This window comes from Eublepharis macularius, chromosome 3, assembly GCF_028583425.1.
Source record: "Eublepharis macularius isolate TG4126 chromosome 3, MPM_Emac_v1.0, whole genome shotgun sequence".
Lineage (NCBI taxonomy): Eukaryota > Metazoa > Chordata > Lepidosauria > Squamata > Eublepharidae > Eublepharis > Eublepharis macularius.
The window spans coordinates 85,665,679-85,954,036 of NC_072792.1; the positions used below are offsets into that span (position 1 = coordinate 85,665,679).

The following is a 288,358-nucleotide window of genomic DNA, read 5'->3' on the forward strand; positions in this document are numbered from 1 at the left end:
TCCTTCACAATACAAACCAGGGTTAGTTGAAGTGACACTGCCGTTGTCTGTGAAAGGTTCTCCACCAGTGTCACCTTCCACTACGGCTGCTGCCTAGTAGCTAACCTTCAGGAATTCCTCTGCTCCCATCACCATTGTAACATTCAGTTCTCTTCTGCTGATATGACTGTTTGATTCCGGAAGGAGGAGGATGCATCTTAGTCTGGTGTCTCAGCTGCGACCATTCTCCTTTGAGTGACTCTTCCAGGAATTTAGACTCTTGACCATGCCTGTGTTCCTGACAGTATTGCTCTCAGCTTCATTCACACACTCAAACCCCCTCACCATGTTAAGGTGTGTATCCAAGAGGGGGGAACCAAGATTACCACCCCCATATTATACAAGTTCCATGAGAGATTTACAGCAGCAGCAGTGGCTGGTGGGGAAGGGAATATTATTGTACCGAGGCCAACTCTGAGTTTCCCCTGCTTAGTATATCCTTTCTCATCAATTGTTTCCCTCTCAACTACTCCATCATAGAAGCATCTCCCACTAAACATGCACAACACATTTCATTTCCACTTTTTCCAGTTATTAACATGAGAACTGGCAAATACCATAACATTAAAACACACAGCAGATTTTCATGAGGAATGGAATAAAGAGACATATCTGTACAAAAAATGAAATACAAATATGAGTTGTGCAGTAGGAAAGGGTGGTGGTGTCATTTTAATAAACCCAGGACAATATGTTGTGGATTTTGAACAGAGATTTGTGCTCAAACACACAGTGAAAACCTAAGCAGAGTTATTCCAGTCTAAGCCATTGATTTAAATGGGCTTAAAACTGGAGTAACTCTGCTTAAGATTTCACTGTTAGTATTGGAAACCAAACTAAATTCTCAGTTGTACAAACCATATTAGGATAGGTGGGGAAGAAATCTTGACAATATCTATACCAGATAAGTGAGATCTAGTCTGAGCTTCTGCTCCCTCCTGTTACTGGTATTTAAGGCTGGACATGGCCAGAGGTCATGGCTAGAGGAAGAAGTATCTGCCAGCTGAGCTTCTACTCCCTTCTTTGTTAAAAGCTTAGGCATAGTCAGAGAGTCATGATGAGCCTCTTGGTGCAAATTGAAGGCCAAGGGGCCTGTAAATTGCAGGCTGTGGCCTGAGTGAGTTAGGTCAGCGGATCCAGGATCAGCCCAGGATAGTGGAGTTGTATTGTCTATTGTTCTGCTTTCCTAAATTATGTTTTTGTTTCTCTGTAAGAACTTTAAGTCTCAGTGAAAAAACAGGGTAGAAATGCTTAAGGAAACAAATATGTTTCAATTATATGAAATTTCAAACTAAGTCACAGAAAGTGGATCCTGCAAGCTCTCTTTACTGCAAAAGGTCTAATATTACAAGCCTGGAAGGGTAATCATCCAGCTTCAGCATATCAGTGGATGGATGACTTAACAATGTTAGTTGATTTTGAGATTTTACTGTTATAGACTTCTATGAACACATTTATACTAGGATCTATCTACACAGAATTCTCTGTGCAACAGTTTAAGTGCACAAATAACTAGAAAATTTGGCAAATAGGAAAGAGGCAAACAAAACTGTTTAGTAAAACCCATCTTTGCTTTCCTGCCCCATTCTGCCCTTTGGCCTCCCCTGCCCCCTTTTAGTCATTCACTTTATTTTTACTGACTTCACATAGATCTTGAATAGTTAAGTATAACGAACTTATTCCCAACTATGACATTTAAGACAAGAAATAATTTAAAAATATGCAACAGATTTTAAAAAACTGAACACCTGAGTTTTTGAAAAAATCTGTACCTTTATACAGGCAAGTTTATATTTCACCATTCAACAAAAATGATGGGAAATCCAGGAAAACCACCTTTGCCTTCAATTTTTAAACAGTTGTAACTTAGCCATTTCCCTCTGAAATGTGAGTTTGGTTCCTTCATTCAAGAGACACTCAATGCAATCCTAAACAGGTCTACTTGGAATCACACTCAGGCCTATGCAATGGGGCTAATTTCTAGGAAAGTGTTATTAGGATTGTACTGTCTGTATACTAGATTTTGTATTAATGAGACAGTCATTTACATTTTATAGGTAGTCGTGCCATGGTTTTATCAGGAAGTACACACTTTTCATGCATAGCACTACAGGAGTGGCTCTGTCATAGAAAAAAATTAATTAGTATTTTGGGCTACATTTTGTAAAGTATTTAAGTATTTACAAATTAAAATTTTTGATCTGCTGTTTGTAAACTTCAGGTAACTGAAAACAATTCTAGAAAACAGCATTCTTGTAAAATTGCATCTGGGAAAAGGAAAAGATGAAAAAACAAAAGTTGGGGCTCATTTATGCTTGGTAATCTCACAAGATAGGAGAAGCTTAAAATAAAAAAGGAGGAAAGCATGGTGAAACAACAAAGATGGAAGGGAAAATTAAAAGATCTTCCATCTTATTGAAGATTTTGAAAATATTTGCACATTAAAATAAAGAAGTAACACTCCACTAAAGATTGTCTTCAACTGCAGCCAAAAAAGTAACACAAATTTTAACTCTAAACATGCTTGCCAAGAAATATGTCCCTTTGACCAGACTTGTTCTGTTTTAATCTATGCACCTTCTACTGACAGTCATTGTTACAAAATTAATTTAGTTTCTGGAAAACATCTAAAATGAGGTTATGACAACAACATGGACTAAATGTTTTTATTTACACAATACATAACGTATTTTATTGGGACCAACTAAAACACCACAAAGTAATGTACAATGTTTTGAGTTATCCAGAACTCTTCAGACTAGTTGTCCAGCAAAAAGCAAAAAATGTAAAAAAAGATGGTAGAAAGTGGGGAAAAACCCAGCAGTCTTCAATTTGTTTGTAGGAATCTTAAGGAGGAACAAAGGTGCTACGTGGACTTAAATTTGATTGTGCTGCAGGTAGCAAGTTGCAGGTAGCACCAAGAACTACTGGGATACCAAAGCAAGTAATGACTGTTCTCAGTCTGAAAATATAAGAGCCAGCTGCAGTTCATACCTGCCTCTATACTTATAAGAACAATACTTACCTTTTGCAAGGCAGAAAGCAGAAGAAAGGTGGCAGTCCTTGGTGCAACCTGGAGCCACTTTCGGCATCTAGATCAGATGACTAGGTGTGTATGAAAGTTCAGTAACCATTTGAAAAGTAGGGACATGTGAGCAGCACCTGTTTAACAATGAAGAGATCTCCCTGTGCAGCAGCTGCTGGTGAATATTGACCATGTGTTGACTTTTTAGCCATGCCAGGTCAACCTCCCAGCTTTGATTCTTGAGCAACAAATAGGACCATGATTAAAGTATTGCTCTGAAAAAGAATTTATTGATGTCCTGATTTTCTCACAGATCTTATACATTCCTGTATGCTTAAAGAATTACTATCCTGCCAGCTACTTCATTGACTTTAATTCTGGTATGACCAGGAACCAACCCCCATCAAAATAACACAATAGCAGAGAAATGAAAAATCTCCATCTGGCAAAAGAAGGTTTGGCCTGAAACACACCTCAAGGTTAGCAATGAACTGCAAGTGTTAATATATATCACTTCCTAGAATGTAAGAGTCTTAAATGGGACACTGGTTTTGAATGCAAGGTTAAACAAGGTAAACCCTTCTTTTATTATTTTCCATTGGTAATAAAATTCGAAGAGGAACTTGGTAGAATACACGATGGATCTCTTTATAGGTCAGCACTCCTTTCATCTCTTCAAAGCTATTTCCGGTGGCAGTGTCCAGACGAGAGGAGCGCAGACTAATTTCCTTTGGCGATAACAACTATGCGCAATATCGGCAGTGCAATGAGAGGCCGCTCCAGCTGATAACACCTCAAGGTCTTCCAGGGGGTTCTGCCCAATATCGCCAGCCTCAGCCACGGCAAGACAACGCCGCCTCCTTCTCCTTCGCTGCCTGCCGGCGGCTCTCCTACTCTCGCTCCAGCCCCACCCACGCGTCAGCCTTTGGCTGGCCCCTGGGGCAGAGGGGGATGGGAAGAAAGGGGAAGGGAGGACCAATCAGCCCCCTCCCCGAACGGTGACGTCATTATCCGGGCTCTCTGCGGCGGCGCTCTCCACACCGTGGGCCACAATGGAGCCCAAACAGAGCCCAACTGAAATCAAACGGTCGCTCAGCCGTCCGCCTCAGTGAGCGCGGCCTGGTCCAGCTCGGCCACCGTCATCGCCCCCCCCCAGCCCCGTCAGCACCCGTTACCCCTCCCCACACCATCGCTTTAGAGCGGCGACCGCCTCCCCCCCGCCAAGGCCTGGGGTCCGCCACCCGTATACGACGAAGCGCAAACGGCCGCCTGCCTGAGCCTTCACGACACGCAAAGGGGGGCCGGGGGAGGGCCTGGCAGACTGACACGCAGGAGGGTCACGCTCGCCGCCGCGGATGCTGTTTGGGTGACGGGGCCGGCGCCGCCGCGGTGAGTCGGAGTCTGCGCCGCCGCCACCGGCCGAGCCCTGCTAGAGCCGCCATATTGCCCGAACCAGACGCTTCGCCTCTGCTACCGCCGACACCGCCGGTGGGCTCTTCCTCGTGTCGCGGTTTCTTCCCTCTCTCTGCAGAACTAGCCTGAGTTTTCGTGGCCTCCCTGTATCCGGCCTTGCCGAGGAAAGCCCCCTCCCTCTTGTCCTTCTCCCGGGCGCTAGGCGCGTCTGATTTCCCCGGACGGGGAGGAGCGGAGCCCTAGGCCCGAGCCGACCCTCTTCGCGCTAGCTGGCACGAAAGGAGAGCGAGCCCAGGGCCTTGCTGCTGAGACGCCCCAGCGGCGGCACGGAATAGCTGGTGACGCAAAATAAAAAAAAAAACAGCAGCCGCCCAAGCGCCCCCGAAAGGAACGGCGAGGCTCGAGCGGGCTGGCAAGAGAGGGGCTGCGCCCTGCAGTGCTTGTGGAAGCTTTAGCCGGCTACTGGCGGAGCAGCAGCGGCAGCTTTCGCTGGGTTCTTGCTCGGCATGAGAGACAGGCCTGCTAGTTGTCGCGGCCGCTGCTGCCTGGGATGAGAAACTCTGCGACCACACCCGCCGCAGCAGTCGCCGCCTTCCCCCATCGCCAGCAGAACCAGCAGCAGCGGTGCCCGGGATCGGAGCGGGCCTGGGCACCAGCGCCAAGAGCAACAGCGGCAACCAGAGACGCTGTGTGGGGGTGAGCGGGTCTGAAAAGGGGCTGGCGTGTCTCTGCCGGTGGCCGCGGGGGGGGGGGGGGGGTTCGTCAGCGGCATCCTGTTCGAGAGAGACGGAGGGGGCAAGTCGAAAGAGGAGGCGGCTCTCCCCGTGGTGGGGCTGTGGGTGCGTGTGTCACTGTTTTGGAGTGAGAGGGGAAAATGGCTGACGCCTCATTCTTTTTGCCTGGCCTGTCCTGGGCCTTGCGGGAGAATGGGGCGCGCACAGCCCGTAGCCGCAGTCCCTGGAAGTGGGGGGGGGGGCACGACCCGCATAGCTGCCTGGCTTTTGGCGTGACCCCTCTCCGAATAGCCGGGGAAACGGGCGAAGGAGAGAATGGAAAGGTTCCCGGCATAGGTTCGGCCGGCATTTGGTGTTTTTTGATACTCCTTTCACTTCACACCAAACGCCATTACTGAGGTGGAGTGATTGGAGTCGTGTAGGCCTGGGCTACGCCAGGAAATAAGGCCCTGCTTAGGCTTTCTTTCTAAATCCGGCCTGCAACGGCGAAGCCCAACGCTTTCCTTTTCGTTGTAAACATTATTGTAATGGGTGCAGGTGGACTGTATAATCGCTGCTCTCTGGGTTTCCAATAAGGACATCTTATTGTAAAGAAAAGTCTTAGGGATTCAATATTTCTTCGCCGTTATATTCCAGAAGGTGGTATTCAGGCTCCTTGCAGTTATTTTTGTTGGCGATTATACACGCATCGTTTCGTTATAGTGTAAAAGCTGTATTATAGCTCACAGTGTCCAGTTTCTGACTTCTAAAAGACCTTGTAGTCCAGGAAAAAAACCTACCTTTGAGGTTTCTTTATGGCTGTTTTGAAATACTTAAGTATTTTTTATGGTTCAGTCTTATTCATATCGAATTTATAGCAAAAATCCCATTAATCTTAATGGAGCAAGTGTGGAGCCCGAGTGTTATTGCTTGAGGTGTTTTATTTCTATTGGAGTATTCTAATTGTATGCTCTTTGTGAAGAGATGTTTAAGGTGAAACTATGAATGCTTGTGAATTAAATCCTATCAGACTTCTGGGAACTTGGTAGTAAATATCCATAGAACACCAAAATATTTAATAAAAGATAGACTTTTCAAGATACTTTAAATAGTTTCAGTTGATGTTTGGGCAGTATCAATTTTGTATGGCATACTCGGCTATAATCCTGATACAGTTTCTGTCCAGATGGACTTTCTTACTCTGACATAGACTTGAAGCAGGGATGTGTGGCTCTTATAGTTATTTGGTATCACGTACACAAAAATGTCTTAATATTGAGTTCATCATTTTTAACAATATAAATGACATGACAGCAACTTATGCTTGCAAATGTGTGTTATTTCTTACTAACATCTTTTAGGAAGCTTTCTTTTTCTTTATACTGAGTTCTCTAGATAAGAAGAATGGGCCTTCAGTTATAAAAAAGTTCTGTATTGGTGGTGGCTATAATAGTGACCACCGTGGTTTAGGAAATAATTATTAAACAGCTTATAATTAACATCACTACTAGTAATTTCTTTCTAGTGGTTAGTTGAGTGTACTCTGTTAAAAAATCTGTCGTTTTTCCTTAGAGATTTGTCCTTGGAGGACAAATTAGAGATTTATGATTACTTATCAAAGGACTAAGAATTGCCCTGTCACATCTGGAACTAAGGATGGCATATTGAGATGTATGTATTATCCTGAACAAAAATATTACTATAATTTGGAATAAAATGCAGTGTAACTCTTTTACTTACACATGCTCATATTAAACATGCTTACTTGTAAGCAGGCTCCATTCATTTACTTGGAGTTGAGACTTTCTGAGAGTTACACAAGGTGTGGATGTAATAAGTAGCCCATTGAAGTATATGCAGGTTGCTTCCAAGTAGTGTTTAGAATAGTTTGAAATGCACATTTGCAAGATTCAAGTAGAGTTACTCTAAACTTTTCTTGTTCTCCCCCACCCCATGTTCCGTAAATAGGTCTTTAAATGAAAATAAAGAGAATTTCCTCTAAGTGATTCCTCATCACTGGTCTGCTTTCAGACTGATGCCTTGCCAATTTTATCGTTTTAACGTTTCTTAATGAATTTACAGAGCATTTGTTTCTTAAAAGTGACAGTCCATGAAACAAAATGCTTTAGTTGTTTGGGAACATCTTTACAAAAACCCATACATAAAATATACACTAGAAATAAGGTCCTATATTATGTCTCTGTTAATGCTTGAACTTAAAACACTGTTAAGAAAATAAGAACCCAAGACATAAGCAATATAGTTAGGAATATGCAGTTTCAATTGATGAGCAAGGGTAACTTTCAGTTTTATGAAAACAGCATATTCCCAGATTTTAGATTTTATTCCTAATAGTAATAGTTTATTTGTTGAACATATTCTTTAAATAATCTAGAAGTACTTTTTTTAACAGTAAGGAAGGTGTTCTGTTAAGTGGACATTCAAAAATATTCTTGAAATTTGATTTTTTTTCAGTGAATGCAAAACATGCAACTTTTAAGGCAAGACTCAGTTGCTTTCTTGTACCCATGGTTGCCAATTTTACTACTTCTGTGCACAGTCTTTGTCATATTGCTATAGGAGGTATGATTGTGGAGTTGGTTTTAAATTTTATTTTTCTTAGAAGAAAATTTAAAACCAACTCCACAATCTTACTTCCTGTAGCAATATGACAAAGACTGTGCACAGTTGTAGTAAAACTGGAAATCATTGAGCCAGTGGCCTGTGAGCATTATTATATATACATTTAACTCTTCAAACATCTTTATTTCTTTTGATGTATACTCTAGCTGCATAGTTAAAAAGAAACATCCAGATAAACTCAATGGGATCCTGTTTGTCTGGCATACGAATCTTAGATGGTTGGAAGACCCCTTACTTTTGAGGAAAGTTCCATTAAATTAGTTTTTGAGTCAAGGATGGAAGGGAATGGTATGTTCCCTTTTAATTTTTTTTTGGGTTGCTTTCCCTGTCCTTGAGTGGGTTGGGCTACTTTCAGCACAAAATTTATTTTGATAGATGTTGAGAAATAGTTATTCAGCATTTCTCACAAATGCTGGAAAATTGTAAAAAGTAGAAGTTAAACACATAGTAGCATTTCCCTGTTTTTGATTACCTGAAACATATTCTTTCTAGTTTTTACAGGACTTGCTGTCAAACTGAACTCGTGTTACTTTCCTTTCATAACATAGTTTTATGGCTTCTTTGGAAATGGCTGTTAATTCACCAATACTTATACCAGTACAAAGTGATGCGGTCAATATGGCTGGTGCTTGTTCAGTGGGTCTGTTAAATGTTCTGTTGTCTTATAATTCTCTATGCCCGTATTCACTGTGATCCATAATTATATGTCATTTTAATGGCATGTGTGCTTCTGGTTGTAATATTGTATCATATTGAAATTAGTATTTTTGTCATAGTATCTCTCTCCTACTGCCATGTTCCCTCTCTGCAAACACTTTCATGGTTAAGCTTCTGAAGAATAATTGACAATCAGGAGTCACTTGTGCAAAGCATCTTATGAGTTTTGCTCTATTGGTAATATCCTGGAAGTTCAGGAACTTTGAACTTGAACCCATTTATTCTTCATATATTTAGATTCTTGTATAATGTTGGAAAGCTCTGAATTTGAAAACGTTGTATCTTACCTGAAATATTCTTCATTTTTTCAAGCTTATAATGATACTTAGGACAAGAGCTGTATTGATCAAGACAACAGAACTGAGATTGCTCTCAAATTCATTGATAGCAAGTCCATCTAGAGGATTTGTCCAGCAAAGTGATTTGGTATTAAAAAGTGATTTAGTTCCCCAATGCATATTTTATTGAAAAGTATCCACTTGTGGCAGCACAAGCAGTGGTTCCATCTTAAGTGCTTCTGCAGATATTTGAAATAATCTGCTTTCTTGTTGGAAGCACAGTCTTATCCAGTATGCTACAAATGACATCTGTGACGTTGAATCCGTTGTCTTATGGCTCTGTCCTAGTATATATTAGTGTCCTTTCCCCAAGTATCCTGGTGCATACAGAGGACTTAGTGGAAGCAAATTCTCATTGGATCACTATCAAGTCAAGTTAAAATGTAAGACATAACTCCAGATGCCTTTGGAATTAGTCTCTTGGATGGAAAGATCACATGATGGGTCAAAAGTGGTACTTTGATTGTAGTTTTCTGCCAGGTGCCACATTATTTCGAGCTGCTTGCTTGGGAAATGGAGCTGCCACGGTGAAAGCAAGAAACACTCAATGTTGGCTTTTGAGTTTGCTATATACCTTTCCATTTTCAGCTTGGAAGGTTGTCAAAATATTTTTGTATAACTATTCAGTTATCCTCAAATTATTGATATTAGTGGGGTCACAAGTATGTATGAATATAGTCCTGCAGTAGTTACCATTAAATATCCAAGTATAGTACTTGTTTTTTGGCCAACTGGCACTTTTCCTTGAAGACTAAGGTGTTAGACAAACCTGTAAACATCTCAAACCGTGTAGTTCTTTGGATCCACTGAGAGTTTTCCAAGGTTCAAAGAGATTTCCATTGGCAGAGCATGACTATCTTGCCTCCCTCCTTATGCGGCAGTCAAAAATGCCCCCTGAAATGCTCTGCTGTGGTCAGGGGACTTCTAAGAATATTGTGAGTAAATTGATAGGTCTACAGTAGAAGGGGGAAATTGATGACCTCCGCCCTTGCAGTAGATTGAAACTTTTGCATAGAGTTCTTGTGAAATGCTGTTCAATTTTCTAGAATGTTCAAAATGGGAATTTTGATATTGTATAATTCTTTGAAAAGTGAATTCATCTGAAAAACAATGCTTGTATCTAAATACCTGGGGAACATACTGCAGGAAAAGATACCCTGAAGCTTAACAAAAGATTGCTTGTTACATTTTTTCGGGGATGGCCTCCGCCACTCCCTAAACAGGTGGCAGACTACCCCCCCCCCGAACTGGCTTACCAGTTGGAACACACTGATGCACCTGGCAGGCCCAACCGGCTCCCGATACAGGGGATGAGCTCCCGCTGACACCAGTTGAGATGCGGCGACTCGCCAAGCAGGCTCGGACGGCTCCCAATGCAGAGGATGAGTGACAATACTAAGAGCAGGCCAGGAGGCAAGGGGGATGAGTCCCCAACAATGTGGCCCCACTGTCTTCCCTGCTGACCTTGTCAGCTGCGCTGGAGAGCTAATCGGCAGATGATGGGCTGAGAAGCCGCAGCTGCGCTGCAGGGCTTCCTACTGGCTTCCAAGCCCCAGGACCAGCACCCCACAGCTGCAAATGCTGCCACCCCAGCTTGAGCCAGGAAGACCTGCCCCCAGGGCCGGCATGCTCTTGCAACCCACCAGGAGGCTGGCGATTCGCCAGGGGCTTAGCTAGCCCAGGAGGGCTTTGGACGGGGGTGGGAGCAGCAAGGAAGGGCAGGAGATGGCTCCTGTCAGCAGCCGATGCTGGGGAAGATCCCAGGCATGTGGCCACACCTGGCCCAGGTGCTGGACTTCACCTTGGGGGCAGGGTTGTGGGAGCTGAGGTGGGGATGGCACTGGGGGAGGTATAAAAGGAGGGCTCCATACCCTGGCCAGGGTGGAGAGAGGAAGTCTTTCCCTGATGTAAGAGACAGCTTCTGGGGCAAGCACTGGACATAGAGGCACTTTGCCTAGCACTAGAGCACACCCATTCTGAGGCCTGTGGAAGAACCCTCTTTTGCCCCCAGGGTCCTTGATCCAGGCTGAACAGGTGGCCAAAGCCAGGGAAGGCAGGATGGACCCACACACCAGGGCCAGCACGGCCCAACCCCCTTCTGCATCGCTTACGGACCTGGTGGTCTCTGACAACATTAGCTTTGCACTAATGTGAAGTGAACTAGGACATATTCAGATATGAAGAGATTACTCCTAAAATTCGCATAGTAAGTTATTCATTGTATTGCTTTAGAAAGTTGCTATGAAATCCAATGAATAGTAAGGAGATCCATTGATAGGCTTCCCTAATACCTTACAAAATTTCTGATGCTGGGTTTTGGTAATAGGTCTGGATCTTACATAAGGAAGTGGACTGTGTATGTCTGCCTTGATGATTTTTGCACCTACCATGTTTAGATCTATGTTCATTCCAAATATTTTACTTCCAGAAATATTTGCAGCTTTCTCTTACTTGTTAAGTATTATAGACAAAACACGGGACAATGTTTTTGGGCTACTTGTGAATAGCATCAGCTGGGAGAAAGTTACGGTCTTGATATCTAAAATACAATGAACAATACATAATTTTGTGATGGTTTCATACGTTCTGTATTCTGCTGAAAGCAGAAAGGGAATTTCAGCCCTTTCCTCCTCCTCACTACAGCCTGTGTAACTGTGCAACCCTGCAGCCTGCCATCTGCAACCCTAGAAATCTGTAGGTTGAAAATGGGGTGGGGTGTTCCTGGTGGGTAGCTGTGTTGGTCTGTAGTAGAAAAGCAAGATTCAAGTCAGTGGCACCTTAAAGACCAACTATATTTCCAGGATCTGAGCTTTAGAGAGTCAGAGCTCCCTTCATCATCAGTGTCTTTTGCTGATGGGTCACTGGATACAATCTGTTGAATTGAGATTTGTTTTGGGATATTGAAACCTATCAGCTCTTTGTTCAGTATCCATGTCACGAAGTCATAGGACTTAGGGCTTTTTTCAGTTATATATATGTGCACATGCATGTGTGCTTACGTAATATACTCATCTATGACAAAATAGACTGGCAGAATATTCCTAGTAGTGACAATAGAGAGCTCGAACTGCTCTTTGAAAACTTACAGTTGATTATCATCACTTATTGAGCCAGTGACAGACTGGTACATCTGTACTGGCAAAGAATGTTGACATGTAAAATGAGTCTCTTCACAGCTTAATGCAGGTGCCTGGCCTAATTAGTAAAAATGATGCAAAAGCGATGTGCAGGCCAGAACACAGTGCGATGTCTCAGTCATAGTTACCGAGTCTTAATCTTTAGTCGTAGAGGTTTCCATAGTTTTGGTTAAACTTTAGTACCACCTACTTGACATAGTAATTGGACTGTCAGTCTTCTGCAAGGCTATAGGGAAATAGATTTGAAATTTTGACAGTGCTGTAATGTTTAGGAATGCCAGAATTTGGCTTCTTTTGCAAATACAGAATTGGTGGAACTTGGCTTTGAGCAGACAGCAAACTACATGTGGAAGGCATTATCATCTCTTTTGATATTTGTTTATTTACAAAACTTTTATAAGCCTTTTTGCCCAATCAGGGCCACCAAGAGTGGCTAACAATTACAAATAGAGCATTATAAAAACATAGCATAAAACCAAAACTAAAATATATAAGTAAAAACACAAAGAACAATTAAAATATAGGGCAGGAGGCAAAGCAAAAAAAGTTGTTGCCCACTGGGGGAAGACAGCGGTTGAAGGGGACAGACAGATGTCCCTGGGGAAGGAGTTCTGAGGCCCACTTGGGCCCTTCTAACTTCAGGAAGCAGGGGCATCTGAAGAAGTGCCTCAGAAGATGACTGTAGCAGTCAGGTAGGTTTTACTGAGTGTAAGCATTATTTAAGGTATGCTGGTTCCAAACCATATAGGGCTTTAAAGATTAACAGCATCACCTTGAATTGGGCCTGGAAAGAAATTTGGAGCCAGTGCACATGAGCCAGGACTGGGCTGATGTGCTCCCTACGCTCCACTCCAGTCAGCATCCTTGGCTACATCGTTATGTATCATCTGAAGTTTGTAAACACTTTTCAAGAGAATCTCCTCCTAGAGTGCATTGCTATAATCTAATTTCGATCTTATCAGGATATGCACCGCAGTAGCTAGATCTTTTCTGCCCATGATGGGCCACAGGTGGCTAATCAGTTGGAAGCTGGTGAAAGGCACTCCTAGTCACCATCGCATCCAAGAATATGTTTGTGTCCAGGAGCAACCCAAAGTTACATACTTGTTCCTTCGGAGGGAGGGCAACCTCATACAGAACGGGTGACACCTTAAATCCTGGCTCAGTCATCCTGCTCTTCCCTCTTGTTGGGATTAAGCTTTAGTTTATTAGCCTGTATCCACTCTAAACTGCACCCAGGCACTGGTTCAGAGTTTCCTCAGCTTTTCTGGGATTGGCCAAAACCACAAGAAAGAGCTGAGTGTCATCTATGTAATGATGACAACCTAGCCCAAATCTCAGCATGGCATTCCCTAGTAATTTCATGAAAAATGTGGGGGACAAGATGGAGCCTTGTGGGACCCTACATGCCAAATGGCTGAGCAGCAGTCTCCCCACACCAATTTCTGAAACCTATCTTCCAGACACAGCAACCTGTGTTAATCCTGAAAGGCCATACATGAAGATACTATGGTTGATGGTATCAGAAGCTTCTGAGAGGTCCAGGAGAATAGGAGTTGCACTCCCTCTGTTCATTTCTCAGAGCAGGTCATCTTCCAGTATGGTCTAGGTGTGTTAGAGTTTGTTACCTCTATTAAAATGTATGGTAGTGTAACCATCCAAGACCTCACTTTCTAGAACTGCCAAGTAGTGATGGAGAGTGCAAAAATTAAAGGTTAGGTTTTAATGTTGCCTTGTTGAATGCATTCTGTTGTATAGTTTGCATTATGTATAGACAAAGGGCTGCAGCTGACTTTCTAGAAAGCCTTTAATTTGAATATTAATGCTTCCAGGAATAACAGCAGTAAGTTTTGTTTTAAAAACTGGCTGATTTAGACTATTTGACAGCTGAGCTAAACTGTTCACCCTTGAAGGCATGTGGCATATGCCCTTGAAGAAAATTGGCATCTTGAAATAACATCAGCTTCTTGTACCTGCTTTTGGGAGTATTATTTTATATAGCAAGGTATAGAGTTATAGTTGTGTAGGAGTAGTAATTAATATTTACAAATTGCAGTACCAAAATCCATTTATTTTATATTATATACTAAATGCAGGTTATTCATGCTAATTACAAGACAGACTACATAGATTTACTTGCCTAAATTCTCAAACACAATTTTAGGTTCAAAAATAGGTTATTGGATATTAAGAACAGGGAGGCGTTTGCAGTGTTTCAGTTATCCAGTGCAATCCTAAGTAGAGTTACACCTTTGCGAGTTCATTGAACTCAGTGGAATTTGAAGGGTAAAACTCTTTAGGATTACACTGGTAATCTGTCTTTAAAAGTTGCTATATTGATAAGGCATCACAAAAGGAAATCTTTTTTTTAAAAAAATGCTTAAAAGAAAATATTCTAGCAAGTTGTGGTTTTACTTGATTTTAAGGGAAGTTTTTACTAGAACATTAAAAAACCAGCATGGATGTAGTGAGGTAAATAGAATGTTAATGTTTTGGATAGCTTACTGTCAGTGCATGCTAATTAAGCTTGTGATTATAACAGGACCTTAAAAAAAGATTTTAAAACAATGTTCTATATGTCATTTTCCTACCACTATTGCATATATTGTGAATATATATATTGCGTATTGCATATATTTTGCATATATATTGTGAAAAGATGTGAGGTATCTGTTCATGTTTTCTTCATTTTGTATTTTGAACCACTTGGTAGATGAACATTAATAATCAATGCCTTGATTATATTCACCTTAATTATATTGATGGCATAACGCACACACACATTCGACATGTGTCTCTTGCAGAATTGCAAATGCTATACGCTTGGACCAAAGTAATAAAATCCTGGGAAAATGCTTTGTTTTAAAAATTACTAATTGCAAACTAGTAATTTTTACTAGGTTTTTTACCATTTTTTAAAAATGGGGGATGTGTGATCAGCTCTTCTTGCAGCCCCCCCCCATCTAAAATTTTCGATAGTTTGCCTAGCTCATGGTCTGAAGGCAGATGATGTACCAGTTTTGTTGAAGTTTGGGCCTGGATTTGGTCAGTGTCTAGATGGCAGGTCTCCTGGGAACCCTTTCCACATTGCCTTGAGTTTGATGGAAGGTGGTGAAATATGCTTAAATCAGCTTTACAGATTAAATGAAAAGATAGTCAAATAACTGAGAGGCTTCAATGGTTTAGGTGGAGGGAAAGTGTCATTACTCAAACTAAGCTTATGTAAAAAGTTTTGTCTAATAATTTTTGGCTATTAGAATTAATTTACAACTTAAACTTAATTTTTTGTCTACTTGATGCTATCAGTTTGAAGCCTTACAGAGCGTTAAGAGACATGATTAAATGTACAATTTGTTTCAGTTAAATAGGGGAGGAACTGTATAAAGTCAGTTGACTGAGATTTAATTATTTCTTTTATTCCCTGCCTTTCTCCCCAGTGTGGACCCAAAGCAGCTTTCATTGTTTTCCTTTCCTCAATTTTATCCTCACAACAACCCTGTGAGGTAGGTTAGGCTGAGAGTGTGTGACTGGCCTAAGGGCACCCAGTAAGCTTCCATGGCAGAGTAGGGCTTTGAACATGGGTCTCCCAGGTCCTATTGCAAGACTCTAGCCACTACACCACACTAGAGATGGGATAGAGTAGAAAGCACAAAGAGAGAGGATGGGGAACACTGCAAATCAAGCCTAAGTCCTAACATATTTCAAGCTCAAATCTTTTCTTAACTGACCAAACTGTGTTGTGTTGATGTACAAGTTTAATAATGGCATACATTTAATACTGGCATTTATTGTAGTCACAGTAATAACATTTCTGATATCTATAAAACTTTTTAAAGGACTCATCCCCCATTTTTTAAAAACCGTATTACTACTTCTTGTGTGTCTTCTCAGTTACTATAGTTTATTATTTGCTTTTCCCCAGTATTTGGGAATAATGTGGCTCAAACTTAGTTCTGGGAAAAAATTGTCCACTTCTATCAAAAAAGATAGCAAAACCTAACTATTCTTCTGTGTCTTCTGGTTTGAAGAAAACCTCATTTGAAAAAAGAATTACATTTTACCATAGAAAAAAATTCTGTGGCAGCGGCAGCCAAAATGAAATTGTTTTGTTGAAAAAGTAAAAACTTAGCACAAAGACATGTTAAGGACAACAAATATGAACGTTGACAAGAAAACTAGATATGATAATATATTCTTAGTGAGGGGACTCCCTACTGCATCTGCAAATCCTTGAACCACTTTTTGTACTACCCTCGTAGCAAATAACACCTGTACCCACTCTGACGTAGTGATTAGAGTGTCAGACTAAGATGTGGGAGACTTCAGGATGAAATCTCAACTCTGCCATGGAAGCTTGCTGGGTGCCTTAAGCCAGTCATATACTCTCAGCCTAAGCTACTTCACTAAGCTATTTGTGGTCTATATTATGATGTTAAATAGGTGAATGAAATAAGAACTTAACTATGAATTAAAGTGCAGGTCCAAAAGCAAAGAATTTAGGTCTGAGCCGCTCGTATTCAGTACGCAAGGGGCAGTCTGAAACACTTACTTACTTACTTACTTACTTACTTACTTACTTACTTACTTACTTACTTACTTACTTACTTACTTACTTACTTACTTACAAGATTTTTACCTTGCCTTTCCATCCTTACAGGGCCATCAAGGCGGCTAACAAATTAAAACATGAATTAAGTCTCTTGTTAAAAACCATTAAAACAGCACACAAATACATCATTAAAGCAATATAAAACCAGAGCTTAAAATGAATATGAAAGATAAAAACAGTTAAAACATTGGGGAAGAAGGAAGGACCATTGGGGGAATGCCAGATGAGACAAAAAAGTCTTCACTCGCTGGTAGAAGATGGCAACAGAAGGGGACAAGTTAATCTCCTTGGGGAGAGAGTTCCAAAGTCTTGGTGCCCTTACTGAGAAGGGTTGCCAGGTCCCTTTACCCTCCTGGCTGTAGGGGGGAGGTCCTGGCACTCACCTTTCTAAACTCCTCACACATGCGCTTCTGGGATCGTTTGGGGCCCAAATTGGCCCACTGTGAAGCGCAGGAGTGTTCCCAGGGCAGCACAACAATGTTCCAGAAGGGGCAGCATCATGCTGCTCTGGGAGTATACATACATACCCTGGTTATAACCAGGAAGGCTGAGCTAGCTAAAAAGTTGAAGCTGCTAAAAGGCATTCCTGGCCACAGCTGCCACCTGCTTATCCAGACAAGAGCATCTCTAGACTATGGACCTGTTCCTTCAAGGGGAGTGCAACCCCATCCAGAACAGGTAACACCTTAAATCTTGGGTTGGACATCCCACTCACCAGTAGCTTCTCTATTTTGTCAGCATTAAGCCTCAATTTATTAGCCTACATCCACTCCAAAACTGCCTCCATGCACTGGTTCAGGGTTTCTACAGCCTCCCTTGGTCATCTAGAAGCATGAGATAGACTTGAATGACATCTGGATATTGGTGACAGTCCAGCCCAAATCTCTGCATGAATAACTAGTTCTGGATGACTCTGGTCAGGCCTGATTCAGATATAGGCATGCCCTTAAGAAGCCCTAAGCATCTAGTTAACTTTCCTGTATCAAATTATTTAACTCCTAGCAATAGTTACAGCACAGATAACGTCTTAGGTTCATTACCAGGTGTTGTGCATAAGTAATACAATTATTTAGTCTCTGTTTCCATTTTAAGCCTTTATTATTGCAAAATAATTTAGTATTCTTGATATCAACTCTATCAACCGAAAATCATACCATCCGTTATAACTACATAGATCATTAAAGGAGAGCAGTTACATGAGTCCAAAACAGTATCTTACCCAAAGATACGAAGGTCACAGGCAAGGGAGCCTCTTTTTAAGAAGAAGCCCGCGATTAGTTTAGCTTGTCATATTTATAGAGTTTCTGAACCTTTTCTTAATAATAGCTGCTTCAGAGACTCAAATTCTTGGCTAACTTACTATCTTTATTATTTTATACACCAAACAAGATTTTCCATACTTGAAACATTATCTTGAAACATATAACAATAGCTGGATCATTCTTGCCACTTTTTGTATTCACGAAGTCTTTCTCATACATCTGAGTATCTTTTGGGCCTCCATCAATGTAACTGTCCTTGAATAATGTTGCCTGCATCTATGAAGTTAGACATTACTGCATTCTCAGATACTCCCTGCACCTGGGCCTTGGTACATTGTATGCATTAGTATGAGTTAGAGGGTTCTTCTAATCTCTACATGGCAATATAACTGTGTAACTTAGGCCCCTCTCCAAGGTTGTTTTATTCTAGGCTTCTAGACTCCCTTAGTGGCCTAGTTACGGGGCTGGGCTAGCCCAGTTGTTGTGTGCATAGGTGTCTTGACTAACGTTTGTCATATCCAGCTATTGTCTCCCTATAGTTCTAGCAATATCTATGACTTAGTGGTTTCATGTACATGTTACAAAGCATAGGGGACAAGATGGAGCTTTGAGGAACCCCGTAGACCAAAGGCCAAGGGGCTGAGCAGGAGTCCTACAACACCACCTTCTGAAACCTGCCCTTCTGGTAGAACTGGAACTACTGCAGAACAGTGCTTTCCACTGTCTGGAAAGGCAGTCCAGAAGGATACTGTAATTGATGGTATCAAAATCTCGTGACAAGTCCAAGGGAGTTAACAGAATCATACTCCCTATGTCCATCTCCTGGTACAGGTCATCCACCGGGGTGACCAAGGCTGCTTTAGTCCCATAACCTGGCCTAAAACGATATTGGAAATAATCTAAATAATTTGCCTCATCCTGGAAAGCTTGAAGTTGTCTAGCCACCACCCATTCAGTCATGTGTTGTGTTTTGAAAGAAGTACTGACTTGATGCAGTTATGGTAGAACTAAACAGCTGCTCCTTTTGTATAACATAGGATGTACTAGTAGCAATTGGGATCAGTCTACTATTGTTAAAGTACAGAGTGAAGTGTCTTTCTGAATAATGTAGTGGTAGATACTAGCAATTTTCTTACTCTAAGTCAACAATAAAAGGAATTACTGCAGTGGAATTAGCCATGCTGTTTAATCAAGTTTTATGTAAACCGTTTTATGTAAAGTTCAACTTTTGAATGGGTTGCGTGCCTTCATAGACTGCCATTGGAGGGAGCTAGCTATGTGTTCTAAGGTTTAGAGGGGAAAGCATTGGTTCTTTTTCTAGTAAGAAACAATGAAACAAAAATGAAGAAGGAACTGGCTGATGCATGGTGTTTCTGGTTATTAATACTTGTCATGGAAACACCTATACTAGTCAAATTTTGATCCTGTTATTGCTAACTATTGCTTATTGCTACCTATTTTCTCTGTGGTGTTTGGAAGAAGTTTTAGTTTTGTTGTGCTGATAACATGATGCCAAATGTAAAGATTATAGAACAAATAAATGTATTAATGTTTACCATGGGAAAAAAAGAATTTTGTGCGGTGTGTTTGGTAGTTTGTAGATATGGAGGAAAGACTTAAAAGACACTAAAATCTTTGTAGCCTTCCCTTAATGTTTTGTTTTGGAAGCAGATATATGACTTGTGATGTGATCCTAAAATGTGCTGTGCTAGCAAATAAGTGTCTTCCCATTTTGCCCAAGACAGTGTTCTGCATAGCTGGAAAGCTTGCAAAATTGCCTCATTTTCTTTTTGATGTATCCTTTTCTACAGCCCTCACAAAGCAACTTTAAGATGTTTGTTTTTCAAAGCTCAGTTTTAAAGTGTTTTGAGATGAAATTTGTAAACAGTCCAAGGTATTCTTGTAAGATCAGAAAACAGCAATGAGCCTGGATTTTTCTTAGTGACTTTCAATTCTTGTACATCTTTAAGAAAGTACAACAGAAGATTGTCTACTGCAGTAATGGGAAGTTACTGTTCTCTTTCCACCAAAGTGCTTGCTTCCTTTATGCTTTCCTCCCCCCCCCCAAGGTAGAGTGACAAGAGCTGCTGTAGCACTATCCTCAGATGGTGGTGGCAGTACCAACATAGATGAAGGGAAATGTTGTGATGAGAAGGTAAGCGATCAAAATTTTTTCTTTCTAGAAGTTGCCAGATTCTGGCTTCCCTATCTCTTAATTAAGACAGGCCTTTGGATGATGGTTCATAGGGTTTCTGTAATACTTTATCTCCTGCTTATAAAAATGGTTTGCATTTTAATAGCGTCATTGTGCTATTTATCACTTTGAGGGCATGTTTGAAAAATTAGAAAGCGATGGAAGGGTGGAAAGAGACAAGGACATAGACCATTGAGATGTTAACTTGTAGTAGTAGTTCACAACAAATGAATAGGCAAGCAGCAATCTGCATGACTTCGGATGAGCTATGCTATAAGATAGTACTTAAAGTGCTTCTTTAACTCCTAGTTATATTTAAGTGGCATGCCGAAGGCTGGTGATGTGGTGGGTTTTCCCACTTTTTATTCATTGTAATGGGAATAGTAAACTGTTGGTAATTGAATTGTAAAATAAAGTGTGGTGGTCATTCTGTAGTGTACTTTCAGTGGTCATCTAAGATAATTCCTTTATGATTATAAAGCATAGGTTGTTTTGCACTTAGCATACCATTTAGTCTAAAATGCTGCTTCGTGGTTGAACCCAAAGTCATGGAGACTTGATTTTTTTGCAGCTATTTAAAACTGCAAAAATTTAAATAAAATTGACATACTGCTTGTTGTCATCTGGCAGTGATAAAGGTTGCAATTCCATGTTGTTCTTTAATGTGCTTTCAGTGAATGTCTGATTTGAGATGCCAGTTTACAAGGATGTACAGTAAAAATTTTGGTCCATAGTGTACTTTCTGTTAGTATGTGTGTAAATAATAAATGCTAAATTTATTTAACATTTGTAAATGGCATCATTTCAGCACTTCATTCATAGCAGTGGCTTCCTCTTAGTGACACTTCAGTAAAAGAAGCAAATAGATAACAAATACTTTTTTCTTCATGTTATACTTCTTAAAAGTCATATTCCTGATTTTATTGATTTTTTTTTTTAATAAATTTTTTATTTTTCATAGCTACAAAACACTACACAAAACTATCACAAGGAAAGGGGAGAGGGAAGGGACAAAGGGGGGGTGGAAAAAGAAAAGGGGGGGAATGAACTACAAACACTAAACACTACACTTCAATGTTTCCCTTCATACTGTCAATACAAAAATAGCTCCATAAAATAATGATGGAGTGGTTAATCATACAGAGAATAAACATTTCAAATTCTGGTTAAACTTTCCTCCCCCTTCTAGGTCCCGGACGCAATTCTCTCTGTGCAACTGCTGTTGCGATGCTCTCCTCCTCCCCCCCCCCTCCGGCTCCTCCTTTTCTTCGTTCTTGGTGCAGCAGAGTTCTGGGTTTTTATTCTCAAAATCCTTTAGTTGATCTTCTGATAATATCTTATAGGCCTGATCTTTATATCTGAACCATATTCCTTCCGGGAATAACCATTTGTACTTTATTCCATGGTCCCTCAGAAGTGCTACAAACTTTTTATATTTAAAACGCCGTTTCCGGACTAGAAATGGAACGTCCTTCAAAATCTTGACTTTCAAACCCATAAAGTCCAAATCCGCATTGTATGAGTTATATAGGATGGTGTCCCGAATCTTTTTAGATGAAAAGTCAATAATGATCTCACGAGGCAACTGTCGCTTTGTTGCATATTTTGAAGAAGCCCGACGGACCTCCAAAATGGCGCTTTTAACCTCTTCTTTAGTCGTCCTCGCGGGTGTCGCCAGTAATTCCGAGACCAAATCCCACAGATCCTCATTTTCCTCCTCTTTCACGTTTTGGAGACGCAAAATTGTCTGCGTTCGTTCCACCTGTAGCCCGATCAGCTGGTTCTCCACCAACTTCAGGTCCTTTTTTGTAGCCTTCACAAGTGACGCACTTTCCAGAGCAGACTTTTCTGCCCCCCCCCGCTGCTGCCTTAATGGTTTTCACCTCGCTTTCAATTAAGCCCACCCTTTGATCAGTTTCGTTCAGCTTGTCAACAAAGGGTTTTATAGCTTCCACCACCGCCCTGCGTACCAACTCTTCGAGCGACTCCCCCTTCTGCAAGGTAGCCGAGATTGACTTACCGAGAGCGGGACTTTGCCTCTTTACTGCCATTTGGGGGGGGGGCGCCAACAAAATTCTGGAACTCAACGAAGGGGAAGAGCGAGTCTTCTTCAGATCAACCTCTCCTTCACAAACGCTTGTAGAACAGAAGGGATTCGCTTGTTTACAGGCTTCCGCCTGTTTCTTTTACTTGCCGTTTCTCGTTGCCCGGCGGCACTCGAGGCGCCGCGCACATCTGCCGGCCTCCATAGGGACAAACGGGCAATTCCCCCCCCCCGCATTGATTTCGGGGAGTTCTTCCCGCCGCGTCCCGGACCCTGGCTCCCTCCCTGGGAGTCCTGGGGGCTAATCCTTGTGGGTCAGCCACCCGGTCAGGGTGCCCGGTCGTTTCCTCCCAGACCAGCCGAGAGGAGCGTCCGGCATGGCTGAGAAAACGAAACCGAATCCTGATTTTATTGATTTTTTAAGGCTTATGATTAACTCAATTTGCCTAGTTGCTGAGGACAGATAAAAATCATTAGGAAATCCTTTGCAACCACTCTGGACTTACTCAGAACATGGTTATAGAGGTTACATGCTGTCTTCCCCCTTTTATCTTTTGAAATACTGTGCATAGCCTCTGTGCTGTAACCCTGTTTAACTTTGTGAAAGTTGAATGCACATCTACTTTTCCCTTCTAAGCCAAAAACCTATAGATGCTAGGATAGAAGTAACTATTCCCTTTCTATCATGTTATCTGGTGATATGATAGAAAAGGACTTGAAAGTGCAGATAGGTATTTTGTGTCGTATTATTTCACAAGGCCATTGTAGCTGAATTCATGGCCTTCCTCATCAACTGAACACCATAGATACTGTGGGTGGAGATTTTGAGTAATTTTGGTTTCTGTTTTTATTTTTTGTAAAAAATGAAAATGTTAGGGAAAAATGAAATGTATGCAGTTCTTTATTTTGTAAACATATCTTATTGCTTTAATATCTTTATAATTTATTCTGAAAATGGCCCCAGATTATGGATCCAAAAATCTGCACTGTGGGGCCACTTGCAGCTGGGGGAGAGTTTCTACAAAGTAGGGAGGAAATCCTGAGAAATATCCAAAAAGAAAGCAATTAAGTGGCTTTACAACTCCAAAAACCTTAGCAGCAATGTGTGCACAGGTACATGTTGCAGCTTTAAAAAATTGTCAACTGAGATCTCGCAAGATCATGGTTGGTATAACCCCAAAGCAATCAGCCTACCCCATCATGGTTGGCCTACCCCAAAGCAGTCAGGAGGAGGAGAAAGAAATGGCTGCAGGAGGGATTTGTTAGTGGAGGCTTGGGGGGGGGGCAACAAGGCAGAAGCAGGGGGTGGCGGAAAGGAGGGGGCTCTGATAACAATTATGATAGAAGTATGAGAGGGGTGGAGAGGGGATAGAGGGGGGCCACAGAGTGGAGGGCGGAGAGATGCAAGTGGTATGGAGAGGTCAGCAACCCTAAGCAGAGCCTCCCCTAGCTGTAATACTGTCCCTAGTGGGGGGTATGGTACAAAATGAGATCTCCCCTCCTTGGTAAGACATCTTTTATTCCCTTTATGGTCCCCATTGTTAAGGAGTAATAATAATCACATAATAAGATTCGATTTATATACCGCTCTTCATGACAACGCTTACTCAGAGGACTTTACAAAGTATGTTGTTATCCCCACAACAGTCTCCCTGTGAGGTGGGTGGGGCTGAGAGAGCTCTGTAACTGACTCAAGGACACCCAGCCCCATACTATACTCTTGGAAAGAGTGTAGTATGGGATATCATGAAATATTAATCTAGGTACAGATTTGTTGGGTCAATGTGTCTGTTAGGTATCTCCATCCTTCCTTCACTTTCTCGTGTTTTCTAAACATAGTTTGCTGTGACATCCAGATCAGGCAAATTGTTTTGAACACTTTTTTCCAAACCAAAATTGGTAAACATGGTAGTTTGCAAATTAGTGTGTGAGGCTCCCCCCTCATCAGCGCCCCCACTTGATAGTCTGCCATCCTGCCAGCTCCTCAGGCAGGTGTCCTCCAGCCTCAGATGGGCAGGGAAGCGGATTGCACCATGTTCCTTCTCCTGTTTACAGCACGCTTAAGCTGCCTCGCCCTGCAATTCCCCTGTGGCCTTCACAAGAACTTTAAAGGAGTCCCCTTATCTCCCTGGATCTTCTCCCAGTCCTCACCCAGCCTCCCTGAGTGGCTCTTCTCCTCGTCTATACAATAGGAGAGTTGGGTAGACCTGCAGTCTCATGGCCCCACCCACTCCAGCCCAGGGCAAGGCATTTTTCTGTTCTGTGCCTGGCTCGCCCCTGCTGCTTCTGGAGTCTCCCCAGTGACTCCTGGGCAGCTTGGGGTCTGTGACTGCCCGACTTGTGCTGCTAGCAATCTCCTGTGGAGATTGAACTGAGGTTGAGCTGCCTTGGCAACTGCAGGAGAAGGGTGAGTCAGCTAGGTGGCTGTTCCTGTCTTAATCGTGAAGATGGCCTGGGGCTCTATAGAGGCACCTGCAGCTGAGTTACTGAAAGAGGTGGCGCTGCAGAGCCTGAGGAAGGTGTCTGCTGCTGCAGGGCTGGTAGGGGTGTGTGAGAACAAGAGTATGGTGTTGTCAGACCCAGTGTTTAGGGGCCATGCTGGTTGACACCAAACTACAGTTTGAGATGTCTTGATGAGGAAACCAATTAATGGACAAAGGAGTTTGTGAACTAATTATGGTTTCCTGATCCTCTAATCCTTCATTTTAAGGGTTGTATATTCTTACTGACTTTCAAAGGGATAAGATAAACATATGGTGTTTAGGTCCCTTACTGGCTGTCTGCTGTAATGGGTAAATAAAGCCTCCATGTTTATATGCCTCTGATTTCATTTACTAGGGCAGGAAAACAGGGTGGAGGCTTTGGTATCTTTGTACTGTTTGTAGGCCTTATTCGTTTTTTAGATTTAAATTGCCATTAGGCATTGATGTTCACGTTAATGTAACTAACAAGTTCATCACTTTTTTGAGAGGTGTTTATATCCTATATTTTATGGTTGTCAGTTAGTAATGTGCTATGTAGTATTACTGAATATGGTCTTTAAAATAGTAGAGTTGTAATGTGCATTATACTGTGTCCTTATGGGTAAAGTTTTAACTACTTATAAAAGAAATACATATTTAATATAGGTTCTGTACATACTGTAGCAATTTAAAATTGTCATACTAATGTTACCATGTGAAGACCGAAACAAGACAGCACTTCCACATAATATTTAAACTTTGCCAGACCTTCTGGAGAAAAGCTTTACCATTGGGTATGGGGAAGACATTGAGAACCATGTTGTGCTATTCTTAGTCTAGCATGGCCTGTTAGCTTGAATATTTGACTTTAACGCTGTTACTGACTTTAAATAAGAAAAATATATTAATATGTTCCAGTGTCAATCTTGTGTACAGATGTGTAACAATAAGGCCAACATTGGAAAGCACATGTTCCATAGGCACAGATGATCCAAGAATTCCTTACCTTTTAAGCATAAAGTATACTTTTCTGTAGTCTCGTTTTTACAGTACAGATGTCTGCTTTTGAGATTGCAGGAAAAGCCTGAATTAAGTTGCTTTCTTGAGAAAAGTGATAGATTACTGGGTTACAGGAATTGTGCTCTATGGTGTAAGCTCCCTTAGCCTCATGGCATAACTTAAGCAGACTACTAAATTGGTTAGGCCATGACTCTGGAGTGGATTTGTGTATGGGGAGAAAAAGCCTGGGAAGGGTCTTAAAGGTAGGAATGTTTGTATTTGCATGTTAAAAATCCAAATCTAGATGTTTAAAAAAATTATATCTGTGCTGTTTTAAATGTTTTTCTTTCAGATTATGCAATGGTCACTGCAAGATGGCTTGTTCTTGAGTTGGAGCTTTTTAAAACAGACATATGCTGGTACTTCAACTTTATTAAGCGGACTATAAATTTTTCTCTTACAACGACTACCTAAGCAGACAAAATTGCAAAAATCTGCCCTGTTTCGAGTATGACAGCCACGACCCGTGGCTCTCCAGTGGGAGGGAATGACAGCCAGGGCCAGGCTCCTGATGGACAGTCTCAGCCTCCTCTCCAGCAGAATCAGGTAAAGTGTATATTAGTGCCAATATTTCAACTGTGTCCTATCCTGGATGGCCCAGGCTAACCTAATATTTTTGACTCACAGAACCTAAGCAGGGTAGGCCCTGGTTAGTACTTGAATGGGACACTATCAAGGAAGTCCTGGGTCGGTATACAGATGCAGGCAATGACAAAATAGGTCTGATAGTTTCTTGCTTTGAACATCCTATGGTAGTGTCTCCCAGTCTTTTTCCCATGGGAGAATCACTAAATTAATTTTTCAAATTCTGAGGAACCCCTACCTATGAAAACATTTACAGACTAGAAAAGTTCATGGCAAGGAGCACAATTTCAATTACTGCTAAATTATTGTCGAGAATATTTATTTGTAAAGAGTTGCTATATATCATAAGAAAAAGCAAAGCATTTTTCCTATATTTTTGTATCTATTTTTTCCAAATACCAAAATAAAGTTTATATAAGCATCAAAAGAAAATTTGCATCCAAAGTCAATGTAAAGTTTACTTTCAGTATAATACTTGGGGTTATTTATTTTTGCACAAAAGTTGAATTCTTAGTCAATTTCTTGTGGTACCCCTGATAATATCCTGCAGAAGTCCAGGGTTCCATGGAACCATGGTTAGGAAACACTGCCTTATGGGTTCGCCTTAAATTGGCTATGACTTTGATGGCATTTTACACACAGTTCAGCTGTGCAGAAACAAATTTTGGAGTGCTATTCCAGATTCTTTTGACTGTAATAGGAGATGGCTCTCTTACAACAATGCCATTCTATTTTCCTGTGTTAAAAGAGCTCCTGGTTCAGATAGGTCCACTGATTTTTTAAAAAGTAATTTAAATAAATGTATTGAAATAAATAGGTTAGAGATACATAGAAAAATGCCAATATTTGTAAAACATCAATCTAAGATCCCGCATCCTGCCTCCATAGACATATAAAACCCTTCACCATCAACTGACAATATGGTACTATTTCCAATTATATAATTGCTAGTTCCAGTCTTTGTATCGCTTTTGACCGTAAAAGATCTATAGTATAAATACCTCTATTTTTCTGATAAGTGGTTAATTTCACTAAAGTATAGATCTCCTTTATTTTCAACAACCAATCTTGTAGTCTGAGTAATTTTTTTTGTTTCCATTGCCTGGAAAAAATCAGGCTGGCAGCTGTAATCATATGTAAGGCAACCATTTGCTGATCTCTAGATAAATCAGGTAAGTAATTCAGCAGCAGTGTCTCTGGTTTATGGGGAATTTGTTCTTCCAGTCCTCTTTATACAGTTTTCACCGCTTCTAGTAACTGGAGGCATGTATACACGTCCACCACATATGAAAAAACCCTGCCTTATCTTCTTTACAGAACCAGCATATGCAGGTACTGGTCTTACAAATCTTTGCCAGTCTTAAAGATGTTAAATGCCACCTGTAAATAATTGTGAACAAATTTTCTCTAAAAGATAGACGAACTGTGAAGGAAATAGTGTAAGTGGAAATAAATTTCCATGCTGAATCATCTAAGTTGTTTCCTATATTTTTTTGCCGCCTGTGAAAGGTTTGATCAGGTTTGAGCATCATTTTCACTTAAACAAGTATACATACTAGAAATAATAACTTCATCATCTGCTAAAAGCAACTCCTCAGTTATGGGCCTTAAAATAACTCTTTTTTGTATAAATTTGCTTAGATACCCTCTAACTTAGAAATATTCGAATACTGAAATGCTAGGATATGAGATCTTTAATATCATTGTACAAGATCACTTGGTTATCAGTTATCAGGTTTCTATAATAACTAAATTTTGAAAATTCCCACCTTCTCAAAGGTAGAAATTTTGGGCTCTTTTCATCAATTGTATCACAAATGTCAGATGCTAGGGGAGAGAATCTTGGGGACAGTTTATTTTTAACTTGATCTCATACATTAAGTATTACATTTACAAACCAGGAAATTATGAAATTATGAAAAAAGGGACAAATTGTTTGTCTAATACGGAAGAAGGGACTTAAAGACAGGGTACAGAGTGTCAAAAATAGTTAAAGAATTATTGCTTAGATTAAAGGGAAAATATATGTTTGTTAGATAGATGAATTTAAAATGAGTAAGGGAAAAGGGACAAAGGGTTGGAAAACTGTTGGAAGTCTACAAAAAAGGGGGGAAAGGGAGGGGGTTAGAAATTGGGAAACGGGAAATGATTGTAATGTGAAATTAAATGATTCTAATTCCAATAAAAATTTCATTAAAAAAAACATTTACGATGGTTTTATCATTATTATAATATTTCTTCCTATTTCCTTACCCAAGGCCAACTCTTCAAGGGTACCTTTACAAAAGATTACAAAAGGCCGGTGTATTTTTAGCAGTGTTTGATTGCCAGTCTTTCAACCATCTAAGTCTGGCAGCCTGGTAATGTAATTTTGAGATTAGGTACCTCTAAACCACCATTTCATTTTTTATTATTATATCATATCCTAGGTTTCTATTTTGTGAGAATTTGTCATGGAAGTTCAGATCTTCTAAACAGTTCAATTTACAGGAGACACATTTTTTGGCAAGAACAACCTTGCCATACACTTCAAGAATCAATCAATGAGGGGGGGGGAAAGCACAAAATATTACTGACTATATAGAAATAAATATATGCAGATAAAGTGTTGTTTTTTGGTAAAACACACATTTTACTGCATCATGCTATAAAGTTCAGGGCAAGGGTTGCAGACTTGCTGAGGCTTGCAGCTTATTACAAATGGTGAATCCTTATTTTGTCTAATAAAAAATATGACTGAGTAGATCTCTTTGATGGTGGGAGATGAGGTGAGATATTTTAAATTAAATATTTTAAATAAGATAAATTTACTGTAGATTTAGTATAAAACCTCCAGATGATAGTGTTGCCTACATTGTGTTAGAATTAAAATGTACCATTTGTAAAATGTTAATGACATACCCAAGCTCTGCATGGCTGCTGTTAGCATGAAAATCTGATTAGCTAAATATTGTTGGATTCGGTAATATGAGGCAGGCTTACAGGAGTCTAGTGAAATAAGTCCAGTAAAGATGCTACTCTACTTTCCCCTGCATACCTGCATTAGACCATTGATGAGCCCCAACTGATTAAAAAGAACCAGCTCAGTTCCAGTATGCAGAAACTTTCATGCCATTTTATGCAAGCATCCACAGCTGCTACAAGCATCCAGGCAAGTGGCTGTTAAGCTTGAATAACAGATCTGCACATGCTAGAGATTATAGCTTCAGTCAAATATCATGATACTGTGGTTTAATTAAACTGTAGTTTATATAACAAACTCTGCTTGCTGTATCAAACAAATACAGTTTTTGTAAATCTTCCATATGAAGATGTCTCTGATGTCAAGTGACTGCAAGGGATGATGCAACTTGACAAACCACGGTTTGTAAATTCAGTCACAACAAACCACATTTTACTATTAACTATCTACCTATAAATTCTAGTTTGAAATCCAAACCCTAGTTTGAAATCCAAGTTTGGTGCCAACCAATCCCGATTTGCTGGATTGTTTGTGATCAGACATCACAACTAACCAAGGTAGATAAAAATCAGTATTTATAATTTATTCTTAATGTTTTGAAGGACTGCTGTTTGTAAAAAAAACGAATGCTTGGGGAAACAACTTAGTTGTCATATAATTGCATCAGCTGTTGTGCCATATTATGGCTTGATACTAGGAGCCAGGGACTGACAAAGTTACCAGGATATTACCCACTGGTCTGTCTAATATTTTATTCCTGTTACATGTTTAAGCAATATGTGATGTCTTCAGTTTGTTCATTCTATAAGTCTAATTATTTATGATGACTTACTGGTCAAAGAACATGGGAATTTTAATCTACCTTCAAAGAACAAAGGTTTGTATCCAGCACTTGTTTTCCTTTGCCAGTAGAGCATTTCTTCTGGCAGAATAAGGTGATTTTTCACAGATTTCCCCTTCATTGAAGTTCCCTTCCTTGTATCTAGTGCTGTTCCTAGGTCCTAGAGCTTGCAGGAGTGGGGGTGGGGGAGGACTGCTGGATACAGTGAGAGAGTTTGAATGGCTTGTTGGTACAATCCTGTGATCTCAGCATTAGTTATTACCAGACTTTGCTTCTGATTGAGAGTATTTTCCTTGAGGCAGGAAAGTATATAGAAGTTATAAAAGAGAAAGGGACATTGGTGGGGGCGGGGGGGGGGGAGAAACACTTTCTAGTATTTATTCCAGTTAGCAACTGTCAGCAAAAATCTGTTAATAACTGCAGGTAATAAAAATACCTGCAGTTACCTTTTTGAGGTTATGTGCCTTTGTAATGAAAAATAAATCTGTTTACCATTTTCTACAATATTAAAAATATTAAATGTTTAACAATAAGGAATTTGTAGTATGTCCTCTGAGGTTGCATGAAGGCTCTGTTCAGTTTTAAATCAATCTTTTTTACAATTCTAGCAACCATTACAGTTTGGTAAAGGAAGTATCAGAATAATACATTAACCTTTTTTATTTCAAACATTTATTTAAATTACCTCCTTTTCTTGATGTTAAACCAATCCATCCTACTACTTAGTGAGGTTTGATCAAACCATGGCTATGAATCAGTTTATCATAAAGGCTGAAAGCAATCAATAGTTGTTGTTTAACTGTGCTGCTTATACTACACAGACATTTGAAACAGTGTTGCTTGTTTAAGAATAATACTCTCTCAATTTGCCCCAATGAAGTATCACCATTGATGAAAAGCAGACTGAAATAATTCAAGGGTTTTTAAAAAAGATGTTTCTGTAAAAAGTTATCACTATCTCTTTAACTGTGGTAGCAGTCTAATCGTAATATATATATTTTTATTTCAATTATTAACAAAACTGTTTACAATATGAAATACAACATGGGTAAATTGTTAAAAACTACATAACAGAGAAGGGTAAAACATGGAAAGACAAATTCAAGTTGAATGGCAGTCTAATCGTCATGTAGAACTGTCATCTCATGAATTAGGGTTTGTTTTGTTTTTATTTAACAAATTTTATATCCTACTTTTCTGCCCTTACAAGAGCCACCAAGATGGCTAGCAAATTAAAACATAATAAAATCACATATTAAAACCATCCCCCACATCACATCAGAACAATAAAAACCAGAGCTAAAACACATACAAAGACATAAAAACAACAATTAAAACACTGGGCAGAAAAGAGGAATCACTGAAGGAATGCCAAATGAAACAAGGTATTCACCCATTGGCATAATATGGCAACAGAAGGGGGCAGACAAATCTCTCTGGGGAGGGAATTCAGAATTTTGTTGCCAGACTAAGAAGGTCAACTTTCATGTTGGCAAAATTGCAAAACTCTGAAAAAATGATATAATTACAAAATTACAAAAAAGATCGTAGCTGCAATTAGACATATGCTAAAGAATTACAAAGTTACAAACAACACACAAGAAGACAGGATGCCAGAGACTCAAAAAAACAATTTGCAATGTGTCGTACTATGTAGCTCCGAAGATAAACAATGTAACTCCTGTCCAAAGGACAACTTTTGTAAGTAGTTACAAAAGTTTTGTAAATTTGGCTTCCAAATTTAGAAGTACAAGATTGTTTATGACCAATGAAGACTGAAACCATGATAATTTATTCTTTGAAGTAATATCGTTCTGCATACCACCAATTTCTGAATATCTGCACAAGGTTTGTCATGGCTGATAATTCTTCAGAATATGTCTGCTATGATGGTTTTTGTAATTTTTTTCACACTTTTGCAATGTTGCATCTGCAGCTATGATGGTTTTTAAATTTTTTTTCACACTTTTGCAATTTTTGTATTATATATGTACCTTCAGTATTTCTCTTTACATATCTATAATCATTTACAGACCTCTGGTACTTAGTACCTTCTTTTTTGCCATTCAGAGATTTCCTGCCTTTTTTGTCAAACTTGTAGGCACCTCTTTCTATCATAGGAAATGTAGAATTTACTCAACTGGCCCAGGTCTCAAACTTCTAGACCTCAATAAAGAGTCCACCTCTCCAGCTTTATTCTGTGTTTCTTTTCACTGCCGCCAGCTGGTTGAGAGTTTCTTTAGTGAGCAAAACATTCTTTTCTGTTTCTTAAGAGATGTTTCTATAAGTTAAGAACTGTCCCTTGTGTTCCAAGGCTCTGTGGATGTTGAGGGAAGCCTTGAACTTGGATACAGGCAGTCATCTTCCTGCCTTCTATTTGTATTTGGGAAAAGAGGTGGCGGATCTCTCTGTTATGGCACGCGCGGGCACAAAGCATGTGTGCACCACTGGAAACACACACTGACATCACTTCCGGGAAGTGATCTCGCTTCCCGTAAGCGAGGTCATCACGCAGGATGCAGCCACCCCCCGGAGCGCTCCCTCGATTTGGGCCTGCTCGCCTCCCCACCCCTTACTTGGCAGCAATATTCCCTCTAAGCTGTGCAGTGTTGTGAGCCAGAAATCTACTTTACTTTGTGAGCAGCAAATTGCAAGTTTGTTCACGCTTTTTCCAAAACCAGAATCCATTTGATTAAAAGACTTTTGAATTAGATTGTCTGAGGCATTGGTATTGGGTGCCATCAGTATTTTGATGACACCCACTTATGCATGTGGTTCTCAAAAGCTTATGCCTCAATACAGTTGATTAGTCTTAAAGGTGCTACTGGACTCTTTACTATTTTGAAACTACTGACTAACACGGCTAACTCCTCTGGATATTAAAGAGTTCATATTAAAGAGGAAGGGAGAGGCCAGGGAAGCAGGCAGCCCGGGAAAAGCTCCACCCGGGGAGATGACCCACAGGTCTTTGGGTGCTGGGGGCAGGGCCACCAGTCGTGATCTTTTTTCAGAGGTACCGGATCTCAGATCCTGGGAGATCCTGCTGAAAAAAAGCCCTGACCATAACACAAATATCATAAAAAGAAAAAATAACTTTATCTGTATGTGCAGTAATTGGTTACAAAAAGGAAAAGCATATATTTGAGCAAAAAATGATCTCTATTGAGCTAAGAAATTTTAAGTGGTAAATGTATCTTTTCATGCTAAGGCTTTAGTCATGCCAAACACATTGTCTTCTCCTCCTGATACATCCCCCAAATGTACTCTAAAATACTCTTTATAGGGACACAGGGTATCCCCCTCCTGGAACAGCATGAAGAAGGTCATTTGGGGCTGCATCAGGGGAGGGAGAAATCAGTGAAAACTGCCTCCTTCCACCTGTGGAAATTCTCCACAGGAACCCGTCCTGAAGTCTAAAACCTACCCTTATGATCCTGAATTCAAAGGCAAATAGAATTATCTTAGGTTCTGAATAGGCTGTGTTCATCCCTTTGTCTGCCATTTTCTTGGCCTCCCTCTTTGAGGATTGACTTGCCTCTTCCATCAAAAGAATTCTCATGGCTTTCACTTCCAAAAAGGACAGAGATTCTGCTATATAGTTATTAAAAAACTTCTCATCTTATTGGAAAATTATAGGCCAGCTCCCCAAAGGCTCCATGTAGCCTTCATTGTTTATGGGCTGCTCCCCGGGAAGGAGGCTTTATGCTTAGCAATCTCCACCAACATATGAATGTACATCTTGCTCCCTTTGTGGATTGGGAACTAGATAGCAAAACTTTCAGGCCATTTCTTCAATTAATCTTTATTTATAAACCTTTCTATTTCAATAATCTCTAATTAGCCATTCCTTACCTGAATAACTACTGTTTCCAGTACATTATGAATTTGGTTGATTCTAAGAAGTTTGAAACAAATAGTCCACTAGTGTATTGCTAACTGTAATCAGAATAATTCAAGAAAGCAGTTATTTGGTTGAGCTTCAAATTAACTCATTAAATGAAAAAGAATATTCCCTTCACTTTAGAATCAGTTTTGGATTGGATCACATTCCCACAATATATGGAAAAATTGAATCTCTTAGTATGGAATACCTTTCATTTTACAATTGTTTCATAGGACAGCTGAGAGGTACAACAAATGCAGGACCAGTTCTTGTCCTAAGGCAACTAGAACAGCATTTCCATGTTAGCAGAACTGGGTGGAAAGTGGCTTTTCCCTTAGTGTGCTTGTAATGCACACTGCTTTTCCAGTGGGAGTGGTTAGATTGCTTCCTGTTCATTTTGACCTTTCTATAAAGCTTCTGTTTTGCTGGGTGACACTTGTGCAGATCCCATGTGCTAGACTGCACTGAGGCTATGAGGAACTGATCATTCTGCTGGTAAGACTTTGGTTAAAGCGTAGAAGCAGAATCATTGTCTTAAAGCTTCTGACACATTTCTGGTTTTCAGATTCCTTTGTTTTTTAAAAAAATGCATTAAATTTAACGGGTTGAATTAATTAAGAGCACAGAAAGGGTTGGTGGAATGGATCTTTCCTTGCCTTCCCAAGGCAGCCTGCTGTTTGCAATGAAAATCCTCTTGGAATTGAAAAGAGCCTTATGAACAAAATGCCCAACCATATACTGGGAGCTACAGCAACAATGGGGAATCAGGTAAAATTGCTTCCTTCCTGAGTGGAAGTAATTTTACTTAAGGAATTTTTTATTAACTTAATTTTTATTAACCTTAATCCCAATTTAGGTTTCTGAAACAAGTTAACTCTGCACATTAACTAGGAAATGTTACTGTGAAACAGTATGTGTGTGGATAAATAGCATAGTTATATCCAGTAAAAAGGATGTATTCAGTTGAATTATTCACTTAATTGCATAATTTTAATTCAGACTTCCTCACCTGATTCTTCAAATGAGAATTCTCCAGCTACACCTCCTGATGAACAGGGTCAAGGTGATGCTCCACCACAGCTTGAAGATGAAGAGCCTGCATTTCCACACACTGACCTGGCCAAGTTGGATGACATGATTAATAGGTAATTTCTTTATAGGCCTTACGCATTTTCTGAGTTATAACAAGTTACAAATATAAGCTGCCTAGTTAACATCTACATTTACTGATGCATTTTGAAGAATTTTTAAAAATCAAATTATGGAACACTTAATAGTTAACATACTGAATTGTGGTAGATATTTTTGTGGCATTTTCTTCGTCTGTGGCTCAAAATACTTCTTTTCTAGACTAAAGTTGCTGAAGATAAATTGTAAAATTAATATATTTTAATATTTTCATAGACCTCGATGGGTTGTTCCTGTATTGCCTAAAGGGGAGTTAGAAGTTCTTCTAGAAGCTGCTATTGATCTCAGTAAAAAAGGTAATTTGACAATAGAATTTTGCAAAAAAAAAAAAAAGGCACCTGATTAGCAGTGGTATGTCTTGGTTGTTTTTTTGGTTACATATGTGAAAGACCATGTTTGCTCAACAAAGGATATGAGATTACTTTTTCCCCCATGGCTTCTAATATTAGAGAGAAATAGTAAAGTATAGGAGAAGTAGAAAAAATACTGAGTACAATGGATTTATAAGTGGAAGAGAGACTTGAGGGAATAAAAAGGAAACCAGAGCTGATGGAGAATTAAAAAGAGGTAGAATAGCTTCATGGAAGGGGAATCAGAGAAAATGTAGATGACCAGTTCGTCATGGTAAATGACATAAAGTAGTCTGGAGTGGTAGAATTTATTGCAAATGGCCAAAGGCCGTTGCAATCTTGGACTAAAATGTAATACACGAAATGCAGATGTTAACAGAAAACAGTGATAAAAACCGTTTCAAAGGAATGGAGTTACAAATTCCAATCCCTATAAGCACAGTAAAAATAACAGCAGATTAGATATCAAGCATAACTTTAGCATGTATTTGCTTGGCAGCCAGTGCATACAAAGGTACCACGAGAGTGATGTGCTGGTCAACATCAGATAAAAAATAAATTATTTTCTCAACTGAACATGGATTTCTGCGAGACAAGTTAACTGAAAGAAATTTGTATCTAGGTTCCCATCAGAGGGTTCAAAACAAGATGTAATGGGGAAGGTCTTCCAATTTGGGGGCTCTACAAATCATAGACACAGAGTAACCAGTGTTTGAATGTATTGTCCTGATATTGTATTGTCTTGAAAGGTGATATTGGATAAATAGGAAACTCTGATGATCCATTTTAATAATTAAAACTAGGAAGAAAATCAACAACATAATATAAAAAACATGGTATCCTGAAAACATGACTGACCACTTGAATGCTTGAAAACTTGGTGAAACAAGTTCTAGAGCATTACTACATTGCAGGTTAGGCTAGAATTTGTAAGCCTTGATTGACATCATTAGTTGGATATAAGGATAAAGAATAATTGACTACTATATTTGCATGCGTAGTCATTCTTCTGTCAATAGGAAATTTAGTTCTTTTCAAATTAAGTCTATTCAGCGGACTAGAACTGTTTTGGAAAACTGAATTGACTTAAAAGTTTGCTGTGAAATTGAAAATTATGTGAGAACTTCTGGATCTTCCTGTTGAATTAAAAAAAATTATTAAGGGAAACAAAATAGTAATAAGCTGTCTCTAGTTATTGTGAAGTGTATGTATGCCTGTACACTTGACATTCTCACTTAAGTTGATAGATGTCTAAGTGCAAAGCTAGGTGCTGTGATGTGCATTGGTCTGGTCCCTGGTCCCCCCTACTATTTTACAGCTGAACTTGGGACATTTAAAAATACCTTGAGGGCCCGATACTGATTAGGTCCACAGTGTGGTGGGAACAGGTGCTTTTGGGTATCCCCCATATCTTTTCAGGTGCCAAAACAGGCCATGCTTGGGAACCACCATGTAGAGCATGCACAGAAATTCTGTCCCTTTCTAATTAACCACTAGAGGGCATTTTTCTGTTTTTGAGATTCTTGACCGAACTTTTGAAGGTTAGAAACCTGCTATAGAAAACTGATCCACAGTAACTGGAGTTTCTAGTATATGATACTAAAATGTAGTTTTATCTTTTTGTGTAAGTTAACACCAGTAATGTAGGAGTTTAAGTTTTGCCTTTCAGAGTACGCTTAAAATGTTTTGTTTAATGTAATGTTAAATTTTAATGTTGGTGACATTTAGGTCTAAAACTCTGTGTTTTCTAAATGTTGTATATACTGCTAAACAACCCATGCCCCCAAGCTGTTTTCTCACTGATTTTTTTCCCCTAAAAACAGGCCTTGATGTCAAAAGTGAAGCATGTCAGCGATTTTTTCGAGATGGTTTAACAATCTCTTTCACAAAAATCCTTACAGATGAGGCTGTGAGTGGATGGAAGTTTGAGATTCATGTAAGTTTGAGTTGATACCAACTCATGTAGCTAAGTGTGTGTTACCAGTAGTTTCAGTACTTTAGAAAGCAAATTAATTGTTCAGGATTTCTCGGGAAGCTACTTCTTCTCCCTTTTACTTTACAGTCCTTAAACTTGAAAGGTTCAAAATAAAATAAGGGTTTTATAGAGTTTAACTGTAATTACATGATAAAATTTCAGTACTAGACAAAATTGTTAAACTATTTTTCTTCCTTAATAGAGGTGTATTATTAACAATACTCACCGTCTAGTTGAACTCTGTGTGGCAAAGCTGGCCCAAGATTGGTTTCCTCTTCTTGAACTTCTTGCAATGGCCTTAAATCCTCATTGTAAGTTCCATCTTTATAATGGTACGCGCCCCTCTGAAACAGTTCCTGCTGGAGTTCAGCTGGCCGAAGATGAACTTTACGCTCGTCCCCCAGACCCACGGTCGCCAAAGGTGTGTTGATCTGCAGTTTTTGAATTAAATATACACATTGTGTTTTTGGACATGCTCACATACCTCAGAACAGCAGCTTCCTGGGTTCTCAGTTTGGCACTTCAGTGTTAATTCGAAAGCATAGAAGTGAGTTGAAGGAGAAGGTAATAACTTTCCCACTTGTGTAATCTTAACCAGACTTATTGCACAGTTGATACAGCTTGCATGGTGGCTTGACAGGGCAAACAGGTTCCCAGGGAGGACAGCATTCAGCTATAATTAGATTTTTATATGCTTGATATTGATAGTGTTACCTTGATAATGTTGCCTTGAAATTTAAGTTCATTTGTACAGCAGGTGATATTTGAGTATGAAATCTCCAACATCAAACATGAGTTGTGGTGAGAGCACTTGAACTTTTGCTCTTACGCCTGAGTTGACTGTTCTTAGGTGAACATCAGTAGGCTAACTTTAAAATGTTAAGTCAAAACTTTGGGACTTGGTGACTTTCAGTGGCATACTTCTAGGAACTTGTTAATTTGTCCTTAAGGAGTCAGAGGTAGGAACATACATTTAACATTTTACCCCAAAGCAGATGATTTAAAAGTGGGTCACAGGATTGTGTGCTACTTCCATGTTCTTCCCTAGCATTTATTCTGTTCACCCGTGTCCCTATAGCTGTAGCCATGGTTACTTAACCATTACGCTAGTTCTAACCATGGTTAATGTTTAACCATGATTTGCTCTTAAGTAGGATTAGACACTGGCTAAATATAGTTCAAGATGTATAAAATTACAGGTTGAAAAGTATATTGCAATGAAAACGTATAAACATGGCTGAACTCATTGCAACATATATGCTGTCATTATTCTGAAGACTATCATCAAGGAACCTCTAGTAAAAAAGAAGCTTAAGAGTTATGAGACTTAACATGATCAGAAGCTTGTCAGTAGTTCAATACAGCTGTGCTTGAGACTTGTTATGTTGAACTCCATATAATAAAAGTTACACAGTTATCTTGTTTTCTGCTCTGATTTCTAATGTAAAACAAACTATTAATGTAAAACAAACTATTTTCTAGGATGCATGATTGTAAACAATAATTCATCCTAGTATTTTTTTTTTATTTTAGCTTTTAATACTCAGTTGCTAGTGCCATGGTTTAGAGTAATAGCATATAAGAAAATAATGATTAAGAAGCTTATTGGCTTCAGATACTGTACAGAACTATATATAGTTTGTTTTGTATATATAGGTTTGTTAGGAATAGTCTTTGCAATATGTGTTTCTTGTGGTAGAAATTGTAAAGCAAGAAAATTGTTTTACAGGGTTGGCTAGTAGATCTCATCAACAAGTTTGGCACATTAAATGGGTTTCAGATCCTACATGATCGTTTTATGAGTGGATCAGCACTGAATGTTCAAATTATTGCAGCGCTCATCAAGTAAGTTCCTTTTCTTTGTTTTAAAAGAACAACTGAACAACAGCAAAATCCTTCAAATTAGTTGCTACTGTTTTTGTAGCTTTCAAATGTATATTTATAATTTTTTCAAAACAAAGCGTTGAAATTCCCAACATTCTCACCCTATAAGAGAACTTGAATTCCTAAGATTATAGCAACTTAGCAGCCCAAATTTAATAAAGCTTCCTTAATTAACACAAAAACAGTTTGCAAAGTTTATGCTTGGCAGAGCCTGCATGTGTATGGTATTTGTTACGGTATTTTCTGAGGCGAGTCCAGATAGTACATTACTTGTGTATTACAAAGTAACACTTTTTGGGTGCATTGCTGTATGTGTAAAGGTATGAGAATGTGCATATGGAGGAAAGGTGCATATATGGTTAGGCAGAGCTGACAATAGTCTAGAGATGGTAATACTGAGAAGCTGTTAGCAGTGTGGCCTTTGCAACATCTGTACCGATACATTATTATGTAGGTGCATTGACCACCTGTGTTGAAATATCTACACCTTTGTTTAACTTTTCATGGCTGTCCATCTAATTTTACTTGTCATTATATACTTCATGCCCAGAAGACTCCTGAGCACACAACCAAATCAGTAGTCATTATTTATTTGGTTGTCAAATGAAGTCTGCATCTTGGTGGTAACTTGATTTCCTAAGTTTCCCAAAAAGAACGTACAGTTCATTTAGTATTTGGTGAAATGCTGTTAAAGCTAGTTTGTTTTTTACATGATCTTTTTTTCTCCCCAGACCATTTGGACAGTGCTATGAGTTTCTAACACTTCATACAGTGAAGAAATACTTTCTTCCAATTATAGAAATGGTTCCACACTTTTTAGAAAACTTAACTGATGATGAACTGAAAAAAGAAGCCAAGAATGAAGCCAAAAATGATGCTTTGTCAATGATAATCAAATCTCTAAAGAATTTAGCTTCAAGAGTTCCAGGACAAGAGGAAACTGTAAAAAACTTAGAAATATTTAGATTAAAAATGATACTTAGGTAAGGCTCCTTTTTCTGTTGGGTTGACAGTTTTTGGTGTCCTGTTTTGCCACTCTTACACATTTTGTTTTTCAATAGGTTGTTGCAGATTTCATCTTTCAATGGAAAAATGAATGCACTAAATGAAGTTAACAAGGTAATATCTAGTGTGTCATATTATACTCATCGGCACGGTAATCCTGAAGAGGAGGAGTGGCTTACAGCAGAAAGAATGGCGGTATGTTTACTTTCATTATTTGGCAATAACCTGTTCTTTAAAATGTGCATCTTGTCAGGACATACTTTCAATAAGTAGTAAAACTAGTCATGGCAACTCAGGACAGCTAAGGTTTTGTTATGTGTGTGTCCCATCTGAAGCTTAAATTTGGTGTGAGTTATTGACTTGATATCACTTCCTTTACTGCAAAGTATTGCAGGGACAGTCTGTGCAGGGTGCAGGGCTAAAAGAGGAGATAGTGTGGAGATAGAACAGGAATAGTGAAATGCATTATGTCAGTTACTGTATGAGATTGCCAGTTTTGTGTGTTGCTCTTATAGTTAATGAACTACTGAAATCGGGTCTCATTTAACAGCTTGTTCTTAGAAATTCTGTAATTGAGTCATATGCCCAAGCAGATTTGACCATTATACAACACATGTTAATTCATGACTGTCACAGTATCAGGAAAGAGTGCTGCTATGTTCATGACAAAGATTTATGCAGCTCTTTTCCTAAGAGGCTTTCTTTGCTGGTCTCCAGTATCAAAGGCATTTTCTTTTTCAGAAAGTGTTTGGAGTGCTTTGCCTTAAATTTGAGCTGTATCTGCTATGATAAGAATTTGCTGAATTTTTCCCCTCAGCTGCTTTGAATTTGTGTACATTATGGCTATTAATATTTGGTTTGTTTTTATTACATTTTCAGTTAGTATTATAACCTTTACATCTTAAACATCTTTTAGATCTGTTAGATTAGTAGGTGGGTTAGAGATGTTCTTACATATTAATAGACATTGAGTTTACTTCTGGTTTCTGGTGCATACAATAATGTCTGCTGTATGCAAGCAGTATATCTGCATTGTGCTCAAAGATGTGTACAATATGGAATTATTGGCTTGAGATAACTTTATGTCAAAATAAGCTGTGGTAGCCAATCTCAGCGCACTTTGCTCAGTATTTTTACAAAAATGTATTATTTACTCTTTTTGGGGTTTGTAATGTTAACTGTTAGAAATAAAAAGCAATAGGCATACCTTTTTGCTTTAGCTTTATCTAATACTTCTTACCTTCTTAAATTTAGGAGTGGATCCAACAAAATAATATTTTATCAATTGTCTTGAGAGATAGTCTACATCAACCTCAGTATGTAGAAAAGTTAGAGAAAATTCTTCGTTTTGTCATCAAAGAAAAGGCCCTTACCTTGCAAGATCTTGACAATATTTGGGCCGCACAGGTAGGGAATTAATTCTCATCATGAGTAAAAATGGATTTTTTTCACATTACTTAAATTGCATGTTAAACTAAAACTTGAAACCTCATTCTTCCTGCATTTTGCATCTATTACGATTGTTTTGTAGATGGCAATATTTGGTTAGTTGACCTGTAATAAATTGCCTACCAAAAGAGGAGTGTGGCTGTGGGTTCCCTATCTTGTGTCATTGGATTTTGAGAGTTAAATATGGTAGTATAATTAGTTCAGTGGTAGTAGATTGCACTGATAACTCTGAGGTATAGTTGTAATTTGTCCACTTTCCCAGACATTGCTACATCCGTTGAAGTGGGATGTAATGGGATGGATCCAGAAGTAATTTTTATTGCCAGGAGTGATTGCTGTTAGCAGAATGAGACTGTCTTGTCTCCCCCTTCTACTGTAGCCCAATATAGTCCCTGAAATGATGTTCTTGGGTCCCCCCAGAGCAGCATGAGCAGTGAGTTGAAGGTCTTCAGTAGAAGGGAGGTGTTGGGAAAAATCACCCCTTCCTCATGTTAGTGTAAATTACTACTGAATCCAACCCAGTCTGTTACTTTGGAAAATAAGGATGAGCTGAGCAAGGGTTTATTGTAATGTGTGTGGATTTTCCCACTGTGCTTGTCATTTCCAAGGGTTCTCTGATTCTCAAGAGTGAGTGCCTTTTTATGGAACATAGCAAGAAGGTGCAGGTAGCAAATAACGATTCTGTGGTTCTGCTTGTGGCACTTCAAATCAAGCCATAAAAAACGGAAATTCTACCAAAATTAGAGTAACGAAACATTATGCTTCAATGTTTATTATAGGTCTTGCATTTCTGTTCTAAGTGTATGTAAAAACATGCCATAATAAAAATTATTTCAGATTACCTGTTTGTGTCAGAGCAGATTGCTAAAACATTGGAGTTCAGTATTAACAGTTCAGTGTTTCCCTTGTAAACACATGAAACTGACATATTTAATCAGACTACTGGTCCATCAAGTCATGTCACTTACCGGACTTCCGGTTTGGGAATCATGGTGGTCTGACGCAGTTCAGGTTGCTGAGCTGTCCAAGTTGCTGTTTGTCAGGGCTGGTGGGGTGCTAGATCGCCCATGGCCCCCTGCTCTCAGGTGGAGAGCAGGCAAGAATGCTTGAGACCCCAAGAGCGTGTAGATCTCGGCTGAGGGGGGGTTCTGTACAAACTATTCCCTCCCAGCCTTGAGGTCCGGCTCTAAGAAGGGTGGCAGAAATCTCTGCAGCAGCTTTGGAGTCATTGAGTTGGCATAGGATCGCTGTACCCAAGCTTCAGTAACTAATTTGGACTAATCTGAACATCTGAAACAGTGATTACAACCCAGAAAAGACCTGGCAAGGTAAAGATCGTTATCTCTTCTACGAGTTTGAAATTGGATTAGAGGATTTAAATTCAAGCAGAAAGCTGAAGTAGAAAGTTTAAAAGGACTAATTAAGTTCACCCCGGTAAAACAATTGTATGAAAAGAAGCTTTTAGAAAAGAATTAGAGGCGAAGAAAGGATTATTATTTACATACCTGTGGTTTAAAGAGATAGCGAGCTGTGGGAATGGAGAAACATCGCGAGAGAAAGTAGCGGTGCGACAACGGGGAAGGAACAGGAAGTGCATCATAAACATCGAGATGCGAGGCTAGAGCGGCTGTGAAGGAAAAGGCGGAAGTGTGCCATTTTGAAAGAGGGCAAGGGCAAGCCCTCGTTGCAACCGGAAGTGGGCCATCTTGGAGAAGGGTAAGGGCAAAGCTTCGACTTAAAACCATAGAGAAAAGACGCCCGCCATTTTGGACAGTTAAAGTGCTAACTTTTGGAAAAATACTAGCAAAACAAGAAAGTTAATTTGGGAACTTAAATATTTAAGCCACGGAATTGTGAAAGAGAGCAGACTTGTGGGAGCGGAGCAAATCGAGCCCCACGATGTCGAAAAAGGACTGGCAGTCGGCATTTGATAATTTGGATAAGAAAGTGGCTGAAGGTAACAAAGAATTAAAAGATGTAATACAAGAGATGATGAAGGATCTCAAGGAGACAATTAAATCTGAAGTGGTGGAATTAACAAAAAGTATCAACGCAGTCAAGAAGGAACTACAGACGATGCAGCAAAAAGTTAACGAGGTGGAAGAAAAGACGGAGAAGCTAACCACTACATTTAGAGCAGAAACCACAGGCTTGAATGAAAGAGTGGTGGTGATGGAATGTAAATATATGGAGAGACAACTTAGATTTCGTGGCGTTCCGGAGAAGGAGGGGAAGGTAGCCCAAGAACAGATATCGGAAATATTAGCAGAATTCTTGAATAAAACCATGGAAGAGATCGTAAGTCATGTGGACATGGCATACAGAATTAATTCAAGATATGCAGCTCAAAAAAATCTGCTTAGAGATATGATTGTGCAGTTTACTACCAAAAAAATGAAAGAAGACATTGTGAGCAAGCAATTTTAAAACCCGCTGGTAATGGAAGGAAAAAAGGTGAGAATAATGAAGGAGTTACCTAAAAAAATCCTAATAGAAAGGAAAAAATATAGAGATCTGACTCAGATCTGACTCAGATCTTGAAAGAGTTGAATATAAGTTGAGTATAAAGTATGGGATACGTATAAAGCTGTAATGAGAGGTGTCTTAATGGACTTAAATGCGAGAGACAAAAAAAGAAAAGAAGAACAAAGGAAAGAAATTCAGGAAAAGATAAAAATCAGAGACTCAATTAAAGAAAAGACCGGGGAAAATTAACTACACCTGGAGATAAAGATTCTGCAAGAGCAATTAAAAGCAATTGACAACAAAGAATTGGAATGGGAATTGAAGAAACTAACACAAAAAACATTTGAGGGTGCCAACAAGCCGGGGAAATATTTAGCTTGGCAATTAAAAAAGAGGAGGGAAAAAAGAGTGATAACTAAGATTAAGATGTTAATGGATTAATCAGCCATAAGTAGAGCATTTTATAAATTTTATGCCAAATTATATTAGAGTAAAGTGGTAAAGGAGGATAGTATTGATCAATATTTGAGTAAAATTGATTTACCAAAGCTATCTGAGAAGTGGAAGCGAAAACTAAATGCTGAAATAACAGAAACTGAAATTATGGATGCAATACAGTCGACTAAATTGGGGAAGGCACCAGGACCTGATGGAATAACTGCTAAATTTTATAAAGTAATGGCAAAAGAGGTGGTGCCTTTCCTGAAAAAAGTGATGAATGGGATCTTAAAGGGACAAAAGATTCCAGAAACCTGGAATGAGGCTAATATATCACTGATTCCAAAAGAAGAACAGGACCTATCTAATGTAAAAAATTATCAACCTATATCACTGTTAAATAATGACTACAAGATTTTTGCGAAAATATTGGCGGAAAGGCTGAAGGAATGGCTGGCTGAATTTATTGCAGAAGAGCAAGCAGGATTTTTACCAAACAGACAGATTAAAGACAATCTAAGGACTGTAATAAATGCAATAGAATACTATGACAGATACTGTGAAAACGAAGTTGGTTTCTTTTTTGTGGATGCAGAGAAGGCTTTTGACAATTTAAATTGGAATTTTATGTTCGCCATAATGGAGAAGTTACAGATGGGAAAAGAGTTCATCCAAGCGGTAAGAACTATATATAAAGACCAGTGTGCAGCAATCATAGTAAATGACGAATTAACTAAGAGACTGGAAATATGGAAGGGTACAAGGCAAGGTTGCCCATTGTCTCCACTGCTGTTTGTCTTGATATTGGAAATTTTATTGATGCAGATACGAGAAGACGACGCCATAAGAGGTTTGAAGATTAAGGGATTTGCATACGAAGTCAGAGCTTTTGCAATAACGTGATGGTTATTGTAGAGGATCCAATCCAAAATATGCCAAGATTGTTGGATAAGATAAAAGAATTTGGTGATTTGGCTGGATTTTATGTTAACAAAAGAAAATCTAAGATATTATGTAAGAATATGGTGAAACAAAGACAACAAGAATTAATGGAAATTACCAACTGTGAGGTAACACATAAAGTAAAATATTTAGGAATAGAGCTTACTGCTAAAAATATTGACTTATTCAAGAACTACTATGAAAAGCTGTGGCAACAAATTGATAGAGATTTAATCAAATGGAACAAGTTGAATTTGTTGTGGCTAGGAAGAATAGCAGTAATAAAAATGAATGTACTTCCACGAATTAGGTTTTTGCTGCAAACAATACCAATAATAAGAGACAACAAGCAATTTGACAAGTGGGAAAGGAAAATATTGGACTTTGTATGGGCAGGGAAGAAGCCTCGAGTGAAGATGAAAGTTCTATGTGATTCCAAAGAAAGAGGGGGATTACAATTACCAAATATAAGACTATACCATGAAGCAGTATGTTTGGTGTGGCTTAAAGAATGGATGTTGTTAGAGAATCTTAAACTCTTAACTCTCGAAGGATATAAAAAAAATTTTGGTTGGCATGCGTACTTATGGTACGATAAAATTAAAGTGGACTCTATGTTTCTGCATCATTATATTAGGCGAAGTCTCTTCACGGTCTGGCAAAAATATAAAAAATATTTGGATGAAGATATCCCGATGTGGGTGATGCCAATGGAAGCCATTGACCCGAGGATAATTTATAATAGGGAACAATGTGTGCCATATAAAGAGGTGTTGAAAATGGAGCAGAATATGATTAAGCTTAAAACAGAAGATGAAGTATCTTATTATGGATGGTTCCAATACAGGCAGATTAAAGACTTATATGATTCAGATTGTATAAAATCGGGATTTAAATGGAAAAACTCGGAATTGGAAGAATGTATACTACAAGAAGGCAAGAAAAAGATTTCTAAAGTTTATAAGATCTTGTTAAAATGGTATACAGAAGAGGAAACTCTTAAAGTCCAGATGGTGAAGTGGGCTATAAACTGTAATAGAGACATAACAATGGAGGCATGGGAATACTTATGGAAAAATACATTGAAGATATCGAATTGTACTAATATTAAAGAAAATGTTTACAAGATGATATATAGATGGTACTTAACGCCGAAGAAAATAGCATATGGGAATAACAAAATGTCAGATAAGTGCTGGAAATGTAGAAACCATAAAGGTTCATTATATCATATGTGGTGGACCTGTGCGGTAGCAAAGCAGTTCTGGGGAGATATTATAGAAGCTATGACTGCAATTTTACAAATCCAAATAAATAAGAACCCAGAACTGCTGTTGTTGAATTTGAATATGGAGGGGATTCCCAGGCAATATAGAACATTACTATTTTACATGACAACAGCGGCGAGAATTTTATACGCCCAGAAGTGGAAGACAAAAGAAGTACCATCTATTGAAAATTGGATACAAAAATTGCTATACATGGCAGAAATGGACAAAATGACAAGAAAGCTGAAAGAACAGAATCCAGAGGAATTCTTTAATGATTGGAGGAAACTAAAACAGTATTTGGAAAAGAAGTGGGACGTAAAGGGAGAAATGTGGGTGCTAGATAACTATTAATTTAGCAGAAGAGAGGAGAGGGCGATCTTTACAAGAGGAGAAGAGATAAGTTAAAAACATGTAATTGTTAATTTGATATTAGGTTTTTTATAGTTTAACATATAATATCTATTTTAGTAGTATATTAGAATGAATAAGAAAAGAAAAAGATATAAGCAGTAGATTTAGACAGCGGGTTGGAAAACCGTTGGAAGTCTGAGATAAAGGGGGGAGGGGAAAGGGTGGGGGAATATGGAAATGAGGGTATTAATCAAAAAATTGTAATATTAAATTTTACCCACCCAATAAAAACTTTTATTTAAAAAAAAGTCATGTCACCTACCATCCGATCCCTCTAACTAGAAAATCCGGGGATTGAATCAGACCTTCTGCCTGCCAAGCAGATTCTCTGCTACTGACCACAGCACTTCCCATAATTTCTTGTGGAAGGCCGGATGATGTAGAATCTGAAACTATGATCATCCAGCTATCTGACATTGTGTATTACGTATCTGTTTGTGTTTATGTATAGCTAGAAATAAATTTTACAAATTGACATAGCAATGGGTAAGTGATTCAAAACCCTGAGATATGTCTTCCAATCTCATTTTGGAAAATGAGAGCAGAATGATTCCAAAGTACTTGATTCATTGCTAGATTATTTCATTGTTGGTTTAAGTGCAGGTCAATATCTCTTTATGAGATATTTTTTTTAAATTGCTATAATAGGAATATAAAGTAAAATGGTGTTAATCTTTTCTTACCAAGGCAGGAAAACATGAAGCCATTGTGAAAAATGTACATGACCTCCTTGCAAAACTGGCCTGGGATTTTTCTCCTGAACAGCTTGACCATCTCTTTGACTGTTTTAAGGTAACAGTACGTATTTATATCTTATCATCTGAGCCCTGTAGATAAGAATGGGGTATTCGAGCCAATGTTACTGTTCCACACAATCTGTGGTTCGAATGTCCCTCAGCCAGTCATAAGAAGAGAGAGACACAGAGTCCTGTAAATGAAGCAAGTCTACTACGTTTATTAAACGTGGAGGAGCGAAGATTACACAGAGAGTAAAGGGTTCCCTTGTATCCAACGCTCATCAAAGCTACAATAGCTGTGCAAAGCATTTTATACCTTTTGATTAATTAAAATATTTGTTGTTCTATTGGCTCAAATATTACTGTGATCCCCATTGGCTCAAGTGGGATACCACCTCTAATGATACAATAGTCCAGGGGTACTCTTATTGGAAGAAATAACTTTGGTCAGCAGCATAATTCCTGATTGCCATTGCTTATCTTATCAGTGCTCGTTTTATCTTTAGAAGGAACATCTTTCTTCCTTTCCCACACATCTCTTTCATAGGCTTTCCATTTTTCCCCATTTCTCTGGTCCATGTAACATTTTACCAAGGGTGCCCCAATGTCGCTTTTGGCAACCTTGTATGCTACAGACAGAGATTGTTTCTCTGGGTTCCGTGGGAGGGGAGCACTCTCCCTTCCTGAGGAATGTGCTTGAAGTTGCATTTAGCACCCATTCCCCTTACTCTGTGGCTTCTTCTCAGCCTTGAAAGGTACTGTTAATCTGATTAACTCACAGCTAGCTTCCTTCTTTCATTAACATATTTTCTTTCCCATTCTTCTGTTGCTACATTTGGCATAAACAGCTTTACTAAGAAGTTTCTGTATCAACCTATAAACAGTGTCTAGCTAATAGTGCGTGCAGGTGCAGGTGTAACTACCTTATAGCAAGCTTCACAGTGGCTGGTCTCAGTCTTCACAGTGACTAGCATACATAACATACCTTCTACTTTGGTCATTTTTTTTCAAGTCTCATTTTCTTGCAAGTTGCATTACAAATACTACGTTAGCTCCTGAGAGTAATAATGCATAGCAATAATGAAGGCATATAAAGGCACATGAAATATTCTTCATTAAATCTACTTCCCACATTACTGACATAATTAAAAGTAAAATACAAAAAAAATATATTTCTGTTAAGCAAATTTAGTATTCAAGTTCCTTGGCTAGGGAATGTGTTGTAGCATGTGATCAAAACCCAATATTTAATTCAAAAATAGCCAAAGTATTGATTCTGCAAGAAATTAAGGCTTTATTTTGCATGGGACTAATGTCTCTTTTAAAACAGTCTTGAGAATCTTTGAAAATGTAGGCCCTTGCTCCTTAGTGTGGTGCCTGTGGGCACCATGGTACCTGGCAATGTATTTGCTAGCCCCTACTTGCTTTGATTCCCAAAGCATCTCTTCCTCAAAGCAAAAAGCCCACTCTGACCTTCCTCCATCTTGCTGAAGTAGGAGGTGTTTCAGAAGAGCCCAAGAAGGCATCATATTTGGATTTGCAGGGAACACTCATATAGAAAGTTGCTTGGCTTTGAACCTCCTAACATTTTGTGGAACCTCCCATTTTGCAGTTGGACTCAACCCCCATGGCAACCATTTTATTGTAGAGTCCACTACCTTTCCTCAGAATTCCAAAAGCACCCACAGGTTCAACAAGATTTGAAACCCTTGGGGTAGGCTAATTGTTAAAATAACAATAAAATGTAGATTTATACTTGATTCCAATGGTCACAGTAGTTACTGTTGTTGATGGCCTGTAAATTAAATAGCGCTTCATCTCTAATTCAGTCACTGTACAGTATGAAAGCTGTAAACTGTTAGCTTAGGTGAGTAGCAACATTTCCCTGCTGAAATATCCCTTTAACTTGCTAATCAACAGGTCATTATGATTGTTATAAATTGAGGCCATTGGAACATCTCCAATTACAGATTAATTCCGGGTGTAATAAGACAAAAGCCCAGTGACATTTATTTGGTATGAGCCTTTGTGAGTTCAGGATATGCCAACAGGTATCTGTGTTTCACAGTCTATAGCTGTAATATGTGTGAGACAAGTCTGTTATTTTAACCTGGACAAGTCTTTTAGAGTGCCCTAGTCTATGCTAGGGCTTAGGGTTTGTTTTTTTTAAGTAATGGCTATTCATTGCCATATCTTCTCTGCAGTCCTACATGGAAATTATGCATGTGCAGATCAGCTGCGGACGTTCCAAAGTTCCTAAAAGCATGAGGTGCTTGCCTTGCCCATTCGCACACTTTTCTCCCCAGCACAGCTATAAAAGACAGGGTGAGCAGTTCCCTCCCTCAGTTCTTCTTTAGCTGCCGTTGAAGAAGTCCGTCTCTGAAGATAGCTCCTCAATTCCCATTATTTCATGCAAGTCCAGTCCTTTGGATCAATGGTGTCCAAAGGACTTTTCCTAGAAGTGTTCATGTTGGACTTCTGGAATGGCGTGGTGGCATTGCGGCAGCTGAGTTTACGAGCTCAGTGCCGTGATCTTCCTGACTCCTTGGGACTCGAGGATTCGGGCCCCCAAGACCCTCCCCCACAGAGAGGGAGGGCAGGCCAGAGCAAGGTGGAGGGGCTCACGGGGACTGGCAACCCCCTGTTGGAGCCCTCACACCGGCTCGAAGGCAAGGACCAAGGAAGAAGCCCTATGGCTCAGAAGCTATGAACTCCGAGATTCTAAACAAGCGAAAACAAAGCGAAGATTCCTGACAAGATAGAAGTAAAGACAAGTGAAAGACCGAAAAAGAGTGATTCTACCTGACATCTTTCCAAGTAAGAGAATTGTTTATAGCTTTACGAGGGCTATCCAGCTTGATGAGGGGTTTTTTATTATGCCCCGGAGAGGTGGCTGCTTCATGAAACAGGAGACAGTCACTGAAGAATGATTGCAAGGAGAGGTTTCCTGGGGGAGAGCCGGGGAGCAAAAAACTTCAGAACTACAAACAGCAAGAGCAAAGGAGCTTTTTACCAGTTTTAAGAGATCTTTGATTGAACATTTGTAAGTGAGTGGATAAAATGGCGCTCTGAAGAGATTTTTAAAGCGGCAACAAATCTCTAAGCTGATGGATGAGGTATTAAGAAAAGCAGATGAGACACTTGGATTGAAAACAGACAAGGGCACCGTGTTAGACACCAAGTTAGAAGAAAACTTTGATGGAACAGATTTATTTGAAAGAAAATTGGAGTAGAATGGTCTAAAATACTCCCAACAAAATGGAGGAGAAAACCAGTCTTTTTCTGTGAAAGTACGAAAGGCGGAGAAGAAGGGGGAGGAGCGTGGAAAGGAAGCTGTGAGGAAGAGATCTAGTGTATTGCCTCTGTACGAAGCAAAAAGCATACAACGTACTTCAATTAAGAAACACATCACAAAGATGAAGAAAGACAATTGGAGACATAATGTATTCATCGACACCTTGCAGGAATGCTTAGAAGGCAAGAAGAGTCACTTATGGCTGATCATCGGAAAGGAAGAGTTGCAATACTATTCTAGAGGGAGAAAGAAGAAGAAAGAAGATGGAACTTAAATTATGATCCTGGGGCTTTGACAAATAAGGATGGTATCTGGGATATATTGCGATTTGTATATGTTCTGAATTCTATTTAAATTGCTTTGATATAAAAACTTAGAGAATCGGGAAAGAAACTAGGCTCATATATCCCTTTTTGCTTTATGAAGTTTAACATAGACCTAATGTAACTCTATATGTTTCTTTTTTTTTCTTTTTAACATGTTAGACACTGTTTATATGTTGTTACTGGATTAGAGGGAGTGTGGCAAAAGGGTCCTTAGAGTCTTCTACTCTCCTTCCCGTCTTTTTTTAAAAAATATTTTTCTTTTGTTGGACTTTTTTTCTTTCCTTTAAATAAAAGTATTATCGGAAAGAAGGAGCTATAATACTATTCTAGAGGGAGAGAGAAGAGGAAGAAAAATGAAACTTAAAAGTATGATCTGGTAAACTGGTCTTGGGAGTCTCCTATTTCCCCTCTTCTTACGTTCTTTATTGGAATTCTTTTTATTTTTTCAAATAAAAGTATAAGAAAGATGTTGAGATAAAATAGCTTCTAGGTCTAACAGGGGAAACACTAGGGGGAGAGAGTGAACTTTATAAATGTGTTAAATTTTAAAACCTAAACTATTGGTTAAGCTAAGTCTGCTTGTACATTTTTTCCCTGCCTTTCCACAATGAAAATACAAGTACTAAATCTTAGATGGCTTGGGATCTAATACATGAAAGATCAAGGGTAGGCTGTTATAAAAATTTCACTGTATACTTCTCTCCTTTAAGAAAATATTTAGTTGATGACATATATAAATAATGGGACTAACAATAGAATAGAATGACGTGGCCTTTTTCGGTTTTTCTTTTCTCTGCCCTGCCTCTGGAATGACTAAGGGCTTAGTACCCTAGGCTTAAGAACTGAAGGATTGAAATGTGCCTTAAGAAGATGCTCACTTAAAATATAAATAATTGTAAGAAATGAGAAAGGAAATTGAATAGGTGGGTAAAAAAGCAAGGAAATTAAAAAGTGCCTGGAGAGATCTAAATGGACTGTGTACTGTACAAAGGGAGAAAAGGGGGGGTGCTCGGTCATTCAGTTTCCTTCTTTATGGATTGATGTCTGTATTGTAAATTTTTTGAAATATTGATCATATAATGACTATCTACACGAATCTGATACTAAAAGGTTTTACTTTTTTCTTTGAAATAACCTAATAAAAATTTATATTATTTAAAAAAAAAAGAAGTGTTCACGTTGTGGGACTAAGATGGCTCAATTTGATGAGAACGAGAAGTGTCTTTTTTGCTTGGGCGAGGGCCATGATACTGTAAGGTGTACAGTCTGTAAGAATTTGATGCCCAAGGCACGCAATGAAAGGGCATCACACCTAAAAGCTGCTTTATGAGAGCCCTGAAGGGTGTGTCTGACTCAGATAAATGAGATGCCGCGGTAAAAGGACTGCAGTGCCCAGAATGGGCCTCCTCAGTACTCTTACAAGATCATCTCCAGGTGCCAATGAACAGGGCCAGTTGGCTCCAGCAGATCAGGTGCCAGGTCGTCATTGGTCTTCAGTGCAGTTCCACATTGGGACTGAGCAGGGGCAGGCTGGCTGATGGAAAGATTTTTTAAGCTCTCACACACTAGAAGGCACTCCTTCCTGGCAACATGCTTGTGTGTAGCTTCCCACCGAATGCAGTGTTGCTGGGTGGAGTGACCCTTCTTACCTCAGTTCCTTTCTTGCCGCCATTGAGAGAGGTTCTTTCTATCTCTCTCTCTTGCTCCTTAGTCTTTCTTACCTTTCCTATCATCTCTTCAGGATCATGATGTCTACAGCATCTCAGAAGGCATTGTTTAAAAGATGTACCCACCGTGTTACAAAAACGACGCGCTTGGACGAGCATGAGCTCTGTTTGCTCTGCCTCGGAGAAGGCCACAACGTGGGAGCTTGCCCACACTGCAAGCAGTTCATCCCCAATGCCAGAAACCATCGGGCTGCGTGCCTAAAAGCTGCTTTATGGGAATTAGCTCTTACAGCCTCCGATATGCCAGCTGCTTCCCATTCAGCTGAGCAGGATTGAAAATCACACTCCAAATGTGACTCCCCAGCTCAAGAGCCGGTACACCGGATCTGAAGTAGAACCGACCTTCAGTTCTGAACCCAAACCAACATCCGATCCCATAAGGCCCCCAGCACCACTCAAGGGTGCATGGTCAAAGTTGGAATCAAAAAGGCACCACTCTTCAAGAGGACCGCACAATGTCGGAACCTCTGTCTAAAAAGAACAAGTCTCAAGTCAAAACATTTGTGGAAATATGCATCGAAGCCCTCACATCGGCACCACCAATATTTGTCCTCCACTCCATCCCTTCTCATCGAAGAGGAAGTCCTCCAACAACCGGCTACTCCATCACCACCGCCCATTCCTCTTTTGCACAGGGATGAAGAAGGTGTAAGTCCTATCAAGGAGATCTAGCCTACCTTTTCTCCGGATCTGAGTACGGTTCTGTGCCCGCTGTCAACTTTAGTTACTACACTTTTGAAACCAATGCCTGCATCTTCTGCGACATGGAACCCACTTCAAACAATCCAGACTCCTCTCTCCGTGTTTCTGGGTATATTGATCTAGCAGATTCCGAATTGACAAGACTTTCTCACATGGCTCCAATCTGCGCTGCTTTTTTAATCGATTCCACCTTCGGTTCTGACTGGGACTTTACCAACTCCAGTGCCTCCAAATCCGACAGGGTTGTCCATCGAATCATACCGGTTCTGTGACCGCTCGCCTGCATGTTCCGAATGCTCAGATGAAGAGGAAGTAGCTTGTCACTGTTCCGATCCAGTGTCGGAACCAGCATCGGATCCGTCCCCAGAGAAAGCAGTAAGGGACACTACATCTGTCCCTCCAGCTGAAGACTCCCGCCTACTTTCCAAACAGATGCTCCAGATGGCGCGTGATCTGGACTTAGACGTGACTGCTGCCACTCCAAACCCAAGAGCAAGGTGCTCCAGGCACTTTATTCCAGCTCACCAGCCTCAGAAGGCTTTTCACCGGTGAAGAACCTCTTGGACATTGCTCATTCCGTCTGGGAGAAACCAGCTTCAACGCCTGCTACATTATGCAAGATAGAGAACATCTACAAGTTCCAGCAGAAGGATTGCACTTTTCACTCGCCTACATCCTTCCTCCCTTGTTACTGAGGAGGTACAATCTACCATTCATCCCCAGTGGATAAAGAAGACTGCAAACTGGATGCTCTTGAGCGCAAGGTATGTTCATCAGCAGCACTTGATTTCTGGATCACAAACTATCTGGCTATCATGGGTTCGTATAACTTATTCCTGTGGGACCAATTATCCAACTACACTCAGAGAGGAAGACACCATCAGAGAGGAAGACACTCATTTGAGCGCTTCAGGGAGCACATGTCTGCTGGCAAACATGCCACAGACTGTTCGGATAGAGCCATGGCCTCAGGTATAGTACTTCGGCGCCGCTCATGGCTACGCTGCACTGCTTTTCCTCAAGAGAAACGTAATAAGATTGAAGACATCTCATTTGAGAGATCATCATTATTCTTGGATCGCACTGATGAATCTCTTCAACAGATGAAGAAAAATCAACAGATGGCACATTCACAAGGCGTCATTGCCTCTCAGCACCAGTAGCAACAACAGCAGTACCCTTTCAAACAATGCTACCAGAGTCGTCAATCTTACCAGCACCGTTAGAGGCACTCCTACCAGCCTTATCAATCTTATCAACAAAAGTCATACTCCAACTACCCTCGTGGAGGAACAAGAAGGTCCAGAAAACCTAGATCCAAGCAGCCTCAACAATGTTCCCCAAAGTCAGGGGAGGGGCAAAAACCTCTTTTCTGACTAACGGCCCAACAGCCCTATATGTTCAAGGACAGGTTGGCCCCTTTGTAGATCATTGAGCATCGATTTCTATGGACTCTTGGGTCCTTCAAGTTGTGTGTTATGGTTTTCGTTTACGTTTTACAAAGTTTCCACAGTTACCTTTACCTTGCAATGTATCTATGTGCCCATTTGAAGCCCTCCAGATATCGAAGAGCTCCTTGCTAAGGGAGCCATTCAGAGGATTTCACCCCAAGAATCTCCAAGGGGCTTCTTTTACAGATACCTTCTGGTGGAGAAAAAGAACAGAGCATCCTATACTGGACCTTCGCCAACGTAACTTGTTAATTAAAGTTGAAAAATTTAGAATATTGGCCCTTTCCAGTGTCTTACAATATTTACAACCGAATAACTGGTTCACAGTCATTGACCTCAAAGATGCCTATTTTCATATTGCAATACACCCTGACTATAGGAAGTATCTCAAAGTCTACTTCCAGGGAGAAACCTTTCAATATTCAGTCCTCCCATTTGGCCTCTCATCTGCCCCCCGAGTATTTACTAAATGTATGGCAGTTGTGGTCGCACATCTGAGGTCTAGGGGCTGTTCCGTCTATCCTTATATGGACGATTGGCTACTGGTCACCGGATCTTGAAACCTCCTACAGGAGCAGATCACCATCCAGACTATGTCCCATCTAGGACTAGTGATCTGTTGGAAGAAATTTGCCTTAGTACCCACACAGAATATACAGTTTATTGGGACTAGGTTAGATTCCACAGTGGGGAGATCCTTCCTACCATTAGACAGGACTAGATCCCTTCAGCAACTGATTGCCAAATTTAAAAACAACCATGTTCTACCTGCTTATTGAATTCAGAAACTCCTAGGACTTATAGCTTCCACTTCCACATGAGACCACTCCAGAATTGGCTCATACGACGCTTCGATTCCCTTAGAGACCATCAGAGAAGGAGACTCTATTCCCAGGGCAATAGTTAGGTCTCTGGTCTGGTGGTCCCTAGAGGGAACGCTATTTGGAATACAGTTACCTGAAACCTCTGTCACTACAGACGGTTCCCTCATGGGGTCTGGCGTACACTGTGGGAAATTACCAGTGCAGGGAACATGGTCACACTCAGAGCATTCTATGCACATTAATTTTCTGGAACTGAATGCAGTCAGGTACTCCCTTCTTTTACAGATCATCCTCATGACAAGAGGGTCCAGGTCCACACTGACAACACGACCACCCTCTTATTATATCATCAAGCAGGGAGGAATGGCCTCATTGACTCTCTTCTCCTAAGTAACAAAGCTGTGGCACTGGGCAATTCAAAACAACATTTTTCCCCAGGCCATTCACATAGCAGGGACTGCAAACAACAGGGCGGACTCCTTGAGCAGAGTTTTCAGACCACACCTCGAATGGTCCATCAGTATCTAATATCTACTGCTCATATTCAAGAAATGGGGGAAACCAGACGTGGACCTGTTTGCAACTTCAGAGAATTCCAAAGCCGACAGCTTCTGCTCCCTGGCGGACACAAATCCGAACTTCCTTGGGGACGCGTTTCAAATCCCCTGGGAACAGGTCTTGTTCTACACTTTCCTCCCCATACCTACCCATACCCCTAATCCCCAAGGAGCTCAACAGAACCCGTCACTTCCATTCACGCTGCATCCCAATCGCCCCTTTTTGGCCACGCAGAGACTGGTTTCCAACACTATGGAAAATGGCTCGGGGTTCATAAATACACCTTCTGGAGGTTCCAGATCTTATCCACAGAGGGCAGGTGCTACATCACATAAATTCGTTGGTTTCAAAAATCGTCGCCGGGGATGAGTTGTTCAGTTGCAATATTTTCCATTCCCCCCCCCCCCCGGCGCGGCCCGTCGGAAGATTAGGAAGATGGTGGATAAATCTTTATTTAAGAAATGTATGGAATGCTGGACAAAAATAGCCAAGACTGATGGCCACTCGCTGTGCTTGGCATGCCTAGGAGAGGTCCACATTGTGGAATGGTACAAGCACTGCCAGCTATTCATTCTTGTGGCAAGAGGGGATTGAGCCTCTCAGTTGAAAGCCATGCTATGGGAGAAGGCTATGTCAAGCGCCAGTAGCCCAGCAGCAAAGATATGTGTCCTAGCAGAGCACACAGTGTGAGCTGTATCTGAACCAGTGCGGGAGCTAGCATCAACCTCAGAACTGATGTCGGCAGAGGTATCCTCGGATCCGAATGGCAGCCATCTAAGTCGACACCGAAAACATACATGGTGTCAAGAAACCTCGGCATCGATTCACTCAGTACTGAGCATTGTCCCAGTCGATGATAGCCCCCTGCCCCCGCCGAGGTCTGTAGAGGGAATGTCAAGATTCCTGGTGCTGACTGGAACCGAAGAGGTCCTTCAGATCCACTGCCGAAAAAGCATAAGGACAAATCTAAACATTTGGAGAAAGCACGACCTAAATCCTGAAATCGTATCAACCCACCCATTCCGGAGCCTGCACCTGATTGGAGGGCAAAGTCAACAGCTGCTTCCCACAGGAGATGGAGCTCGTGGTCACCATCATCAGAGGAGGAAGCCAGGATGGAGACGGGATCCCAACAGCAGGTGTATCTAGTGATGAAACGGATGCAGTGACCACATGATCGCCTGCCTTGGTGCCTTCCATTCCCACCGGTCAACTATTCCAACAATTGGGATCTGTATCCTCCCTTTCTGTACTCAAAATCTCCTTCGGAACACTTGGTTCCGGTAAAGTCTTCTCACCGCTCAGATCCGAGTTGGTACCTGCGCTCGCAGACTGTTGTCTCGGACCTGAGATTGGGCTCAGGGTCAGAATTGGAGATGGAAGGATCAGAGCATAGCCCGACAGTGACCTCAGACCCATCGCCAGAGGAGGCCATGGGTGATTTGGAAAGGAGCTGTCCTAACATTGACTTCAAACTATATTCTGAGCAGATGCTCCAGATGGCAAAGTCACTCAACATTGATGTATCGACTGTAGAACAAAAATCAAAAGAAGTATCTTAAAATACATTTACTTAGATACCCCTGATAGTGTCCTTTCCTATGATTGAAGACTGCATTGACATCATGGGGGGATTCTGCATGATCAACTTTGATCGGACTTTCTGAGCAGTTGTGCTGCAGTGGAGACGTACAAATCCACCGCTCTCCGATTCCACATTAAGGCTTTTGTTTCGCATTGACATTTCCTTTCATCATGCTCAAAGTCCATCATGCAGAATTTGCCAGTATAAAAATCAATTCCTCATCGCTTTTTCCGGGGGAAGTGTCAACAGACAAGCGTCGTCTTCACTTTTTAAATTCCCCCCCACCCAAAAATGTTGCTACGTATAAACGTTGCATCAAACAAACACATCTGATATGTCAGAGCATTTCCCGCCGATATCGTGGAATGAGTATTGGTTCTTGGCATTTGGAGGGAAAATTGCTATCAATGCCCCCGCTTTCCCTCTGCCTCAGAGGCTGTCAGCTGTCAGCAAGCAACAAGTAACAAATTTGGCGCGTTGAAAAATGGACACGTTATTGGCCGGCTGTCATCACGTGACCTAGGATATGTTTCTGCATAGACATGTAGAAACGTTGCAACATTTTTTATATATATATTTTTTAAAAAAATACACAAGAGGGGAAGGTGGGTAGTAGGTGTGGCTTGGAAAACGTTATCAACCAATCAAATTTAGTTGATTGCGGGTCGCAGGGGTTCACCACTCGTAGGTTTTTTGCAGTTCTTTTTCACTTCTGTGTTGTTTTGTTGTGTCAGACCACTACTCTCCTCTCAGAGGAAGTCGTCTATCCTCCCATTAATTGAACTAGTCAGTTCAGTACTCCCTCTGACACAGGAAAATGGGTGTTAATTTGAATTATCCTTACTTGTTAAGTAGAACAGATGAAAAGGACTATTTCAGGTCCGTGTCATCTAATTTTGTATATTGTAGTCGTTACAGTTTTGCTTGGCTGCCTTTTTCATACATCTTTCTACCCTTCCTGCAGTGAGTTCCTCTGCTGTTGAGGAGGCAAACTGCTAGTGGCAGAATTTTGCTAACAGCTTCTTTATAAAGAGAATTTATTTTGCACAAAAATAGATATCAAACTTATATTGCTATTAAAAATATTTTAGCAGGATGAGCAAGTGGAATGATTCAGAAGCTTGTATGATTCACATACAAGCTTCTTCATACATACTTCTCATCTTTTTAGATCAACATTATCTGGATACTCTAACTTAACATAAAATATTGTTTCTCCTCAGTAAAATCTAGTAACAGTAACCTCTGTCTAGTTCACTAGAATTCATAACGGATTTTTCCCAGCTCTAGTCTAAATGTTTTGTCATAACCCCTCTTAATGTGTCTCCAGCTTCTTGGCTACCCGTTTGAACCCTTCCTGTGCCAGTTCTTTTCGAACCTATAGGCTCCTGTATAATTACATTAAGTAACAGAATATATACTTATTAATAAGAGAAAATATGCAAAGTTTATCAAATATATCCAAAACTGTGATGAAGGAACTTTGTCACTTGTGTTAAAGCTGAAAATAATGGAATCTTTTTTTTAGGCAAGTTGGACAAATGCAAGCAAAAAGCAGCGTGAAAAGCTACTTGAGCTCATTCGTCGCCTTGCAGAAGATGATAAGGATGGTGTGATGGCACACAAAGTACTGAACCTTCTGTGGAATTTAGCTCATAGTGATGATGTTCCAGTTGATATCATGGACCAGGCTCTCAGTGCCCACATTAAAATCTTAGATTATAGTTGTTCACAGGTAAATATATACACTTGGGTTTACTTGGAGCTGGATTCTATAGACATTTGCAGAAGTGTATTTTGCCTGGATTTCACTTTTCAAGATAGCATCTCTAACCCTTGAAACTGAATTTACATGTGGCAAGAGGAGGTAGAATTATACAAAATCTCCCTGACCTTGCTTTGGAAGCTCCACTGGAATAGTGAAGAGGGGTATTTTATGTCTTAATTTCTTCTCCTCACTGCAGCTCCCTTTGCTGTATGATTTTTTTGTCTGTTTTGGTCTAGGAACTTCCAGTAATGATGTCAGGAGTTATGTAGGGCTGTTGGGGAAAGGGGAAACTGAGAAGATACATACATGATACATAAGTGTTGATATGATCCTATCTACAGTGATACAAATGGGGAACCAGAAATAAGTAAAGTAGCTGTACACTGCTAATAAATTACATGCTGAAATTTTAAAAATTGTTTTTCCAGGATCGAGATACTCAAAAAGTACAATGGATAGATCGTTTTATAGAGGAGCTTCGCACAAATGACAAATGGGTCATTCCTGCGCTGAAGCAGATTAGGGAAATTTGTAGCTTATTTGGTGAAGCACCACAAAATTTGAGGTGAGATGTCAGTACAAATTTTTCACTTGTTTAATGTGTTGGACTATGTAGATGGCATAGTTTGCCTGTTTTGTTACTAGTATATACATATAGGAAATTATAATATTCAGGGCTGGAGCTAGTGTTTCCATTCTGTTTACAGTAGATCCTTCCTCCAATGCAAGGAGTGTTCTGGTTTGAGAATCCTTGAGTAGGTGCGAGACACCTCTCCTCAGTGTTATATTCCTTGTTTCAATGAAAAGCTTCACCATCAGCAGAACATAAATGTTTGAATAAAACCTGTATTGATGCATTGATGTGTTGGATCAGATAATACAGGCTACTTGGATGTAATTGATTTTTTTCAGTCTTTAAAATTGGAAATGGAATAATAGTCATAAAACATTTTAAACAGAAATTTATAACAGTCCCTCCAACTTACATTATTTTATACAATTGAGATCAAAATGTGCTACAAGCAGAGTGCAGATCATTTCAGAATGTTACTTGCAAGCCAGGTCACTCTGCAGGAATTAATCACTCAAACTGCACATTGCGAAAAGGACAGTAATTACAAGGAACTCTGTTTAACCTTGGTCCCAAGAATCTGGAGTATTGGATCAATATCTGGACTTAACAGCAAGCCAGGCATATTGCTGTAGAATAGTTCCTTGCTGTCTAGAACAGACCAGACACAGGGTTTTCTGATCCGTTCTGCCGTGTAGTTGATATTACTACACTTTCATGTGACATGACTCACAAACAAGAATCACTCAACTAACTCAGTACCTAATTTTGGCTTCTGATTTATTTGTATCCCTCTATGTGCTGCCCCAAACCATGCTCCAGAATCTAGTAACTAGAGATGGGCACGAAACGAACCACGGAACAAAATTCCGAACAGAATGGTTGGTTGGTTTTCAAAGAAACGCGTTCTGCGGGTCTGCATTTTTACGGAACAAACTACTTTTCCTACAGTTCCGTTCCGTTGCTGGTTCGGGAAGCCAGACACCTTGCGCCATTCAGTCCATCACCCAGGCAACGGTGGCAGTCTTTTGGTTACCCCCAATCTGAGGCCTCCACACTTGATTGGCAGCTGTCCCTGCGAACTAGAGAGGTCCCACTCTGTCTGGCCCATCCAGCCAGGAAAAGGGCCTGCCCCTCAAAATAGCTGCCAGCAGACACTCCAATTTTTTACTACTTTGAGGAGAAAAATGACAGAAAAGGGGGACCCATGGATCATGCCTTTCCCGGGGTTCAATCCCTCTGAAACTTGGGCGGGGGGGTCAATAGAGAACAGTGAGGACTATGTCCCCTGGAAATTTGGTGGGTATTGGACATCGGGAAGGTCAGTTCGTAGCTCCTCAGAGTAGCTTCCAGCAGACACTCCAGTTTTTGCCACCGTGAAGAGAAAATGACAGGAAAGGGAGGGACCCATGGATCATGCCTTTCTCAGGGTTCAGTCTCTCTGAAACTTGGGGGGGGGGGTCTTTAGAGTACAGTGAGGACTAGGTCACCTGCAAATTTGGTGGGTATTGGACATTGGGAAAGTCTTGTTTAGTTTGGCTGTGAGCCAGAAGGTGCCCGTTCTGGGCTCCCTTGAACCTCAAACCGGTTTAGAACCGGCTCAAGTTTGGCTAATTCGTGGTTCGTGTTCGGTGAAAATGAATGAACCACGTGGTGCATTTCCCCCCGTTCCGTGCCCATGTCTACTGGTAACTTCTAAAACTACCTGCAGCGTGATATGGCAGTGAGATCTGCTGTTAGAATACTCTAGTCTACTTATGCAGCCCCTTCAATATGCCTTAATGAGTTCTCTGGATTCTGGATTTGAAATTGAAACAGAGGAAAGAATAATTGTAAAGATGTTTTTGCTTCAGTAGATCATTTCATGTGTGCTCTTTTGTCCTAACTTACCTTTTGTAAATACATTTTTGGTTTTAACGTTACTTATTTAATATATGGTAAATTTTTACTGTGTGATTTTGGCTATACAAAATGGCGGCTGCTATGGGTTCCCATTCTTCTGTTCTAAAGTGGGATAGATATTTTAATGAAAGTTTCTTAGTAATAGTATGTATAACTCTTTTGACCTGTTTTAACTGCAGTCAGACTCAACGAAGTCCCCATGTGTTCTATCGCCATGACTTAATCAATCAACTTCAGCACAATCATGCTTTAGTAACGTTAGTAGCAGAGAATCTTTCAGCATATATGGAAAGCATGAGGCAGTATGCTAAAGGTAAGTACAATTTGGCAGTGCAATTGTGATAGGCCATCTCATTTGTTTATTTTTCCATGTTAAATATTTATTTTATTTGAAACTTGAATGTTACTGAGAAATTTGTGGAGTCAAGTGTATTAAAACAAAACGTGTACTTGGTATGTTCAGTTTTTATATTGTAATGTAATTTTGTATAAAACATTAACTTATATACTTGTATGTGAGAGAAAAAATCCTCAACAATCCCAGAATGCAAGTTAGGCTGAGAGAGAGAAATACTGGCTCAAGGTCACCCACTGAGTTTCATGGTGAAACCAGATCTCCCAGACCTAATACAGCACTCTAACCACTACACCACACTGACTCTCATATCTAATTCTGAACTTGGGCTCAGAGTATACATCAAAAAATCCACACATTGGGGCCAGGTACAGAAAGGGGAGAGTTCTGTAAATCCAGGGGAATCCAGTTTGAACATGTTTTATAAGTTCTACAATCCATAACTTTGCTGAAAAATCCCAAAGCTTTAAAAAAATAAAATGGAGAAGTAATCCTGCCCTCCTGCTATGCTGAGCAAGATCTTGTGAAATTCATTGCAAGATAACAGTGGCAATCTGGCTGGAGGTGGCTTCAAGCAAGAAGCTGGACCCCAGACCCCGTATCAGCTTGCGAATGACAGCTAGTGGAGAGACACTTGGAGCAAAAAGCACATCTGTATGCTATTCTGCTTCTTGCCACTCAGGTAAAGTAATTGGTATACTTTCTGCTCCAAGCTTAGGCCCTGTCCCCAGTCACCAAGTCAGTGTTGGAGGAAGTGGAGGCTTGGAGCAGAAAGTATGCTATGTGCAATTTCTGTCCCAAGCTCCTACTTACTATATCGGGGGGCCCATGAAGTAGCAGAGGAGGGGAAGAAAATGTCTCTTCCCTTGCAAGTTCTCACAGGTCCCCCCACTTACCCTTAACATATATTTTAAAAAAGAATTATTCAGGGAGCAGGCAAATTGTATCGATACAATTTTTTTATTTTTGTGTTCTCAATATTTCATCATAAATATTAACGCTGTTGCCATTTTAAAATATCTACCAAGTGCATATTAGAGTGTGTATCTCCTGTATTTTAGCTTAAGTCCTTTTGTCTTCTATAAAGTTGCAAGAGACTTTTAGAGTGGCAAAATTCACTCTTTTCTGCAAATATAGTATCTGACAGTAAATAACTTCAAGAAACTTCCAGCCAGATTACTTTTTAGTCATTTATACTTTTGGCTGGAATGTGTATTGTGTAAAAATTAATTTCCAAAATAAAAGGTAAGCTCAGAGTTAAAATAAGCTCAGAGTTAAAATAATATGCAAATGAAATGAGTTCTAATTTAAAGTTAAACTCGAAAAAGTATGTATGTATTTCATTTATACCCCACCTTTCTCATCAATTGGGACCCAAGGTGGCTTACGTTATTCTCCTCTCCTCCATTTTGTCCTCACAACAACCCTGTGAGGTAGGTTCGGCTGAGAGCATGTGACTGACCTAAAGTCTCCCATCAAGTTTCCATAGCAGAGTGAGGATTCAAACCTGGTTTTCCCAGATTTTAGCCCAAAATTCTAACCACTGTAGTTGAATTCCCTTATAACATAAGACAGCTGAGAAATTTTAAAATGTTGCATAATAGGTCTCATGTAGTCTTTTTCTTCTGTAACAACAAATTATTACATTAAATTTGCAGAACATGGAGAATATGATCCGCAAACTGTAAGGCCAGGGAGTAGATACAGCCATGTGCAAGAGGTCCAAGAGCGGTTGAACTTCTTAAGGTTGGTTTGAGTAAAACTTGATGTACATTGGATGAAAATATTTGGTAATAGGTATCAGTTGCCATTTTGAAATGCTTCTTTATTTTTGTTCAATTTAATTACAAAATACTATTTATAATTTGATGCATTAGACAGTGTTGTAACAATGGAAGTGGGGTGAGTCCTGATTTTTTGTTTTGTAATCTGAGAAGATAGTCTCACATACAAGAAGATAGTCTGTAAGGATGGAGGCAGTCTGTAAGGATGGAGGTTGAATATTCCCTAGAATGCCTATTCCATGGAGACTGCATGCTTTGTTTTTATGAAAAATGAACTTAAGAGTGATTTGTTTCTATTTACACTATAGCTGGATTGCCAAAAGAATGTGCCCTTCAAGCCAGTTATATGGAGCCTTGAACTGCCAGTATGCCATGAGAACCCTGCGGTTGTCAGTTATTCTGGCATCATAGGAGATCACTGGTATATGGAAGTACTTAACACTGAATAAAGTGATAGCGTTTCCATGATTCCTGAATGGGTGGAATGGGTTTCTTAAACAGCAATTCAAACAGTCCTGCTTGGGGGATATCAGCTAATTGTTGTGGTTGGATGAAGTCTCTGTCAGTCGCCTATGTCCAAGTACTCTCCTCTAGCTGCCTATGAATATAAAAGCAGGCAAATGCCAGAATAGAGGTCAATAGAAGGCTTTTTGAACAGTTTGGAGCATTTACTACTTAACTGTGAATGTGCATGGTCTAGATTGTATCTTGAGTAATGAAGTTGCAACTTTACAAGTACTACAGATGTATTTTCATGTACAAGAGAAGTTAATTAAGACATCTGAGTGATTATGTTTTGTACAATACTACATGCAAAATGTTCACAGAATTTACTCTTAACTTGTTCTACTGGATGTAGTTTTTTAAATCTTTTACATGCTTTGAGAACCTTGAGGAATAATAAGGGGACTAGAAAACATATATGCCTAACAAAATAATACTACATATCTTCCTTTCACATATTTAGTTGGGAAATGTGCTCAGTTAGGTCTAATGGGACAAGAACACTCCTTCCTGCAAACTTTGAATAGAGGAAATTAATATTCAACTAATGCAGGAGTCAGGTTCTTTATTTGTTTGCAATCCAGTTTACTTTATACTATTAGGTTTGTTTTCATTTAAAATAACTATGAGCAGCAATTGTTAGCTTATGGCCATTGACAGGATATTGACAGGATTCTGGCATCTGTTAAGCCTGCTGCTTGTGCATTTTATCCCTGCCCGTCTTGGCTACTAAAATAATGTAAAAGACCACATAAATGAGTCGTTGATGTTTATCATAAATCACTTAATTACCTCAAGGTGCCTTCCCCGGGCCACTCAAAGAGACGTTTATTGAGCTGCTATTTAAAAAAAAATCTCTAAACAAAAACAATGTGGCCAATTATCATCCAGTCTCTGATCTGCCCTTTCTAGGCAAAATAATTGTGAGAGTAATAGTAGACCAACTCCAGGTCTTCTTGTAGTCTGGACCCTTTTCAGTCTGTTCAGGCCCAGCTAGGGGACGGAGAAAACTCTGGTGGCTTTAGTTGATTACTGTCTGAATATAGGCTAATGCCATGCTTCTTTGTTGCTCCTTCCCGATCTTTCTGCAGCCTTTGATGCAGTAGATCATGCCATCCTATTGTGGTGTTTGGAAGCAGAAGAATGTACATACCCTGTATAGTTTAAATCGGTCCTTGTGGAACAGACTTAGAGGATTGCTGTTGGAAATCAGTTATCTTCATTGTGGGAATTATCTTATGGGGTTTCACAGGGTGCAATCTTACTCCTGGCGTTATTCAACCTCTATGGAAAGCCTTAGGAGAAATCATTTGTAGCTTTGGAATGGCATGTCAAATCAGTAAGCAGATGACAACTGGCTCTATATCTCGCTGTCTAAATCCCTTGGTGATCCAATAGAAGTCTTGAGTTGGTGCCTGTCAGCTGTGGTTAGATGGCTGAAGGTGAACAAATTGAAACTGAATGCAAAGAAAATGGAAGTGAAGGTGGAGATCTTGGAGGACATTGTGCTTCCTACTTTTGGTGGTGTTAATTGACCCTTGCCAACTCTGTGAGCCAAGGCCTTATGCTGGATCCAGCATTGCTACTGGAGAAAAAAGTTAAGGTAGCTGCAAAAAAAATGCCTTCTTCCAACTTAATTTAGCCCAGAGGATGATCCCTCCTTGTCATGGCCTCTGGCCATCTTTATCCATGCCACGCTAACATCGAGAGTAGACTACTGTAGTGCACTCTACTTAGGTCTCCCCTCAAAGCCAACTCAGATACTCCAATTGATGTAGAAAACTGCAGCTCAGTTATTATTGGAAGCTATATGGAGCATGAATATTATTCCATTCTGCAGTCATTCCATTGGATTCCCATCAGGTACATGTCCCAATTCAAGATTTTGGCTATCATATATAAACCTCTTCATGACCTTGGTCCCTTATATCTGTGGCACTACCTCTTTCCTATATGCACCACTATGGCAGCTTTATTCATCTGAACAGGGCCTTCTGCGAGTGTTACCTTGCAAATAGGTAAAATCTACCTGCCCGTACGTACACATTTTCTGTTGTGGCCACTCCTTATGGACCTGCCTGAAGAGGTTAGGAGGGCTCTCTTTCTTCTGGATTTGCTCAAACTGCAAAACTGAATTATTCAGGAGGCTTTTTTACATGGGTAGGAGGCCGTACTGAAGGAAATGGTTCAAAGAGATGCATTGGTAAAGAGAGAGGGACTGTAGATTATACCACTGTATACTGTCGGTTGCTGCAAGTATGTTCCTATTGCTCTGTTTAATATGTCCTGTTTAATTACTTATACTTTGTTTCAGCTCTCAGATTTCTGCTTGTTTGCCAATTTCAACAATTGTAACAACACGAGAGTATCACGAAAGAATAGAAACCCAAAAATAGTTTGTGAAACCTAACTAACAAAAACCTTAAATAATGATAATTCAATCACACACCAATAAAGAACGTATTTGAAATTTAATCATATGCTATTATTACCCAACAAAACTCTATTGAACATAATATACACAAATGAGACACACAAAGACCCCCACAGCCACTTCAAAACTACAAGCAATACTTTAACATTGTACTCGGAGGCTATAATTTAAAGTGCTGTGTGCTATACCTTGCTGTAGAGAAATAAATATTTACTATAAATACAATTCATCATATATATAATTATAACAAATGTTGTTAAAGTGCAAGGTGCTGAAGCAGAAGATTGTTCATTCGAGCGCAAAGCCTCAATTTGCCAATTTCAGCAAATTTTGCATACCATATTGCATTGTTTATTGAATGTCCCAGCTGTTGATTGTATTGACTTGCATTGTGTAATCCGTCTTGAGTCTCAGCGAGAAAGGTGCACTGTAAATAACATAAAGAACTATCCCAAGAGAATATATTTTTATTTAAGTATTGTTTTGCTTATCATGGTGAGGCAGGGATGAATCAATAGATGAATGGATACTTTTTGTAAGGCTGAAAGCTGGTCCAAAAAAAGAATAATTTTATGAAAACTCCTTGGTTGAGTTCAAGACAGTTTTCTGAAATCTCTGGTTTATGTTTACAACTGGAATGACTTGCATGAGTAAAGCATTGTCATAAGCAAAACAACGGGTTTACAGTTTGATAGAAATTAGGACTTCCGGTTTGGGATCCATGGAGGTCTAACGCAGCTCTAAGTGCAGAGCTGACCGGGCTGCCGTTTCAGCGGCCGGAGGGGCACAAATAGCCCCCGGCCACCTGCTCTCAGGCGGAGAACAGGCAAAGAACGCTCAAAGACCTTAGGGCGCGTTGATCTCGGGCGAGGGGGGGTTCTGCGCTAAGGATTCTCTCTCGACCCTTGAGGTCCCACCCTTTGACAGGTCGGCATAGATCTCTGCGACAGACCCGGGGCCAGTGCGGCTGGCATAAGACCTTCGTGCCCAAGCTTCAACAGGGGGAAAACAAACGGAAAGAGAACTTAAGATTGAAGCAGTGATGACAACCCAGAAAGACGTTTGAAAAGGTAAAGATCACTATCTCCTGAATTGGGATGGATTGTTAAAAGCAACGAAGTTTTAAAAGGACTTTTTAAACTGCAACAGACTTACTATAAGGAGGGGGAAACCCGGCAAGAAATAGATTCCAAAAAGGACTAAGTAAAAAGAAGTAATTTCAGAAAAGAGACATTTGTTTATCATACCTGTGGTTGAGAATCGATAGCAGGCTGTGGGAAAACTTCTACCATCGTGAGAGCTGCAGCGGAGAGTCGGGAAACAGGAAGTACGTAATAGTGATAGAGTCGCCAGAAGGAGACGGCCCCTACTGGAAGACAGGAAGAAGGGCATCGCCATTTTTGAACAGGGAAGGGCTTTGGCTTCAGCAAGGGCGGAAGTAGGACATCTTGGATTACAAAAGGGTACAGAGAAACCATAGAGAAAAGACGCCCGACATTTTGGATTTTTGAAGCGATTTTTGTTCATTTAAAGGACCGGGACTTTTAAATTAATTAAAAGGACTACCAATTTGGACGCCACGGAGCTAAGAAAACGTGCAGACTCGTGGGAGCGAGGTAAATCAAGCCCCACGATGTCGAAGAAAGAGTGGCAAGCAGCCATAGAGAACTTGGACAAAAAATTTTGTGAAATGCTAAAGGAGCTTAAAGAAACAAAATTGGAGTTGGTGAAAGAAGTCAAAGATGTTAAAGAGACAGTTAAAAATGAGCTGGCAGAAGTAAAAAAGGGAATGGAGACGATACAAACCGACCTGCAGGCAGCGCAGCAAAAAGTTAACTATGTGGAGAAGGCGATGGACAACCTTACAGAGACGCAGCGAACGGACATGAGAGTAATGAGGGGAAGAATGGCAGTTGCGGAGAGTAAATATATGGAAAAGCAGCTGAGGTTTCGAGGTTTGTTGGAAGTAGAAGGAAAGACAGCACAAGAACAGGTGACTGAAGTGTTAGCTGAATACCTGGAAAAGGAGGAGGAGGAGGTTGTGGCTTTCCTAGATGTGGTGTACCGAATAAATTCCAGATTTGCGACCCAGAGAAAGGTACCAAGGGATGTGATAGTGCAATTTACGACAAGGAATGTAAGGGAAATGATAGTGACTAAGCAATTTCAAGATCCATTGATAGTTGATGGCAAGACAATTATCATCATGAAGGAGTTACCCAGATCGGTGCTCTTGGACCGGAAAAAATACAAAGTGTTAGTCCAGACTTTGAAAGACATGAAAGTAAGATACAGATGGGAATTACCGGAAGGGATATCTTTTGAATTTGGAGGGGTAAGAAAGCGCATCAGATCGGAATTGGAAATGGAAAGGTTCATGATGGACAATGAAAAAGACTTACCAACAACAAGGCTTTGAATATGGAGTGCAAAGTTTTATCGTGGAATGTAAATGGACTTAACTCACCTAATAAGCGAAAAAGTATTTTCCACTGGCTATTAAAACAGAAATGTGATATAGTTTGCTTACAAGAGACTCATATTAGAAACCAGGATGTAAAATACCTTAAAGTAAGTAAATTGGGCATTGAATTTGTAGCGGCCTCAAAAAAGAAAAAAAGGGGAGTGGTACTATATATAAAAGAAGAGCTGCAACCAAAGGTGATAATTAGAGATGGGGAAGCCAGATTTATAGCAGTGGAATGCATTTGGGACTTAAAGAAAGTGTTGGTGATTGGAATATATGCGCCTAATGGAGCTAAAGAGTGCTTTTTTGAGGATTTAAAGAAGCAACTAGATGAACTTTCATATGATCAGATAATACTTGCAGGAGACTTCAATGGAGTTACGAATTTGGAACAAGACAAGAAATCAGCCACTACACAAAAGAAAAGAGGATTATTACCAAAGACTTTTTTTGGATTAATGCAACAGGAAGCGTTGGAAGATGTGTGGAGAACGCAGAATCCCACAATCAGACAGTATACCTTTTTCTCTGCAAGACACTCTACCTTATCGCGTATTGATATGATCTGGGCCTCAAAGGACTTAGTACTTTGGACTAAGGAAGTAGAAATAATGCCTATGGTAGGCTCAGATCATAACCCAATTATGTGGAAATTTGGAAAAAGAACTAAGAGAAAAGGATGGAGAATAAATGAGGATTTGTTGCAAGAGGGAGAAAATATGGAAATGTTGAGAAGGGAGACTAAATTCTTCATACAGTACAACATGAATCAAGAAGTACCAACCAACAAGGTATGGGACACGTACAAGGCAGTAATCAGAGGTGTATTAATGGACTTAAATGGAAGACTTCGAAGGAAAAAAGAGGAGAAGAGACAGGAGATTATGGAAAAAATAAAAGCCAAAGAAATCCAGTTGAAGAAAAGACCAGGGAAAAAGAAAATATATCAGGACATTAAAATCCTTCAGGAGCAGTTGACGGCCATGAATAATAAAGAATTGGAATGGAATCTGAAAAGACTGAATCAAAAGTCGTTTGAAGGGGCGAACAAACCTGGGAAATTTTTGGCATGGCAATTGAAGAAAAGAAAGGAGAAAAAGATAATAAATAAAATATGTGATGACAATAAAGTACACCTGGAACAGGTCGCTATTAGCAGAGCCTTTTATAAATTTTACGCTAAATTGTATGATAAGAAAGAAGTGAATAAAGATGCGATAGCCGCATATCTGGAGAAAATGAAGCTGCCAGTAATGTCCGAGGAGTGGAGAGTTAAACTAAACAGTGAAGTAACAGAAGAAGAGATAAGGAAGGCAATACAGTCAACAAACTTGGGAAAAGCGCCAGGGCCTGATGGACTCACAGCTAAGTTTTACAAGGCAATGGCCAATGAACTGGTACCGTTTTTAAAAGAGGTGATCAATGGTGTTATGAGGGACCAAAGGATCCCAGATACCTGGAGTGAAGCAAATATATCATTGATCCCCAAAGAAGGACAGGACTTGACCAATGTTAAAAACTACAGACCTATCTCTTTACTTAATAATGACTACAAGATTTTTGCAAAGATCTTGGCGGAGAGAATAAAGGGGTGGCTAGCCGAAGTTATTGGAGAAGAACAAGCAGGCTTTTTACCAAATAGACAAATCAGAGACAACCTAAGGACAGTCATAAACGCTATAGAATACTATGACAGGCGATGTGATAAGGAGGTTGGTTTCTTCTTTGTAGACGCTGAAAAAGCATTTGACAATTTGAACTGGGACTTTATGTTTGCCACCATGGAACAGCTACAAATGGGGGAAAGGTTCATAAGAGCAGTGAGAGAAATTTATAGAGACCAGAGTGCAGCAATTGTGGTGAATGACGAGCTGACTAAAAAACTGATTATTGGAAAGGGTACAAGACAAGGTTGCCCGCTATCCCCATTGTTGTTTATTTTGGTTCTTGAAATTTTGATGATGCAGATTAGAGAAGATAATGCAATCCGTGGTATAAAGATAAAAGACTTTTCCTATAAGGTCAGAGCGTTTGCAGATGATATAATGTTAATTGTGGAAGATCCAATTGAAAACATGCCTAAGGTAATAGAAAAAATAAAAGAGTTTGGAGACTTGGCAGGTTTCTATGTAAACAAAAAGAAATCAAAGATTTTATGTAAGAATATGATTAAACAAAAGCAACAGTTATTAACGGAAATAACAGACTGTGAGGTAACAAGTAAGGTGAAGTACTTGGGAATTGAATTGACTGCAAAAAATATAGATCTATTTAAGAATAACTATGAGAAATTATGGACTCAAATAGAGCATGATTTGATCAAATGGAATAGGCTGAACTTGTCATGGTTGGGAAGAATTGCAGCAATTAAGATGAACGTGTTACCAAGAGTTATGTTTCTGTTACAGACGATACCAATCATTAGGGACTCCAAGCAATTTGATAAATGGCAGAGGAAAATATCAGAGTTTGTGTGGGCAGGCAGGAAGCCTCGAGTGAAAATGAAAGTGTTACAGGATGCAAAAGAAAGAGGGGGAATGCAACTGCCCAACCTGAGACTTTATTATGATGCAATCTGTCTGGTATGGTTGAAGGATTGGATCACATTGAAAAATCGCAAACTGCTGGCCTTAGAGGGATACAAAAAATTATTTGGATGGCATGCATACCTATGGTATGATAAAGTAAAAGCAGATTCTATGTTCCTGCATCACTATATTCGGAGAAGCCTCTTCACAATTTGGAAGAAGTACAAAGAATACTTACAAGAAGGAATTCCCTCCTGGGTGGTTCCATATGAAGTAATAGATCCAAGAACGGTCGATAATGAACAACAGTGTTTAACGTATAAGGAGATAACTCAAATAGAATCCTTTAAAATAAGAATAAGAACGCAACAAGAGATGTCTCCAAACTACGATTGGTTTCAATATAGACAAGTTAGAGATCTTTATTACTCAGACTGTGCGAAGGGAGGGATAAGGATGGAAGACTCAGAATTAGAGAAAGTAATTTTACAAGAAGACCAAAAGGAAATTTCTAAGGTCTACAAAGTGTTGTTAAAATGGTATACTGAAGATGAGACAGTCAAAGTGCAAATGGTGAAGTGGGCTATAAACTTTAACAAAGAAATAACAATGGAGGCGTGGGAATACTTGTGGAAACATACATTGAAAATCACGACATGTACCAATATTAAAGAGAATATTTACAAAATGATTTACCGTTGGTATCTGACGCCAAAGAAGATTGCGCTAGGGAACTCGAATATGTCTAATAAATGCTGGAAATGTAAAAAACATGAGGGATCAATGTATCATATGTGGTGGACTTGCGAGGTAGCTAGGCAGTACTGGGGGGAAATAATAAGAGTAATGAGTGAGATTTTACAATTTCAAGTTAACAAGAACCCAGAACTCCTGCTACTGAACTTGGGAATGGAAGACATCCCAGCACAACATAGGACATTGATATTCTATATGACGGCAGCAGCCAGACTTTTGTATGCGCAGAAGTGGAAAGTACAAGAAGTGCCAACTACTGAGGATTGGATTTACAAATTGCTGTACATGGCGGAGATGGACAAAATGACAGGAAAACTGAGAGACCTTGATCCAGGGCAGTTTAACACGGACTGGGGAAAGCTGAAACAATATTTGGTGAAAAAATGGGAGGTGGGAGGAGAACTGTGGCAGTTTGAAAATTATTGAGGTACACAGGAGGAGAGAAGTGACTATACCGAGGGGGTGGAGAGTTAATGGAAAAATTCTAAGCAACTTTATATGATTTTTAAGTATTATATTAAGTAGCAATAGCGTTGATACTATGAGAATTAATGGGATAGAAATTAACTAATCTATATTTTTTGGAAAGATAACCGTATAACATAGAGTGAATATATACATACATACGTAAATTCAAAGATAGGTCTAATTGTTAGACTTATGGTATATGTATAGATAAAGAACAACATATAGAACAGAAGCCTAAGCAAATGACAATAAGTGTGTATAATATGTATGTGTATAGAAGTATTGGAATTGATGTATAAAGGGGGGCAAATTGTTTGTCCCATATTGAAGAGAATAGAAGGAGTAAGATAAAACACAGGTTATCAAAATGAATATTATTAGTAGTTTTAATGAAGAAGATAGATTAAGAGGATTTTATTTATATGACAATTTATATGACAATTTATATGTGAAAGGAAGTGGAAATAGTGCTTAGAAGAATCTGAAAGTATATTATAATAAACAAATAAAATAAATATGAAGGAGTAGAGGGAAAGTGGATAGGGGGTTGGAAAACTGTTGGAAGTCAATAAAAAGGGGGGGAAAGGGAGGGGGTTAGAATTAGAAAAAAATTAAAGAATGTGATTATTATTGTTATTATATGTTTCTAATCCAATAAAAATTCTTTAAAAAAAACAGTTTGATAGAAATTATGCAGTCTTTGTAAATAACGTTTGACATTTGGACATTGTCAAGAGGGCTTGGGTGTACTTCAGTGTTGTTGCTTTTGAATGTTCATGGTTTTGCAAATATCTTACGCTAATTACTACCTGTTTCTTTTTGTTGTTGTTTAAGGTTTTTATTGAAGGATGGTCAATTATGGCTCTGTGCTCCTCAGGCAAAACAGATATGGAAATGTTTAGCTGAAAATGCAGTTTACCTATGTGATCGTGAAGCCTGTTTTAAATGGTATTCCAAGCTCATGGGAGATGAACCAGATTTAGATCCTGATATTAATAAAGACTTCTTTGAAAACAATGTTCTTCAGTTGGACCCATCGCTGTTAACAGAAAATGGAATGAAATGTTTTGAACGTTTCTTCAAAGCTGTGAACTGCCGAGAAGGGAAGCTAGTTGCAAAGAGACGAGCTTATATGATGGATGATTTGGAGTTAATAGGATTAGATTATCTTTGGAGGGTAAATACAACATTTAACCGTCATGATTTTTTAAAATGTTTTTTAGGCTAGGCCAGTAAAACAAGAGTTGTGAGTAGCACAATGCAGAAGTCTTTGGGGATGAAAGTTTCATTATGTAACTTATGAATTGTATATTCTGACTTTTATTTGTTCAGGGTATAAAATCTGTACATGAATTATTTCATGTACAGATGAACTATCCCTCATAGTTCTCATGATGAGGTTGATAGACTGCTGTGTAGATTTTTTTTATAAAGATCCTGATGCTCATTTTCTGCTGCCATTATAGCAGCAAAATGCTTCTTGAACCATTCATAGTATATGGAGCCAGGCTGGAAGCCAAAAACTTCTTGGTTAGGTTATGAGTATGTTTTGGGAGGGGGGTAATCATAAATCAATGGTGCATGGAAGGGAGAAGAAAAATTGCAAGTCATTGTGGTACTAGAGAATATCCTCCAGATATATTTTATTCGGTCTGTAAAAGAACTGTCTGTTTTTGAAACTTTATCTCATGTTCTAGTAAAAATATCTCAATTCTTAAAGAATAATATTTATATAGGAGTGAGGAGTTAGGAAGTCACAGAGTACAAAATATCAACACCTAACATAAAAATGTGCTTTGTAGGTTTGTGCAGCTAATATATCTGTATGGCATACTATCAGCTCTCTGATAGTATGGGGGCTAGGAGGCATTTTTTGAGCAAAGTACAGCAACACTGTAGTGAAGTGAGTGCTGGCTGTCCACTCAGGATCCTTCAAGTTTCAAGAGGACTGTTCAAGGGGCCCAGTTCCACTGGACCTCTGAACAAGGTCCCTCTAGCCACTCTCCATTATTTCTTATGGGAGAGGGGAATTCCATGCTTTCTCCTGGATGGAGCAGCTAATCCAAACACACGAAGGACAACTACCCTCCCAAAAATAACTAACACAGCCCAACGCAACCAGAGAATCCCAGCTGACGGAAGGCAAGGAAGGCATCTGCTCTCTGGCAGCCATTTACAGAAACATTTTCCCAGGCATTTTGGAGTCTAAGGGAAAAGGAGGGAGGATGCAACAGACAGACAGCAAGTTAGGAAGAGAGAACTCTGTCCAGTCATGATGATTCTCTTACAGAGCTCCCTCACTTGCCACTTGAGTCTGTCGCCTCCCCTCACTCCCCCTGCCTCCCTTTTCCCAATTTCTGAATGAGCAGCCTTTTCTATTATTTGGATTCAATTATATTAAAAGCAAAGAAAGAAAATCTCTCCCTTATCATTCATTAATATTAATGGCCTCAGTCTTAAGGTTTTTAGTATTGGTAGACTTTTTAAAAGTAAAATTTCAGCCGAAGTTTACCTGCACAGAGGTATTCATCTTTTAAAACCATATGTTTGCAAGTATAAAGACACTCCATGAATCGTGAAAGGCATGATAAAAGTTTGATATTGCAGTTCAGCACAGCATAAAAGCCTGTGGAGCTGGTTTCCTAAGTTCGAAATGGCTTTGTATGAGTCTTTCTCTGTCAAGCTAAAACAATTGCACCCCCACCCCTTCAGAATGGCTTTTAACTGGTAATACTTGTTTTTCTCTTGAACAGTTCAGCTTTACTAGTGAAGATGGCTCATACACAGTTTATTGTAGTTAATATGGACATAAAGCAGAATATTCTTGTCAGCTTTGGAAGGGAACAAAACTAGTGAACTTCTTTCCCTGTTGGTTTCTGCTACGTAGCTAGCGACGGTCACATTGTGCATTCAAGGTTCTTTATTTTAGTAGAGATAATGCAATATATATTGTGTCAAATGTTAAACCATTAATAGATGGAAGAAGTGTTTTAGAGATCATTAAAATAATCCATAGAATTCAGAATGTAACAATTGTGTATTTGCTGGTGAATTAGGCTGTCATGTAACCAAAACTAAAAAGTGGGCATAAAGAGATTTATGTACAATACCAGCAGTAACTTTTTTGTGACTGCAGTATAAAGATAATATTGACTACAAATGTTAACAATAAAGTACTAAATGCTTTATATTGTTGCTTTAGGTTGTGATTCAAGGAAATGATGACATTGCCAGTCGAGCGATAGATCTGCTAAAGGAGATCTATACTAACCTTGGACCAAGGTTACAAGTTAATCAGGTAAAATGTTAAAAGAATTTCTAAGGTTATAGTAAGTGGTAGTTGTATTTGCTATTTCCATGAATCCAAGCCTCCTTTCTTAATGTATTTTAAGAACTTAACAAGAGCCCTATTATATCAGGCCAGTGGTCCATCTAGTCTAGCATCATGTTTCACACAGTGGTCAACCAGATGTCCTGGAGGGGCAACAAAGAGGGCATAGCAGCCAAGGCATTGCTCTGCTGCCTCCTGCTAGCATTAGCATTCAGAAATTTGCTGCCTTTACTCACAGTAGTTAGTAACTATTGATGGATCTCTGTCTTCCTTGAATCAGTCTAAATCTCCGTTTAAAATCATGTGTACTTACAACCATTACTACATCTGCTGGCAGTGGATTTCACAATGTAATTTCTTGTTGAGTAACAAAGTATCTCCTTTTCTCTGTCCTGAACCTGTTACCCAACAACTTCATTGGATGCCCTTGAGTTTTAGTACTATGAAAAGGAGGAAAAAGTTCTTTCTGTCTAATTTTTCTACTCCTTGCATAATGTTATTGATCTCTTTCATGGCTCTCCCAACCCCAAGCTGTCTTTTCTATGCTGATGAATCCCAGACTCCTCAGCCTTTCGTTCTAGAAAATGTGGTCCACCTCCTTAATCATCTTGATGCCATCTTTACTTTTTACAGTCCTGAATCTCCTTGTTGATATACAGCAACCAGAACTGTACACAGTATTCCCAATAAGGTCTATATGAGGGTGTTGTGATATTAACCATTTTATTTTCAATCCTTTTCCTAATAATCCTCAGCAAAGAGACTTTTCCCACAGCTGTTATGTACTTGTTGACATTTTCATGAAGCTCTCCACTACAGTGCCCAGATTTTTCAGTTTCAGTTGGTTCAGATTGTAAATTAAGGACTTTTTGTTCCAATGCGAATCCATAGTTCTTTAGTTTTATTATACTACTACTTATAGTGAAGTTAGCTGGTTACCAGATTTCACAGTCAGCAAGATACATTTAATGGTGATGGCACAGACCTGATGATTTTCAGAACAGATTGCTGGTTTGCCAGTGGTTTTCTAGCAGTCTTTTGGAATTTTTCATGGTTGGTACCTTTTCAATAATTACATAATGCTGCTTTACTGAGATAATACAGTTGTTCCAATTTCTTTTGTTTTCCTATAGGTAGTAATCCATGAAGACTTCATTCAATCCTGTTTTGATCGTTTGAAAGCCTCCTATGATACTTTGTGTGTGCTGGATGGAGATAAAGACAGCATTAACTGTGCAAGGCAAGAAGCAATACGAATGGTGCGAGTTTTGACTGTTTTGAGGGAATATATTAATGAATGTGACAGTGATTACCATGAAGAACGAACAATTCTGCCGATGTCAAGGTTTGTAGAAGTCTCATAATTATTGTTACTGAGTTTTGTTCATTTTGTGCATGTTTCCATAGCTTCTATGCACCATGGTGGTAGAATCTTAAGTGCCAGTTTTTACTATTATGTATGTAAGCAAAAATCAGATTGGTCGTTTTTACAAATATCAAATTCTTCCTGGTTTTTCTTGTATACAAGTCATTAAAGATATGCTTTTAAAATGTATCCTTTCAAGGATATGGAATTTGAATCCATAAGCAAAATAATGCCTTATTTGGAATATTTCAAATATTTTTGATCATTCTAGATATTCATATTCATAACCCCCAGGGCTTTATGGAAAAATTGGGAAATTGTGAGGACAATAAAGAAATTTTCACCATTTTGAATAATTTTGGCAACAATTAATATGGTATTTGTTAAGTACATTATTAAAAAATCAAGTGTTTTCAGGGTTACAGAGGTAATTAAATATGCTGCTGGCTGTACTGTATCCATATGAGACTGTTTCTGTCCAAATAAAACCCTTTTGTTAAAGTTTTCTAATTTTAACTTTTCTCCTACCTCTAAGTTAGCAAAAAAAGTTTCCAGACTCTTTTACATCTCTAGTTATTTGGAATATACAGGGAAACCCATTGAATCCTGAAAAAAACTGGCTGAGGCAGCCTCGGAAGTGAAAGTGAAACATGTTCCCTAGACAGACTGGCACCAAGAGCAATGGGGCAGGGAGTTGAGTGTCCTCTGATTGGTGTTGTCATGGATTTGCTGAGAGACGATGGAGTGGGGAAAGTGCCATATCTGTGACTGATGCATGTTTGCATTTATGGAAGTAGACACAGATAACAGAAGGCACGCTAATATCTGTTTCTTTCAACTAAAAGATGGGCATAGCTTTCCAGTGACCATTTGCTTTTGATTTTCAGCTTGTTGAAATATATGCCCATTTCCAAGTACCTCATCCTGCATTTGATTCCTGTTCTATCCCTTAGTGTATATATTGACTTCATATTTAGGTTTAGTAGATTCACAGATTAATAGGGAAATTCTATTTATGCTCCTTTGAGGATCTATCATTTATAAGGATAAGGTGTATTAGATTTTATAGACTTTGAATACTTAGTACTTTTTATGTTATGGAGTATGTGCCAGCAGATTGAAATTTGTGCATAGTATAGGAAGTTGGTATGTGGGGAAGGCTGTAGAAACAGTATGAGCATTCACTGTCCCAGGAAGTGGTAATTGCCTTGCTGCCTAGTTGTTGTTGCTGTTGCTGTGCACTTGACATATCTGCTCAGCTCTTCAGGCTGCCACTTGCATATGAACTGGAGAAGGGATTAGGGGACTGAGGCTACCTTGCTTGTATAGCAGGCTACCTTGTTTGTATTGGGAAATTCCAGTTTTCTATGGACAGTGGAATTCTAGGTACTCAGAATTTATTAATTTTTAAAGTGTTAAGTACAAATGTTGACAATTCTAATTTATGAAATCAGTTTTGGTGCTGGTTAATATACCTATTTGAGACTTTCCTTCCCAGTAGTTCCTCCCTACAGTGATGACCTTGAGCCTTAGAGCCAAGTTCCGTGATTAGTACCCCAATGTTATGTATTTGTTGCTTAGACTGAAAGTGCAGATCAGTGTGAAATTGCTAGTTCTGAATAGTTAATATTTGATTGAATGGTCTTATTTTACAAACACTTAATCCTCTTCTTGTAGGGACCATTGTGATCATTTAAAAATCCTCAAATTTAACATTACCCAGATTTTAATCAGTATATTCTTTTCTGTATTCCCAGAGCTTTTCGCGGAAAACACATTTCTCTAGTAGTGCGTTTTCCAAACCAAGGTCGGCAAGTGGAAGATCTGGATGTTTGGTCTCATACAAATGACACAATTGGTTCAGTTAGACGTTGCATTTTGAACCGCATTAAAGCCAACAGTGCCCATACCAAAGTAGAATTATTTATTGGAGGTGAACTAGTAGATCCAGCAGATGACAGGAAATTAATTGGACAGTTAAATCTCAAAGATAAAACAGTAAGTATTATTCAATATTAGGTATTGATAAAAATGTCCCATTTTGTAGGTTCCATGTTGAAAGTGAAATAAGTATAATTTGCAATAGTGGCATGTATGGTGGATAGGTCTGCAGTATTTATGGTTCATCTTGGTTCTTCTGTGCAGTCCCACATTAGCAGTGTACATATGCAGGCCAGCTGCTTTGAAAAGTTTTTCTCACTTCTTTAGAGCTCCATTGCGGGGGGTGCTTATCCCCAAGCCCTTAGTGTTCCACTTTCCTGCCTAAAAGATCCATGTGCTTGGGAGAGGAGCTGCCCATTCCCTCACTTCTCTTTTAACCACCACGAAGAAAAGAACTTCCTCCGTGACCTCTGCACTTTCTTTCTCCTCATCGACTTGTTTCTTAACTGATTATTGGCTTGATTTGGATTTTCACTCCTTGACCTCTCTCTAGTTTACGATCTATCACAGAATGATTTTTGGCTTATTTGACCTCAATTTGGACTTCAACTGTGCTTCTATCTCAACGGATCATGAGTTCTATTCATCTTCTGCCTTATAATGTCTGAAGAGGCATTATTTAAAAAATGCTTCTTTTGTAGGGAGAAAATTACCTACGCTGATGGTCATGATCTATGTCTCCTGTGTCTGGCAGAAGGCCACAGCATTTTGGCCTACAATATCAGCAGTTTACCCTCAAGGCCAGAAATGAAAGGGCCCTAAAACTTAAGGCCTCACTAGGAGAGAAGGTCCTTAAAATGAACCTCCTCAGAAATCAATAGCACAAGTCAGAAGGACCTGAGCAAGATTGCACTCAATGCTGCTGGAGCTGAGAAATCGATTCCAGACCCTTGCTGATGTGCCAGAATCACTGGCAGATGTACAACAACAAGGATAAGAGAGAACAAGTAGGGGCGCCATGGAGCTACAAGCAAATACATTAGAAGGAAAAAGAAAGTCTTCGTGATTGGTGACTCTCTGCTGAGGGGTATGGAGCGTCATGTGTCCAGGCCTGACCCCATGGCCCAAAAGGTGTGTTGCTTGCCAGGAGTGAAGATCAAGGACATCACAGACTGGATGGCCAAGCTAGTTAAACCAACAAACCATAACCCATTTGTGATGGTCCACATGGGAACAAATCACATGACTATGAATACCACTAAGTGCATAAGGGCTAATTATAAAGTCCCAAGGAGACAACTGAAAGGATTGGGGGCAGAGGTGGTAATTGAAGGGAAGCGCCTCCTCCTCTCTATTCTGGGTGCTGATCACAGCCATTCCAGCAATCAGGCAGGTGGGACGTGCTCCCTTTTTGTTTGCGTTACCAAAAGTTCTGCCTTTCCCAAAGGCCTTGATTTTCTGATTTAAGGGTTTGTTCTGGGGTGGACTTATGCCAAAGTCATGAATTCCATACTCATCTTAAATAAATAAGTTTATTAGCTTAAGTAGTGTTTGTCAAAGCATAAAGCACTCTTACATAGGCAACACACCTAAAACAAGAAAACCTTAATGTTGCTACATAAAATCTGCCTGTCTAAACACTTGAGAGCTGGCTACCTTAGCATCTCTGTTTGGCATCCATTGGTTGCTTATCTCGCCCGTCCATTCAGAATATGAGCCCTCTCCCATACCTAACTGATTCAGCATAGGGACATGCTGAGGTGATGAGTAGCAAGGAGCTTTCAGCTTCTCTCTGGCATACTCATATCATGGTCTCAGAAAGGAAAAGAAAAGAATGGCCTGGACTGGAACTGGGTGAGCTGAGACACCATCTTTTTCAGGACTCAGTGCATCATCTGGTAACTCAAGACCGAATCAGGACAGAGCTATAAATTAACATTTCAGCTGTGTGAAAATCTAGGGAGTGAACATGGAGCCTCTCTGAGAACAGTGTCCCAAGGTTGAATCACTGGGAACTCTGCATGTGTTACTAATCATTAGGGAACAGGCTGCTCTGCAGGTGTTACTAATCAGCTCAGCTATGGCATATCTAGCTAGGCCAGAGCCTGACAACACTTAGAATTCTGAACCTGAGTTCAGCCATTTTTACCAAAAACCTGGCTTTTGGCTGTCAAGTTCCTTATGGTAATCTCTTCAGTCCTTCTGGTCAGAGGAAGAGGAATCCAATGGAAACAGAAGGTTATGGAGGTGAACCACTGGCTGCGTTCATGGTGCTGGCAGGAAAGATTTGGATTCTGGGACCATGGCCTGCGTTTTCTTGAAATTGGCCTGCTTGAATGTTATGGACGCCATCTTCCAAGAACAGGGAAGAATGTGTTTTGAAGGGACCTGGGGAGGTTCCTTGAGAAGGCTTTAAACTGACATTGCAGGGGAATGGAGACACCTGGCACAGGAATTTCAGGAAAGAAGGAGAGCCAATAGAAGAGGTCTACCTGGGAAGGCCAGGTCAAAGAGTGGGAATGTTGCAAGGCTTCCGATGCATATATACCAATGCCCAAAGCTTGGGCAATAAGGAGGAGGAACTTGATCTAATTCAGGCGGAAAGATACAACTTAGTAGGCGTTACAGAGACTTGGTGGGATGGTTTCCACAACTGGAATACAGTAGTGGATAGATATGAGTTATTCAAAAAGATGAGGAGGGGTCATACAGGAAGTGGAGGAAGGGGCTTGATTCTTGAGAAATACGGGAGGAGAAGAGTGACAATCCAGTGGAAAGTATCTGGGTTACGATAAGGGGTGGGGGAGGACAAGCAGTATTGTGGTTGGGGTCTGTTATAGACTGTCTAACCAAGGAGATGAGGTGGATTCAGCCCTCTGTGAGCAACTTAATAGGGTATCCAAGAAACATGACCTTGTAGTTATGGAAGACTTCAGCTTCCCTAATGTGTGCTGGGACACTAACTCTGCTGTGTGTCCAGGGTCATGCAACTTCCTGACCAGCCTGGCCAACATCTTCTTTTCTCAAATAATGGAGGAAGCGACAAGTGGCTTGGCCATACTGGATGATATTAATGAACCAGAAAGGGTTGGTTAAGCATACACTCACCACCTTTTTCTCTGGTAACGGAAGAAGTCCAAAGAAGACATCGACCTGGATCACACTGTACCCACAGACAGTGATTGCTTATCCCATCTCCTTCAAGGGACCAGCTAACAGCCAATATTGAATTAGTAGTAAAAACTTGAAATCATTTGGGTTTAGTCATAAATATGGAGAAATACAAATTAATACCTTCCCAATCAGTAATTTTTATTGGAGGGATATTAGATATTCTCATGGAGATAGCCACTCTTTCCATACATAGGGCATGCATGATAACAACTATGGCTAGTTCTTTCAGGAAACATGGACTCCAACCCATACAATGAGTCCAATGATTATTGGGTCTGATGGCATCTACCACCGCTGTGATACTCTTCGCCAGGTTGAATATGTGCACACTCTACAACTGGTTTGTTAGGAAATTCAGACTGCCACTACATTCCCCAAACCAAAACCGCTCCATCCAACACAAGGTGGTCAGATCTTTAGCATGGTGAGAATGTACCAGTAATCTCCTTGAGGGCATGCCTTTTGGCTCCATGTTGAGTGAAATTAGCCTGACAATAGATGCTGTAAGGGTTTTACGGCCCAGAAATGTCTCTTTGAATACCTTTGTGAAGTTTAAGAAAGCTGTCTGCATCATCCCTAAAGCTACATTTGGCAGTCCCTACTGATTTGAACTCCTAGCTCCCTGTTCATTAAAAGTGAGTTTTTTGTTGGCTATCACATCTGCTAGGAGGGTCAGTGAGCTAGTTGCACTTAGAGCGGACCTTCCATATATGAAATTCCATGAAGAAAAGGTAGTACTCCCATCAGCCTAGAGTTCTTGCCTAAAATAGCATCCCAGTTCCATTCATCACACTACTTATATTTTTTCCTAGGCCACAGTCTAAAGGGGAAAGAATATTACACACACTAGATGTTAAAAGGGCATTATCCTTTTATTTACATAGAAGAAGCTCGTTTTGGCCAGATTCACATCTGTTTGTTTTGGTAGTCCAAACAAGGGCAAATGAGCGCCAGCCCAGATGGATTGTTGTAACCATCCAAGTAGCATATGGACAAGCTGCAGTCTCCTGTCCAACTGAAGGCCCACTCAACAAGATTCCAAGCCTCAGTCTTTCTGCAAGGAGTGTCATTACAGGGCATTTGCAAAGCAGCTCTGTGGTCCTCTGCAGATACCTTTGTTTGACACTATGCTAAAGATATTAATTCTAGGCATGAGGCTGCAGTAGGGAAAGCAGTGTTACATTCCCTGTTTGCCTAAAGAGAGAGAGAGAGAGAGAGAGAGAGAGAGAGAGAGAGAGAGAGAGAGTGTAAATAGCTGAGAGGACTTGACCTTTACCTTCTTTTCAATAACATGGGGTATCGGTTCTCTGTACAGACCACATTCATGTTATTGCTGTTTAAAGTTTCCTGTGTTACATTGTTGTTTTTTATTACATGATTGTCAATAAAGTTGCATATGTTTGAAGAGATTCACCCCGCATCCATAGTGTGTAGCTTGGTAATCTTCCAATGTGGGACTGCACAGAAGAATGAATTTGCCTGTAACCATTGTTCATCGAGTTCTTCCGTACAGTTACACATTATTTCCCTCCTGTCCTGCTGTGAACTCTCTGGTGGGAGATATCTGGTAGAAGTTAGCAGTAGCTCAGGAGAACTTAGGGAAGGGACTGCTCCTCTCTCAAGCATGTGACTGTTTAGGTGGGAAAGCAGGTAATTAAGGGCTTAGAGAGAAGTAGCCCACTAATGGAGCTCTAAAGAAGCTAGGAAAACTTTCCCTAGCGGCTGGCCTGTGCATGTGCAGTCCCAGTATGTGCCCTCACAGAAGAATTTGATGGACAGTAGTTACAGGCAGGTGCCAACCCTGTTTTTAAAACATAAGCTAGGATGCTGAGATAATTTTCAGAGCTTCAGTAGGTGGGTTGCAAGCTCTTATAGAACCACCATGTTTGGTTGCTTTTTGAAAGAAATTACTGCTATTGCACATGTGTAAAGATCCCTGAGGCCACTGAGCAGTGGAGAGGATTCCCTTTTTAGCATAGACAGGTCAGAGACTGACTTCTTTTCCTGTTATGTGACTCATGTATGACTTCCTGTCACATGCTTGCATGCGACTTTTATGTCATCTAGTGTGAAAAGTTGAAGCCAAATAGATTAACACATTGAGACAACTTTTAATTTTAAAATTTATAATAAAATTTTATAATCTTACACAATTTTATTTTCAGCTAATTACAGCCAAGCTTACCCAGATAAGTTCCAATATGCCTTCAAGCCCTGATAGTTCTTCTGACTCTTCTACTGGTTCTCCTGGAAACCATGGGAATCATTATAGTGATGGTCCTAATCCAGAAGTTGAAAGTTGCTTGCCTGGAGTAGTAAGTGGAGAAAGCATAAATTCAAAATGATAGTACTGATTCGGAATTCAAACTATTCATATCCTATATTATGAACTGATGTTGCATAACAAGCTTTTTTTTTATTTTAGATCATGTCACTTCATCCTAGATACATCTCGTTTCTTTGGCAAGTTGCAGACCTAGGCAGTAGTCTAAATATGCCGCCTCTTAGAGATGGTGCACGCATCCTTATGAAATTAATGCCTCCAGGTAAGGTTCTTTATTTTATTTTTGGGCAGAGGTTAATAAAATGTACCAGAGGGATTTTCATACATGCAAAATGGTCTTGGGCCAATCATGTATTCTCAGCCTAACGTACCTCACAGGGCTGTTGTGAGGATAAAATGGAGGAGAGGAAAATGATGTAAGATGTTTTGCATCTCGGTTGTGGAGAAATGTAGGATATGAATTAATTATATGATAAATAAATCAATGTTTTAAAAAGATAGTTTTGTACACCGAGGAATAGCCACCTTTCTCTGTATTAAATAGAGTGACAATATAACATTAAATTATTTTTGTCTTAATGGCTTTTCTAGAATTTATAACAAATTACTGTTTTCATATGTGTTCATTATATTTCAGTTTCAAAATGTAACTTTTTAGAAATCTGTACTGCATTCTTTATGGACAAAACTATTTTAAATTGTGCTTTTATTACAGATAACACTACTGTAGAGAAACTAAGAGCTATTTGTTTAGACCATGCAAAACTTGGTGAGAGCAGCCTAAGTCCATCCCTTGATTCTCTTTTCTTCGGCCCTTCTGCTTCACAAGTGCTATATCTTACTGAGGTATGTAACTTTTCCTTGTCAGTACCTTGACATTTGAAAAATTATGTTTTGGTAATTGTTCTCTATATTGAAACTGGGAGTTACAAAGGTTGCATTCATGTTACCAATAAAATCACAATTTGTAATTAACATGATTCTGAAATACTCAGGCTATATGCTTCCTTCTCCTCTCTGCTCTTATGCTGTACTGAGATCACAGACTTATAAGACTTCTATTGAACCACAGTTGGTCACGTCATCTGAATCTGGCAATTTAACAAATCTTATTTGTTACACCATCAAACGGGCATTCTAAAACAGGATTATACAGGTTTAGAATATTGGTTTGTAAGGAAGAAACTATTAATTTGTTACAGTAACAAGCTGTGGTTAGATGGAAAACTTCCCATTCTGGGGTGTATGAGAGAAGGAAAGATTGCATGTAGAAGAGTGTGATTCATCCTCATAATTTTGTTCATGACATCTCATTGCAGCCATAGTTATGAGTATTTGGAGCACTTCAGTTAGGACTGTGTTCTAGGGAAGATAGTTTGGGATAAGTATTTTTAGCATAAAATTCAGTGAAAAAATCATGTAAAACCTGTCCTCGTATTTTGCTTTTCAGTGTATGTACTTAAATAACATTTAAAAGTATTATTCTTACCAGACATTTTCTTATTCTTTCCCCAGGTAGTCTATGCCTTGTTAATGCCTGCCAACTTACCTCTGGGAGAAGATGCCACTGATTTCCAGTACAACTTCTTAAAAAGTGGTGGCTTGCCTCTTGTCCTTAGTATGCTAACTAGAAATAACTTTCTGCCAAATGCAGACATGGAAACAAGAAGGGGTGCCTACCTAAATGCTCTAAAAATAGCTAAACTGTTGCTAACAGCAATTGGCTATGGTCATGTTAGAGCTGTGGCAGAAGCTTATCAGCCAGTTGTAGAGGGCACAAGCCCAATGTCACCGGTAAGATTCTAAAATAAAATCTTATATTCCATGTTTGTTACTTTAGTTGTTAGCTGTCAACATCTGGAATCTACCTAGTACAATCTTGTGTGCAGAGAGAATATTTTGTTTGTTCATAATGTATGTCATCTTACTCATTTCTCTATCACTTTATACATTTATGCATATGCCTTAGCTGGTCTTGAAGGTTCTGTCCTCCACTTTGTCTTTAAAAGACTGCAGCTCTTTGTATGGCTTTTCCCAGGTTCACCAAACCTTGTTGTTTGATTGTTTTTCAAATGACAAGAGCTAATGGTGACTATCAAAGCTATTGAAAATTGTCTGTGAACCACCTTGTCCTTACAGAAACAGTTATTTTCACACACAGCCCTCTAAGACCCCTGAAAAACCAGTGCTTGGGGATCAGTGGAGCTTTGTAAACAAAATGCTGTGAGATGACTAGGGCTGTGCTATTCGGGTTTTGCTTCAGGTAAAGATACCCGAAGCAGACCCAATTCGGTTAGCTTTGGTAGTCCCGCATTCAGAAATGCTTTGGAAAGCTTTGGGGCTTGTTTTATTTTTTTTAAAAATAATTTTATTGGATTAGATATCATTAAATTGTACATTACAATCAGTTTCCTTTAATTTTTCCAATTCTAACCCCCTCCCTTTCCCCCCCTTTTGTTGACTTCCAACACTTTTCCAACCCCTTGTCCCTTTTCCCTTACTCATTTTAAATTTATTCTATCTGTCAAACATAATCTTTCACTTTCTTCTAAGCTTATCTATATAACACAGTGCTCCTTCTGTCTTCCTACTTACTTTAACAACTAAATAATACATAACTAAATAATACATTCTTGGCATATTTTCTTTTGATAATAATCATTTAGCTAATTTTGGTACTCTATACTCTATTTTATAATCTCATCTTCAATATGGGGCAAACAATTTATCCCTCATTTAGCATATTTTTAGATACTTCTATAAACAGTACATTCAATATAAGTCAACCAATTTAACTTATACTCTATATATTTCTTTTTCTACATATCTCATCTTCATACTGTTTTAATTATATAATTGTATTATTCTTTCATTATGCAACTATCCACCAAAAATAGTCAACCAATTTGACCCATATATACCTCCAAACCAATTCAATCAATTTAATACATAATCTATACATTAATATATATTTTCCCACCTTACTTAAATTCCTTCATTGCAATTATAAAATTATCTCCATTATACAATTATTGCCAGAAATGAAATTAATTAGTTTCTATCCTTATAATTAGTTAATTTCTATCATTATAGTTCTTGTAATAACACCTATAATACTTAATGCTATATATAATAGTCTAATAAAATAGTTGCTTAGAAATTCTCATTTACCTCTCCACCCCCCGGTAAAGTCACCTCCCTCTACTTTTATTGTATTTCAGTAATTTTCAAACTGCCACAGTTCTCCCACCTCCCATTTCTTCACTAAATATTGTTTCAGCTTCTCCCAATCCGTGTTGAACTGTCCTGGATCAAGGTCTCTCAGTTTCCTTGTCATTTTGTCCATTTCCGCCATGTACAGCAATTTATATATCCAGCTTTGGGGCTTGTTTAAAGGGCCCCGCCGCTGCTTGCAAGCAGCGGTGAGGCCCCCCCACCCCCCCACCTATCTTGTGGTAGCTCCAGGCCAGCTCCTCTGCTGCCGCCGCGCCGCCACCACCCAAGCCTGCGGCGGAGAAAGCCGTTCCTGCCTCTCAAATGGCTGCCGCGGCACCAGCACACCATGGCCATTTGAGGGGCAGGAAGGGCAGGAGGAAGAGGCTCTGGCCTTCCCCACCACCCTGGTGGGGCGGGGCGGCGGCAGAGGAGCCGGCTGGCTCCAGGCTGCACAGCCTTGTGCTGCCGCCGCCACTGCCCAGCTGATAACCCTCCTGCTGCCAGGTAAGTGGGTGGGAGTTGGAGGGGTCTCCCCAGGGGGGGTGGGGGTGGAGGGGTTGCCCCAGGAAGGGGCGGTGGGGAGTTTCTCCTCCTCGCTTCAGTATGCTCCAAATCTTCACGGAGCATACCGAAGCGATCTCCGGATTTGGGGGTATTCCGAATCGGTTTCCCGCTTCGGGTTTACCGAATCTCCCCGCTCGTGCACAGCCCTAGAGATGACTCCAGCGAGGAAGCTGGTAAAATTGTCTCTGTCTCTTTCTTTCCACTGGTATAGTCTTCTATTGCTTCAAAGGTAGGGGTGGTTTTACCTAATCCCACCCTACACTTACACACGTGTGCGTGCACGCACACACACACAAACACACCATGGTCTTCTGGCATTTTTTCCACAAGACTCTTCCAACTATTGGCATTCCTTTGTCAGGAATTTTAGACAGTTCTTTTCATATAAGAAAAGGGAAGGGAAATGATTTCTCAGCATGTTAAATTTTACAATTGTTTGTTCTCTTTGTTTCTTCTGTTCAGTTTGTTTTTTATATATTTCATTCATTATTTACTGTTTAAATAAAAAGAAAAAATCCAGGAAGCAACAAAAAATTTACTTTTTGAAATAATAAATGATTACAGATCAACCAAGCAACCCATGATCAGGCAGTAGTTTTGCAGACTGCTCTACAGAATATTCCCAATCCAACCTCAGAATGCATGCTAAGAAATGTAGCAATACGCCTTGCTCAGCAAATATCTGATGAGGTTAGTATGGTCTTTGCAATTTTTAAGATCTTGTAACAGTTCGTTGTTCAATAAAACACAGTCTCATCAATGCGGAGCTTTATAATTTTGCTTTATAATTTTGCAGAAGGAGTGTGGTAGTAACTGCTTGTTTACTTCATAGACAGAAATCTGTCAAAAAACTTAGTTCTTTTTTGTGGTGTCTGCAGGCTTACACTCAGGTAACATACAGAACCTTCTAGAGCTAAAGGTTTAGTGTGATGAAACCTTTCTGTCAAGGAAGTGCTGCATAGTGTATATCCCTTGAGGTGATAGTACAGATGCCCTCCCACTCAGTTTTCTTTTAACTACTGTGGTAGCAGCATCATTAAAACATAGCAATCTGCCACAAGCCTCACTTTGACATGAAAAAAAATCTTTGTTAGAATTATCAATTGATAAAGTTATATTAAAATATTGAAAAGAGAGATTATTTTGTTCGCCAAAGTTAAGCCTGTAGGTGATAGGATTTTAAACAATTAGTTTTACTACACATACTCTGTGTATGTGAATGTTTTCCTTACCGTAAGCCTCTGGCACAAGGTGGGCTAGAAATCTAAATATTTATCCATAGCAGTAATGATATGTTAATGACAATATATCTCTGTTTTCAGGCTTCAAAGTATATCCCTGATATCTGTGTTATTAGAGCAGTACAAAAAATCGTTTGGGCTTCAGGATGTGGATCAGTACAGCTGGTTTTCTCCTCAAATGAGGATATTAGTAAAATTTATGAAAAGGTAAAAATCAACGTTTTTTTCTTAAATGATTTTGATCAGGAAAACAGTATTAAGAAAATTATGCTTAAAGTGGCCTTTTTACATATTGTAGATAACTTGGTTTTCATTCAATACCTTGCTGAATCTTAATCTTGGTATATTTTACTTGCTAAGTGTAACTTGAGGAGCGCTGTGGTGCAAATAGGTAAGCTGCAGTATTGCAGCCCAAGCGCTGCTCACAACCTAAGTTCAATCCTGGCGGAAGCTGGGTTCAAATAGCTGGCTCAAGATTGACTCAGCCTTCCTTCCTTCCAAGGTTGGTAAAATGAGTACCTAGTTTCCTGGAGGTAAAGTGTAGATGACTGGGGAAGGCAATGGCAAACCACCCCATAACAAAAAGTCTGCCAAGAAAACGTCGTGATGCGACGTTCCCCCACGGGTCAGTAATGACTCGGTGCTTGCACAGGGGACAACCTTTACCTTTAAGTATAACTTAGTCTGTGGTAATCTCAGATTCTTTTACAGTCTCAGTGTAGAATTAAAGCTTCTTTCCTGGCCACTGAAGGTGAATTACTCAGTTCTAAGTTTTCCTTGAATTTAACAATGATTTTATAGAGAGATGCGTAAACAACACGGAACAGTCCTTGAATGCACCTTAGATCTATGGATTGGATGTTAGTGGCATTTGCTTACAATTATAAGGTTGGACAGTAGGTTTAAACAATCAGTATTCTCAGTTGACCATATAACAAAGTGATTGAATTTATATCATAATTTTGCTGGTGACAGAAGATGTCCCACCGCTTCCACAAAACTGTACAGAACTACTAATACTCCTTACCTAATATATTACATAAATAATTATGGTGGAATATTATGAAAGATAGGTGGAACTGTGTGATGTTTTCATGTATATTAAGCTTAAGTTTAAGCTTAAATTGATTATGTAGCTGTGTTATCGTGTAGCCATGATAGCAGCTGTAGTTATTGTCAAAACCCTAATGCCTGAATCTGTGATCAGCTGTTCTTGTGTCTCGGATAGTTGATGCTCTGACATCATCTCCTGATATGTGAATGTAAGGGTTTGCTAATTAGGCCACTACTCTAGTTATGGAGAGATCATAGCTCATGAATGCCCAAGTTGTGAGCATTAAGTTAAAAATCTTGTAAAGGCCTGTTCAAACTTACAATTGATTTTGGACTTTGATTTCAAGTTTGTGCACATCCTTCCGCATACGAATTCCCCTACCATCCTCCAGTTTCAATGTTATACGAGAATTTAATTATCATTTTAAGCTATTTGGGTGATTACCTCATATTATAGCCAAATCTGGGAGTACTAGGCAGGGGGAATTTATTTGTGGGTATGTACAATCCTACAGCTGCTTCCAGTTCTTAAAACCAGTTGCAGCTAAAAAGATAAACCTGTAACTTTCAGCTGTAGTATGTATTCTTGGTATTGACTTGTATTTGAAGGGAATTTACAGTCATTTATGGTTCTCATAACCATTTTATATTCTGTTTTTTTATGATTGATTTTATAGACAAATGCAGGCAATGAACCAGATGCAGAAGATGAACAAGTTTGCTGTGAAGCACTTGAAGCGATGACTCTTTGTTTTGCTTTGATTCCAACAGCATTGGATGCACTTAGTAAAGAAAAAGCATGGCAAACATTTATCATCGACTTACTACTGCACTGTCACAGCAAGTAAGTAATTTTTACTCTTGTATCTCATTAGCTTTGCTGACTTAGCAAAGAGCATGTTAGTCACAAGTGATTGTAGATGCCCCATATAGGCAGCAGATGGAAGAACACCTGGGTTGTGACTTCTTTTGTGGTTGTTAGCCTAGATTGTATTGACTACTACCATGTGTTTCCTGTTGCGAGTGGCTGCCAAAATACATTTTGTAGCAACTATAAATGTTATCAAGACGATATGCCTTTCTGCATATGAGAACACTCTTAATTTTATGTTCATGAGTTGCATTACCCCAACTTGGCATGCTACTCAGACAGCACATCATGGTAGAAAGTGAAGAATTTCAGTGGAGAATGACTGCAGTTACTCGTACTTGGGGGAAGAAAGTTCATTATTAAACAGACATCTCCAGAGTGTTGCTTCAGTACTTAACTAGCTTTCAGTTAGCAGAAAATGGTTATTGATATTCTTTGTGGTGATACTGCCTTAAATGGAGAATGCGGATTGTGGCATAATCTCTTGACAAGTCTTGCTCCTTTCTAGTTTCGGTGTTACTAAAACTGCATACTTAAACTTCCTGAAGTCATTGATTCTTGCTGCATTGTAAGGAAGATTTTTCTTAGCAATTAAAAAAATATCAATATGGCACCAGTTCAGATAGTGTCAGTGTGAAATACAAATTAGTTCTATAGATATGTTGCTTCCCTCTTCCATTAGCAGAACTCTGCTGATGAAAAAGGTTGGGGGGGGAGCAATCTTGCCCCCTGCATTCTCCCAGTCTGTGTGGCTTTTTGATCATGAGTGTCCCATGACCCTAGGAATCAACTTTATAGGGGAGAAGAGGAATTGCTGAGGGGGAGGGTGATGTGGCAAAATCTGCACTCCAGCTGCTGTTGGATCACGGGATCCAAGCCAGTGTTCTCTGCCTAGAACCTCTAAGGTTAGAAAGTAAGCTTATAATATATACATATTCTGATAATTTTATTTGGATGTGTAAACAGATCAATATTCGGTATATTTTATATGTTTATATGCTTCCCCTGCCAAAAATATTTCTAGAAATCTTTTTTTAATACTTCACATACCCCTTTTTGAGGATTTTTGTCTGCTGAAAACTGAAGCCGGTTAAATGAAGCAGTTTAAATAGAAGTATTGGTTTTCTCACAATTTCATTTCTGTAAATCAAGATGACTGAACATTGTAATGACTTCTGAATAATTGCTTTTAAACGTTTCTCTTTATACAGTATATAGTTATTTTGCTGACATACTGTTAATAGAATGTTAAATGTTTATGGTTAAATTTTTTCAGAGCTGTTCGTCAGATGGCACAGGAGCAGTTCTTTTTAATGGCTACAAGATGTTGTATGGGACAGAGACCACTTCTTTTCTTTATAACCCTGTTGTTTACTGTACTAGGGGTAAGGAGTTTAAAATTTGCCTGTTTATGCTCATAGATCCAGAGTTGGCTGTGTTAGTCTGTAATCACAAAATACTAAAGAGTCAAGTAGCGCCTTTAAGACTAACCAACTTTATTGTAGCATAAGCTTTTAAGAACCACAGTTCTCTTTGTCAGATACATCTGACGAATAAAACTGTGGTTCTCAAAAGCATATGCTACAATAAAATTGGTTAGTCTTAAAGGTGCTACTGGCCTGTTCATGCTGTGTACGAAATTTCTGATACAAGAATCTTTATTTTATTCTCCATACTCATAGATCATTCTTCCAGTAATTCAGTAAGTTGGATCCTACAGAAAACCATGTGGAAGAAATTCAGATCTCTTCCACCTTGCCCTTCAACTCGTGTGCCCTGAAAATAACTCCACTTTGGATCACAGGACTATTGTAAACAAAATGCTCTATAGCTTGGGATGTTGCGGTGAGGAGGAGAGACTAGGATGACATTTCTCCTTGTTCCTCGTCCCCCTCCCCAAAAGCTGGAAGCTGTTTCCCCCAATTTTCCCCTTCTCATTCGCAAACATTTTTTTGGCAGTTTTTTCAGTTGGTGGTTTAAAGTGATGGTATACTATATATTTGAAAGGAACATACTCCTTAACATTTTTTTTATATATCTGATTAACTGTGCTTCCATGGGAAAAATTAATTGGGTGAACGATCTGTGAAGGGGGTTTAGTGCATCCATCTCCTTGAAAAGGATTTACTTTAATTGAGTTGCTGTATTAATTTTTTTCCACTCATTGGAACTGAAACTCTTTTCTAAATTTGCCATGTGTTCCTAAAAATCACTAATTGTTGACTGACTATAGGATTGTGGATCTTTATAAAATATCAGGTAGCTACTTGCATACAGCTGCACTGATGGAGTTTAGTTAATATGGTAAGCATAGCCTTGAAGGATAGTTTACACAAATAAGTAAGAATTTCAGCCTCTGTGTATACAAAAACTTCAGAATTTTTTGCCAGCCTCTTTTGCTAATATATTACTTATATATTAGATAAGCAGTTGTCATCTGATTACAGATTATGTTTGAATTCAGAGGATCTCTTTTGCACTTAAGGGTTTTACCACTGATACCCTTCCATTGTGCTGTTCCCTGAATTGTGCATGGTAAAGCGTCCTTTAAGCTTTGCAGTGGAGCCCTTGAACCTGTATTAGGGTTGCCAACCTCCAAGTTGTGGCTAGAGATCTCCTACAATTACAGCTGATCTCCAGGCCACAGAGATCACTACCCCTGGAAAAAATGGCTGCTTTGGATGGTAAACTTTATGGCGTTACGCCCTGCTGAGGTTCCTCTCCTTCCCAAATCCCACCTTCTCCAGGCTTCAGGAATTTCTCAGCCTAGAGCTGACAACCTTTATCTGTATACATAGAAAAGAGCAAGAGTCCAGTAGCCCCTATAAGACTAACAAAATTTGTGGTAGGGTGTGAGCTTTCGTGAGCTCATGAAAGCTGTGACTCATAATATCTGAAGAAGTTAGCTGTGATTCACGAAAGCTCATACCCTACCACAAATTATGTTAGTATTATAGGCGCTACTGGATTTTTGTTCTTTTCTACTGCTACAGATAAACATGGCTACCCATCTTGACTTATCTCTATAGATTTGTTAATCTCTTTAAATATCCCACATTTATATAAGAGCTTCTGGGTTCTTGTAGAAATCTGCTGTGTCGCACCTATTTACGAAAATGCTTTTCAAAATTGCATTCAAGTTATTTCTTTTTCAGAGTACTGCAAGAGAGCGTGCTAAACATTCAGGGGATTACTTTACTCTATTGAGACATCTTCTTAATTATGCATACAATAGTAATATCAATGTGCCCAATGCTGAAGTTCTGCTTAATAATGAAATTGACTGGCTTAAAAGAATTAGGGTAAGTTTTGTATCAGTGAGTATAAACTAAATTATTTTTTAAAAATTACTCAGTCGAGAATTGTTAATTCCTATAATTCACAGGGGGTGTTTTTCTTTTTTTATATTGTTAGGATGAAGTGAAAAGAACTGGAGAAACTGGTGTAGAAGAGACAATCTTAGAAGGTCACCTTGGAGTAACAAAAGAATTACTGGCATTCCAGACTCCTGAAAAAAAATACCATATTGGTTGTGAAAAGGGAGGTGCCAATCTCATTAAAGTAAGTAATTGTTAAAAGGGGAAAAAAATCAGTAGCAAGGTGAGAATAAACTAATAAAAATCCCTATGTATTTTGGTGATGTAGTGGTTAAAGTGTCAGACTAGGATCTGGTCTACCCAGGTTCAAATCCAAGGGTGACCTTGGACCAATCACATACTCTAGCCTACCTCAGGATTGTTGTGAGGATAAAATGGAGAAGAGGAGAACAATGAGAGTTGCTTTGGCTCCTTATTGGGGTGAAAGATGAAGTCAATAAATAAACATCCACACAGAGCTCAGCAGAAGCTTAAAGTATAGTATTTTCATTTTTACACAAATATTCTAGGGCAACAGAAAAATTTGTATATGTAGGAGTTTATATCAGTATTCATAATTATTAACCACATTTTACAAAGAAAAGAGACATCAAAATTAGCAGTGGTGCATTGTATAACAATATGAAATTAAGTATTTTTTCCCATTCTTAATTTTTAGAAGAGTTTAAATGAAAAAATATTAGTTGAACATCAATATTTTATAATTTAGGTTAAGAATCACATAGTTTCCTATTGAAGCTGTTCAGAATAAATTATGCTTACATTATAAAAACATTGTATTGTCATGGTGGAGCAAGGATTGCAGAGCCTGGGCTGATTTATATTAAATGATATGGAGTGAGTGGTCCCTCTTTTTCTTCAGTAAGATGGTGACAGATCTTCTCATTAGGGATGTGTGATTCGGGGTTCCGATTTGGGAAAAATACTCGAATTGGACCCGATTCACAAAGATTCGGAATTTCTGAAATGGCCTCAGCATGCCGGGTCCATTTCGGAATCCCCAGATCAAAGATTCCCGAAGCTATTTGTATAGCTTTGGGAAACTTCGGGTCAAGGAGTTTAAATGTCTGTTTCCATTCCGCTGCGCAGCAGTACGGAAAGGGGCATTTAAACCCCTGAATCAGCTGCTCGTCAGGGGCTTCCCCGATGAGCCAGAGCCACTGGGCTTACCGCACCCGATGTGAGAGGGGCGAGGGAATCTCCCCACCCCTCTTGTAACGGATGCAGCAGAGGGACGGGAGAATTTCCCCACCCCCCTCGCACCGGGTGCAGCAGCCTGGCGGCGCCCGCTCTACTGATGCAAGAGGGACGGGGGAGATTCTCTCGCCCCTCTTGCATCAAGTGAATGGTGGGGAAGTAGGCTTAAGTCTGCACCCCGCCGACAGGCACTCGTTCATGCGCTGCTGACGGGGCCAGGGAGTTCCCACTGGGTGAAGTGGGTGAAGGCGGCGGCAGGGATGTAGGCTTAAGCCTGCAGCCCGCTGCCGGGCGCTCCGTTCACCCGCTGAGGATGGGGACAGGGAGTTCCCTGGCCCCGTCAGCAGCGGGGGAAGGCAGCACCGCTGACCAAATGTCAAGGAGGTGGAGAGATTCCCCGTCTCCCTGGCATCGGGTGAAGTGGAGGCAGCAGTAGGGGGAGGGGGCTAATTTAAACTGGCCACCCTGCTCACTGACCTAATGCCAGGGAGATAGGGAATTCCCCCTCCTCGGGTTCAGAGGAAGCAGTGGGACAGGGAAGCTTCGAAGTGCTCCGAATCTTTTCGGAGCATTTCGAAGCTGGCCCAAGAAGCAATTTCCAAAGCGGCTTGCTGTTTTGGAAATTGCTTCTTTCTGACTCTTTTTCCTGCTTCGTAAATTACGAAGCGGCAAAACTGAATCTTTTTTTGCTGCACACCCCTACTTCTCATAGCTCACATTCTTGTTAGGATAGTATTGTGGGGAAGTAACCTGATGGCAGCAGCTGCTTTAGTAAAGATATGCAAGGTAGAGAGTTGTAGAGGGCTCCTCTGTATCTTTTCCCCTAGAACATGTCATTGAAGACGCTTCCACTAGTAGTGAACTAGACCATTGAGTTGTTTCCTGGCTCTATCACAGCTGTCTATCTCAGTGTTAACTTGGACTTGTGCAGTGTGAACATGTACTTGGCGTCTTCTGTGTATGTTGAGGAGAATCATGGCTTTCCTTCTTGATAACTTACCCCACCCCATCATGCTTGATAAAGGTCTGAGAATGTTTGTAGTGGAGAACAATTTTCTATGTAGACTTTCTAAATGAGTAATTTGATTTTTTCTTTCCTTGTTTTTTAGGAGCTAATAGATGATTTCATCTTTCCAGCTTCTAATGTTTACTTACAGTACATGAGAAATGGAGAGTTGCCCGCTGAGCAGGCCATACCAGTCTGTAGTTCGCCAGCTACTATTAATGCTGGATTTGAGCTATTAGTAGCTCTAGCAGTGGGCTGTGTCCGAAACCTCAAACAAATAGTAGATACTTTGACTGAAATGTATTATATAGGCACTGCGATAACTAGTACGTACTATTTCACATTCTTTATATACTGTGTAATTTAAAGTATGCAAATATGTATTAAACTCTTGTTATATTATCAAATTAAACATTTGATATTTCCCCAAATTGCTTGTCTAAAAATATTTCCAGTCTATCTGTCTTTAAGGTGATTGCTAGATCACTGTATTCACTGTAATTAGTAAGAAGAATCCAGAATCCACAGAAAATGAATTTCTGGGATTCTTGCATATGCACCCAGCCTTTCTGGTAAGTTTCTTACTCTACCTTCAAGGTTATTTCAGTGAGTCCCAACTGTCTGGAAGAACTCTTTTAGAGACATGAGAGGCTCTAGTAAGAAAGGGTTCTCAGAAGTTGCAAGTCATAGGCATATTCCCTTGTAGAGGGGTGGAGGAAACTCTACCCACAACTCTTCAGCTTCTACCTCATGTCTTTACAGGGACAGTTTTATAATAGTAAATTTTCAAATCTAGTATGAGTTGAAGTGATATTCAAAGAAGTGATCAGTACATGCTTCTAGGAAGGGAATGTGTATTACTCAGTTCCCAGGAGCTTCGTTGTAGACTTCACTTCAGGTATATTTAAAATATTCATGTGTGTAAATACACCAACATCCATGGAATTGCCGCACTGATCAGTGGAACTGTTGTCAAAATAAAACTTGTTCAGGACCAGAGTGATATACAACCTTGCATAACCTAATGGCAGTTCAGAAGTATGTTGTTTGTGTTGATTTTCTCATACATCTGGTTTCTTCTAGCTTGTGAAGCACTTACAGAATGGGAATACCTGCCACCTGTTGGACCACGACCACCAAAGGGATTTGTAGGCCTAAAAAATGCTGGTGCCACATGTTACATGAATTCTGTCATTCAACAATTGTACATGATTCCTGCTATCAGGAATGGTATCCTTGCAATTGAGGGCACGGGCAGTGATGTAGATGATGATATGTCTGGAGATGAGAAGCAAGACAATGAGGTAATAATGCATTTGGCTTTCCCAGCTTTGTATTATTTATAGTTCACCTTTCCCACTGAGACTCAAGGCAAATTGCATAATGTGAATCAATAAAATTAGTTGCTGGAACATACAATGACAATGCAATAGGGCATGGATTACAGAAAATTGAATACACCCAGAGATCTGATATGGAGATGAAGCATAGTATAAGTGAATAGCAAAGAATAAACAATTAGACATGGCAAATTAAATAATGCAGAAACTACTCAATGGATACACAATAGTATAGTCCACAGTTCCTGTTCCTTAATCTAAACATCTGTCTGATCAAAACACAATCCAGTAGTGGAAGAACTTACAAACAGTGAAATCATGGATTCATTTCATAGGTCCTTCCTATATTCAGGTGTAGACCCAGGCATATGAGGTGTTAAGTTTGAAGGGAGGAGATTCCTTCAGGATACTACAAACTGGAGAAGGGCAGCTGTCTACTTTGCTCAGTCCTTTCTTCCATGTATTTTGAAGAGAGAAGCAATGACAGTGTTATATAATGGTTGAAGTTATGGACTAGGATCTGGGAGACTGAGGTTCAAATCCCCACTCTGCTGAGGAAGCTTGCTAAGTCACCTTAGGATAGCCATACACATCAAGCCTGATTTACCTCACACTCATCAGGTTGTTGTGTGAATAAATTGGGAAACAATGCAAACAAAGCAATGGAGAACAAAGCAGAATAATGTAAACTGCTTTTGATTCCCATTGGGGAGAAAGGTGGGGTATAAATGAAATAAATCAATAAATACATAGCATATGTCTACTTCTGCAGTGATGTAGAGAGCTCTGAATCATCTACACACACTGTCACCATTTTTATCTTGTTGACTATATTGTATGGCACAGTGTCATAATATAGGTGGAGCTTACTGAGAAAAGTGACGAAATTTGTTATCTGTTTTGGTACAAATGTTGTATCTTAGAGATCTTGGGCTATACACAATATTACAGTGTAATTTCTCAGTGGACTAGGTGATCCACTGAGGTTGAAATAAGTTATTATGCTAGTTATTTGAACTTGTTTCCTTAAGCAAACCATGCACCTGCATTTCCTCTTAAGCCTGCAGAAGAGTTACTTGGTTTGATTGAACAGGGATAAGGTCTTTCTAGATTTCTTTGTTTTTGTGGTTTTTACACTTGCCTGAATGAGTGATAAATTCTAAATTTCTTTCATTTAAAGAGCACTACTGACTCCCGGGATGAAGTATTTGGCTACCCACACCAGTATGATGACAAACCTACATTAAGTAAAACAGAAGACAGAAAAGAATACAATATAGGTGTTTTAAGGCATCTTCAGGTCATCTTTGGTCACTTGGCAGCATCTAGGTTACAGTACTATGTGCCAAGAGGATTTTGGAAGCAGTTCAGGTAAATGAGGAATTACCTATGTAAAGCTATGTTCGAAATGTTGCACTATTTTTATTTATTTAAAACAGTAGAAACTAGTATGGAAAAGAATGAAATGCAAGAGAATATAAACTGTATTCTTAAAATTTATTTTCCTAACTATGTCAAAGCAATATGAAGAAACTTGAAAAAATAAATGGACTGCTATTTTTAGATGAAGGTTTAGAATCCATGGTATGTGAACCGAAATGTTAAGTTACATATTTTATTGGATAGGTAACATAGACGAGGTTTGCTAGACAATTGTAATATGCAGCTCTGCTTACAGGATATGCATCGGGTGATGTTGGAATGTATCCTAACTAGAGATGGGCACGAGCCAGGAAAATTGCAATTCATGGTTTGTCTCTTCATGAACCACGAACCTACGCTAACTTGTCTGGTTCATGAACTGGTTCACTGGTTCATCACGTCACTTCTGGAGGCCCCCTTGACAGTCAGAGATGCCAAACTCACAGGGAATCTTCAGCAGGCTCTCCTCCAGCTACCCTCCAAGTTTGGCGAAGATTGGATTTCAGATGCCCAAGTTACAGACCCCCATTGTGGGTGCCCCCAGGAAAGTTCCATTAGATATAATGGGAGCCACAAATGCCAATTGACTTGCTTTGGCTCTGTTGAAATACATTGCAGCACCAAAAAGTTGCAAAGAAGACATGGGATGGAGTTAGAGAATCTTCCTCTGAGAATGGAATGATGGCCCCCAGAGTGGAATGACGGCTCCTGGGAGCAAAAAACCTACTTTGGGGCTGGAATGGGGACAGAAGTTCTCTTTGAGGGGACAGTCAAGGAGATGTTCTTGGGGTGACAGGAATATTCTTTGAAAGGACAGTACGACAGAGACAGTCTATGAAAGGAGGTTTATCTTGGGGGGAAGGAGTAAATGTTCTTTGGGGAGACAGGAATATTCTTGTACAGGAAAGGACAGAGGCAATCCATGAGGGAAGGTCAATCCTGTGGGGAAAATAGGCTTGCCAGCCTCCAGGTAATGGCTGAAGATCTCCCTGAATTACAACTTATCTCCAGGTGACAGAGATCATGTCCCTGGGAGAAAATGGCTGCTTTGGAAAATGTACTCTAAGTAGGCTTGCCAGCATCCAGGTGGTGGCTGGAGATATCCCAGAATTACAACTGATCTCCAGGCCATAGAGACCAGTTTCCCTGGAGACAATGGCTGCTTTGGAGGGTGGACTCCATGGCATTATATCCCACTGTGGTCCCTCCCTTCCCGAAATCCTGTCCTCTCCATGTTCCACCCCTCAAATCTCCAGGAATTTCCCAACCTGGAGCTGACAACCTTAACTCCATGGCATTATACCTTGCTGAAGTCCCTCTCCTCACCAAACCCCGCCCTCCCCAAGCTCTTCCCCCCCCCATCTCCAGGAATTTCCCAACTTAGAGCTGGCAACCCTATGGGAGGGGCACTCAAAATAATAATAAAAGACTCCTCAGAGGAGTAACCCGCTACACTTAGCACCTGAGCCTGGCTGTGGAACAGAAGCAAGTGCTTCAGAGTCCTGAAGCACCAGAATGTCAAGCACAAGCTTCAAATAGCTCCCTCTGTGACTTCAAATCCAACAGCAGTTGCTCGCTGTCTAACTGCCTTCTGGAAACTGAAACCACTCGCCTGAGAACTGGGGGTTATGCTCCTTCTGCTGTCATAGAGCAGAATGAGAGCTCTCTGGTTCACAGCCAGAGCTATCTATCAAGCTTTAGAGGGCTGCCATTGATGTTCCCAGGCATACAGAAGGTCTGCAGAAGTCCACCCCCCCTCATTGCCTAGGAAATAGATTGATTGGCTCCAGGCTGTTTGCAGTGATGAACTGAAAAATGAACCAAATGAACAGCCTTAAAAATCATAGCAGTTTGTTGCAGTTTGTCAGAAATGCAGTCTGACGAACTGCTGGTTCACAAACCACAAACCGGCCCAGTTCATGATGAACTTTGGCTCGTATTTCGGTTCGTGCCCATCCCTAATTCTAACACTCTACTCATCTAAGTTGGAGAAACTTCTGACTTTGCTCAGTAGAGTAGAAGGATACATTTTTGTCTAAACTACTTTTATTTTACCGCACTTCCTTTATATCTGGTTTTATTATTAGATAATCTTTTCAATTCTAGACTCTGGGGTGAACCTGTAAATCTGCGTGAACAGCATGATGCTTTAGAATTCTTTAATTCCTTGGTGGATAGTCTAGATGAAGCTTTAAAAGCCTTGGGTCACCCAGCAATGTTAAGTAAAGTTTTGGGAGGATCCTTTGCTGATCAGAAGATCTGTCAAGGCTGCCCCCATAGGTAAGTGTTGCATCGCCTAAGGGTGTATCATATGTTTATTTCTCATCTCTTAAACTCAAGGTCTGTTAAACTTACTAGGTGTCTGCTAGGAAGAGGATGTGTTCTTCCTCTGTATGGGAATAATTGGAGATCACTTAACGTTGGCTCATAGTGGCAGATTCCCTTGTGCATAAACAGTCTCATAAGTAGTCTCCAGTTATACAAAGAAAGAGCACATCTGTGACCATGTGAGCTAAGTTAGCATAAATCAGGCAGTGTCTTTCCTTGCCATCAACATCTAAAGTGAGCTCCGTCTCATGAAAGCTCTCGCTGGAACAAATTTTATCTAAGGTGCCACTGCACCTCTGTTTTATCTTAATATATAGAGATAGCCAAGATGATTTCCATAGGTACAGGAGCTGGGGAAAGTGCTGCTGCAGTTGCCCAGCAGTACAGGGCCAGTTAATACAAATTTTTCTTAATGCAAACATGGTGGCAATGGAAAGTGCTGTCAAGTTGTAACTAACTTATGGAGACCCCTGCTGGGATTTTCTAGGTAAAAAGACTAACAAAGGTGGTTTGTTACACCTAGGGAATGGGGAAGGGACAAATGTATGTCCTGCTACCATCCAAACGGTGGCGAGGACCACAAGAGACAGACAGTTGCCAAACCAAGCCTCTCCTGCACTCCCTCCCCTCTGGTCCATGCTCCTGGAAAGCCCTGCTTCCATCACTGACAAACAGCCAGCCCTTTGCTCCAACCTCACCTCCCAGCAATGTTGCCATCCAGTAAGTCACAGGCCTCCTTCCATCCATATAAGCTATACTTGATGCTGATGCCTGAGCAAAGAACATATTACATACCATTGTTAGATGAAAATAGACTTTATTGATTACAGCCATCAGAGCATTAGCATGGCATAAGGGCAATGGATCGACAGTATTGAATGATCCCCCTGCTGCTTGATGGCACACATTTGTCAGCCTGCCTTCTGAGCACTACAAGATGGTAGGAGGTGTAACACCCATCCAGGCATGACCCTTGCAGTCCCTGTCACCTAAAGTGAAGTCTGCAACAGCCAGTCCAGGAGTGTACCCTTCAGGGGGCCATTCAGTGATGTGTTCTGTATTCTTTGTCTGGGCACTAGCCTCATGCATAGTCTATATGGGATGCAAGGGGACCTGCAGACTGACAAGTGGGTAGTGTTGCAGTCATGAGGTGAGGCTGGGACAGAAGGTGGGTTGTACATCTGCAACTGAGGCTGTGTGTGCTGGGGGCAGAGCAGGGAGGAGTGAAGGAGGGGCTGGCTTTTCCCCAGGAGCCACTTATGGTCCTTGCCACCATTACTGATCAGCAGCATTGGAGACCGATGATTTCTCACAGGCAGCTGTATATTCAAAGAAGGGGCTATAGCTGCATACATGGGGAAACTGTTTTTATGAGGATAGGTTTGTGTGGGTAGCCATGTTGGTCTGCAGTAGAACTGTAGGATTTGAGACCAACAAGATTTTCAGCGTGTTGGCTTTCTAGAATCAGAGCTCCCTTCCTTAGACACCTGTGTGAAGAACAGAGCTCTAACTCTTGAAAGCTTACACCCAGAAATTCTTGTTCCTCTCTAAAGTGCCATGGACTCAAATCCTGCTGTTTTTATGAGCTTGCAGTCAAGCTACAATTTGTCTTTGTGGGTCTTGATACTCGCTGATTTATACCCACTTAGTAAATCTGTATGTGGTGAGTAGACGTGTGTGCTAGTTGGTGGAAAGGTTCCTGATAGCTGGGCCTGCTGCTCTGTTTTGATGTACAGCTACTGCAAACTTTGGAAGCAATACTGAATTGCTTGCGGAAAAATATTAACCCTTTTGAATATGCGTACACTTTGAGACACAGGTGAAGAAAAACAGAATGGTTTAGTTAAGAGGAACATCAATATAACAAACAGATGAACAAATGCTGCTGAACCCTGTGATGCAATACCATTTGAGCAGGTTGGAATTGCTTTGTGGCCAAAAACATAATATAATGCAATGATAAATTAACATTGCTAGATGAGAGATTTTAAACTTTGAATTCTTATTAGTATGCTGAGAACAAAAATACCACCACATAGCATATGTTTGATATGCAAGTGTTTAAATAATGATGATTTGATAGTTTGCATTTTTAGGTAAGCTATACTCTCAGCCATTCAGAGATTAAGCTGAGATGCACAACAGGCAGCCCAGTAGACCCATGTTGTTTGGTTCATACTGATTTCAAGGTGGGAGCCAGTGTACTGACCCACTCCCCTCCCTGAAGCCTCTCACTACATCCCTGTTGGAGCATGGTGAGCAGTTTCCCAGGGAGGGACAAATCATAATAGGGATTCTCAGACTTCTAACAGGACAAAAGCAGGAATTCTGCAAGCAGTTTTCTTAGGGAGCGAGGAATCAGAATCCTACCTATTAAGATATGGTGGAAAGCTTCTGGAGTGAGGACCAGCCTGTTGAGTCTGACCACCATCCAGTTTCTCTGTTGCATCATAGGGTCTTGTATTTCAGTTGGAAGCCCCTGGGATGCATTGTGGGGAAGCACAGAGGGGCCATGTTCTGACTGTTTTTCCACTGGATGAAAAATGTGTCAGCTAAACAATTGTATGAGCCATAATGGAGCCAGGTGACACCATGGGGCAGAGCCAGGCAGCCATGTGTGACAGCTCACTTAGCTGAAGTCAAGATACTTTATGACTGATGTAATTGAGTTGTATACCTATGAATTGTGCCCTGCTGTTCTTAACAGAGACCATGTTCTTTGCATGCTTGCTTATACATCAGAGATAGTGGTTCATACAGGAAAATTTTACTGCTTGTGACATTGTTCTCTTGTCTGTTCTCCAGCATTGATAGTCAGATTTTCGTACTGATGAAGTCACGTTCAGAGAGGTTGAAGAGAAAATTTACTTAAGTGCATTGAGAGATACCATGTGGTAGCTTACTTCTCTTTGAGTATAGTTAAAATATTAACAATAGCTTCCAAAGATGAGACTTTCCCACCACTTGCTCTAGCCCCATGAACTCTCCCAAAAGATAGTTTCTGGACATGGACAGCATAATGGATGGATGCTGGATGGACAGCATAAGGGGTAAATGAGGGTTTGCATTGGCAGGAGGTCACTGGTGGAAATTGTCCCTCCTTTCCATGATGAAAATGCCCTTCCATTGTCAGAAACAGACAAGGTAAGGTGCAAGCTGTTGTTTTGAACATGGGGCACACTGCTAAGCTGCTTTGAGACATCGTAACAAACCTGTGAGACGGGCATAAATGTAACTTGATAGTTGTGCTTGCCCTTCCATTTCACATGTTGTTCCCTTGTGCATTGAGGACAACTGAAGATTCATTGTCCGTCTTCTGTGCAATCCCACATGGGACTACGCATGTACAGGCCTGCAGATAGGTAGGGTTTTTTTTAAGCTAAAGTCCGCTAGGTGGCACTTGCCTCCCAGTGCACATGAGCGGGCTTTCTCGCCAAAATGGCACTGGGGTGCTGTGCCCCCGACCCTCCAGTCCCTTCTTCGCCGCCGACCGGGAAGGTTCTTTTTCGTTCCACTTGTGTGCAGAAGTGTCTGGAAGATCGTAAGAGATCATCATGTTGTTATGGCTGATACAGCCTTATTCAAGAAAAGCGCAACCTGTGCTACAGAAATGACAAAAACAGATGGACACTGTCTGTCTTGAATGTTTCGGAAAAGGCCATAACAGACAGCCCTGCAAACACTGTAGAAGTTTCACCCCCAAGGCCAGGACTGAGAAGGCCAAAAGACTTAAGGCACTGTTATGGGAGCTCGCCATGAAAGCCTCCGATACCCCGAAAATTCTTTCCCCGTCTACTTTGGGAAAAGGAGCGGGTCCTTCGTCCTAACGCACTCCCCATCTCATCATTCAACAGCTTCCTCCTTGGCTCAATCTCAGAGTTAATCTCGGCTTCAAACACAGGAGGCTCAAGGTGTGTTTGAGACCACTCGGATCCACACACCCTTGAGGTCATCCGCAAGACCCAACTCGATGATTGCAGGTGTTCCCAAGAAAAAGAAGAGACAGTGTTTGGAACTGAAGGATTCGCTGGCTTTGAAGACCACAGAACCGAGGTCGGAGCAGAAGGGCTTGGATCCGAAGGGCTCGGATCTGAAGACATTGGACCAGAGTGGCTCGGATCTGAAGAGGTCAAGCCAGAGAGGCTTGGATCCAAAGAGCAGAGATCCAAGGAGGCTTGATCCAACATCTACCTCAGAACAGCTTCTGTACAAGAAAGCTAAGTGCAAAACCAAGCACATTGATCCGCCATTAGAGGTCAGACCTCGGACGCCTTCCATCCACTCAACGTCCCCATCACACCATTCTGCTGAGGAGAGTGAGTTATAGGAAAGATTCCTGTACTCTTGGCAATCTGCTCCAGAGTATACTCGACACTATTTGCAACTGGACTGGACATGCTCAAGACCAAGTATGGGCTGGATCTTGGAAATTCCTATCGCACGCACTCCATCGCACTGGGCTTTGAGTCCTTTGATGAGCGTAGGGGATCTAGATCTTCTTATGACATCCCAGAATCTGTTATGTCTTACCATCTGTCAGACAGAAGCCAGGAGCAGAGCCGTAGTCCAGTCTCTGACCCTTCTCTGGATGAAGCATTCATTGGATCCGGCCAAGTCTCTCCTAACGAGGATTATTGCCTGTATTCAGAACAACTTTGGAGGATGGCTCACTCACTGGAAATAGAGGTGGCTGCGGTTGATCTCAAGCCCAAGTACAAAATCTTAAACCACCTCTACTCTCACAACCCTGCCAATGTGGCATTCCCCATTATCGAGGGTTTTGTGGACATCATTAACAGCATTTGCGAGAAGCCTCCCTGGACTCATCCAACTTCAAAAAAGGCAGGAGGTTTCTGTAAAAGTAGAGAGGACATTTGTTCTTTCCTTTTCCAACACCCTCCTCCGTCTTCTCTAGTGACGGAGGAGATGGAATCACTCTGACGACAGGGCTCCCATCATACCCCTGCTGACAAGGAGAGTCAGAAACTCAGTGCTCTGGGGAAGAAGCTGTATGTCTCCGTAGCCTTCAATGTGAAGATTGCAAATTATGCTGCCATCATGGGAGCTTATCAGATTTTTTTTGTGGTATCGCCTGATGTCCTTCCTCGATAAGCTCCCAGAGGACCAAAAGATCCTGGTGAAGGTCATTCAGGAGGAGGCTTTGAAGTTGTCAAAATGACAAATCAACATGGGGGATAACACAGCTGACACTTAAGCTAGAGTGTTGGCTTCTTTGGTGGTCCTATGATGGCATGCATGGCTACATACCACCGCCCTGCCTTTGGAGATGAGGACCAAGATTGAGGACTCCCTTTCAAGGGGGCAACCTTATTCTCAACAAAAACTGATGATTACCTCTCTCAAAAGAGGAAGGATCGCCTTACTACCCATTCATATGGAGTTTTGCCCAAGCAATCACCAGGGCAGCAATACCCTTCTAAGCAGCAGCAACATCAGTCTTACCAAGGGAGATCCTATTGGTACCAACCATATCCTCCCCTGACCTACAGTCAACATCAGTCCCACCAGGGACATTATCAGAGGAAATAATTGTGCTAGGCAAAGCCAGCAACCCCCCTCCAATAAAGTGGCCAGTGGACAAAAACAGTTCTGACTAGGTCCGGAACAGCCAGTTGTCTTGGGGGCAAGCCTGGCCAATTTCTTTTCAGCATGGGAGCAGATCACCTCGGACAGATGGGTCCTGCAAATTGTTCAATTTGGCTATCAAATTGAATTTGAATGTTACCCGACCCAGGTGCTCCCTGATTTTACATCACATCCTCCTTTGTAGGGGTTACAGGCAGAGAGAGATGAGTAAATTAGTAAAGGAGCAGTTCAAGTGATCCCAAAAAGGGAGTCTCAGTGGGGCTTCTATTCTAATATGTTTCTGGTAGATAAGAAAGATGGGGGTACCAGACCCATCCTAGATTTGAGGCGACTTAATAAACACATACATACAAAAAAGTTCAAGATGGTAATGTTGAACATGGTTATGCAACTTCTACCACCTGACACCTGGTTTGTGGTATTGGACCTGAAGGATGCGTACTTTCACATCGCTATACATCATTCGCATAGGCCTTTCTTACACTTAATCTGCTGTAACAATGTTTTCCAATACCAAGTTTTATCATTCGGTCTTAGTGGCTTACCTTAGAAAACAGGGCTGTTTTATTTACCCCTATCTTGATGATTGGCTCTTGACAGCATCATCTAGCAAGGACCTGCAAAGACACACAAAATTAGTGCTGCAGACCTGCAACAGACTAGGGCTGATTGTAAATTTCAAGAAATCATCCCTAATTCCATCTAAAAAAGTCCAATTTATTGGGGCTATTTTGGATGGTACTGTAAATAGAGGCTTCCTCCCTATGGAGAGGGCAAGTAGGATCCGTGAGATAGTTGAGCGTTTTTGTCGGTGCAGGTTTCAGTCTGCCTTAAATATTCAAACTCTACTGGGTCTGATGGCAGCTACTACCTTTGTCACCCCACTGGCCAGACTACATATGAGGGAACTCCAATTGTGGTTTCTGTATACTTAAGTTTGAACATCATTCCTTAAATTGAAAATACTCAATCCCCAGGAGGATGATTAGTTCCCTATCTTAGTGGGTGGAGAATAGGAATCTACTGAAAGGTGTAGAGTTTGGAACACCCCAGGTAGATGTAACCATATCTACTGATGTCCACTTCTGTATGGGGGGCACATTGTGGGTCATTAAGTACACATGGGAGGTGGCTATCTCATGACAGTCAGCTGCATATTAACATCTTGGAGTTACGAGCAATCTGTTACGCCCTTACAGCGTTTGAAGATGCTATCTGGGAAAGAAAGATACAGATTCTGATAGACAATTGTACAGCCATGTACTACCTGAACATGCATGGGGGCACTGCATCCAGGGCCCTTTGTAAAGAATCCATGACCATATTGGATTGGGCCATAGTGAGAAGTGTTTCCCTGCAGGATGTTCACGTTCTCGACACAGTAAATGTGACTGCAGATTCATGACCTACCCAGACTGAAGTCGGAAAACCGAAAACGGTGCTTGACAGACACTAAGACTTGTATTTGAGAACTGGTGTTATCTGGATGTAGACCTCTTTGCCAGGCTAGGAAACCAGAAGGCGTAGAGGTTCTGCTCCAGGGAGGAATAGGACACGGTTCATTGGGAGATGCCTTCCAGATTACCTGGGAAGGACATCTCTTCTACGCATTTCCCTCTTTCCCTCTAATTGCCAAAGTAGTCAGCAAGATACAGAGGGACCGGCCACACATTATTTTAATAACACCTTTCTGGCCCAGACAACTTTGGTACCAACATGAGATGCATTTGTCTCAGGAGCAATGTCATTACTTTGGGTTTGAATCGGACCTGCTGACACACGATGGGGTATGGTTTCATGACCTACCCAGACTGAAGCTAACAGCTTGGCGCATAGTGGGACAGGGACCCACTCTGCGAGGGTAACAGAAGTTGTACTTAATGCTAGGAGATTAAATACAAGAAAACCTTACGCATTCAAATGGGGCAGGTTCACATGTTGGGTCTCTCAGAAAGACTTAGACCCCTTTAATTGCCAAATTTCGGATATCCTGGAGTTTCTATTATTGCTCAAAGATGAGAGCCTCTCCAATTCCTCAGTTAAGGTGTATCTCGCTGCTATCTTGTCATTTTACCATAGGATTGATGGGAAAACAGTCATCTCCCACAGTATCTCTAGGTCATTTCTCAAGGGCCTTCAGAATATGTTCCCACAAGTTAGAGAATTAGTGCCCTAATGGTCACTTCAGCTGGTTTTGGCTGAACTTACGTGGCCTCCATTTGAGCCTCTTGCAACCTGTAACGTTCGTTTTCTATCCCAAAAGGATGCATTTTTGGTTGCTATTACTTCTAGTAGACGGGTGAGCGAGTTAACAGCTTTACGCTCAGACCCTCCCTTCTGCAAGGTTGACAGTGATAAGGTGGTGTTGAAACCTGACCTTAAGTTCAGACCCAAGGTCTCAGCTCAGTTTCATACCCTCCCTCCTACTCCGCTGTGTTCTTCATTACTTACTTTTTTGGAAATGGCGGCTCAGGACAACTGGAGGGTCGTGGGCACTGCCTCCCAGTGCCGTTTCGGTGGGAAAGCCCGCTCATGCGCACTAGGAGGCGATTGCCCCCTAGCGGACTTTAGCTAAAAAAAAAATCCTACCGATCGGCAGGCCTGCACATGCGCAGTCCCATGTGTGGCTGCAGTGAAGATGTCAATGAACAGCAATTATGGTAAGTGCAACTCTTGTTTTTCCTGGTTTGGGAAGCTTTGAATCAAACTCAGATTTGCTGTGATGGCATCTGGCCAAATTTCAGTTGATTTTCTCCCACAAACTGGAATTTATAGACCATGGTTTAATCCTGGTTTGTAGAGAGGACACAAATGTCTGTCTGTACAGGCACCAGGACTTGGGCATTAACAATTCTAAAATGTGGAAGCCTTCATTGCTCCCCATGCATGATGGTGGGGGGCGGGGGAACATGAGCATGGCAAAAAGTTGGGTTTGTGTGAGGAACAGATAGAGGTCTAGATGCAGCCTTCAGCTCAGAAGCTTTCTGTCATATTTTTAGACAGGTTTTAGACTGGGGATTCATTTTGTGTTTTGTTCATTCTGACATCTTTGTAAATAGTCTTTAACATTTTTCATAAGGAATATGACAGAGGCTGGATATAAAATATCGAACTGTATGTTGATGATTTTAGCTGTCAGCCTAGACTGCACTAGTTATGTATTCATTTACACATTTTCTGTAACTACACAAAGTAACCTTTCTTGTTTCTATTTTTATAGTCATTAATCTTGCTTCATAATGAGAATATTTTCTCATATCTGTATGAACACTTGTTCAGCTTACTTATCTATTTTGCTGACAATTGTAGGTACGAATGTGAAGAGTCTTTTACAACGCTGAATGTAGATATAAGAAATCACCAAAACTTGCTTGACTCCTTGGAACAGTATGTCAAAGGAGACTTACTGGAAGGTGCAAATGCATATCACTGTGAAAAATGCAACAAGAAGGTATGCATTTCTGAAAACTTTCATATGAACCTTAAGAGCAGTTGGATTAGTCCAAGACAAGCTACATAACCCAACTCTTTAAGAGGCTTCATACTGCAGGAAAAATTAAGGGCTGTTTTGTCTTAATAGCTATAATTCAAGTAAGCAACTATTGTAACTGCAAACCAGACATCTAACTCTTCAGTATAAAATCAACTTTGTTTATGTTATATTCTCATTTATTGCTAGGAAGCAGGCAGAAAAACGTTATTTTCTCTTCTGACTTGGGAGGTAGGACAAGCTGAACTTTATTTTTTTTTTCCTGGAGAGAAGACCCTCCCAGGCTCTGCCAGCTGCCTGAAGGAGGCAGTTCCTCTGGTCCAGATTCTGCTGCATTGGATAAAATTCCATGTCACTTGGAGCTGTTACCCACCCTCTCCCATGGACTAGGATAATCGGTCAAGAGCAGGTTTCCTGTAGATGGGGCTGGGATTTTTGTGGACAGGACCTTTTTCTTTATGACTGTCTTACCACATGTGTGAGCTGCCTCTCACTGCAAGAGTGGGTACCACCAGTTAACTGAGTGAGGGATTCCTGTGGGTGTCAGAACACTGGTCTTCCCAGATCAGTGGGACAGAGAGCTCTGAGGATCCTTGGCTTCTTTTGCCATCCTCTGGATGACAGCCCTTGTTCAGAGGAAGAAAATGAGCAGGTGCAGAGATTGGTTAGTGCCTCAAAGCACTTTGCAGTCCTAGCCCATACAGGGACAGCTTTTACTGTAGGCAAGAGAGCGTATGCTTTTTTTCCATTAGAGCTTCTCCCCTCACCTCACAGATCCAAGAGGCCCTGGGCCAGCTTCTGCTGGCTTTTCTTGACTGCCTAGTTGCTGGCTACCTATTCTGCTGAGCCTGGGCAGCCTCTAGATCTGAGTGCTACCATAGGTCTGCCATATTTTGAAGCCAAGTTGTGTTGCTTTTCCAGTTTTTGAGGAAGGTTAATATCCTTCAGCTGACACAAAGGGAAGGTTTCCTGCTATTTTTTCTCCCACATAAATGTTTTTAAAATACATGTTCTGGAAAAATAGAATCCCAGATTATGTGGTGGAAGAAGAGTTATCTTTAGATCTCCTCTACTGTTTGATGCCCAAGTGCAGCAAGAATGGGCAGGACCCGCATTTTCTGTACTGCTTTCAGAAGAGCCTAGAAGGGAGTGAAGTTCGTATTCATTGTCATGATATCAGCAGTTGCACAGGCCTGCTGTGGAGAGGTTTTGAAGCTCAAAATTGCCAGAGAAGGCGCCTTCCACTAACATGGCTTTCCTACCTTTTCCCAGCATGATAAAGTGGAGAGGAGTGCCCTTCCCTCAGTTCTGTCTCTGCTATTGCTAAGAGAGGCTGACTTCTAGAAGCTCCGTGTTTTGGGACTCGTGTTTGAGAGGAAACATATTTTTAAAAGACCAAAACTAACAGCTTCAAAAATTTGGCCCCCAAACTGTATTTTAAAAATGCTGGTCTGCAGGCTGAAAATCCTCCTTCCAGATGCCCACACTGTCTGCTTACTGTGCTTCAGCAAAAAGCACAATGTCTCCAGATGCTCAATATGGAGACAGTTTATTCCCAAAACAAGGCATGATACAACCTCATACTTGAAAGCAGGTCTTTTGGAAAAAGTTGTCTCTTGCAGCTCAGGCATACAAACTGAACACAATGCCAAATCCAACTCCTGAGAAGTGGATCCAATATTCGTCACTTCCAAGACTGAACCCAGGCCCTTTGGCACCATCTCTGGCTCAGATTAAGGCCTTCACTTCCATGCTTGAATTGGCCAAGTGCAGTGCCTCATAGCCTACCAAGTTGTCCAAGTCAGCCTTGGATCCAGTGCCCTCACATCCTCGAGACTCAGTTTTACAAACTCCAGTCCTCAAACCAGTCAATGAAGTGGTTTGCATTCCTCTCCATCAGACCATTCTTCTACATCACTGCTGTCTGTGTCCAAAGGTGAAATAATTTAATTGGCATTGCCAGTTCCATGTTGTCAGCCATATAAATTGTTCAACCACCATTTGGGTCCATCACATCAGTTGCATCCAGTGTAATATGGTTTTGCATTGTCTGGTAGGTCTCTGTACCAAGATCTCAGTTTTACTATTATAATTAGGGCTTAGGGTCTATATGTTCTGCTTAGATCTGATCGAATCAGTGTCATTCACAGTCCTTCCGCTGCACTGGGTGGAGATCCAGACCACCTTCCAGAGCACCATTCCAAGGCTCCTTTTTATTTGGATCCAGCCTATGGCTATGATGAGCCTTGCTATGTTGAACCAGAGTCTGAATATGCCTCAGAGCCTTCACTGGACAGTGCTATGCCAGAACTGTTTATATATTCTCCCAGTGAAGACTTGCCCATTTGTAAAGAATAGTTTATTCACTTGAGATCAATGTCTCTTATGCTACCACAAGAATGATGGATTTGGTATTCCAAGCACCATTCCAAGGCTCCTTTTTATTTGGATCCAGCCTATGGCTATGATGAGCCTTGCTGTGTTAAACCAGAGTCTGAATATGCCTCTTAGCCTTCACTGGACAGTGCTATGCCAGAACTGTTTATATATTCTCCCAGTGAAGACTTGCCCATTTGTAAAGAACAGTTTATTCACTTGAGATCAGTGTCTCTTATGCTACCCCAAGAATGATGGATCTGATATTCAAGGTCATGCTTCCAGGGTCTATTGGACCAGTTACCTTCCTGGTAATGGATGTTTTGCTAGAGGAGACAACAGATCCTTGGCTACAACTGGCCTTGCCAAATTGAAAATCACTATAGAACAAAACAAGTCCCTTCCTCTTTTCAGCACCTCACAGCAAATTCTTTGGTAGTGGACTCTATTCAAGACAAGAACAAGGACAGCCACCCATGCTGCTCCAGTGGGCAAAGAGGGCCACAAACTGGACAGTGTAGGCAAAAATACTAAGCTGCCTCTGTTTTAGGCTTTAAAATAGCTAAGTATCGGTGCACACAAGGGATGGTTTGGCTCCTTATCTAGAGCTATTACCTGAGAACAAATGCAAGCTAGCTAAACTCTTGGTACTAGAGGCATCTAAACCCTCTAAACACCAGATTTCCTTAGAAAAATGTACAAATGATTGTGTGGCTTTTAGTCTAACTACAGCAATCTGTCTTCGCTGGCACTCCTGGCAGTGATCTAGAGCTCTTGCATATGAGACCCATGTGTGGGTCAAAGATCTCCCTTTTGAGGGATCAGATCTATTATTGAAATCCTCATTAAAATGAGGAAGGACTCCATGCCCATAACTTCTGGCAGAGGTCAAAGTCCTCTTCAAGAAAAAAGCAACAATAAATGAAGGTACAGTACCTTGGCTTCTATTCCAGACAATTTCTGGTCAACAAAAAGAGAGGAGTTGTAAGAATGATCTTCAAACTGAGAAACCTCACCAAATTCTTGCCAGTAAAAAAATTTCAAAATTTTGTCAGTTGATGACATTCTTCCTCTCTTATGGCCTGGCATATGGTTCGTAATACTAGACTTGCTAGATGCCTGTTTCCACATAAGGATTAGAGCAGATCACCAAAAATATCTCTGATTTCAGTGTGGTACCCTACACCTGTAATACACAATCCTGACTTTTCGGGCTGGCAACAACATGCAGAGAGTCTTCACCAAGTTTGTGGCCATTGTGGTGGCTCACCTTTGCAGGTTTGGGTATGAGATTTACCCATACCTTGACAATTGATTGATTGTAGCAGACATCAGTCAGATGTTTATCTTTATCCTACGGGTTTTCAAAGCTCTGAATCTGCACGACAGTATGAAAAAGTCCAAATTAGAGTCCACACAGGAAGTAGGATTTGAATCCAGTAACACCTTAGAGATGAACAAGATACTCTGAAAATCATGCAGAGCTAGAAGGGTGCAGCTGAGAAAATCTGAAAAAATGCAACACCAGTGCAAACAAAAAGTGCAGATACTTTTGCTTCCACGTAGCCTGAGACCCAAACTCGCTTGAAAGACACCTTTCAATTGCCATGGATAGAGGATCAATACTATGCCTTCCCCCCATTCCCCTTAATCCTGAGGATCCTGTTCAAAATGAGGGCACAGCATACATCAGCAATAGTGAAAGACTGGTTCCATATTCTCCTAGCCATGTCTCAGAGTCAGTGCCACACCCTCCCTCCTGAGGACAATCTTCTTTTCCAGGGACCTTTTCTTCATCCAAACATTGCCTGCCTCCATTTGCCAATGTGTCTCAATTAGAGATGGGCACAAACTGGGAAATTCCGAACTGTGCGGTTTGTGGTTCATCACATTTCACAAACCACAAACTTTCACAAACTTGCCCCGGTTCGCGAACAAATTCATTCAGTTTGTGAAATCATCACTTCTGAGTCAGCAGAAGATCTGCTGAGAGCCCATTCCCCCCATTGCCTAGGAAACTGATTGATTGGCAGCAGGCTGTCTGTAGCAACGAACCGAAATATGAACCAAACGAACTGGGCTCAAATTCATCACGTTTCATAAGAAACGAGCTCCCACAAGCCGCATGACGAACTTCAGTTCATATTTTGGTTCATGCCCGCCTCTGGTCTCAATCAATCCCAAGCCACTCCCTTTCACACTGAGTGAAACAGGTTCTACTTAACACCAGAAAGCTAGCAACCTGGTGTTCTTGTTCATCTAAATGGAAATGTTTCTGTGACTGATTGAAACCGCAGAGCATTGATCCACTCTCATGCTACATGGGAAATGTTTTTGACTAGTTTAATACAGGGAATCTGGTACTGTCTAGTACAGTAAGGGCTTTCCTTTACATCCTTTAGGGTCCACTTAGTGTCCATAGCTTCCCCACTCATATAAATGGGAAATCAGAAGAGACCAAGCTGTTTAGTTCCACCTGCCTAGTTCCACAGTAGAGTTTTGCCTTTTACTAACAAATTGAGAGGAAAACCATTTGAGCTGCTGGGCACTTGCCCTTTCTGGCTACTTGCAATGAAGATTATATTTCTGGTTGCTATAACATCAGCTGGAATGGTAAGCAAGATCCAGACTCTTCATCGTGACCCTCCCTTTCTAAAAATCTTTGATACCAGAGTGGTTGTACAGCTGTCTCTTGACTTCCTCCCAAAAGTGACTTCCAAGTTCCACCTGAATTGAGATATCACCTTACCAGTGTCATTCCATCTGTCACCAGACAATGGAAAGCGAGCTCTGCACTCCGTTGATGTGCATAGAGCTTTTCTGCTTTATTTTAATAGAACCAAACCTTTCAGGCAAAATGCAAACCTGTTCGGGTTCCAGATCAGTCTACAAATTTTCAGTGCAATCAATCTCTAGATGGATAGTCTTCTGCATTCACCTATGCTTTGAAATTGCACAAATTGGACTACCTTTTACAGCCTACTGCTTTTTTGACCTGAGCACACCCTCTGTGGCATTCTGCTGAGATCTCTCCATAGGGAGCCAGTTTGGTTTAGTGGTTAAGAGTGTCAAACTAGGATCTAGGAGACCTAGCTTTGACTCTCTGCTCTGCCATGGAAGCTTGCTGGGTGACCTTGGACCAGTCACATGCACAACAGCCTAACCTACCTCACAGGGTTGTTGTGAGAATAAAATGAAGATAAGGAGACTTGTAAGCCACTTTTTGTCCCCATTGGGGAGTAAAGTGGGGTATAAATGAAGGAAATGAATAGAATAGATACAGTCTCAAGGCAAGTACCTAGTCTTCCTTTTGCACTGTTGCAAATATTATTCTGTGGACGTTGACACCATGAAAGAAGTGGAAGTTAGAAGAGCGATAGATGCTCCGTGTATTCAATTAAGAGCTCATTCCTATCTTCTAGCTTTTGGTGAGTCAGCTTACTATTCTCCCATGTGAGACTGCACAGATACACTGGTACCGCAACAATGAAAACATGGTTGCACTTAACCTGTAACTGTATGAAATCATGCATTCCTCCCTCCTGCTCTTCTGTGAGCTTTTCTGACCTGAGTAGTCTTACTGGCAGTAGCAGCAAGGAACTGAGGGAAGAGAAGCAGCATGAGGGGGGAGGGGAAAGGAGCACTCTAATGATTTTGAGCTTCAAAACCTTTGCACGGCAGGCCAGTGCACTTGCAGTATCCATGTGACAGGGTGAACAGCTACAGGTGCCACCATGTTTCTGTAACATGGAAATCACTCCAGTAACCCTCCAATTATTGCTTGATTAGGGGTGTAGTTGTCAAAGATACTTCATCTAAGTTGCACAGAACAAAATCATCACAACCATAAATGCAGAAGAGAGCTGTCTTTGTACTTCTTGGACCAGGATTTAATGGACACTTGTAGTTTTAGACTCAGAAGAATGGACGAGGGCTGTGTCTTTTCTCTGGAACACACAAGTGTCCTTCAACATCAGAATCCTGTTAGTTAGTGCTCAATTCACATTTGCCATTCAGAGAGAGATCTCGAACTTTCTGTTACTATTTCAGGGTCTCCTTTATCACAGTGATGAGTATAGGCTACAAGTTGATCTAAAAGCAGTTGCAGGTGTTTCAGTTAAATGAAAAGAGGGTGCAGTATTGCCTGTCCAAATAAAGCTTCTGTCCTGACAGACCTCAAGGGCATAGTTTTGAATGAAAGCGGCTGAACATAGGTAGTTGATCTACACATTTCTGGAACTGAGATACCTGTGGCAAAAGCAAAATATATAGGTGTGTGTGTAAAGGAATAAAATTTTATTCTCTGCGGGAGAGATGTTTTGGCCACTTAGAGAAGAGGTGAATAGCTGAAGATAAGGCATGGCTTAGATGCTGGGATGATGCAGGCTGTCCTTTTTATGGACAGAATAGGACACAAACAGTTCAGTGTTTGATAGAATGTAGCAGTTCTGCCTGTATAGGAGAGTTTCCTCCTGGTATTCAGAATAGCATGCTTTCAGCCTCTGAAGTGGTTGAAGAGGAGCACCAGGTCATGATTTGGATGGAATCCTGATACCACCTTCAGCAAGAATTAAATGTTTACTCTAAGGGACTGTGTTGACTCTGAGGAAATAGAGATAAGGATCTGAGGGTAGCCAGTTCAGATTCTGTCTTCACAGAACAGAGTGGAAGAGCATCACTTGTCTCCCTCAGAGCCTGGACCCTCAGTGTCACAGCCTTCATTGAAAAAGGAGAAGGAATTATAAGGGGAGAATAGTCCTCTTTCTGCTCTCATCGAGAAAATACTTTTCTAACTTCTCACAGGCTTCAGCTAGAAAAGGGAGATTTCAGAGACTACTGCACTGGCAAGGAAAATGGGATTTCCCCCAGCTTTACCCACTTTGATTCTACTTACTCCCCTCTTCTAGTTTTTTTCCAGGGGCTATTGGATCAAGAATGATATCCCAGACCATTGCACCCCAAGGAAAGGAGGTGGCATAAATTAGATGCAAAAAGGGTATTGAGGGTATATGTCAGTAGAACAGCTGCTGCATGGGAGTTCCTTTTTTCATCTCCTAAAAGCAGGGAGCCCAAAGTTTTAGGGTTTTCAGATCTGTAATCTGCATGTGACAGTGTATTTCTCTGGTCCTGGGGCAGGGACTGGAGCCAGCAGCTCAGTCACTTTAGAGGAGCAGCTACCTGAGCTGCCTTGGACATTTGTGTGCCCATTGAAGATACTTGTAGAGCAGCATCTTGTTTATTGCTCTCGGCCTTCATCAGATACTACAAAATTGATCTTTTTGCCTCTGCAGATGCTGCCAGTTGGTGGGCACGTACTGCAACAGGCTGTCTAGAGAGTCATGCCCAGCTGTGAAGCTGTCTTGTTGTATCTGTCTGTGATGTAAGACAGCTATGATGCATCCCTTCCTGTTGTTACCTTCCTGTTGTTGTGGCATAAGCCAGTCTGTATATTACATAGTTTTTGGGAACATGTTTTTCTGTTCCTGATTTAGTTGTTTCTCAGAGTTCTTAGAAGGTGATTTAGCTTTAAATGAACCAAATTCGTCTAGCTAGTGTCAGTTTCTGGGAAGTTCTCCTTGCCAGAAAAGGAGTAAAGTTTATTTGACCTGCTTCGTGTGTCAGAAGAGGAATTAATTCTTTCTTGTTTGCTATCCTAGCACTAAACAAAAGAGAACCTTGGGGTAAGTTCATGTTTTCAATCTCTGATTGAATCCAAAGTAACTCCACCATAGGGGAACTGGCAGAGTGGTACTTCTCCCTGCTGCAACAACTTGCTGAGCTTCCAAAAGTTCTGCTCCTGTGTACGGACATGTGAAGGCCTGGAAAAAAATCCAGAGAAGTTCAGGGGGTGACTCCCCTGCCTGAGGATTTTGCCAATTGATTTTTTAAAAAATGGAAATCTTGGGTAGCTTGCAGGAGGAGCCTTGTATGACTTTTGTGGGGGGAATGAAGAAAATCTATAACATTAGCTAACGATTCTTGTGAACACTCTATAGACATATTCTCAAGGATATATTGTTTAAACATGACTTTATCCATAATTAATATGATGTAATGTATATAATATACTGTTGAGGAATTTCATGGTTTTGAGGTTACAAAGTTTTACAGTATTCCCAAATACATTGCAACCCTACTATATATTTGTCCAAATAATGTTATTTTATTTTGTCAGATGGCAAAAATTAAGATACATGTGCTTAAGGTAGTATAAAGTGGAGAAGTTTACAACTCTCTAGTATGGGTAAACTTGCAATTTTGCTTCTGGAAAATTAAGGCATTTATACACTTAAATATTTTAAATGCCAGAGTACAATTTTAAATGCTAAGTTATTAATTATTTCTGTGCTCCTAGGGGTTATGTCGAGGGACCCTCAGGAACAATATTGGGTGCAGGGGAGTGTGTAATACAAGAGGGGAATTGATGGAAATCATGCTCCCCAACACCTCTGCCACTGGCACAACAGCACCTTTAGATCTAATTCTATATTGAGTTGTTGGTGTAGTTACTTTGTACTTCATAGTATTTCTTTTTAATAAAGTATAGCTGTACTACTTTTTATTTTGTGTTGGTAGATAATATTATCTACATAATAATGCAGTCTGTATGAATTAACATGCAAATATTTATTTTTTAGGTTGATACAGTGAAACGCTTGTTGATTAAAAAGCTGCCCCCAGTTCTTGCTATCCAGTTAAAAAGATTTGACTATGACTGGGAAAGAGAATGTGCAATCAAGTTCAATGATTACTTTGAATTTCCTCGAGAGTTGGACATGGAACCTTACACAGTAGCAGGAGTAGCAAAACTAGAAGGGGATGATGTAAATCCTGAAAATCAGCTGATACAGAATGAACAGTCTGAAAATGAACATTCTGGGAGCACTAAATACAGATTAGTGGGTGTATTGGTGCACAGTGGTCAAGCCAGTGGTGGACATTATTATTCTTATATTATTCAGAGAAATGGGGGAGATGGTGAAAAAAATCGATGGTATAAATTTGATGATGGTGATGTAACAGAATGCAAAATGGATGATGATGAAGAAATGAAAAATCAGTGTTTTGGTGGAGAGTACATGGGGGAAGTATTTGATCATATGATGAAGCGCATGTCCTACAGACGTCAGAAGAGGTGGTGGAATGCGTACATTCTTTTTTATGAACGTTTGGATACAGTAGACAAAGACAATGAACTAATAAAATATATTTCAGAACTTACTATGACCACTAAACCCCACCAGATTAAAATGCCATCTGCCATTGAACGAAGTGTACGGAAACAAAATGTACAGTTCATGCACAACCGTATGCAGTACAGTCTAGAATATTTCCAGTTCATAAAGAAATTACTGACTTGTAACAGTGTCTACCTAAACCCTCCTCCAGGTCAGTATTCAGATATGATAAAAATGGACTACATGAGATAATCTAAATACATGGCCTTTCACATTTTTTGTAATGGCTGTATTTCTGCATTTAAGTATACATTGTTAAATCTATTTTTCCTCAGTTTAATTTTAAAGTGTGAAAGTATTTTCTATCAAATAAAATAGTTGGAAAAGATCATGTTACTATTTTCTTGATCATTAGCACTATTAATGTGTATAGTTCATCTTTTTCATTTTAAGATTTTCTGCCTTTTGCTAGGAAACCCAAAAGTAACCTAGAGATGCTATGCTACAGTAAAGTTGGTTAGTCTTAAAGGTGCTACTGTAGAAGATGAATGCAGTTAGATCTTACAAATATAGTTCTAAAGTTGATCTCTAGTTGTCAGTCAGTAATACTAAGAAATTCTGAAAGCGCTGGGTGTTTTTAATTTAATTTTATTAAATTTAAATTTAAACCAAGGGTCAGGCCGCTTTAACAGGCTTCAGTGACCAAACAAGTATAATTTGTTATATTGGTTCCATATAAATGTCTCACTGCCTGTGTTCATTTTTTCTTTAGGACAAGATCATCTATTGCCGGAAGCAGAGGAAATAACCATGATTAGTGTTCAGCTTGCTGCTAGATTTCTCTTCACCACAGGATTTCACACCAAGAAAATAGTTCGTGGTCCCGCCAGTGATTGGTATATTTGGCTTTAAGGATAATTGCACAGCAGTGTTAAAAAGCTTGTAGAGTAGAGCTCATGTATGCTGTAGAATGTAATCTAAAAACTGGATATGTGGAAGCTGAATGCAATTAGATGTTGGCATTAAACATAGCTCATGCTAATCTGTACCCAGTAATCAGAATTCCCTCTTAATCAGGGTTTGAAGTTGATTAGCAAACTGATTGAAAGGAAACCCTGGTTAATGTTACACTGGCACTGATGTAAGACTGTGTGGTGACTCTGTGATACAACACTGATATGATAATAATATATTAACTCTTAAGACCTATGGGGGTGAGTGGGAAGGAAACACAGGATTCCATATCCTGTTTCCAGTAACCTAACCAAGATTAAATCATTGTGTCTGTTTTTCTGTTTTTAGGTTTTGTTTTCTGGGTCCATTTTGAGGGAGGACAAGGGGATAAATGTTCTAAGTTAATAGTGTGTATCTGCTTGGCACGATACCACACTGTAAGGCTGCATTTCTATATATGCTGACATTGGAATAATTGTCATTGAACACATTGGGTCATCTACAGTCTTCCTGTGCAGTCCCGCCGATTCTGGAGATTTCCAAAGCTCAAGAACACCAAGGGGTGCTCTGGCCTCTAAGCGCGCATGTGCGGCCGTCTTTCCCACCAAAAATGGCCCCTAAGAGCCGGAGCGCCCCCGACGTACCCTCAGTTTCTCGTTCACCACTGATGGTAGAGGTTTCCAGCTCTTTTTATTGTCGTGATGTCTGAAACAGCTTTGTTCAAATGTTGCATTTCCTGTGAGAGAAAAATGACAAGGTTGGATGGCCATTCCAGTTGTTTGTACTGTTTGGGCGAAACTCATAACACCCAAGCCTGTAAACATTGCCAAGCCTTTACTCCTAAGGTCAGGGCAGTGCGGGCGGGCCAACTACAAGCCTCCCTCTGGAAGCGAGCTATGGCTGCCATGGATTAACCGGCTACAGCACCTTCACCTGCTTCGTCCGGATCTGCTACTCGACCTAGCCCGGGGTCCATGGGCTCAAAAACGCCACGCTCCCAACCTTCGCCGAGTCATTCAGAACTGAGACCCTCGGAATCGATTGCCACCTTGGTTCGAAGCTCATCGGAACTGGCTCCACGTTTGGAACGGAGGCCTTCGGTTCCAAAGACTTATGCAAGTCAGCTACCTTCGACTTCGACAGCGGTTTCTCCATCTCCTCGGAGGACACTCGACCAGAAGGCTCCTCAGAGTTGAACACCCTCGGTGCCAGCTACTACGCCACCGATTCGACATCAGGAGGATCCCCCTTCGGTTCTGAAACTTTCGGATCCGACTCCGGCCTCAGGGGCACCTGGATCCAGTCTTGAAAAGAAGAACAAGAAGCGGAAACATTCATCTAAACAAGACAAGGCTGTATTGGAGAGTATGCTTTTGACCTCTCCTTCGATTCCGACAGAGGCAGTCGGTTCCGAGCCTTCGGATAAGAGGCACAGAGGTTCAGGAGACCATTCCTCATCACGTAGTACTCCCCACAAAGCAAGTCAGGATGAGGATATGATTTTTGTGGAGAAACCCCCCACTCCATCAGGGCATCCTAGATCACCCTCCCATGAGTCTTGGTCACCTGAATCATCCAGGGAGCAACGTGTTCGGTCCAGACATCAGCACAGCCCCTACTCTTACAGAAGTCGTTCGAGAGATGATCACTTGATTGATGAACAAGCCCTCTTATCACCATAGGGAGGGTTCCTCTTACTCGGACCGTCCCTATAGGAGAGGCTCTAGATCTTCTTCTCTATGAGCCCACTCCTATGCGGGGTCAAGAAGAACCCCACTACCATTTGAAGCAGAGGTGACGAGGGACACTGAACATACTCGGGCTAGTGATTCTCCTTTATCTTAATCCCCTGATAGAGAGATTGGTCCTTTGGAGGAAGCATCTCCTACTGATGACTTCAGGGCATATAATGAACTGCTCCAGTGGACGGGTAAAGCACTAGAGATAGAGGTGACATCCACAGAGACGAAATTCACTGACAAGATTTTGCAACATATATATTGGGGCTCTGCCCCCACAGTCGCCTTCCCACTGATTGATGGCTTTGTAAATCTGTGGAAAGGATTGAATTTGAAGCCTGCATCTGCCCCGGCTACCAACAGGAAGGTGGAAAATCTGTATCATACAAAAGATTACCTTTGCCCATTCCTCTCAGCTCATCCTCCTCCCTCATTAGTGACAGAGGAGATGCAAGCTAAACCTAAGCAAGGTTCACTTTCGGTTCCTTCAGATAAGGATAGTAAAAAGATCAATGCAATGGGGCGTACATTTTATACCTCAGCTGCCTTTGGTATGACAGTGGCGAATTATGCTGCAATGATGGCCGCTTATCAGCTTTTGTTATGGAAGAAAGTGGTGACCTTCATACCCAAATTACCAGAGGATCAGAAGATTTTCCTCAGGGTCATACAAGAGGAAGCGGCGGACACCTCTGCTAGATCTTTGCTCTCGGCAGTATTCCTACGTTGCTATGCTTGGCTGACAACGACAGCACTTCCTGCTGACACCAGGAATAAAGTGGAGGATCTCCCCTTTGAGGGGACCATGTTATTCTCCGCGAAAAAGGATGAATACTTCTCCAAGAAACGAACCAATCACCTTACAGTTCGATCTTGCGGAGTCCTTCCCCAGCGTCAACTGCAGTCAACCAGATCGTACTATCGATCTTTTCAAAGAGGCCGTCAGCAGCGCTACCAGCCATACCATGGGTATGCTTACCAGTCCCACAGGCCTTATCAAAGCCCGCAGTCCTCATTCTCCAGATGAAGGCAGAATCAAAGAAATAAACCAGGCGCTCATCAGCAGCAAGCCAAAGAGCAGCCCCTGATACATAAACAATTCTGACAATTACAGGGTCCTGACCCTCTGTTTGGGGTCAGGCTGAGTGCATACTGGGCTGAATGGTATTCGATTACTTCAGATGTTTGGGTTACTGCTATAGTTAAATGTGGTTATAAAGTTGAGTTAGTGCAGTTACTATATTTATAACTCCCTGTGTTTACTTCTGAGACTCCTCAAGCTGAAGTACTATCAGAACTTTCAGCACTTTTAGATAAAGGTGCTATTGAGGAAGTTATGGATCGATCTTCTTGGTTGTGGTTTTATTCTAACTTATTTATGGTGGAAAAGAAGGATGGAGGTCATAGACCCATCCTAGATCTCAGGAACCTGAATTAAATTCATTAGAGTCCGTAAGTTTAAGATGGTTACTCTACAAGTGGTCTTAACCTTGTTACCTTCCAATTCCTGGTTTGCAGTTTTAAATTTAAAGGACGCTTACTTCCGTATTTCAATATTCTTGGAACATAAGAAATTCCTCCATTTTTTCTATGACCATCGTGTCTTCCAATACAGGGTGTTGCCTTTTGGGCTAGCTACTGCTCCAAGAGTCTTTACAAAATGTAACCAAAAGAAATCTAAACTGACCTCTACTAGATCACTTCAGTTTATAGGAACCATCCTAGATGGCATCAGAGATGCGGGTTTCTTACCTGAGGAGAGAGTCTTGAAGATCAAGACTCATTAACAGACTAAGAAAATGCCGTTTCCAGTCTGTTCGATTCATACAAATTTTGTTGGGCTGCATGGCTTCTACTACTGCGGTAGTACCACTGGCTAGGCTATATATGCGGCCATTGCAAAGGTGGTTTAATTCTGTTTTTTCTCCTGAAAGGGATTCTCAACGAAAGAGACTTACTGTCCCCAGAAAAATTATGGTCTCCCTAGATTGGTGGTTGGATGACTCGAACCTCTTTAAAGGCGTAGAGTTTGGTTGTAGACAACCTCAGGTGTTGGTCACTACTGATGCCTCTCATTTAGGTTGGGGGGCCCATTGTGAGGGATCGTACGCCCACAGTGTGTGCAGCGCTTTGGGAAGTAATAAGCATATTAACTTGCTAGAATTGAAGGCAGTGTTTATATGCATTCATCTCCTTTTCAGGTACTGTGAGGAACAAGTCCATCCAGATCCTTACAGACAATATCACTGCAATGTTCTATATAAACAAACGGGGGCACGGCGTCTGTGACTCTGTGCAGTGAGGCAGTGAGACTCTGGATGTGGGCCATAGAACATTCGGTATGGCTACAGGCTGTTCATATCCCCGGGGTGGAGAATTCAGTGGCAGACCATCTGAGCAGACTGCAAGGGGACAATCACGAGTGTTCCCTCCAGGACAAGTATTGCTCCCTGTCTTCTCCGACTGGGGGTTTCCAAACATAGATCTCTTCGCTTCGGAAGAGAATTGCAAGGCTCACGACATTTGCTCCAGAGGAGGCATAGGCTGAAAGTCTCGTGGGGATGCGTTTCAACTCAGGTGGTCAGGACACCTTTTTTATGCATTTCCTCCGTTTCCTCTTCGGGCCAGAGTCCTCAGCAAAATTCAAAGGGACAGGACATCAGTCATCTTGATATCCCCATTTTGGCTGTGTCAGCCATGGTTTCACAGCCTCCTGCAGTTGCATTCTTGCATGTATAGCCTCCCGATAGCACTGGACCTTCTGTCCTGGAGGGGGGTTCTTCACCACAACAGAGGGAAACTCAGACTGACAGCTTAGCTGATCAGACAGGACACTCTTTCTCCTCAGAAGTGACTCATATTCTGCAAAATGCTAGGCGACTGTCTACCCGTCAGTCCTATGCACTTAAGTGAGACAAATTTACTTTGTGGTGCCGGGATAGGGGGAGTCAGATCCTTTTCTTTCCTCCCTTCCTGAAATTCTTGATTTTTTTATGGGAACTTAAACAGAAAGGGTTAGCTAACAGTTCGATCAAAGTATATCTGGCATCCATTTCTGCTTTCCACCCCCCAATGGACCGCAAAACGTTTTTTTCTCATTGTACAGCTAAGTTATTTCTGAAATAACTTGTTCCCCCCTGTTAAGGCCATTGTTTCCCAGTGGTTCTTACCTTTGGTTTTGACTAGGTTAATGTCTAAACCATTTGAGCCCTTGGCCACATGCCCACTATGTTTTCTTTCCATGAAGGTGACTTTCCTTGTAGCCGTCACTTCAGCTAGGAGGGTGGGGGAGTTAGCTGCGTTATCCTGCAAACCCCCTTATTTAAAGATTCATACTGAAAAGGAAGTTCTCAGAACTAAAGTTGAGTTTTTGCCCAAGGTGGTGTCTAGTTTTCACCTTTTTTTTTTAGTTTTTATAAATTTTCATTTATTAACATAATAAACAACATCAAACATTAAATCTTAGACAGTAAATATAAAAGGTAATGTAGAAAGGTAACAATAAAGTTGTTTACATATAAGTTTTGATAACAAAATGCAATGGTTTGTAGTCTTTACAATTAAAAGTGATAAACAATATTCCTTTGAAGCAAATTAGCTTGTGAACTAACTATCCAAAATGTTTTGGTATAAATGATTTGGAGGATTTGCTTCTGTCCTATCTATGTAGTCTAGAAAATGCCACCATTTTTCATAGAAATTGGGCGTTTGCGAGGTGCTAGGTAGATTTTCTGTTATTTTGTCTATGGTAAGTTGGTCCCATACTTTTGGAGAGTCTCAATAGGAGATTGGTGGTGGTGTTTGTTTTTTCCAAAAGTAAGCTATTGAAGATTTTGCTATAGTTAATAGGTTGTTGATTAACTTTTTCTGTGAGGATGGTATGTTTTGGTTTTGCCAAAGATTTAAAAAGATTAATAAAGGGTCCAGTGGTATATCATAATTCGTTATTAGTTTTATTTGTTTTAATATTTCTAGCCAGAATGCATTTATTTTAGGGCATTGCCACCAAAGATGAGCAAATGTGCCTATATTGCCACAGTTTTTCCAGCACATAGGCAAATATTTTGAGGTTATAATCGATAGTTTCTTTGGGGTTAGATACCAGCGAGTGAGAATTGTAAATGATTGAAGTTTAATATTTATTGCTTTAGATTTTAATGTTGAGGAAGACCAAATTTCTTTCCATTGATCAGGAGAAATTAGAGCATTGCACTCTTGTTGCCATTTTAGTTTTCACCTTTCTCAAGAGATAGCTTTACCAGTTTTCTTCCGTATACGAACTTAGCGGAAAAAGCCCTTCACTCATTAGATGTTCGTTGGGTGATTCTCTTTTATTTGGACCGAGTGAAACCCTTTAGGGTGGACTCCAATTTATTCTTGTGTTTTTCGGGATAAAAGAGTTTAGTTTTTTTAGGCAACATCTCAAACCATATCTCGATGGGTGGTCCAAACAATACTAACGTGTTATAACACTGCTAACTTACCTTGTCCTCTGGAGGTTCATGCCCATTCTACTAGGTCCCAAGCGTCGTCAGCGGCTCTTCTGAAAGGTGTCGCTTTCCAAGACATCTGCAAGGCGGTGACATGGGCCTCAGCCGACACCTTTATTAAACACTATGCGCTGGACATCCTAGACAGAAAGGAGACAGCGGTGGGCACAGCAGTTCTGTAGTCAATCTTTCTGTGACAAGTCTGCAACACCTCCACCCAGGCATTAAGCTTTATGATCTCCCATGTCAGACTGCACAGGAAGACCGTAGATGAAAAACAGTGTTTCACTTATTTGTAACTGTTGTTCATCTAGGTCTTCCATACAGGCACACATGCCCTCCCTCCTTCCCTGCTAACTCTCTTGGTAATTACCTTGCTGTAGGGCAGCGAAAGAGGACTGAGGGTATGTCAAGGGTACTCTGCCTCTTAGGAGTTGTTTTTGGCAGGAAAGACAGCCATGCATACGCGCTGAGAGGCAAGAGCGACCCCTGGTGTTCTTGAGCTTTGGAAATCTCCAGAATCGGCAGGTCTGCGTGTGCGCAGTCCCATGTGTGCCTGCATGGAAGACCTAGATGAACAACAGTTACATGTAAGTGAAACTGTTTTTTTTAGTTACAGGTAAATAGCTAGTGTTGCACTATAAATAGTAGTTCTAGAAGAGGTCCCCTTATATGCATGAATAGTCTGTTTGAATGATCCACTGCTTAACACAGTGCTATATAACTGAGCTGTCTACCTTGACATGTCTGTCTTCTTGAAAATCTAGTGATGCTGTTCATTTAATATTTTTGCTTTAGGTATGATGCTTTGTGCATACTCCTTCGTCACAGCAAGAATGTACGTTTTTGGTTTGCACACAATGTCCTTTTCAATGTTTCAAATCGGTTCTCTGAATATCTTTTGGAATGCCCGAGTGCTGAAGTGAGAGGGGCTTTTGCAAAGCTTATAGTATTTATTGCACATTTTTCATTGCAAGATGGGCCGTGTCCTTCACCTTTTGCTTCACCTGGACCATCTAGTCAGGTATGCTTAGTTCTACATCCAGAACACAACATGCGAGAGCTATTAAAAATTGTCAGTATATATTAGAACTACCATAATTCCTTTTCGATAGAAAAGAACCTTAGTCTTCAACAACATGTTAGGGAATTTATTGATTTTATGTGGTATGGACTTGATTACATTATTGAAGGTGATTAGTTGGCATCTGCAAATCTCATATCATGTAATTAGGTTGGGAAGTCAAAGGTAAATTTTAACACATCACTCCCTTACACCACATGCTGTCAAAATTGAATAGTTCAATCACAGCAAAAGAGTAAATTTCATCATCATTTTGATGTAATTAAACATTAAGCAGGTTTCATTATATTCTGTTTTCAAGCATGTATATCTCAAGTGTAGTTTGTTATCTAAAAAGAGCAGTGTAACTTATCTTCAAGTAGATAGTTTCATATATGTTCAGTCACTGGAGCCTCTTAAAGTTATCATGCTTTTTGATTTGTAGGCCTATGACAACTTAAGTTTGAGTGATCACTTGCTGAGAGCCGTACTGAATCTTCTTAGAAGGGAAGTGTCTGAGCATGGACGCCATCTGCAACAATATTTCAATCTCTTCGTGATGTATGCCAATTTAGGTAATGTGCTATCTTTCATCCTAAAATTTTCACACATTAATCTGACGTATTCATATAACTGCATTTGCTTGAAGTCTTGTTATCTCTTCCCTTCACCTTTGTTCATATTATCTATCTAAATATATACAAGTCTTTGTGTCAGATCTTCTATATAGTTCCCTAGATTTAATGATATACAAATTGTTACTTAAAGTAGTGGTTTGAAACTCTGTACCCGTAAACCTTGTCCCGCCCTCCCTGTGAGAAGAGTAGTAATGGTGGGTAAGTTTTCTTGAAAGACAGCTTACCTACTTCTATCAAATTCACATATGCTAGGGAGTTTTAGATGTCTTAGGGTGCCCATTCAGCTTATACAAGGCAGTGAGAAGTTCTAAAAGTGTGTCCTTTCTTCTCAGATAATAACAGTAGTCAGGGTTACCATGGAAGGCAGGTTGATTGGAATGGATTTTCTGTGTGTGAAATGTTTGAAACCAGTAATTTAGTAGTTGGTACGTCAGGTATTTAAGGCAGTGATCTGAAATAAAAGGAAGCATGGAAAGCTCCCAAATGTTGTTTTTAAAAGTTCAAGGGAACTTTGCAGTTCCTAGGCAGGCACTGCTAAGAAAAGCACCTGAGCCCTGTGTGCAAGGAGCTATGCAAGGCAATAATTGAGCTTGTTTGACCAAACCTGAGAAGCTTCTAGACTTAACAACTCAAGCTTACATCACATACTCCCTATAAACTCTCTTCCCATTCTTGTCACTGTTAACTGGCCCATTCCTAATCTGCCTATAGGTGCATGGGCTAAAGGAGTATTCACAGGGGGCATATGAGTCCTTATCTAAGATTTAGCTCATCAGTTCGGTGATCTTCCTTGCCTGGTCAGACATGCTCAAGGATTGAACATATTTAAAGCTTGTTAAATCAGAAATTTGTCTAGCTGGATTGTTGAGAGAATAGTATCATACTTGGCATTCACACTGAATACTCATTGGTGGGTTTCCCAAATGTAAACAACTTTCTGAAATGTGGTTGGAGAAGTAAAAAATTAGGGTACTAGATATTATTGGTTATTGAACTTCCCATGGCTTAACCTTCACTCCTTCCCCCACGCATACCTTTTAATGTGTTGTACTGTTGACACTGATATATTTAATAAAATATCCTTTATTACTTACTCTGCTAAAAAAATGACTGCTTCAATAGTTGTACATTAAGTGAGAGTAAAAAAGTTAGTTTAATAAAATAACATGTATTTAACATTGCATTTTAATTATTTTTCCCTTGTTCCATATTTCCTTGTAGGTGTAGCAGAAAAAACACAACTTTTAAAGCTCAGTGTACCTGCAACATTTATGCTCGTGGCTCTAGATGAAGGTCCTGGTCCTCCAATCAAGTACCAATATGCTGAACTGGGCAAATTGTACACTGTGGTATCCCAGCTAATCCGTTGTTGCAATGTGTCATCACGGATGCAGTCTTCTATAAATGGTACAGTTAATTTTTTAATTTATCAACAGAAAATAGTAGTGATGAAATGTATGCTGTGATTGTTTACTGTATATATAACTCAATATATCTATTACATTACCTTTATTTATTTCAAAGAATCAACTGTCATATATGAGTAACAATAAGGAAAAATTTAAAATACAAACTGCGATCTTTCTTCTGTCAATTATAAGTTGCAACTCTCAGGAGGTGTCAGTCATCAGGCCAGTAGGATCCCTCTTCTTTGGAGAGTGGCAAGACAAAAGTCTCTCTGAAGCAACATCCATGAGAGGAAGGACTCCCAAATAGATTCCTATCTGATGCAGTAATAAGCTGAGTTCCTTTGACCTGACCCTTCCTTAGCAGAAACAGCAACCATTATTTACATACTCTATACCTCTTAGTTAGGAGCAGTTGTACATTGTGCAGGTTTGAATTGCTGCCTTCTGAGGAGAACCCCCTTGCACTAGAACACATCATCTGCTAACTTGATACAGAGAAGAAACTTTTTTTCTGGTACTTAAAGCGCTCAATGCAGGTAACTCCTTTCTACCTCACCAGGCTGCTGCTGGAGTAGTTAAGGCATGAGGAAAAGTTACAAAAATGTGACATCCTAGAAGAGCACGTATATTTCAGTTAGGCATGAGATTGTATCAGCAGTGATGCTGTATTGAAAGAAGCTCAGTTTCTTCTCCCATATGAGGCAAGGATAGCCCAAACAAAGCTGCTCTTTTTGCTGCTGCTTCTCCCTGATGATGTGGTCTCAATTGAGGTTTAAAACTCAATAGAATAAGCAGGTGTAATGAAATGAGGCAAACAACCGTAATTGCAGAACTATTCAGGGCAAGGCAACATTCAGAGCGCTAAAAGCAGTTTAATGAGCACACACAAATGCATACCCAGCTCTACAGTTCAGGAGGGAAAAGGAATTATGCAGACAGTCCTGGGGAATAATCATGCATATTACCCAGCCTCACCCCTTTCCTCCAATGCCAAATAATAGTTCCCCACTTGAGCATGTCCCAGACTTCTTAATATGGACATTCCCCTGGTGCAGGTTTGCAGAGCCCAGAACAGTTTAGTTGGCCTGGTCACTTAAATAGTAAGTGCATATCTGGTAGAAGGATGTGCCATCTACTTTGAAAGACGCAGAAGGGGAAATTAGACCAACTCACAAAGGTAATAACAGGCTGGTTTCTAACATGGTCTTTTTACATAAGGGGGTTGAAGGAGTGGAATTGAGTGTGTAATTTGTCTGGATTGTCTGGATCCATTTTAGTAGGCCTTCAGACCCAGTTTCAGAACTGAGGCTACTTTGACTACCCAGGCTGATGGCCTTCAAGAAAAGAGAGATGAGGAATTGAACCATGTTAATTCTCCTGAACTTCTCAGTGACTCAGAGCCTAACCAGATGTGAAGTTTTACACATGTATACTTACAGGTATCGTAAGTATCCTGTCCATCTGGCTAGACCTTTAGATTTGCTGCTATTAAATTGTATGCTCACCATTTAGGAGCCAAAAGACTGAAGCACTGCTGCTGTTTACTTTCCTGTACTCAACCTTCATTTGGCAACCCACAGGCCCCTTCCATTTCTTGCTGGCCAGCTCATTCCTCTGTCGTCGATATTTGGGGGGGGGGGGAGAGAGCTAGAGGGTTGCAAATCTGTCTTCTCCTACAACTCAAACACTGCTTTGATTCGCCCCCCCCCCCCAATAAAAGCTTGCAGAAAATTTCCCAGGGTAATTTGGGGAGACGGAAAAGAAGAAGAGAGGTTGCTGCCTCATTCACTTGCCTCTTGTAGCTGGCTTTTTTCTGCTCTTGTCTGCTAGTAGTTGAAAGTGAAGAATAAGAAATAATTATGGTAAGCAAATCTGTCTTCACTGGAGATGATCATAAATCAAAGATGCTGGATATGCAGTATGTGTGAAAGGCAGCCCCACTGCCAGGAAGGAGGAATACCCTTCCTGGGTGGTTTCTCCTGTTACCTTCACCCCATCCTTTTCTGACAAGACAGGCATGATCTGTAAATGCACACTTTTGAATTGTCACATCTGGTTAGACCCAAAGACGCCTTTTCGTGTCACAAAAGTGAGACCCATGTTTTATAGTGGCCCCCATCCTTTATGTAAGAGGGGTACTCCAAAGCTTTTTAACATTGCATGAAACCGCTGGGCATGAGCGTCCAGGGGTATAGAGTGGATGTTGTCAGTAGGCCAATGGTGACTGCTGTGTCATTTTATTCTAAACCTGTTGAAATAGTGGAAGTCTCCAGAAGTTACTTTCTGGAGGTTGTAATGAACTGGGTAAGAGTAAATTCAGTCCAGGCCAAAATGATGATGGTGAAAGACTCAGCGAATTAGTTAACTTGAGAAATGGTTTTTCTGAACAATATTACACTGTACCTGAAGGATGAGTTTCAGATTGGATTGTAGCAATGATTTCTGCATGGATTTGCCTTTGAAGACTGCATACAAAGTTCTGCCTATCCAAACTGTCACCTCTGTCCGCTGGGGTGTGGGCAGAGGAGAGTGCTCAGAGGTCAAAGTCATGCAGTCCATGTTCCCAGAGGCTCAGGAAAAGAAACTCTTGTTCTTCTTCTTTTTTTTTTTATTAGAGTCAGACCATGCATATGTTCTGTGGACCTTTTTCTTAGGACTTAGAAGTTTCCTGCCTTTTAAAAAACGTGAAATAAAAAGAAATGCATTGATGGCTCTTGCAGCTACTTACTTCCTGACAGCTAAAAAATTTCTCCATGCTCTTAAGAAAAAGGTAGCCACAAGGGCCATGGAATATGGCTCACAGAACCCACTTGTTTCCTAAAGGTGGTTGTCCATATTTTCAGTATTCTTTTGCGGGTCAAAGTGGAGAAAGTGCTACTGGTATGGACCACAAAAGAATGCCCTCAAGATAAAGAGTAGAATTTCTTTTTGGAAATGCTATGTTCAACTGTGGCTGAGATTGACTCACAAGACTTGGCCTCCACCTTGCACGAACCCACGCTTCACACCTCTCAGCTCTGAGTGCTGACCCAGAGCTACTCCAGAGACCAGGCAGGCAGAATGCAGTTCAAGTTATTTATAAGCCTGAAAACTCTCCATTTCTCAAAGGCCACACTTTCCCATCTCCAGTTCATTTCTATGGTGTACTCATGCATAAGACATGAATTCCAGATTTCAGTTTAATAAAAGATAAGTTTATTAATTAAGGAGAGTCTCCACAAAACAAGAAGCATTCTCTTCAGGCAACAAGTAATAAAACAAGTTGCTAAATACTAAAACTTGTCTGTCTAAACTTGATCTTTCCAAGTAGCTTTGGAAGGGTGAAGGAGCCCAGACTTGCTCCATGCTCACAGCTTTGGATAGTAGAAATACTTAGCCTTGTCTGAAGATTGGTGCTCCAGCAAAATACCTGTGAGATATTGGAGCTAATTGTTTTATAACTCTTGTTACTTTAAAACATCATTTTGTTAAACGTTATACAATTGTTAGTCCATATTTTGTCAGTGCTAGTGCCCTGACCTGGATAGCCCAGGCAAGCGCGGTCTTGTTAGATTTGAGAAACTACGCAGGGTTGGCCTTGGTTAGTAATTGGATTGGAGACGTCCAAAGAAGACCAAGGTCGCTATGCAGAGGCAGGCAGTGGCAAACCACCTCTGTGAGTGTCTTGCCTTGAAAATCTTACCAGGGGTTTCCATAAGTCAGCCATGAGTTGAGGCCACTTTCCACCACCACTAGTTGCAAAGTAGCAGAAAGGGCTAGCTTTCATTCTTCCAAGTTTCCTTATCAAATATATTTAATGTACCATAAGAATATTCCATGAAGCAATCTCAGAAGATTACATAATGGATAGATATATAGTACCCTATAGATTTTTGCAGTTCAAAGCTAACAATAAATGTTTCTTCATAGGTAATCCTCCACTTAGCAACCCCTATGGTGATCCTAATTTATCACAACCGATAATGGCACTGCAGCAGAATGTGGCAGACATTTTGTTTGTGCGAACTAGTTATGTGAAAAAAATAATTGAAGACTGCAGTAACTCAGAAGAGACCATCAAGCTACTTCGCTTCTGCTGCTGGGAGAATCCTCAGTTCTCATCTACAGTCCTCAGTGAATTACTTTGGCAGGTAAAAAAATGAAGAATAGAAAAAAAGTATATTTGTTGAAGCGATTTGTATGCAGCGATGTCACCTAAATGATGTCTTATTCAAGAACGTGAAATCGCTTAAGTTTCCCTCAGTATTCTTGCATGTCAGCCCTAAGGGTTTATTCACTTTGACTTTAGAATTCTGTTGAAAAAAAGTGGATTAATTCTAGCAGCTTCTGGTAGAATTAACAGTGGCTGGAGAAGCTCACAGCTTTATATTCCTCTTTCCTCGCCCTGCTTTGAGGAAGATGGCTGTTACTGCACAATCTGTTCTTCTGAAGTCAGAGAGCTGCAGCATGTAGAATTTTGAAATTAGTACTTGACTGTATTGATGAGAAACAACTTCACACGTAAGTGTAGCATATTTCATACTAGATTATCAAAAGGTAAATACTTGAATAAGCAATATTAAAAATAGCATAATGTGAGGATTATTTTTAAAAATGAATTACTGCTGTTTCACGTGTTATCTTGTTGGGTGTAATCTTGATTTAATGAGGCAAAATATCTTGAACTTGTTCAGTAGTTACTATAAAAATTTTCTCATGAAGTCATAAAACGTTACTTAACAAACCTAGAATAATTTTTATGATTTGTGATACTCTCTTTGTGGCATTTTACTGTTTGCAAGTAGTGTTAGCTTTAGCTTTTATGCAGGCCAGACTAGATTTTTAAAGAGTTGACTGTGGGTTCCCTGGACAGAATATTCCATATGGAGCACAAAAACAGGGAAATACTGCCCCCTCTCCCCGGTACACTGTTTTGGCACAGAACAATGGCTTCGGAGGAAGGCAGGAGCCCTTCCTCCCCCTACCCCAGCATTCAGATCCCATTTGCCATCTACTGACTGTTGTTGTAGATATGCTCCTACTGGGTAGTTGCTGAATTTTTAAAGATTTCATGCTTAATTACTTAATGCTTTGTTTCAGCAATGTTCCACCTCTGAGTTCAGATTTAGGCTTGTCAAATTTCTGCAACCCTGCCACCCTACATTGAATGTCTTACCAGTTGATTGTATTGTATTTGTTGATTGAATGTACTAGCTGTTGATCGTGACTTGCAGTGTGTCATCTACCCTGGATCTCAGTGAGAAAGGCAAACACTTCATTAATTAATTGATTAATTTGGGCTGACTTTTATTTTTACAAGTCTTAAAAGCCATTCCACACAGCTGTGTGGCCATGGAAACCTGAGTTGGATCTTGATAACCCAGTCTTAACTCTTTAAAAACCCAAACATCTTGCTTTACCCTGTAATACACCTTGTTATGGCTTGTATGTTTTCCTCACACTTTGTTCTTTTTCAGGTTGCATATTCTTATACATATGAACTTCGGCCTTACTTAGATCTGCTTCTGCAGATCTTGCTAATTGAGGACTCTTGGCAAACTCACAGGTTAGCACTGGAATTCTTGTGTTCAACACTGTTCTTTCAGATGTGGGATAACTGTGTGAGAACCCTTGTGTTAGGGTGAATAGTAGATGTTATTATTTTTCTGGATTTGTCCAACAAAGCCTTAAGTAGTATTGAAAATAGCTGTAATGACAACATGTGGGAAATACAACTGAAGTATGCAGAATATAAACAAAGGGAAATTGTGCTTGATCTCTAACCTACATGGACATGGACGTACAAACCCTGGCATGAGCTTTTGACCATTCACAGACCTTGTTTGAATTGAGCAACAGCAATTTTGACCCACTCCTCCTTGCTGCAGCTCCTTGAGCCACATTACTTACTGCTCTGGAGAGTCGTTCAGCCCTCAACAGTAGTTTGTGGGGAGGGGGGATGTATAAAGGTTTGATGAGAAAAGGAGGTAAGAACTGCTATTCTCTCTTATCCCAGTTAATTTGTTGCAGTTTTTCACAACCAATTAGAACAGTGATAGTCAGTCAAATTATCAATAATAGAGGATGAAGAGAACTTGAGGGATGTGGACTAAAATGGGGCAGATAAGTAATTTATCTGGGGTAAAGTGCAATCTGATAGTATTTCATACTGATTCAAAATTGTGTTTCACTATTTACCTACCCATGTTGGTAGGAGTTTGCTGAGTGGTTAAATATACTGGGTGAAATAGATACAGAAACATTTCTCTGGTGGGGCGGAGGGGAGTATTGGAAGTTTTGGGTATGTGTAATGTGGGCAGATAAACCACACTGTTTTACTTATGTGGTCTTTTAATATTTTCACTTTTTAAAATGAATTGTCCAAATAAAAATGGTGAATCATAGGCACAGTTTGATGTATTGACTATTATAACTTCTATAAATAACTTAATGTATTTTTGATCAAATAAAAAAAGTGCTGCAGAAAATTGGGCACTTCAGACTGAAGTGATCCCAGGTGATTTAAACCCTTGACCAAAAATCTCATTGCCTTGCATGTGTCCTCTTAAGTTCTCTAACTGTAATACATGCGTATTCTGGCTCCATAATTGAACATTCAGTACTTGAATGTGCTTCAGTACATGCAGATCTAGAGTAAGGCTAGCCTTTATTTACTTCAATCTATACCCAATTTTCTCTTCATTGAGAATCCAAAGTGGCTGTACAACATTTTCCCCATCTCTGTTTTTTCCTCACAACCACTCCATAAGGTAGATTAGGTTGAGAGTGGGTGACTGACCCAAGGTCACTCAGCAAGCTTGCATAGCAGAGTGGAGATTTGAACTTGGGTTTCCCAGATCCTACACTCTAACCACTACATAACACTGGTGTTCTTTCCTGTCCATTTTAGTTTTACATCTGAATGAGACTTGTATGTGTACTTTTCTAGTGTCTGTTGAAATTTTGTGGAGCTTGCCTAACCAGGATCAGTGTAGTGGGTTGGATCCTGTGGTAAATTCCAGCTAATGGAAGTGTGGGTGACCCTTGTTGAATACTCCCTCGTACTGTTCCAGGGCATTCTCTCCCACAGGAATAGCATTTTGAGCTACAGCTGGGGGTGGGAAGCAAGTGGGGACAACAGAGAGGTCATTTTTGCTTGGTGAAAATGCCTTCTGTTGGTGGAGATTTATTGTGGAATCCAGTCCAGTGTTTCTTAGGAAAACATGTTTTTACCACTTAAACTTTGTACCGTTCTAACTTAGTGTATAACATATGGTAAACAAGGAAGAATTGGTAAATCCTCATCCAGACCAAACTGGTTAAGAAATAATTTTTTTCAAAATTATTTGGAATTAATTGTTAAATTGCAGATCGTATATAGTAGTACAAGGATAAAAAACGATTTTTGTAATTAAAGTTTAGCTGAAATGATGGTGATATTGATTTACATGCTTCTAGTCTATGTGAAATTCTGATCTTTTGGTCTGTTTTGGGGCTCTTTTCCCCTAGGATTCACAATGCACTTAAAGGAATTCCAGATGATAGAGATGGGCTTTTCGATACCATTCAGCGCTCTAAGAACCATTATCAAAAAAGGGCTTACCAATGTATAAAGTGTATGGTAGCACTTTTCAGCAATTGTCCTGTAGCCTACCAGATTTTACAGGTAAGTCCTTTCATCTCAATATTTGTATCCTGCTTTGATTCAACTGAGAGTTGTTTTCACAGGGTTAGTGGGAAGCGTGGTTATAGCAGCGCTAAGGTCTGCAAAATCACATATACATCTGCTTTAACCTATATTTTATCCCAAATAAAATATCAAATCCTCCCTTTCCCCACCCAGTAGATAGTAAAATGTCAAATCCTCTTCCACTCATTTATATTGTAAGAAATCCTTTTTTACTTTAATTTTTTTTTTTGGCTGATAGTTGAACAAACTACACATTCTTGTCAAAACCTGCTGAACTAAGATATTTGACAAATGTATTAAATAGTGAATATTTACTTTGTTTGTAGAGCAATGGAGATCTGAAGAGAAAATGGACTTGGGCAGTAGAATGGCTTGGAGATGAGCTTGAGCGTAGGCCATACACTGGCAATCCACAGTATACATATAATAACTGGTCACCACCAGTCCAGAGTAATGAAACATCAAATGGTTACTTTCTAGAAAGATCACACAGTGCAAGAATGACCCTTGCAAAGGCTTGTGAACTATGTCCAGAAGAGGTAAGAGCTAATTTGCATCTCTAGTAGCTTTTTCTGAATTGCAGTCACTCTGATTTGTACTTTTCTAAAATTAATGTGGAGAGAGTCCTAAATGAACTAAAGGGAGGTAAATGGCAGGTCAGTCCTAGGCAGAATTACATTCTTCTAAGCCCATTGACTTCAAAGAATGCATTTCTGCTTGGTATTGCACTGTTGGTCTTGCATTAGTTCCCCCCACCCCCACCCCCCAGTGGCTTCCAAAAGGTACTCTTAATTGGCAAGCATGGTTTCTTCTCTAGTCTTAATAAGATGGGCTGTTTCAATATTTTTAGCTTCGCTATATTACTTTGTGAAAGAGAAAGAGGGAAAGCTGCAAAGCTCTACCATAGGATTGTGACTCTAGACATGCTTAAAACCCCAGCAGCGCAAAAAGGATTGATCTTTATTGCCCCTATTCAGCAGCATCAGCGGAAAGAGGAAATCCTCCAAGCGATTTCTCTCCCCAGATTATGACTTCTCATACTCCTGCTGCTCTGGCCCAAAAAGCTGTTCTTGAGGGACAGGAGACCTCCACAGGAACAGCTTGTGAAGACAGGAGTTGGATGTCTTCAGAGGGAGGAAAGAAACAGCAGAAATTGCTTCCCTTTTCTATTCATGAAAACTGGATCTCAGTCATGCTGCTCAGATCTTGAGCTGATGCACAGCCAGCCCCAATATCTCACTCTGCCCAACACACTCACGTTTCAGAGCCACTGATGCATCATGAGGAATAGGTTAATTTTCCTATGTATTGACACACTCTGAGCTACTCAGGTTAGAGCTGCCTTCAGTATCCTTCCTACCACTCTTCTCCCCACACCCGAGGGGATATGGGAGGCTGAGCTCCCCTGTGAATACTTGGTCCCTCAGTGTGTAATCTTTAATGATGTGAGCTATTGGTAATATACTTTCATAAACTTAAGTTTTGAACATTCAGTAAATTGTAATGCAAAAGAATACGAAAGAGTAACTTGAAAAATGATGGTACTCATTTTAATGGGAGTGGTTTGCATTTATAGGAACCAGATGATCCAGATGCCCCTGATGAGCACGAGTCCTCCCCACCAGAAGATGCTCCACTGTATCCTCATTCACCTGGTTCCCAGTATCAACAGGTGAGCAGTGATTGCTTTGAAGAAATGCTTATTCACAACCCAACCACTTAAGCACTGTGCTTACAGCATATGAGTTCAGTTTTTAAAGAGGTCTTGTGTGCCCACTTATAAAAAATCATTTTGTGGAAAGTGGCTATCTATTCAACTTTTTGTAAAATTAAACATGGACCGCCAGAAAATGTCAGCGTTCTTACAGATAATAATAATAACTGCACTTATATGCTGCTCTTCTAGAAGATTAGTGCCCCACTCAGTGCAGTGGACAAAGTCAGTTTGTCGTCTCCACAATACAGCTGGATGCATCCAGAACAAATTGAAATCTCACATATCATGCTTCTATCTCTTATGCCTAGAATCTTGCGCGTTTTCAAAGAATTATGTGCTCTGCTGTATAGTTAAAATATAGTAGAGACTATATAGTACTATTTGACTAAGTTGTCCCATGGCAATTAATTAGAATAAAGTGCAAAGATTTGTTCATATGTTAGAAGCTCACTTTTTAAAGCTTTCTAAAACCAGAAATGAAATATATTATCCATGAACACTGAGTGCCAAATTCAAGTGTGCACATTGAAGATTAAACTCTGTTAAAAGTTAAATGCCCTGAAAAATGCAGTGTTAAATCTGGATATTTAAAATAGCATCTGGTATTACTGACATTTGTGAGTCATAGGTAACTGCGTTGTTTGTTCCTTTATCTTTCCTAAATCATTGTCGATATTCTGAATCTGTTAATTTCCTCTCATGCTCATTTTCCTTCATCTTTCTTTCTTTACTGATGTTCTCAGCGGAGTAGTTGGTAAATTATATAGCTCCAGTCCCCCCACAGTTAAACCACGATGTATCCACCAGCTCCTTTATCTATTAGTGTGTGATGTTGTCACTTTCACACCAGCTGCCTTTTTTACCTCTAATAGGAACAGTAGCTATTTTTTTTATTACAGGTATAGTTTTGTAATTGATCTAATATTATAGTATATCAGGGCATGCAAATATTTCATACTGGTCAGTTTTAGGCGTGTTTAAAAATAGTGTGCATTAAACGCAAAGTACCTCAAGTCTTTGGGGTGAATTCATCTTAAGTGTATTCAGGGCTTTTTTTTCTGTTGGAATGCATTCTAGCAGTTTTCAAACTGCCCCCCCCCCCCCACTCCTGGCCGTTTTAGGCCCGAAACGAGTAGGATTGGGCCCGAATCAGCCTGGAATGGGCCGCTGTTGGGTGAGGAAACACTCCCCTGCCTGGCAGCAGCCCGATCCTGGCCATTTAGGGCCCAAAATGGGCCCCAAACGGTCAGGACCAGGCCTCTGCTGGGTGGGGGAACACTCCCCTTCCCAGCAGCGGCCAGATGCTGGCCAAAACGGGCCCCAGATGGCCAGGATCCAGCCTGAACGGCCAGGATCGGGCCCGAAACGGCCAGTATCTGGTTGCTGCCAAGCGAGGGAGTGCTTTCCCTTGTGGCAGCACCCTGTTCCAGGCTGATTCAAGCCTGACCCTGGCTATTTTGGGCCCGTTTCAGCCAAATTTGGGCCCTAAACGGCTAGGATCGAGCCCAAAATGGCCAGAATCAGGCTGCTGCTGGGCCAGGGAGTGTGCTCCCATATGGCAGCACCAAGGCCGAATTGGGCCCCCTGTAGGCCATGAGAGCACTCCCGGGGGGGCCATGGCCTGTGTGATGATGTCACTTCCCGGAGGGCGCCACCTCCTCCCAGGAGTTGCCCCGGGTGAGAGTTCCCCCACCTCTTTCCCCAGAAAAAAAGTCCTGTATGTGCCCTTGGAAGAAAGGTTTATCACTTGTTTATCACTGCTTGTTTTTTTTGTGCCAATTTAAAAGAGCCAGTTTGGTGTAGTGGTTAAGAGCAGCAGGACTCTAATCTGGAGAACCGGGTTTGATTCCCCACTCCTCCATTTGAAGCTGACCTTGAGTCAGTCACAGCTCTTCAGAGCTCTCTCAGTCCCACTCACCTCATAAGGTGATTGTTGTGGGGATAATAATAACATACTTTGTAAACTGTTCTGAGTGGGCATTAAGTTGTCTTGAAGGGCGATATATAAATTGAACGTTGTTTAAAGTATTTTCTCATTTGTTTTTGAAGACTGACTTTAATTCAAGGCATTCATGTCTGTTGGGCAGCATTTGTCACTTCTGTCTTGATTCAGCTTTTGCATGAAGTTGGAATTCAGTTTTGTGTGTAGTTTCTTTAGGGGGTTTTTCAGTGCAAATTTATTCCGTTTGTAACAGGTAAGTGTGTGTTGGTTTAGAGAAAGCCACTGTAAAATGCAGATTGTTGCTAACCTACTAAGCAGTTGATATTTTTTTCTTTTTACAGAATAACCATGTGCATGGACAACCATATACAGGCCCAGCAGCACATCATATGAACAATCCTCAGCGAACTGGCCAACGAGCACAAGAAAATTTTGAAGGCAGTGAAGAGGTTTCACCGCCTCAGACGAAAGAATAGTGGAAATGCACATAATTAACTTGCTTCATCAAGACTGTGCACCCAGGCCTTACAGTCCAACTTTTCTCTGTGTCTGGCTAATATTTAGAAGAAGAAAAAACTATTCCTAATCAACATGGAGTGAAGAGTCTATTCACTGTCTTATCTGCAGAAAATTGCTGTCAATATATAACCTGCCTGCAGTGGAAAGTGTATAGTGTTTTGTAATAAATGGCCTGATGCTAATGTGTAAATGGCAAAGGTGTATATAGTATATTAATGTTTGACTGTTAATTCTTAAGCAAGAAACATTTTTTGTCTTGATGAGACTCACAGATCTACAATTAATTTCTTGATATATCCGCTGCGCTCTACAACCAGTGTTGCCTGCCTAACGGCAGTTGGATCAACTCCTTTCCAAAAAAAAAAAGAGAAAAAGAAAAAAAAGCAAGCCTCTCCATGTCAACCACAAAAATAGTTTCATGTAATTCTTTGCCACTGGAGTCGATTTTACTATGAGCAACGTAATGACTGGTAACCTTTTAATTATTTGGTTGATGTGGAAAATTGGTGATGTAACATTGTTTCTAGGTCTTTTTCATTGCCTTTTTCATTCTGGTATTAGGTTAATCACTTTGAAGCTATAGTTAAGCTGTAACATTTAGCATGGCTTCACACCAGGTTAGTGTAGCCAGTGAGGAAAGAAAAATTACAGTTGTCTGAAAGTGACAACTATGTTCTTCAGAGCCTTTTCTTCTGATATCTAGATTATTAAACGGGAGGGAGGGTTGGGCAATGTGACAAACAGGTGGTTTTCAGTTGCACATACGTTCCTCACATCTGATGTTTGACAGTTCTGTCTCTGGGTGGGATACAAGAACACTTAGTTTTCAGTAATAGGAAATTAAAAGACTTAAAACAAATATGCAAATTTTTGCTATGCCAGGATGCCTGGAGCATAATAGACTGTATTTGGTGTGCTTGTTTTGTTTCTTTGGTAGAGCTTATTTGATAAACTTCTAACACTTTCCTTTCTACTGCATTGCAGTGAAGCGGAAGTCAACAAAATCACACAATACTTGTGCCACTGCACCAAGTTAACTTGCTGGTTTCCTGCTCATTCACAGTTCTACCTGAAAGCAACAATTGTCTTTATCCATTATAAAATAAATCTTAACCTTAGAAGCAGGGTTTGATTATTAAAAGAGAAACTACTGGTTAGTCAAATGCAAAATCTGAAGTATCTATTCCAGACTAAAGATTTACTTAAAGACTTCAAGGAACGTATCAGTAAATACTGTATTTAAATTAAAATTGGTAACTTGAATGTGTGTAATTATTTTGGAGCCTGTCAAAACCAAATACCCCTGCAAAACAGATACAGCCCACCCTATACTATTTAAATATTTGCTGTTTTATTTTATAGAAATTATTTTGCTGAATTCACAAATAGAATTTGATTTAAGAAGACCATTTTTGTCCTGTGGTGTGTGTGTGTGTGTTTTTTAAAACAGACTGCACAGGCAGTTGCATTCTGTGCAGTAGACTGAATTCTGGAGCTACAGTCACATTGAGATTTGGTGGACAGAAATTTGATCCTTGATGAGAATAAAAAAGGAATACTGTAATAGTTTATTAATGTGACTATCTTGTACTTTTGTATGTTTTATATATACATATATATTTAATGAGCACAAGCTTGATGGTATTTTTTACAATTGAGTTAACAGAAAAAAACACTGCTTATCAAACAGGATTTATAGTTGGAATGAACTAAGTAAGAGAGTCACAAAGATGGTTTTTTGCATTTAGTGTAGAGATAGTTGTAAACCATGTTTAAATACTGTATGTAGCAGTGATCACTTTACCCTTCCAGGTTTTCTTTAGCATTCATGTTAATTGTTACATTTTTAGTAGCATTTAATTGGATTGGTTGACATCATTTGAATGAAACATTACCTATGTATTGGGTATGTTTAGTACCAGTTTAACTCAAAATATTATCCTGCTTTTGTATTAGAGCTACAACAGAACTCATATTTAATTGGACCAGTATTTATTGTTAAACATATTTCAAATACTATCTTTGCATACAGAAACAGGGAACTTTTACTTCAGCCTTGGAGAGGGAGTGGTTTAAGTGCAAAGTGATTGTGGCAATATGCGGTTTAAAAAAAACTGAGGCTGTAACTTATTTTTTCTCCTCATGGAGAATTACTCTTTGAAGTTGGAGGGTATTAATTAATCTTTTTTCCCTGGAAGAGAATCTCAGAGGATCAATACCTTTTCAAAATTATTGTGATCAGGATTGTTAGAGAATTCCTCTAATTATTGGCAGAATATCCGTTTATTCATTTCAGTTAAAAATTTCTCAAGCAAAATTAGTGTGTGCTTCTGTCAGAGCTTTGGCAGTAGTCACTTTACAGCTGTCATGTTATACCTCAATATTTATGACATATTTTTAAAAACCCTTAAAGTGCCTAAAGGTTTTATTTTACATTGCCGCTAATTATTGAATACTAATTCATTTGTAATAGCTAATGGGAAGTCTCTGGGTTGGATCCAGTCAGCTTTTTCACTCAGTCTCACCCAGTTCCCTTTCTCACTATACTCCTTCTCACTCATTGCATTTATCCATGCAGGTCATATGACCTAGTGTAGCTTTTTTGGTGGTCAAGGAGCATCAGCACAAAACCAGGTTAAATCCAAGCCCCTGTCTTCCATAAGAGATTAATTCAAGGTTACTCCTTTTTCTAACAGTTTGACCAATACTTACATTGAACATACATAGGAGAACTTTTTATTTTGTTTTTGTCAGACACTGCTAGCTAACTTAAGTGATGTTGATATGTATGGCTGCCAGCTTGCTGGACTCTGGTATGTATGGGAGCCTCTGAATGCCAAGTCAGGATAGTCTGTTTTCATCTCTCTCCCTCAGAAACCCAAGAACAAAACCCCTAGATTCTATACTTAATAGTTATGGAAAGAAGTGAAAGGATGCCTACAGTGTCCTCTGAAGATTCAGAAGCAAATAACAAAAATGAACGTAAAATGGAATTTTAGATAATTCTTAGGCCACTTCAGTGTGTCTTAAAATGGACTCACATTTTTGAAAAACTAATTTGAAAAACCTATTTATTGGTTTTGTCGAAGGCTTTCACGGCCGGAGAACGATGGTTGTTGTGGATTTTCCAGGCTGTATAGCCGTGGTCTTGGCATTGTAGTTCCTGACGTGACACTGAGAGATCTCTGTCTTTTGGTGCTACACCTCTGAAGAGGCCAGCCACAGCTGCTGGCGAAACGTCAGGAACTACAATGCCAAGACCACGGCAATACAGCCCGGAAAATCCACAACAACTATTTATTGGTTCATTCTCCCAACCAAAGCAACTTGTTAGCTGCTTATGTATCAGAATATGGGCATCATTGATACCATTTGTGAATTAAAAAGGGGAATAAATTGTTTTGAAATTGAGATGAAAAAACAGAAGTGAAGAGTAGTCCTGCACCTCCACACCAATGGTATTTTCAGCATGGAATTGCTCTTTATGGACTAGAAGCAAAATACTCATTTGTGTTGGTTTCTGTATTTTCTAGAAAACATTTTCCTAGTTCCCAAGAGGTTAGTATCCCCCTGCATAGTTATGATTCATTTCAGTGGAACTTGTATAACAATACTGTGCTCCTAGAGACAATTCTCATGGAATTTGCTCAAAAAGTGATTGTTTCCCCGCTCCGTATCATTTATACACATGCTGGTAATGTTAGAAGTTAGGTAGTTAAATGATTATTTTTTTGTGTTCTAAAATGCTTTATAAAAGGAATTTTAAGAAGTTAGATAATTCCCATAGCAGTTAAGAAAAAAACTCATTTCAATCAATGGAAGCATTTTGTTCCTCTGAAAATTATGACAGAAAACAATACAGAGGTGGCGTATGGCTTGTTCATGTTGTTTCTTTCATAATGCCCCATCAGATGGTGACTTGTGTGAGAGAACATGCCATTGCAGGTCAAATGCCTTAAAAAGAACTGCTTGTATTGCTTATTTCAACTCAGCTGAGACAGATCAGCCATCAGCATGTCATCAAGAATCAATTAGTCAAGTGCTGGAAGTGTATATGTGTACTGCCCTTCTGACTATTTTCCTTTGCCCAGCAGGAAAGTGTCCTGTTGATTTAAGTCCCTTTGTTCACTGGGGGGGAAAACCCTAAAACGATAGTAAGGCACTTTGATGTGTTGAACTTGCATAGTTAAAGTACCATGTGTTTAAAAACTGCATGGGAGTAGGGGTTCATGGAACTTCAGAAGAATGTCTGGAGTAATTGCTGTCATTGGAAAACAGCATGCAGCATGAACATTATTACAGAAAGGAAAGCCTGTCTTTGACTAGACATTTATGCAAACACTATTCTCTCTCCATTTTTTGTTCTCCTACTCAGCGGGCTTGATTATTGGTGTCAGTGAAATATTAAAATCAGTAGTGTTTGCAAGCTGCATTAGAACAGCAGCTATTGTACTTATGACACAGCCTTATTACAAGTGAGGTGCATTATATAACCTGAAGCTATTTGGGGCACTTTCTTCCTCATGGCCTGTGAAGATCCTTGCAGTTCATACATTTTAGTTTTGTTGCGATAAGGTTAGATGATTCCAAAACATCTGCACAGCTGCAGGGTTGAATTATAGGGGATTCTTATATGCTTAAATGACCAATTGTGCAAGCCAGTAAGTTGACAGGTAAATTGTGATTTGTTTTGTAACGGTAACGGTGCTTAATTAATTTCAGAGCAACCATCTTTTATAATGCAGTGTTTTTGTGCATGCATTCCACAGCTGTATAGATCTCATTGGTATGTGATATTTACTTCCTACATACAGTTTGTTACATGGATCCAAATCTTTGTTTCTAATTAGTTGCTGCTTCTCTGGGCTATTTCACACATACATTTTGTTCTACATATTAGCAGTCTCTGCCATCCCTGGGCAAAATTAATATGAAATAACTGTATAGTCAGCAGCAACTCCTGTGGTTACTGTGGCTGGAAATGACGATTCTGTCATGGGTATTGCAAGGATGTCTGAAGACAACAATTCATGTGTACAGCAAAATGTTTATAAAAGGTTATTGATTGAAAGTTATGTACAGTTGATAAGGTAACTTCAAAACAGGTATGAACCAGACTTGAGCATCTACTTGTAACTTCCATGCTTTCTCTTACCCTATTTCCCCTTTCCCAACTTTATGTAAAAATTTAAAAATATTCTAGAATTATAGGCTAGTAATTTGATCAAATTGGCTGGTTTCTAAACATTTTACTATCTGCTTCTTTAACAGATCTCCGTAAAATTGCTGCTGTCTTGGTCTTATTTGGGAGGAGGGTTTAAATACATCAGTCGTTTGTTTGTTGTATACCTTATGGCTTTTCTTTTTAATTCCTGCTGGTTCTAATGACTTGTATTGCTCATTCCACACTTGGCTGATTTCTGTCTCAGATGCATCATTTTGCTGTATGCATTTTACACTTCATTTCTGAGCTTCTAGTTTATAACCTCATGACTTGTTTGGCTGGAAAAGTGTTTTGGAAATAATCTGTTACACTTCACAACTCTTTTCAGGATCTGCTATCCTCAGGCCACTTTGAGATGGGAGGAGATACAGGTTTCCATCCCAATAATGGCCTGTCAGCAAGTTTTGGAGCCACAGATGGTATTTTATCAACATCGTTGAATTCTAAGATTGGCGACTGGGCCCCAAACAGCAAGCCATTTTGGGACCTGGGAGTGCCAGTTGCTGACTCCTATTTTTACTAATTGTTCCGATTTCCGTTGTCATCAAAGGAGGTAGCAATATCTGATTGGGGGAATGAATGTTGTCATACACTGGCTACAATTGATTTTTTTCTGTTGTGGTATTAGTGTCTAGGGCTTGTTTTCTACAATATTCTTTTGATGTACATGTCTTTTGTACTTCTAAGATAGCATTGTGGCTACATTGCTTGTACTAGTGAAAGGGGCAGGAATAGATTTTGACAAAAGTATTTCATGAGGACTGATTACAGCTGACATTAATGCTGCATAATATAGAAGAAAAGCTGAGATACTAAACAAGTGTAAAAATCTTGCCAAAGATTTCCAGCAACTGGAAACCATGTTTCTGCTCACCTATTGATGAGACTGGTGTAAATACAAATTGCATGTTCCCTTATAAAGCAAATTCTTGTTCCTTGAGAAAGTTGCTGATGGAAAGCTTTAACCAGTGTCTTGTAGCAGTTTTGCCAACTACTAACATTTATAAAACAGACAACTGTTCCAAGTTTTCACCACCTTTTCATGAATCTCTTAACATTCTACATCTGAACCTTTCAGATGTGTAGAGCTACTGATTCTTGGTTAGGTTTTTGCCACCCAGGTTGATTGGCTAGAACAGTTAAGATTATGTATGGGAGAAAAGTAGTACTCATGAATTTCTTAAAATATTTTGTTCTTGCATGATCCTAACTTAACAGACCTGTGTAGCTTTTTTGGAAGAAAATATTTGTAGATCCTCCATTTCTGAAGTATTTTGAACACTCTCTCTCCAAAATGTTACTCAAATAATACTGTCCTTTTTTATTGAGTACTGAACACCTAAAGTGAAACTGGTATAAACAGTGCATAACATTTTGCATTTGCCAATTTCATTTTAGGTTTGATACTTGCGTGTCTAGAGTGTATTAAGCTTGTATGTAAACAATAAATTCCCAAAATATAAATTTTCAATTTTGAATTTTGGCTTGGATTCAGATATTTGAACCAAATTAAGTTTGTAAAATTCAGAATTACGTATTTAACACAGAGCAGAATGAACAGAAATAAATTCTGTTGTATTATTTACTCCAATCCTCTTAGTTTTCTATAACCTTGAAGCACTTTCCTCTAGTGCATTAGCCTCATGTCAGTAGAAGGCTCATGCTGATGCAAAGTGCCATCAATGGAAAGGATCGCAACCCAGTATGCTTTTTAGCACATGCAGTGATCTTAATTTTGTAAAGTGTGTATTTTCTAGGGCACAGTTCAGTGATAATTGCTTGGATACAGACTAACGTTTTCACAGTTGCAAGGACTTCCCTCTGCAGAGCACCATTTTCCTGCCTTCTTCCCCCGGCAGTCTAGAATACCCCTGAAATCCTGATCCTGGGTGTTGTCTCTGGGTGGGTGTTTTAGGGCTGCTGCAGGAGAGGGAAAGCAGGAAAATTGTGTTCTGTGGGCAGAAGTCCTTGGAACTGTGGAGATACTGGTCTGGATCCATCCCAGTTGATCTTCCTGCCTTTCACCTTGACATATACTTGAATATTTATAATTTCTTTTTACTCTTAAGTGCACTTAAGAACTTCAGCCTTCAAGTTCCATTGTAGAATAGGATTCCAAGACCTGTCATGTTCACCTTCTATGCTTTATGAGCAGTAAATTAAGGGACTCTTGGATGCTTCTATTTCTTAAAACTTGCTGCCCAAGAATATTTCTTGTTTGCATGAGTCTTAATTAGTCTTAAATTTTTTTCCAGTCAAAAAGGCTATGGTATTTTAGTATATTTTACTAATACTATCATAGAAGTTGTTATCCACACATCCTGGCTTCTTGCTTACTAAAAGATATCAGATCTAGCAGAATGTTGTTTAATATAGTTTAGTAGTTGCCACAACATTTTATAATACAGCTTTATGCCAAATTTTCTGTGATTGGCATAAAAATATACCATACTGTGTGCAGCAATCGATGGGACACATGAGCCAAGGTCTTAGCTCTTAACTTTGTACAGTAGGTAAACAAAGCATTCCCATCTCCCTGTAAGTCCTCATGTGTGTCTCACAGGTGGAGGGGAAAGCGGTAAAAAGCCTATTGGGCCAGAACCATTCATCCAAGTCTGGACACAATACACTTTTTTATATGTTCACATCTTGCTGGAAATTATAGACAGCTTGTTCTAGACAGGTTTCCTGATACGATACACAGTGCAACCTTCCGTAATACTTTTAAGCCCACACACTGGGTCAGTGGCACCTCATGGTTGCTTGACTTGACTGCACTGTTGTTTTGAACATTGCCCCCCTTTCCTACTGTTTTAAAGTGAATTTATTGGGAAGAGGGTCAGTTTCTCCTCTTCCAGAAAAAAAACTTTAAAAGGTTCAGGGAGTTTGACAAGATCAAACAAATTATGACACAATTTAAGCCTGTTTGTGTGGGTGATGGGGTATCATGTTTTGCATCTGACTCCAGGTTAGAATAAACAATACTGATGTACTATACTCTAAACCTTTGAGTGTACTGATTTATGGAAAGCTGGAAAGGTACAACCATCACGTCACTAAAGGAAGTGTAAAAGTTACTTTGAACATAAAGAATAAAGCATGGTTTGAATTGCATGCGGTACTCAATTATTTTGTTAATGAAACACTGATAGCTTAAGTCTTGGTAACTATTATAATGCAGAAGAAGAGACTAACAACTTTATCAGTCTGTCAAGATTTATTTCTCTATTAATATTAAACTGAAGGACTTAGTTCTCCTTCTCCTGCACAGTCTTTGTTCCCCGCAGTCTGCCTGTACGACGAGCTGCAATGAGACCAACCTTACGACCAGCTGGCGCATCTCTTCTAATGGTTGAGGGCTTACCAATGTGTTGATGGTTACCACCACCAAACGGATGTTCAACAGGCTGTGGGGAAAAACAGCAACCCCGGTCAAAAGCAGAGCAGAAGATGTTTATCTATAGAATATGGCAATTCAAAAACAAAAATCCTAGCACTAAAACTAACGTCACTGGACTTAAGCCACAGTGTTACATTTTTATGAGAATGAGGACAGAATGTCCTGCAGCTATTTGGATCGGCTGAAAGCCTATCTCATAATTTTCAAGATATGTTCAAAGAATGTTAGCAGCTGCTTTTAAAGGGGTAAGAGTGACACCAAGAGATGCTAGTATAAATTTATCACAAGTACACTTTAGCATGCATAACTTAGGTAACTGAAGTGCTGAGAGTACATTAACTTATCTTAGAATAGTGAAGCTACAATAAACAGTATAAAAAGTTTAAAAGGTATTAAATATTCAAACTTCTTACATTCATAGCCACACCACGGACACGGGGCCAGCAGTTTCTCTTTGCCTTGTATTTGTGATAAGCTCGTCCAGCTTTCAAGATAGGTTTGTCAATACGGCCACCACCAGCAACAATACCTGGACGATTAAAAAATAATTCAGTAAGAGATGAGTTAACTTATCAGTAAAAAGGGAGCAGCTACACCTAATAATCTTTCCGAACAAACAGCATCACATTGACTGGCATTTATTGAGCAGTTTTCAATTAGTCAAGCAATTCAAAACTTTCAATTTAATTCATCATGGAAAACATTAGGATGTCACAGTGGTCACTGCCAAAAACTGTCTCAATGGTATGGTTCCTAGCATAACATTTGTGTCTATGGAATACTATTAAGATATTTAACTTCTTAAATATGTGGCTATGTAATATTTCATGAAAGATTGTAGGTGCAGTGTGTGTAGGCAGTTCTGGAATATCTCTTCCATCAAAAGCAACTACTAAGGTAGACAATGTGTAGGTAAGTACAGATCTATGCAGCTAATTTAAAAGGGGGTTTCTATCCTGTGAAAAACTCTTTCCTGAGTTGCTACATTCCAGGCATCACCTAATAGTAAAAGTGCTGTCAATTTGGAACCAACTTATGGTGACCTCTCCAGGGGTTTTCAAGTCAAGAGATAAACCGACATGGTTTGTTATTGCCTTCCTCTGTACAGCAACCCTGGTCTCCATCCAAGTACTAACTATGGCCAACCCTACTCAGCTTTCAAGCTCTGACAATACCAGGCTAGTTTGGACTATTCAGACTCTACATCTCTTGGAAACAGAAATCTTAACTATTTTATTATCAGCTTCTTGTTACACTATAGCACTGATCAGTAACACATAGAATGTGTGCAAACCAGCCACCATACAGTCTGAATATCTACAAGTAACAAGGCACTGTATTTCCAATTTCTAACAGAAGAGCTGTAGTTAATAAGGTTAGAAGAGTACCACAGGTTTGAGGTAACACTTACCAACAACTGCTCTGTTTGCAGAGGAGATCACTTTCTTGGAGCCAGAAGGCAGTTTCACTCTGGTTTTTTTGGTTTCGGGATTGTGGGAAATAACAGTGGCATAGTTTCCAGAAGCACGAGCTAGTTTACCACGATCACCTGGTTTCTCTTCAAGACAGCAGACAATGGTACCTTCTGGCATAGTGCCAACGGGTAGCACATTGCCAATGTTGAGCTGAGCTAGAAGAGACATTTTTACATATGAAACCTTATTATATAGAAGCAGTAGTGTCACTATAATCCAGTCTCTCTCTTGCTACGTTGTATTTCAGAGAAATGTATGTTTTAACTCACCCTTCTTGCCGCAGTAAACAAATTGTCCTGTGTGAATGCCCTCAGCTGCAATGAACAATTCTGTTCGTTTCTTAAACCTATATGGATCACGGAAAACAATCTTGGCAAGAGGTGCTCCTCGGCCAGGATCATGAATTATATCCTAATGAAATAAAACCACAATTTGAAAGTGCCAGGTTTTCAGGTTTATAATTTGCAACACCTTCAATATTGCAGAAGTCTTTACTTAACCTTTTTGTACAGAAAGAGTACAAGCTTTCTTTGAGCCAAAAGAACTCTTTAAGCCATAGCACTATAAAGTTTACAAGCTGCTCCAGTAAGCACCCTCATAGCAATGATTACAAACTAAATAGGAAGGCATGTATTTGAAATCATGTAAATAAAATCATTTTACTTTCATATTCATTACAACAGTTAAAAGGCTTCGCTTTTAATGTGCATGTTAGGTCTTCCATTATTTTTCTTTCTTTTTTTTTTAAGAATTTTTATTGGATGGGTTTACAAACATAAACATAAAAAACATTATCATTATCCACCCCATTACATTTTCCCCCATCCTCCCCCCCCCCAGCTTTTTCTGGTGACTCTCCACAGTTTTCCATACCCAACTTAATCTAAAAAGTATATTATATAAATTCTTAAAATCTATAATATATATATTATACATACTAATCAAATCTCTTTACTTATCTTAACTATCTACACTAACTATATTGCTTATCTTAATTGAAAATATAAAAATGTAAGTAATAATAAGCACATATACTAACTAAAGCAAAACTATATATATATATATATATATATAACCTACTATTCCTTACATACCAATTAACTATATTGTCTATATTTCACATATACTCCCTATAACCTTATTACTCATACTTATACTCCCCTATAAATATAAAAATACAGTAAAATATACCCTTTTAAGCTTAAGTAAGTTTCTATCTCCCCTAATTCTCCAGACCACAATTTCCCCTTCATGTCCCACTTTTTCTCCACATTTCTTGAATTTTTCCCAGCTTAATGTATAGTCCAATTCTTCTTTCCTTGTTAGTTTGTCCATTTCTGCCATGTTCAAAACTTTCAAAATCCAATCTTCCATAGATGGTATCTCCTGAGTCTTCCACATCTGGTCTTCCATTATTTTTCTTGCCCACCCACTCCAATTTGTTGAGGTTTTAAAATACCATTTAAGAGCCAATCTTGATTAATTAGCATTAGATTAGGCCTGCGGAGATGACAAACTTCACTAGGTTATCTAGTGCCAGGGATTACATCAAGGGTTTGATGTATAAAGAAAATCGGAAGGGGGAGACAATGTATACTGCCCTGAGCTCCTTGGAAGAAAGGTAGGATAAAATTCCAATTTTTTTTTTAAAGCAGAAACACCCATACTTCAAGAGGCCAGCCCTGAAAAGTTTATACTTAGCCTCTTCCCAACTCATTTTTCGTGTTCAAAAAACGTTTTCAGAATTTCCAAAAGTAACTATAATTGTTCATGATGGCCCATCAATCTGTAAGAAGCAACTACAATTCAATAGTTTAAAATTCCCACATCTTCCCAACCAGTACGTACCTTCACAATGCCCTTAATATAGCCATGTCTCTCAGCAAAGTCAACAGCTCTCAGTTTTGCTGCACCCTTCCTGTGCTTCACATGGGCCCTGAACACAGATCCAGCACCTTTCCTTTGGCCTCGGATTACACGGCCCATTGTGTGCTGGAAGAAAGTGGACAAATTTAAATAACGATAATGGGGGAATTAGTCCTGTAATAAGTATTCTGTATCAGCAAAGATTGTAACCAAACACTGACAAAGATTGGCACCAAGATTATAACCATGCAGATACATGGTTCCTGTCAATGTGATGCTTGGAGAGTCTTAAAATCTTTGTTTTTAAAAGCTGCAGAGAAGTACACCAGGCAATTACTTGTATGAGGATCTTTTTTCTGTGGTTTCAAAGGGCACATCCTACATAAATCGTTTATTTAAAATGAACATATCTGTTACAACTATTGCTTTCTAAATCACTGAGTTACTGGTTAAATTAAAACATTTTATGAAGTCAAATGTATCTAACTGAAATCAAGCAAATTCTAAGAGTAATAGCCATGTTAATCTCTAACAGCCACAACAACATTTTGGGACTACCAGATTTATTATAGCGTAACAGCATCAACCTCAAGCCACTTCCTGATGCTGCCACCGCACAAAACAAAATTGTATTAAAATGTTTTTAAATGATGTTAGCCGCCCTGAGCCCGCTTGCGGGGAGGGCAGAATATAAATATGAAATAGTAATAAATAATAAAACCGGGGGCCTCGCAAGATGTACGTTAAATGTGACATGCTTTTTTTAAAAAAAGGAAATAAACGACTGGCTAATAGTATAAAATGCATTGCCTTGTCTTATAAGTGCCGTTACCAAGGTGTCAAAAAATATGGGGGGAAGGGGGGGCGGGTCAAGCGCCTCTAAACTGCCTCCCTTTCCCCGGTTCTCTCGTTTGGTCTTCCTTTCCCCACCCCCGCTCCCCATCCAAGCTCGCGGCCTTTTCCAAGGGTCGCGGCGGAGCCCGGCTCATGCCTGGGCGGGACGTCAATCGCTCGAAGGAGCAAGCACAAAACCTCTCGAGGAATGCGAAGCACTGAAGGGAGAAGACAGATGTGTCCGGCGGAGGCCGCAGCGGTGCCGATGGTGACGGATGTTCCCGAGGCCTTTTCAGAATCTTACCTTAACCGAGCTCGGTTTCAGAAAGAAGGAAGTTCTATCCTCACTGCGCCACCAAGAGCTTCCGGGTCTGGACGGAGAGCGGCGAAGGTAGAAGCGCCCCCAGCACAGGGGCAGCTGGGTAACGTAGTTCGGCCGCCGGGGAGTCCCGGGGAGGGGGGGCGAGAGGGAGGATTGCCTTTCGGCTCAAGCTAGTATTGCCAACCTCCAGGTGGGGCCTGGAGATCTCCTGGAATTATAATTAATCTCTGGAGTTTTGAGATCGTTCCCCGGGCGGAAATGGCTGCTACACAGCGATTTGTTTCTTGCTAAGGTTAACAGCATATTCTCCGACGTGTAACCTGGCCGTTTAATAGAACCTGATCTAGCCACCACGCTGACCCATACGTCCCGCAAACCTTGAGGCCACATTATTGTAATAAGCTCTCCAGCCTGCCCTTGAAGACAATTTAGAAGCCGCAGCTAGTGAAAAACGTGGCAGCCCCTTTGTTAGTTATCTGGGGTCGGCTGGTGGGGCTGCGTCACAGCCTCTTCATGGCTGCCAGTTAGCTTGTGGGTCCAGTTCAAGGTGGCCGGCTTGGGCGGGCCTGTGGACCCCAGGCAGCATCTCCCCGCTTCACACGACTCGGAAGGGGCAACTGGGAGAACGGCACTGGCCCAACCAGCGGGGTTGTCAAGGGCTCAGCCGGTACAGGAGGCGGGAGGAGGAACAGTGGCCAGGGCTGGGAGTAGCACCTGGCAGGGCACCCCAAGGCAACCAAGGAAGCAACCGACAAGGCTCCCACCTTCGCAGAGGCCCGCTGACTGGCGAGAGCGAAGCTGGTCAAGGGAGGCAGGGGAAGTCCAACTTTGAGGAGAGCCCTCTGGTGGGGAAAGCAGCGCAACTGGCCAGCTGCCTGGAAGGAACCTGCAACCACCCTCCGCAGCCAGGGCTGCGGAAGGACAGAGGGAACCGAGGTGTGCAGAGCAACAGCAGAAGGATGAGCAGACGGGAGGCCAAGGGGATACCCAGGGTACATCCTATGATCTGAAGGTGCCTCCCGGCCTGGGGCCAGTTGCACGGTGACGCACACCTTTAAAGCTCTTCATGCTCTGGAGCCCACATACCTTTATTTATTTTTTTTATTTTATTAGCTAGACTTCTAGCCTGCCCTCCCTGCAAGCGGACTCAGACCAGGTTACAACACTTTCCAATACATTTTAAAGCATAATAAAACAGTATCATATAAAAACACAGTTCCTAGATGGCCACTCACACAGCCCACCCCCGCAACCATGCAGGGGGGTGGGGAAGAAAGGAAAGAAACAACTAATGCTGTCTGCACTACAGCTCAGGTGGGACCAAGATGATTATCCAGGCCCCCCCCCCCAAAGATCAGTAGGGAGGCTCACTAAGTTGTAACAAGATTGGCCTCAACCTGATGGAACACTTCTCCTGCCATGTTCCCATGAGGCAACTTCATTCTTCCCAGCAAGGTCTTCTGTCAGACTAGGACTGCCAGATGCCTGCCTACAACAGGTAACGCCTGCCTTGCTCACTTATCAGTTTTTAGGTAATTGACCAGAGAGAGAAAAAGGTGAGGGTAACATAATAGATGTGGCAATGTCACTTTCAGTTGCCACCGCTGCAAAACTCATGGAGATGGGGGAATTCCTAGAGCAGTGCTGATGCAGCACTGTCACTTCTGTGTAGGGTTGCCAGGTCCCTATACCTTCTCAGTGGGAGAAGGGGACCCGGCGCTTATTGGCAGGCAGGCATGCATGTGCGCGTTGTGCTAATGTAATGTCACTTCCATGAAGTAATGTCATTGTGCTGGTATTAGGCATGCTTCCGCGCTTTGGACGAGGCCAATTCAGCCTGTTGGGAGCATGCCTGCCACCGGGCTCAATGACATCACTTCAAGAAGTGACATTGTGTGCCCACCCAGAGTGCACCTGCTGTGTACTTGCCCTGGAGGTTCCTTGCCTCACAGGTCCATTCCCCATGCCTTTCCTCCCCGCCAGCCCTGGGAGATGTGGCAGGGGGCAGAGGCTGGGAGCAGGGGATCTCCCACCCCCACCCAAAGAATGGGATCTCTACTTGTGTGATCCCCCACAACTGATACTGTAATGTGAGGAACATTCTGCCTTCTTATGCTCCCCCACCCCACTTTCCTGGCTTTCCAGTGAGGCCGCAAAACAGAGCTATTCTGGAGAACTCTAGGGGCAGCCTGAGCCTTGGCACTGAATAAAATGGGACTTATTTCTGAATAAACATGCATAGGATTATACTGCTGTAGTCTTCTTCCTATCATATCAGAAAGGTTATGTGACTCATGCAGCCCTGAATATAATATGATCGTTGTCAATGTAGACTCTGTGGAAGCAGTTCCTGGGGTGTTCAGCTCTCCAAGATCTTTATTTTTGCAACACATACCTGCTACAGCTGCTCAAGGCCTCAGTACATATCTTTACATGCCCATTAGTCTCTGTATAACATACATATGTATATGGGTGTAAGTATGTACACACACACATACATACAGAGCCACTGGTGCATGTGTTGGATTAAGATCTGGGAGATCCAGATTTAAATCCTCATTCTGCCAGGGAAGCTCACTTGGGCCAGTAACACATTCACCTACCTCACAGGGTTGTTATAAGGATAAAATAGAAGAGAGGACAAGGATGCAAGCTATTTTGGGTCCCACTGAGAAAAAAGGCAGGGTGTAAATGAAGTAAATAAATAAATGCATCTTGAAATGCATGATCCATGAAAAACATGGATCTGAAGTGTTTTCTTTCCACCAGTAGAATGGGCGGGGGGGGGGCGTAGTTGTCCTCTTACATTGCACTCGTCTGGGAGTCCCCTGAGTCCTGGGACCAGGGCTCATTTCCAGGGGGAACACGCCGGAACACTGTTCCAGCAGTTCCCTCAACAGTCAGGTGGCTCCGCCCACCTGACTTTTGGACATTTTGGACCGTTTAGGCCTCGATTGGTGCCGAAACAGCCTGGATCAGGTTGGTGCCAGTTCCCCTGCCCAGCACCGACTGGCTCTGGGCCATTTCAGTCCCAATCCAGCCCAAAACAGGCCTCAAATGACCATTTTGGGCCCGTTTCGGCTTGGATTGGGGCTGAAATGGCCCAGATCGGGGAAGGAAAAAGCCCAGATTGGGTCGGTGCTGGGAAGAGGAACCCTCTCCTGCCTGGTACCGACCCTATCCCGGCTGTTTCAGCCCCCATATGGGCCGAAATGGGCCCAAAATGACTATTTTCGGCCATTTAGGGCCCGTTTTGGCCCAGATTGGGGCTGAAACGGCCTGGATTGGGGCCAAAACAGCCCAGATCAGGTCAGTGCTGGGTGGGGGAGGCACCGACCCGATCCTGGCCGTTTGGGCCCCAATCCGGGCCCAAACGTGCCCAAAATGGCCAATTTTGGACATTTGGGGCCCGTTTCAGCCGGAGTCAGGGCCAAAACCACCAGGATTGGGTCAATGCCTGGCGGGAGACCCCTCCCCTGCTGGCACCAACCCTATCTGGGCCATTTTGGGCCGATCCAGTCCTAAACATGCCCAAAATGGCCGTTTAGAGCCATTTTGGGCCCGTTTCAGCCTGGATTGGGGCCCAAATGGCCCTGATTGGGCCACTGCCCAGTGGGGAAACACTCCCTCATCTGGCAGCAGCCAAATCCCGGCCATTTTGGTCCAATCAAGGGGCATGGTATATGCTAATGATTTATGCTAATGAGTTCCTGCAGCTCTTTTTCTACGAAATGACCACTGCCTAGGACCAGCATTTCAGGAGGTGGTGTGAACTTCAGTGGAAGGAGGAGAAGGGAAAGTTTAGTTTAGTGAGCCAGAGTTCTATGCAGGGTACTCTAGATACAACCCCAGCATTTTATATCTGAGGGACAAAATAATTGTTTATAATAAATAAATATGCAAAGGATTTCAGTTGTATAAATTCTTTTTTTTAAAAGTCTGATAGAGAACATTTGTCTGAGTGAAAGGAAAACAGGATTGTTATTGATCAACTAAGGAAGTTTTAAAGTAGCTAGCAAAGGAGATTTTATATTAAATGTATTTTAAAAGCTATAAATGTATAAGCGAAGCATAGAAATCTGACATTCCAAGAGAAGCAATTGGGCAATGCAAATGTTTTCAAAAATAGTTTCATTCATGGGCTTCAATTCATTCATACTCAAAGATGTAAGCTAATGTTTCAAGAACAGCTTTTACTCAATAAATCTTAGGAGTTTTTTTTTACTTGTCTTGTTTTTTCTTTCTACATTTCCTTCTGGACCTCCTAACATTTTAATGACAGCACTGGTTTCATAGCATCTTCCCTGGAGGTTTAGTTAGGACAAAAATGCACAGATGCACACACAGTTTAAAGACCAAGTTCAATATGTTCTTCTTCATAAATAATAGTTCCAACCAATACATTTATTGTTTGTTTGTTTTTTAAACCTGTATGGTGGAAGCACAAGGCTTGAGCTGCCAAAAAATTTTCTACAAATGGCAGAAGAATATAACTTGGTGTCTGGAGAACAAAAAATCCAATAACAAGGGATTATACTTTCTATTCACAGAGATATGAATCATGGTCAAGAATAGACATGTGCTGGGCTTCTGCAACCCTGATGAAGGATGTAATGGAGGTAGATATATTGCCAAGAACTTTCATTCATGGGCTTCAATTCATTCATACTCAAAGATGTAAGCTAATGTTTCAAGAACAGCTTTTACTCAATAAATCTTAGGAGTTTTTTTTTACTTGTCTTGTTTTTTCTTTCTACATTTCCTTCTGGACCTCCTAACATTTTAATGACAGCACTGGTTTCATAGCATCTTCCCTGGAGGTTTAGTTAGGACAAAAATGCACAGATGCACACACAGTTTAAAGACCAAGTTCAATATGTTCTTCTTCATAAATAATAGTTCCAACCAATACATTTATTGTTTGTTTGTTTTTTAAACCTGTATGGTAGAAGCACAAGGCTTGAGCTGTGAGTTTTCCCAGTAAAATGATTTTTCTCTTTTTAGATTAGACTGATTCCGTTTCAGTTGCTGTGTTTTTGCAGTGTGCTCTATAGACATTTGTGGGACACGTGGGATTAGTTACTTCACTAGAGACTGAAACATGAGTCGCTACAAGAGAGAGAAAATTTACCATATCTAAACACTTCACAGGGTGTTTTGTTGTGGGGATAATAGTAACATACTTCGTTAACTGCTCTGAGTGGGCATTAAGTTGTCCTGAAGGGTGGTATATAAATCAAGTGCTGTTGTTATTAAACACCTTTAAATTTTTCTCTAAAAAGTACAAAGATAGTGACATCCCTGTCAGAAAGGATAGCACACACAAACAATTGAACATGAGGTAGGGAAAGGAACCGAGTGCAAGCACTGAGTCATTACTGACCCATGGGGGGGGGGGTGTCGCATCACAACGTTTTCTTGGCAGACTTTTTATGGGGTGGTTTGCCATTGCCTTTCCCTGTCATCTACACTTTACCCCCTGGAAACTGGGTACTCATTTTACCGACCTTGGAAGGATGGAAGGCTAAGTCAACCTTGAGCCAGCTATCTGAACCCAGCTTCCACCAGGATCGAACTCAGGTCATAAGCAGAGCTTGGGCTGCAGTACTGCAGCTTACCACTCTGCACCACGAGGCTTTGGTACTTTGGTGCAAATGTACATTCTGATCAAGATGTGTATAGCCAATTCGGAAGGAATGATGGGCTGTTTATGCTGCATTGACAGTGACCCACATTCTTCATGCCCAGCACTTTGCTTGTACATCAGTATATCTGCTTGATCAATGTTACTAGTGGATTTCCTATCTTGAGATGCTATGCAGATTCCTGTATGTGGAAAATTGCTATTAAAAATTACTGCTGAGAATTGAGGTACAAATAGATAGACTGTGATAATGCTAAAGTGATATGTCAATTGCCAGTTCTGTTTTTTAAAAAGCCACCCAAGCCCTCTGGTAGTGGTAGAAATGGTGGCTACTGGGGGTACATGTGTGAGGCAAGAAGAATTTTGCTGATGTGAACCATGGGTATTACTTGCTTAAATGCGCACCTTCCCATCCATACAACATACAAATGCACTTGGACTGTGATCTTTCCCTAAGATCGAATGTTTCTTTTTCCTTTCCTTTTATTCCCTTAGAAGCTTATTGATTAATAAATCTTGAGCAGCAGAAAATACTTATTCCTTATCTTTTTTTGACTGAGACATATTTTGCAATTGCTAAGGTAAATTTAGGATCCTTATCGCTAAGCAAAAGAGCCAGGGGAGTATTGATTTGGAGAAAGACAAAAGATTGGGGTGAACAAACTCTGCAGGCTCTTGAGATCAAGCTGCTAGGGTCAATTTCTAGAACAGGTTTTCTAATCAGAGAAAATGCTTTGGATTTGCCCATCTCAAAAATATCATCAGTCGATATTCCAACGAACATCAGTTTCTCATTCAGAGTTTTTATTCAGGTCGATTGGCGGGTATCCCGATTTAGAGCTCTTCAATCTAATTGTTTCTCTATTGCTATCAGACCTGTCACCAAAGTACTTCCTTAATTTAATTAACCTAATCAATTTAAACAAATAAATTCTTGTAGGTAAGGAGTTATATACAGGAACATAGATCAGTCCTTTGTTAAGGAGGTGAAGATCAGAGGAGGTGAGAGGTCAGGAAGATAAATTGAAAACCAAGTTTTCTTCCTGCATTGGAAGTGATGGCATACTATTTTCAAACGAAAGGGGTGGCCATGGGTTGTGCCACCGCGCCCAGCGTGGCCAGCCTTTTAATGGCAAACCTTGAGGAGGTCACAGTTTTTAGCAGGACTGTGAATCCATTTTTTGAAATCATGCAGTTATATCATAGATTTATTAATGACCTATTTATGATTATTTCCCAGGCAGATCAAATAGAAACACTTGGAACATGGTTCAACTCTCTGAATGACCATATTTGTTTTACATGGCATGCTGATAGAAATAGTGTCAGTTTCCTTGACATCATTGTATATAGAAGAAGCGACAACACTTTGGGAGTAAAACCTTGTAAGAAAGACACTGACCATAATTCTTATCTAGAGTATATCTCACACCATCCCCACCAGTTAAAAAACAACATTCCTTTCGAGCTGCTTCTTTGCCTAAAACATAATGTCTCTGATGCCCAAGATTATGAGAGGGAAATGGTTAACATGATGCAAGCTTTTCATAATCAAGAGTACCCATGTAACTTATTATCGAAAGCTTATTAATGTGTCAGTTCTGCTCAGAGGAAGGATCTTTTTATTACTAGGTCTAAGACACAAACCAATCAGATAAAATGGGATATAGACTTCACATCTAAAGCCTACAATATCCGTAGACTGGTACATAAATACTGGCCCTTGCGAGATATTAAAGGGTGTGAACCACCCGCAATTGGTTTCAGACGTACTAAAAATCTCAAGGACCTAATAGTCCATTAGATTTCCATTCCTTTGGGTCAGAATCACCTTATCCCTTGGGTCATCAGAAATGCGGGTGTTGCCATCTGCCCACTGGCACTTACTGGTGAACACATGGTAAACATCGGGAAGATGAGTTTAGTTACACTGTACTATATTCTGGTCATAAACTCCCACCACGTAGTGTACATAGAATTTTATTGAGAAAAGAGGCTTTTTGGATATATACATTGAATACCTTGAAACCCAATGGTTTGAATAATGAATTAGACGTGTCTTGTTTTCTTTAACTTGTAAATTGTGTGTTGTTTGTATGACCCATAATTTATGAATTGTATATTTATTTCATACTGTATGAGTGAGAGGCTTCTTTAAATGATATTGATTAGAGTAGCTACATCTAAAGACTACATGCTAGTTCTGGCGTTCGCAGCTTGATGCCTGAAAAAATGTCCTCCATGATCTGTGCTGTGAGGCAAAACTCCCAAGGTTTCAACTCCAGCGCCTGGAATGAGTCCCTGGTTAAGCCCCTTGCTTCTGAGGACAGAAGAAAAAAAATGGTAATAAACCAGAATTGGGAAATGGATAAGAAGCAAATGAAGATCCTCTCTATAAACATTAACGGATTAAATTCACCGTAAAAAAGGAAGAGAACATATGCACAGCTTAAGAAGTTAAAAGCAGACGTAATTTGTTTGCAAGAGATACATATTAGAAAGAGTGATCAGAGATTGTTGGAATGTAAAAGACTGGGAAAACGTTTTGCAGCTTTGGAACAAAGTAAGAAAAAGAGAGGCCTTGTAACATATATCAAGGAAGAATATGATCCAAAATTAGTATATGCATCAGAAGATGGAAGACTATCGCTAACAGAGTTCCAAAAAGAGGGAAAGAAAATACTATTAATAAATCTATATGTACCGAATGACCATAAAGAAGGCTTCTTCAGAACAACACAGCAAATAGTAAAAAATGATGACTACTCCGAATACTGTTGGATGGGGGACTTTAACACAGTGTTCGTCAGAAAAATGGACAAAAAAGTTTCAAAAATGACAAAAAGAGCATCAACGCAACTGCCAAAAAATTTTCTACAAATGGCAGAAGAATATAACTTGGTGTCTGGAGAACAAAAAATCCAATAACAAGGGAGTATACTTTCTATTCACAGAGATATGAATCATGGTCAAGAATAGACATGTGCTGGGCTTCTGCAACCCTGATGAAGGATGTAATGGAGGTAGATATATTGCCAAGAACTTTTGCGGACCACAACCCACTAACAGTGACAACGACAGGATTTACAAAAAAGTATAGCTGGAGAATGAACATATTCCAGCTGAAAAATAAAAAAAAATTGTGGAAGAAACAAAAAAAAAGAAATGGAAGCATTTTTAAAGCAAAATATACAACCAGAAATCACCATAGCAACAGTGTGGAACACAAGCAAGGCCTTCTTTAGAGGACTAGCAATTAGGTTTGCTGCCCAGCAAAGGAAAGAGAAAACACGGAGATTCCAAGAATTGACAAAGACTATAAAGAAAAATGAAGAAGAATTAAAGAGAAACCCTACAATACAAGATTTGAAAACAAAAATAAAAATATTGCAGCACCAAATTAATAAATGCTTGATGGAAGAAATCGCAAAAAAGATTAAATCTGCAGAACAAAACTATTTTGAACATACAAGCAAACCAGGGAGATGATTAGCATATAAAACCAGGAAAGAATCGACAAAAAGAATAATAAATACATTAAAAGATGAAGAAGGAACAGAGAAATATGGAAAAGAAGACTTTTTCCCTCTGGACTCCTGGATTACTGAATTTGACTAGGATTCTCTGGATGTACATTGCTTAGGTGTTTCTACATTTTTCCTTCTGCCGTTTTTATTTCTTTTCTTTTTGTTTTCTAATTTTTAACTATTGCTGGCCTCCATATTGGCAACATCTGGTTGGATTATAGAGCGGAGAAAATCTGGGATTGGATTTAACCCTTTAGTGGATTACAAATTGGTTATTTCATTTTTTGAGCTCCCAAAATGGAATACAGTGCAATTTGAACTGCATAGTGGCCCCCTCGTCTTCTACAGCTTTATGAAGGGGAAGAGCTTCGTTTTATTGATTGAGACAACTCCTTGTTGCCATCAATCACTTTTTTCTCCCGCACCTCCATCGCCACTTGCAATTCTTTCTCCCCTTTCTTTGTCATGCCTGGGCTAGCTTTTGCGCCACCCCAAGTGTCTGCTCTCTTTCTAAGCTCCGTTTTTAATGTTCACGTCTGCTTCCTTTAATTTCCAGGTCTTTCATTTGAAAATTAACTTTTTTTCTCAAATTAATATTTTAGACCTTACCAAAATGTCGGGCGCAATTTCTCTATGGTATTTTGTCCAATTTGTTCCTCCTTGTCTTCTTAAAATGGCCGACTTCCGCTTCCTGCTGACCTTCTAGTCTCAACTCCTCTCGATGGTTCCTTTGTTTTGCTTCCGCAGTCCTTTTCCGCTCTCCTCCTCCACTTCCTTTTCCACTTATTTCCTCTCTAGGCAGGAAGGTCATCTATTCTCAATGTCTCTTTTGTTCTCACACTATTCTCGCGATGTTCCAACTGGTTCTTCCTCCATCCCACCGTCGTTATCTCTTGTAAAACCACAGGTATGTATAAACAAAACTTATTTTTCTCTTTTAACGCTATTTTCTTCTTTCAAATTTGCCAAATTTCCCCAAATTGCCTTAGTCCTTTACTCAGCTAGCAGCCTTGTCTTTTTATTTTACTCCTTTTATCCTTTTTCTTTCACTTTTAAGTCTGGAAAATAGGATCGTAATCTTTACCTTTTCTTGTTAAATTTGGGCTGTTCGTGCTGTTTCTTCCGTTTAAAGATGTTCAATTTTGGTACAGATGCTTGGGTTCAGGCGATCTTATGTCAGCATTGGACTCCAAAGAGCTCTGGAGAGATTTTAGCTTATCCTTCTCAGAGGGCACCTCAAGGCGTTGGGGAAAATCCTTTATTGAGAACCCCCCCCCCTCCACCAAGATCACACACTCTCAGGATCACGTAGCGTTCTAGACCCCCCCCTACCTGGGGAGGGATGGCAGCAGGTGATCAAAGCACCTGGCCTGCCAAAACAGATGCTCATGTCTGCCCAGCTCCCCAGGCAGCGTCAGGTCACCATCAATCCCAAACAGGAAGTCAAGAAGGGGAAGATCTTCAGTGCAACAACTTCCGGGACATAGATGTGTGAATGTTGAACTTTCCCCCTAGAATGATGTATAAATACTGGCAGAATGTTTGGGTTTGTTGGGCTGGAGAATTTTGAAAACATTGAGTGAATAATTGGGAACATTGTGGTTTGTGAATCAAAACATTTGAAAGAGAGAAGGTGAATACAAAAAATATTCTTTTTTCTTTTTCCCCTTAGTTGGTTGAAGCAGAGGAGAGGGGAAAGCTAGGTTTGATTCTTATTACTACTGAGCTGAGGAAGATTGCAAAATAGAAAAGTGGGACTACTTGGGTCCTCTTTGCTTAAAGGTAATGGCAGGGAAAGATAAGAGGCTAGAGGGTCTAAAGCCATCTCCTGGGATTACTAGGTCAGTGACATTAGCCCTGGCTCAGGATCCTGCATCCTCACAAACATCAACTCAGGCAATACAAGCATATCTGGCCCAGATACTGGAACAAATGAATGAGAAGTTTGAGGGGTTCCAGACAGAGATGAGAGAAGTTAAAAAAGAAGCAGTTGAGTTAACCAGCAGGGTCTAAAAAACAGAAGAGAAGACCCAACAAACTGAAGATAAAGTAGAGAAAGTAACAAAAAGCCAAATGACAATGAAAGCTAAACTGATAACCCTCCAGATGGAGAAGGCAGCATCTGTATTGCGCTTGCAAAATGTAAAAGAGCAGGAAGAAGAAAATACTTTAATTTTGGTAGTTGAGCTATTGGCAATAGCATTAAATATTCAGCCAGAAAAAAATGGAAACAGTAGTAGATGTGGCCTACAGGGTGAACTCATCCTTTGCGAAGAAAAATAAAAAACCAAGGGAAATCCATGTGAGATTTACTAAGCGCAGAATTAGAGATGAAGTTCTCAAAGCAACACGAGAAACTCCACTGAAGTACCAAGGTGAAGAAGTCCTAAGAAATATTCCATGGGACATACAGAAGAAGAGGCAAGAATATGGATTTCTGGCAGATCTATTATGCATGAATGGTATCCAATACAGATGGCTTATACCAGAGGGATTACTCTTCAACTTCAATGGCCAAAGATTCAATATCAACTTGATACATAAAGCTCAAGCATTTGTCCAGAAAAACCTGTTGCGAGGCCCAGAAGTGGAGGAGAACAAAGGAGGAGAAAAGGCCAGAAGAAGTTCAGCATCAGATTCAGAAAAAGAAGGAGCCAAAGGCGATGTACAGACTAGAAAGCAGAAGAAGGAGGAGGAAGATAAACAAGGTAGTATGAAGGATAAGAGATAATGGCCAGAGACCATCTAGAAATACGTTCAGTGAATATTAATGGACTAAATTCTCCCAAAAAAAGAAGAACCTTTACAGACCTGAAAAAATTTAAGGCGGAAATAATATGTCTTCAAGAAACACACATTAGGGACAAAGAAAGAAACCTGTTGAATTGTAAAAACTTGGGATCTCCATTTTATTGCAGCAGATAAAGTAAAAAAAAAGAGGACTAGTAACATACATACAGGAAAGATTGAATCCAAAGCTAATTTATGCTTGTGAACAAGGAAAAATCCTAATGACTGAATTTCAGAAAGGCCAAAGCAAAATTCTGGTAGTGAACATCTATGCCCCAAATGAGCAACAAGAAAAATTCTATCAAAAGCTTCTAGAGCATATATCCAATCTGAGCTATAGTGACATATGCATTGTGGGTGACTTCAATGCACTGGTGGATAAAATATTGGATAGAAAACATGTGAAGAATGGGGGGAAAGGGAGGAAAACCCTCCCCAAAAAATTCTTTGAACTTGCAGAGGAAATGGCTCTAGTAGATATATGGAGAACAAGAAATCTGAACTCAACCAACTACACCTTCTACTCTGATAGGCACAAATCATGGTCACGAATAGATATGTGCTTGGCATCAACATCATTAGTAGCGGACATGAAAGAAATAGACATCCTACTACAAGTGATTGGAGATTATAACCCTCTGACAATTAAGATAAAAGAGGAAAGAAGACAATTTAGATGGAGATTGAACATAGGTTTACTAAAAGATAAAAAATTCAAAGAGATGGTCTCCAAAGAAATGGACTGGTACTTTAAACAGAACCTGAATAAAGAAACTACTGTGGAAATCGTTTGGGATACAAGTAAAGCTTTTTTTAGAGGACTGGCAATCAGATATGCGGCAAGGAAGAAGAGGGAAAGAAATAAAGATGATCAGAAATTGGAAAAGCATTTAAAAGAAGAGGAAAACAACTTAAAAGACAGTCCTGAAAATAGTACAGCAAAACTGAGGATAAAGATGCTCCAACACAAGCTCAATCTGATGCTAACAGAGGAGAAGGAGAAAAAAATTAAATTTGCAAAACTAAACTATTTTGAAAATGCAAACAAACCTACAAAATGGTTAGCTTATAAATTAAGAAGAGAAAACCTTAAAAGACAAATAATGTCTCTTAGGGATGAAAAAGGGGAGGAGAAAATGCTTCAGGAGGAACTAAAGAAGGTGGTGAAACTCTTCTATAAGAAGCTTTATGGGAAAATGGCTGTCCAGCCAGAGCAACAAGAAGCCTATTTGAAGAAATTGGGCCTGAAGAAATTCAGCGAAGAACAGAGAAAAATCTTAAATGAGCCAATTACTATGAATGAAATATCACAGGTATTTAAAAAACAAAATAAGGGAAAATCTCCGGGTCCAGATGGCATACAAGCTGAATTTTATCAGTGTTTTGAAGAGACCTTAATGCTTCTATTTAAGCGTTTGATGGAAAAAATATGGGACACAGTATCTTGGAAAGAAGCCACGATTTCCTTAATACCAAAGGAAGGAACTGATTTGAAAGAAATGAAGAACTACAGACCAATTTCATTGTTGAATGTGGACTATAAAATTTTTGCATCCATACTTTCATGGAGATTAAGGAAAATAATGGACCATACGATTCACCAAGATCAAGCTGGCTTTTTGACAGGAAGACAAACTAGCCATAATATAAGAAAAATATTAAATATCCCGAAATATTATGAGGCCCATCCAGAAAAGCAGCTAGCTTTAATGTTCCTAGATGCGGAAAAAGCTTTTGACAATCTTAATTGGCAGTTCATGTTCAAACAACTTGGAGAGATGCAATGTGGGGAAAACGTTCTTAAAATCAAAAAATTTATGATAAACAAAAAACCAGCATTCTAGTTAATGGCCAATTAACAGATCTAGTAGAAATCGAAAAAGGAACAAGACAAGGCTGCCAATTATCCCCTCTTCTGTTTATACTAACACTGGAAGCACTTATGGATAGGATCCGAAATTTAGAAGAAATCAGAGGAGCCAAGATCAAGAAGCAAGAATATAAAGTGCAAGCATTTGCGGATGATCTAGTTTTTGTCTTAGAAGACCCTTTAACTTCAGTACAGAAGCTCCTGCAGGAAATAAGGAATATGGTGCTCTGGCCAGTTTGAAAATAAATATTCAAAAGACAAAGCTGATTACAAAAATTATCCAAAAGCAGCAGAGGGGAGAATTAATCCAAAAATCAGAACTTGCAATTGAAAAGAAGATAAAATACCTAGGAATTTAGATGACTAACAGACGCAGCTCTCTAAACATAAAACTACATGGGGAAGAAGTTAAAGATACTATGATAAAATGGGCAGAGAATGTGGGGCATACAATTGATTTAGAGCAGTGATCGCAAATGTGGAAGGGCAACTTAAGAATGACAAAATCGGCTTCCTTGAAAGAAAATGTATACAAAATGTTTTACAGGTGGCACTTAACTCCCATTAGGATAGCTAAAATGTCTTTAAATATGTCAAATAAATGCTGGAAATGTGAAAGTATGCCGGTTCATATTTCCATATGTGGTGAACATGTAAAAAAGCGGTGGAGTTCTGGAAGATGGTCCATAGAATGATCCAACACTTAAGATTTGTTTACCCCTGAAACCAGAACTCATTTGGTGTAGAGCCAGTTTGGTGTAGAGCCAGTTTGGTGTAGTGGTTAAGAGCACGGGACTCTAATCTGGAGAGCCGGGTTTGATTCCCCACTCCTCCACAAAGCCAGCTGGGTGACCTTGGGCGAGTCACAGTTCTCTTGAGCTCTCTTAGCCCCACCCACCTCACAGGGTGATTGTTGTGGGGTAATAATAACACTTTGTAAACCGCTCTGAGTGGGCATTAAGTTGTCCTGAAGGGCGGTATATAAATCGAATGTTATTATTATTATTATTATTTACTAAACCACATACTGGTCCCAGTTAATAAAAACCAAAACCACCTGATTTTGAATATAATTATAACAGCTAGGATTTTATATGCGGGACTCTGGAAAATGGCAGCTATCCCAACACAAGAAAATATGATCGAAAAAATACTTGAGACAGCTGAAATGGATAAACTCTCAAGTTTATTGAAAGATGTTGATATTATAATACATAATGACATTTGGGAGCCAATGTACACTTGGATACAAAAGAAGATTGAAGAAACTTAGTTTTTAGTCAAGATGAAGACCTTTATGGACAATAACCAAAAATAAATGGAAAAATAGAAAATAATAGCTGAGCCGCAGAACATAAGGATGTATTTGTAATAAGAATTATGAGTTTGAAACATATTAGATTGAACAGTGCAGTGTGTTAAATTTATAAATATATGAATTTTTCTTTCCCCTCCTTTCTATTCTGTATCCCATATCTGCTATAATAAAAAAAATGCTTCAGAAAAAAAAGGGGGGAAAGACGACTTTAAAAAGATCAGAGAAAATTTCTATAAAAAATTATATCAGAAAGTAGAAATCTGCACAGAAAAACATAAGAACTACCTGAAATTAACTACAAATACAAACTTTACGGAAGAACAATGTAGAATATTAAATGATCCATTTACTATAAGGGAGATAACTGAAGCAATTGCAAACCAAAATAGAGGTAAAACACTACGACCGGATGGACTCCCGTCGGAATACTATAAAACATTTGGAATGCTTGGCAATGCCCTTAAAACAGCTATTGGAAAAGATTTATGAAGGAGAGAAGATTCCGGATTCATGGAATGAAGCAATTATATCTCTAATCCATAAAGAAAATACACACTCTACAGAAATCAAGAACTATAAACCTATTTCATTGTTAAATGTGAATTATAAAATATTTGCCACAGTAATAGCAGCTAGGCTGAAAAAGATATTGAATCAAATAATCCACCAAGACCAAATGGGTTTCCTACCAGGAAGACAGTTAAGAAATAACGTTAGAATAGTATTAAATATTTTAGAATATTACAAAGCACACCCAGGAAAACAAATGGCTCTAATATTTCTGGACGCAGAGAAAGACTTCGACAACGTCAACTGGAGGTTTATGGTAGAACAACTAAAGGAGATGAAATATGGAGCCAAATTTGTAAACATGATCCAAATGATGTACATGGAACAAAAGGCAAAATAAGTATGAATGGGGACTTAACAGAATGTATAAAAATAGAAGAAGGAACAAGACAAGGATGCCCTCTATTGCCACTTCTAGTCATCTTGACATTGGAAGTGCTAAATAATGAAATCAAAAAGACGGAAGCAATAAAAGGAATAAAAATAAAAGGAGAAGAATATAAGTTACTAGCATTTGTGGACGACTTGATATGTACGTTGGAAGAACCTATAAAAGCAATTGATTCCTTGATGGAGAAATTAAGAAGATTTGGCAAAATGGCAGGAATGAAACTTAATTACCAAAAAACAAAGATAATTACCAAGAATATGACAAAAATACAAATTAAGAAGTTAATGGAGAAATCCGGTTTTCAATGGGAAAAAAATAAAATACTTAGGAATCCACATAACTAATAGAGTTACCTCCTTAATGGAAGACAACTACCAGAAATTACTAAAAGAAGTCAAGGAAGATCTGAATAAATGGAAAGACATGCATATCTCTCTCTTGGGCCGAATAGCCACAATTAAAATGAACATATTACCAAAACACATGTTTCTATTTCAGACCATTCCAATTATAAGAAATCAATCATATTTTCAAGAATTAAATAAAATAATTTCAAAATTCATATGGCGAAGTAAAAGACCAAGAATAAGATTCAAAGTTCTACAGAACCCCAAAGAGAAAGCAGGATGTGACCTACCTGACTGGGAGCTATACTACAAGGCTTGTACGTTGGTATGGATAAAGGAATGGATCCTACTGCACAACTCAAGACTTTTAAAATTAGAGGGACATGACCTTAAGTTGGGATGGCATGCCTACCTCTGGTACCAAAAAACAGATACACATAAATATTTTAAGGATCATATAATAAAATCCCTGATGAATGTTTGGGAGAAAATAAAAGCCCAAATATATACAAAAACGCCAAGATGGATATTACCAGAGGAAGCATTTACCCAACCAAACTTACTAAAATGGGAGAATATGTACACCTATGAACAGCTGTTAGGAGAGGATGGAAAGCTAAAGTCAACAGAAGAACTAAAATAACAGAGCATAGAGACATGATGGTGGCTAAGAGCGCAAATAGAATCCTGATTTACTAAAGATAAAACACAGGGATTCTACATGGAGCGATGCCCTTTGGATAAGCTGCTGTTAGAAACAAATGGAAAACTCATTAGAAAATTATATACCTTCATGAAACAATTGGAGAGGAGGCACTAAAAGATCATATGGCAAAGTGGGAACAAAACCTGGGGCATGGCATAGATTTGGAGCAACGGCTACAGATATGGAGAACAAATATCAAAATAACAAAATCAGCCACCTTCAAAGAAAACCTATATAAAATGTTTTATAGGTAGTATGTGACACCAGAAAAATTAGCAAAGATGTATCCCGAAGTACCCAATAAGTGCTGGAAGTGTAAAGAGAAAACGGGCACTTTTTTCCATATATGGTGGCTATGTAAAAAAGTGAAGAAATATTGGAAAGGGATACATGAATTTCTGCAAGAGGTCTAGAATGAATATACCCTTCAAACCAGAAATGCTCCTACTAAATATAACGCTGGAGGAGATAAATAGGGAAAATAGATATTTGATAATCCATATAACAGCAGCAGCAAGAATAGATTCTCTTTCCCAGAGAATTTTGTCTTCTCATGATGTGACCAAAGTTCGATAGCCTTAGTCGTCATTTTAGCTTCTAAGGAGAATTCAGGCTTGATTTGATCTAGTACCCACTTATTTGTCTTTTTGGCTGTCCATGGTATCTGCAAAACTCTCCTCCAGCACCACATTTCAAATGAATCAATTTTCTTCCTGTCAGCTTTCTTTACTGTCCAACTTTTACATCCATACATGGCAATGGGGAATACCATAGTTTGGATTATCTTGCTCTTGGTTCCCAGAAAGACATCTTCATCTTTAAGGATCTTACCTAGCTCCCTCATAGCTGCTCTTCCGAGTCTCAATCTTCTTTTGATTTCTTCATTGCAGTCTCCCTGTTGGTTGATAACTGAGCCAAGGTATAGAAAATCTTGAACAACTTCAATTTCCTCATTGTCAACTTTAAAATTGTGTAATTCCTCAGTAGTCATGACTTTCATCTTCTTGATGTTCAGTTGTAATCCTGCTTTGGCACCTTCTCCTTTAACCTTCATCAGTAGTCATTTCAAGACTTCACTATTTTCTGCTAGTAATGTGGTGTCATCTGTGTATCTCAGATTGTTAATATTCCTCCCACCAATTTTCACTCCACCTTCTTCTAGATCTAATCCAGCTTTCCTTATGATATGCTCTGCATAGAGATTGAACAGGTAGGGAGATAATATGCATCCTGGTCTGACACCTTAACCAATTGGAAACCATTCCGTTTCCCCATATTCTGTCCTGACATTAGCCTCTTGTCCAGAGTATAGGTTGCACATCAAAACAATCAGATGTTGTGGCACCCCCATTTCTTTTAAGACTCTCCATAGCTTTTCATGATCCACACAGTTAAAAGCTTTGCTGTAATCTATAAAACACAGGCTGATTTTCTTCTGAAATTCCCTGATATGTTCCATTAGCTATTGTAAATTTGCAATGTGATCTCTGGTGCCTCTTCCTTTTCTGAATCCAGCTTGAACGTCTGGCTTTTCTCGTTCCATATATGGTAAGAGTCTTTGCTGTAAAATTTTGAGCATCACTTTGCTTGCATGGGAAATTAACGTGATAGTCCGATAGTTGCTGCACTCTTTGGCATCCCCTTTTTTGGAATTGGAATGTAAACTGAGCGTTTCCAGTCTATGGGCCATTGTTTGGTTTTCCATATTTGTTGACAGATTCTTGTTAAAATTCTGATGGACTCCATTTCTGTAGCTTGATATAGCTCTATTGGTATTCCATCTACTCCAAGTGCTTTGAACAAAATCATAGCTTAGTGCAGACACAATGGCCAGTGAGGCTTTATTCCTGGTAGAACCCTTACAGACAATATTAGAAAATCATTTGAATATCATTAACCACTGTAGAACCAACCAAATAGAATAATTACTTCTGGCCTTGGATGCTGAAAACGTGTTTGATAAATTAGAAGTTTTATTTTTTAAAACTGTTCTACAGCATATGGGATTCGCCTTAAATTTTTTAGGAACCATTGATGCATTATATCAATATCCTATAACCCAGCTATGTATTAATAATTATAGAACAGACAATTTGTTACTGACAAGAGGTACAAGACAAAGCTGTCCTCTCTCACCCATTTTGTTTGTGATTTCAGTTGAACCGCACATGCAACCCATCAGGATCCAAATGTAATGGAATCACTATTGACTCAATACAACATAAAATAAGCTTATTTGCAGACAACGTTGTCATTTACTTAAGTGACCCAACAAAATCCTTAAGTAATCTTGTCCAAAACATCAAACTCTTCAGTGCTGTTTCAGGATTTACCATTAATTACTCAAAAACTGAAATTTATCCTATAAATATTCTCCCAAATACCAAAAAAAAAATCACATACAATTACCAGTTTAAATGGATACTGAAATCTTGGAGACACTTAGGTATTATTCCAACCAATTTAAAAGACTTATCTGAATGTAATTTTAAACCACTTAACAAATACAAAATCTTTTACATGATTGATAGAAATCACAATTAATTTGGTTGGAAAAAATTGAACTAATAAAGATAATAATTTTACCCAAATATTTTTGTTCCAGAACATCTCTATCAAAATAGATCTAAAGGAAATAAAGGTCTGGCAATCAAAAATTTTTTAAAAATTAATTTATTGACAAAACCCACCAAATTAGGAGGTTTGGGTTTTCCAAATTTATTAAAATATTATGAGGCATCACAACTCAAAAACCTAATATTGTATATCACTCAGAATGAAAAACAAGCATGGATACAGACTGAACATTCATGTGTAGCTCTTAAAAATTTGCAGGAAATCATTTGGAACAAACCTCAAGAAAGACCAAAGGGAATGTGGGATAACCCTTTTTTGAGAGAGATCTAACATTGGTAGAAATTACAATTAATTTGGTTGGGACAAACATAGACACTTGTTAGCACCCGGTACCTCTCCTATAATGCCATTCTTAGGACAAAAATGGTTTATACCTGGTGACAACCCAGATACCTCTACCTCCAGATACCTGTAGAAATATAGGCAGTTATAGATTTTGTGACATATATAGTAAGAAGCAAATATGTTCAAAAGCTTATCTGGAGACAAAATATAAGGTAGAACTTCCTTGGTTTCAATATCAACAAATCCACAATTTGATTAACAAAACAAGTATTAACACTCTATTGGACAGAACCTTGACTTGATTTGAAACACTAATAAGCAAAAACTGGAAAGGTGTTAAAATATTAATCTATTCTTTATAATCTATTAAATCAAAGTATCTGGTCAACAGCAACCCCACCACAAAAAGCTTGGAAAAAATATAAGTGAAATAAAGGATATAAGCAAAAACCAATGGAATCAGGTATGGTCTTCCAAAATATATAATACCAATGCTTTAAATATCAGACTGCAGCCTTACAAACTTTTTTCAAGATGGTATTTCACACCACAAAAACTTTATTATTGTAAAGCAAAAACAAAACCCAGTTGGGTATGTTGTGTGTTGACTATTAATCCTGACACTATGGAGAGTACATTTCAATGTCTGTTTTTTGGAAGTTCAGTGTGTTATCTCTGCTTTGAAGTTGAACACTCTCCCAGAGGAGCAGAATATTTTCACTTTTAAAGCGAGCAGCCTTGAGACCTGCTGCATCTAACACAAACAATGCTTCTCCTGGTAACAGGGATGATTTCATGCTTACTCTGTAGATGTAGTCTAAACGGTGATATTTTTTGTCTCTGGCGTTCGTTCCAGAATTTCAATGGGCTTCTAACCTGGGGGTGGTACCTTACTCTTTATCTAACCATGCTTTCCCTTAACACGTCACTTCTGCCAAGTCTACTGTCTGAGTACCTTGAACATGATAGATCTCTAATAAAAGTTACTTCAACCAAAGCACCTGTGTGATTGCTGTGGAGAACTTGGGGACTTACTTGCCAAGGACTGGCACATATGTACAAAAATATTGGAATACAATTCTAGAAGTTACAGAAGAGATCACAGGATACAAAAACAGAAAATGTCCAGAAACTATCTTGCTCACTCGTTTGGTGTTAAAAGTTTACATTTTGTTAATGTTGAAAAAAATTATAAAATAGTTATTAAAACACATGAGGAGAGGGGCTTATGATACTGCCATATTCATAAGCTTCCTATTAACGCAAGGGAAGGTTGGACTGCTAACATAGCAGCAACTACTGGGCAACTTTCCACCATGCAACTTGGATGATTTTCCCATGCTTGGCTGCTTGCAGCCATCATCTCACAAAAGCCAGTGTGCTATAGTGTCTGGGGTCATGAACTGCTCACGAACGTGATGAACTGGGCCAAAAAAGTCATGGGGTTCGTGGAAAACATGGCCCCACGAACCACGTTTTCCCAAACTACGAACTGGCGCGGTTCATGCATTTTTGGGGGTTCGTATTGCAGTTTGTGCCCACCTCTAGTCCTTGCGAGTCCCCTGTTTGTTCATCACTAGTTTACGAATGTAGGATCTTTAAATACAGCTGTTGTCTAAATATCCTGCTGCTGCTTACGTAGTAGCAATCTTAAACATACTTACAAGCAAACAGGACCTAGCAAACAAGGTAAGATTTATACCTCTCTGAATTTACTTCTGAACAAACACTCATATAGTTGAGCTAAATACGGAGTATGAATATGTGAATATATAAACAAATTGCCATCCTGGAATAAATGTGTGTAATTTCTTCTCGTTATCCTACGGTGTATGCTGTAATTTACTTACACTTACAAGATACCTGCTGACTTGTATAGAACAGATGGGCAAAATTTGTTAATAATGAGGTGCAATCATACTAGTTCATAATAGTATACATTTGGAATACAAGATAAATCAAGATAGGTAGCCGTGTTATGATGTCTGTACCAGCAGAAAAGAGCACCTATAAGACGAACAAAATTTGTGGTAGAGTGTCATGCTCCCTTTTGTCCGCCCATCTGTGTGTCTCTCAGCCATGTTGCCCACTCCAGCATGAGCCTTCCATGGGACATCTTTTCCCCCTGGGGTCTCAACGGATTACCCCTAAGCCTCAAGGACAGTCCTCTGTGCGGGTTGGCAAAGTCAGGGTGGCAAGCCCCTTAAAACCCTGCTTTCCTTGAGAAGCTGTCCTTCACCTTCTCCTCTCCTTCTCTCTCCTGTCTCCCACTCTCCGTTACTTTCCTCTTTGTCTCGTTCTCCCTCTTTCTTCCATTCTCCTCTCTTCACCTTCTGCCTCAGGTCTGAAGCTTCTCCCTTTTTATCCTCCTGGCCTCACCACTTCCACCTCTTGTTGGCCCACTCTCCTGCCCTTAGTGCGATGCCCACCACCTGTGTTAGTTGCAGCCAGAGCTGCTTGCCCCTGTCCTGGAGTTGACCGAATGGCCTGCGTCTTCCTGGGGCCGCGGCTCCACTCTCCCAGTGACTTGGACCTTCAGCCCAGCGTCCTGGAGGACTTGCAAGACTTGGTGTATGTTCCCAAGGTGGGAGTCCCAGTCGGCGCTGTAGATGATGATGTCATCTATGTATGCTACGGCGATACCCTGGCATTAAGCCAAGGTGCGATCCACCAGCCTTTGAAACATGGCAGCTGCCCCATGCAGGCCGAAAGGCATGGTCCGTAACTGGAACAAACCCTGGGGGGTAGCAAAGGCCGTCTTTTCGCAGTCCTCCAAGGCCATGAGCACTTGCCCATACCCCTTCATGAGGTCCAATGCTGAGAAGTATCAGGCTGTCCCTAGTTGGTCGATGAGAACTTCTGCTTTTGGCATAGGATACGCATCGAACTGTGCCAGTTTGTTGACTTCCCAGAAAGTAATACAAAATTGGAAGGAGCCTTCTGGTTTGGGGTCCAGCATGATGAGGCTTCTTCAGGCACTGGTAGACGTTTCAAGCACCCCTAGCTGAAGCATGTCCACCACTTCTTTATTGATGGCCTCCAGCTGTTTGTGGGAGAGGAATTGCCAGGGTGTGTGAGCCATGGCTTCTGTCAGGGTAGAGATGGTGTGGGTAATCAACGTGGTCCTCCCCAGCTGGCTAGAGCAGTTCATCTTCGTTCTTCTGTGCCTCCACACATGGGTACTGCGCACGCGCAGGCCAGCCGCCGGAAGATTTTTTTATCGCTTTCCCAGCTCCGAAGGGGCCGTTTGCCGCGCGCCTCAGCGACTGTTTCCCGCCCAAACGGTCACATGCTCCTCCAGCGGCCAACGGCCCCTTCCCTCAGTTCTCTTCTTGCCGCCGCTTGAGGAGAACGTTCGCTTGTAGCTCCGTGCTTTTTTGTGCCTTTGGATTGCTTTCTCGTGACTGACTTGGATCTGGATTTGACTTCTCTTCTGCTTACTGATTTGGACGGACTGATCTTGGTGAAGTATTTGACCCGGACTGTTTTGACTTCGCGTGTGTTTTTGCCCCTCAGAATGGCTTCTACGGCCCTGTTTAAGCACTGTGCCCGGTGCCGTGCTAAAATGGCTCAAACGGATGGGCATAGCCTTTGCCTGCTTTGCCTGGGGGAGGAACATGTAGTCCCCACTTGCAAGATCTGCCAGGGCTTTACGCATAAAGCCAGGCAGGAGCGGTCCGCCCGCCTCAAGGCTTCACTGTGGCAGCGGGTCTTGGACGCCCCTGGGCCCTCCGAGGCGGAGAAACCCGGGGCTGCGGAGAAGGCTGGCCGAACCTCCACCCATGCCGGAAGCCGGTCTCGAGCGGGCTCTGTAACCTCTTCAAAATCGGTGGCTACATCCCGCCCGGCGGACAAGCCGGCGTCGAGGGCAAGCTCGGTGGCGAGGTCTGCGAAGTCCCCGCACAAGTCGGCGTCGGTGAGGTCGGAACCGGGGAGGTCGACTCCGAGGCCGGAACCGGGCGAGTCGGATCCGATACGGTCAGCCCCGGCGTCGATCGAAGGGCCTGTGGCAGTCCCGGGACCGGAGGCTGCACAGAAGGCGTCGACCAAGAGGACATCGGTTCCAAAAGCTTCCTCCGAATCGGTTCCGAAGAAGAAGGCTAAGAAGACCAAGCATCGCTCTCGGTCCCCTCGGCGCCGGCCTGCAGAGGAGGTGGTCCTGGTGTCTCCACCTACGCCATCACCTCACCTAGACTCCCCTGACCGTCCCCTCCTTGAGGAAGAGGTGCCGGATCCGGGGGCCTATGTGGTCCTGTCGAGTGGGCGGCGTTCGCCAACACCGGACTCGAGCCCGGCTCCGCGTCGTCGGATCCGAGAGACGACCAGGGATCCTTCGCCTGCACAGTCTGCCCGTAGCCAGCGGTATTGGTCGGAGGGGAGTGTCGGATCCGAGCGAGTCGGATCCGAGCGGTCCGTGGCTGCGCGTCACCAACAGGCTACAGGTCTACCAGAGGCCTATCGGTGCCAGTGGAAAGGGGCTCCACCTGGCTTCAGGTCATCGGATCCGGGGCCGTCGTCGTCTAGCCGTCGTGAGTGGTTGGCCCCACCCTTCCCAGGAGACGAAGTGTCAGCTCTTGCGTCTGATGAGGATGACGAGGATGCGGGGTCCGGCTACCGCTCTGAGTCGTTCTCTGAGCCATCTCCGGACGACAATGTCGGCCCATCCACCAGCTCTCCCTTCGAGGACCTGCGGATTTATGCAGACCAAATGGCCCGCATGTCCAAGGCCTTGGAGATTGACGTGTCTTCCGTGGTCCCGAAGACGAAGGACAAGTTGCTGTGCAGAATCTATGGGGAGAACCCGGCTACAGTAGGTTTTCCTATGTTGGAGGGCTTGGAGGAGATCATTGACAAGGTCTGGAAGTCACCATCTGACCTGCCTGCCACGTCCAAACGCATCGAACAGATGTATAAGATCAAACAGGGGACGTGGCAGTCTCTCATCAAGCACCCTCCACCGTCATCCCTGATAGCCGAGGAGATTCAGCACAAGAGGTCGGGGTCCTCCTCCGTCCCACCGGATAAGGAGGGAAAGAAGATGGACGCACTGGGTAGACGTCAGTACTCAGTCGCTGCTTTAGCCCTCCGGATAGCCAACTATCAAACGATTATGGCGGGCTATCAGCTCTACCTATGGGAGAAGCTGGCCAACTATGTCACTGACCTCCCTGCTGACAAGAAGGCGGTGGTGTCGTTGCTGCAGACGGAGGCAGTACGATTATCAAAACAACAGATGAATGCTGGGAGTCATGCGGCTGACACGGCTGCTCGGGGTATGGCGTCAGCGGTGCTTCTGAGGAGGCACTCGTGGTTGCGGTCGACTGCCCTCCCGCAGGAGGTGAGGGCCAAGATTGAACGTCTGCCCTTCGAGGGTGACTCCCTCTTCTCTACCACCACCGACGAGGCGCTTAAAAAGAAGAAGGAGGACCGGCAAACGGCTCGCTCCCTGGGGGTCACTCCGGCGGACAGGTCCACGTTCAAGCCTCGGTACTCGTCGAGGTATAATCCCTATCAGTACCGCAGCAGATACCAACCCCGTCCGTACTATCAGCAGTACCCTACTTCGCAGCGCCAGTATACCCCAGCGCAACACCAGGGCAGGAGGCGTAGGCCATTCAAGCCCCGCTCGTCTCAACCTCCACCCCAGCAGAAAGATCCGCAAGGGGCTGGAAGGCAGTTCTGAAGACCCGGCCCTGCGGCAGCCCTGAACTTTTCGGACAGACTCAGTCCTTTTTTGTCTGAATGGGAGTCAATAACATCTGACTCATGGGTCTTAACGATTGTTGATAAGGGGTACGGGCTGGAATTCACTGAACTGCCGATGTGTACTTCACCGCTGAGTGCGGTGAATAATACCTTGGTTGAGCTGGAGGATGAAATTACGTCCCTCTTGGCTAAGGGTGCTGTGGAAGAGGTGCCATTTGTGGAGTCTGAGAAGGGTTTCTTTTCCCGGTTCTTCCTGGTCCCTAAGAAGGACGGGGGTCTACGTCCCATTTTGGATCTTAGGGGCCTAAATGCCTTTCTAAGGGTCACCAAGTTTAGGATGATCACACTGCCTGCTGTAATTGCCCTTTTGAGGAAGGGGGATTGGTTCGCTGTCCTGGATTTAAAGGACGCGTATTTCCACGTGGGGATCTTGGAGGAGCACAGGAGATTTCTGTGCTTTGTTTACAAGCAGCGGGTATTCCGTTACAAGGTTCTCCCCTTCGGCCTTTCCACAGCCCCACGTGTGTTTACTAAGTGCGTGGCTCCTGTGGTTTCCTTTCTTCGAGAGCGGGGCTGTACCATCTACCCCTATCTCGATGATTGGCTTATAACAGCGGGCTCGGAGGTTAAGCTACTGCAAGATGTGGCATTGGTGCTAGACACTTGCGAACGCTTGGGCCTCCTGGTTAACTTTGAAAAATCTAAGCTGACACCTAGCCGTGTTGTGCCTTATATTGGGGCAGTGTTCGACTCAGTGGAGGCCAAGGCTTTATTGCCTCCGGAGCGGGCACGTTCCTTGAAGAGACTGGTAACCCTGTTTAAACGGAATCGTTATCAGCCAGTGCGCATGATTCAATGCTTGCTAGGGCATATGGCTGCTGCCACCCCGGTGGTCCCTTTTGCGAGGCTGCGGATGCGCCCGCTCCAGAATTGGTTTGTGAGGAGATACAATGCTTTACAGCATCCTCCGACTGCTAAATTCTCTGTTCCCAGAGCCGTTATATCCTCTCTTGACTGGTGGTTGTCGGATATTAATTTGTTTAAAGGGACCCCATTTGGTTTCCATCATCCCGAGTTCTCCGTAACCACGGACGCCTCTCTGCAGGGGTGGGGGGCTTTCTGTGGGGAGCTATGTGTTCAGGATGTGTGGTCTGAGAGAGAAAAGGGTCTCCATATTAATGTGCTTGAACTGAGGGCTGTTCGTTTTGCACTTATGTTGTTCACAGCAATCTTGCAGAACCATCAGGTGCTGGTGCAGACGGACAACACTACCGCTATGTATTACCTGAACCAACAGGGCGGCACGGTGTCCATGATCCTCTGCAGGGAGGCCACGCTCATTTGGGAATGGGCAATCAGGAATGGGGTGACGCTTCGCGCCATTCATGTAGCTGGGTCGGACAATGTGCAGGCAGACACTCTCAGCAGGGTGCACATGCTGAATCACGAGTGGGGGCTCAACGCAAAGTACGTTGGGCCGATCTTTCGGAAATGGGGTCGCCCGAGCATAGACGTGTTTGCGACATCGGCGAACACCGAGGCCGAGGTCTTTTGTTCTCGGGCAGGAAGCGACCCCCTTTCTATTGGGGATGCCTTCCAATTTACTTGGGCCCGGGGACTACATTACATGTTTCCGCCCTTCCCTCTCATACCCAGAGTGCTGTGCAAGGTGGAGAAGGACAACACGGACTGCATCTTAGTGGCTCCGTTCTGGCCACGGCAGCTCTGGTTCCCGAAGCTGCTGGAGATGTCCGGCAGAACTTACGTGGCTCTTCCGCCCCGGAGGGATCTCCTCCTACACGGGGAGCTCTTCCACCACGAGCCCAGGAAACTACACCTGACCGCTTGGCGGATTCGGCCCCGTCCCTAGGCTTCTCTGAGCCCGTCAGGAAGGTCCTACTGAACGCTAGGAAGCCCTCCACACGGCGTGCCTACAAGGCGAAGTGGAGTAGGTTTGAGGCTTGGGCCGCCTCTAGGAAGGTGGCGCCTCTGGATAGCCCCTTGGGGATGGTCTTGGATTATCTTTGCGAGCTGAAGGACCAGGGCCTTAGTGTAGCATCTCTGAAGGTGCACCTTGCGGCCATCTCTGCGTTCCATGATCGGGTGGATGGCTGCACGGTTTTCTCTCACCAGAAGTCCCGCCAGTTTTTGAAGGGGATGCTTAATCTTTACCCGCCTGTGTCACCCCCTGTGCCCCAGTGGTCTCTCTCCCTGGTCCTGGCTAGGTTGATATTGCCCCCTTTTGAGCCTTTGGCTACGTGCCCTCTGGACTTGCTCTCCTACAAGGTGGCATTCCTCGTGGCGATCACTTCTGCCAGACGGGTCAGCGAACTGGCTGCTCTTAGGGCAGACCCCCCGTTCCTTCGCTTTCATGCGAATAAGGTGGTCTTGCGACCGTGTCTTTCGTTCCTGCCCAAGGTGGTGTCAACCTTCCACCTTTCACAAGAGATTTCTCTGCCTGTATTTTTCCCTGAAGCTTCTACTAAGGGGGAAAAGGCCCTCCACAGTTTAGATCTGCGGAGGGCTTTGGCTTTTTATTTGGAAAGGACAAGGGTGTTCAGGAACAGTCCCTACCTTTTTGTGTGTTTCGGGGCGAAGGACAAGGGCCGCAGGGCGTCTGCACAGACGGTGTCACGTTGGATTGTGACAGCCATTGTGAAGGCCTACGCCACGGCTAAGGTGGACTGTCCTTTGGGTGTCAGGGCTCACTCCACACGGTCCCAGGCGGCATCTTCGGCACTGCTCAAGGGTATACCTTTAGCTAATATTTGCAGGGCTGCAACTTGGTCGTCCGCCAATACCTTTGTACGGCATTACGCTGTGGATGTAAATGCCAATGAGGATGTAGCTGTTGCTAGGGCCGTCCTCCATTCCTTGTTTCCCTAGGAGTATGCTGGTTAATATGCTCCAATGGGGAGGTGGAGGCACTGTATATGGTGTATATTATATATAAATATATTTATACTTGCTGGATGTTGTGGGGTTGGTATGTTTTCTTTTGCCACATATGTGTATGTGTATATATGTTGTCTTGTTTCTTTCTTGTTGTATAATAAAATTGAGTTGGATTTCACCCCACCTTCCTTATTGTGTGAAGCTTGGTACTCTCCCATGTGTGGAGGCACAGAAGAACGAAGATGAAGACAGGGTTAACATACCTGTAACTTATGTTCATCGAGTTCTTCTGTGCCGACACACAACCCTCCCTCCTACCCCGCTGTGAACTCCAACGCAGATTGCTGTGCTATGGCTGGGCTATGGCTCTAGTCTTATCGGGGCTATGGCTCTGTGTATTGGATGAGCGGCGGCAAGGGAGAACTGAGGGAAGGGGCCGTTGGCCGCTGGAGGAGCATGTGACCGTTTGGGCGGGAAACGGTCGCTGAGGCGCGCGGCAAACGGCCCCTTCGGAGCTGGGAAAGCGATAAAAAAATCTTCCGGCGGCTGGCCTGCGTGTGCGCAGTACCCATGTGTGTCGGCACAGAAGAACTCGATGAACATAAGTTACAGGTATGTTAACCCTGTCTTTGTGGGGAAGTCCTGTACAAGGGCCTGGAGGTCTGGCTTCTGGGCTTCCAAGAGTCCATCATCCATTATTGGGTCTCCTCAATGTGTTCCATATGGAGTCTAGGGAAGGGTCCCGTTTTCCGGCTCTGACGGGTCCTCTGCTAGCTGACAGACGGTGGGGTCCTGCTCTCGCCAGACTTTAATGTCATTGACATGCAGCCACTTATCGTTGCAGGGGCTTGGCCTGCACCAGACCAGGTACAATAAAGGCCCTAGTATATGGGAGATAGGGAACAGTCCTTGCCAAGAGTTCTTGGATTGTCTGGTCCCAAGGACCCTGCGCCAAACTAGCACCTGGTCTCCCACTTGGAAAGTCCACAACCACATGCTTCAATCATCTCTCTCTTTTTGACTGGCTTGTGCTGCTGTGAGGTGCTGTCGGGCCGACACACAGGCCGTCTCCAGCTGTTCTTTCAAGTGCTGCACAAACTCTGGAGTGGGGAGGTCCAGAGTCTTCGGTCCACTGGCCCAGTGGCCTTCCATCACATCTAGGATTCCCCAAGGCCATCTCCCATAGATCAATTCAAATGGTGTGAACCCTGTGGAAACTTGGGGGGAATCCCTTACAGCAAACAGAAGTGGATCTACATACAAATCCCATAGGCTGAGTCAGTCCCACGCCAGTTTTTGGAGCATGGCCTTGAGCATCTGATTAAACTTCTCGACCAGGCCGTCTGTCTGAGGGTGGTATATCACAGTGAATATCTGCTAGATGCCAAGGGTCTGGCAGAGCTGCTGTGTGACAGAAGTCAAGAATTACATGCCACAGTCTGTTATAATCTCTTTGGGCAGCTCCACTTGGGCAAAAAACTGGATGATGGCTTTTGTTACCTCTGGGGTACTGGGAAGCATTCTCCATTATCACCAACAGGTACCAGTAACCCCACACTATCTGAGGTAAGGATCTAATGAAATCCATAGCCAACCACTCAAAGAGTGTATGGATTATTGGTAGTGGGATGAGGGAGGCCCTGCATGTGGGGCAGTTCTTGGAAAAATGTTTTACATCTTGAACCACGGTTGGCCAAAAGAACTGGGGTAACACCCAGGCTAGGGTCTTGGGGGCCCCTTGGTGTCTGGCTCACGTGTGATTGTGTGCAAAGATCAGGACCTGGTCACAGAACCCTTGTGGTTCCAGGAGCTGGCATGTCTCTGTGCCGCGAGTTTATGTGAGACTGTACGAAGTACCTCCCTCCTTTATCACCCAGGGATACTGGCCAGCCCTCTGCCCATCCTGGATCTCCCCCTCAGTCACTGCTATGGTGTCTCACAAGAGCTCCAAAGATGCATCTGATTCTTGGGTGGTGGTGAAGGCGGGGTCAGTGGTCCAAGCTTCCAGGTGGCTGGTGGGGTCCTGGTCAAGCAACCCCAGATCCTCTCATCCCTCAGCAGGTAGGGCTTCTTTGGGCGCCGTCACCGCTCTCAGGTGTTGGGAGAAGTCCAGGATATCTCGGCCCAGCAAGACCGGATAGGGTAAGGGCTGGGACCCTCACTAATTCAATCTCCCAGCTGCCACCTTGGTAGCACATGGGCACCCTGACCACAGGGTATTCTTTAGAGTGTCTGTGGAAGCACGCCACATTCGCCTTGTAGACGACTGGTAGGTTTAGGGGTAGCAGTCGGGTTCAGATCATCAAGACCGAGTTGCCACTACTAGTAGGGCAGAGAGCGGCCTCCCACCCACCTCCACCACGAGCAACAATGGGGTGGTCGTAGGAGTTGGACCGCCAGGGGTAGGGCTTTGTCCCAGCTGGCATTGCACTCCATTAACAGGCATTCCCTGATGAAGTGGCCCCTCTGCCCACACTTGAAGCATGGTCCTCGTTCCTTATTGTCTTTACTGGCCCCTGAAGATGCCTCTCGGGGACCGGTTGGTGGGGGCACACGAGATGAGGGCTCTTTCCGAGGCTTCTGGCCCAACTTGAGGAGTTGCTCCAAGACCCCTAGGTCTGCGATCCTCTTCCCCTCTCCTGTCTTGGGCTTCAACCAGTGATTTTTTTTTTTTAAAAAAAAACAGTGATAGGCTGTATCCTTCAGCTGGGTCACAAGGGCCCGAGGACAATCAACACATCGGTGGGGGATAGCTCTGAACTTTGGCCTGTTGGTGTTGGGTGTTAATTCATTTTGGTCAAGGATGGCTGCCTTCAGCTTTTGATAATTCACTCCCTCTTCTTTAGAGGAGGGCTTTCAGGGTGGCTTGGGCTTCCCTGGTAAGATAGAGGCCTATGATGAAAGCCCATTGAGCTGGAGGCCGTTAGCCAGCTTCTGCACTTCATTCAAAGGTCTCCAAATAGGCATCGATGTCATCCTCTGGCCCTAAGTTGGTTAGCTGGAAGGGGACCCACTGATTCAGCCCACTCCCCCTTGGCGGTGGTGGCGATGGCCGATCACGGAGTGGGTGCAGGGGCGCCGTCGGAGTGAGGAGGGACCCGTGGAAGACCGGGTGGATCTGAAGGGTCGGGGGTAACTCGAGGTGGAATGCCACTGGGTTGACCTGCACCACTATCCGGTACGGCCCAATGAACCGATGGTCCAGTTTTCGGGAAGGGCGTTGGGACCAGATGTGCTTGGTTGATAGCCATACCATGTCACCTACTGCGAGAACCTCTCCCTGATGGTCTTGGTCCACGGTGACCTTATAGGCCTGTTTGGCTTGGTCCAGTTGCTCTCGTAGTACCTGGTGTAGAGCTTGGAGTTCCTGTATGAAGGCATCCGCCACCGGGACTGCGGACTCTGGAGCAGTTTGAGGGAAAAACCGGGGGTGGTGTACGTAGATGGCCAGGAAAGGAGTCTGCCGGGTCAAGGAGTGGACGGAGTTGTTGTACGCGAACTCTGCCAGGGGTAGGAGGCTGGCCGAGTTGTCCTGCTGGTAGTTGGTATAGCAATGCAGGTACTGTTCCAACGTGGCATTTGTTCGCTCCGTTTGCCCGTCAGACTGTGGATGGTGCGAGGAGGACAGTTGGACGCGGGTGCCCAGGAGGGTCTGGAGAGCTTACCAGAAATGGGAGGTGAACTGTACTCCTCGATCTGAGATCAGGTGCTGCAGGATTCCATGTAAGCGGAACACATGGTGCAAGTACAGGCGGGCGACTTCCGTGGCTGTTGGTGGTGCGGGACAAGGGACGAAATGTGCCATCTTGGTGAGGAGATCCACTATGACCACGATGCAGGTATGCCCCTGCGACAGGGGAAGGTCGGTGACGAAGTCTAAGGAAATCGACTCCCGGGGTCTTGTTGGGGTTGGCAGGGGCTGCAACAGACAGGCTGGTTTCCCAGGCACATCCTTGGCGCGGTGGCACACCTCGCAGGACTGGACATACCGGGCTACATCACTCTATACCCACAGCAGCAGAATTCCCGGGAGAGGAGGTGTAGGATCTTATAGCACCCAAAGTGTCCCGCAGCAGGAGTGTCATGAACCAACTGCAGCACCTCCCAACGCAGGGGCCTGGGGGGCACATAAATCCAGTCATTGTGGGTGAGGAGGTCTTGCTGGAGTCGGTATCCGGGTGGGTCTGTCTGGGTCGGGTCGCGCAGATGCTGGGTGATGCGTTGGGCCCAAGGGTCCTCCTGCTGGGTTTGCTGGATTTGGAGTCGCAGAGGCAGGCTCGTCGGTCGTGGCAAAGACCTCAGGTGCGAGAATGGTGGAGACTATGGGGACCTTCCCCTCTGGTCCGGCGAATTCTGGTTTCCGGGACAGGGCATCCGCCTACTTGTTTTGGGCACCAGGGATGTAGCGGATGGTGAACTGAAACTGGGCAAAAAATAGGGCCCACCGGACCTGTGGTTGGTTTAGGTTCTGGGCAGTCTGCAGGTGCTCCAGGTTGCGGTGGTCCGAGTGCACCAGGGTGGGATGCTGTGCCCCTTCCAGATGATGCCTCCAGGTCTCAAAGGCAGCCTTGATGGTCAGCCATTCTCTCTCCCAGATGGTATACTTCCGTTCAGCAGGTGTGAGTTGGCGCGAGTAGTACGCACAGGGGCGTAGCGGGCCCTCGGGTGAGTCCTGCTGTGCCAGGATGGCCCCTAGTCCGGTGTCGGAGGCGTCCACTTCGACGACAAAAGGTCAGGATGTGTCCGGGTAGCATAGGACAGGGCCGGTAGCAAAGCGGTGCTTCAGGGCTTGGAAGGCCTGCTGGGCTGCCGGGGTCCAAGTGAAGGGGACTCGGGGTCTCACGAGCTGGGTCAGCGGTACCGCCAGTTCAGCAAACTTGGGGATGAATTGCCTGTAATAGTTTGTGAACCCCAGGAACCGCTGGATGTCCTTCCGATTCCTGAGGGCCTGCCAGGAGAGCACGGCCTCGACCTTGGCTGGATCCATCCGGAGGCCTTGGGCAGAGACACGGTGTCCCAGGAATTCCACCTCGTCCCAGTCGAACTCGCACTTCTCGAGTTTGGCGTACAGTCCGTGTTGTCTCAGCTGGCGGAGCATGCTCTGGACGTGGTCGGGGTGTTTAGCCGGGTCCTGAGAGAACACCAGGATGTCTTCAAGGTACACGATGACGTAGTGGTTCAGTAGGTCACGGAACGCGCCATTTATGTACCTCTGGAAGACTGAGGGCGCATTACTTAGCCCGAACGGCATCACGAGGTATTTGAATTGGCCGTAGCGGATCCCGAAGGCCGTCTTCCATTCGTCCCCCACGCAAATCCAGATCAGCTTGTAAGCCCCGCACAGGTCAAGCTTGGTGAAGCGGGTTGCTCCCCAGAGCCGATCCAGAAGCTCTGGGATCAGGAGTAGCGGGTAGCGGTCCTGGATCATGATCTGGTTCAGGGCCCAATAGTCATGGCACAGTCTGAGCTCCCCTCCCTTCTTCGTCACGAACAGGACTGGTGCTGACGTGGGAGAGGTGGAGGGCCGGATGAACCCCCGCTGCTGGTTCTTCACCAGGAATTCCTGGAGAGCCAGGCGCTCTGGCTTGGTTAGGGAGTAGAGGCAGGCTGTCGGCAGGGGCTTGTCAGGCTGCAGATTGATCGCACAGTCATACGGCCAGTGAAGCAGCAGCTGGTCCACCCCCTTCTCCACAAACACGTCTGCAAACCCGGCATAGTGGAGCCTGTAGCACAGTTCCCTGGGGGCTGGCATGGGCACTGGTGAGCAGCTTCCAGGAGGGGTCTGGCTTCCTGGTGGGGAACTGGACTACCTGGTGCTTCCAGCCGATGAGTGGGTTGGTGCTCGTGAGCCAGGTCAGGCCCAGCACGACGGAGAAGTGCGGCATGCGGACCACATTGAACTGGACTTGGTTCCGGTGACCTTCTGCAACTATCTCTACCGGCTCTGTCTCATGGGTTACTGGACCGGACTTCAGCAGGTGCCCATCGATGGCTTCCACCAAGGCAGCGACTGGCTTCTCACGCAGAAGGATGTGGTGCTGGGAGGCGGGCGGAGGTGGCGGCATTGTCTGAGCTTGTTGCTGCAGCTGTTGTTGAAGCAGGGTCAGAGCATTGCTCAGTTGGTTTACCGTCTGCTGCAGCGTTTGGTTTTGTGCTACTAGCGCAGCAGCGGTTGCTGCATCCATGCCGCCTGTTGTTGCGTCAGTGGGAGCAACGTGTCACAGTCAGGGCTGGGGTTCCCGCTTGGGAGGGCACTGGGCTGAGCAGGAGGCAGAAAGCAAGAGTCCAAAACACACCAGGGTCAAGAGCCAGGGAGTCTGTCTGTTAGGGGAGCAAGCAGAGGAGGGTCAGAAAGCTGTGCCGAGGTCTGAAAGCCGAGTCGTCAGTTCCACGCAGACAGGCAAGAGGTGGTCGAGGACGAAGCCGAGGTCAGGACACAGGAGGTCTATCCAAGCGAGGGCAGGGTACAAGGCAGGGGTGACGCTTCCAGGAGCTGAGCTGCTGGGCGCAAGGAGTGGTGAACGACGTTGCTCCCACACTGGGTTCTGCCCAGCGTCTCTGTCATGGCCCAGTCTGAGAGTGAGGTCTCCTCTGGAGGAGAGGAGCCTCATGTGGCCAGCCAGGACTTCTCAGGAGAAGAAGAGGTCTGTAGCCAGCCCTAGCCCTGACTCAGGAGAAGCCGGCAATCAGGAGCAGCAGCTGCTGGCTGATCAAAGCTCACAGCCAGCAGCTGAGACACCAGCACCCTCTAGCCCCAATACCACAGGGGAAGCCCAGCCAGGGGCTTCCCCCCCCCAGGTTCACCCACGCCTAGAGAACGCAGCAGACAGCGCAAGAGAGTGGAACTGCAGGAGAGACGGCACAGTGCTCGTCTCCTGAGCCGACGCCAGCTGCTGGAGAGCGACGATGAGTAGCATCAGGATGGAGCCCCAGCAGCTGGCTGAAAACGACTGCCAGGCGTGGAAGCAATGTGTCAATTACCTGCAACCACTTCCTGTTACCTTATGTCTTGCTCTTGCCTGCACCTTGCCTTGATACCCTCGTGCTCTGACCTACGGACTGGACTCGGCTTGGCTTTTTGGATCTTGGACACACCCCTGGCTTTTACCTTGGGCTCTAACTATGGACTGGACTTGGCTTGTGACTCTTGAACACTCCTTGGCTTCGTGTTAGTACCTGGGCTACCAGCTTGGGCGGGCGGGCTCAGCCCATGACAGACGCTTCCACCCAACTCCCTGGCATGGACACGGCAACGTCCACCCTGGGGAGCCTGGCAATGCTGCAGGACCAGGTACAGCAATTAACCCAAGCACTGCTGACTTTGCAGCAGCAGATTGCTACTCTCTTTGCTGCCCCTGCTGCACCTCTGCCTGCAAAATGCCCAGTGAAGCCTCCTGACAGCTTTTCACGCCCAGTGCCAGCTATATATTGAACTCCGGGCCAGAGACTTTCCCACAGATAAAATCAAAGTTCGCTTCATCCTCAGCCTGTTAAAGGGGCAGGCAGCCAGATGGGTCACGCCCTTGTTATTGGCCAAATCCCCTCTGCTGGGGGATATTGCAAGCTTTGTGGCTCACGTTACCGCTGCCTTTGCAAACCCCCTGAAAGCTGTCAAAGCAAACCAGAAAATATGCGCCCTCACCCAGTGAGACGGGACTGTGGCCCAATATACCACTGAATTCCAGTTCCTGGCTCAGGATTTGGACTGGAACGAAGCAGCCTTAGTCGACCAGTACCTGGAAGGGCTGTCTGATGCAGTATTGGATGAAGTGGCCCGATCTGAACGACCAGGAGAACTGCAAGTGCTCATTCTCCTATGCCTCCGTATTGATGGACGACTGGAGAGCCGGCGACAAGCATGTGCACAAAGCCAGCCGCCTCCACCCCAGACCTCGCCTGAAAGGACAGCTGAACCCGTACAATTGAACGCGCCTTCTACCTGCCTGCTTCCAGAGGAAAAGGCGAGGCGTCACGCCCACAACCTCTGCTGGTACTGTCGTGGGGTGGGCCATTTCACCGATGGCTGGCCTGCCAAAAGGACCCGAGCTATAGGCCAGGAGCAGACTCCCACTAAACAACTTGTGGGGACGGCCAATGCCTCCAGTGTTCCTCCTGAACCTTTCCTGGTGCCAGTAAATCTGTGCCTGCCTGATGGTCAATGGCTATTTGTGTACGCCCTGATAGACTCAGGGGCATCCCGCTGCTTCATGGATGCCACGTTTGCTGCACAGCACCAAATTCCCTTGCGGGCAAAGAAGACCCCCACCGTAGTTGAGGCCATTGATGGTCGGCCGCTGCGTTCTGGGCCAGTGGTCAAGGAGGTCCAGGACCTCCTCTTGCAGATCCAGCAGCACTGTGAGCGGCTTTGCTTTGACGTGGTAGGTATCCCTCAATTCCCGCTGGTCTTGGGACTTTCCTGGCTTTGCCACCATGACCCAGTGATTTGGTGGGGCCAGTTGGACCTCCGCTTCCGGGACCCGTGCCCACACGAAAATCAGTGCCCAGGTCCCATTGCAGCTGCTGCACAGGAGGCCTCTGCGCTGCCGGAGGGATACATGGATTTTGAAGATGTGTTTGAGGAAAAAGGAGCAGACCAACTCCCCCTTCATCGGCCATACGATTGCACCATTGACTTGATTCCCGGCGCCCCTCTGCCAGTGGGATGCCTGTACTCGTTATCAGAGCCCGAGTTGGTTGCACTCCAGGACTTTCTCACAACCAATCTGTGGCGAGGGTTCATCCGCCCTTCTACCTCACCGACCTCTGCCCCAGTCCTCGTCGTCAAGAAGAAAAGTGGAGAACTCCGGCTGTGCAATGATTACCGGGCCCTAAACAAGATCTCTGTTTGCGACCGGTACCCGCTGCCTCTGATCTCCGACGTCTTGGAGCAAGTCAAGGGAGCCCAGATCTACACCAAGCTGGATCTTCAGGGAGCCTACAACCTGGCGCGTATCCAAGAAGGCAATGAATGGAAAACCGCCTTCAGTACCAGATATGGACAATACAAGTACCCGGTAATGCCCTTTGGCCTGACTAACGCGCCAGCGGTATTCCAGAGATTGATGAATGACATATTTCGTGACCTCCTAGATCAATTCGTCATCATTTATTTGGATGATATATTAATTTATTCCCAAGACCCATCTCAACACATCCGGCACGTGCGCATGGTGCTGCAAAGACTCTGACAGCATGGCCTGTTCGCCAAGCTGGAAAAATGTGCGTTCCACCTGCCTACCATAGAATTCCTTGGCCATGTGATTTCCCCCAGGGGAATCCAAACAGACCCAGCTAAGGTCAAGGCAGTACAGACCTGGCAAGCCCCCCGTTCTCGGAAGGATGTGCAGTGGTTTCTGGGGTTTGCCAACTACTACCGGTAATTCATTCCCCAGTTTGCTTCCATAGCCATCCCTCTCACTCGACTTCTCCGGCCTCGAGACCCTTTCTGTTGGACACCGGAAGCCAGTGAGGCATTCCAGACCTTGAAGGCACGCTTCGTCACACAACCGGTACTGCGATACCCAGATCCCCAGCTACCTTTCATAGTCGAGTCAGATGCCTCCAGCACCGCCAGATATTTAATATTGCTAGTGTTTGCTTAGGATAAGTTACCCCATCCCTGACGTTGTATCAAATCCCTCAATAAACCTCATAGTTGGTTTTAAACCTTTCAGTCTGGTCTCCATCAACCTTTTTCTGCTGAACAGCCACCTCTTTAGGTAAAAGATCTGTTTTCCATTCCCTGCACAAACCGCAATCTGATTCCCCGTGTCAACTTCAATGTATGTTCACAGGTCTGTGAAGGTGTTGTAGCTATTACTGGTAGCCTATTATCAATATATCTAATTTTCAACCTGGCCAAATCTGAGGATATTTAAATCTAGATACTGGAACTGTAAATAGATGGGACAGATCTTCCAACAAACCTGAAAAATGCCCCAGGTTTGCAGAAAAATCTGAAATCTAAAAAAAAACCATGCCATTTTTTTAAAAAACAATAAAAGGTGCACCTGTATCTTTAGGAAACATACCCTCAGTGGCCATCGACAGGCAACCACATTTTTGCCAGCATTCTAACCTTATTTTTGCAAGCAGGCCTTTTCCAAGACTGCTTTAGAGTTTGAGAGAGCACTAATCAGGGCCAGGCCTGGCTACAACCACTAGGCAACTTGCTAGAATGACTGCTTGATAAAGCTGAACAGCAGCCTTCCCATGGAAGCCAGCATTGTGTAGTGGTTAGAGTTTCAGACTAGGATTTGATGCCCTTAGGCTAGTCACACTCTTAGCGTAGCCCACCTCACAAGGCTGGCATGAAAACAAAACAGAAAAGAATGATGTAAGCTGCTTTGGGTTTCTATTTTTCAGAAAGATGGGTTATAAATGTAGTAAATAAGTAATAAATATATCTGAAGATCTGAGGCAGATACAAGTTTCATTTGTTCGTTGGTGGGTAGGAATGAGAGGAAGCAGGAAAAAGTGAGAATATTAGGGTTGGCAGGTGGAGGGAAATAGTAGTGAGGAAGGGGAAAATGAGATGCCCCCAGTAGTTGTTGTGGGTCTGAAATGTAAAAAACTTTGAGTTAAAAAACCCCTCCAATGATAGAAGTGGCATCTGTAGCTTCAAGAAACAAAAGCTGTCAGTGGCTGTTACTAGTCAACCACAACAGTATTGCCAGCCATCAAGCCTTGGTTTCTGTCAGTAAAAGAATAGCAAAGCTATTTTAGCCTTTGTGAGATGACTTGTCATGGCCAGCCCTGGCAGCAACCTCCATAGCAACTTGATACCATGCAACTCATATGACTCAGCCAGGTCTGGCTGTTTGCTACTGCTCAACAGCTTCCACCGCACAAAAGCCAGTGTGATGTACTGGTTAGTTTCAGACTAAGGGAGATCCAAGTTTTAACTCCTGTTCTGCTATAAAAGCTCACTGGGTTATCTTGGGCCAGTCCCACACTTTCAGCCTAACCTAGCTCACAGAGTTGTGAAGATAAAATGGAGGTGAATGATGTAAGCTGCTTTGAGTCCCATTGTGAAGAAAGGCAGGGTATAAATAAATAAATAAAATATATAGCTGAAGATGGAAGGCCAGATAAAAGGTAAGTTGGTTGGTGAGTAGGAAGAAGGAAGCAGGATGAGGGGATATGTGGGCTACCAGGAGGAAAGAGGAAATAGCATGGGGAGGGGGATACAGGGGGAAATAAGGTACCCCCTGCAAGTCTCTGCAGGTTCTCCCCTGTACAACTGGGCCCAGCCTGACCAGCACTGCACAACTCAATGAGGGTTTTACCAAGGAAAGGTTGCCAGGGGAGGAAAGAGAAAGCTGAAGACAAGAGGCACATAAATGTAGGTTTGCTTATAGACAGGAAGGAGAGAAGAAAGCATGGAAAAGGGAGACGCTACGGGCACTATCAGCGAAAAGGAAGAACAGTGGGGAAGAAGAAAAATTAGATTCCCCAACAAATCCTTGTGGATCCTCAAGTTGTATTTTTGATCCTGGCTCTTCCACAGTTCTGTACAGACATTGAAAAGCATGCACACAGTGTGCACATAGAGGGGAGTGCATCCATTTGCCCCACCCTGACATCTTCAGCTTAATGTTAATATCTGCAGCAAGTCCTACATATAAGCTCTTCCACATTATCAAGAATATTGCTGCAATAAAAGAAGTAACAGGCTACAAAATCCCTCTTGATCCAGAAATTTTATTTCTAGACAAATGGAACACAACTGATATCCCTCAAATGAGAAGAGAACTGATTAACATCCTTTTTGTAGGTGCCAAAAGCTTAATAGCTTCAAACTGGAAAACACTTAAAACACCTTCAATAGATGATTGGCTGGAAAAAATATGGAACTATTATATACAAGATAAAATATATTATAGAATATATCAAGCAGATCACTACCCGAAATAAACTGATTTTACAGCAAAATGGTTACCATTTCTTGACTATATGACAAAAAAACTGGGCAACCGCCTAAAAACTTATTTTTTATCACTTTAGATCAATAAAATAAAAACAATTTGGTAATAAAATAGAGTTAATTGTGTCAGTTTATTTGACTATTGTATAGTTATATACAAAATATGTACAGAATTTATAAGTATTTATATAGTTAATGTATACTTACTGTTATCTGCTAGTTATGTACAATGATTTTGCATTAATAAAAACTTTTCAAAAAAAATATTGCTGCAGATTTTCTGATAACATGGAAGAGCCTGTGCATGTACAGAAAGGGTACATGGCAGACATTTGGCAGTTTGAGGTCAGCAGTGATGATCCTGTTCCTCTTTTAACATGTACATAGGGCATGAAGCCATGAAGTCTGTGTCAAAATTTGCTCAATGAAATACAAACATAAAACACATCAGAATTGCAGATGGCAAACGTTCTATGACGAACTACTACTATGACGAAGATAATTGCACATGAGGCTGTTGTAACTCATAATTTGTTACTCAGTATTTGATCCAGAGTTTGATACTAGTAACAATGTTCTGAATAATATTCAGAAGCAAATTAGAAAGCAGGAGATATCTTTAAATCATTAGAATTTTCAGGAAGTGAATGTATTTATTCAATTAAAACCCACTTTTCTACCTAATGGAGACGCAAAGCAGTTTACATTTATCTCCTTTCCTTCACTTTATCCTCATAATTGCCCTGTGAGGTAGCTTAGGCTGAGAGTGTGTGACTGGCTCAAGATCACCCAATAAGTTTCTATGGAAGAGTAGAGATTCAAATGAGAGATCTCCCAGATCCTAGTCCAACATTCTAACCACTACACTACACTTGGTCACATTAGGATCTAGCACTGAACTTAAAGTAATCATGGATAGTGCTTCTATGGAACTTTTTTCTCTATGTAACATATAAGTGAAAAAATTCAGAGCATGACTATATAATTAAAATTTAGAATGTTGCAGATGATACAAGGTCAACTTTAAATTATGCTCAAATCAAGTCTTTCCTTTCCAAGAGCAGACATAATTCCCCTGGTCATATACCTATTTATCTAGTTCAGTGGTTCTCAATCCCCTTTCCTACAGAACACTTGGAAGGAGGCACAAAATCCCAGTGAGGACCACGATCCTGAAGCAGATGGAGCTTCTCTTATGTTATAACATAACATGGGTTGTCCCCTCTACCAAAGGAGGCAATGTGCACATAATTTTGTTTATGGATCTATGTATGATCTGCTGCAGAAAACCAAGAATGCATCTTGGTGGCCCAAAACAAGGGCAGGGTGGATTGGAATAAAGTACATCAAGCTAACAGTGCTTCTAAGCCCATTGATTTCAATGGGCTTAAACTGGAGTAACTCTGTTTAGGATTGCACTGTAAGAATATGAACCTACTGAAGGGAAACTGCTATTCCAGTGTCATGCGGGATAGCTAAGAGAATTTACATAGTCTCAAGGCCCACTTACTGTTATCATTTTATAGTTTACGCAAAATGGAATTGCTAAGGACAGTATTTTTATGATGGTGGGATGTTGTGTTGCTATATATTTGATATATATTTGATGGTGGATCGATATGTTCATTTTATCTGTTGTGATTTTAAGGGTTTTTTCAGAAAGGATTAGAAATTCTATAAAATCATAATAGAAACATTGTACAATAAATGTAAAAAGGTAGTCTAGAATACACATTTAAAGGAAAGCAAGGCTCATTAATGAGCCCTGTGCATTGCAGGAAAAATTAACAGGTATACTACAATACTTTAGACTCACAAAATTTTATTCCAGCAGAAGTCAATGTGGACTGGAGCCAGCTTGTTCAGACACTGGCCATTTCCACACACACTGAATAATGCACTTTCAAAATCCTTTAGATGTGGATTTTTTGTTCCACACATGGAAAATCAGTTTCAAATGTTCACTAAAGAGTATTGAAAGTGGATTATCCAACGTGTGTGGAAGCAGCCATTGAGTGAATACCCACTTCCCATTCCTTTTATTTAAGAGGTTTGGAAAAACAAAATGACAGCATCAAGAATCCTTGAAATGCAGTGAGCAATACAATATGTAAGGTGCAAATATAATCAGGAAAAAATACAGATACCATTTTCTAGTTACGGTTATCGGTTGCAACTTAAGATGGACAGCACTCTTGTGCCTAGAAAACCTACTTGAAAAGTACAGCCCATACTGAAGCAGTTTAATGCTGATGCAGATAACGATATAGTCTATGTGTTACTGTTTTCAACATATGGCGACCACATGAATTAATTACCTCCAAAATGTCCTATAGCTAGCCTTATTTTGGTTTTGCAAACTGAAGACCATGGGCTCTTTTATTGAGTTAACCCATCTCATATTAGGTTTTCTAGCCTTCCACCTTTCCTAGCATTATTGTCTTTTCCAATAAGTCTTATTTTCCAGCGATGCGACCAAATTGAACCAGGCGCCTCCTTATCGTGAAGTGTTTGCACGGCAGAGACAGGTCTTGCTCCTCCGGGACTGCCAAGCGAAGTCGTTGCCAGGCTGCCGGCCCTAGGTCATACCGGGCCAGTAGAGAGTCGCGCCACCCCGCTGTGACACAGTCCCGCTCTCTCCCTCCCGCAGCCCTTAGGACATAAGCCGCGGCTTAGCCGCCTGACCCCCGCCGCTGCTGCCCCCTCCTTCCCTCCCCCCTTTCCTCGTACAAGCTACGCCACTTCAAGCAGGCAGCGGCCGCAGCGAACCTAAGATGGCTGCAGAACCCCACAGGGATGCTCACGTGACCTAGAGAAGGCCGGTCTTTCCACCTGCGAAGACTTCATTGGCTTGAATACTCGCGATACTTTAGAGAAAACGAAAAAAGAGGGAGGGGGCAAGCTCCATAGCTTTTCGCGAACTAAAACGGGAGGCTGAAAGGGAAAGGAGAACGGGGAGGATCTCGCGAGAAAAACGCTGTAAACATTGTGTAAGAAAACTTCGCGATAACTGCTAGAGCCGCCTTAATCGGGAGCTCCCCCCGCCTCGCCCAGTTCTCGCGGTACTCGTGGGATTTCTCTGCCCTCCCCCCACCTCTTTATGCGGAGCGAATAGTTCTCCCCGCGATACCTTCTGCAGCAAGCCGAGGTGGGGGGAGGGGACCGAGAGGAGAGGCGTGGTCTTACGCGCTGAAGTCAGCACGGCAGCGGGAGGGGGCGGAGGAATATATAAAGGCCGGGGCCGAACCGGGGGGGTTTCAGTTAGAGAAGCGATTCGAGTCGAAGGTGGGCAGTCAGCTGTCAAGGCTAGTTCTACACCGGGCGAATCCGACTTTCTCTACGTGGAGCGGGACCTCCCGAGACGATCTCTCGTTATGAGTCATGTGGCAGTGGAAAATGCCCTCGGTCTAGATCAGCAGGTGAGAGCCGCGGAGGGATCGGGTGGGCCAGGAACGCCGAGGGAGTGCTCTTCCATAGGGCACTGATGGGTCCGGTCCCTGGGCCGAGTGAGGCTGCTTGGTGGGGTTCGGGTTCTTTGCACCCCTCTCTTATCGGGGACCCTCGGAGCGGCGCATCTGACTGTGACGCAGTTCCTTTTTGAGGAGGCCGCCTAATCGGCGGCTGGGCCTTAAATTCTTACGTGGTCGGGTTAAGTAGAGGAGCGGGAGGGGGCATGGGTGAATGGGCGAGGGCCGTGTTGGGGCGGATGTGGAAGGTGGCGGAGGCCGAGCGCCGCCGGGCCGTACGAGGCCTAGCCCGTTCCGGGCGCTTTGTGCGGCTGCGAGGCCGGCTCTGTCTGCCGGGCCCCCTGTTGGCCGCTGGTGGCATAGCAGCGGGTGGGGGACAGCGGCCATTGTGCGTGTGACGGAGCGAGGAGGCTGGGAGGGGGAGCATGCGCGTGCGCAGTTTCCCTGCCTGTAGGAAAGGGCGAGGGGGGAGGCGAGCGGGGAGTCACAGCGGCGCGCTCTCTGGCGCGCGCGCGCGCTCTCTGAGCTTCTTTGTCTTCGTGGCCCATGAGGGGCGCGGAGGCCGCGTCTTGCCCCCGTGGTCGGTTCTTCGTCTCTAGAGTCTGGGGGTGCCGTTTTGTTGCCGTTCGCTTGTTGGGTCCGTTTCGCGTGAGGTGCGACGGGGGAGGGGGCGCCTGAGGGCGACGCGGCGCTCCTGCCGGCCCTCGAAGTAGGTCATGGAGCCGGTCAGGGAAGCAGGGGGGGAAGGGAGGGAGCGAGGGGCCACGTGACTGCCGGATGAGCGGCTGCCAGTGGGAGCCCTGGGCACGCTTCGCCGCAGTGGAGCCCTCAACGCTGGGGCGGAGGAAGGAGGATGAGGCCTCGCCGGGGCGGAGCAGAGGAGCCTTTTCTTCTTTCTTACCTGAAAACGCCTGAGGGAGATCGGCCCTGAACCGTTGGCTTGTATTTCATTGGAGCATCTGAGTTTTAAAAGCGTAGGATCATGCTTTTAAACAAGGCCATTGCCAATATGTTTTAGGGTTTTTAAAAAGGTTTCCGGACATTTCTCCTGTGGTTGCAGCTGTGGAAAGCGAGGGGGCTTCTGGTCAACCAAAAATAATGTTATATATAAAATTGTGTCAAGATAATATTTTTACCAGTACTTGATACTGATACAGAGGTTGGACATATTTTTGGATATGCATAATTAGTTGCTTCAAGTAGCTTATTGTATAAGTTGCTCCAAGATTGGAAACTGCTTTAGGATGACTTCATGAACAGCATTAAATCTTTTTGCAGGTGATTCTATATAGATTTGATCTAGATAAACTTACGGTTTAAAATATACGTTGTAATGCTTAACTCTTAAAGCACCAATTTGAGATTAAAAATTTTAGGCGGTAAGAGTGCCTGCCACTAACATTTTTTACCATTTTTTAGTTTGCTGGTCTAGACTTGAATTCCTCAGATGCTCAGAGTGGAGGGGGTACAGCAAGCAGTGAGTATATAAATTAAAAATTCAAATTATTTTACCTTTTAAGGTATCATCTTAACACTTAGCTTGTAGTGGTATGTTGAATAAGCACTGCTTTATTGAAGGTTTTTTGCATGCTGGACACTTTTGTTTAATGTGTAGGTGAAACATATTAAATCTCACTAGCATTAACAGTAATTCAATCTGCTGAAAAGATTCAAGTTTTAAATGATGGAATATGGAAGAGTGTTGACTCAGTTCCAAATGGAATGCCTTCTTTTGTAATTCATTTATTTAAAAAGTTGAATGAAATAAAAAACTTGAATTGTGTGACTAGAACAAGAACCCTGAAGTTAAACACTTTCACAGTAGACTGAATAAGGCTTCATGGAAATGTTTCTCATGAGATGTTAGGTGAGATGCACCACTTGATAAAGTAGAAAAAATATATATTTCTGTTAATACTGACAGCGCTAGTATTTGGCAGTTATTCTCTATGCAATCCCTTTAAGATCTTTGAATTTTTTAGACATGAAAACGTTGAGAATACACCCTGTGGCAGCATATGTTTTCATAGAAAGTAGGGTTAGACTTCTGCAGTAATAAAATTCTCATGTGAAATTAAGTAGATTTTTGTAGTTTTTGGTTTATCTGAAGATTTTGTGGTATAAAATCTTACTGTTATGATACTGCTGAAATTAACAAGTATCTTCTTGCTTTTAGAAGGCCGGTACATTCCTCCTCATTTGCGGAACAGAGAAGCCTCAAAACAGGGTATGTTGGTACATGAATATTCCAGCTGAAGTGGCACTATTTATTCAGGGCAAGCTCTCAGTTGAACTGGAATAGGAGAAGACTCTTGGAATTCTTGGCACCCAGATGCATAGAGACTTTGTGTTAGTTCTTAGGGGTATTTTTTCAAATGTGCACTTACTGCAGATATCCATATACGCTAGTATTGTAAGTGTTCTCACCATGAGGTGTACACTGACATTTAAACATTGCTAAGTTGCTTTATGGTAATAGAATGTTGTGAAGGGTTGAGGTGCATTGTTTGAGTCACACTAGTATGTTTGAGTGGCAAAAAATAGTTTCCCACATTTGAATCTGAATAAACTTCAAACGAGTTTGACATAGGTAAGTTTCAGAGTATGCTGGTGGGTAATAAGATGTGTGATTTTGAAATAGAATAGGTATCAATGAGTACAACCCATTATAAAGAAACCATGTGTGGAATAGGCCAGCATTGTTTATTTTAACATGACTGTATCCTACAGTTAAGCACTAAGGCTAGCATAGGGTGGTGGTGGAGAATGCGCATGATACAATGAGTATCTAACAAATGTAGTTAAAGCTAACATTGAATGAAACACAGTAGTAAGTCACGGACACTTGATTTTGCAAAATAAATGACCGATACCATGTAAGGTTTGTGTTCTATGGAACCATTCTGCTAATAGCACTGCTCCATGGAATCCAATCTTTAGGTCTCTTGCTATGAAAGAGTTCTGCAGGCCTATAATTAAGCTAACTACAACTTTCATGAACTCAAATCCTGCATGCTGAGAAGGTTAGTTTGCATGGAAAGTGAAAGGTTAGAATAATTTTACGTGATAGCTAGTTTTTATTTATAGTTGACTATTCAAGTTGTAATTCTAATACTAGGTTTTGTATTTTTTAAATAAGCATTTAAATTTTTTATCTGGGATCTTTGGTCCTGTTCTCACCCCCTGCCCCAAGCAGTCAGTAAAACCCTGGTCAGTAGTTTGGAGTTGTTTGAGGATCGCATTATAAATAAGTGAAGAGAGAAGGCTTCATACTTGCCTGGTCAGCAGCAAGCCCTCTTACCGCACTGTAAGTCCAGGGGTGCACATTGCCAAAGAATTTTAAATATATATTAACTTAGTTTAATTTCATGGTCCCAAGTTCCATTTCTAGAACAGAAATTTAGTAATGTGTGGATTGGGAAGCAATCAGCTAAGCAGCCCAGAGTAAAATCCTATAAAATGCTTTAAACAAAAAGGGTAGTACACTATTTCTATGAAAGTACAGATAAACAGAGGATTTCAGAGGAGAGGAACACATTGCCAGTAGTAATAATCTTGTGGAAAAAGCAAAAACTATTTCCAAGCAAGCCAAACCATGAAGTCTCAAGAGGATGATCCAGCAGCCCCCATATCTAACTATCCTTTCTATTGATACCTCTGCTTCCCTTGATATTCAAGTAGCTGTGCGCTGGGGCTCCTGCCAGAGCCAGTTGACGTGTACCTTCACTTGAGGAAATGCAGCTGTTCTCTTACATGGTTACCATGGCCAATCTACAAAGAAAAGGGAAAAGCACTAACAGCACTGGTTCTAGTTCCCTTTGCACAGAGACAAACCAGATCACTTAACTATGTGATACATTGTTGGTCTTCTAGGGCTGCATTAACTACTAGAGATGGGCACGAAACGAACCACGGAACAAAATTCCCAACAGAACGGCTAGTTCATTTTCAAAGACACGTTTTGTGGGGCCGTGTTTTTACGGAACAAACGACTTTTCGTACCGTTCCGTTGCTGGGAAGCCAGACACTGTGCCATTCAATCCATCACCCAGGCAATGGTGACAGACTTGGTTGCCGCCAGTCTGAGGCCTCCACGCTTGATTGGCCGCTGTCACTGCGAACCAGAGAGCTCCCACTCTGGCCCATCCAGCCAGGAAAAGGGCCAGCCCCTCAAAGTAGCTGCCAGCAGACACTCCAGTTTTTGCCACTGCGAAGAGAAAATGACAGGAAAGGGGGGGGCCATGTATCATGCCTTTCCTGGGGTTCAGTCTCTCTGAAACTTGGGGGGTCTTTAGAGGACAGTGAGGACTAGGTCACCTGCTAATTTGGTGGGTATTGAACGTTGGGAAAGTCCTGTTTAGTTTGGCTGTGAGCGTGAAGGTGCCCATTCTGGGCTACCTTGAACTGGTTCGGAACCGGCTCAATTGCAGCTAATTCGTGGTTCGTGTTCTGTGAAAATGAATGAACCACATGGTTTGGTTTTTTTCCCTTTCCACGCCCATGTCTATTAACTACTGGAGACAGGAAAACAAAAAACGTACGTAGTCCTTTGTATTCAAACATGGGAGGCAGGATGCATCGCTTGTTTGGCTCAAAGGCTATTCCCTAAGTGTTATATTGCAATTGAAAACTTGCAAGAAACAAAATTTTTTAGCTAAAGGCTAGACCCATAATGGGCTAAGGTTTCTAATAATTTGGCTTTATTTGATCAGTGTGATGTAAAGCAAGGAGTGAGTGAATGTATGCAGCTGTTCTGGTCTATTGTCTTGTGCGCCAATCATTTTACTGGCAGCATCTCTCCAGTATGAGCCGTAGAGGCGTTTCATATTACCACACATCCTTCAACTGTGGTGTCTAGGCATTTAATCTCTGATCGTTGGCCTCCAAAGCAGATATGCTATGTATTGTCGAAGGCTTTCACGGCTGGAGAACGATGGTTGTTGTGGGTTTTCCGGGCTGTATTGCCGTGGTCTTGGCATTGTAGTTCCTGACGTTTCGCCAGCAGCTGTGGCTGGCATCTTCAGAGGTGTAGCGCCAAAAGACAGAGATCTCTCAGTGAGATAATACTGTTTTCTTAAGAATTGAGCAGAATTGTTAATCAGGGCTTTCTCCTGAATGGAAACTGAAAACTTGAAAGTCCAAGTTTTCGGAGGTACTAAAGGAAAGGGGAGGGGTCTGTAATTAATGGTTGTGGTGTGCCCCCCCCCCATTGGCCACGTTCTAGGCATCTAGGCATCAGATTCTTAACTCTCAAGAACATGTTAAGCAGGGTTCTTATTTTCTTCCACTGCCTCAGCCCAAACTAAATTGTATGTGATGAGTCCACTTCCAGGACATTCAGAAGTAGCAAGCATGACTTGCACTTGAGTCTCCTAACTCTAAGCTGAGTGATCCTTCCCCTTTCCTCTTCAGTAGACTGGAGGAAAGCTTCAGCATCTGATAGTGCACCTGCTGGTGCCTTTAAAAAATGGCACAAGTAAAGATTGAACCTCTCTTTCCAGGGTGTGGCATTGTGATTAACTCATAGTAGGTTGGGATGCAGTTGCCTCATGATTGACAGGGATGTTCTTGGAAAATGCTCTGCTTCTCAGTGTCGCAACCTAGTCTGAAGTTAGGGCACACTTCTATAATTTGAGCTGTCAAGAATCAGGTGTCCCTTTCCCCTCTGTGGCAGTCGTATTTTGGAGGGGATTCCTAGGTCCATGCTTACAAGTGTGGTTCATGAAGATTCCTCCCTTCCAGAGGACATCTTTGGAAACATGATGGATAGGTAGTTCAACATAGATATGTTAAGCAGCAGTTCCTTTACAGGTTGAAAAAATATTTGCAGTATTATGTTAGAATTGTTAAGGCATTTGAATTGAATCATGTTAGGAGTTTTCATGGCTTTCTTGCAGCAGGAAATGCCTATAACTATACGGCAAACTACTATTCCAATCCGGCAGCGCCACCACCAAGATGCTGTAAGTTGGTGTCAGGCTGGAGTGATAATAAGTTTGTCATTTGTTAGCATGTTTTTAAGCATAATGCATAGCAGTAATTTGTAATCAACTAACAAAAGAGCATTTGGCTTTATTCTTTAGAGCACATTGTCAGGCATGCTTTCTACCTATATTTTAACATCTTAAGAATTCCTATGACTATCAGCTTAGTGTTTTTTTTAATGAAGCAAGAACTAGCACTGGAAAACTGCAAACTGTATTTATATCTTAGATTTAATATGCTTTATAGTTGCTCAGTGGAGATAAGTAAAAGGTATTTGTAATATATATACTATAAAACATTCAAGTTTCTATGGCTTCCTCAGTTATTCTATCATAGATTTCTAATGTTTACACCTGGAAGATGCCAAAATGTAGCTGGGGTGTGGATTTGTTGTTGCTAAGTACAAATTAGCTTGTCAGCCAGGTCTCTGAAACTTGTCTGGCTGTGTTTTCTAACAAGCTTGCTGTAGTGCACTGTACAGCTGTACAATACAGCCAGCTCTTATATGCTGGCTGATGGTGGTATATGAATAACATGCTATGCTAGTTGCATTTAATTTTAGACATTAGATTAGTTTCTTTAAAAGCTAATTTCTCTGACAGGTATAAAAACAAACTAATATAACCTATGGATACAACACATATCCCCCCTGGCCTGCAACAGCATCTGGGGACCTGTCACTTCTATAGAGTTCCTATCCAAATAATTCAAAATACGACTTTTCCAATATATTTTCAAGTATATTTAGGTAACCTTTCAACTGAGAGCTCTTTCCAGTTCTTATTCAAGGTAACCCAATATAAGCTACATGATACAAGTTTTAAAAACTGTGAATACATCATGATACAAACTTCTTTGGACCAGTCTTCATTTGGAGATGAATCCTGTGCTCTGGTCAGCGGAAGCTTATATATTTGTTATCCTTTGAAGGGATCTTTGGATTTGCTTAGCTACAATAAACTAAAATGCCTACTCTGTTACAGAGTTTTTCACAGGTCTTGAAATGCGGTTGTAGCTTCTGACTTAAAATCTTTCTGAATTTTGTAGTGGCAACTCAACACTAGTCCTATATAATTTTGCTAGGAAACATTTAGAATTGAACAGAATGCACAAATGTAGTTACTAAAATAGCTTTCTGCGTGATAATTAGCATAGTTGAACTTAGCATAGATCTTGAAGCCAACTTCAAACTGACTAGCATTCCTTAGAACATGCTTTTGCTTATAGCATGGCAGCAGGTATTGGTGCACTGAGCTAATACACATGAACCGTTGCGTTGTCTGTTCTAGAAAACCTTTGGCTTAGCTAAATGCACAGCATTCCATAAACCTGGTTTGCAGCTTTCATAAATACTGCTTGAATGCAGCACTCTGAAGGCCTGCATTTCTAACCAATTCTTTGGCCCTGAGGCTATTCTTTCTGTGAAGAAGGGTGCCCTTGATACAGGCTTCTGGCAGTAAAAGTCACACTAGAGCTGTGGAGCTTGCAAAAACTTATTTGCTACCACAAGTGACATTTTACCCTTTAATTGTTTGACTTTTTATTCTCTGCCAAAGATTCCCCCAGCTGGGACTCTCGTGGAGGTAATGGCTATATGAATGGATATGATCGTGACAGCCGGATGAATGGCTACGATCGTGATCGCGGTGTGTTTGGATCCAGAGGAGGATCTGGACGTGATGACAGAGGTGGGCGTGGGGACCAGTCACGTTTAATCCAACAGTTCTTTAGTGTCCGCTGCTGCTATTGTTAGTGATAAAATTAACTTTTCTAGAGAACTTGGTTAACCGTGTAGTAGCATGAAACTGAGACTTCTTATGGAAGTTGGAGACATTCTGTCAAGCAGTATTTCTAAAACTGTCCTCTCAAACTGGAATATTGCATAAATAGAGGCGTAACACTGATGGTTAGTCTAGTGGGATCTTGGAAGCTTGATTTTTGGCAACAGCAAGATAATCCCACAGAAAATTCTAAAACCAGAATTTGGTTTATATTTGTAACTATATGCCTGAACAGTACAATGGCTTGTTGTTCAACAGCCTGAAGTAGTCAGTGTATTGAGTGTTTCATGTATAGAAGCACCTACATTCCAGGTGTCAAAGGCGCAGTCTTAACACTGACCTAAAATTTACATGTGTAGCCTATATTGCAAATACTAGTTCATAGTATATAGTCAGTGTTACTCCAAGTTTTCAAACTCCAGATGTCACGAACTCTTATTCAAGGTTTGCTTGATACAGGTTTGCTTGATACCTGTATCACAAGCCTGTGGCAAAGGTGCTAGAATATGAACAGTCCTCATTTGGTATAAATAGACTTGATTGGGGGGGGGGGGCGGTTGCTGCAGCCTTGAAGAATCAACAGTTGCTGCATATCAAATATGACTATCTTGTATCCTGGGCCACGATATGGTTGATCTGCACAGGATGTGGCAGCTTTGCTCAAGCTAGCAGGTATAGGTCAGCTCAGTGCCAGGACGTAAGACCTCCATGTAGTACATATATTGCCCTAAGGTCCTTGATGTGGTAGGAGAGAACAAGTAACTACATCTGGTGTTTAGATTGTCACCATCTCATATTAGCAACACAGTAGAAGGTTGTGGTGTCTTGCCTGTAGCAAAACGTGCAATGTCTGAAAAAATCCTTCTGAACAAATGTTTCCTAATAAAATGCCCTGGGTATGTTTGCTGCTAGTTACTAAGACACCTTCATGGTGATATGTGGGCTTTTAGGCAATTTGATTTTTACAGGTTGACTTGTTGGACCTTTTGATAACTTTTTAATTAGTGATATTTCTTTCTAGGATTTGATGGGTGGAATGCTGGAAGAGACAGAGATGCATACAGTAGTTTTGGTGCAAGAAATGACCGTGGGTCAGGAAAATCAAGCTTCTTTGGTGATCGTGGAAACGGCTCAAGGGGACGGTTAGTGATAAAACAGCTACAATTTGCACACTTCACATTCTAAGGAGCTATATCAGTAGAAGTGGCATGATCTCTGGAAATTCAGCTAGGTGCTTAGTTCTCACATACCTTCAAATGGGTACTTGCCACAAGAGTTAATATGGGTGGTGAGGGAGTGATACTGCTATACTTTTGCTTTTTAATATGGTTGGATTGATAGTATTGGCTCAAAAACTGTAACAGTGAGACTGTTACATGTTATCACACCAGAGAAGTTTTAAGTTGTTGGGAACAATTGGTTTACTAACATCCTTCCTCCCTCTGCATTGCATGGCTGCATATAAGTGATATAGTTTGCCAGGTAATGCTTTAAACAGATTATAATCTGAATCTGATTGTATTAGATTTGTGGGTGGAGTGGGAGCCTTCAGAGAATAGTACATAATAGGCTTGCTGTTTAACTGTGACTTAACTGAAGAATGTAGAATCTGAGTATTCATCTCTACCAGATACCATTTCATTGGTACTCTTGTGCATATTTGAACTGTAGGTAATGATAAGAAGTTGCTGTGGTAGAAATTGAATCTTAATGGAGGGTTGTGGGGTCAAGGCAAGTAACTTTAACTATGCCAATGAATATTTGAGTTTGCAGCACCTCATGTTTAATTTGAACCTCATACCCTGAACTTTATATGATTAGATTTGATGATCGTGGAAGAGGTAGTGACTGTGATGGCATTGGCAGTCGTGATAGAAGCGGCTTTGGAAGGTTTGAGCGTGGTGGAAACAGTCGTTGGTCTGACAAATGTGATGAAGATGACTGGTCCAAACCACTTCCACCAAGTGAACGTACGGAACAGTGAGTATTAACCATTGTAATTTTGTAATTTGTTAAACTTATATACTTAGCAGTGTATGACATTATGTTGACATTTCTACTCTAGGGAGCTGTTCTCTGGTGGGAACACTGGCATTAATTTTGAAAAATATGATGACATTCCAGTTGAGGCAACAGGAAGCAGCTGTCCTCCACACATTGAAAGTGTAAGTGTTAAAATTTGGATTTAGTTTCAATAGAATACAAAGGAGAAATGTATATCTGGGGCTCCAGAAAACATACTTAGTATTCTAGTATTTTTGGACATTAACCGGTAATTGGAATTGGTACAAGAGTTGGTGGCTAAAACTTTTCTTCTGGTGATAGTCTTCTTTAAATGGGATCAACAAATGGCAATGGAAGTTGCTTGCATCCACAGAATACTTGTTAGATCTAGTCCTCTAATTTCTCTTGCTTCCTTAATGATAAAAGTAAGAAGTGTAACTGAGCCTTTAATTGAACTGAGCTGATTGCAGTGTCAGAGCATGTTTGGGAAACAACTTGTTGCAGCAAACAAGTTGTAAGAGGCAGTGTGTTAAAGAGTCAGAAGTCTCATCAAGGCAAGCTTTTGCAACTGAAGTCGTGGACAATTGACCTAAACAGAATACTTGGGTTGCTTCATGAAGGGTAAGATGAGTAGAGAACTGACGCTTAGGATCTCTCCCACTATCTAGTGCTAGTACAGCTGTGCTGAATGAAGTGGAACTTTTTTGTCTCCTCTTGTCAGTTGCATCTATTAGGCCAGTGGACTCCTAGGAGCACTGGTGGGAAACATGTAACCTGCAGTAAGAGTTAACCTCATTTAACACTTAACAAAGGTGTCCAGGTCAACGGGTTGCAACAAAAATAGTCATTTGCAAACAAGTTCCTCTGCAGACTTTTGCATAACACGAGTCTTCTAGGAGCAGCAGTGTTTTAGAGTGCGGTAGACTGCAGAAAGAGTTACTAATTTTTGTAAACAAATACAGATAACATTTCAGGCTGTTCGGTAATGTTTAGAAGTAAGTCTCTGACTGTTGTAGTGTACAAATTCAGTTCTTTTGTATAAGGCACAGATTGAGCCTTTCTGACTACAGGGGTCTGTCTCTGATACATAATGTGCAGCATGCTTTTTAGCTACTACTAGAAGTAGTAGTAGTAAATTGAGTCTGTTCAGGAGGTCTTACTATTTTTATTTCATTATTTCTATTTTGCCTTCCCCGCAATGGGCTCAGGGCGGATTACATCAGTTAAAACACAGTCACAATACAATTTCATAAAACAATAATCCACATTAAAATCACAGCTTTACATAATAAATAATTTAAAAGATATCAAGTGGGTGGCACAATATACCTTCAACTTGTCTTCACTTGGATAAAACAGAGTTCTAAAACAGAATGGTGGTTAAAAAAAAGACATCTGGTGGTGGGGGGGTTTGAGCATTCATTCACTCCTTTCCCCCACATGGCCAGCGGAGGCAAGGCCCAGCCTCAACCATACACCTGGCGGAACATCTGTCTTAAAGGCCCAGCAGAAGGGCAACAAATCCTGCTGGGAGTCTAGTTTTGAGGGACAGAGTTCCACCAGGCCTTTTACCATCTGTTTATTAGCAGAGCAGAACAAATTGCATTATGTGAGTGCATCGTGTAACACTATTCCTCTTAATCAATTTCAAATACTTGTAGTTCAGTGATGTTGACATGGGGGAAATTATCATGGGGAACATTGAGCTCACCCGCTACACTCGACCTACTCCGGTGCAGAAATATGCTATCCCTATCATCAAAGAGAAGAGAGATTTGATGGCTTGTGCTCAGACAGGTATGTTGCTACTGGTCTATGTTGGTATATAATCCTGGGATTTTATAGTTGTACATGCTTCATCACAGGAGAATGTAATTAATGGGGAACTAGTTCCCATGAAAGAGCAATAGGGATTTTAGAATGTCTGCAGAACAACTTGCTCAAATGCTCAGGGATAAATTTATAAAAATGGAAGTACTGTCCTTAAATCACTTTTCTGATTGAATGCTGTATATGTAACTTAGGTAAGTTAGGCAAGTAGATTAAATGTTTAAGTTAAAGTCTGTTGCCTTAATTGTACACCTGTCTGTTTCACTGTGGAAGAATAATACTGAAAATGGTTTTAAAAATCTGAAGTATGCTACCACCAAGACAAACATGTACCTTCCTTGTAGGGTCTGGGAAAACAGCTGCATTTCTTTTGCCTATACTGAGTCAGATCTATACAGATGGCCCAGGTGATGCCCTGAGAGCTATGAAGGTAAGGTTCTGATCTAAATACATTTCTCTTCATTGGTGAACCTGACTATGGGACACATTGATGTCTGAAGCCTAGTCTTGGGGTCCCTGGCTCCTCTGCTTTTAGACTGCAGTGGTGTGCTTTGAAGCATTGTACTTAATTGTACACATTGTAGTCGGCAGCAAAGTACTGTTGGAATAAACCATGTTTTGGGAACAGTTGCTAAGACTGCATTTTTTAGGCTTCCAAGAGGAAACATTTTGTTAAGGGTGGGTGTGATGGTAGCAATTGAAAATGCTACATGGTTATGGTATGCAGTAATACTGCCTGAATTAGGTAGTGCTTGAAAACTCTGAGAACATCTTTTAGCTCCTTGGAATAACGGTATAAGTGTAACTTGGATAATACGTTACACTGAGATAACTTTTATTTTCAGTTCATAATGAATTATTGAATGTTTCAGGAAAATGGGAGGTATGGACGGCGTAAGCAGTACCCAATCTCATTAGTCTTGGCTCCAACAAGAGAATTAGCAGTGCAGATATATGAAGAAGCGAGAAAGGTAAATGTGTTTTTACAAACCAGCCAGCGTAACACTTGGACATCTTCGAATCTAATAAAATTTACTTTGTTTCCACAGTTTGCATATCGTTCCAAAGTTCGCCCTTGTGTTGTCTATGGTGGTGCTGACATTGGCCAACAGATTCGTGACTTGGAACGTGGCTGCCATTTACTTGTAGCAACTCCTGGTCGTCTTGTAGATATGATGGAGAGAGGGAAAATTGGACTGGACTTCTGCAAGTAGGTGTAATGGCTCCATATATTGCATGATAATATTTCCCATTTTTAATAGCCTTTGACAGTCCTGCTCAGAATCAATAAAAACAGCCTTAAATGTTGATAATCTCTTTTAATGTTATTCAGGTACTTGGTATTGGATGAAGCTGATCGTATGCTCGACATGGGGTTTGAACCTCAAATTCGTCGTATTGTTGAGCAAGATACTATGCCACCGAAGGGTGCCCGTCAGACCATGATGTTCAGTGCTACATTTCCAAAGGAAATCCAGGTAATCTTTTGCCAACTTCCCTAAGGTATGTTTTTTAACTAAAAAAAAATTATTTGTGCAAAGCAAAAAAGGAAAGGAAACGACAAAACAGTGAAACGAGGTGAATCTATACGTGTTTCTATAAAAGATCTCCAGATGTCTAAAAATAAGTCCATATGCAGTTGTTGTCTATATGCAGCACATTTAAATGTTAAGATTATAGGGTCCTCAGTCCAGTGAGGTATGGGAAGTGGGCATTTGTCTTTCTTGTTCTGTAATAGAAGTCTTAGTGATTGAAAGGGGATGGAGGGTCCATTTCAGTTGACCATCATTTAGGTTCCATGAGACAGACATCTTGTAAGTTACAACTTACTGGATACTGAGCTTAAATCTTTTACTAAAAAGGCTTTGTGGTGTCCAATAAAACCTAAACATAATTTTTTTCTGAGTAAGTCGAAGTTGAAGATTGATAGAAGGAGGCAATATAAGGCTTAAGCCACGTCCCATTGTTCTGGCAGAATTGGATGATCTAGCTCACTATTTGATTAATCTGAGACTCTGCATATAATATTAATTGACATCAAATATTTGTACACAAATATTGTATGTTGGATTTTGTGTATTGATTTAGCGAGTTTCCAAAAGTGGAAGATACTCTGGAACACTCAGCTGCAGGGCAATATTTGAACATTTGTAAATATTTGAATATTTGTAAATATTACCATTCAGAAAAAATAGGCAAATGATATCAGCGGAGAAAATGACAAGAATTCATCATCATAACCTGTAAACTGATCTAAAGTAAAAATCCCGTATCTGTCCAAGACTTCTGTAAAATATATATATCCTCCCAATTTTTAAATCTGGATTGGCCCATAATGTTAGTTTAGCATGTGAGAATGGATCAAATGGATAATCGTCGTGATATTATATACCATACTTCTCTGACTGAAGAAATTGCAGGAGGAACAGAATTCATTTTAACATAAGTAAATCTTAATGCATTCCATTTAAAAAGTGGTTCCAAAATGAATAATCCAACCGAGAATAGCAATCCCAGTAATTTGTGCAATTTAACAAATACGCCTGATGATACAAACTTAAGATCAGGAAAATCAAATCCTCTCATTAATTTCAAGTTGCATCTGAGGTGAACATGAACCCCACATAGATTTCCAAAACAAAGTGTTAATTTGATGAATATATCTACAAGGGGTATATAAAAATGGATTGCATGAAAAACGTATAATTCAAGGTACAATATTCATTTTGCATGTATTTATACCCCATAAAGTTGTTCATTGTCCATATCCAAGTAGTCAACTTCCTTGAGATGTTGCTAATAGATGTATCTTAGTCAAATTGATAGTGTGAACCAGAAAACTATACACATGATAAAAACATGAAGCAACTTCTTGTGGCCAAGGTAATGTAGGTAGTTAGATCACAGAACAGAAGTAGCAATATCAAAGCTATGGAATAGTTCATTTTTAATACCTTGCAAACTCAAAAGCATGTTCAAAATTCTTGTATGTATCTTCAGAAGCATCTGTAGGTAAGCCTCACAGATTAATTCATAATATTGACAGCTTTAGTACTGAATCAGGTGTTCTTCTTTTTAGATGCTTGCTCGTGACTTCTTAGAAGAATATATCTTTCTGGCTGTTGGCAGAGTTGGCTCTACATCTGAGAACATCACACAGAAAGTAGTGTGGGTGGAAGAGTCAGACAAACGGTCATTTCTGCTTGACCTCCTAAATGCCACAGGTAAAGACTGTTTGGGAGAATTCCAACACAACTCTAATGGCTCAGGTAATGAGAATCTATGTTAGGTGGAGGAAAAGCCTCAGACTTTTCCTCCCTGTTTTCTCCTATCCTTTGAATATTTTTTAAAATCTGCATGCAGCTAGCTTGACTAGTATTTTAAGTTGTTGTGTATTGCAACCATAATTTTCACCACTTGGTGGTGCTATATCTACATATGTGGTGCTGTGCTAAAAGAATTCTTTGATTACATAGGCAAAGATTCCTTGACTTTGGTGTTTGTGGAAACTAAAAAGGGAGCAGATTCCCTGGAAGATTTCCTGTACCATGAAGGATATGCTTGTACGAGTATCCATGGTGATCGCTCCCAGCGAGACAGAGAAGAGGCATTACACCAATTCCGTTCGGGCAGAAGTCCAATCTTGGTTGCCACTGCAGTACGTACAGTTTTGGTTGTAAAAATGCACATTAGCAACATGAAACTAACAGATTGTAATCTGTGCGTTTCTGGACACTCTTCACTAGGTAGCTGCAAGAGGCCTGGATATTTCAAACGTAAAACATGTCATCAACTTTGATTTGCCAAGTGACATAGAAGAATATGTTCATCGCATTGGCCGTACAGGGCGTGTTGGGAACCTTGGTAAGATTCTGTTAATGTAAGCCAGAGACTTTCACAGAAGTCTGAATAAATGAACTATATGCAGCTGCATTGAGCTTCAACATAGCAGTGGGAAGACCTATTACAGGCTAGCTGTAACTTGTACAGGAGGTCTTGGGTAAACAGGCATGCTTGGACAGAAGCAAATGGAAGTTTTCTATATGAAGGTAAAAAGGCTGGCTGTTAATATGTTCCCTGTGAACTTGCAAGACCGTACAAAGTTGTGAGCAGAAGAAAAAAGTTTTATATTGTCAAAGCTAGAGATTATTTTCAGATGAAGAATAAAGATAATGAGGCAAGATGATAAAGGCTAGTTATAGTGGAACTGCCTGTAATCTTTGCCAGAAATATCTTTCCACCTTAAATTCTTAATTGAACATTTAGCTTGGAAGTTTTGAGCTAAGTGGATTTTAATCTTGGGCCTATACTGCCCTTAAATTTTAGCTTGCTGTTACTACTACTTTGCATCAGGGAAAACTGCTATCAAAGAGATAAAACTAGAGACGTGAAGGTTCAGAGGAAAATCCCCCACCTCCTCAGGACTACGGTTTTTCCTTTAGAAAAATTGTACATGGAGCAGTGAATTCCTATGAAACTTCTAGGATGAGTTTTTAAAGAAGAGGTGTATATGAAACAGTCTCCCAATTTCCTATTTCTGGGCACTGATAACACCCACAACAGACCCCTGGGCAAAAGAAAGGCACACTCAAATTCAGGCAATAGATAACGAAAACAAATCTTGCTATCACTAGCTGACATCTGTTTAAAAAAACTTGCTACCTGTGCTTCTCTGGTTAGCTTCTTAGTTGGTAAGTTCTTACCCACTGGTGTATGCCATGCAACCTGAGGAATATTGATGGTGAGGCATGGAACCAGTCTTCTCTCGCACATGATGGTAAGGAATAATGGTTGGAGAAGGAGAGAGTGAACTCGGGCAACCAGGACTGCCAACATCATCCAATAGCAAATCGGGGCTCACTTGCTTAATTGGCATCACTAGCCATGTGAAATTGGGAAGTTGAGATGTGAGCTGTGAGAGCCAGTCTCTCGAGGCTTAAATCTCCAGGGCCAGTAAACCAGCTCTGGCCTGCTGGTGCTCAGAATTAATAAACCAACACATTTTTTGGCTAGGCCTGCAAACACAGCCTGAACAGAAGTTCAGTCTCTTTAAACAGGAGCTTAGGGCTTAACTGAGCATCTTCCTTTACAAGGTGTTACTCATGAGATCTGGAATAAGGTTTTTTAAAATGTAAGACGTTTCCTGTGTGTGAGGTAGACTTTTGAACGGCTTATTTTCAACGATATGATTAAGTGTGAATAATTTTCTTGTGTGTGTGAGAGAGAGAGAGAATGCAGTGTTAGAAGCATTTTCCACATTTAAGTATCCTAAAGTAGAACTTTGTACTAAATATAGTAGTAGTCCTGTTGTGACATGAAACTGTTCTGTGTCCAGATAATTTATTTGATTTATTACAAAATTCTATTCGACGTCTGATTTTTTTCCCGTCTTTTTTTATTATGAATGAAATATATCTCTCTCCTTTAGGTCTCGCCACATCATTCTTCAATGAAAGGAACATAAATATTACAAAAGACTTACTAGATCTACTTGTTGAAGCTAAGCAAGAAGTACCATCTTGGCTAGAAAACATGGCATATGAGCAGCATCACAAGGGTGGAAGTAGTCGTGGCCGATCTAAAGGGTAACTTGATTTTTCATGGGGTATAAGGGTGGGCATTTGAGGCTGTATTTGACACTTTTGAAAACTGCACTATTAAGTGCAAACTATACAACAGCAGCATATTCAGTAGTAAAATTGTGTAAAAATATGCTTGGCTTTTATCATTCATACTTAGCCAAGAAAATATAATATGGTCCTTGCTGTAACGTATTTGGATGACTTGAAAACATTGGGTATAGTACTGTGTGGAGCAGTGATTGCAGAATCAGGCTGATGTAAATTACCACCACAGAGGAAAAATTCTTTCAGGCATTTCTAAATACTGTTCTTTTCTTGTAGCCGTTTCAGTGGAGGATTTGGTGCCCGAGACTATCGAACAAGTAGCAGTACTGCTGGCAGCAGTTTTGGTAGCAGCCGTGCAAGTAGTGGTCGGAGTGGTGGTGGCAGTGGCCATGGAGGCAACAGAGGGTTTGGAGGTGAGCTTTCTTGCGCATTCATGGTAGGCATAAAGGTTGAGCAAGTAAATGTTAGAATAACATTTTTTGTACTGTCAAAATTTTCCTAGTCATTAATTTTTATTGCTTTTGTCTTAATAGGTGGCTATGGCGGCTTCTATAACAGTGATGGATATGGAGGAAACTATAACTCTCAGGGGGTAGACTGGTGGGGCAACTGATCTGCTTGCTGCAGATGCTTACCAAACAAGCTAATATGGAAACCACATGTAACTTAGCCAGACTATACCTTGTGTAGCTTCAAGAACTCGCAGTACATTACCAGCTGTGATTCTCCACTGAATTTTTTTTAAGGGAGCTCAAGGTCACAACAAGAAAAGAAGGAACAGAAGCCCTACTTCAAAGAAGGTTTAAAGACTCCATTGTAGTCAGGATTAACTCCCCCACCCTCGCCCCCACTCCCAGACTGTATTTATAATTTTGTGACTGAGGATCATTTGTTAATGTACTGTGCCTTTAACTTTAGACAACTTTTTATTTTGATGTCCTGTTGGCTCAGTGATGCCCAAGATTATCAATTGTTTTGACAAAATTTCTGAACTTGGGCTTTAAAAAAATCAAACCTTGGCACGCAGGTGTGATACAACATACAGGAATCATTGATTCATCCACTAAATACTACAAAACTTATGCGGTGGCCTGCATTAGGGCTTTGATACTTGGAGATTTGAAAAATAAAACATCTTGAAGCATATCAATGGAATTAGTTTCTAATGTGGCAAAACTGTACTAAGTTAAAGTTGATTTGCTCACTCTATCCTGGATAGGTACTTAGAACCTGATAGTCTTTAATAAGCCATTCCAGTCATGATGATGATAAGGTAATGTATGGATACATGCATACACAAAAGCACTGTTTTCAAAGTTAATGCAAGTAAACACAGCAGTTCCAGTGTTTAGGCAGATAATTAATGTGAGCTAGCCAAATGGAGGTGGAACATTACAGGGAACGTTTAAAGGTCTGAACTTGAAATAGTTTTTAGGAGAATTCATCTACTTAGACTTTTCAAAATTGCCTGCCATATAAAATTGAAATGGTAGAATGGCTGACCACAACAGTGATGGGTCCACTTTTAAGGGCCTGACTGATTTTTTTGGTCTTAACGCATGCTAGTGTTGATGTTTTTTGGTCAAGGGGGAATGAACAGGAAGAATTATGCAGCAGGCTTTATTTTAATGCAGATTCACATTACTCTGTTCAAGCTGCGTTGAAGTGTAACTGGCTTACTGTAGACTTGTAAAATGGCTCCAGAAGAGTAACAAATTCTGAGATCACAGAGGTTGGAATGTACATAACTGCACAAGGTTTCAATTCTGCTAGCAAGTGCAGTTTTAGTCAGTTTTAGTTGCATAGGTTTCCATTGTATTAGTCTGTTATGCTGAATCTGGCCAAAGATAAGTATTTCCAACAGTAAAATGCCTCTGCCGCTTAGTTTCTCTGAGCTAACTTCTACGGCCAGAGTATTACCAACTCTTACTCTAAGTGGCGTAGGACAACAGTAAAATCTAAAGTGCAATAGATCTTTTCAAGTGTATTGTGCCTTGTTCTAAACTTATAAGTAGGTGCACTTGACAGTATTTGAGGTCATTTGTTATGGTGCTATTTCAATTAGTCTAGATTTAGGCCCTTGTACATTTTGCCCATAACTTTTTACAAAATACTTCTTTTATTGCACATTCAGAGAATTTTATATGTCTTGTGTGCGTGTCCTTAACTTCCAATCTTATTTTGTCTCTTGGGAGACTGAACGCAGCTTGTCTAAGGAGAAGGAACTTGATTCTAAAACTTGGGACCATGGGAATAATGGTTGGGAAGAAACTTTGCACACGACAGATTTCTAGATACTTTTTGCTGCTAGTTTTGTGTAATATTTATTGAACATTTTTGACAAATATTTATTTTTGTAAGCCTAAAAGTGATTCTTTGAAAGTTTAAAGAAACTTGACCAAAAGACAGTACAAAAACACTGGCACTTGAATGTTGAATGTCACCGTATGCGTGAAATTATATATTTCGGGGTAGTGTGAGCTTTTAATGTTTAAGTCATATTAAACTCTTAAGTCAAATTAAGCAGACCCGGCATTGGCAGTGTAGCCGTAACTTTCTGATAGCAAAACAAAAATTGGCAACTTTAAAATTAAACATGCCAAGGTTTTGATACACTTGTCTTAAGATATTAATGAAACACTTCAAAACACTGATGTGAAGTGTCCAGATTCTCATATGTTTGTTGCGTGAGTTTTTGTTTAGTTGTGTGGTTTTTTTTTCAGTGAATGTCTGGCACATTGCAATCCTCAAACATGTGGTTATCTTTGTTGTATTGGCATAATCAGTGACTTGTACATTCAGCAATAGCATTTTAGCAAGTTTCACAGCCAGCAATATATTTCAGTTCAGATAAGGATTCAATCATATGCAAAGACTGGATTTAAACTTGCTGAGTGTAAAGATTTGAACTTCAAGTCACTGTAGGTTTAGTACTTGCTTATTGTATTAGTTTAGATGCTAGCACTGCATGTGCTGTGCATTACTCGATTTTAATAAAATAAAAAGTTTAAATGCACAGTGTCTATGTATTAAGTGTGGTATTCATTAAGGAACAGCATACATTTGTCATCTGCACAAACACTGAATAGCAGATCTCAGCCGTGTAATACAAGTATGTTATGCTGGGCTACATATGTGAATGCATCCCAGATCACATTTCGGGCTTCCATATTGGTTGCATATATAACCAAACACAGTTATGGTCCGGACAAGCCAAAGTCTTGTTTTCTCACAGCAATACAGAAAAGAAACAAACTGCTGAATGCTGCCACTTCTCAGTTTGACTACTTCACAAGTAACATAGTGATAGTTCCTTCTGTATGTAGTCAAGCCTAGAATAAATCAGTAATACTAAGCTCTAGTGCCTTACATGGTACTCTGCTAAGGTAGTGACCACTAGCCAGCACATAGGTGCAACTGCACCCTATGTGGTAGTGTGAGCCTGCGCTGGCACTTGTGCCTAGTGCACCCCTTTGTGGGGAGGAGAAGGGTAGGCCTTAAGGGCAGGGTAAGCAGTGAAACCTGTCCAGTTCACTTGCCAAAGTTCCCACTGAAACCAAGATCAGGTTGGCTTACATAGAACAAATGGGAGGGGGGTAGGTTTTATTCTAGCACTAACGTTTATGAAGTAGAGCTCACTGGAAGTTGATGCTTGAGGAGAAACTTGTTCGGTGTTAAGGTTTTCCTAGACTTCAATTTTTTTTATGTGGCAGTGGCCGCTCTGCTTGAGCAATAAGGCTCCAAATGATGCCCATGTTAAGTGGCAGTCGCCCACTGGATCCTGGCCATCACCTGAAAGCCAGTGTCTACCCTAGAAATTACAAAGCCTCTTCCATGATTGTTTACCTTTCTCACAGATCCAGGGAGGGTTACTCAGTGTAAGTGACAATGCAACATAATCAGGGCATACACTGAGCAAAGTCCAATAATGTGCAGCAGGACATTCAGATAAATACACAGTAGGGCATGGTAGCAGAAATTTTGGCAAAGGAGTATAAGCCCTTTTCCTAAGCTGCTCTTGTCTAATAGAGTAAGAGAAATCAGAGAGCCAAGAAGTAGTGGTACAAGGGGAGAAATGAAGTAGGGTGGTGCGGTGCAGGGTGGACCTACACCAAGCCAAAGCAGCAGCCAAACCTTTAGAAACTAACCTTGTCATACAATCCTTGCTGTTGAGGGCTACAAAAGGGATGTGTGTGGAGCTTGCTGAACAGTGAGTTTTTCAGTCCAATGTTAAGTGGATGCAAGGTATGGCCCACTGATTTCAGTGGGACTTTCCTTGTCCACAGTATGTTTAAGATTAAGCATATAAGGTGGCTTGTTCACAAAAGTCCCAAATCCCAGCACAAACCTGTTCTAGTTACTTACATTTCTGTGAGTGTAATTCATAAGTGACATTTGTGCGAGGATGCTATTCAAATATTCAGAGGAGTTAGCCGTATTAGTCTTGCTTGGATGGGATGTAGCTTTTCAAGGGCATAACGGGAGGGGAGGGCAAATGACAAAGAAAATGGTATATGAGGAAACATTAACCTCCTTTAGCACCACCACCACTCCCGATTGAACCTATTTTGCTTTTAACCTTAAAAGCAACCCCCAGCTCTCTCATACATACAGGAGCTCCAAATCACAGATATCTCTGGCATCTAATTTTCATTTCAAGTTTAAAAATCACAGGGTGTTTCAGTTATTTTTAAAAAAACCCTCTCCAATTTGCCTAAACCAGGAAATGACTTTAGGTATACCAATCAAAGATGAAAGAAACACAGGACAAAGATTTTTCAGTGATAAATTTCAGAAGTGATAGCAGCATATTTAACATAAATTGATTTTATGTGGCATAAGCTTTTGAGGACCTGGCACCTGTGATGTTGGCTTTAGTCCTCAAGCTTATGCCACAATCCTATTTGCCTTTAAAGATCCAGAGGAGTTAGCCGTGTTAGTCTGTAGTAGCAAAATCAAAAAGAGTCCAGTAGCACCTTTAAGACTAACCAATTTTATTGTAGCATAAGCTTTCGAGAATCAAGTTCTCTTCGGCAGGGAGAGCTGTAGTTATCGAGGGCTTATACTACATAGGAATTGGATGCTTTTACTGCTGCAAACTAACACGGCAAACTGACTCCACACCAAAAGGAGATGTTTACATTTACTAGCAAAGGAATGTTTTGGTTGCCTCCCCGCTAATTGCATCTTGTCCCCTTCTGATATATGTCCCCTTCTCTCCCCTCTCCCTCCTCCTCTTCTGTATTTGACCAGTTTGTATCATGCATCTGACGAAGAGAACTTGATTCTCAAAAGCTTATGCTACAATAAAATTGGTTAGTCTTAAAGGTGCTACTGGACTCTTTTTGATACTTGCCTTTAAGACTGGTGTTTTTAAATAACAGCCGGACTGCCTCCCCAAACACCTGAACTGCCACTAAGTAGGATTGTTGCTGAGTTGGTGCTGACTCTGATGAGTGCTCTGCTCATAAGCTCTGAACCAAGCTGATCATCTGCTGCTGGAAACAGGTAACGTGTATCAAAGCTTCAGACAAACTTAGTGTGATCGACGGGAGTGGCTCCAGCTCTGCTTCTCCTGAAAAACAACCAATGGGAACAGGCAGAATGCTGGATCAATGAGAGTTAGTGTCTGTTGAGGGGGAAAGGAGGCTCTTGGGAGCTGATGGTGGAGAAGGATTTTGACTGCTGAGGGAAGGGAGCAAAGAGAGCTGATTACAAACCTGTTCTGTTATATTGAAATATTCTCTGTTTAACTCGTTTGTTTATTAGTTTAAAATCCATTCACTCCAATATTCCATCTTGTAAATGAAGTTTGTTTTTGTTTTGTTTAACTTTGGCTGGCTTGAAATCGTTGGCTGAGGGAAATTATATCACACACAAGCCTTAAACACTCTAGTCATGTTAAATAGGCCAAGTTTAAATGGTGGCAGCATATGTATATTTAGGGAAAGTGATCTCTAAGTTCCCTTTTCCTCAATGGCCCTGGGGTGTAGCTTGGTGACGGGAAGTAAATACAGGGAATTGGCTGTCTGGTGGAGCCTCTGGGGGAGAGGGGACCCTGTAAGGGCCTGAGTCAGGCTCTCTGCCTGCTAAAGTTGAGGCTAGATAGGTGGGGCCTTTACCTGCCTGGGAGGCCCCAAACCTGTGAAGAAGGTTTAGGATGGGTGGCAGCATGTGGAAGGCTTATTTATTTTATTTTTATGTCATTTATAGTCCACCTTTCTCACTGAGACTCAAGGCGGTTTATCACCTTACTTGGCCTATTGAATCAATGAGGAAGAACAATTGCTGGCACACGTGATTCATGCATATATAAATGCAAGCACCATCTTAAGAGACCCAGAGGAGCTAGCTGTGTTAGTAGTCTGTAGTTGCAAAATAGTAAAAGGTCCAGAAGCACCTTTTAAGTAACCAACTTTATTGTAGCATATCCCGAACAAGATGGCACTGCAGCAGGAGCGTTAGTTAGACGTTCCCACTGAATTGAGTTTTTTTTTAAACTCTTCAAGAGAACTTTTAAAGTTTTAAAGCTGATTGCTTAGTGGCTACTTTAGTTTTATGCCCATAGATTAGGTTAGGCTGGGAATTGAGCTATTAGGAAATTAGGATTTAAACTTGCTGAGTGTAAAGATTTGAACTTCAAGTCACTGTAGGTTTAGTACTTGCTTATTGTATTAGTTTAGATGCTAGCACTGCATGTGCTGTGCATTACTCGATTTTAATAAAATAAAAAGTTTAAATGCACAGTGTCTATGTATTAAGTGTGGTATTCATTAAGGAACAGCATACATTTGTCATCTGCACAAACACTGAATAGCAGATCTCAGCCGTGTAATACAAGTATGTTATGCTGGGCTACATATGTGAATGCATCCCAGATCACATTTCGGGCTTCCATATTGGTTGCATATATAACCAAACACAGTTATGGTCCGGACAAGCCAAAGTCTTGTTTTCTCACAGCAATACAGAAAAGAAACAAACTGCTGAATGCTGCCACTTCTCAGTTTGACTACTTCACAAGTAACATAGTGATAGTTCCTTCTGTATGTAGTCAAGCCTAGAATAAATCAGTAATACTAAGCTCTAGTGCCTTACATGGTACTCTGCTAAGGTAGTGACCACTAGCCAGCACATAGGTGCAACTGCACCCTATGTGGTAGTGTGAGCCTGCGCTGGCACTTGTGCCTAGTGCACCCCTTTGTGGGGAGGAGAAGGGTAGGCCTTAAGGGCAGGGTAAGCAGTGAAACCTGTCCACCACCACTCCCGATTGAACCTATTTTGCTTTTAACCTTAAAAGCAACCCCCAGCTCTCTCATACATACAGGAGCTCCAAATCACAGATATCTCTGGCATCTAATTTTCATTTCAAGTTTAAAAATCACAGGGTGTTTCAGTTATTTTTAAAAAAACCCTCTCCAATTTGCCTAAACCAGGAAATGACTTTAGGTATACCAATCAAAGATGAAAGAAACACAGGACAAAGATTTTTCAGTGATAAATTTCAGAAGTGATAGCAGCATATTTAACATAAATTGATTTTATGTGGCATAAGCTTTTGAGGACCTGGCACCTGTGATGTTGGCTTTAGTCCTCAAGCTTATGCCACAATCCTATTTGCCTTTAAAGATCCAGAGGAGTTAGCCGTGTTAGTCTGTAGTAGCAAAATCAAAAAGAGTCCAGTAGCACCTTTAAGACTAACCAATTTTATTGTAGCATAAGCTTTCGAGAATCAAGTTCTCTTCGGCAGGGAGAGCTGTAGTTATCGAGGGCTTATACTACATAGGAATTGGATGCTTTTACTGCTGCAAACTAACACGGCAAACTGACTCCACACCAAAAGGAGATGTTTACATTTACTAGCAAAGGAATGTTTTGGTTGCCTCCCCGCTAATTGCATCTTGTCCCCTTCTGATATATGTCCCCATCTCTCCCCTCTCCCTCCTCCTCTTCTGTATTTGACCAGTTTGTATCATGCATCTGACGAAGAGAACTTGATTCTCAAAAGCTTATGCTACAATAAAATTGGTTAGTCTTAAAGGTGCTACTGGACTCTTTTTGATACTTGCCTTTAAGACTGGTGTTTTTAAATAACAGCCGGACTGCCTCCCCAAACACCTGAACTGCCACTAAGTAGGATTGTTGCTGAGTTGGTGCTGACTCTGATGAGTGCTCTGCTCATAAGCTCTGAACCAAGCTGATCATCTGCTGCTGGAAACAGGTAACGTGTATCAAAGCTTCAGACAAACTTAGTGTGATCGACGGGAGTGGCTCCAGCTCTGCTTCTCCTGAAAAACAACCAATGGGAACAGGCAGAATGCTGGATCAATGAGAGTTAGTGTCTGTTGAGGGGGAAAGGAGGCTCTTGGGAGCTGATGGTGGAGAAGGATTTTGACTGCTGAGGGAAGGGAGCAAAGAGAGCTGATTACAAACCTGTTCTGTTATATTGAAATATTCTCTGTTTAACTCGTTTGTTTATTAGTTTAAAATCCATTCACTCCAATATTCCATCTTGTAAATGAAGTTTGTTTTTGTTTTGTTTAACTTTGGCTGGCTTGAAATCGTTGGCTGAGGGAAATTATATCACACACAAGCCTTAAACACTCTAGTCATGTTAAATAGGCCAAGTTTAAATGGTGGCAGCATATGTATATTTAGGGAAAGTGATCTCTAAGTTCCCTTTTCCTCAATGGCCCTGGGGTGTAGCTTGGTGACGGGAAGTAAATACAGGGAATTGGCTGTCTGGTGGAGCCTCTGGGGGAGAGGGGACCCTGTAAGGGCCTGAGTCAGGCTCTCTGCCTGCTAAAGTTGAGGCTAGATAGGTGGGGCCTTTACCTGCCTGGGAGGCCCCAAACCTGTGAAGAAGGTTTAGGATGGGTGGCAGCATGTGGAAGGCTTATTTATTTTATTTTTATGTCATTTATAGTCCACCTTTCTCACTGAGACTCAAGGCGGTTTATCACCTTACTTGGCCTATTGAATCAATGAGGAAGAACAATTGCTGGCACACGTGATTCATGCATATATAAATGCAAGCACCATCTTAAGAGACCCAGAGGAGCTAGCTGTGTTAGTAGTCTGTAGTTGCAAAATAGTAAAAGGTCCAGAAGCACCTTTTAAGTAACCAACTTTATTGTAGCATATCCCGAACAAGATGGCACTGCAGCAGGAGCGTTAGTTAGACGTTCCCACTGAATTGAGTTTTTTTTTAAACTCTTCAAGAGAACTTTTAAAGTTTTAAAGCTGATTGCTTAGTGGCTACTTTAGTTTTATGCCCATAGATTAGGTTAGGCTGGGAATTGAGCTATTAGGAAATTTGAAGTTAAAATTGGACCTGCAACTTACAACTGAGTTTCAAGGAGCTGAGAAAATTGAGAGTAGGGGAGGCAGAGAGCTGGAGGGGCTGTTATTGTTAGAGATTCCTGGAGAAGCGAGCCTGAGTCATCTACACTGGGAATTGTGAGCCTGAGAACCGTGAGTCTTTATAGCCTGGGTCGTTGCTGCTGCTGCTGTTGATGAGAGCAGCCTGGGAAAGTCAGTGAAGTTCCACCGGTGCAGCTGAGACCCACGGTGCTGTCCTGATTATCTTGGAAGGCTCCATGTCGCAGCATGATGCCGCCCCCTGGCAACCTGCATTTGTGCTTCAGCCGGATGAGATCAGAGACACTCGGATGCCGTCAGGGAGTTCTGAGTTGCCTTGGCTGCCAGCGGCTCCCCCTGGGTCCTTGTTATGCCCTCCATCTCAGTTCCTGGTGTGTGTGTATGAGAGCAATATGGGGCTGTGGTACCTGCTTCATTACCATCAGAAGTCTTGTGCCCTCTAGCCCAGCTCCATTTCATTGCCATCAAAGCCTCTGGCTGGGACTTCCATCTGACAGCGGAGGCTGAACTCTGAAACTGGATTTATTTTAGGCTCCTAGTTGCTGAAATTGACTTATCTTGTTCCTATTGAAATTGCATTTTGGCTAATCTATTGTCTGTCCTCCCTCTGATGGGTTACCTCTGTTAGGGCTGGGCTGGCTGGGTAGTGGGATTGTCCGCTAATTTGTATTGCCTGGTATAGGCTGTATTAGGATAGCCCTCTACTGTTTATTAAATAGGCCTGCTCTGACAGGGGTTTTATTTAGGGAAGTGAGCTGTCTATTAGATTAGGACTGAGGTGTTGAGAGATAAAATTTAGAAAGTTAAGGCTGTTTGTTTTATATTTACCTGGGTCACATTGTGGCCAGTATTGTAGGGTGGCTGTGTGAGGTGCATAGAAATCTCCAACATGGCAGTAAGTATGGTTCGTCATCGTCCTTCTGTGCAGCCCCACATTGGGACTGCGCACGTGCAGGCCTGCTGTGGAGAGATTTTTCTAGCTTTAAAATCTGTTAAGGGGGGCGTTCGCCCCTACTGCACATGTGCAGTAGTGTTCCCGCCAAAACGCAGTTACTAGGACAAGCGCCCCCAGAATCCCTCAGTTCTTTCTTCGCCGCCGTCGAGGGAACATCTCTTCTAGCGTTGTCTTAGTTACCTCAGGTTTTTTCTTCATTCTTCATTCCCTCTTTTCAACATTATGTCTCACTCTTCAGTGTTTAGGAAGTGCCAGAAGTGTGAGACTTGGATGACTCAAAATGATAAACATGAATTGTGTTTACTTTGTCTCGGCGAGGACCACAACTTCCTGGCCTGTAAGATCTGCCGGAGTTTTACTGCAAAGGCGAGGGGAGATAGAGCAGCGCATCTTAAAGCTGCCCCGTGGGAACAATCCCGGATGAGCCCTAATACCCCGGCGTCTCATAAATCTGCCGCAAAAGGGCAGTCTCCCCGATCTGAGGCAGGGGCCTCGGTTCCATCAAAATGTCCTGCAGATTCACTTCCTCCGCCTGAACCGAAGAAACAGCAACCTTCGGAGCCTGCTGTATTGTCGCCTGCCCCTCCCTCCGTGGAACTGGTATCGGTTCCTGTGCCGCAGTTGGATCCTGGGCATGCTTCTTCTGAACCTCCGCCTCATAAGGCTAAAGACAAGACAAAGCACAAGAAGCACTCTGCTTCTGCGTTGTGCAGGGAGAAGTCTAAGTCTCCTCCCTCTCTTATCCCAGAGGAAGAGGTTGCTGATTTTTTGCATACGCCTTCTCCACCGCATACGCCTCCACCTCAGGTGGAAGAGATGAAATTCCCTCCGATGCCGTCTGATCCCTTCTTGCAGTTTGACCCTCTTACTGCTGTGGATCCATTGCTGCCACAGCCACCAGACCCCAGCCAACGATCTTCATCCGCACAGGTTCAACATCAAACACTTCCTTGGCAACAACCACTGTCTATGGGGATCCCGCCATCCCTCCCGCCTTGGCAAGCCGTTCCGGGCCTCAGGCATTTAACCACCTGGCAGGATTTTGTTGCTTGGTTCCATTCCTTTGCTGCCTTCACTCGTCACTCTACAAATACGCTGTTCCAACCTCAGCAGCCCATTCCAGCCAGCGATCCGAACTTTGCAGTTCCATCCACCTCGACGGATTCCGCTTTTCTTCCTCCTGTCAGGCCCTTGGTGGCGTCTTCAGCACCAGTCTTGGTTCTGTGCCAACACGTCTTGTACTCTTCTCCAGAGTTCTCCAGTTCTGAGGATGATGAGGATCTGGTCTCCCATTCTGATGCGCCATCTGATATCGCATCTGACCCCTCACCAGAAGAAACTCTGGGGGATTCTGGATCCTCGTCACCTCATGATGATTACAGGTTGTTTTCAGAGAAGATGGTTCGCATGGCCACTGTACTGAAGTTGGATATCTCCACTTCCACTTCCAAGCCGAAGAGTAAGTTGATGCAGCCTCTATTTTCTGGTTCTCCAGCAACTGTAGCCTTTCCTCCTGTTGAGGACCTTATCGAGTTGGCTCATAATCTGTGGTTGACACTTTCCTCCACCCCAGCTACTTCGCGTAAGGTGGAAAAATGTTATAAACTCAAGCAGCAAGATTGCCCGTTCTAGACTTCCGACTTGGGATTCATGGAGGTCTAATGCAGCTCAAAGAGCTGGGCTGTCCGTGCCATTGTTTGTGGAGGCTGGAGGGGCACAAACTGCCCGCAGCCCCTTGTTCCCAGGCGGGGAACAGGCAAGTACACTCAAGAAGTACACCCGAAGATCTCGGGTGTGAGGGGGGTTCTACACAATGAGCCCCCTTCCACTCTTGAGGTCCCACCTGGAGAAAGGTGTGCTAAAATCTCTGCAGCGGCTCTGGAGTCAGTTTCTGGCATAAGACCTACATGCCCAAGCTTCAGTAAATCAGGAAGGGAATTGGAATTGATTGGATAATTGAAGCAGCGATTACAACCCAAGAGAAACGTCTAAGAAGGTAAAGATTGCTATCTCTCAGTACGGGACAGATCATAAAAAGGAGTAAAGAGATTAAGACGATTTAAAAACTGTAAGAGACTTGTTATATATAAGAGAGAACTCCAGCAAGTTAAATTTTTAAAAAGTGACATTATAAAGAGAAATAAACGCGGAAAACTGATTATTGTTTACATACCTGCGGCCAAGAGGAGATAACGAACTGTGAGAAAGTTTTAACATCACGAGAACTGCTGGGAAGGAAGGAGGAACAGGAAGTGCGTCAAAAGCATAGAGAGACCGGTGAGAAGCAGTTTGCTAAAAGCGGAAGTAGGGAGCCGCCATCTTGAAGACGGGCAAAGCTGTGGTTTCAAAGAAAACGGAAGTAGGCCATCTTGGATGAGGGTAAGGGCGATTACCTCAATATAAAACCATAGAGAAAAGACGCCCGACATTTTGGACCGCGCAAGTATAAATTTTTTAAAAATAAGCGGAACTGAGAATTTAAAAATAACAGAAAGGAGTAAATTAGCGCCATGGAGTTGAGGAAAAGGGCGGACTCGTGGGAGCGAGGTAGATCTAGCCCCACGATGTCAAAGAAGGAGTGGCAAACTGCACTGGAAAACTTGGACAAAAAAGTTTCAGAAGGAAATAAAGATTTAAAAGAAATGATGCAAGAGAACTTTAAAGACTTTAAAGAGGCACTCAAATCGGAGATGACAGAACTCACAAAGAAAATTGATCAAGTACAGAATGAACTGCAAGCTACACAGCAGAGAGTAAATGTAGTAGAGAACACAGTTGACACTCTAGCTGACGTACAGAGAACAGAGATGAGAGGAATGAAGGGAAGAATGGCTGTAGCTGAATGTAAACAAATGGAAAAACAACTTAGAATGTGCGGAGTTCCAGAGATTACAGGAAAATCAGCCCAAGAACAGATTTCAGAAATTTTGGCAGGCTACCTGGGAAGAGAAGAAGAGGAGATTGCAGCTTTCCTGGACGTGGCATGTAGAATTAATTCAAAATTTGCACAGAGGAAGTTACCAAGAGATATGATTGTGCAATTTACGACCAGAAGTATAAGAGAGACAATTGTAAGCAAACAATTCCAAGAACCATTAGAAGTCGATGGGAAGGTGGTGAGAATCATGAAAGAATTGCCCAGATCGGTGTTGGTGGAGCGGAAAAAATACAGAGAGCTGGTCCAAATGTTAAAGGATTTGAAAATCAGATATAGATGGGAAATACCGGAAGGACTGGCATTTGAATTTGGTGGAACAAGGAAGAACATCAGATCTGGCCATGAGATGGAAGTGTTTATTAGGGACAATGAAAAAGACTTACCAAAAAGTACAAGAATGTAAATATGGAGTGTAAAATTATATCTTGGAATGTAAATGGACTTAATTCACCTTGTAAACGTAAGGTTATTTTCCATTGGCTTCTAAAACAAAAATGCAATATAGTATTCTTGCAAGAGACACATATTAGGAAACAGGACTTAAAGTATTTAAAATTGGCAAAATTGGGAAATGAATTTGCAGCTGCCTCCAAAAAGAAGAAGAGAGGAGTTGCACTGTATATAAAGGAGGAGCTGCAGCCCAAATTAATTTTAAGTGATGTAGAAGCCAGATATTTAGCGGTGGAAATAATTTGGAACTCAAAAAAGATCTTGGTGATTGGAATTTATACACCAAACGGTGCAAAAGAAAAAAAAATTAAGGACTTGCAAGGACAACTAGAGGAGTTGACTTATCATCAAATAATTATGGCGGGTGACTTTAATGGAGTTACAAGCTTAGAAGAAGACAAGAAATCTAAAATTGCACAGAAAAAAAGAGGACTTTTGCCAAAGTCATTTTTTGCGATTAAAGAGCAAGAAAGTCTGGAGGATGTATGGAGGAGACAAAATCCTAAAAATAGACAATTCATCTTTTACTCTGCAAGACATTTGACATTATCAAGAATTGACATGATCTGGGCTTCCAAAGAATTGGCGTTGTGGACTAGAGATGTGGAAATTATGCCTAAGGTAAACTCAGATCATAACCCAATTATGTGGAGATTCGGAAAAAATACTAAAAAAAGAGGATGGAGGATAAATGAAGACTTGCTGCAGATAGAAGACAACATGACGCTGCTGCGAAAGGAGACCAAATTCTTTATACAATACAACATGAACAAGGATGTGTCAACTTATAAGGTATGGGACACTTATAAAGCGGTAATTAGAGGAATACTGATGGACTTAAATGGAAGAGATAGAAGGAGAAAAGAGGAAAAAAGAAAAGAAATAATGGAAAAAATCAAAGCCAAAGAGGTGCAACTTAAGAAAAGGCCAGGGAAGAAGCGGATATATCAGGATATAAAAATATTGCAGGAGCAACTGACGGCAATGAGCAACAAAGAATTGGAGTGGAATTTGAAAAAAATGAACCAAAAGACATTTGAAGGGGCCAACAAACCTGGCAAATACCTAGCTTGGCAATTGAAAAAGAAAAAAGAGAAGAAAACTATAATTAAAATCTGAGAGGAAGACAGAACATTATTGGACCAAACAGCCATCAGTAAAGCCTTCTATAAATTTTATGCAAAACTGTACCAGAAAAAGGACGTGAACAGGGGTTCAATAGAGGAGTACCTGGAGAAAATGAAACTACCAAAGATGTTGGAGGAATGGAAAGAAAAACTAAATAGAGAAGTAACAGAGGAAGAAATAAAAGAGGCCATCCAATCAACGAAATTGGGGAAAGCACCGGGACCGGACGGATTAACAGCAAAGTTCTATAAAGTGATGGCTAACAAACTGGCACCTTTTTTGAAAGAGGTAATGAATGAAACTATGCAAGGCCAAAAAATTCCTGATTCATGGAATGAAGCTTACATATCATTGATTCCGAAAGATGGACTGGACTTGACCAATGTTAAAAATTATAGGCCAATTTCGTTATTGAACAATGACTATAAAATATTTGCAAAAGTTTTGGCAGAAAGAATAAAAGGATGGCTGGTGGAATTTATTGCAGAGGAACAGGCAGGATTTTTACCTGATAGACAAATTAAAGACAATTTAAGGACAGTAATAAATGCTATTGAATACTATGATAAGCATTGTGATAGGGAAGTTGGTTTCTTTTTCGTGGACGCAGAAAAAGCTTTTGACAACTTGAACTGGGACTTTATGTTTGCCACTATGGAAAAGCTGCAAATGGGAGAAAGGTTCATACAAGTGGTTAGAGAAATTTACAGAGACCAAAGTGCAGCGATTGTAGTGAATGAGGACTTAACTAAAAAATTGAAAATAAGTAAAGGAACAAGACAGGGTTGCCCTTTGTCTCCATTGTTGTTTATTCTGGTTTTGGAAATATTGATGGTTCAAATACGAGAGGATGATACAATCCGAGGTATAAAAATAAAAGAATTTTCCTACAAGGTCAGCGCATTTGCGGATGACATAATGTTCATAGTAGAAGATCCAATCGAAAACATGCCAAAGGTAATAGAGAAAATAAAGCAATTTGGAGATCTAGCTGGATTTTATGTGAATAAAAAGAAGTCCAAAATATTATGCAAGAATATGACCAAACAGAAGCAACAAGAACTAATGGTGATAATGGACTGTGAAGTAACTAATAAAGTAAAGTATTTGGGTATCGAACTGACTGTGAAAAATATAGACTTATTTAAAAACAACTATGAGAAATTGTGGATACAAATAGAAAGAGACTTGATAAAATTGAATAAATTGAATCTATCATGGTTGGGAAGAATAGCAGCAGTAAAGATGAATGTCTTACTACGAGTGATGTTCTTGTTACAGACAATCCCAATTATTAGAGACTCAAAACAGTTTGATAAATGGCAAAGGAAAATTTCAGACTTTGTGTGGGCAGGCAAGAAACCATGCGTGAAAATGAAAGTACTACAGGATGCGAAAGAAAGAGGTGGCTTCCAACTGCCCAATATAAGACTATATTATGAAGCAATATGTCTGGTATGGTTAAAAGATTGGATAATGTTAAAAAATCGTAAATTGCTGGCCTTGGAGGGACATAAAAAATTATTTGGATGGCATGCATACATGTGGTATGATAAAGTAAAAGCAGACTCAATGTTTTTGCACCATTACATTCGGAGAAGCCTCTTCACAGTCTGTAAAAAATATAAGGTTTACATGGAAGATGGAATTCCTTCATGGGTGGTTCCGTATGAAGTAATAGATCCGAGAACTGTCGACAACGAGAAGCAGTGCCTAACATACAAGGAGATAACACAAGTACAACATTCAATGCTAAGAATAAAAACAGAAGAAGAGTTGTCTCCTTGTTACGGATGGTTCCAATATAGACAGATCAGAGATCTTTACAACTCGGACTGCTTAAAAGGAGGTATAAGAATGGAAAACTCTGAACTAGAAGAAGTGATGTTACAAGAAGGCAAGAAAGAAATCTATAAATTACTTCTGAAATGGTATACATATGATGAAATAGTTAAAACCCAGATGGTGAAGTGGGCAATAAATTTTCATAAAGAAATAACAATGGAGGCGTGGGAACACCTGTGGAAAAACACATTGAAGATTTCAACTTGTACGAATATTAAAGAGAATGTATATAAAATGGTCTACAGATGGTATTTAACGCCAAAGAAAATTGCGCTAGGGAATACAAACATGTCAGACAAATGCTGGAAATGTAAAAAGCATGAAGGATCACTGTATCATATGTGGTGGACCTGTGAAGTAGCTAAGCAATATTGGGGAGATATAATTGAAGTAATTAATGAGATTTTACAAATCCAAATAAACAAGAATCCTGAATTGTTGCTACTGAACTTGGGGATGGAAGCTGTACCAATGCAGTATAGAACATTGCTATTTTACATTACTACAGCGGCAAGACTTTTGTACGCGCAGAAGTGGAAAGTACAAGAAATACCAACTATAGAAGACTGGATTTACAAATTGCTGTACATGGCAGAAATGGACAAAATGACAAGGAAGCTTAAAGATCTTGACCTAGGACAATATACTGCTGATTGGGGGAAATTAAAACAATATTTAGAGAAAAAATGGGATGTGAAAGGAGAACTGTGGCAGTTTGAGAATTTCTAAAGGGTGGTGGTGTAAATGGAGGAGAGAAGTGACTTTACCATTAAGGGGGAAATTTAACTATGACAATCTAAGCTAATATTATGATTAAGAAAATTTGAAGTAAAATGGATACATTAGAAAATTTATATCATATATTACATATATTATGATGTATGGTGTTAGTATATGCACTGTATACTATATTGGGATGCTATATTACAACGCATGCTAGGTTATATTGCATGGAATAGTATATAACAAATACTATATTGATAGTATATTGGATAGAGAACACGCATAAAAGAATTAGAACATGCTTAGAGTAAGAGATATTATAATTTATGTATTATAGATAAATACATGTTATGTTATATTTCAATGCATGCTATGCTATGTTGTATGGTATAGTATTCAGCAAATACTATATTGATAGTATAGTTGACAGAGTATTTGTATAAAAGAATTAGAATATGCTTAGAGTAAGAGATATTATGATGTATGTGTTGAAGAAAAATATAAGTGAAATAGTATTAAGCAATAAAAGGGGGTAAGGGTTGGAAAGCTGTTGGAAGTCAATAGGGAGGGGGGAGGAAAAGGGTGGGGAACAATTAATTAGATATGAAGGGAATGTATCTATTAAATTTAAAAATTTAAACTCACCAATAAAAATTTTTTTAAAAAAAGATTGCCCGTTCCTGTTCACCCATCCAAAGCCATCTTCTCTTGTGGCTGAAGAGGTGCAGGCGAAATACTGTCAGGGTTCCCTCTCAGCTCCTGCGGACCAAGAGGGCAGGAAGCTAGACAGGTTGGGACAGAAGCTGTACTCATCTGCATCACTGGCATTTCGCATTGCCCATTTTTAAGTGATTATGGGTTCTTACAACCTGTTCCTTTGGCAACAGCTGAATTCCTACATTCGTGACCTCCCTGACAGATGTCAGCCTGTTTTGCGTGCCTTGCAAGCTGAGGCTATGAAGATAGCCATAGAAAATGACAGCGGGCAAGGATGTGGCAGATTGTTCTTCTCGCTCAATAGCTTCTTCCGTGATCCTCTGGCACCACACTTGGCTTCACTCTACGGCGCTTCCGGATGATAAGAAATCTAAGATTGAGGATTTTCCATTTGAAGGTCCACTCCTCTTCTCAGAGAAAACGGACGACTCGCTCTCCGCAATGAAGAAGAACCATCAAACTGCCAAATCTCTTGGCATTGCCCCGCAGCAGTCCTTCCAGCCTCGTGGCAGGTTCCAGCGAACCCACCCCTACTACCTAGCTTACCAACACGCTTCTCAACCTCGGAACGGAAGGTATTCCTACCAACCGTCTTATGGCCACCGTTCTTACTCCCAACTCCAGTCTTCAAATAGATCCGGCAGGCCTAGGAGCAAGCAAGGTCAACCACCTTTGCCCAAGTCATCCACTAATGGACAAAAGCCCCTATTCTGATTACATCAGTTGGGGGACCAGTCAGGGAACTCACTTTCAGCCCCATTCCTGGACAGACTGAGTCCATATTCTGCTTTCTGGGAGTGCATCACTACTGACTCCTGGGTGTTGTCGATTGTTTCTGTGGATTACAAGTTACTTTTTCATGAGAGGCTCCCTGTTTCTTTGCCTCCTTGTTGTTTACATGCTTGTTCTGCTGACCTTCAAGTAAATATGTTTGAGTTGTTGAAAAAAGGTGCCATTCACCAGGTTGATTTAAATGTGTCACCCTATGGGTTTTATTCCAGGTACTTTCTGGTAGACAAGAAGGACGGTGGGTTTAGGTCTATCCTTGAACTTAGGGGTCTAAATACGTTTCTTAAAGTTCAAAAGTTCAGAATGCTTACCTTGGCCAAGGTCATACAGCTCCTCGAACCTAACGTTTGGTTTGCTATTATAGACTTAAAGGATGCATATTTTCATATTTCGATCCACCCTATAGGAAGTACCTCCGTTTTATGTGCAACGGACAGGCTTATGAGTACACGGTCCTGCCTTTTTGGCTAGCATCTGCTTCCCAGGTGTTCACAAAATGTATGGCGGTTGTGGTGGTGTTCCTATACCTGTATCTAGATGATTAGTTACTAGTGGGCCCCACTGCAAACGATCTCTCTGAGCATGTGCATCTCACACTTGCTACCCTGGCTAGACTGGGGTTGCTGGTAAATTGGGAAAAATCTATCCGGTTTCCTTGTAGGAGGATTATGTTTATTGGGACCCTTTTTGACTCCTTGCAGGGTAGGGCCTTGCCCCCTGAGACGCTTAAGCGTTTACAGGGCTTGGCCAAGTTCTTCGTTACTAATCGGTTTCAAACAGCCCTCATGATTCAGAAGATACTCTTGGGCCTTATGGCCTCTACTATAGCCGTTGTTTTCTTTGCCTGCTTAAGGATGCGGCCTTTACAAAATTGATTTGTCCATAGGTATGACCCATGGTTCACCAGTCAGCGTGCATAATTGTCCATACCCAGAACCATACTTGAATCTCTGAGATGGTGGACCGACCCTCTGAATTTGTCTTAAGGGGTAGAATTCGGAATCTTTTCTGCAGATGTCTCCCTATCTACCGATGCGTCCTCCATGGGTTGGGGGGGGGCACTGTGGTTCGAAGGTGGTCCAAGACACCTGGTCTCCCACTGAGTTTAGGATGTACATTAATGTACTTGAACTTTGGGCTATCCGTTATTCCCTTGCCTCTTTCACACGTATTCTATGCAACCATCGGGTACTGATCTATACAGACAACACAACTGCATTACATTACCTGAACAGGCAGGGAGGGACGGCGTCACTCAAGCTCTGCTCTGAAGCTGCTGCCCTATGGGAGTGGGCGATAATCACCAATGTCCGCCCACATGCCATCCATGTCGCGGGCTCTGCAAACACCACGGCGGATGTTCAGCAGGGTGTCCTAGTATCAACATGAGTGGTCAATGAACAACAAATATCTCATACCAATATTCCATCAGTGGGGATTCCCTCAGATAGACCTTTTTGCTACCAGGGTCAACAAGATTCTGCACCTGGGTGGGGACAGATCCCCAGTCATTGGGAGATGTGTTCCAAATCCCTTGGTCCCGGGGTCTATTCTACGCTTTCCCTCCTACACCTTTGTTAACGATGGTCATTTGCAGGATTCATGTTTTCCAAACCCACTGTATTCTGATCGCCCCCTTCTGGCCATGCCAGGAATGGTTCTCGACACTCCATGGCCCAGGGCCGATTCTTCCATTTCCCACCAGCACACAACCTCCTACACCAGGAGGGCGTTTGGCATCACAACATCACCACATTGAACCTAACAGTCTGGCTTCTGTACTCCACGGCTATGGGTTCTCTAGAGAGGTTTCCCAAATTATCTTAAATGCATGGAAATTGACTACTAGGACTTCCGGCTGGGGATCATGGAGATCTGAAGTGACTCAGGGAGCTGAGCCATCCAGGTTGCTGTTTTTGAGCTAGTGGGGTGCTTTGATCACCCACAGCCCCCCAATTTCAGGCAGAAATTGGGCAAGGACGCTCAATAGCCCTAAGAGGGTGTGATCTTAGCAGAGAGGGGGTTCTGAATCAAGGATTCTCCATCTGCTTTGAAGATCCCCTCCTAGAGGGGCAGCTAATATCTCTGCAGCAACCTTTGGAGTCATTTAATTGGCATAGGATCTTCGTACCCAAGCTTCAGAAACAGATTTTAACCAGAAGGGAGCCAAAGAGACAGTGAGTACAACCCTATGAGAGTGAGAGAGAGTAAAGAGCACTATCTCCCCTAACGGACTTAATCTTTGTTCAAAGACTGAAATGTTTTGAAGTAAAGAGACAAATTCCTAAAGCAAAAGGCATTAAAAAGTGGCGGGGAGTGAAGAAAGTGATTTTAATGACTTAAAGAGCTTAAAAAGAGCAAAAAGAACTTTTGTTTTGCTTACCTGTGGTTTGGGAAGAGGCTGAAACATCGTGAGAAGTGAACTGCCTGTAATTGCCTGTAATACAAGTGAGTGGTGGCTAGAAGGGCAGGAAGACGGCAGGAACAGAGGAAGAAAAACAAAGCAGAACAAGAGACCAGAAGAGGAAGTGGAAGTTAGCCATTTTGAGTGTGGAAAGGGCAGAAGGCTTCAGAAGGCTTCAGTAGAGAGAAAGTGTACCTGATATTTTAAAGAAGCGGAGTACGCCATTTTGGACAAGGGAAAAATTGAGGGCAACTATAGAGAGTACCATTGAGAAAAAAGGCCCAACATTTTGAAGGTTTACAAAAGATTAAATTATTTTTCCTCTTTCATATTTATATTATTGGACTTAACTAATTAAGTAAAATAAAATAGAAAAGACGGAGCGTGGGGTCCCAAGGCAAGTCCAATGGCAGGGAAAAAGGACAAAGAGTGGCAGGCAGCGATTGAAAGTTTAGACAAAAAAATAACAGAAGGCAATAAGGAAACAAATGAGACTATACAAAAAACACAAGAAATGGTCCAGGAATTACAGAAGCAAGTGAAAGACTCGCAATTGAATTGAGTTAAAGAGATTAAAGAGGCAATAAAATCAGAGGTTGCAGAACTGGCAAAGAGTATTGATGAAATAAGAACAGAGCTCCAAACTACAAAACAAAAAGTGCAAGAGGTGGAGGAGAAAACAGAGAGTATAAGAGCAGAGGCAGCGGGAGTGAGTGATAGAGTTGTTGTAATGGAATGCAGAGCTATGGAAAAACAGCTTCGTTTTTGAGGTATTCCAGAGGTAATGGCGGGATCTGCATTGAAACAAGTCACTGAAATAATCACGGAATTTTTAAGTAAAGAGCAGGAAGAAGTGGCTGCCCACCTAGACATTGCCTACCGAGTTAACTCCATGTATGCAGAGCAAAAAAACTTGCCAGGAGATGTTATTGTCCAGTTAACCACCAAGAGAATGAGGGAGGAGATTATCAGAAAGCATTATGAATCCCCATTGGTACTTGAAGGGAAGCGTGTTCGAATTATGAAGGAGTTACCAAGATCAGTCTTGCAAGACCAAAGAAAATACAGAGACCTGACTCAAAAATTAAAAACGAACATAAGATACAGATGGGAAATTCCAGAAGGATTGAGTTTTGAGTTTCAATCTGTGAGGCGAATCATCAAATCAAGACATGCAATGGATGTGTTTTTGACAGAATTTGAAAAGGACTTACCAAAATCAACTAGACTGTAATTATGGAATACAAATTAATATCATAGAATGTAAATGGACTTAATTCACCTTCAAAGAGAAAAGCAATATTTCATTGGTTGGCCAAACAAAAATGTAATGTGATTTGTCTACAAGAAACCCATATAAGAGAACGGGATGTAAAATATTTACAAAACAAAAAATTAGGGAAGCAATTTGTGGCAACAACTAAGCAAAAGAAAAGAGGGATTGTGTTATATATTAAAGAAGAATTGCAACCGAAATTGATGTTTAATGATAAGGAGGGGAGATATTTGGCTGTGGGATTTGATTGTAATGCCAAAAAAGCCCTGATTGTGGGAATATATGCACCAAACAGGGCGAAAGAACAATTTTTTGATGAAATTAAGGATCGACTTGGACAGATGACATATGATCAAGTGATTGTGACGGGGGATTTTAATGGAGTGGTATATCCACAAGTTGATAAAACAACGAATTTGATAAGAAACAAAGGAGGTAAGCTCCCAAAATCCTTTTTTGAATTTCAAAGACAGGAAGGTTTAGAGGATGTATGGAGGAAACAGAATCTGGGTGCTAAGCAATATACTTTTTTTTCAGCAAGACATCAATCTTTTTCAAGAATTGACATGATTTGGGTATCAAAAGAGTTTGATGTATGTACAAAAGAAACAGATATCTTGCCAAAATTTAGTTCAGACCATAATCCTGTGTTCTGGAAATTTGGAACGAAAGGGGAAAAAAGGAGATGGAGAATAAATGAGGATTTGTTAAGTAGTCATGTTAATGTGGATGTTCTTAAGAAAGAGACTAAAAGCTTTATACAGTATAATGTGGATCAAGGAGTGGTAATTTATAAAGTATGGGATGCATATAAAGCTGTGATTCGGGGAGTTCTTATGGATTTAAATGCCAAAGATAAGAAAAACAAAAAGTCAAGGTTGAAAGAAATTCAAGAAAAAATAAAATTTAAAGAGCAGCAATTAAAGAAAAGACCGGGTAAAAAGAAAATACAACAGGAAATTAAAATATTGCAGGAACAAATAAAAGTAATGGAAAATAAGGAGGTGGAATGGGAGTTGAAAAGGCTGAAACAAAAATCATTTGAAGGAGCTAACAAACCAGGGAAATATTTAGCGTGGCAGTTAAAGAAGGAAAGAGAGAAACAAATAATTAGTAAGATCGTGGAAGACGGGAAAGAACTGTTTGATCAAAATTCAATAGAGAGGGCTTTTTTAAAATACTATGCAAAGTTGTATCAGAAGAAACTAATTGATAAGAATTCAATAGAGGATTATTTTCAAAAGTTGATTTTACCAACGGTGCCCAAGAAATTGAGAGATAAATTCAATGCTGAAATAACAACGTTAGAAATTGTGAAAGCGATACAAGCTACAAAGATGGGAAAGGCGCCAGGACCAGATGGCCTTACAGCTAAATTTTATAAAGTAATGGCAGAAGATTTGAAAGAGTTGCTGCAAAAAGTGATGAATGCAATCTTAAAAGGTGATGAGCTGCTGGAAACGTGGAATGAAGCTATTACATTAATACCAAAAGAAACACAAGATTTAACCAATGTAAAAAATTATAGACCAATATCTTTAACAAACAATGACTACAAGATTTTTGCGAAAATATTGGCTGAAAGGCTGAAGGCCTGGCTGGTGGAGTTTGTAGGGGAGGAGCAGGCAGGCTTTCTACCAGATAGGCAGATAAAAGACAACCTGAGGACGGTATTGAATGCGATAGAATATTATGATAAAAATCCAGGAAAACAAGTTGGTTTCTTCTTTGTGGATGCTGAAAAAGCGTTTGACAATTTGAACTGGGATTTTATGTTTGCAATGATGGAAAAAGTACAGATGGGTAAGATGTTTATTCAAGCAGTTAAGGTGATATATAAGACTCAATCTGCAGCCATAGTTGTTAACCGAGAAATAACAAAAAAGCTGGACATAAGAAAGGGAACAAGACAAGGATGTCCACTCTCTCCACTGTTATTCGTGATGGTGTTGGAAACTTTACTTAGACAAATACGAGAAGACGATGAAATTAAAGGTTTGAAGATTAAAGGATATACATACAAGGTGAGGGCCTTTGCAGATGATGTGATGGTGATAGTGGAGGACCCTCTACAAAATATGCCAAGGTTAATGGAGAAGATAAAAGAGTTTGGAGATTTGGCAGGATTTCATATAAATAGAAAGAAATCTAAACTGCTTTGCAAGAATATGTCTAAGCAAGAACAACAATAGTTAATGAGGATAACAGATTGTGAAGTGGTTCATAAAATAAGATATTTAGGTATTGAGTTGACTGCAAAAAATATTGATCTATTTAAAAACAATTATGATAAGCTTTGGCACCAAATAGACAGAGACATGATGGTGTGGAATAAGTTAAATCTATCGTGGTTGGGTCGTATCGCTGCAATTAAGATGAATGTGTTACCAAGAATAATGTTTTTAATGCAGACAATTCCAATTGTGATAGATAATAAGCAATTTGAAAAATGGCAAAGAAAAATTTTAAACTTTGTGTGGGCAGGAAAAAAGCCTAGAGTGAAGATGAAGGTGTTATATGATGCAAAGGAAAGGGGAGGACTCCAACTACCAAATTTGAAACTATATCATGAAGCCATATGCTTAGTTTGGGTGAGGGATTGGATGTTGTTAGAAAATCATAAATTATTGATATTGGAAGGGTACAACAAAACCTTTGGATGGCATGCATATTTATGGTATGGAAAGAATAAGGCTGATGCGATGTTTTTGCATCAGTTTGTGAGGCGGAGTCTATTTGCAGTATGGACTAAATACAAGTGATATTTGAATGAAAGAACACCAATGTGGATTGTACCTGCAGAGGTTGTGAATCCAAAAACTGACTATGAAGGAGCGGAGTGGATGACATATTAGAACATTCTTAGAGTGGATCAGAATTTATACAATATTAAAAATAATGATGAATTGCCATTTCGATATGGGTGGTTTCAATATATGCAGATAAAAGATTTGTATGACACTGATTGGAGGAAAGTAGGGTTTAGAGTGTAAAATTCAGAATTGGAACAATGTCTACTGCAAGGGGGTAAAAAATTGATATCTAAAGTGTATAAGATTTTGTTGAAATGGTTTACAGAAGATGAGACAGTTAAAGTTCAAATGGGAAAGTGGGCAATAAATTGTAATAAAGATATATTGATGGAAGCTTGGGAGAAATTGTGGAAAAATACTATAAAGATATCAACATGTACCACGATAAGAGAAAATGTGTATAAAATGATTTATAGATGGTATCTCACTCCAAAAAAGCTAGCCAATGGAAATAGTCAGATGTCAGATAAATGTTGGAAATGTGGAAAGCATGAGGGTTCTTTTTATCATATGTGGTGGACGTGTGAAAAAGCTAAGCATTTCAGGGGGGAAATAGTAGACGTTATGTCAGATATATTGAAGAAAAAAGTTGTTAGAAACCCAGAATTGTTACTGTTATGTATGAACCTAGAAGATTTTGACAAAATGGACAGGATAATGGTATTTTATATGACTACGGCGGCTAGGATAATTTATGCACAGCTGTGGAAGACAAAAGAGATACCATCGGTGGAAGATTGGATTTTAAAAACATTGAGCTTGGCTGAAATGGATAAACTAACGAGGAAACTTCGAGAGGAAGATATGGAAGAGTATGTAACAAGTTGGGAGAAATTTAAGAATTATATAGAAAAGAAGAGGGACATTAAAGGGAAGGTGTGGTCTTTGGATACTTTCTGAGGGGAGGATAGTGTTCTGTTACTTTGAATTAATATAGAGGTAGTAATCATTATATTATATTAGAGATAAAAAATCTAGTTTGTGATAATATACCATTTTATTGATATATGTAGGTACAATATGTTATAATTTACTAGGTTATAACGTCATGAATTGGATAAAAATATAAAGGATATTAAAAATTTTGAACATTATAGATATGATAGATATATGTAATAGTGCTATCTAAAGATATGCAATGGTATAAAATATATTACTATGACCCATTCTTAGAATGTAGTATATAGCTATTAATATAGGGGACATATTATATTGTAGGTTATTGGATATTATGGATAGATAGTACTAAAAGATAGGGAATGTTAGATAATGGTATTCATCATTAGATAGGTATTATTATTTTATATAGAGTTTAGCTTGGTTAAGGTTTTATTTAAGAGGTAATAAAGGGAATGGAAAACTGTCGGAAGTCAACGGAAAAGGGGGGGAAGAGTGGGGGGGTATTACAATATGATGGAAAGTTAACTGTGTATGTTTTTATATTTGTATAATGACCCATCCAATAAAAATTAAAAAAAAGAAAAGAAATTGACTACTAGAATCTCCTATGGGCAGAAATTGAACTGTTTTTGTCGTTGGCTGTTACCAAGCCATGTCTCTCCTTTTGTCTGCCCCCTGCCATATGTCCTTCAGTACTTATTCAGCCTCCATTTGACAGGTCTGTCTGTCAGTAGTATTAAAGTTCATATGGCTGCCATCTCTGCCTTCCACGATAAGGTTGATGGTAAAACCATATTTGCCCATCACGTCTCCAATCAGTTTTTGAAGGGTCTTTTCAAAACCTCCCCCCCGCAAGGTGCCCCTGGTTCCACAGTGAAGCCTACCCTTAGTGCTGGCTCAACTAATGTTGCTTCCCTTTTAAGCCCCTGGCTTCGTGTCCCCTTCCTTTCCTATCCATGAAGGTGGTTTTTCTTATGGCCATTACTTCGTCTAGGCATGTGGGGGAAATCTGCCTTCCGTGTTGACCCACCCTTCTTACAGTTTTTTCCTGGGAAGGTCATGTTACACATCAGTATTGAGCTTTTACCTAAGGTGGTGTCTAAGTTTCATGTGCAACAAAAGGTGGTGCTGCCTGTGTTTTTTGCTAACCCATCTAACAGTGTGGAAAAAGCACTACACACTTTAGACCTTAAACGTTCTTTATTGTATTATCTGGACAGAACAAAGCAATTTTGTAAATCACAGTCCTTGTTTGTCTGTTATTCTGGAACCTGCAAAGGCCTTGCTGCCTCTTCCCAAACTCTGTCTCGTTGGATTGTGTCAACCATCAGACTGTGCTATCAAAAGGCTGGGAAGTTGTGTCCTTTCCCAATCAAGGCCCACTCGACCTGTGCTCAAGCTGCATCTGCTGCCTTTCTTTGAGGGGTCCTGCTGCAGGATATCTGCCAAGCTGTAACCTGGTCCTCTCCCGATACATTCATCAGACATTACTCTGTAGACACTAATGCACGGCATGATTCAGATGTAGGAAGAGCTGTATTGCAATCGCTCTTCGATTAATCACTCACACACCCCACCATTGGTGAGTTGCTCGCTATACTCCCAATGTGGGGCTGCACAGAAGGACAATGATGAAAAACAGTGTTTCACTCACCGATAACTGTTGTTCGTCGAGTGTCTTCTGTGCAGACACACATTACCTCCCTCCTGCCCCACTGTGAGTGTTGTTTAAACTATATTGCTTCTCCGGCAGCTCAGGAGAACTGAGGGATTCTGGGGGCGCTCGTCCTAGCGACTGCATTTTGGTGGGAATGCTACTGTGCGTGCGCAGTAGGGGCAAGGGCCCCCCTTAACAGATTTTAAAGCTAGAAAAATCCGTGGCAGGCCTGTGTGTGCACAGTCCCAATGTGTGTCTGCACAGAAGATACTCGACGAACAACAGTTACAGGTGAGTGAAACACTGTTTTGTTGGGGATCCTAGTTCTTATGGGGTGAGGGAAGTATGGCAGTGGGGCTAGGTTTTGTAATGGAAGGAGCCAGATATATGGTTATGCTCGGACTCCCTCTAATCTTTCTCTCATCCCAAGGGATGCTGGTAGTACAGCTAGGATTAAGAATAGCCCTCTCCTGTCACTGCTCTTGTGTAATGCCAGGTCCATAAATAATAAGACCACAACTCTCCATTTTTTGCAATGGAGTAGGTGGACCTGGTATGTGTGACTGAGACCTGGGTACAGGAAGGTGAACCTGTTGCCTTGAAAAGCTGGCCCCCCCAGGATTCTTGGTCCTTCATCAGTCTTGGGGTGGTGGCTGGGGGTGGTGGTAGTACTCATTCGAGAGTCTTTCTCCGTTAGGCTACTCTCTGCACCAAAGATTGCTGGCATTGACTGTGTGGCCCTGATGTGGGATGCTGAGGAGAGTATAGCCATCTGTCTGGTGTACCGATTGCCCAGCGCACCAGCAGCTGCCTTGCCTGACCTACTGGAGGCAGTAGCCAGCTGGGCTTTGGAACATTCTCAACTTTTGGTCTTGGTTGACTTCAATGTCCATGCCGATGATGCTACCTCCTCGTGGGCCATGGACCGAGTGTCATCCATGGCGGCACTGGAACTCTCCAAGTTTGTTTTGGCTTCCACACATTGAGTAGGACACATGCTGGACTTGATCTTTGGGATGGGAATACAGATGGATCTGGATGTGCTGATAGCAGTGCCATGGTCAGACCATTTCATCCTGAGGGCTTGTCTGGGCACCTCGCCCCCCCCCTTGCTTGGGCGACAAGCAGATTTATGCTTGCCCATGGAGTCTAATGGATCAGATCCATTTCCAGAACGACCTGCAGGATCTGATACCCCCTAGTGGCTTGTTAGATGAGCCGGTAGAGGATTGGAATACCTGTCTCTCTGAAGCCATTGATGAGATCGCCCCCTGTCACCTTCTCCGTGCCCAGACCAAAGTAGCTCCCTGGTATACTGAGGAGCTATGGCGGTTGAAACGGGAGCTGAGATGGCTAGAGTGAATGTGGTGGTGGATCCATGATGAAGCATCAAGAACATCTTACAGGACATTTATGAAAGCCTATGAGATGGCAGTGAAAGCCACAAAAAGGGATTATTATGCAGTTTCCATTGCATCCACAAGCTCTCGCCCAGTACAATTGTTTAGGGTAATTCAGTCGCTAATGTCCATTTCTCAAGGGGCAAGAAAAAATGTTAATTCGGCACTTAACTGTGAGGCATTTGGAAGCTTTTTTGCAGATAAGATCTTGTCGCTCCGCTGGGATCTGCCAGCAACGCTTGAGACAGTGTATGAACTAGAGGCCCCTTGGCCACCTTCAGGGTTGATATTGGACCAATTCAGGCTACTCTCAGGATGAGGTGAATAGGATCTTGTGTTCTATGAAGCCTACCACATGCCCACTGGACTCGTGCCCGTCATGGCTGATGAAAGCCGATGATGCTGGGATCTGGGCCCCTTTAGCTGACATCGTTCATCTGTCTTTGGGCTCTGTGGTCTTCCTGGACTCATTGAAAAAGGCAGTGGTGCGGCCCTTATTGAAAAAAATATAATTGGATCTGGTTGATCCAGCCAATTACTACCCAGTTTCAAATCTTCCGTTCCTGAGCAAGGTAATTGTAAGGGCAATGGCGGAACAGTTACAGGTATTCCTAGATGATTCCTCTACCCTGGACCCATTCCAGTCCAGCTTCTGGCCCAGCCATGGTATGGAGACAGCTCTGATCACCCTGACAGATGATTTGCGGTGACACTAGGATCGAGGCGGGTCAGTACTGCTGTGCTGATACTTTTGGATCTTACAGCAGCATTCGACACAGTCGACCATGATCTTTTTACTCACCGCCTCACCACTGTGGAGATCCGTGGGACAGCCCTGCAATTGCTGAGCTTCTTTCTCCGTGGTCAGGGACCGAGGGTGGCACTAGGGGAACAGATGTCCACCCACCATCCCTTGGTGTGTGGTGTCCCTCGGGGCAATTCTTTCTCCAATGCTATTTAACATCTATATGTGCCTCCTTGCCCAGGTTGTCCGTAGCTTTGGGCTGGGTTGTCACCAGTATGCTGATGACACCCAACTCTACCTGTTAATGGATGAGCAGTTAGATGCTGCCCCGGACTCTTTGGCCTGGTGTTTGGATGCCGTGGCGGAAAGATTGTGTCAGAGTCTCCTGAAGTTGAATCCCCAGAAGACACAGGTTCTGGATCTGGGGTCGTGGGGCGATGAAATTAGGAATCCAGCTCCCAGCCCTCAATGGAATGCAGTTACAGCCTTCATCAATGGTGAAGAGGCTGGGTGTGCTCCTGGATGCCAAACTTTCTATGGAGGCCCAGGTTGCAGCCATTGGCAGATCTGCTTTTTTCCATCTTCAGCAGGTCAGGCAATTGGCGGCCTATCTCTTGTCCCAGGACATAGTTTCTGTAATCCATGCAACAGTCACCTCTAGATTGGACTGCTGCAACTTGGTCTACATTGGGCTGCCTGTGGGCTTGACCCTGAAATTACAGCTGGTCCAGAATGCAGTGGCACACATCCTTACAGGGATGTCGTTTAGGGTTCACATCCACCCTGTGTTATGCCAGCTGCACTGGCTCTCAGTAGAGTTCCAAGTTCAGTTCAAGGTACTAGTCTTAGTATTTTAAGCCCTTCGTGGACTGGGACCTGCATACCTATGGGACCATCTCATTCATTATGCTCCCCGCAGAGCCTTGCACTCTGCGAATAAACAGCTTCTGGTGGTCCCTGGACCAAGGGACATTCAGCTGGTCTCAACTAGGGCTAGGGCCTTTTCTGCCCTGGCCCCGGCCTGGTGGAATGCGCTCCCAATGGAGATCTGGGTCCTGCAAGACCTTTAACAGTTCTGCGGGGCCTGCAAGATAGAGTTGTTCTGCCAGGCCTTTGACTAGTATCCAGCTTTTTGTCCCCTTTTCTGACTGCCACATCCTCCTTTTGCATCATGTACATCATGGCGGTACATGATGGTGGTGCCCATGGCTATGGTGATTGTGTAGTGGCCAGATTTGTTCGGTGGCACCTGGATTTTTATGCTGTTGGTGTAATTGTGTATTGATATTGGTTTTTATGCTACTAGTAATAATGTTTTATTGTATTTTTAATAATATATTTTGTTGGAAGCCACTCTGAGCCTGCTCATGGGAAGGGTGGGGTATAAGTCGAAACAAACAAACAAAAACTTTCTAGAATGTTTATTATAGCAAAAGCTTGCATCTGACAAAGAGAGCTGTGGTTCTCCAAAGCTTATGCTACAATAAAGTTGGTTAGTCTTAAAGGTGCTACTGAACTCCTTACCATCTTAAAAGAGACATTCTCCCATTCTCTCAGTTGCAGGAGCCTGTGTTGTTTCTAAGATGGTACCCACTACATAATGGTACCACATAAGGAATGTATACAAACAAATGTAGCAGCAGGCATTATCTTAAGATAGGCTTTGTTTGAACTCAACAGCAGGATTACTATTTCATAATCTTTGTGCACCACACTGATCAGTTCAGCACCTACATGAAAGCCCATCTTAGACACTTCTAGAGCTACAAAAAAGGTGTGAAAATCTCTTCCCCTCTTAGAGTGTAGAGATACACTGTGCATGTGCAGAGGGGAGGAGCTCTGCCTTTCCTCAGTTCCTTTTCATTTGCTGTACAGTAGACATCGCTGGGAACTTGATCCTCGAAAGTCATTTTCACTTCGAAGAGCTACTTGCCTCCCTAAGTTAAAAGAACTTTGAGACATTTTTCCTCTGGGGTTCTTGCCCCATTTTCTAATTCCATGACAGAGCCCACTTCAGCACAGAAGTGCTGCAGCTGTGCAGGAAACAACCAACTTTGGCTGGCTACAATTACTGCCTCCTTTGCCTCATTTCCTGGGAGCAAATGCTCTCAACAACTGAGTCAACCCCGAGAGCCACCTCAATACTATTGAACTCTCCAGTATGTAAAACACCTTGGGACCAATATCCATAACAACTTACATGTCGACGTTAGTACCCCCTCCCTCAGCAACAAGCTTCAAGCCAGCTTTTCATTTTGTATAACTGGAGGAACAAGTTTCTACATCTGAAGAAGAAAAAAAGTGAAAGCAGTCTTCAACATTGCTGCCACTTTCTTCCAATGTACAACAGCTAATTATTAACTTATTAATAACAAAGCCCGTTATGGGAAAAAATACAACGGGCTCTAGAAGAGGGAGAGGGCAGGCAGGCGGGCATTGCTTTCTCCTCCGTGACTGATCCCGGCTGGGGGCAGACATTGCCACCTGCTCTGCTGATCCTGGAAGGGTAAAGTGGGGGCAGGCATTGTCTCCTGCTCTGCATCTGATTCCATCCAGGTAAAGGGGGGGGGCGGGAATTGCTGCCTGCTCCGTGCCTGAATCCATGTGGGTGAAGGGGGGGGGTGTTACTGCCTGCTCTGCATCTGATCTCGACTGGGTGAAGGGGGGGGTAGGCATTGCCACATGCAACGTGCCTGATTCTGGTGGGTTGAAGGGGGAGCCGGCATTGCCACCTGCTCCATGCCTGATCCCAGCTGGGTGAAGGGGGGACAGTGAGCACTTTTGTGATGTATTTACTGGGATGGTTGTTGTAATACTCACATCTTGATTACTTCAGTATTTGGATTATTTTGTATATACACATTATAACTATATTTTTGATAATTTGAGTGTTCTTAATGTGTATTCATTGTGTTTTCACTTCACAGCCCTGGTTTTGTCTGTAATTTTGCTTCTGCTCCTGATCCCAGCTGTGTGAAGGCGGGGGCAGGCATTGCCACCTGCTCCACTCCTGATCACAGCTGGGTGAAGGCAGGGACAGGGATTGCCACCTGCTCCTGCACCTGATCCCAGCCTGGTGAAGGCAGAGGGTGGGCATTACCACTTGCTTCATGCCTGATCCCAGCTAGGTGAAGTCGGGGGGTGAATATTGACACCTGCTCTGCTTCTCATCCCAGCTGGGTGATGATGGAGGGGGAAGGCATTGCCACCTGCTCTGCTCCCAGCTGAGTGAAGGCAGGGGTGGGTATCGTCACCTGCTCCACGCCTGATCCCAGCTGGCTGAAGCTGGGGGCTGGGCATTGCCACCTTCTCTGCTCCTGATCCCAGCTGGGTGAAGACAGGGAATGGACATTGCCACCTGCTCCGCTCCTGATCCCTGCTAGATGAAGACAGGAAGCATCATAGCTGCTTGCTCCACTCTTGGTCCCGGTCTTGGCTTCCCATCGTGACACGCTCTCAGAGGGATAGACTACTTCTTCTGTGCTTCCCTCCATGACAGCACCCTCTGCAGGCACACCAGGGTAGGAAGTGAGTTGTCTGGAACACGGTTAGCCTTTTATATAGTAGGATACCTTATGCAAGACCTGTCAAGGTTTATGCTGTATTCTCAGCTGGTCGCCATCAATCCTAAACTGTTTCTGGAAGTAATCCAAGGACAATTGCCCCACTTCAGGCCCCTTATCAGAGAGCAAATGGGAGGATTCCACGGAGGTTACTCTTGGGGCCACTCAGCCATAGTAAAGGTTGAACTCTCACTCAAATGTGATGGCTCAGGACATCCCCTGGTCTACGGAGTAACCATCAAATGCATCCTTAATCTGCTCTTGGAATAGATACTATTGGTCTCACAGGCCAGCTGCCCCCATCATACCTACACCAACAGCCACTGTATTAAGGCCCCCTAACTCAAACACAGCCTCCACTCCATCACCTCCACCTCTGCCTCCTATGGTCCTTTGAACCCCTGTTAAGATCCAGCTCAAGGATTCCTCGTCAAAGAAATGCTCCCTCATATTTCTTTTTTTATTATTATTAATTTTTTATTTTAATTACTAACATCAAAACTACAAAACTAAAAACTACAAACAGAAAAAGGAAAAAAGAAACAAGGGGGGGAGGGAAAAAACAACATAAGAACACAAACTACAACTACAAGTATTGAATTCCCTTCATACTACAATTATTTAAAAGTTAAACTTTCTAATATGCTATTAGATTGGTAGATCTTATAAGATACGAACTACAGTCAGGATCAGGTCTTCTTCCCCCCGCCCTGCGACTCGGTCTCAGTTCTCTTTGAACAGCTACAATAGCTGCGCTCACTCCCTCCTCCCCATTCCCCCCTTCAGATTCTGGATCTTCTTCTTGCTCGAACTCTTGATGATTAAGCACAAAATCCCTCAGCTGTACTTCCAATATTATCTTGTAGGCATGGTCTTTATATCTAAACCAGATACCTTCCGGAAATAACCATTTGTATTTTATATCACGCTTTCTCAGAAGAGCTGCAAACCTTTTGTATTTGAGTCTTCTTTTCCGAGCTAGAAATGGAACGTCCTTCAATATCTTAACCTTGTTGCCAAGAAAGTCCAAGTCCACGTTAGTCGAATTATATAAAATGGTGTCCCGAGTCTTCTTAGATGAAAAGTCAATAATAATCTCGCGAGGCAGCTGACGCTTCGTTGCATATTTTGAAGATGTCCGACGGACTTCCAGAATATCGCTTTTTAACTCTTCTTTAGTTGCCTTTGCGAATGATGCCAAAAGTTCTGACACCAGATCCTTTAAATTTTCACTTTCCTTCTCCTTCACATTCTGTAAACGCAATACCGTCTGAGCACGATCCACTTGTAGTCCTATCAGTTGATTCTCCAAAAGCTTTACTTCTTTGTTTGTAGCTCTCATGAGTGTTTCATTTTCACGAGTAGATTTCTCTGCCTCGAGCGCTACATCTTTAGTGGTATTCACTTCATTTTCAACTGAACCAACCCTTTGTCCGATTTCATTTAGCCTATCAACAAAGGGCTTCATAGCTTCAACAACCGACCGTTTAACCACCTCTCCAAGAGTCTCTCCCTTCCCCTGCAACGCAGCCAAAACCAATTTGCCCACAGCAGGGCTCTGCTTTTTCGTCGCCATCTTAGGGGGGGGGAGTCCGCCAACTAAGTTCCAAAACTCAATGAAGGGGAAGATATCCGAACCTTCTTAAGCTTCAACTCCCACCAATCCTTCGCATACGCTTAAAGTTACAGGTTTTCACCTTAAATCTGCTTGTTGCCGTTCTCCATGGCCCGGCAGCACGCGATGTGCTGCGCAAGTCTGCCGGCCTCCATAGGAGCAGACGGGCTATTTACCCCCTGGATCGACTTCAGGGGGCTCTTCTCGCAGCGCTCCGGACCCTCACCCCCTCACTGGGAGTCCTGGGGGTTAACCCTTGCAGGTCAACCACCTGGTCAGGCTGCTCGGCCGCTTCCTCCTGGACCTGCGGAGTCCTCCTCCGCAGGACTTTTAGATTGGGGAGTGCTACGAGGAGAAGCTTGATCCCCGGAGCCACGATGCCTCTTTTTGGGTGGCTCAGATCCAGTTTCGCCCCACTGTTCCACTGATGGTTGCGGGGATATAATGCTCTCCAAAACCTGTTTGTCATTTTTGGAGGATTGATGCTTCTTTTTCTTTTTCTTCTCCAGATTGGAGTCAGAGGACTGGTTGAAAAGCCCCTGCCACTGTCGGGGAAATCCAGATCACCCTTCCATGATGCTTGGTCTTCCCATTCTTCCCATGACGAGAGGGGCTGCTCAAGGAAGAGAGGGAGCCCACATTATTGGGAGAGAGATAGCCCTTACTCCAGGCATCACCAGTCCCCAGAGGGTTCTACCTCAAGGTGATATTACAGAGGAGGTTCTTATTTCTCTGATAGCAGAACCAGAGGTCGCTCCAGGTCCCCTTCAGTGCGAGCTTACTCTTACGCTGGGTCCAGAAGGACCCCTGGATTTTCTGATACTGAGTACGATGAGTGCATCCGTTATGAGAGGTCTTATGAATCCCCACCTTTGGATTCACTTGATGGCGCGATCGGACCTTTGGGGGAAGCATCCCTGACAGACGATTTCTGAGCTTACAACAAGCTACTTCAGCGTATGGCAAAGTCGCTTGAGATTGACGTGGTGTCCTTGGAACCATGCTCAAATGACAAGATACTGAAACACATATACTCAGGCTCTACCCCCACTGTTGCCTTTCCGGTAATTGAAGGCTTTGTGGAGCTGTTGACGGGCTTAAACCTTAAGCCGGCTTCCAACCCTGCCACCAATAAGGAAGTGGAGAATCTCTATAGAGTCAAAGATGACTTGTGCCCTTTCCTGTCTCTAGATCCTCTCCCATCCTCCCTAGTAATGGAGGAGATGCAGGCAAAGCCAAAACAGGGATCCCTGTCAGTTCCTTCAGACAAGGAGAGCAGGAAAATTTATTCTATGGGCAGGAAGGTTTATGCTTCTGCGGCTTTTGGCATCAAAATTGCCAATTATGCAGCAATGATGGCTACTTATCAATTACTGCTGTGGAATAAAGTAGCAACGTTTGTTCCACAATTGCCTGAGGACCAGAGGATTTTTCTTCGGGTCATTCAAGAGGAAGTGGTCTATTTATCCCGCCATCAGATCAATGTGGGCAGGAATATGCCAGATACCTTGGCCAGATCTCTACTGTCAGCACTTGTCATCCGCAGATTCGTTTGGTTGAGAACGACTGCTCTACCAGCAGACACCAGGAGCAAGGTTGAAGACCTCCCTTTTGAAGGACATACCCTTTTCTTAGAAAAGACGGATGACTACCTATCAAAGAAGCTCAAAGATAGACTTACTGCACGTTCGTATGCCGTGCTTCATCAACATCCAACTACTAACCAGTCTCAATACAAATCTTTTACTAGAGGCTGCCAGCACCATTTTCACCTCTATAATGTGTATGATTACCAACCTCAGAGGCAGTATCAAAGCCCATAATCATCTTTTTTGAGGAGGAGGCAGGGCAATAAGAATAAGCAGGAAGCTCACCAGCAGCAGACCAAAGAACTGGCACACTCCCAAAAGCAATTTTGACAATTACAGAGACCTGACCCGCTGTTTGGGGACAGGCTGTCTTCTTTTTTCTCTGAGTGATGCCACATTACTTATGATGTTTGGGTTTTGAAAATCGTTAAAATATGTTATAAAGTTGAGTTTTTACAGTGGTCTGGTCTCTGACTCCCTACTTTCTCCTCCCAGAGTACTCAACCTGGGGTGGTATCTCAGCTATCAGCTTTATTAGAGAAAGGGACAATTGAGGAGGTCAAAGGTAATTCCCCTCCTCTGGGGTTCTAGTCTAACCTGTTTGTGGTGGAGAAGAAGGATAGGGGTCTCCGCCCTATATTGGATCTTCGTGAACTGAGTAAGTTTGTACAAACTCGTAAATTTAAGATGACCACCTTACAAACAGTCCTGGCCTTGTTGCCTCCTCGGTGCTGGTTTGGGGTGTTAGACCTCAAAGATGCATATTTTCACATTTCAATTTTTCCAGACCATAAGAAGTTTCTCCGTTTCACTTATGGTACTCGTCTCTTCCAGTACCGCATGCTCCCCTTTGAGTTATCCACTGCACTCAGGGTTTTTACTAAATGCATGGCAGTGGTTATTGCCTTTCTTAGAACGCAAGGTTGTTGTATTTTTCCTTACCTTGATGACTGGTTGATAGTTGGACAGTCAGTGGTGGCCGTGGAGAGGCAGATTTCCCTTACCCTGTCCACGGTTGGGTATTATTTGTCAATCAGAAGTCTAAACTTTCCCCTTATAGAGTCACTCAGTTTATAGAGGCTGTCATTGACGGAATAAGGGATGCGGGGTTTTTACCCATGGATAGAGCACAGAAGATTAGAATGCTGATTAGGAAATTCAAGAGATGCAGATTTCAATCAGCTAAACTTATATAGGTTTTATTAGGGTACACGGCTCTACTACAGCTGTGATCCCCCTGACTAGGCTTCAGGTACATTCGCTTCAACTTTGGTTTACCTCCGCTTTCTGCCCAGAGAGGGACTCCCAGAATAAAAAATGTAGTATTCCTCGGAGAGTCCTTCTATCTTTAGACTGGTGGATGGAGGACTTGAACCTTTATGAGGGTGTTAGTTTTGGATACAGGCAACCCGAGGTTTCATTTATGACAGATGTTTCCACACTAGGCTGGGGCGCTCATTGTGAAGGGTCGTATACCCATGGCTTACGGGATGGATTGGAATCTGAAGAGCACATTAATCTTCTGGAGTTAAGAGCTGTGTTCTATGCCCTGGTCTCCTTCTCAAATTCTGTTCAGAATAAGGCAGTCCAAATTTTGATTGATAATAATACCATGATGTTTTACATTAATAAACAGTGGGGCAAGATGTCTGGGACATTATGTAAGGAGGTAGTAAAAATTTGGAATTGGGCTATTGACCACTCTGTGTGGCTTTTAGCAGTCCATATTCCAGGTGTGGATAACACTGTGGCAGATCATCTTAGTAGGTTACAGGGGGACATTCATGAGTGGTCCCTTCAAGACGTGTATCTGTGTCTTTGCGGAGTGGGGCTTTCCCGACTTAGACCTTTTTGCATTAGAAGACAACCACAAGATTCCCTGTTATTGCTCCAGAGGAGGAGTTGGCCTCGAGTCTCTTGGGGACACATTTCAACTAGAGTGGTCCAACCATCTCTACTATCTGTTCCCTCCATTCCCACTGTTAGCCAGGGTCTTCTGCAAGATTCAGGCGGACAAGACATCGGCCATTCTGATAGCCCCATTCTGGCTGTGACAGCTGTGGTTTCACACGCTCCTGAGGCTGCACAAGAGGATGCATTGTTTCCCGATACGTCCGGATCTGCTGTCATGGAAAGGGGTATTCCACCACAGAGTACACACACTCAAACTGCCTGGCTAATCCTTCAGGACGGGCTTTCTCTGAGGGATTAATGCATGTACTAGAAAATGCCCAATGCTTGTCTACTCGACAATCCTACTCCCTAAAATGGAACAGGTTTACGGGCTGGTGTCAGGGAAGGGAGTTGGACCCTTTGGCCTCTTACCTTTCTGAAATTCTTGACTTTTTATGGGGACTCAAACAAACGGGTTTATCCAACTCATCTATTAAAATCTATTTGGCTGCTATCTCTGCTTTTCACCCCCCAGTGGATCGCAGGACAGTGTTCTCTCACTACACTTCAAAGTTATTTCTGAAAGGATTGAATAATCTACCCCCACCCCTGTCAGGGTTTTAGTTTTGTTAGAGCGGAAACCATCAGTCCATTAGTAGAAAGATTCCCTGGAAGTTCAAATAAAATCAAACTTGATTATCTTTTGTCTGATCGGAATCACCAGACAACACATCAAGTAGCAAGATTCGGTGCCCAGGTCTACAAGCAACATAAATCGCGTAAGGCAGACTGAATGTATTTTAACCTTTTAAACAACTAATTTATGATGATCTTATTTTTTTACTCTTATATTTATTCATCGTTCTTCCCCTGTATCCAGTCTCAACTGTTTTTAAACTGATTTCCAAATGGTTTTATATGTTCTGGTCACAGACTGTAATAATAAACTTGACTTGAGTTCCCCAGTGGTATTTACCTTTGGTTTTGACTAGACTCATATCTAAGCCCTTTGAGCCTTTGGCCACTTGTCCTCTGAACTTCCTTACTTTTAAGGTGGCTTTCCTAGTTGCTGTTACTTCAGCTAGGAGAGTGGAGGAGTTAGCAGCATTGTCCTGTGAACCCACTTATCTGAATATCCATCCAGAAAAGGTAGTCCTTAGGACCAAGGTGGATTTTCTACCTAAAGTGGTGTCTAAATTCCATATGTCTCAGGAGATCTCCTTACCTGTATTTTTCAGAGATTGCTCTTCCAAGGCAGAGAGGGCCCTTCACACCTTGGATGTTCGCAGGGGTCTCCTTTTTTATCTGGACCGTGTAAAGCCATTTAGAATAGATCCCCACCTATTTATTTGTTTTGTGGGGCCAAATAAAGGGAAGAAAGCTAGCTCTCAGACATTGGCTCGCTGGGTAGTCCAGGCTATTTTGTTATGTTACAAGACTGCTAACTTACCTTGTCTGTTGGAAGTGCATGCTCATTCCACCAGGTCTCAAGCATCGTCAGCAGCTCTTCTGAGAGGCGTCCCACTCCAGGACATCTGTAAAGCTGCAACTTGGCCCTCGGTGGACACGTTTCTCAGGCACTATGCCCTGGATGTCCTAGACAGGAAGGAGACGATAGTGGGTGCAGCTGTCCTACAATCAATCTTCCTGTGATGATCCTTCGTTACCTCCACCCAGGTATTTAAGCTTTGTAATCTCCCATGTGGGACTGCACAGGAAGACCATAGATGAAAAACAGTGTTGCTTATCTGTAACTGTTGTTCATCTAGGTCTTCCGTGCAGGCACACATATCCTCCCTCCTTCCCCGCTAATTCTCTTGGTACTTACCTTGTAGTGTGGTGGCGAAAGAGGACTGAGGGTATGTCGGGGGCACCCCGCCTCTTAGAGGCCGTTTTCGGTGGGAAAGATGGCTGTGCATGCACACTGAGAGGCGAGGACACCCTCTAGTGGTTTTGAGTTTTAAAAATCTCTGAAGTTGGAAGGCCTGCGCGTGTGCAGACCCATGTGTGCCTGCACAGAAGACCTAGATGAACAACAGTTACATGTAAGCAACACTGTTTTTCTCTTCAGTGGAGTGAAGGCATTTAATACTTCCACCGCTGTCCTTGAAGGAGTTACCATGTTGGGTTAATATTTTGACTTATCTAGTAGTGGTTACAAGTCTTAATGTGTTGAAATTACAAAAAAAATATGAAAAAATATTACTAGTTAAAGAACAGGCTAATACTAGTTAAAGAATGGCCTATTTTATGTCTGGAGGGACTCCCTCGCTTGGTCCCTAGGAGGCATACACAAATTTGCATAGCCCTGCCTGGAATGAGAGGAGAAGTGACCTAAGCAGTTTGGATGCCTTCGCCTCACTGAAGAGAAGAAACATTCAGGTAAGTCCAATGTTTTGTTCTCAATCTCCAGCAGATCAATCTGGTCTGAATAAGCAGAGCTTTTGAAACCAGACCCTCTCTTGCTCCAGCAAACAACCTGTCACTTCGTTTGTAGGCCTGGGAGTGGAGGTTTGGATGTTGTCCATAGTCGGCTAAGCCTGAAGTTGAAGACAACACCTCCAAACATCCCACCTCTGTCCAACCCTCCACCTACTCCCACCTTGTTTATAGAGGAAGTGTAGTGAAGAAGGAGGCCATAGAACTGGCTCCATCCATTTGTATGGATGGAGTGTTTTCCTGATAATTCATTGTGAACAAAAGTCAGACGCTCAGGCCCCATTTTAGACATCCATTCCCTAAACAAGTTCATAGTGTTTAAGAAGTTTCTAATGTTGTTAAGAGATGTTCTACCCCATTGAAAGTTCAAGTTTGATTAGCTACTGTTGATTTAAAAGATGTATATTTTCACGTTCCAATGAATATTCAGTTCAAAAAGTTCCTTCTCTTCCAACGTGACTCTGAAAAATGCCAATATAAGGTTCTTCCTTTCGGTCTCTGCCTCTCATATCTTTATGAAGGTTATGGCAGTGTTGGCTAAGCCAACTCAACGAAAACTGTTGTACCATTTCCCCCTATCTCAACAATTGGCTTCTAATGGGTCAAACTAGAGTCACTGACTCAACACAAATCCTTGGATTTGAGCATGCTGGACCAACTGGGTCTCAGGGTTAATATAGAAAAATCATTCCTGGTTCCACAACAGATAGTGGTTTTTGTGGGGGCAGTCCTAGACTCTTCCCAAGCCCTTGCCTTTCCTTTTCCAGACAAGATAACAAAATTCCTCCTCACCTTGAACAAGGCACCAAAGAGCAAAACAAATACAAAGACTGTTAGGTTTTATGGCCTCCCTGACTCTGATAGTTCCATTTGCCAGATTGAGACTTTGTCTTCTCTAAAACTGGTTCATCAGAATATTCCATTCACACAGCCAGAACCCATACATTGGTTCTCTATTCCATGTCTCATCCTCAGGTCCCTGAAGCAAGCCCGGATCTTGGGGGGGGGAGGGGGGGTTGCCTGCTCCGGGCGGCAACAAAGTGGGGATGGAAAAGAGGGGGATCAAGTTTGCCACCCCAGCAAATAGCCACTCCTGCCCAGCTCTCCCACTTGTTTTTTTTCTGCCTTAACTCTCAAGAGCAAAGCACGCCAAATGGTGGGACAGCCAGCAGAAGGCATATGTGCAGGGAGGGGGAGGGCTCCACTGCCGCCCCCCCCCAGCTCCCGGCAGCTGGCAGGTGCCTCTATTTGCTCCATCAAAGAGAGGGCGGCCCCTGTTGAATAGTGTGTATTGAGCGTGACTGCACCAGCTTAAGGAGGATCCACAAAGAGTCCACACCTTGTTTGTTTAGTAAAGGTGTATAATACAATTTATTTATAGGTGGATTAAGAGCAATATATACAAGTTTACAGTCCAGAGAGACAAAGTGCTTCGCCTACACCTGGACTTGCAAGAAGCCTCTACCATACTGTACATAGTAGCTATATATACATGTAGACACCCAATCAGATACATGCATGAGTTTAGCTGAGTCATTCACTTCATGGTCTCCTGACTCTTAAGTTAACCATCTGACTCTATGTCACCTGATGTGTCTACTTGTCATACTGATCGTTCTGATCTAAAGCCTCTGCACACTGGCTTTTGACACTTAGATATCAACACTCCTCCAAGCCAGTATGAGAGCAGTTTAAGGCATCATGTAATCGTTCAAATGGTACAGCATACAGACTTTTTGTGAACATGTCTGCTATATTGTCACCAGATGTACATCTAAACAATCTTATGAATCCTTGCTCTACAGCACATCTTACGTTCAAATACCTGATTAAGATGTGTTTACTGCGTGTTTTGATTCCACCATCTTGGGCTAACTGTTGTGCTGCTGTATTATCCCCATAAACAGCAATAGGTACTGCACAATGCATTTTCTTGTCAGACATGAGCTGTTGTATCACTTCTAGCTCTAAGATACCTTGACTCATGGCCGAGAACTCTGCTTCACAAGATGAATGTGCCAACAAAGACTGTTTTAATGTCTTATGTGCAATGAGAGCACCTCCTACAAATATGGCTAGTCCTGTAGTGGATTTACCATCAGGGCGATCTGCCCAACTAGCATCACAAAACATAGTGATCTGCATAGGTTCAGTGGCTTTTAGAACCAAAGAGAAATTGAGAGTAGCCTTTAGATATTTTAAGACGCGTTTTGCTGCTATCCAATCCCTATGGAAAGGCTTAGCACACCTTTGGCATAGCATGTTTACTGCTTGTGTTATATCTGGACGGCCCCAACATGAGAGATACAAAAGACTGCCCACCAATGACTGATATCTCTGTACATCTTCCCAGGGAAAATCATCTGGCTCCCTGATATACCCTGTAGTCATAGGAGTGGACACACCATGTGCTTCAGTTAATCCATACTCTGAGAGCAACTTTGTAATTTTGTCTCTCTGATTCAGTTGGAAAAATCCATCCTGGGTTTTGGACACTTGCACTCCCAAATAGTTGGAGATAGGACCCAAATGTTTCACTTTGCAAATATCCTTGGCTATTTGTTTAAACCAACATAATTGTTCTTCTGTTTCATATATACACAATATATCATCTACAAAAATAAGGAGTTGAACTTCTGAACCTCCTACTATTTTTGTAAAAATACAGGCATCACCTTTACCCTGCTCAAAGCCTGCTGCTTTTAGTGATTGTGACAGGTATTGAAACCAAGCTCGTGCTGATTGACGCAACCCATACAAAGCTCGGTTTAGTTTGAGCACCATATGTTTATTTGACACCTCATACCCTGGTATTTGCTCCATGTATAAACATTCCTGTATAGGAGCATGGAGATAGGCTGTACAGACATCAAAATGATCTATGTTTTTGTGTTGAGCCCCTGCCTTACATAAGGCTAATTTTACTGTTTCAGGCCTAACAGTAGGAGAAAATACCTGGTCATAGTCTTGGAATTGTACCTGAGAGAAACCGCGGGCTACCAAGCGAGCTTTCCTCTGCACATTACCTGAGGGAAGTCGTTTCACCTTATACAGCCACCTACAGCCAATGATATTTGTGTCTTTTGGCTTAGGTACAACTGTAAACACTTCATGGTCAGTTAGAGACTGATATTCGGCCTTCATGGCCTCGAGCCAAGCCTTTTTCTCTTCCCCCTCATAAGTGAGACGTTCTTAATAATTAGCTGGCTCTTTAGCCAGCACACAGTTTGCTGCAGCTTCAAAACCATACCTTTGAGGTGGGACACCTTTATTAGGACGACTGGACACACATATAGGAGGACTAGACCTCTGTGTGTCCTGTGTTACCTGCCTGGCTGGAGAACTAATCTCCTGCTTCACACTCATGTCCCCCTCTGGACTTGTTTCAGGCAATTCATCGGTAACTGGCAATACAATCTGGCTTTCACTCTCATACCCGTGAAGCCTTTTCCAACTTCCATGTTCACATACTCTGGCGGAGCGGCTATAAGATACCTTTTTGTTTTCATTGGTAAACCTGTAGGCCTTCATGCCACTCTGGTATCCAATGCATATAATCTTAGAGGCTTTTGGGCCCCCCTTTCTCTGCTGTTTTAAAGGGATATGCACCCAAGAAGTCATGCCAAACACCCTTAGTAACTTTAGATTAGGGTCCCTGTTGAAAAGTAACCTAAAAGGTATTTCATTCACAGCACGGGACCACAGACGATTTACCACATAACAGGCACAGATAATTGCCTCAGCCCAGTAAGTTTTTGGCAAACCAGCATCAGCTAACATAGCAGCCATTTTTTCTTGTATAATGGCACCATGCCTTTCTGCCAGACCATTTTCTTGTGGCACACTTGTATTTGCTACCCTGTGCAATACACCATGTTTATCACACCAGTGAGAGAATTTTACAGACATGAATTCCCCCCCTTGGTCAGACTGGATGGCCTTTATGTCCAGCCCCAACTGTTTTTGTACCCTTTTTGCCCAAACCTTAAACAAATCAAAAGTTTGAGACTTGTGTTTCATAACATACAGCCATGAGTACCGGCTAAAATCGTACGTTAGGACCAGGGCATAACAATTTTGAGAATGGCTTTTGGGGAATGGACCAATCAGATCCATGTGAATTAATTCAAGTGGCTTTGTAGACACCCGGCCACTTTTCTTAGCTACAGGGAATGCCTTTGTTTTGACTGCTTTACAAACAGTGCAGTCTAGGAACTCTGAGCAGCTTGACACTTTTTCTCCCTTCAGGAGTGTTAGAGTTTTGTTTATAACCCCAAAGCTAGCATGCCCTAAATGCCTGTGCAATAAATGCACACAATTGTCATGGCTACACTTGTTTGTAACCGTGTCAGCCTTTGCCTGCCTATTTTCTACAATATAAACATTGTTTTTCAGTTCCCCATTCACTAGAACCTTGCCAGCTTTGCTTATTTGGCATTTGTCCCCCACAAACCGGACCTCAAACCCTTTTTGGGTCAACCTACTTACTGATAACAGATTATGGTCCAAAGAGGGAACACAATACACAGGTGCAAAGTCCTCCTCCAGAGCTGTAAACCGCAAAGTTCCCATAGCACTCACTGAAGATTCTCTCCCATCTGCCAACAACACGGACTGCAGGTTGCTTTGTTGTAAATTATACAGCACCTCCTCCGAGTGGGAAAAAGAGTCTGAGGCGCCACTGTCTAAAATCCATTGGCAACGTGTATCTGCAGTAGATGCAGTGACCAGCCTCGCATGTTCATCCAGAATTCGAGGCTCCTGTACACGTCCTTGCTTCTGCTTCTGTTGTTTTCTTCTCCTGTCTGGGCAAAAACGACGAAGGTGAGAAGTGGAGCCGCAGCTGTAACATCTTCTCACGGCTGCTGCTGTCAACTGGGTGACCTCCCGCTGCTTGCTGGCAACTCCTCCGCCGTCAGTGGCTGAAACCCCTCGATGGGCCCCTCCGTCTGCTCGTTGCTCCGTCCTTGAATGCCAGCCTCCGTATGTTGAAACACGAGCCTCTTCCTCAAGAAGACGAGACGTAACATAGGAATAAGTGAGTTTATCTGGCTCCAGGCTCTCAAGGCTTGCAATAAGAGGAAAATATACATTAGGCACGCTTGATAACAGAATGTATGCTTTATCAGAGTCCTCCGTGGGCTTTCCACGAGCAGCCAGTTGCTGGAAACATTCTGTCAAACTGTTTATATGCTTCTGCATGCTCTCCCCCGGCTTGAGAGCAAGTCTGTAGAGGCGACGTGTCAGCATAATTAATGACCCTGCAGATGTTCTGGCATGGATCAGCTTCAAATCTTCCCAGGCCTTTGCACTGGTAGCTGAGTCCCTGATGTGAAGCAATTTGTCATCTCCCACAGCCAGCACGATATGAGCTAAAGCACGCTCATCTGCAATCTTTTCTGCATCATTGGGGGCTGCTGGGGGGTTGCTGACACTTTTCCACAGCCCCTCTCTCTTTAGAAAATGCTCCATACGCAACGACCAAATGGAGTAGTTCACGGAGGTCAGCTTCCCCACCAACACGACCGTACTCTGTGCCATACTTGCTTCTGCACCGGTCTGAGGGAGTTCGTTTGCCTCCTCCTCCTCCTGGTCACTGACACTTTCCACCGCCAATAATTCCTCCTCCGAGGGACCGCGGCCGTCAGGTGCCAACATCCACCACCGACTCTGCTGTGTCTCTACTTCAGTAGAGCCTCCTCAGCTTGGCGCAGTCTATCTGGACCCATAACCCTGTTGAATAGTGTGTATTGAGCGTGACTGCACCAGCTTAAGGAGGATCCACAAAGAGTCCACACCTTGTTTGTTTAGTAAAGGTGTATAATACAATTTATTTATAAGTGGATTAAGAGCAATATATACAAGTTTATAGTCCAGAGAGACAAAGTGCTTCGCCTACACCTGGACTTGCAAGAAGCCCCTACCATACTGTACATAGTAGCTATATATACATGTAGACACCCAATCAGATACATGCATGAGTTTAGCTGAGTCATTCACTTCATGGTCTCCTGACTCTTAAGTTAACCATCTGACTCTATGTCACCTGATGTGTCTACCTGTCATACTGATCGTTCTGATCTAAAGCCTCTGCACACTGGCTTTTGACACTTAGATATCAACAGCCCCGTGCGCTGGCAAGGAGGGGGATCTGTGTTTACTTCTCTTCTCAGCAAATAGGCGCTCATGCCTGGCTCACTCGCTCCCCCCACCCCCCACCCCGTCTCTGCATCTGCGCACTGCTGCCTGGGATGAGAAGAGCTTGAAGCACCACTGTGCCAAAAGGTGGGACGGCGCAGAGTGCACGTGTGCATGGAGGGGGAGGGGAAGGGGGAGGGCTCGTCCATCGCCCCAGCAGCAGGCAGGCACGAGCTCTGTTTGCTGTATTTGCTCAGACTCCGAGATCAGCACGGAGGGAGCTGATCAAACCAAGGCAGGAAGGTAGGGGCGTGGGATACTAGCATACTTATACTTTTAAATTTCATTATTCCAGATAGCACACTTCTATATGCTAAGTTGTTAAATCAATAAAATAAGACGTGGTTTGACATGAAAGTAAGTGGAGTATTGCATATATATCCATTTCCCCCCAAATTTTCCAGTTTATTTTTCTGTAGCAAAAAAAAAAGGAAGAGGGTCCTTTTTCCTCTGGCTTCAAAACTTGTGGAAATTTTACATCTCTAGCAAGAACAGTCCTTAGCACCCAGCCTTATGGGTATGGTTGCCAGCTTCCAGGCTGGAGATCTCCCAGAATTACATCTGATCTCCAGCCAAAAGAGATCAGTTCTCCTGGAGAAAATGGTTGTTTTTGAGGGAGGACTCTATGGCATTGTACTCTGCTGAGGCCTCTCCCTTCCCAAACCCCACACACTTCAAGCTTCACCCCCCCAAATCTCCAGGAATATCTGAACCAATAGCTGGCAACACTACTTATGGAGCCAACGTTTGTGTTTTGCAGATCCTGTGGAATAGGGAGTCCACAGCAGTGATTCTTAGCCTTTCATAACATATGTCCTCCCAGTCCCCCTCTCAGAACAAAAAGGCCACTTTTTTCAAGAAAGCATTTGGCAGTCATGAGTAATCCAAGGCAGAAGCCCTCAGGTGCACAGTTCAGAAAGCGAGCGAAAGAGAAGGAACATTTGGCTGCTCAAACTGCCGCCTCAATGGAAAAATGGTTAAAAAAGTCAAGTGATACAGCTGCTCCACAACAAGAGACAGAATCTGAAAGCCAAGAAATTACTGAAGATTCTTCTGGACCTTCATGTTCATCTGCTGTTTCCAGTACCTACACAGAAAAAGAAACCTCAACTGATTGTGAAGGAATTCTGCAGTCAAAGTTATCGAAAGAATACTCAGACCCTAGCACTTGGCCAGATGCTAATAAAATAGATGACAAAACTCGGTGCTTTTTAACTGAAATGGTTGCCACACAAGCTGAAAAATATCCAAACTGTGTTGACTTCTTATCAACAGAAAGGCAAAACAGGCGCTTAACTTCTTCAATGTGGTATAAACAGCTACCAAATGGTGAGAAAACCAAAAGAAGCTGGTTAATATATTCAAAAATTGAGAATGCTCTGTTTTGTGCTCCATGCAAGCTGTTTCTTGATGCAGCAAGCACTGCAGGAACGTTGTCCGCCTTACAAACCACAGGGTTTACAAATTGGAAGAAGATCCCAGAAAAACTACCCCAGCATGAATCATCATCAGTGCACAAGGTGTGTGTCGTTAAGTTGAAAACTCTTTTGAAAACTATCAAAAGTTGCAGCGGCATTAGCAAAGCATTAGAAACATCAATAGAGGCAGAAAAGCAAAAATGGACCCAAATTATTCACATTGTAATTGATGCAGTCCTGTTCCTGGCAACTAATTGTCTTCCCTTTCGAGGTTCTCTTGAGAATCCACACACACTCACCATGACTTGTGCTTCAAAAAAACAAGGAAATTTCCTGAACTTGATAGCTCTTTTAGCAAAGCACAATTCTACATTAAAGAACATGTTGGATAACTTAAAAAAAGGGCAAGTGTCTTACTTGTCAAGTACCACTCAAAACGAGATAATAGAACTCATGGCTCAGAAAGTCCGTGAAAAAATATTGAGGGATATTATGTCTGCAAAATACTTCACTATCATGTTTGATTGTACACCTGATGTATCTCACTGTGAACAGATGAGTCAAATCATTCGTTTTGTGAAAATCGATGATGGTGGGATATGTGAAATAAAGGAAAGCTTTATTGACTTTATAGAATTACATGGAAAGACTGGAGACTACATTGCTAGTCAAATTCTAAGGAAATTAGAGAGTGATGGCCTTAATATAAATAATTGTCGGGACAGTCATATGACAATGGATCTAATATGGCTGGAATTTACAAAGGAGTTCAGGCAAGAATTCAAGAAAAAAATAAGTTGGCTGTGTTTGTGCCATGCCTAGCTCACTCACTTAACCTAATAGGCGTTCATGCTTCCTCACTGTGTCCAGAAGCATCGCATCTATTTGGAATTGTGCAAAGAGTGTTTTGTTTTTTTTGTATCATCTACAATAGGCTGGGAAATTATGAAAAAGTATACAGACAGCACTTTAAAGGGAACCAGCCAGACAAGGTGGTCTGCAAAGTTGGAAGCTGTGAGTGCCCTTAAAAAAACTTGGGTAAAGTAGCTCAAGCATTGGAAGAAATTAAAGGTGGAGATTTTCCTCCCGAAACTAAATCTGATGCAGGAAGCCTTTTACATTCAGTAATGGATTTTAAGTTTATTCTGAATCTGGTAATATGGAACAGTATTTTGAGAGAGATTAATCATGTAAATACAGAAATTCAGAAGAGTGACATCATACTGAACAGATCAGTTTCCTTGATGGAAGGTTTGATCACTACCTTACAGCGACTGCGAACATCTGGCTTTGAAGGCTGGCTTGAAGATGCAACAAATATTGCCACTACAATGTCTGTGGAGGCAGCATTACCAGAGAGAAGAAGATCCAAGAAGAAGAAGATGGCAGGTGAACTTGCAAGAGATGAGGCCTGTACATTTTCAACAGAAGAACGATTCAGGCATGAGATTAATATGGTTTTTGACAGAATGCTAACAGAATTACATACAAGACTTGCAAACACCAAAAGACTAAACACAGATTTTTCTTTTCTTGGTGGTGAAAAGTTGATGAAAATGAGTAGCTCAGACTTAATGGTGGCTGCAGAACATTTGGCAAAAAAATATTCAGAGGACTTAAATATTGACGAATTTAAATGTGAACTTGAAACATTTAGAGATCAAACTCACAATTTTTCTAAAAATACAGAACAAATGAGCTGCCTAGATCTATTATCTGTGATTTACACAAATGATTTACAGGATGCATTTCCTAATTTGTGTATAGCGTTAAGAACGTATGCCACTCTACCAACAACATCAGCATCCTGTGAGAGAAGTTTTAGCAAAATGAAGCTTATAAAAACCTATCTCAGGTCAGCAATGTATCAGGAGCGTTTGTCAAGCCTGGCTATATTGTCTATTGAAAGTGATGTGGCAAATACCATAAATTATGATGATGCAGTGAGAAGTTTTGCAGGAAAAAAAGCCAGAAAAGTTCACTTTTAGTTGAAGTTAAGTAGTTATCTGCATTTTCTCCTAAGGACATGATGCCCTAGCGAGAGATTACTTTTCATATATCTCTACTTTGCATCTGCTGTGGATTCTTTTGGGTGTCAGAAACTTGCCTTGGCTAACCAATAAATGTTATTTTTCTAGAATAAAGAATTTGAATCTATTTTCTTTATTTGGGTAGTGGGCTTCCATTGTGGGAGTTTAAATTTCCCCCGTCATTGTGAATTCCCTACCATATTTGTCTTACTGGAATATTGACAGCTTGAGCTCGCAATAGCTCTTGTTTTAGGAGAGCCCACCCTTCGCTTGCTCCTCTCCCTTCCAGTATTTTTTGCCATGGAATGACTCTCGTCAGGCCTCTGAGTTCCTTAAACTCTGTCTTCCTAATATCTAACATGCATGTCTGCCTATGAACTCCCTTGGCTCCCTACAACAAAAGGAATTCTAGGAGGAATGCTTAGCTAATGATGGATAAGATAATGTAAAGTTGTTATTATTAACAATTCATAGAAGTCAACACAATTTATTCGGTGGTTTAAGAGTTGTTTATTATATATCTATATTAAAACATTGATCATATATGTATATATAAAGAAAAAATATAAGGGGGTGCCATTTTTCACTTTTGCCCCCTCAAAAAATATGTAGATCTGGCCCTGCCATGAAGTGGTGGAGCGACAAGAGGAACCACCTAGTGGGGTACCCCTTTGGTTCTTCCGCAATACAAATCTTGATCTACACATACACCTCTCTGTTGGGTTGGGGGGGGGGGCTTGTTCTGGGACCTACCAGGAAAAAGGAGCAAGGTCTCCTCAGGAATTGTCTATGTAGGTCAGTCTCCTTGACAGGGCAATAAGGTATGCTGTGAAAGCCTTTGCACACCTAGTTAGAGAGCAAGAATGTTCAGATACAACTGCCATGCATTACTTAAACAGACTGGGTGGGGGGGTACAGTCTCCCTGTCTCCTGGGAATCTTCATTAATTTGGGAATGGGCTATCTTACATTGAGTCAGTCTCTCTGCCATACGCATAGCAGGCAAGGACAATGTTCTGGTGGATTCCCTGAGTCGGTCAGAAATCCAGAATAACAAATGGTCAATACAAACATGATTCATCCTCCTGGTCTTCCTGATGTGTGGGCATCAGCAAGAAGTGTGCATGATATTGCTAGAGGGTTGGAGATGCTTTTCATATTTCTTGGTGAGGCACTCTCCTATATGCATTCCCCCCCCCTCTGCTTCCTATGATTCTAACACTCAGCAAGATGATGGGGAAGACTCTTCAGCAATCATAATAGCTCCTTACTGGCTGAGGCAAGTCTGGTTTGTCACTATGTTTCAAATGGCACAGGGCAGAATTCACCATTTCCCCCTAACCCCAGACCTGCTGCAGGACAACATGGTTCTCTACCACGATCTGGGCACTTTGAAACTCACAGCCTGGTTTGTCTCTCCCCTGAATTAGTTTGTTCCTCACCGGTCCAAAAGGTCCTGTTAGAGGCTAGGGAACCATCTACCAGGAAATCATATCTAGCCAAATGGAAAAGATGTTCTCTTTGGGCTAAAGATAACAATCTGAACCCTGTCTCATTGTCTTCCATTTTACCCTGTTTGGTCCAGTTAAAGGACCAGGGTTTGGCTAATTCCTCCCTTAAGGTTCATTTGGGAGCCATTTGTGACTATCATGATAACATAAATGGAAAATCCCTCTTTGCTCAGTCAGATTACAAGTCTTTCCTTAGAGGTCTAGCTAACCTATATCCTCCAGCATCTAGGCCTATTCCCAAGTGGAGTCTCTCCTCGGTTCTCACAAACGCTTCAAACCTCTAGCTACCTGCCCCCTCAAGATGCTGGCAGTTAAAACAGCTTTTCTGGTGACCATAACCTCAGCTAGGAGGGTGAGTGAATTGCACGCCCTGAGATCCCAACCCTCCTTTCATTAAGATGTTCTCAGATAAGATAATTCTCCATTCAAGCCTCCCTTTTTGGCCAACGGTTGTCTCCGCTTTTCTCATGAATCAGAACATTGTCCTACCTGTCTTCTTTCTGACATCTCAGGATGACACAGAGAGAACCTTTGCACACTCTGGATGTTAAACATGCTTGTGTTTCTATATAGACAGGACAGCTCCTATTTGGAAGGACTCTAATCTCTTTGAGTTGTTTAAAGAGAGCAAAAGGGGCCAGAAAGTCACTGCACATACTATTGCAAAATGGATAGTGTGTGGTCCCCCCACCCCCCGGAAAAGAAAACAACTCCTTCAACCTATGGAGAACCACCCATAAGACTAGGCTTTTAGACATTCATAAACATGGCAACATACTAGAGAAGTAGCAACTGGAAAAGAAATAAAATATTAAACTTCCCTGGTACCAGTACCTGCAAGTAAAATACCTAGTAGAATCTAAAACAGTCAAATCAGGACTTAGGTGCAGTCTAACCAAATTTGAACTGCTATTATACCAAGCTCCTATTCAGTATAAAGGTTTAATTTCCAAAATTTATACAATACTCAACTTCAAAGGTGATAGTTCAACTCTTGCATACCAAGATAAATGGCATAGGATTGCAATGTAGCCCTAAATGAAGCTCAGTGGGAAAGCATACAGAGATCTAAACTCCTTAATTCTAAAGCGTTTAATATCAGGATTCTCCCATTAGATTGCCCTGGCCAATTTACTTATTGGTTGGGACTAAAACACTCCATCATTGATTACATCCTTATTTCGCAAGACCTTTATGATGACCATATTGATTTTATGATTGATATAAGAACAGAAAGTGACCATTTGCCTCTAAATCTTAAAAAGATTGATCCACCAAGACTCCTTAGGAGCTGGGCCTGTCCCAAAACAACCAAACTCGATGGTTTAAAACAAAGAGGCAGATTTAGAATTAAATGGTCCTCCCACATTAATGACAATTTTGGCTCTTGGATAAAATCAGCAGATGGTCAGCTTCTCTTAGACACCCTAACCTCTAATAACACTAAAGGGAACTACCTAATTGATCAGTATAATTTATTAATCTCAAATCTTCAGCCATTGCTTTCAAGATCTGGAAGCCCTAAATATGATAGGATCCCCAATAATAAAAAATGGTTTGACCATGAATGCATCCAAGCAAAATTAACCCTTAGGGAATGCTTTAGGGTTTTCCACCAAAACCCAAACCCAATTACCAAACTTGAATTACAACTTAAAAAAAAGAAATATAAAGAGCTGTTAAAAACTAAAAAAAGAGATGCTGATCGTCTTTTATGGCAGTCTCTTATCAAAGCCACCAAAGAAAAAGACAATGTTAGTTTCTGGAAGATTATTTCTAATCTCCAAACCAAAGCACCCAAGGTATCCAGTACTATCCTCGCAGATGTATGGGAAAAGCACTATAGTGCTTTGTTTAGGGATCAGTGGCACTCTGCTCACCCTGCTATCTCATTAGATAACTCTACACAGTGGCCACCAGTCTCTGAATCTGAAATTTCCTTGTTAATTTCACAAATGAAATCTGGTAAAGCCCCAGGAAGTGACTTTATTGTTGCTGAGCTTCTGAAATCGCATATAAACTGGTGGGCTCCGGTCTTAGCAAATCTGTTCTCATACATAGATGCCTCAGCTCAATTTCCTAAGGATTGGGGCTTGGCCACAATTGTTCCCATATTTAAAAAGGGTAACCCCTCTGATCCATCAAATTATAGGCCAATTATAGGCCAATTATAGGCCAAGTATTTTCAAGAGGTGCTGGAACTCCATTCCCCCTGAAAAAAACCCCTGGATATAGTTCCCCCCCATGCCCCTTTGCCTTGGTTGCCCAGTGGGGAGCACTTTTACAAGGGTTCTTTGTTGGGCCTTTCCTCCCGGGGGGTTGCTGTGATCAGGGGCTTGCCTGGGAGCTTGGCTAGTGGCCTTGGTGGTTGATTTGTTAATCTTAGGGTGTTTGTGTCTTCTTGCTTCAGCCATGCCACTAAAAAGAGGGGGTGAGTAAGGGCAAGCAGCCTGCTAAACGACCCCTGGCTAAAAGGGTTTTGCCTGACTCTTCCTCTGATGAGGAAGAAGTGGATATGGGAAGGCAAGAGATTTTGGCTAAGTTGGCTGCTTTAGAAAGGACCAGGGGTGTTGTGCTGGGGCAGCCTGCTGGAGGTAGGGGCAAGAGGGCTGCCAAGAAAGTCTCTGATGCAACTTTTCAAAGAGATGTTTTATCTCATTTGTCTGCCCTTGAAGGATTAACAGATGCAGTAGGGGAAGAAGTTGGTGATCTCTCTGAAGACCCAGAACCTGCAGCAATGACCAGTCATGTGGAGCAGGAGGTGATTGGGACATCGGAGATGCCACCTATAGCTGTGGTTGTTGACCCCCCCTGAGCCTGAGGGTAAGTCACCCGCATCATACGATACGCGCCTTTGGCCTTGGGGGCCCGTTGGCGCAGCTAGCACTTTTGGTGGTTCGATGCCTCAGCCGCAGCCCGGCAGCCCACTGGTTGCCTCTCAGCCTGGCTGCTCGGCTTGGCTGGGCCACTCTTATTATTCAACACAGGCAGGGGTGGGGCCTTGGCAGGTTTGGGGTCACCAGGCGATGCCCTTCCAACCTGTTGTTGGGGCCCCCCCGTGGCTGCTGCCCCGGCTGGGGGTGTTTCAGGCACCTTTACCACTGGTCAATCCTTTGGGCAACCTCAACTGTTTTGGCCCCCCTTCCCCATGGGGCCTTATTATCAGAGTTCGGCCTTGAGAGTCATGCCTTACAGAGCTATGCCTTTTGGGGACATGGCCTTGCTGTTGGGGGACCACTTGACGCCGGCCACTAGGGATAAAATCCTACGTGGCGAGTTTGTGGACATCTTTACCCTTCTGTTCAGAGAACTTGAGAAGAAGGATAAAGAGGAGATGGATGACCACAATAAGGAAAGGCTTAAGCAGCAGACTTCCGGTTTGGGATCCATGGAGGTCTAACGCAGCTCCAATAGTGGAGCTGACCGGGCTGCCATTTCCAGCGGCCGGTGGGGCAAATTCAGCTTGCGGCCACCTGCTCCCAGGCGGGGAACAGGCAAAGAACGCTCAAGTACCTCAGGGCGCGTCGATCTTGGGCGAGGGGGGGTTCTGCGCTAAGGATTCTCTCTCGTCCCTTGAGGTCCCACCCTAAGACAGGTCGGCATAAATCTCTGCGGCAGATCCGGGGCCAGTGCGACTGGCATAAGATCTCCATGCCCAAGCTTCAGCAGGGGAAATTAATTTCGAAAGAAAATTTGGAATTGAAGCAGTGATTACAACCCAGAAAGACGTGTGAAAAGGTAAAGATCACTATCTCTCAAACCGGGATAGACTGTTTAAAGTAATGAGGCTTTAAAGTGAACTTTTAAACTGCAACAGTTGGACTATATTGAGAAAAAGATCCGGCAAGAATTTGATTAGAAAAAGGACTAAGTTAAAAAAAGTTATTGAAGAAAATAGATAATTGTTTACCATACCTGTGGTTATAAAGTGATAGCAAGCTGTGAGAAAACTTCTACCATCGCGAGAGCTGCAGTGGAGAGTCGGCAAACAGGAAGTGCGTAACAGCGATAGAGGTGCCTGTGAGAGAAGGTCCCCATCGAAGAACAGGAAGAAGGGAATCGCCATTTTTGAAAAGGGAAGGGCATTGACTTCAATAGGAGCGGAAGTAGGACATCTTGGATTATAAAAAGACTATAGAAAAACCATAGAGAAAAGACGCCCGACATTTTGGATTTTGTAAGTGTCTCTTGTTTATTTTAAGAACCGGGACATTTAAATTATTTCAAAGGGACATTAATTTAGACGCCACGGAGCTAAGGAAACATGCAGACTCGTGGGAGCGAGGTAAATCAAGCCCCACGATGTCGAAGAAAGAGTGGCAAACAGCTATTGAGAATTTGGACAAAAAATTCCTGGAAATGTTAAAGGAACTGAAGGAGACAAAACAGGAGTTGGTGAGAGAAGTTAAAGATGTTAAAGAGACAGTAAAAAACGAATTGGCAGAGGTGAAGAAGGGAATGGAAACAATACAAACTGATTTACAGGCAGCGCAGTAGAAAGTTAATGTTGTGGAAAAAGCGATGGAGAATCTTACAGAGACGCAACGAACAGATATGAGAGTGATAAGGGGGAGAATGGCGGTTGCGGAGAGTAAATATATGGAGAAACAGCTGAGGTTTCGAGGTCTGCCGGAAATAGAGACAAAGACAGCACAAGAACAGGTGACTGAAGTGTTAGCTGAATACCTGGGAAAGGAGGAGGAGGAAGTTGTGGCTATCCTGGATGTTGTGTACCGAATAAACTCCAGATTCGCGGCCCAGAGGAAATTACCAAGGGACGTGATTGTGCAATTCACGACAAGGAATATAAGAGAAATGATAGTGAGTAAACAGTTTCAAGATCCATTGGTAGTCGATGGCAAGACGATTATCATCATGAAGGAGCTACCCAGATCGGTGTTGCTTGATCGGAAAAAATATAAAGTGCTTGTGCAGAATTTGAAGGATATGAAAATAAGATATAGATGGGAATTACCGGAAGGGATATCTTTTGAATTTGGAGGAATGAAAAAGCGCATCAGATCTGAATTTGAGATGGAAAAGTTTATGAGGGACAATGAAAAGGACTTACCAACAACAAGGCTATGAATATGGAGTGCAAAGTTTTATCTTGGAATGTAAATGGACTTAATTCATCCCAAAAGAGAAAAAGTACTTTCCACTGGCTAGTAAAACAAAAATGTGACATTGTATGTTTGCAAGAGACCCATATCAGAAATCAGGACGTAAAATATCTTAAAGTGAGTAAGTTGGGCATTGATTTTGTAGCGGCCTCAAAAAAGAAAAAAAGGGAGTGGTACTATATATTAAAGAGGAGCTACAGCCAAAATTAATGATTAGAGATGTGGAAGCCAGATTTATAGCAGTGGAATGTACATGGAATTTTTAAAAAGTGTTGGTTATTGGAATTTATGCACCAAACGGTGCTAAAGAAAGCTTCTTTGAGGATTTAAGGAAGCAACTAGATGAACTTACATATGATCAGATAATCCTTGCAGGAGACTTCAATGGAATTACAAATTTGGAACAGGACAAAAAATCAGTAACTGCACAAAAGAAAAGAGGACTTTTGCCAAAGACGTTCTTTGCATTAGTGCAGCAGGAAACTTTGGAAGATGTATGGAGAACGCGGAATCCCACAAGTAGACAGTATACATTTTTCTCCGCAAGACACTCTACTCTATCACGTATTGATATGATCTGGGCCTCAAAGGATTTAGCGCTTTGGACTAAGGATGTTGAAATAATGCCCATGGTAGGCTCAGATCATAATCCAATTATGCGGAAGTTCGGGAAAAGAAATAAGAGGAAAGGATGGAGAATAAATGAGGATTTGCTACAGGAGGGAGAAAATATGGAGATGCTGAGAAGGGAAACTAAGTTCTTCATACAACATAATATGAATCGAGAAGTACCAACCAATAAGGTCTGGGATGCATATAAAGCAGGGATTAGAGGCATACTAATGGATTTAAATGGAAGAGCACGAAAGAAACGAGAGGAGAAGGGACAGGAGATTATGGAGAAAATAAAAGCCAAAGAAATACAATTAAAGAAAAGACCAGGTAAGAAGAAAATTTATCAGGATATTAAAATTTTACAAGAGCAGTTGACGGCAATGAACAATAGAGAATTGGAATGGAATTTGAAAAGAATGAATCAAAAGTCGTTTGAAGGTGCAAATAAACCTGGGAAATATTTGGCATGGCAACTGAAGAAGAGAAAAGAAAAAAAGATAATAAATAAAATATGTGAGGACAATAAAGTGCATCTGGAACAGACTGCCATTAGTAGAGCCTTTTACAAATTTTACGCCAAATTATATGGGAAAAAAGAAGTGAAAAAAGACTCAATAGCAACATATTTGGGAAAAGTAAAACTCCCAATAATCTCGGAAGACTGGAGAGTTAAATTAAATAGTGAAATAACAGAGGAAGAAATAAAGAAAGCAATACAGTCAACAAATTTGGGAAAAGCGCCAGGGCCTGATGGACTTACAGCAAAATTTTATAAGGTAATGGCCAATGAGCTGGCGCCATTTCTAAAAGAGGTGATCAATGGGGTTTTGAGAGACCAAAGAACTCCAGATACTTGGAGTGAAGCTAATATATCATTGATCCCTAAAGAGGGACAGGACTTGACAAATGTTAAAAATTACAGATCTATTTCTTTACTTAATAATGATTACAAGATCTTTGCGAAGATCTTGGCAGAGAGGCTAAAGGGATGGCTAGCTGAGGCTATTGGGGAAGAACAAGCAGGTTTTCTTCCAAACAGACAAATTAGAGACAATTTAAGGACAGTTATAAATGTTATTGAATACTATGACAGGCGTTGTGATAAGGAGGTTGGGTTCTTCTTTGTAGATGCTGAAAAAGCGTTTGACAATTTGAACTGGGACTTTATGTTTGCAACTATGGAATAGCTACAAATGGGAGAAAGATTCATAAGAGCAGTTAAAGAAATTTACAGAGACCAAAGTGCAGCAATTGTGGTGAATGATGAGGTGACTAAGAAACTGACTATAGGGAAAGGTACAAGACAAGGTTGTCCGTTGTCTCCACTGTTGTTTATTTTGGTATTGGAAATACTGATTATACAGATCCGAGAAGATGATGCAATCCGTGGAATAAAGATAAAGGACTTTTCCTATAAGGTCAGAGCATTTGCAGATGACATAATGTTAATTGTGGAAGATCCAATTGAAAACATGCCTAAGGTAATAGATAAAATCAAAGAGTTTGGAGACTTGGCAGGTTTTTTTGTAAACAAAAAGAAGTCAAAGATATTGTGTAAAATATGACTAAACAAAAGCAACAGCAACTTATGGAAATAAGTACTGTGAAGTAACAAGTAAGGTAAAATATTTGGGAATCGAACTGACTGCAAAAAATATAGATCTATTTAAGAATAATTATGAGAAATTGTGGACTCAAATAGAGCAGGATTTGATTAAGTGGAATAGATTGAAGTTGTCATGGTTGGGAAGAATTGCAGCAGTTAAGATGAATGTTTTGCCAAGAGTGATGTTTTTGTTACAGACAATACCAATTATTCGGGACTCTAAACAATTTGAAAAATGGCAAAGGAAAATATTGGAGTTTGTGTGGGCAGGCAGGAAACCTAGGGTGAAAATGAAAGTGTTGCAGGATGCAAAAGAAAGGGGTGGAATGCAACTGCCCAACCTGAGACTTTACTATGATGCAATCTGTCTGGTATGGCTGAAAGATTGGATGACACTGGAAAATCGCAAATTGCTGGCCTTAGAGGGATATAAAAAACTGTTTGGATGGCATGCATATTTATGGTATGACAAAGTGAAAGCAGATTCTATGTTTCTACACCACTATATTCGGAGAAGCCTCTTCACAGTTTGGAAGAAATATAAAGATTACCTACAGGAAGGAACTCCCTCCTGGGTGGTTCCATATGAAGTAATTGATCCAAGAACGGTCGATAATAAGCAACAGTGTTTAACGTATAAGGAGATAACTCAAACAGAACTTTCTAAAGCTAGAATAAAGACACAACAAGAGTTGTCCCCAAACGATGATTGGTTTCAATATAGACAAATCAGAGATCTTTATTATTCGGACTGTGCGAAGGGAGGAATAAGAATGGAGAATTCAGAATTAGAGAAAGTAATTTTACAAGGAGATAAAAAAGAAATTTCAAAGGTCTACAAAGTGTTGCTAAAATGGTATACTGAGGATGAGGTAGTTAAAGTGCAAATGGTGAAGTGGGCTATAAACTTTAACAAAGAAATAACAATGGAGGCGTGGGAATACTTGTGGAAAAATACGTTGAAGATTACGACATGCACTAATATTAAAGAGAATGTTTATAAAATGATGTATCGTTGGTATCTGACACCAAAGAAGATAGCGCTAGGGAATTTGAACATGTCTAACAAATGTTGGAAATGTAGAAAACATGAGGGTTCTTTGTACCATATGTGGTGGACTTGTGAGGTAGCTAGGCAGTACTGGGGGGAAATAATAAAAGTAATGAGTGAGATTTTACAATTTCAAGTGAATAAGAACCCAGAACTCCTGCTACTGAACTTGGGAATGCAAGATATGCCAGCACAATATAGGACATTGTTATTCTATATGACAGCAGCAGCTAGACTTTTGTACGCGCAGAAGTGGAAAGTACAAGAGGTGCCAACCATTGAGGATTGGATCTACAAATTGCTGTACATGGCGGAGATGGATAAAATGACAAGAAAATTGAGAGACCTTGACCCAGGGCAGTTTAACAAGGACTGGGAGAAGCTGAAACAATATTTGGTGAAAAAATGGGAGGTGGGTGGAGAAATGTGGCAGTTTGAAAATTACTGAAACATAACGGAAGAAGAGGGAAGTGACTATACCGAGGGGGGGAGAGTTGACTGAATAATTCTAAGCAAATACCATATTGGATTATTATATAGAGTATTAGTAGTGCTATTATTATAAGAAATGTAAGGATAAAAGCTAAACTAAATATCTTTCTGACATATATAATAGTTGCAAAAGGGAGAATGGATACATATCAGTAGGTGAAATGTGGAAATAATAGATTGACTTATGTTAAATGAATATATGAATGGATTACTCTAGTTAAATAGCTCTATAACGGAGAAATTAGATAATTATATTGGATATGATATGTAAAAGGAAGTAAGGAGCAACATATATAGAATATAAGTCAAATTGATTGATTTATTATGAATACATGTAAAGTTTATAGAAGTATTAGAAAATATGTATAAGGTGGGGCAAATTGTTTGTCCCATATTGAAGAGAGTAGAAAGAGTAAAATAGAGTATAGGTGATCAGAATGAATATTATTGAAAGGTCAGAAATAGCACAAATATGATAGATAAGCTTAGAAGAATTTGAAAGTATATTATAAATATAGTAAAATTCATGAGTAAAGGGAAAATAGATGAGGGGTTGGAAAACTGTTGGAAGTCAACAAAAGGGGGGGAATGGGAGGGGGTTAGAATTGGAAATTTAAAGGAATGTGAGTGTAAATGATATGATATGATATATTTCTAATCCAATAAAAATTTTTACAAAAAAAAAAAGGAAAGGCTTAAGCAGCACAAGGTTGACTGCACCTGGGCCAATTGGTTGCCTGGCATGCTAATTTATGCCGGGGTTATCACATGCCCAGCCGCAGCAGGTGGCCCCGTTATTCCAGTACATTGACATTATATACAGGGGGATAAATATATTATTTTTTTTAAAAAGACATTATATACAGGGGGTACACAGACTTGGTCGGTGCTGCTTGGCTGCAATATGATGAGGAATTCCATATACGTGCAGCGGTTAACCCCTCCATGCCATGGGACCAAATTCACCAGCAGCTTTGGTTGCAACTGATGGCCCCGGCTAAGCCCAACCTTGGTGACAGGTCTGACAGTGGGCATTTACTGCAGCGCCTGGCCACCCCTTCTGGTACCCGCGCCCCTGTGGGGCAGTCAGTTCAGCCCCGGCTGCTTTGTTGGGAATTTGCTTATCAAGGGGTATGCTCCAGGAGTTCAAGCATGAATGCCCACAGTGCAGAGGTTCCCATTCGTTCTCAGCATGCCCCAGGCCCCAGCCGTGTGGTGGTGGGAGGCAACCCGGAGGCAGGCTGGGTCAGTCTGCAGCTGACAAGGGGTCCAACGCCCATAAAACTGAAAGCACTGGTTAGGTCATTGTAGGGGTACCCTGACCGCGCTTCAGCCCAGTTTCTGTTAGATGGTTTTACGTTTGGATTTTGTATTCCATTTCAGGGCCCTCAGGCCCTGTTCAGGTCGTCCAACCTATGTTCAGTGGTTGGCATGGAGGAGGTCATGTGGCTTAAAATAGCCAAGGAGTGCGCTGAAGGCAGAGTTTTGGGGCCTTTCCTGGCCCCTCCTGTTCCCTGGGTGTTGTGCCAAAGAAAGCGGCGAGCGAGTACCGCTTGATTCATCACCTGTCCTTTCCAAAGGGTGGGTCTGTGAATGATGCCGTCCCAGAGCACTTGTGTACTGTGCGGTACACGTCCTTCGATGAGGCTATTAATATGGTAAAACGCTGTGGGGTGGGGGTGGAAATGGCAAAATGCGACATCAAGTCTGCATTTTGCCTTTTACCTGTCCACCCTGATGATTTTGAATTGTTGGGCTTCTTGTTTGCTGTCCAGTTGTACATGGACAGAGCACTTCCTATGGGTTGCTCGGTTTCTTGTGTGGCTTTTGAGAAGTTCAGTTCTTTCCTGGAGTGGGCCTTGCATCAGCGGCTGCATTGCCGTGACTCAGCCCATTACCTGGATGATTTCCTTTTTTCTGGTCCCAAGAGGTCAGATCAATGCGCCAGGTTATTGGCCGGGTTCATTGCCTTGGCTGAGGAAGTAGGGGTTCCTCTTGCTCATGAAAAAAACGAGGGCCTGTCCTAAGTCTTAATGTACCTGGGGATTGAGATCAATACTGTCCATCAGATGTTCCATTTACTGCAGGCCAAAGTGGTTGACCTTCAGGGGCATTTGGCTGCACTTAGGAATAAGAGAAAGGCTTCACTACTCAAATTGCAGCAGTTAGTCAGCCATCTTAACTTTGCCTGTAAGGCTGTGGCACCTGGGCGTGCTTTTTTGTGGAGGCTGTGTGATGTTATGGCCAGCCTGTGTTTGCCTCACCACAGGGTTAGGTTATCTCAAGGAATCAGAGATGATCTGAGGGTGTGGGAGGATTTCCTCTCATCATTTAATGGGGTCACTTTCTGGAGGAAGGAACCGTTGCTCAAGGCCGAGTTGCACGTTGCCTCGGATGCTTCTGGGTCCACTGGCTTTGGGGGTTACTTCTAGGGGCACTGGTGCATGGAGCCTTGGCCAGCTGATTGACATGATGGTGTTATTATCAAGGACCTTACCTTTTTGGAATTTTTTCCAATTCTAGTAGCGGTCTGGTTGTGGGGAAATGAGCTTGCCAACCATGCAGTCCACTTTTGGTGCGACAATATGGCAGTGGTGCAGGTGATTAACTCCCTTTCATCCAGATCACCTAGGGTAATGAGGCTGGTTAGGGCTTTCACACTCGGGTGCCTCAGGCTGAACATTTTGTTCAGGGTGAAACATGTTCCTGGTATTGACAATGGTGTGGCAGACACTTTGTCTCGCCAGCAGATGGAATGGTTTAGTCAGTTCTGTGTGGATAGGAGGGTAAAAGGCCTGTTGGTTAAGTCTATTAGGGGGCTTTTGGCCGCCTTGGCCTTTGCCAGCAAGGCCCGGGGTCTTCCGGAGGTCACTGATGACTTTAGACTATGTAAGATGTTGGAGGGGTGGTCCAGGGAAGCTGGTATCCGGCCGGATGCTAGGCAACCCATTTCTCCATCTATCCTCCAAGGTTTAGGTGGGGTTTGGGGTTTGGTGTGCTCGTCCAGATAAGAGGCTGCACTCTTTCACGTGGCAGCACTCACGGCCTTTTTTGGGGTCTTTAGAGTTGGGGAGCTGGTGGCACAATCACGCACGGATTAGTCCGAGCATGCTCTTCATTCCAAATAGAGGGACAATAACATTTTCTGCTGGAAACGGTGTGGAGCAGTTGAATGATATATTTATTGTTGGTGGAGCTGCTCCAAAGGGCTTAACGTTTGGGAGAAAATTGTCATCCAAATTCACAAAATCACTAGTTATGTGGTCCCATTATGTTCTGAAATAATCTTGTTGAATCTCTGGGAGGACCAGCATTCCATCTATTAGGAAAGATCTAATCTTCTTATTCATCGCTGCTAAAACCATACTTGCTTCATCATGGGGAAAGGCTAAAACACCATCAGTTACCAACTGGTTCAGGAATGTTCAGGATTTTTTTATTATGGAAAAGATAGCAGTTCAATTAAAATATATGGGAAACTTCATTTATGGAAATGTGGTTTCCCTTTATAGAATATATTTCCAGCAATGACCAATCCAGTATAATTAACCCACTTAAATACAGCTTGTTGCTATTCTCTAAAACATATTGACTTAAAACATATAGTTTTAAACCTGAGGGTACAGCTTGTTTACAATGCAGCTCTTCATCCTGTTTGTTGACTCTAAATCGGAATACTGTTATAAATACCTAAGTGTTGACATTGGTTAAACTGTTAGCATTCATGTTGTTGTTGTTAACATTAATGTTATTATAAATGAAAATAAAGTATTTTTTTTAAAAAATGGATAGTGTGGCTCATTAAGACTTATTACAACCAGTGTTAAGCAACCATGCTCATTACATATAAGGGTTCATTCCATGAGTGCCCAAGTCACCTCATCAACCTTCACACTGGGCATCCCACTAGTTGACATGCAAGGTGGCCACCTGGTTAACACCATCTTCATTCACCAAACATTATGCCATTGATGTGGACTCTAAAAAGGACAAAGCTGTTGGCAAGGCAGTCCTAAAGAGTCATTTCCATTAAAGAGCTTTGTGTCCTCCTCCTGGGTAAGTTAGCTTGCTAATCTCCCATGTGGGACTGCAAAGAAGATACAACAATGAAAATGGGGTTGCATTGGGGACTTCCGGTTTGGCTAATGGAGACCTGACGTGGATCCAGGGAGCTGGACCATCAAGAGTGACTGTTTTGGGCAGGCCAGGTGCTCAGATCACCGGCTGCCACTCCTCTACAGGTAGAAGAGGAGCTAGAACGCTATGAGTCCCGGAAAGAGAGTGATCTCGGCGGTGGGGAAGGTCCTGGATATAGGATTTCCCTCATCACCTTGAGGTCCCCTCGGAGAAGGGCAAGCTAAAATCTCTACAGTACTCTTTGAGTCATTTGTTTGGCATAAGGTCTCCAGAAACCAAGCTTCAGAACCAGATTTGGCCAATTGGAAATGGAGGCAGCACGAAAGACCCAAAAGGAACAAATTGAGGTAAAAGATCTTTATCTTGCTTTCGGACTTAAAATGAGAAGAGGAATTTAATCAAAAGTTAAAATTGTGGACTGAGCTGATAGAACAAGAAAGGAGCAAGGCATCTTGAAGGAAAAACGATAAACGATAGACGATAAAGTGCAAAAGAAGTGAAAATAATTTTTGTTTACACATACCTGCGGTTTGGAGAGAGATAGCCGGCAGTGAGAAAAGGGGAGGAGGTGGAGAAGCTGCGGAGCAAACATCGCGAGAGAATAGAATGCAAGGAGAACAGCGAGTGGCACTGCTTAGAGAGGCTTAATCTGGAGAGCAAGAAGAAGGAAGGGGAAACAGCAAGGAAGACCTCGGAAGGAAAACAAAAGAAACAACGCGAGATATAGCAACGAGAGGACAAGAGGAAGTGGATACCCACCATTCTGGAAGAGAAAAGGATGAAGCAAGCTACTATAGAGACTCTCCGCCCGATATCTGGTGAGATTAAAATAGTTTGAACTTTTAAAATAAAAGATAAAAAAGATATCTGGGGCGGGAAGAATTCTAGTGAAGAAGTATGAAGAAAGTGGAGAAGGAATGGCAGGCTGCCACAGGATCGGCTATAGAATCTCTGGGGGAAAAAATTACAGAGGGCCATGAAGGATTGAGACAATCTATGCAGAAAATGGAAGAGAGCTTAATTAAAAATATAAAGGATTTACTAAAAGCAGAAATGGAGCCAAAGAATGAGCTACAAGTAACAAAGCAGATAACTCAAGAAAGGGAGCAAAAAACCACCGATTTGATACCGAGTTTTAAAGAGGAAGAACAAGTGTTTCAAGATTGTGTGGCAAAAATTGAGTACAGAGCTACAGATATCAAGCAGGGAAAATGCGACATGCTGGGAGAAACAACGCAGAGTGTGCAGGAACAAATGATTGAAGTTTTGTCAGGACTTTCAAAGAAGCAATTACAAGAGTTAACAACAAACATGAAATACAGAACCAACTCCAGTTACGTTCAACAGAAGAAGTTGCCAAGTGATAAGATTGTTCAAGTGAAAGAGAAAGCCTGGAGAAGAGACATAAACATAAGATTCAAGTTACAAGAAGGAATTACTTAAAGGACTAAGCTTTTAGCTTTAAGCTACAAGAGTTTATTAGGGGATGGAATTCATGGTTAAAATGTAAAGTTAAAGGAAATTAATAATCTAAGATAAAAGAACAAATTGGAAAATATAAAATGTAGAGTTAAATAAGTGAAGTGACAAGAAAATAAGGAGAATAAAATTTTTTAATTTTTTTTATGGGAGGGTAAAATGTCAAAGTTAAATTTATGTATAAAAGATATGGAAATTATAGAAGGGATTTTTTGAAGGAATAAATTATTAATTTTAAATTAAAGTGTTATCTTAGGGATCAAAATTAAAGTGTTTGGATTGGGAAAATGTAAAAGTTAAATTTATTTGTAAAAGAGATGGAAACTATAGATGGAATGATTTGAAGAAATAAGTTTTTAGTTTCAAGTTGAAGTGCTGATTAAGGGACTGAAGTTAAGTATATGTAACTGGTTAAAGAAACAAATTGTAATAGGTGGAAGATTAGATTTAAACTGTTGTATAAGGGGGAAATGAAAAGATTGATAAAGAAGAATCAATTTATGTGGAAGTAGGGGGGTTCTGATAGAATAAGGGTAGTCTATTCATAATTATAGAAATGTAGTAAGAAACAATAAGTTAGGATTTTACCTTTAGTTATAGGGACAAATGAAAGTAACATAGAGTTAACGATAAGAAATAAAGGAGTCATAGTGCTGTTGGGAGTCTACATAGAAAAGGGGAGAGGGGGAGGGGTGGGCTGCATATATGAATGTATGGGGAGATATGTTGTAAAAATATTGGTAAAATGTATGTCAACCCATCCAATAAAAATTTATTAAATTGAAAATGGGGTTGCATTTACCTGTAACTGTTGTTCATCGAGCGGTCTTCTGTGCAGGCACTCATTCCTCCCTCCTTCCCTGCCATGCACTTTCCCCCCTTGCCTTCCTTCTGCACTGGTGGCTTAGAGAACTGAGAGAGAGAGCCGCCCCACTTTTTATAGCCACACCTGGGGAGAAAATGTTTTAAAAGTCTAGGCAAGCACCTCACATCTCTACAAGTTTCAGAACGTCCAGAGCTGGCCTGTGCATCTGCCTTTCAGCAAGAGCAAGAACACAGCCTATGAGCAAGACTATCTCTAAGGAGGCTGCCTGATCATGCCTTCAAGGTAAATTGGTGACAGAAAGAGCAGCTTCATTGTGATCCTCAGGCAGATAAGGCACAGAAAATCGATATTTTCCAGCATCTTGAAGAGGCCACTCTTTGAACTATTATAACAAAGGGTTGGAGAAGAACAAGCAGGCTTTTTACCAAATAGACAAATCAGAGACAACCTAAGGACAGTCATAAACGCTATAGAATACTATGACAGGCGATGTGATAAGGAGGTTGGTTTCTTTTTTGTAGACGCTGAAAAAGCATTTGACAATTTGAACTGGGACTTTATGTTTGCCACCATGGAACAGCTACAAATGGGGGAAAGGTTCATAAGAGCAGTGAGAGAAATTTATAGAGACCAGAGTGCAGCAATTGTGGTGAATGACGAGCTGACTAAAAAACTGATTATTGGAAAGGGTACAAGACAAGGTTGCCCGCTATCCCCATTGTTGTTTATTTTGGTTCTTGAAATTTTGATGATGCAGATTAGAGAAGATAATGCAATCCGTGGTATAAAGATAAAAGACTTTTCCTATAAGGTCAGAGCGTTTGCAGATGATATAATGTTAATTGTGGAAGATCCAATTGAAAACATGCCTAAGGTAATAGAAAAAATAAAAGAGTTTGGAGACTTGGCAGGTTTCTATGTAAACAAAAAGAAATCAAAGATTTTATGTAAGAATATGATTAAACAAAAGCAACAGTTATTAACGGAAATAACAGACTGTGAGGTAACAAGTAAGGTGAAGTACTTGGGAATTGAATTGACTGCAAAAAATATAGATCTATTTAAGAATAACTATGAGAAATTATGGACTCAAATAGAGCATGATTTGATCAAATGGAATAGGCTGAACTTGTCATGGTTGGGAAGAATTGCAGCAATCAAGATGAACGTGTTACCAAGAGTTATGTTTCTGTTACAGACGATACCAATCATTAGGGACTCCAAGCAATTTGATAAATGGCAGAGGAAAATATCAGAGTTTGTGTGGGCAGGCAGGAAGCCTCGAGTGAAAATGAAAGTGTTACAGGATGCAAAAGAAAGAGGGGGAATGCAACTGCCCAACCTGAGACTTTATTATGATGCAATCTGTCTGGTATGGTTGAAGGATTGGATCACATTGAAAAATCGCAAACTGCTGGCCTTAGAGGGATACAAAAAATTATTTGGATGGCATGCATACCTATGGTATGATAAAGTAAAAGCAGATTCTATGTTCCTGCATCACTATATTCGGAGAAGCCTCTTCACAATTTGGAAGAAGTACAAAGAATACCTACAAGAAGGAATTCCCTCCTGGGTGGTTCCATATGAAGTAATAGATCCAAGAACGGTCGATAATGAACAACAGTGTTTAACGTATAAGGAGATAACTCAAATAGAATCCTTTAAAATAAGTATAAGAACGCAACAAGAGATGTCTCCAAACTACGACTGGTTTCAATATAGACAAGTTAGAGA

At 41.6% G+C, this 288,358-nt stretch overlaps 3 protein-coding genes across 12 annotated transcripts; 2 read left to right on the top strand and 1 right to left on the bottom strand.

The window, feature by feature from the left end:
- The first annotated feature begins 4,246 nt into the window (after positions 1–4,246).
- On the top strand, positions 4,247–145,895 carry USP9X (ubiquitin specific peptidase 9 X-linked). Its single transcript, XM_054973413.1, has 45 exons — positions 4,247–5,173; positions 25,948–26,201; positions 34,926–35,071; positions 35,331–35,410; positions 37,288–37,400; positions 37,642–37,860; positions 39,169–39,284; positions 40,055–40,306; positions 40,385–40,523; positions 41,583–41,735; positions 47,993–48,097; positions 60,039–60,245; positions 60,707–60,843; positions 62,931–63,064; positions 64,765–64,852; positions 74,882–75,224; positions 77,250–77,345; positions 78,512–78,723; positions 80,502–80,742; positions 85,965–86,114; positions 86,225–86,345; positions 86,799–86,929; positions 87,599–87,877; positions 90,428–90,553; positions 91,186–91,311; positions 92,835–93,001; positions 94,305–94,413; positions 96,184–96,330; positions 96,443–96,589; positions 98,712–98,934; positions 99,692–99,912; positions 101,129–101,319; positions 103,477–103,650; positions 112,615–112,756; positions 121,810–122,560; positions 123,122–123,245; positions 130,331–130,556; positions 131,041–131,170; positions 132,455–132,640; positions 136,552–136,772; positions 138,099–138,187; positions 140,131–140,287; positions 140,638–140,850; positions 141,888–141,983; positions 144,312–145,895. Exons 2-45 carry the CDS (start codon positions 26,106–26,108, stop codon positions 144,444–144,446), a joined length of 7,659 nt encoding a protein of 2,552 aa, XP_054829388.1. The 5' UTR covers positions 4,247–5,173; positions 25,948–26,105; the 3' UTR covers positions 144,447–145,895.
- A 7,016-nt stretch (positions 145,896–152,911) lies between these two features.
- Positions 152,912–157,684, bottom strand: RPL8 (ribosomal protein L8). Its single transcript, XM_054973414.1, has 6 exons — positions 157,593–157,684; positions 156,437–156,580; positions 154,858–154,999; positions 154,525–154,743; positions 153,527–153,642; positions 152,912–153,120 (listed from the first exon to the last, which is right to left on the bottom strand). Exons 2-6 carry the CDS (start codon positions 156,572–156,574, stop codon positions 152,962–152,964), a joined length of 774 nt encoding a protein of 257 aa, XP_054829389.1. The 5' UTR covers positions 156,575–156,580; positions 157,593–157,684; the 3' UTR covers positions 152,912–152,961.
- Positions 157,685–201,490: 43,806 nt separating this feature from the next.
- DDX3X (DEAD-box helicase 3 X-linked) lies at positions 201,491–221,932 on the top strand. Of its 10 annotated transcripts, none has more exons than XM_054974188.1 (19): positions 201,491–201,641; positions 203,109–203,166; positions 203,866–203,916; positions 207,587–207,652; positions 209,231–209,362; positions 210,477–210,597; positions 211,277–211,435; positions 211,521–211,620; positions 213,121–213,256; positions 213,634–213,719; positions 214,162–214,260; positions 214,339–214,499; positions 214,623–214,767; positions 216,369–216,558; positions 216,766–216,947; positions 217,036–217,153; positions 218,718–218,874; positions 219,193–219,329; positions 219,450–221,932. In XM_054974188.1, exons 1-19 carry the CDS (start codon positions 201,597–201,599, stop codon positions 219,527–219,529), a joined length of 2,223 nt encoding a protein of 740 aa, XP_054830163.1. In that variant the 5' UTR covers positions 201,491–201,596; the 3' UTR covers positions 219,530–221,932. The 10 variants fall into 10 exon arrangements, with proteins under 10 accessions (XP_054830163.1, XP_054830165.1, XP_054830164.1 ...); XM_054974190.1 differs by having other exon boundaries at positions 216,369–216,513; XM_054974189.1 differs by having other exon boundaries at positions 203,869–203,916.
- Positions 221,933–288,358: the final 66,426 nt, after the last annotated feature.

Excerpts from the sequence above, each read along its gene's own strand:
- USP9X (XM_054973413.1), top strand. The coding sequence starts at position 26,106 with ATGACAGCCACGACCCGTGGCTCTCCAGTGGGAGGGAATGACAGCCAG. Across the intron at positions 99,913-101,128 it reads ATGAGAAGCAAGACAATGAG|AGCACTACTGACTCCCGGGA; the intron begins GTAATAATGCAT and ends TTTCATTTAAAG. Across the intron at positions 136,773-138,098 it reads TCAGTGAATTACTTTGGCAG|GTTGCATATTCTTATACATA; the intron begins GTAAAAAAATGA and ends GTTCTTTTTCAG.
- RPL8 (XM_054973414.1), bottom strand. The coding sequence starts at position 156,574 with ATGGGCCGTGTAATCCGAGGCCAAAGGAAAGGTGCTGGATCTGTGTTC. Across the intron at positions 155,000-156,436 it reads ATATTAAGGGCATTGTGAAG|GATATAATTCATGATCCTGG; the intron begins GTACGTACTGGT and ends TTATTTCATTAG. Across the intron at positions 154,744-154,857 it reads TGTTTACTGCGGCAAGAAGG|CTCAGCTCAACATTGGCAAT; the intron begins GTGAGTTAAAAC and ends TGTCTCTTCTAG.
- DDX3X (XM_054974188.1), top strand. The coding sequence starts at position 201,597 with ATGAGTCATGTGGCAGTGGAAAATGCCCTCGGTCTAGATCAGCAG. Across the intron at positions 203,167-203,865 it reads TGGAGGGGGTACAGCAAGCA|AAGGCCGGTACATTCCTCCT; the intron begins GTGAGTATATAA and ends TCTTGCTTTTAG. Across the intron at positions 211,621-213,120 it reads GTCCTCCACACATTGAAAGT|TTCAGTGATGTTGACATGGG; the intron begins GTAAGTGTTAAA and ends AAATACTTGTAG.